This window comes from Trichosurus vulpecula, chromosome 6 (genome assembly GCF_011100635.1).
Source record: "Trichosurus vulpecula isolate mTriVul1 chromosome 6, mTriVul1.pri, whole genome shotgun sequence".
In the NCBI taxonomy this organism is placed as follows: domain Eukaryota; kingdom Metazoa; phylum Chordata; class Mammalia; order Diprotodontia; family Phalangeridae; genus Trichosurus; species Trichosurus vulpecula.
Window position 1 is genome coordinate 258,519,734 of NC_050578.1, and position 247,370 is coordinate 258,767,103.

At 45.4% G+C, this 247,370-nt stretch overlaps 3 protein-coding genes across 10 annotated transcripts; 1 reads left to right on the forward strand and 2 right to left on the reverse strand.

Moving 5' to 3' along the window:
- Positions 1-31,273: 31,273 nt before the first annotated feature.
- On the forward strand, positions 31,274-213,405 carry C6H11orf49 (chromosome 6 C11orf49 homolog). Of its 2 annotated transcripts, none has more exons than XM_036764052.1 (9): positions 31,274-31,460; positions 76,315-76,417; positions 132,190-132,320; positions 193,428-193,512; positions 205,318-205,403; positions 207,080-207,275; positions 208,128-208,237; positions 210,971-211,034; positions 211,284-212,051. In XM_036764052.1, the coding sequence occupies exons 1-9, from the start codon at positions 31,349-31,351 to the stop codon at positions 211,450-211,452; spliced, it is 1,056 nt and encodes a 351-aa protein (XP_036619947.1). In that variant the 5' UTR covers positions 31,274-31,348; the 3' UTR covers positions 211,453-212,051. The 2 variants fall into 2 exon arrangements, with proteins under 2 accessions (XP_036619947.1, XP_036619948.1); XM_036764053.1 differs by lacking the exon at positions 211,284-212,051 and adding an exon at positions 213,093-213,405 and having other exon boundaries at positions 31,363-31,460.
- ARFGAP2 (ADP ribosylation factor GTPase activating protein 2) lies at positions 213,317-221,625 on the reverse strand. Of its 2 annotated transcripts, none has more exons than XM_036764049.1 (16): positions 221,533-221,625; positions 221,215-221,333; positions 220,759-220,831; positions 220,098-220,229; positions 219,922-220,002; positions 218,949-219,033; positions 218,526-218,582; positions 217,259-217,311; positions 216,993-217,129; positions 216,725-216,856; positions 216,081-216,209; positions 215,862-215,996; positions 215,468-215,594; positions 215,287-215,380; positions 215,076-215,194; positions 213,317-214,664 (listed from the first exon to the last, which is right to left on the reverse strand). In XM_036764049.1, the coding sequence occupies exons 1-16, from the start codon at positions 221,602-221,604 to the stop codon at positions 214,644-214,646; spliced, it is 1,566 nt and encodes a 521-aa protein (XP_036619944.1). In that variant the 5' UTR covers positions 221,605-221,625; the 3' UTR covers positions 213,317-214,643. The 2 variants fall into 2 exon arrangements, with proteins under 2 accessions (XP_036619944.1, XP_036619946.1); XM_036764051.1 differs by having other exon boundaries at positions 215,076-215,191; positions 221,533-221,614.
- Positions 221,626-225,730: 4,105 nt separating this feature from the next.
- PACSIN3 (protein kinase C and casein kinase substrate in neurons 3) lies at positions 225,731-235,779 on the reverse strand. Of its 6 annotated transcripts, none has more exons than XM_036763865.1 (11): positions 235,532-235,779; positions 230,859-230,931; positions 230,452-230,546; positions 229,933-230,089; positions 229,510-229,745; positions 229,228-229,383; positions 228,562-228,737; positions 228,178-228,298; positions 227,622-227,758; positions 226,796-226,920; positions 225,731-226,215 (listed from the first exon to the last, which is right to left on the reverse strand). In XM_036763865.1, exons 3-11 carry the CDS (start codon positions 230,506-230,508, stop codon positions 226,100-226,102), a joined length of 1,281 nt encoding a protein of 426 aa, XP_036619760.1. In that variant the 5' UTR covers positions 230,509-230,546; positions 230,859-230,931; positions 235,532-235,779; the 3' UTR covers positions 225,731-226,099. The 6 variants fall into 6 exon arrangements, with proteins under 6 accessions (XP_036619760.1, XP_036619759.1, XP_036619761.1 ...); XM_036763864.1 differs by having other exon boundaries at positions 230,859-230,926; positions 235,532-235,776; XM_036763866.1 differs by having other exon boundaries at positions 226,796-226,917; positions 235,532-235,776.
- Positions 235,780-247,370: the final 11,591 nt, after the last annotated feature.

Here is a 247,370-nt window from a genome sequence, read left to right on the forward strand (position 1 = left end):
GAGGGTTTAGAGCTAAACAGGACCTTAGACCTACCATCTTTTGCTAGAGGGAGGAAAACTGAGGCTAGAAAGGTTAAGCGAATTATCCAAGATCACACAGGCAAGATTTTGCTTTTTTTTTTTTTTTGGTTTTTTTTTTTTGGTTTTTGTAACCCAGAGACTGGAACATAGTGGGTGTTCAATAAATGTTTGTTGTATGGAACTGAATAACCTTGGGAGGGAGGGGTCATTGTTACATCCATTTTATTGATGAGAAAACTGAGAATCAGAGAGAATAAGTGACATGTTCTTGGAGAGAAAAAAGTAATTTGGGTCCCAGCTGATTAGTGTCTTGGGTTGAGATTCACACTCAGGTCTGGGGCTCTATTCCTGCCTCTCAGAGAAATTAATGTGACTTTTATATCTAACCATTTTCTACCTTCCCTCTGAGTCTGGTGGTTGAAATTCCCTCCCTTACTAAAGCTGCCAGAAAGAACAAAAAAATTGGACAGGAGAAGGGGATTCCCCTCACTTTTCTTTTGCCTATGGATATAATTCCTTGGCATCCCCGTCTGCTTTCCACATACCAGTAGCCAGTTCTGCAGCTAGCTGTCACTTGGGCTTCATCCATGGTAGCAAGGTGGTGGGACTCCCATCCTGTAGGTGGATGCCCTAGGGAGAGAAAACTCCACGGCGGTGGGAGGGGTGGCGGGGGCAGACGCGGGAGTTTCTGGGATTGGGAAGAACCCCCAGCTTTTGCAGCCTGCTAAGTCGCTTTCTATCCCCTCCCCCACCTTGTGTTCAAATCAGGTGTCTTTCCCAGCAGCAGGGGCTGGAACTTCCCTGCCCTTCGCTGATAGAGAAGGGGTGAGGTTCTCCCCCAAAGCCTCGGTGGGAGCCAGGAGCTCCGAGGTCCCAGCAAACTCCCGGTGATAAATTATGCAGCACCTTTGTGTGGCTGCCTCTGGGGCCAGATGGGAGGTTTTTTTCCCCGGGTCTTTTGTTCCCGGCTTTGATCCCAGCTCTGATCCCCGGCTCCGCACAGAGGTGAAGGGGGGGGGGCGGGGGAAGGAAGTTCCCACTGGCCAAGTTGGGGCTTGCAACAAGTCCCATTGAAGAGGCCTTCCTGGTTCCCACCTGGGGCTGCTTACCCTGGAGCCTCAAAGGTCCCCTTAAGCACGCGGACCCGGGGTGGGGTACCTATGTGTGTGTCCCCCCCCACCCGGGCACGTGTGTGTGGGGTGGGTTGTGATTTCCATAGCCCTCGCAGTGATTTTGACAGATGACTGGTACAAGGACGGGGATTTCTAAGTGTAAAAGAAAGAATCGAGCTCTTCCCAATGGGTTTCAACGGTACCCAGGGGCAACCGAGGATGTTTACTTTCTCTAAATCAAAAACACAGAAGACCAAGAAAATGGAGTCCAAGCCAGGCAGCGCCAGGAAGCCAGGAAACGGGCGGCAGTGGAGAGGCTGCGGCGGGCGGGCGGGCAGCCCCCGTGGCGGCTCTTGGTTACGGCCAAGGCCAAAGCAAGTCCCCATCACTGGCCCCCAAGTGAAGGGGGAGGAAACAAAGACATGACTGGGCTGAAATGCAAGGAGCTGGGGGCTTTCTTTGAGGTCATATGATCGCAAATCGAGAGCGGGAAGGGACCCTAAGAAGCCAGAGTCCAACCCCATCAATTTCCAAGTGAGACTCCCAGGGTTTGTGTGACTGGCCCAAGTGGCCCAAAGCAGAAAGTGTCAGAGGTGGGATCGGCGCGATGATCCCTGGGTGAAGAAGGCTACCAGGGGTCGGGCGACCTTCGAGGGAGACCCAAGATGAAAGCAGAACTGGCCAGGGTAGCCCCGAGCTCTGGGGCCTTGAGTGGGTGGGCAGGTGGGGAAAGGTGGGGAAAGACAGAAGCTCCCTCTGACCCAGACTACTCGGGGCTCCTGGCAGCAGAGACCCTCTCTGATTCAAGACCTGCTCTCCCAGGAGATGATTGCAGGCTTAAAAAAAACAACTCAAATTCACACAGCCCTTTAAGGTTTTCGAAGCATCCTGCAACTAATGCCTAACTCGGACCTCACAACTGCACTGAAGGGGGCTGCTGCTGTCCTCTATTTTATGGATAAAGAAACTGAGACTCAGTGGTTGTGTCTGCATGCATTATCTCATCCTGAGGTAGGTAGTTCTGTTACCACATTCCCCATTTTACAGATAAAGAAACTGAGGCTCAGAGAAATTAATTGTTTTAACAGGCTCCCCCAGCTTGTGAGATTTAAAGCCAAGTCGTCCCACTTACCAGCTCCAAGTCCAGTGTTTGATCCCCTAAACAGGGCAGTTTCTCTAAGCCATTAACCAACAAGGATCTATAAAGCTCTTCCTTCAGCCAGGCATGATATCATGACGCACAGACGCAATCACTTTGAGCCTCAGTTTCTTCATCTGTAAAATGGGGGATATGATAACAGTACTGTTGAAAGTTATGTTGACTGCTTTTAACTCTCTTTTACCCCCTTAATCAGGGTGAAAAGCCCAAATGAAGAATTTTTCTTTCAACAGTACTACCTCAAAGGGTCACTGTGGGGCTCAATGGAGATAATTGCATGCAGACACAACCACTCTTAACCTCAGTTTCTTCATCTGTCAAAGCCCCGAATGACATAACCCCCACTCGAAGAGCTTCCATTCCAATGGAACAAGTCGATAAGCATTTATTATGAGTTTACAGCGTTCCAGGTGCTGTACTAAGCCCTGAGCTCTCATTTGTTAAGAAAGGTAAAGACAGGTCCTGGGGTTGGGGAACTCCCAGTCTAATGAGGAAGTCAACATGGGAAGAGCTATGTATATACAAGACATAGATGGTCAATTGGAGGCCATGTTGGAAGGAAGGCACTAGCGGGGGGGGGGGGGGGGGAGGGGGGGGCACTGGGAAAGGACTCTTCCAGGAGATGGGATTTGACCTGATCCTGGAAGGAAGCCAGGGAAGTCAACAAATGCATAACTATGGAGATAGTTGTTCCCCTAAACTCCCGCTAAGCTTCAGGGAGCCTCATTTCCAAGAGACCATAGCACACAGGAAGGAGCTGATGTGCTGGAGGCTGGGTTTGGAGTGAGAGGAGGAGGTAGAAGAAGCCTTCAGCTCCAGCTGCACCCAGGAAACACCCTTCTCCAATCCTAGGGTGCTCTGCCACTCGATGACCCATAGCCAATCATTTCACTTTTCAGTCTCAGTTCCTCATCTGTGAAATGAAGGAAGCTAAACTAAAGGATCTCTGAAGTCCTTAGAATGAATGAATCCATGAATCAGTGAATCAATGGAGTAAGTGAAGTGAAGTGAATGAATGAATGGAAAAGCAGTTATTAAATGCTTGCCAAGTGCCAAGCACTGTGCTAAGCCCCGGAGATACAAATACAAAAGCACACAGTTCCTGCCTTCCAGGAGCTTGGTTCTGAAGCTAATGATCTATATTCAGATTTTGGTTTTATAAAGGAAGGGAGTGAATCAAGTTTTCTTACTTGGCATCAGGGAAACCCGAGTTCAAATTTTTTCTGGATGCTTGTTAGTTGTGAGACCCAGCACAAGTCACTGACCTCTCTGAGCCTTGGTTTGTCTACCTGCTAATAATAACACCTACTTCACCACAGGCCTGTTGGGAAGCTCAAAGGAGATAATATAAGGAAAGTGCTTGCAAATAGTAAATGCCTATATAAATGTCACCTGTTATTTGGTTTTAAGGAGGTCTGAGAGCAGCAACTTCTTTTATTTTTAAAGGAAGGAAAGTGACAAGAGAGGAGGGCTGTGCCAGGAGGCAGAATCTGACCCTGTCTGCATAGAAACTGGAATGGGATACCACAGGCCTTCGTGAGGGCTATTTATAGGGCTCCACTGTGCCTGCCTCGGCCAGCCAGCGGGGCGTCTCTCCTGAAACACCTCATCCCCTCCTGGGGAGCAGCGGAGCAGGTCTTCTGCTACTGTGAAACCGGATGGCAGCTCAGAACCATTAGAGGAAAGGCGACGCCCACTTAGCCACCCGACAGAGCCCTGTCCTGTCAAGGACTGCAGGAAAATGGCAGCTGGAACTTAGGGTTAGAGATTTAGAGCTGGGAGAGCCCTTAGGAATCATCAGGTCCAACCTGATCCTTTTACAGATGAGGAGAAAGGAACTGAGACCCAAAGGAGAAGTGACTTGGCCAAGGCTACACTTACTTGTGGTAAGTGACAGATGCAGGATAGTTCCCCAGACTCTAAAGCCAGCACTATTTCTTAGCCTAGTCAAACTGGACAAAAGGGTCCATGAAACTGTCCTGAGACTGAGAAACACACACACAACCTCAGTAAGCACATACACTGTTGTTGCTTTTTAGCTGTTTCATTCGTGTCCGATTCTTCATGACCCCGTATGGGGTTTTCTTGGCAAACATGTTGGAGTGGTTTGCCATTTCCTTCTCCAGAAGTACATACATAGGATCATTCAATCATAAATTTAGAGCTGGCAGTGATGATAGATGCCCCTGAACAGAACCCCCTCCTTTTACAGATGAGGAAACTGAGGCTGAGACAATCGATTGACTTACCCAACTCACAAAGCTAGTTAAGCATCTGAGACTGGATTTGAACTCAAGCCACCTAGTTTTCTCAATACAAGACAATCAGACATCTGGAAGCCGGAGGCCCTAATTTCACATCAGAAGGCTAACTGACTCAAATCTGTTCCCGACATTCCAATCGTATATATAATCCCCTGACTTCATTCAGAGAGGAAGACTATCCCCAGCAAGGCTCTCTGTGCTCTTCCCTCCCACTCACTTTCCATTTGCCTTATAAAACCTTAGCTCTCTAGGTCCTACTTGAGGCTCTTCAGATCCCCTCCAGTTATTAGCACTGTCCCCTTCTTGAAATTGGATTGTCCTCCATGCCTGGAATTTGCTCCTCCTCCTCCTCCTCCCCCTCCTCCTCCTCTTCTCCTCTTTCTCTTCTTCCTCTAAGATCCCTAGCTGCCTTGGAAGCTTAGCTCAACTGCTTCCTCTTATATGAGGTCTTTCCTGACCCCCCCTACCCCCCACAATCCTTAGAGCTCTCCCTTTCCTGCTCCTGCTGGCCCAATGTTTTACTTCATAGCTTTTTGTGGATTAACATATGTTCTTTCTCCCCAGTAGAATAGGAACCCCTTGAAGGCAGGGATCACTTTGTTTTCCTCTTTGACTCATCAGCACCTGGCACACGCAGATGCCATGCGTGGAGGGGGCAAATCAACAAGAAATTGCACATTGACTCCAACGTAAGGTCCACAGACTCTGAAATTCCAAAGGCTTGGGGAGGCAGAGACTCATTCATTATGCTCCATGGTCTAAAAGCACCCCCATCTTCCTTGATTGCCTGCATCTCTTGGTCACTTTGCTAGCTCTGAGGCTGTTTATTTCAGAAGGACCTGAAGTTTGGCACAGTGGGTCCTTCACATCCGGCCCTGGTGCACCTATCACCCATTCCCATGTGCCAAGTCCAAGCTTGTCACCTGATATCCAGCAGGACATAGAGGAGGAAAGACAAATTTAGCATCAGGCCAGCCTTCTAATAAGCAGATGACCCAATCACTCAAGCAGTTCCACACTGAGTTAGACAGGTACAGGAGCAGTTTCCATCCATACAGGGAGCCAGCAGATCTATACCTGCCCAAGCCCTTTTCTGGGCTTACTGACCTATCTCTAAGAAAGGTCATGCACCACCTGAAAAACCCCAGTGGTCCATTGCCAAAGAATCATGATACCAACTAATACCTATTTAGTGCTTCCACATTTACAAAAGACTTTTTTATGTACACAGTTCTTACTCCTGGACTCACTCTGCAGACTTCTTCTCCTGATCCTCACCTGTAGCCTGGCTCCCCTGGAGAATCCTCAGCCCTGAGGCCCTTCTGTCCTAGGCTCTTTGCCAAGAAAATCCCATAGACAGTATTGATGTGTTATGGTCACGAAGACTGAGTAACAACAACAGTCCTTGGGCATAGGTTTTATTATCACCATTTCTCTGATGAGGAAACTGAGGCTGAGAGAAGTTAAGTGACTTGCTCAGGGTCACACAGGCATTACAGGTTGAAGGGGAATTGGAACCTGGGTCTTCATGATTCCCAGGTCCAGAAATCTATGCATCACACCATGTGCTATCTAGCAAACCCAAAGCAGTGTGCTCTCCATCACAGTACATGCTTACTGAATACTTGGTGAACTGAGTTAAACAGTGGCATCTAAGCCAGGCAGGCAGACATAGAGTCCTTCTTGGCCTGTCACTACCTCAGGAACACAGCAAGCCCAATACAAACAATCAATGCTACCTTCCCTCAAAATTCAATTTGGGAAATTGAAATGGAAGTTCATGCCAACCTCACAGTTTCTTGAGAAGACTGGAAGACTTTCAGCATCCAAAGCGTCACTTTGGCTTTTGGATTTCTGATCTAGCCCTAGCACAGCGCTCTCTGTGGACAGGAGCCCCCACACAAGAGCGCCAGCACAGAGCTCGCTGTGCACAGGAGCCCCCACACAAGAGCGCCAGCACAGAGCTCGCTGTGCACAGGAGCCCCCACACAAGAGCGCCAGCACAGAGCTCGCTGTGCACAGGAGCCCCCACACAAGAGCGCCAGCACAGAGCTCGCTGTGGACAGGAGCCCCCACACAAGGGCGCCAGCACAGAGCTCGCTGTGCACAGGAGCCCCCACACAAGGGCGCCAGCACAGAGCTCGCTGTGCACAGGAGCCCCCACACAAGGGCGCCAGCACAGAGCTCGCTGTGGACAGGAGCCCCCACACAAGAGCGCCAGCACAGAGCTCGCTGTGGACAGGAGCCCCCACACAAGAGCACTATTTCCACTGCAACCTGCCTCCAGGGCACTAACACCAGTCTGTGCTAGGAGATCACTCGGCTTCACTAGCACACTCTGGGCTCTCCTCTTGGCCTCCTGGGACTACCCCTCTCTTCCCAGGCTAGGGCTACCATGAAATGTTTGTGTCACAGAATAGTGATCCGGTGCGGCAAATGGAGAAAGTGTTGGACCTGGAGGCAAGATCTGGGTTCAAATCACTTAAAACCACTGTGATTATAGGCAAGGCACTTAACTTCTCAGACTCAGTTTCCTCCTTTATAAAATGGGGCTAAAAGTCATTTCAATTAACCTCTCTGGACCTGCCTCAGTTTCCCCATCAGTACAATGAGGGCGTTGACTCCATACCTCTGAGGTCCCTTCCAGTTCTAGAGCTGGGACTGAATGCATTTATTGAATAGGGATATAGGCAAAGCACTAGACGAACATCAGTCTACCCCTCTGAAATGACCTGGATGAAAAATATTTCTCTTTTTCTTTGCTATTTCCCAACCGCTCTTCTAAAATCAATTTAAAAAAAAATGCACACCACTAGCCAGAAAGCTCTTATCACTCTCACTCAGCCTTCTTTGGAAGCACCAAATGTGAACCAGGCTCCTTTGTGAAGGGTTGCCTGTGGGAGCAGGGGCTGCAACTGGGGGGACCCTGAGTAAAGAGGGGGAGCCGGATGCTGAGCAGTTCAAGGCAAATCCCTAATCGGTTATTTGCTTCTTCTGTAGTGACCTGAATTCCAACACTCTTTGATGGAAGGTGTCACTCAAACCATAACCCGGTACCCAGCCCTAGTTAGGGGCTTCACACAGAGTAAGTGCTTAAGGCACTAAGTGTGAGTGTCCTCAACTTCCCCTCCGGAAAATGAGGCCTCTAAATTTCCCTCCAGATCTAAATCTGTGCCCCAAATGCCAGGGCCATCCCTGCTCCTCTCTGCCTGACACAGAGGGTGACAATCTCCTGTCTGGCTTCTAGGGGCCTTCAGCCCCTCCAGCCCTCCTGGGGCCATTGATTTCCCTTGATGTCTCCGGCACTTACTCAGGGAACAGGCAGGAAAGTCACTTCTCCTCCCCTTGGAGCCCAGCACAGCTGTCCCTTTAAGGGGCCCGGCTGGTGGGATGAGCAGCTACATTCCTCCCCGGGTAGGGCTGCTGTCCCAACACGCCAGAGAGGCTACAAATAACCTGCCAGCAGAGAGCCCGGGAGGGGGAGAGCACAGCACACAGGGAGAACCGGGAATCCGCCAGGCTACTCACTCCTCCTCCGGCCGAGAGAGGCACAGAGCCCGGGAGGCCGAAAGGGAGCGAGGGAGAACCAAGGAGCCATTGAACAAAAACAAAAACAAAGCTTCATCATCTAAATAGGAGCGCACACAGGGCTCCCCTAGCTTGGGTTGGGATTAGTGAAGGGAAGCAGAGCACCCAGACCTCTCCCACTACCTGCTGGGGGGAAGCCACGTTGGGCAGCCCCCAGAACTTGTGACACATTGACCCCTACTCTGTGGGACAGGGGGGCAGCGGGGACTGAAGCGCGGACCTTTCCTGGATCCTTAAATTGATTGGGGGGTGTCGGATTGGAGTTCAGGGAAGGAGTTCGAAGTTGTCCTGGTGGCTGCTGAGCCCTGGGATGCATCCACTCCCCCCAACGCTGCCCAGCCCAAGCTGAAAGGACACTCGAGCCTCACTCACACCCGGCAGACGCTTCGCTTGCAGGCCCCCAAACAAGTTATTAATATGGAGCAGATGAAGCAACAGATCCCCTCCCACCATGTCTGTCTCTTCGCACGGGCCAGGGGTTCTCGGGACTGAGCGGACGGCGGAAGGGGGGCTGGCAGCTGCAGTTTAAGGGGCTGAGATGGAGACTTTCTCCCTATCTCGCTGCAAGATTCCGTCTCCCCCCCCCCGCGCCCCCTTCCCCATTCCCCCTAGCAATCTAGGGCAGGAAGCCCATTGGTAGCATCCAGCAGAGGGAACCCCAAACAACGCCAACCCAGAGGGAGATGCAGCCGCCAAGAAGCAGCTCCCTGGGACCCTCCTGGAGAGGGAGGTTTGAAGGCTGGGATGGCTCTCCCTAACTTTCCTAACAAAGTATTCGGAATCTTCTTTGGATCCCGCCGAGCTTCTCTTCCCAGCCCACCAGCTTTCCCTAAATCATGGAAGGGAATTCCGATAGAGTTTAGCTGGTTCGGGAACATCCCCGCCCTCCCTCCCCTTTCCTTTACGCACATTCCCGGGGACCACAGACACTGAGATCTTCTAACAACTGGAGAGGGAAGCAGACCCCTGGCTCTTTCAAAGAGCAGACATAGGAAAGGCGAGCCGGAGGTGTCCAACCGCAACCTTGCCACACCAAGAGGCAGGGAAGTTTGGGGACACTCAGTCCCAGTACTGAGCTCCGAGCTCCTGCAGGAATCCTACTGGGGTGTCCTCCAAGACGTATGCGGGGGCTGGTTCAGAGAATCCTTGGGGTTCCAGTGGGGTGGGGGGATTCAGGTCCGTGTGTAAGTGTGTGTGTGTGTGTGTGTGTGTGTGTGTGTGTGTGTGTGTGTGTGTGTGTGTTGGGGAGGAATCTGGTTCCTAGTGGAGGAGGATCCAGGTCTTAGTATGGTGGAGAATCCAGATCTCAATGTGGGGGGAATTTTCGGAGATCTGGCCCCTAGAGTATGGGATCTCGGGGATCAGGCCCCAGTCCTGGCTCGTCTCGCTCTCCCTCGGTCCCCGAAGCACTCGGGGACTGAGGGACAAACTTTCCCGGATCGGGGCGGGGGCGCCCGCTTACCGTGTGCGCAGAGCAGGGCGCCGAACAGCAGCAGCAGCAACAGCAGCGAGCCCCCCGGCCGCCTCATGGTGCCCCGGCCGCCGCCGCCGCCGGCGGCGGTGCGGGCGGGGCGGGGGACTTGGGACAGGGTGTCCGGTGGGGAACGGGCCCCCAGCCGCCGCGCACTGCAGCTCTGGGCTCAGCAGGCTCGGCGGCGCGGCACTGCCGGCGGCGGGCGCGTCCCGCGAGCGAGTGGAGAGCAAGCGAATGCCCCGGGCTCCCTCCGGCCGCTGCTCTCTCCTGCGCCTCCGGAGCCGAAGCAGCGGCGGAGCCAAGCAGCCCCGCCAGGGGACCGGGAGGGGGGGTGTCCCGGGCCCGGCCGCCCCGCCCCCCGCCGCCGCCGCCGCCGCCGCCGCAGCCCCTGCAGCAGCCGCCGCCGCCTCGGCCCGCCCCCCGCGCCCGGCCCGGCCCCTTCCCGCCCTCGGCCCCCGCCCCCAGCTCCCCGACTCCACCCGCCCGGCCCCGCGCCCACCGCCCCCAGCCCCCAGCCCTCTGCGGCCGCCCGGCACCTCTTCCCACACACCCCAAACCCCGCGCCCCGGGCCGGGGCAGGGGCTCCTCCAGGCCTGCCCCCGAGGGGCAGCCTGCCGAATCCCTTGCGCTCCCCCTCCCCAGAATGACTCCTGGCTCCTCCGGACTACTTCAGAGCCCGAGGGCTGTAACTTTCCGGTCCTCCGGGGTCCAGATCTGGGTCCCGGGAGTGCAGCAACACAGTTAACCCAAGTCACCTAGACGTGACCCCGGCCCCCTCGGGCCCCAAACCCAGACTTTATTGAGGTTGCTGAATACTTAGGACTTGCTAATGAATAATCCTCTCGGCCTTTATCAAACGAGGGGCGTTGGGGGTCCAGAGCGCCTACCCAGGCTCGTAGTCCTCCCTCCGGGTCACGCTTTCAGTGTGAGTAGGGTCGTTCTGGGGCGAAATCATTCCATCACCTCCCCCTTCCCATTTACCCATTTCCTGATGGGATTGTCCCCCGGCTCAGATGTCACCGAATGGGGCCAGGCAGATGTAGTTCTTCCCCAGGAATCTCCTGGAAAACCAGAGCTGCCTCTTCACCCTCTTGAAATTCCTAGTCCGAAGGGACAGAAAAATCGGTCCTTTCTCCTAGGTATAGACCCTCCCCAGCCCCCACCCCAAACCAAAGTTGTCTCCTCCCAGCTCCCGGTTTATGGGGCCCTCCAGTTGTGCTGACCTTTCTGGATACTATATCAAGTTACAAACCTCCCGTCTATTTCATTGTCTCCTCCTCAGCTTTCCTGCCTGCTCCACTTCCGATGCACAGTAATGTTTCAGGTTCATTTTGGCCCCACGAACTTCCATTTTGCCTAGGTGGGATCTTGTTTTATTATTCTTGCCCGTGTTTCTGACCTCCCCGGGCCTCTAGGGATCACTTCTCTCTCTCTCCCCACTGGGATGCCAACACTACTTGGCTTGGAAACCTCTGCAAATCTCATTCAGGCGATGTGCTGTCCCCAGTAAGCATCTCTAGTTAGGGCCCAGGGGTCCCCGGGAGACTGAGGCAAAAGATAGAATGGTGTTGCTTGACAGAAGTCAGAACTTTTTCCCAATCAGATGCTCGACATTTGGTCTTTTCAGAGGCTTTCACTTCAAATAACCATCTCCTACCAAGGGTGACATTAACAGCTGCGCTCTGCAGAAGCAGCAAGAAAATGCTCAGCCACAACCTCTGTAAAGGTTTTGCCTAGAATCTCCATACACTGAGGACAGAAAGTCCTTGGGTGATGCTGCTTCCACTCAGATACAGGTGGTAGAAGTGTATAGATTAAGGTCTTATCACAGTGGAGGATTTCCTTCTCTACCCTCTCCTATACTGGTTGATGGAAGCTTGACTTTTCCTATGAAGACTTCCATTTTAACCTGTTGGGTAAGTCTTCTCGGTTATGGGCTCTTCACAGACTCACCCTTCCCACTTTTCCAGGCTTCCTTATACATTAACCCTCTCCATACTCTCTACCATCAGCTACCCCTGGTGAGTGCTGTTCCAAAGACAAGATTTCCATCTCCCCCTTCTCCCCATGTCTTTCAACTGTCTCCATTTAGCCAGCAACACTCCCGAGTGCTGCCCGGAGCAGCTTAAAATGTAATTGGGGAATATTTAACAAAATAAATGAAAATGTAATAGAACATAGATAATGTGAATATGTGGTTTTCTTTTTTTAAAAAATATGTGGTTTTCTAAGTCAATATGGGGCCTGCAGGGATCCATGATTGAGTGGCCTCCACTTTCTATTTGCATTTGATGCCTACATTGGTAGAAGGAGCTTCCTGATATGGGAGGCCCACATAATACTGGAGGCCCAGTTCAACTTCCCAACCCCGGTGCATGTTCTTCTATACAAACATGTTTCTATGATTAGAGTATAAGCTCCTTGAGGGTAGGGACTGTCTCACTTTTGTCATTTTATCCCCGATGCTTAGCTTAGCACAAAGCCTGATATGCAGCAGGCACTTAATACGTGCTTGTTGAGTAATTGGTTGATGGTTTCAGAGGACTGGGCATTTACAAACTGTCCTTCCCTTACTGATGTTAAGGAGGTTTCTCAGGCTCCATTTGTTGTGGGATTTTGGGGGAAGGCAGAAAGGGGACTGAGGAGGTCCCCTTGCTTGACTCAGGCTCAAGAAGGGCCAGCTTCTGCTATGCTTTCTAAGTCCCCTGCCCTCCACAGTAGCAAGGTCCCTTCTCCCGAGTTGTCCCTGGTTGCAGAAACTAGGGTGATCAATGGAGAGATATAGCACTCAGAGGCTAGACCCTTCCTGGGTCACCCCCAGTGGTGAGCTAAGCCTTGGCTGTCAGAAACCTCTCCTGTGCCAGGAGTTCTAAGCAATATTTATTTTTACCAGGCCTCTCAGACGGTCTTGTTTGGAGTGAGAGATCCTGAAAAGTCCTGCCAAAATGGCCTGTTTTTCTCCTCCTGCTTTGTCTGTTGGGATGGGCCACTGGGAAAGGACTTGCCGAGTGCTCCCAATGAGAGAAGGGTCTTAGAGGCTGTGGCTTTTTTGTAAAGGATGCCCCTTTTCCTTCCTCTTTCCAGGGATTTGAACTCTGTCCAGGGGTCAGGGTCAAATCAGGCCCTGCTCATTGGCCATCGCTAACATCCACTGTCACTCCTGATGGAAGACTGGATAGTACCACTACTTCCAGAGGGAAAGGTGGGTTGCCAGGGGATCCTTGGAACACTGTTGTCATTTCTGGAGAAACAGAATTTTAAAACAGAATCTACATCTGCAAAGAAAACACCTAAAGGTCCATACCCTTCAAACTTCAGTTGGAAAACCTCCCAAGGAAGTTATATTCAGAGGCTTTTAGAGTTGGAAGGCACCTCAAAGGTCATCAGGCCCAGCTCTTTCATTTTATAGGTGGGGAAACTGAGGCTAAGTTAAGTGACTTGAACAGGGTCACCCAGCTAATAAGAATCTGAGATGGGATTGGAAATGGGGTCTTCTTGATTTCAAATCCAGCCATGTGCAATCTACCACCCTGCCTCTGAGACTTATGCTGCTTTACAAGACTTAGGTTATCTCAGAGTCAGAAGGGATTCCAGATACTCTCTAGTTCAGCTCACCCTTGAAGAAGAAACCCACTAAATTTCATGCAATAAGTGATTGTCTTTCCAGTCTTTGCTTGGAGTCCTTCAGTGAAAAGAATAATGGATTAGAGGTCAAAGGACCCAGGTTCGAATCCTACCTGTATGAGCTTAATCAAGTTGCTTAGCTTCTCTGAGACTCAGTTTCTTCTTAGATAAAGTGGGGGTGGGGTTGGATAACATGCCCTCCATGGTTCCTTATCCATCACTCCATATTTATGAACCCATGAACCTCCCATTCCACTCTGACACGACTCTGCTGGCATGTTTGTTATAGGATCATAGAATTAGGGCTGGAAGAGGCTTTAGATACCATTAAGTCCAAAATTTTTTTTTTAAGAACAGATTGAGGAAAGTCAAGCAAGTTGCCCAAGACCATCCAGGAAGTGTCTAACAGGGTTCAGATTTTGGTCTTCCTGATCTTACAGCCAGGCTCTAACCACTGTGCCATCCTGTGCATCAACCCTAAATGAGCATTTTTTAAACTTCCTGTGCATCAACCCTTTGCTCCTAGTCCCTGTCCTGGTGTGAGTCTAATTCCTCCTCCGTATAGTCAGGATTTGAACTTGCTCTAGAGCCAGTGTTCTTTCCACTAGCTAGAGCACTGACTTTATGGATGGGCTCCCCCACCTTGGGAAGAGCAATGAGTATGGAGGAAAGGCTGAACTTGAGGCTTTTTTACAGGAAGAAAGAGAATAAACCAACAGAAAGAACCTTTGGGTCGCCTTGCTGCATTTCTTGAGTTCTCTCTCTCAGCCCTCTAGAGGGGACCTGTTTCTGGTCGCTGGGAAATGGATCCTTTAGGGAATTCTCCGGAAGCTATCCCGGGGCCTTGTGGACCAGAAGACAACAGCGTCACCTCCAGTTTCCCCCTGGGCTGGGAAGGGAGCATGTACAGAAGCACAGGTACCAACGAAGATTGTAAACATAATCAACTAAAGAGGGAGAGAACAAGCATTTATTGGGTGCCTACTGTGTGCCAGGCACTTTATAAATATTGTCTCATTTGAAAACTTAGTCCAGCTCATATTCTCTGTGCTCATCAAGATTCAATCCTCCACGCCACTATTTCTAGCACAATACGCCCCCACCAATTTGGAGTTAGGAAGTCCTCAGTTCAAATCCAGCCTCAGACACTTCCTAGCTTACTCTAGGTAAGTCATTTCTCTTTCAGCCTCAGTTTCCTCATCTGTAAAACAGAGATCATAACAACACTTATCTCCCAGCACAAAGGGTTGTTGTACAGATCTAATGAGGCGATGTCTGCAAAGTGCTTTGCAAACTTTAAGTCACTATATAAATGTCATAAATATATATCATCAAATGTAATACATAAATATATTTAACACAAATATATATTTAATATATAAATATAATATATACATAAATATCATTATCACACCTGTTTTCATAATAGGAGCTTGTGTGCTATTCATAGCTCAGCAGAAGGCCCCTTAGAGATTAACTTACTCAGCCCCATCATTTTACAGAGAAGGCGACTGAGGCCTGAAATAGGAAAGTGATTTTTTTTCACCTACTCCCAAGGCTAGCTGGGTAATAAGTTCCCAGAGGCAGGATTCAAACCTAGATTCAGGCTCTCTATACTTTGGGCCCTCTGTAAACTCTCAGCTCCTCAAACTTTGCTCAGGGCACACCTTGGAAAGGTGGAGACCTTTAGTATGTCCTTATCTCCCAGGTACCTGGTGTTTGTGCACCCAACCTCTAAAATCTAGGCCTCTGAAGCTGAGAGATTAATAGATTTCCTTTGCTTTGGCAGCTCATTGTAAAAACTGGAAAAACAGAGTTGTAAGTAGACCAACAAATAAATATTCATGGTACGATCCTTCTAACCATCATATACATCTCACTGTTCTGATTTAACTGAGCTAAATTTAGACATTCTATTTCTTATTTTATTATTTACCTGCCACTGATAATAGATTCCAAGGATGATAAGTTACAGGGTGAGCAGACTTTTAAAAAAGAACTGTAGTGATTGTTTTTAGTAATTCCTCGATGTAGCCCTTATCCCTAGCACTGAATCCTCCTTTATAACAAAGGGGTAGGTGAAAGCAATTGACGCTGTGACCATGTGTGATGGGACAAAGAAGATTCTTTGCTGAGAGGAAGCGGGGCTTATAAGCTGATAGTTTTAGACCTGGAAGAGTCAGTCATCTAGTCCAACTTGGTCCTTTTACAAATGATGAAACTGAAGCCCAGAGAAGAAAAAAATCACTTGCCCAAGGTCACAAAGTTAGTGATTTGTCCAGCTGAAATTTGAATGTGGATCCTCTGATCCCAAATGCAGCACTTTTCCCACTATGTCACATTGATCCTTACTACCTATGTGACCCTGGACCAAGTCACTTTACACTCCTGGGCCTCAGTTTTGTTAGGTACAAATGAGAGTGTCAGACCAGGTGGCCTGTAAGGCCCCTTCCAGTGCTACAAGCCTATGATCTGTTATCTGGGACCAAGATTGCTCTTTCCCATTAGCCAGGTGAGTTGCTTCCTCCTCTGTGCTCTTCTCTTTTATGTAACCATCACGATGTATAGTGCTCCCCTGCTTCTTTTGTTCTGGTCTGTGTCTGTTCATACAAGTCTTCCCATGGTTTTCCAAATTCCTCATATTTGTCACGTCTACAATAGTGTGCCATTGTACCCACATGCCAGAGTTTGTCCAGCCACTCCCCCATCACTAGGCACCCATTTTGTGTCCAGTCCTTTGCTACCACAAAAAGTGAAGAATGTAAGGACTTTGGATATGTGTGGGCCAAGTTCCCTACTTTAGCATTTCCTCTATTCTAACCAGTCCTAACCACAATCCTATTATACTTTTAAAAAAACAGATTAAAGATCCTACAAGGAGTTCAATTTGACAAATATTTTAAAAGAGTCTACTATGCGCAGATTGATTTAGTTAATTCTTAACTAGTTGTATGAAATGAAATAGTCAAGATGTTATCAATTCTAGGTCAGGCTCATCCCAATGTTGCCTGTCTGGTGGTGACTTCAAGGGCCATACTGTAGAAGACAGGATGGTCCTTGCTGATGTTGACCTCAAAAGACTAAGAAAGACAATGACATTTCTGTAGCACTTCCATGTCTTCAAAGCACTTTCCATGAAACAACTTGGTGACGTGGTGATTTAAATATGCTTATTCCTGAGAATCAGATTAATGGACTCTCCCAGGGTTCTGCAGCTCATAAATATACATAGAAAGATGAGAATTCAGGTATCCTGACACCATGCCCAGTAATTTCTCTCCTGCACCACACTGTCTTCCAATGTCCCTTAAAATCTGGTCATAGAATCATAGACTGCAAGGTGAGAGGAACCTTCAAAGTCATTCAGCTCAATTCTCTCATTTTACAGATGAGAAAACCAAGTCCCAGGAGAAGTAAATCCACTTGCCCAAAGTCCCATTGACACAAAGTAGAAAAGCAAGGGTTTGACCCGAGGTCTTCTGCCTCCAAATGTAGTGGCTTCCACTACACCACCCATCCCAGTTCTCCTAAATAACTTGCATGGACCTGCCACCCATGACTATCTAAAGCTTGTTTGAAGTTATTTATATTTTCTTCCTGAAAGACCTGTTGGGGTAATAAGCTCCTTATGGATATTGCAGACTCTAAAAAGTCACACCCCCTTCTGGTTTTTTCCTAAATTTCCCTCTTGGAGCAGCATCCCCTCATCTAGGGTCTTTGGATTTGGTGAACAAACTCAACGTGTTCCACCCATTTCATGAAATTAAAGACATCAACCGTGGCCCCTCTTTAACATTTGCCTTTGTCGGCTTTTGGGACTAATCATCATAATCTCTCCTCATTTACCATCCTTTCAAACTTCATCAAGGCACCTTCCTCTGGACATTCTCCAGGTCCACTGTGGCTTTCTTGAGGTGTGTCAGCCCGAACTACACCCATTTTCCAGGTGTAGGAGCACAAAGGTTTTGAATAAGAACACGATGTTTCTTTTCTGCTTTTATCCTACTGACTTATGACTTTGTTGGGAATTTTGTTTAAGAACTGTGATTTGTTCTCACTAGTCTCTGAACTCCAGGATTTTTAACTGCCCTGAATAAAAGATGACATATGTCTCTCCTATCACTGGAACATGGAATTAGAGCAGGAAGGTCATGGAATTCACTCTCCTTATTTTTACAAATGAAGACACTGAGGCCAATGGCAATTAAGGGTCTTGCCCAAGGTAATATAGCTAGTAATGGTCTGAAGAAGGATTAGAACCCAGATCTTTCTGCTCCAAGGTCACTGCTCTGCTTAGGATATCCCATGATGCCTCGAATCATGCAAGTTGGGGTTTCCGAGCCCTTCTCAATACCAAAAGAGTCTCAGTGGATTCCTGGTATGCTCAGGTGTAGCTATGGTGTCCTAATGATGTTAAGGTTAATCAAGGAAGGCCTCTGGAACAGAGGGTGGACTCCTTTTGTTGAATCTGGGGAGAACTTAGACAAGAGGCACATAGGAAGGGCAGGCATGAATGGGTTGTAGTCAGAATAAGAGGTTCTGAGATTACAGATGCCCTGGAGTATTTGGCGCCCACCCCAGATAGTTCAATTCTACTGTCATCTCTTCAGTGTAAGTACTCTTTTCTCTGGTCCATTACGTACATTTTTCTCCAGGGTTATCTCCATGATTTACTTTCCTAGAGCTTCACTGGGAGAATTCTGGTGTTACAAAAAGAGGGATCTGGGCAGCAGGGAACAGTCTGGGATCCTTGAAAATACCACACAGTGGCCCAAGCTCTTCTATTCTGGGCCCAGGTCACTGTCTGCAGTGCCTGGCCTAGAGAGATGATAGGATCATAGCTTTAGAGATGGAAGGGGCCTCTGAGGTCATCTAGTCCAATACCTGGATTTTACAGATAAAGAAACTGAGGCCCCAGAGACAGGAAGTGTTGCTCAAAGTCATCCAGGTCATAAGGGGAAGAGCCAGAATTTTAATTCAGATCAAGATGCACTAACTACCTGGGTAGTGAGCTGCCAATCCAACTGCATATCCTAATTTCAGCAAAATGCTCTCCTCATCCCCTTGGTTTTTTATCCCATGTGGAGGGATAGTGGTACTAGGCTCTTAAAAGCCCGAACCCAAACCCAGGCTTGTGTATGAGCTCTAGGCCAACTGAAGACCTGCTCCTTTCACTCCTGGCCTGCTTTCACCACTTTGTCTTACCTTCTCAGAAGCTCAGGAATGGCTCTTTTCTTAGCAAATTTCCATAAAGCCCCAGGACCCCAAGGTCTGCTGCCTTGCAGAAGCTCAAATGCCTTCTCTGTTAATAGCAATTTTATTTCTAAGCTTTTAATTACTTGCAACTCCTCCAAATTTCATTTCTTCGCTCCCCTCCCCGCTAGAGACAGACTTTTAAAGAGCTTCTGAGCTCAGCATGAGTTTCGTGGCCTGCATTTCTTAGTAGCTGCTTTGCCTTCAGCATCTTTTCTGCTTGATGAGTTGATAAAAGCTTGTCCTACTTTCACCAACCTGTTTTGCTAGCAATAATCCACTCTGTATTTTCCCTCCCTTTATCGTTTCTTTGAGATTTTTTTAACCAGTTAAAGGGATTCTTGTTACTCTCCCTTCCTCCTTTATTCTCATAGAAAGGAGAAGGATATAGTAGAAATAAATAGCCATGGATTGGATGTCCAAGGATCTGGGTTCAAATCCTGGAACTGCTCATTACTACCTGAAATACCTTGGCCAAGTCATTTTATTTCTCTGGGCCTCAGTCTCCTTCATTAAGTGGATTAAGTGACTTGCCCAGGGTCACACAGCTAATTTCTGTGTCTGAGGCCCAACTTGAACTCAGTTCCTCCTGACTCCAGAGTCGGTGCTCTATCCACTGTGACACCTAGCTGCCCCAACCTGCGTTTCTCCACCTGTAAATGCTGTGGATTGGACTAGGTCTCAGGGTCATCAACTTGAAAAGGACCTTACTGGTTCTCTTACACTTCCTAGTTCCAGATCCAGGGGCTTTCTACTGCATCACCCATCGCAGTTCTGAAAGCCTTCCTCTTCATTCTGTACATAAGGAAACCAAGACCCAGAAAAGGAAAGTAAGTGGCCTAAGGTCATACAGGTGGTAGTGAGCAAAGCTGGGATCCCAATCCAGGCTTTATATCTCCAAAAGTGCTCTTCCCCCTGGGCCATGGCCTCCAAGCTCCTGCTGATCTTCAATCTATCATCCTCTGACTTTTCTTCTCTATGGATAAACGTCAGCGAGGGTCTGTGAAGGAAAAGAAAGAAACTGGTGTTTTGCATGTGCCAGGCACTGCTAAGCATTTGATAATTATGATTTCATTTGATCTGAACAATAATACTGAGGGGTAGATGCCATTATGATCCCCATTTTGCAGTTGAGTAAATTAAGGTGAAAAGAGGTTAAGTGACTTACCCAGGGTCATACATCTAGTAAGTATCTGAGGCTGCATTTGAACTCAGGTCTTCCAGACTCCAGGTCCAGTGCTCTACCCACCATGGTGCCACCAGCTGAAGACAATGTCGTTGTTAACAAGCCCATCTCTCTCTCTCTCTCTCTCTCTCTCTCTCTCTCTCTCTCTCTCTCTCTTTCCCTCTCTCTCTCCATATATATGTATTAATTGGCTTTTATATGCTCTGCACTCAAGCCAAACTGGAGTTACTTGCTATCCCCGAACACATCCCACACTTTCTAACCTCTGCCATCCTATGCCTGGGATGCCCTTGCTTCCACATCTCCATCTACTATAGTCTTTACTATTCAGGTCACATTTGAATTGTCTCCTCCTCTGTGAAGCCTTCCCTGATTACAGGTAGCCAGGAATGATTTCTCCTTCCTTTAAACTCCCATGATCCTTTGTACCTCTCTTAGACACTTATATTCTTTTTAAAATATATATTTATTGATTTTAGTTGTGTATTTTTTTGCGTCACTGCCACCTGCCAAGAACCTTGAGCTGCTGCCCCTGCTAAAATCCTCTCTCGTAACAGATGAAAACAGTTAACAACAATAATAGCCGATATTTACGTAACACTTTGCTTTGTAAAGAACGTTATCAATATTTTCTCCTTTGATAGTTAAACAAAATAAATCAGTCAAAGGCATTGATGAAGTGTCTACCAAGTTCCAGGCACCATGCTCGGAACTGGGGATACAAATACAGAAGTAAAACAATTCTTGCCCTCTGGGAACGTCCATTCTATGGGAGGAGACCACATAGATACGTGGGGATTTGGCAGGACGAGGCAACAGCAGCTGGTCAGAAAGGTCCTCGTGGGGGACTTTGAGCAGAGTCTTGAAGGAGACTGGGATTCTACAAGGTGGAGATGAGGAAGGGGAGCATCCCAGACACGTGCATAGGCTCCCATGGACAGCAAGTGGTATGCTATGCATGAGGAACAGTAAAAGGGCTGTTTGTCAAGGGTGGCTACAGGGGAGTGATGTGGAATTGGGCTGGAAAGGCAGGTCGAGGCTAGGTAATGAAAGGCTTTAAATGTCAAACCAACACAGTGCCTAGGACAGATAGCATAAGTCAAAACAGGTACTCCATAGTCTACTACTTCTCTGCTAATTAATTACAAGTAATCTGCAACCAGGATTAGACTTTGTGTTTTAGCTGAAATTTGCTGTCTTTTGTTGTTTTTCCTTACATTATCACAGTTACTGTGTATGTAGGGTAGAAGGTAGCTCTGGCTCCATCCTTCTAAAGCCAGCTGGGGTGGCCCCTCAGGGCTCTAGGGTACCTTGAAAGGTTTGTGGGGGGCATTTTTTTCTTCTGCCATGGGCTCAAGCTCCCACGAGTTGCATCAGTCCCCTCATTGTCATGCTCGAGTGACCCGGATCCTAGTTCCGTTCACCTCTTAACATCAACTAACACGTCCAAAGAGACATATACTACAAAGAAATAGCAAACATTGAAGTACATTTTCCCCAGTACCTTGGGGCACACTCTCCCTTGTGCCACCTCCACCTTTGAGGCCAGTAGGCTTTAACTTCCTATATAGTATTGGCTCTTTGGGCCAATGGGGCATCGCTGCTGGATAAGTCCTTGTCTCTGCGACCACTGGCCTCGGTTACCAATGCGCAGATGGGTACAAAACCCCAATTTTGGCAACCCCAGATGCTTCTCTCTCCTGACCTTTTGAAATTCCCAAGACTAGAGACTTAGATCTCTTCACCTAGATCAGAAAAGAACAAGGCCAGGAGCCAGGGGCCAAGGCCCAAGGCCCATTTCTTGGAGCCAAATGGCCTCCAAAGAAAAAGGCTCTGTAGACTCTTCCTGTTACGGTATTATCTTTTGCCAGATGCTGCTAGTAAAGGAGTCTGGCCATGAGTAAAGCAGCTGAAGGACCGATTGTGACTGAGGAAATGGTCCAATGGGGTTAAACTGAAGCTGACCCGGCCTTTTCAAAGATGCCCCCATTCCCAGCTACTCAGCCACTTGAAACCACATGGTTAGCAGACGGGAACTAGTTATATAAAGCCTACACATGTTCCACAGTCTCTGGAAGGTACCTCCATTTCATGTCATCACAACTCTCCCGGAAGCCGGTTTCTCAGCCACTTGGGGAGATGACATCAGCTAAGCAAGCCGATGGGGTCTGTGCGCGTGTGCCAGACCCCTGTTATGGGGGTAGTTGTTCTCGTCTCTTCTTTCTTTGTTTCATATGAGGGAAACAAAATATAGAGATGGGGGAGGTGTCTCAGAATGTATAGACAACTGAAATAAATTGCACCGATGGAACTCAATTTAATAGGCCTCTGGACAAAAAAAGCTACTCCCTGTTGATCAAGACAAACACATCTTCCCATTCCCCCCGCCTCCCCGCAAATTCCTCATAGTCATCATTTTAATGGCACAGTAATAACATTCCTTTATATTCATGTGCCCCAAACCTGTTCAAACGTTCCCCAGTCAATGGGCACCCACTTTGTCTACAGTATGTGTGCCCTTGCATTCTACTTCATATTCGACATATCTGTGTACTTTTTCCTATAGCCCCCTGACTACAGCATTAACCCTTCAAGGGAAAGGACTGAGTCTTTGTTCAACCTTTACGGGTCCATGGTAGGCATTTGATATATTTTTTTAATTTAATTGAATTCTTTTCAATGAACAGGAATCTCTTTTCGCTCCCTCCTACGTCTCTCCCATAACTGAAGAAGAAAAAAAGAAGAACAAAAAACTTGTAACAATTGATAAATGTTGGATAAAAGCTCCTACTTCTGGAGTCTCCTTCCCTGCGGTTCCCATTCCTTTTGTTCAAGAGCCAGAGATGCCCCCGACAAAGCCATTGTTTTCATTTGTTTCACGGTGTTTCCCTTCCTTGATCACCATCGCAGAATTTCCCCCTTCTCAGTTCCCTGAGCTTATCTTTGCTGCTGCATCGGCTCCCCTGGCTGAGGGTTTGGCTGTTCCCAGAAATATGATACGGTGATGATGATATTTAGAAAGCCCCAAGGAGTGCATCTTAATTCAAGGCCATCATTTTCTCTTGCTCTGAACGTCCAAAGGGGCCACAACAAACACCTGACTGTAATAGCCTCCTTGTGTTTTCATTCCTTGTCAGCCCTGCGTCTCACCAGGGGTGTTCCTACCCCCACCCCCTCCCCGCCCATTAGACCAGTGATAGAAGAGAAATCTAAAAGTAGTTAGTCCTCAGGAAGAAACAAATAACATTTTGGGAGGTCACCACTCGGGCTTAAAAAAGACTCTAGGGTTGTTCAACCCACACTAAAATCAGGTTAATGCTGGGCTATGCAGGGCTCCCTTAACTTCTCTTTGATACGGAGGCAGGGCAGCAAACCTCGCCCACAGCCCTACCGGACTGCCAACTGCCTTCAGAGCGAGACAGACAGGCCTGCTAGACAGGGGTCCTGAGGATTATAATGGGAGGGACAGAACTGCAGGAAAAACCGACCAAGGGCTGCAGTGATGACATCTTGTTCTATTTAGCATTCTTTGAGTCATTAACAGCCGGGCGCCACTGGTGCTGAAAGTTATCATTATTATAACCACAGATGGGTTAATGTCCAAACAAAGCTGTCTTCCTGGAGCAACGGGTTCCGAGCCCCACCGCACAGTCCCAGGGGCAGCAGCTCCTGGGCCCCAGGACCAGTGCCTAACAAATACCAGGGTGTTGAAGGCTAGGCCTTAGCTCCAAATCCTCTTTTCTTGTCTGAAAGGTTCCAGTTGCTAGCTGGGCAGGGACCATGGCTTAAAAAAACAACAACAAAATACAACCTGGCAACCTCTAAAAAAAGGAGGCTGTCTGGCTCAGAGACTGGACCACTAGTCTGGGAGCTGGGAGACCTGGATTCTAGGTCTACTTCTCCCACTGACTCAATGGATGTTCTTGGATGAGTCACTTCCTTGCTTTGTTTTCAGCATTTAAAAAATGGAGGTAGTAATAGCTATCATTTGCACAGCCCTTTGAGGTTTGAAGGGTGCTTTATAAATTTCCTGTTATTTGATCCTCGCAACAACCCATTTTACAGATGATGAAACTGAGGCAGGCAGCAGTTAAGTGATTTGCCCAGGGCCACAAAAGTTAGCAAGTGGATGAGGCAGGATTTGAATTCAGGTCTTCCTGACTCCAGACGTGGCACTGTATCTACTGCACCACCTAACTGCCTCTTGTAGTAAAAAAGTGCCTGGTTCAGAGTCAGTGAACCTGGGTTCAAATCCACCCTCTATCATTTCTTGCCCATGTCACCTTGGGCCAGGCACTTTGACTCAGTGAAGCGCAGTTTCTTTACATGTAAAACGAGAAGGGAATGGCTTAGATGACCATTAAGGTGTCTTCTCCTTCTAAATCTCCTATCCTCTGACCTGCCCTGATCCACTTCACAAAGGTTTTATGAGGATGAATACAATTATATCATAACTCTGTACAAATAGGACCATTAATTACTTTCATTACCACTAATTTCATTTGACAGAACGGCTGCTTCTCCAAGATGCCACAGAGGGAAGGATCGTGATTTCGGCATGAGTTGGACTACATGGGCTCTGAGATTCTGTGAAATCACTACAATTCATGAACCATTATTGTAAGATCATGGACTGAGGGTGGGAGAGGGACCTCTGAGGCCATCCAGTTCAACCAGCTCATTTCATAGAACTTACAGAATTCTGAGGCTCAGAGAGATCAAGAGATGTGTTCGAGGTTGTGCAGGTGGGAATTAGCAGAGGCAGGATTAGAATCCAGGTCACCTGTTTGGCAGCTAAGTGGCACAGAGGATAGAGTCAGGCCCAGAGTCAGGAAGACCTGAGTTCAAATCTAGCCTCAGACACATAGTAGTTGCGTGACCCTGGGCAAGTCACTTCACTCTGCCTCAGTTTCTTCATCTGTAAAATGAGCTGGAGAAAGAAATGACAAATCACTCCTGTATCTTTGCTAAGAAAACCGCAAATGGAAACATGACTGAATAACATGATGAATCCAGCATTTATAGGATAATAGATTGATAGCTGGGAGGGATTTTAGAAGTTATCTAGTCCAAACCTCTCATTGTACAAGCTGAGGAAACTGAGGCCTGGAGAAGTCCAAAGTCACAAAGGTATTTAGAGGAAGAGTCAAGATTCGAACCCACATTCTATGAATGCGAATATACGGTAGCACACTGTCTTCCCATTTTTGCTACTCTCGTCTTATTAACAATCAATCCCGTGAAGGAAACTCATGGAATAGTTATATCTGCATTTATCGAGTTGGGGGGAGTGGTCCAGGGAGAGGAAAGAAACCTACCAGTTTGGAGGTTTTAATTTCAAGCCCCAGTCTTGGTAAATGCTATCAGAAATGTAGAAGCTTCTCTTAGTTTGGTCCATCCCTGCTCCTGAACTGGAACTGAAACCAGGACAGAGAGGAGAAGAGGAGAAAGGACAAGTGCACAATCTCAAAGAGAATGTCACCTATTTTCCTGGGGAGCATTAGGAAGTTTGGGAATCTTTGCTGGAGGAGTCATGAACTCTATTCACCATGAAAATGAAAAAAGATCTCTTTTTCCCTATTCCTTGAGAAGCTGATGGCCCAGGGACTTCCCAGGTTTTTGTTTGTTTGATTGTTTTTTTGACGGTAGGACTGAATTCATGGCGACCCCACAAAGCTGAGGACCAGTGTGCATAAGACTGACTTAATGAGAGTAAGTGTATGAATGAGCTTGTGAGTGACTGTTTATGGGTACGTAGGTGTGTGTACATGGAAAAGAGAGACAGACACAACGAAAGAAAAGGGGCAGAGTAAGAGGTTCCATGGGGCTACGAATGAGGATGAGCATAATGGTGGTCGTAGATTTCCATTCTTTCATTCCCTATAGTTTGGTCTCATCTAAGCCTATCATAGTGAAGCCAGAGAAAGGTTAGGTTTGGAGAGGCTGATGATTCAGGACTGAAGAGTCAATTTCATTCCTACAGGGGAAAGAAGCTTGATTTAGAGTCAAAAGACCTGGGTTTGACTCCCAGCTCAGCTTTTTATTAAGTTCTATATTATCATTTTTAGTCTTGTTGGACTCTGTGATCCCATGTGGAGTTTTCTTGGCAAAGATACTGGAGTGGCTTGCCATTTCCTTCTCTAGCTCATTTTACAGATGAGGAACTAAGACAAAGAGGGTGAAGTGACTTGCCCAGGGTCACACAGCTAGTAAGTATCTGAGGCTGGCTTTGAATTCAGGAAGATGAGTCTTCCTGACTCTAAGCAGGGCACCCTATCGACTATGGCATGTACCTGCCCCTTATTAGCTCTAGGACTCTGGCCAAATCATTTGGCCTCTATTTCCTCATCTGGCAAATTAAGGAATTGGACTAGCTTAGGGATTCTTACCCTTCTGGCAGTCACTCTGGCGAAGCCCGCTGACCCCTTCTCTGAATTATGTATTTCAATGCAAAATAAAATATACAAGATTATAAAGGAAACTAATTATATTGAAATAAAAATGTAATCCCCCCCCCACTTCTAAGTTTATAGATCCTTTGGGGATCTGTCAATTCCAGGTTAAGAATTTCCAGACTAGATATCTCTGAGCTCTACCTCTATGATCCTGTGGACTTTGAATGGTGAGGAAGGGAAATTAATAAAACAAAGAGGTTAACTGGAGAGGCCCTGCCCTACTAAACTTTGATCTATTTATGTTTTCCGTATAGGGACGGAGAGCAGATAAATAGGAGGTGATGTTTGCTTTTGGAGAGAGTTGGGAAAGTGTTACAGGGAAGAGATTTCCAATGCATGTGGTGGGGGTAACTAAGAGGAGCGTGGTCAATCTGGGAAGGTTAGAGGATGAGGCCTTTGTTCTGGCTTTGAAGACATGTCCCAATTGAAAGTATGAACACCCCCACTGACAACGTTTTTGTGATTTTCAAGGACATTTCAAGGACATCCTTTTGCCCTGGGTTCTTGGACCACGAGCACCATTTTGGAGAAGATGGACTGAGTCATTGCCTTTGGGGATGACTGATCAAATCCCAAATCAGAGTTGATGTAGATCTGAATTGTACCCTTGAACTTGGGCCTTTAAAAAAAACAGATACAGATCTGTAGAGTACAAAGAGGAGAGATGAGAGACTCTCCAAGAGCAAACTTGGATTGTATAAATCCATAGTTGGCATCCTGGGGCACAGCTACATCTGTGGATCCTTGTTCAAGATGCTCATTAACTGCGAGTCTACAGAAGGGAGCTGGTTTGTCTTTTTAGAAGCTCTATTTTCCCTTTTCGGGGGCAGATTTTGTTGTTTTTAAATTTTTCTTTTTCTTTTTGTCACTTCTTACATCTTATTTTAGTTCTTTATTGATCTTGTTTTTGCTTTAAAATTACTATTTGTTAGTAAAAATAAGTACACAGCAGAGAACAAAAGAAAATTCAAAAGGAAGCAAAGATGAACAGTTCTCAGCACAAAGTATTATTTATCATCCATGCTTTCTTGAAATGAAAATTCATTATTACATATTTTGAATCCTCTCTTATATTCTGCTATGCACATGACATGCTTTACCCCCCCCTTCTTTGTATTTAGGTTCCAATATTTAAGTTTATGATGTTTTTGTTTTTCTCTATTCTGTATTTGTGTTCTGGCGTTTGAGTCTAAAATAAAATTTAAAAAATATAACATTTTTTTTTAAATTTACTATTTGTTTCTTGGGTTCAGACTGAGACTTTTATACACCAAGAAAGGCATGAGCCTAGGAGAGCATAGTACAATTATTTGTTGGGGTGAGCATAAACAACGAGGCAGGCCTCCCTCCATCATAGAAGGTCTGCATCCTTGCAAAGGATTATTGATTTGGGGAGCTGTGATGAAGGTACTGTAGAGAAGATTTTGCCACTGTTATGGACTCTTTGGGGACAAAGGAACTGCTACGAGGGAGCTGTCTAGCATTGGGGCCTTTCAAGGTCCCAGAGAAATATCCAGAATTGGGTCTGTAGAACCTGATGTGATTTTCAGGGACTGCAAATGTTAACTGAAGGGAGAATGTAGAAGGTATAACCAGGGAGAGCCTGGTTAACTTAGTAAGGTAAAAGGATGAGATCTTTGTTCTGACAAAGGCTAGGGTGGAAAGATGTACAAAGGAAGAGGGGTGTAGACAGAGATTAGATTTGTGTTCTTAGGGTGAGGGTGGGGGTAGGGGTAAGTTATTTATATGAGGACCCTTCTCTCAGGGAACTTCAGCCCCAGAAATAACAGCAATGGAGAGGCAATGTCAGAGAGGTCAAGGAGTTCCTAGAGAGCAACCATGTAACCCTAGGAGACTACAGAAAAGGCAATAGTGGGGCATCTCTTAGTCTCCTGAAGACAAGAGGGAAGTTCCTGCTCTGTGTCCTGGAGAAACTTAGATTTCCTGGACAAGGCTAAGTTCTCTGATCAAGTGGAAGAGTTCTGAGATCAAGTGGCAGCCACAGTGGAGTTTAAAAGCATCACAAGACAAAGCCATGATGTGGAGAGAGAAACCTGGACTTTGCCCTCCACTTGTAATGTGAGCTATATGGACTGTGCAGGTCTGAGGAAAGAGGGTGATGTTCCTAAGCTTTCTCTTTCCTAGGAGACCTCCAGTACAAAGGACTACTACACATTGAAAGGACTGTCCCTAGGAGAGGTGAGGCTCATTAAAGAAACAAAGACGGTTGTCTTGACTAATTATGGGATTGGATGTGAGTCCTTTGGCATTTTCATTTTCTATCAGGTGAAATCAATCCTGTCCTGTATACAAGCAATACTGTTAACCTAAGTGCTTGTATGGAAACTTACCTTTTCTGAAGAGACCTACATACAAGCTATAAAAAATAGCCAAATTCTGGGGAAATCTTAGGCGGTGGCATGCACCAGAGAGTGATGACTAAACCCACTCTCTGTAAACCAAGACCCGGGGTTCTGGGTCACAGCTTACATAGGCATCCCCGTCTATGCATTCTTATAAGAAAGAGTGGAGGAATTTCTGGGTGAATAAAGAGGGGACCCCATCAAATAAGACATTCTCATATTTAGAGAATCATTTCCAAGGCTAGGGAGATATGAGTTCCCCTGTACTCTGCCTGCCCAATTAGACCAAACCTGGAGTCTTGTGTCCAGTTCTGGGCATCGCATGTTAGAAAGGACGTTGAGGAGCTAAAAAGCACCTAAAGGAGTGACCAGGACAGTGAAAGGTCTTAAGTTCATACCCTCTGAGGACCTGTTGAAGGACCTGGAGGTATTTAATCCAGAGAAGCGAAGACTTGGGATGGGAGGCATGATAGTGGCCCACAAGCTTTTGAACAGCTGTCACATGGAAGAAGGAAGAGATTTGTTCTGCTTGGCCCAAATTAGGGAGGAAGAGTTTGGATTGATATAAGGAGAAATAATTGGAGCTATCCAACAGTGAAATGGGTTCCTCTGGGTAGCACCAGGAGTCTTCAAGCAAAGGTTGAATGGCCACTTGTTGGCCAGGTTGCAGAGAGGATTCTTTTACATGTATGGCCAGGTCTTGCTGGCCCAATGCCCTTTCAGCTCTAAATCTCTGACACTATATTCCTAATTTAGCATCCACATGGGTACAACAGGAAAATTCTGATGGAATTCAGAGAAGGGAGAAGAGCAAATTCGAGGCAGTTTAATAAAGGGTGGGAGAAAGTAGGGATTAGTTATGGGGTTTAGGAATTTAGGGTATGAAGACTAGCAAGTATCATTTGCAGGGCAGGGAGGCCAGGGGAAGCACAAGATTGGTACCTGAGAGCTCAGTGGGCTACAAGGGAGTCAGGGATTTGAAGTCAGGGATCTGGCTTCCAATCTTAGCTTTGTCACTAAGGCTGCATGATCTTGGGCAGCTTACTTCCCCTCCTTGGGGCTCCATTTCTTCATGTGTAAAATTGGAGTGGATGGGGAGCATTGGATTAGGTGATTTTTAAAGTCTCCTCCAGGTTTATAATTTATGATCTGGGTTTGGTACTAGAGAAAAAGTGACAGATTTGGTCAAGGGACCTGGGATCAAATGCTGAATCTGCTACCACTTCCTTGTGAACTTGGGCAAGTCACTGATTTAAAGCTGAATGGGAAGTAGAGGTCACCTAGTGCTCATTTTCCTGATGAAGAAATTTGGAGAGATTAAATCACTTAACCAAGGACAGAGTTGGAAAAGAGTAGAGTCAGAATTTGAACCCACATCCTTTGCCTCCTCTTTATTAGTCCATCCTCCTCACAAACGCCAAAATCAAATTATTAAGCACAGGTCCAGCCACGCTACTCCTTAGCTTAAGAAGCTTGCCTCTAGCAGACAAAACAAACTTCTCATCCTGACATTCAAAGACATTAGTAATCTAGTCCCAGCCTCTCTTTTGAGGCTTATTACATATATATTCTTCATTACTCTCACCTATGTCTCCAAGAAGCTGTAGCATGTAAACCATCTTGGCAGAAGGGCAAACCAGGTGGAGGGTAACCCAAAGGCTTTAAACCCATGGTGAGTTAGGGGGGTGAGAAGGCAGATGAGGACAATTTGTTGCAACAGCTGAAGCAGGTGCTGTGAAGCGCTTAGAGCTTGGTCAGACAGCCAAGATGCCGAGACCACCCTCTACCCTCCTGTCCTGACTTGACAGTCTTGCCACGGGACTCTGGGGACTCTGCCCACTTAAATCCCATTCACACACAGATCAAGACATCGTCCTGTGGTATCATGGGTCCTCTGAAAAAAAGAAAGGTCCAACAAGCCAAACTGTCTTCCACGCATGGAACTCTCTCCTCTTCATCTCCAGGGTCTTTGGCGTCCACAATTACCTTCAGAGTTCAGCTCAAAGGCCACGTCCTACCGAAGGCTTTCCTAATGCCCCTCCGCTGCTCGTATTTCTCCTATTTTTATTTTGCATGCAATTTTACGTGCATAGGTCGCTTCTCTCCTCCATAGAATGCAAACTCCACGAGGGCAGGCATGGTTTCCTTCCTGTCCTGGTACGCCTTGCGCCCAGCACGTGCCCGGCCAGTACTAGGTATATACTTAATGTTCAGCCGTTCCTTCCTTCATTCCCTCATGGACGGTCTCCTCCAAAAGCCTCTAAGCTTTGTGAGGTCCGGGGAAGGACCTTAATAAACACCCAGGCACACATGGACGCATATGTATGTGGCCATACGCATGCATAGCTCCCACATGCTACGGCCAGTGGCAGCTACTTGATAAATGTTCATGGATCCATACGCGTGCCGCTATCTCCGCCAGAAGAATGTAAGCTCCTCGAGGGCAGGCCCCAGGACTGTAATTGGTGAAAGACAAACGTTCATTCATGCGTGTGCGTGCTATCTCCTCCAATAGAATGCTAGCATCTTGGGGGCGGGGCCTCGCTTCATTTCTGTCTTCGGGTCCCAGGCTCCTAGCCCAGTTTGTGGTATACAGCAGGGGCTTAATAAATGATTGGGCCTGGAGTGCCCTCGCTCCCCCGGGTCGCCTTCCCTAGAAGGTGCTTTGGCAGCTGCATATATGACGCGCGCCCCCACTAATTAGGCCCCTCGGCCCTCTCCCAGGGGCGGTCCCGAAGCCCTCCGGAACTCACTGGGCCTGCTCCGAGTTGCTGCCCGGATCCCCTTTGTGTGAACCGTCCCCTCCTCCCTGTCCCCCCCCCCACCTCCGCGCCGGCCCGGTGATTGCCATGGCAACGGGGACCGCGCTACGGAAGCCGAGAAGGCGGGGGGCAGCAGCCTCAGCCAGGCGGAGGATGCTGAGCCCGGATCGCTTAGCGCTGCCGGACTACGAGTATCTGGGTAGGAGCCGCGGCAGTCGGCGGGGGTGGGGGCGGGGCCGGCCCCGGGACTGACGCGGGGACCGATGGGCAAACTGAGGCCCCCCGACTCGCGTCGAGTGTGGGCGGGGCCCGGAGGGTCCTCCCGGCTCGACCCCGGCCTTTGACAGAGGAGGAAACTGAAGCCTAGAGGAGGGGCCCCCCAGGAAGGGAGGGAGCCCCCCCCAGAGTCTCGAAGGGCAGGGTTTGACTTTCACTCTCCCGAGGTCAGCCTCCGCGTTCTTTGGGGTCCGAAGGCCCCCCCCCTTCACTCCCCGGCTTCCCCGTTCCCGGGCCGAGGCCTCCTGAGAGCCCTGGGGTTGCAGTTGGGGGCCTGGCTGCCCGCAGGACTTGGGAGTCAGGGGCCTTTTCCCTCGCTGCCTCAGTTTCCTCCTTTGTCCCTCGAGAGAGCCGGCTTCGATGGTTGCCGCGGGTCAGCCTACGGCCCCCGAGGAGTCCACGGTGCTCGCCCCCGGGGACCGCCCGAGGCTACACGAGGACCGAGGGGGAGCCCAAGGGGCCCCAGAGCTTTCTCGAGCCCCAGGACAGGGCCACGCGGGAGCTGAGGCAGCAGGGAGGTTCAAACTCAGGGCCCCGGGTTTCCACTGGCCCCACGATTGGGGCAGAAAGCCCAGCCTTCCGATTGTACCACTTTTCAGAGCCATTCTAACCTGGAGTAGAAATCTTTCTCTAAAGGGCTGTAAGCTTCCCGAAGGGCAGCTAGTGGTGTGCCACCCTGGTCAAGTCACTTAACATCTGCCAGCCTTAGTTTCTTCCTCTGTAAAATGAGGGATTTGTACCCTGCGACCTCCAAGGTCCCTTATAACTCTAAATCTGTGATCTATGATCTTTTCAAATCACTGTGTAGTCTAGAAACGGGAATAAACAGTAAAGAAAGAAAGTTTCACAGATACGGATGTTCTAGGACCTCTGGTAACAGGGAAAAGCCCCTCTCCTTTCTAAGGGTTTGTACTTATGGTTAGTTCTTGTTCTTCAGTCATTTCAGCGATATCCTACTCTTTCTGACCCCATTTTCTTGGGGTTTTCTTGGCAAAGGCACTGGAATGGTTTGCTATTCCCTTCTCCAGCTTATTTTACAGATGAGGAAACTGAGGCACACAGGGTGAAGTGAGTTGCCCAGGGTCACACAGCTACTAAATGTCTGAGGCCAGATTTAGTGTTTCTATGTAAATGACAGGAATACCCTTCAGGAAATTAGCAGTTTATTACTTTAGCAGCTAGCCAGGTAACCATTTGCTTTTTTTTTTCCTTAACAGTGTTCCGTATCAAGGTCTGGAAATTAATCCTTTTCCCAGTGAGGCAATGAGGATTTGGGACTAGGCCTTATGGCTTGATCCTTGTTAACATTGGAAGGCTTCTCAGGGTTATCTGGTGTCCTCTATACCTGCACAGGAATCTCTTCAGGATCCCTGCAGCATTCCTTTGAAGACTTCCTGTGATGGGCAGCCACTCTCTCCTGAGGCAGCCCGCTCAGCTCTAGTGATTAGGAAGTTTTTTCCTTATATTGAGATGAAATCTTTCTTCAGCTTTTCCCAGTACACTTAGCTCTGCCCTCTGGGGCCAAGCTTCACAAGTCTAATCCTTCTTCCATATGACAGCCTTTTAGATACTTGAAGCCAGCTGTCATGTTCCCCCTTAATCTTCCCTGCACTCGGCTACACTTCCTCAGTTCTTCCGCCTGTTCCTCGTACAGCATGGTTTTGAGTCCTGCAGTCATTCTGGTTACCCTTCTCTGGAGCCAGTCCTTCCTCAGGTGTGCGCAGAGCACAATAGAAAGGTGCTGATGTGGCCTCACCAGGCTCATGTACAAGATGGCCACCATGCCTCCTTCTGGACACAGTGCAACCTACAACTGCCATGTCAGTTTAAAAAAAAAAATTTAGGGATCTCGTTGATGAAGGCATCAGGCATTCATTGCTCCACTGGGTCAGACTGTAGTGACAGGGATAGTTTGTATGTTGCTGGCTTGAGAAGTACATATAAAAGAGAACTCCTGGGCCCTCAGGTCATCTGTAGTCTGGCAGAGTGGAAGGAATCCTAGATCTGAAGTTGGCAAATGAGGGTTCATGCCCTGACTCTCTGGTAGAGTAGATGATTTTCTGCAAGTCAACCTCTCTGGGCCTCACGGTGTCTACAGAATGATGGAGTTGGATTAGATGATCTCTGGGGAACCTTCTTTAACTCTTTGATCCTATGCTATCTCCCCTGCCCTAAATTGGTCTAATATGATTGTCTCATGGTTGTCAACATCTCTAGCTTATCCCCCCAAATGGAATTTACCTACTAGGTGTTCTGGCCTCGGGCTAGGACCCCTTCTGCAAGGCTCACTCTTAGTTCCTCTGGATGATGAGCTCCAGGCCTCCCTGTGCATGCCCTCAATCCACATTTCTGCCCAGGCACTTGCTAATTTCCCCTTTTCTTCAACTAAGGGGAAAAACAAGAGAACATAAAGCAGGTACTGTGTTCCCATTACCTCTGAATAAATCAAAACAATTCAACCAGATGCATAGATCATCCCCAAAATTCATAAAAGACAACCCTTTATGGTGTATGTAGGGTGAACATTCTATATTCTCTGGGCTATTTCCTTCTCCCCCTTAACCCCATTATAATGAGGGTGTCCAAAGGCTCAGATAGCTTCCTTTATGTCATAACATTGAATCAGGGCCTGGGAAATAAGTAGGCAGGTTTTCTTTGACCTTGATATGTGATCATTTCAGAAACTGAAGTTATAGGAAAAGCAACTAGGAAAAAAAAACCCAAGGAAGAAACATCTCCCTATAAATGGTGAGTTGTTCTCATGACCTGCAGCCTTTTATGAACAATTCGTGATTCACCCCCATAATGGCACCATTTGGAAAAGTTTTGTCATGTTCCCATTTGTGATTTTTAGAAATTAATTGGCCTTTCCAGCTCACATTTACTGGCAAGGTGTAGAGTAAGCAAGAAAGGCATCATTTCATAAAATTCTTTTATGGGGAAGCAGATTTGGCTCTAGATAAGGAGACATCCTAACAATTAGAGCTGTATGATAATGGACTGGCCTGCTGGTGAGTAATGAGTTCTTTGTTACAGAAAATGTTCAAGTGGAGACCTGAGGACCACTTGTTGGAATAGTGTTGGATAAGTTGAGCTCAGAGGACTCTTCCAAATGCTGATCTGGATGAAATCTCAGAAGAGAAGAAAGACCCCATTAGGGAGGTAGAACAACTTGAACCCTCGGTGTCAGGCGCAAAAAAGATTTCCAGCCTCGTGAAAGTTGCTCGTTGAAAGCCTTTGCCCAAGGCTGAGGTGTGTTTGTATCTGGTAGGGTGTGGATGGCTCCTCTGGAGCCCAAGGGTAGCTTGTTCTGTTCCCAGGTATACAAAACACGCCACTCATAGATAGAGCAGCCTGAAGAGTAGCAAGCATGAGACTGAGCGTCATCCATTTGGGGAGGGTACTCCCTTTTCCACTGTGGCTTCCAAATTGCTCTGATTTCACATTGTCCACTTCTTCTCATTTTAGGGTTAGTTGAGAATAAGAAAAGAGTCTCCCCTAAAGCTACAGATGTTCTTTGTTGATATGGGTTTGAAGTTCCTAGAGAGGAAGGGATGGCTTAGTTGGAGGAAGTGTCCAAGAATGATTTTTTTTTTAAATAGTGGGTTATTATCCCACATGACTTAGTGGTTATATTGGGGGGTTGGGTTCTCTCTGTTCTAAAAAACTGTCCCCAGACCTTGGCCAAATGGCTTTACTTCTCTGGCCCGTTGTTTTCTCATCTTTGAAATGAAGGCGTTGACCTGGGTGGCCTTTATGGAGCTACCTCTCCTAGGATGATGTAGTCCCAGTTTATTTTCTGGCAATGGAGCTGGGGGTGGGGCAGATGTCTTCCCTTTAGGTGGGTGTGAACAGACTGTTTCTACCTTCTGTTTGCCTCAGTTTCTTCAACTATAGCATGGGGATAACAAACACCTACCTCACAGAGTTGTTGTGAGGATCTAATGAGAGAATATATGTTAAGCACATAGCACAGTGCCTGGCATGTAGTAGGCTCTATATAAATGCCAGTTATTATTACTATAACCCATCTAGATGCTCCAGCTGACCCTGAACTACAAGCAAGCCAGTGGTTCTAGGCACTTTGTTAGGGGTGAGCATTGTGGAGATGGGTCAGTACTACCGCTTTGTCAGGTTCAGGCTGGGGGACTTAGGAGGACTCTTTCTCTTGACAGATCAGGCCTCAAGGCCACAGGGTCCCCACCCCTTTCCTAGAGTGTTAGGCTGATGCTTTGCGTTGAGTGCTGTGATAGCTATTTCCCTTACTGTTTACTGGCCTGGCCACCCCCCCAAAAAAAGGCAGGGTGGGGGAGGGTGGCTTTGGGAGGGAATGGAATTAGGGGATGTCATGTGGTGGAAAGTGTGGGGATCTGAAAGCACAGTGCTTGGGTCTGAATCCCGGCACTGCTGTTTACCTCTCTTATCCTCTCCCGGCCTTAGTTTTCTCATCTGAAAACGAGGGCTTGGACAAGGTGATTGGAGGGTTTCTTCCAGCTCTAAAATTTGGATCCTAAGAACTAACGTTTTTCTTTGGTTATAAAATTTTTAGTGGTTCTTCTTCAGTCAGCTTCTTGCTTGGAAATAGTACTGCTCCAAGTAATTAGTTACAGTGCTTTTTTTGGACTTTAAAATATTTATGTTATTACAGAAAGGAAATGAAATCAGCTATTTTAGACTCACTCTGATGCTTTGAAAACGTGATTTACAATGTCTGAAATTCTTCCCTTTAAAAGGTTGGACATGTGCAGGAATCTCCCTGAGCTTTTCCAAGTCCCTGTTTAATTTCTCTACCTCTGGTTTCTTTTTCGTACCAATCATTCTTAGACATCATTGCATAGACCTGAACCTTCTTAATTGCCTAGCTAGGACCATCTCAATTACTTGTTCAAAAAACTCAAGTGGCTTCTCATCACCATTGGTTAAGTTCCCAAATTCTTTGCTTTACATTTGAGGCCCTTCCCAATACAGCATCTGTCAGGGTCCACCTCTTTCCTTTAGGTACCCAGAAATGCCCGTTGTGTTCCTGCCTTTTTGAACAGATGTAAAGAGCTTTGTGAACCTTTAAACCCTATATAGATATTAGCTATTATAATCTCTACACCTTGAAAGCCTTCTCTGTATGTACCTATTGAAATCCTACCCTGCCTACATGCCTCCTTCATTGCTCTGGAACATCCAACCATCCCTGAAGCCTTCACAACCCGGAATTTCCCTCCATAAGACCCACCCCCTTCTCCCATTGCTGAGTTCCTCCTGGGGCCTCCATTTTGTGGAGGGACCCAACCCAGCCTTCACCTCCTTCCCCTTTTTGGCTTTTCTGCTTCCTTTTGTGTGTTCTCTCCCACTTAAAATGTGAGCTCCCTGAGGGTGGGGCAAGTCTTTTTGCTCATATTTGAATCCCCAGTGTTTAGAACTATGCACTATAAACCTTTCTATAGCTTTGTATCAGAAGTATGTGTATATACGTCTTGCTTATTCTAGTAGATGGTAAGTTTCTTGAGGGCAAGGATCACTTCTTAGTCACTCATCATCCTCCCCAGCACAGTGCCCAGCACTTGATCAACACTTCAGAAATGCTTGCTGATTGGCCAGGCAGCTTGGATGCTCAGTAAGGGATTGGTGAAGGAACTGTAGCCACTGTCATTTCGAGAACACTTGAAGGTGGTCTTTCCTCCACAACCCTGGGAGCTTATTAGTGGAAGTAGGAGCATTGTTTGACCTACAAGGAAACTATAGACGTTTAGTGTCTTGTTCCAAGTCACGTTGCCAGTCAGCTCTGGCTTCCAGAGCCTAACCGTGGCCTTTCTTGGCTCCGGAAGGATGACAAAGTACTACATAGGATGATCTGAATATAATGAGGGTTTTTGTGCCCTTCTCCAAGGATAATTTTCGAGTCACCTGTTGGGTTTATGTGAAAAATTAACTTAAATGTTTTCACTAAAAATGCTATCCCAAAGGAAGGGATCATTTATATTGGCAACAATAAAGGATGTAGCTATTATCCATGTATTGGGGTAGACAGCTAAGGTTTCAAAGAGTGATACTATTGTATCTTAGGAGAAGAAATCCCCCCTTATTTCTAATGAATGCAGGTAAGATAAATGGCCTGCTTAGCCTGGAAGCTGTTATGTTCCTTAGTTGCTCCCGTTGCATCTCCCAGAAGACTGGAAGCTCCTTGAGACCAGTGACTGCTTTGTTTTTATTGCTGGATCTCCAGTACCTGGCTTAGCATCTCGCACTTGTTAGGCTCAGAATATTTTCAACATTTGTTGAATTGAATGGAAATGAATAATTCTAGGGTAGCTTAAGAACAAGATTCAATGCTTACTTGTTGGCCGGTTGAAGGAAATGAGATATAAACCAGTTGTGTGATGGTTGTTTAATTCCTGCTCAGTCTTACCTCCTTTGGCTTTTAATCTTGATCATACTTGATTCTCAAGTTTTCTGGGTAAACATTAAAGTTTCTTTCTTTGCTCAGACAAGTACAAAACTCAACCAATTTTGAAAAACCTGTATTTAAAGAAAGTAACCGAAGTTGTATTCAGTTCAGGGATTTTCCTTGAGCACTCCCCCCTAGTCTCCCAGTAGCAGGGAAGAGTGATGTGTTTTGATCCAGAGGGGAATGGCCCTAGTAAACGGAGCTTTCTGTTACGGACCAGGATGGGGACAGCCCCAGCAGTGCATCCCCAGAGGCCTTGGGAGGCAGCTTATTCTCTGGGTGGAATGTCAAGTCAAAACACATTTATCTGAGCAGAATTTTAATGATTTATCCAAGAGTCGGGATTTCCCCAACACATCTGAACTTACCAAATTACCGATCCCATTAGCTATGTTTTTTCCTAAGCACCTTTCTTGGAACAAAGCAATTACGGCTGCAGTCATCCAATGTACTTTTCATAAAAGCTGTTGACTAAGTTTTATTTGATTAGCAGGAATCCAGTAAGAGGAAATATTGTTGGAGAAAGCACTTTCCGGGCCTTTTCTTTTTCTTCATTGAACTGGGCTTTTGAAAAGCTCTGTTCTTTGCACAGAGTAAGAGCCTCTTTCCAGCTGTCCTATTGTACAGCTCAAGGTCTTGTTAATACTCTTCTCTGGCCCAGAGATTACAGGTAATTGTGATAAAACACAAGCTTCAGTTTCTGTAATCTCTGGCAGAAATCTGCTTGCCGCCCCAGGCCTTCATATCAGGTGTTCACCTCGTTCAGACTTCTCTCACCTGGGACTGCACACTCCCCTCCCTGGCCCCCAGTAAACAGAGGCATCTGGAGAGGCAAGCTAACAGCTGCACCAAGATCCATTGCCTGTTCTGGTCCTTCTGCGGCAGCCTTGCATACAACGTGCACTAAATGGGAAAATTATATCTTTTAAAATAAGCACGTTAAACACAATAACAGTTTTGGAGGAGACGTACCGATGGCCACATGTCTTTGGCTTTGCTTGTCACATAGAGAGACTGCCAGAACCGCTTGGCTCCATGGTTCTCTTGCCCCACGGTCCTGCAAAATGACATGTAAGTAGAGACAAAAAGTCATTCAGCCCCTGAGCAAGGGAGTTCTGGCGCTTGAGCTCCGGCCTTTTTTTAGAGGAGTCTTGACCAGATTCACATCTTTTGGCCCATCCTAGTCTTCAGAAAGGAGCCATTTAACATGTCTGGTAATTCACTATGTTAGCTGCTCAATCAGTGTGAGGCTAACTTTGAGGCCACGAGTGGTTCAGCCTGTCATATGGAAGAAATTGCCTTTTAGGAGAGATTATAATTGTGCATGAAGCCACACAAATGCACATTCTGCCTAGAGGAAAATGCACAGAAGACTAGGCCTTACGCTGCTGTACTTGGGGCTTAGTGAGTCATCCTTTTTTGTGCAGTGCCTGCTCTAAGAAATGCTCCCACTTCTCGAGCATGAACTGCTTTTGTCGGCCCAAGGCTTGTGTCTGCTGTTAGCTTTGTACATTCCTGATGACATCATTTACAATGCTAGGGCACAGACAGTAAACAAATAACAATTTAATGTTTGGGCACCTTTACAAAACTTAAATAGGCCAATTTAGAGAAATGATAACAGTCAGCTCTAATAAACACCAGGCATGACCCCAGTCCTTCATGGAATGTGATGTGTTGGGAGAAGGTTGAACACCGGGAGACAGGAACTCATGAATTATTCTGTTCAGTTCAAAACCCTGAGATCCCCTGGCTGGGCGCGAGTCCCAAGAAAAGGTAGTGCTGTCTAGTTAGTAAATAGACCCCTAGATCTCTATGTCCCATAATCATACACTTCTCTGTGTAACAGCTTTTCTTCATTCCATCTATAAAGTGAAAAAAAAAACAGTATTTGCCACCTACCTCACAGGAATGTTATGAGGATTATTGAGATAACAAACACAGTTGGAAGTTCTTTATAGAGAAGGTATTATGTAAACACAAAATGTTATTCCCCTTGCCTCAATTTCCCCATTGATAAAAGCATCCTGGGGGAGGGGGTGGTTGTGCAGTTGGATTAGTTAATATCTGTCAAGTATTTTTTTTAATGCTTTATGAGAACCAAAAAAATGTAAGTGAGCCTGCTGTGACAGTCTGTAAACTAGCAACCCCAAGGGCTGTAGATATACCGTTTACTGGTATACCTACTCTTCTACCTTGCCTTCCAGGGATGCGTGAATGACCAGGATGAATTGTGGAAGTTCATTCCTGGCACCCCCCACAGGGGAGTGACCTTGGCTTTGAAGGCTGACATGAGAGAGAAGGGTGGATGACCAGGATGAATTGTGGAAGTTCAGTCCTTCAGGGAGAATAGCCTTGTCTTTGAGGGGTGACATGATTGTTGTTCATCCTTCGTTTTCAAAGAGGACCAGTGACATCATGGAGTGCTGTCTTGGCTTGTATGTGAATCAGATTTAAGTGAAACAGAATTGTGTAAAGTTGTCAGCCCTACTCTGTCTTCCAGAGTCATTGAAGTCCAGTGGCAAGACAAAAATCAGGCTGCCTGGTGATGGCCAGTGTGCAGTGGATGACCTTGGCATCTTTGATGTCTGACTAAGCTCTAAGTGCTCCATAGTATCTGCTTTGGCCATTGGAACAGCTTGTTCTCATCTGCCTGTTCCACCGGAGGAAGCTTCACATGCTTGGGGTAGACATTCCCCTAACTCACTTATGGATTTGAGGCCCATGAGTTGCCCTCAACTTGGTTGAGCCCATCTGCCAAGATCGTTTACTGGTTATGTGGTCACTGTGCATGCTGCAGCTTCTTGGAGCCACAGGTGAGGGTTGTGTGATAGGTGGACACCAAAGGTGGATGAGCAGCCCTGAAAAGGGCTCAGCAAGCCTTCATACCAAAGGTGCTAATCCTCCCTGACCACCACAGAGACCCTGGTGTGATGTGATAGAGAAGAGTGAATGACCAGGATGATTGTCGACGTTCACTCCTTCCAGATAGAATGGTCTTGCTGATCTCTGTTACCATACCCTGGCTTGGTAGCTATTTAGGTCTTTGTTTAGTCAGTAAATCTTTATTTTTCTTCTCATATTTCCAAGGAGAAAACAAACAAATGTAAAGAGAAAAAAGTAATTGACCTGTCATAGAATGTTCCTTATTTGTCTTTGTTGAATTAAATTTCCACTTTTACAGGACTTATTTCAGTGCTTTAAAGACCTGTTTTTATGTGATTTGGTCAGCACAGGGACTTCCTCCACCAGCATAGATTACAACCCTTTAATAATTTAGGAGATGGTCTTCAAGAATCACCATGGCCAAAACATTCATCACCCTGTGGCCAGCCTGGTGATGATCACCTTCGATTTAGCTCAGCTGGTTCTGGGACGACAGATATGAAGTCCATCATCTAACCCTTACCCGTAGCCTTTCCAACTGGGTAGGGCTTGGCCAAAACTTGTGCTGCTCTGGCAGGCTTAACCTTCCAGAACATTCATACTGAGAAAGACTTCTGTGACTTTCCTAGTGCATTACAGTAATAGGAAATAATTATTAATAAAGGGAAGAGAAAGAGAACAAGCATTGATTAAGTGCCTACTATGTGCCAGGCACAGCGCTAAGCACGTGATTTATAATATTATCTCAGTAAAACAACCCTGGGAGGGAGGTGCTATTAATGAACTGACTAGTCACTAAGTAGGAAGCCCCCACCTCGTCATAGAGGCAGAACCAATTCACTTTGTTTTGAGAGTTATAAGGGAAGATTTCCTTTAAGAAGGAAACAGTAGACTATTTAGATTTGAAGATAATGACAGATTAACATTTGTCTTTCCATCTCTGTTGTTACTTTCTTCTGTCTGATAGGTAGCAGATCCTGAGACAGAGCTTCTAGAACAGCTTCATACATTCCGAATTTGATCTGATTAGAAGTGGAAGTGTATGAGTCCTTCCTTTTTGTAACTTTGTTTCTTTTGCTTCATCTCCCTTGAGTGGAAAGCTCTAGAAAATTCTGACTACAATCACCTACTCAGAGATTATGTATGTCTCTCATTTTCTGTACAGATAGAATTTTTGGTCTTTGTTCCATAGGTAATCTCTGAGGTGTATTAGGATGGATCATTTGTGTCTTAGAGCCAGAGAGTCATAGGAACAGAATGTTTCAGAGATGAAAGTACCCTAGAGATTATGTGGCTCAGGGGTTCTTAACCTAGAGTCTGTGAAGTTGATTTTTAAAGATATTTTGATAATATTTCACTGCAATTGGTTTCCTTGGTAATCTGATATATTTTATTTTGTGCATTTAAAGACATTTTTCTGAGAAGCAGTCCATAGTCTTCGCCAGACTGCCTGAAGGGTCATGACACGGAAAAGCCTCCCTGATCTATTGCAATTCTTTATTTTGCACATGAGTGAATGGATGCCTAGAGAATTAAAGTACTCAGGATGTCCAACAGCCTCTTTTAATAACCTTGAGGAAGGTCTACATTTCTCTTATCTTCACACATGTACTTACCATGTTACTTATGTCCACTGATGTCAGTAGGATTCTCAAGTCCAGAGTTATCTATCTTCTCACCTCAAAATCAGATTGATAGGTAAGGCTTTACCTCTGATTTTATGGACTGGCCTTCTCCAGCCTGTCATTCACTTACACTTTCCTGTCTTCTTCAGAAATTAGTGGTTATCACTTCAAGTTATTCTATTCTGGCATCTCTCAGATGCACAGTGACTCTGTCACACGGTTCTTTCCTCTTTTAGTGTACCTCAGTGAAACTTCTCAATCTGACAGTTGGTTATTGTTGGGCAATCCAGGGCTCACTTTGTCCTCTTCTTCTCTGTTCCATGATCCAAATGGACTAATCATGGTGCTTAAAGAACCATGTTTAAATTCCTGCTAACATGGGGGAGAGGAATCATCAGATATGGGTCCTGCGATGACTGTGAATGACCACTTTTGTCCCCAGAATTACTCGATTTGTTGTTCATCGTTCATTTAACTTGGTACATTCTGTATTGCTTTTCCCCTGATGCTAAAAAACAAAAACAAAACCTCAATAAATAACCTTCTGTGTTTGGATGGTCTCTAGCTCCTCTTCATCCAGCATTGTGGTTAGTACTATATACAGCAGACCAGGCTTCAAATACTTCAAGGAACTAGGATTTAATGGATATGGGCTGCCTCTCCACCAAGGCAGTTTACCCTTCAGGGCCTTATTAGGTGGTTTGGATGAGCTGTTACTGAGGAAAAAAAACATCTCCTGGTTGCCAGCCTTGTAGCCATAGTCCTGACCTGTCCTGGTTAAAATCCGTGTTTGTTGATACCAGACTTCCTCCGGGTTTCTACACAGAAGCCCAGCAGAAACATAGTTCTCCCAGAATGAGTCAGTCTAGATGACCAACATCTCCAGAGAGCTGAGTGTTCACTTTTTAACTGTTGAATCTTTTAAAGTTGTTCTTAAATGGACATATTTCTAAAAATTGCTGTGTATTTCCCTGACTTTTTAAATGGAGTGCATCACACATAATTTAACCTTTCTTGGTGACCTGAGGACATTATTTTGACCATGTGAAGAGATTAAAAAGAATAGTATATAGATTGGCCCTAGGGAATGAAGACTTTCCAAAAAGTGAACAGAAAAAGCCCAAGTTAAACATGACATGTCGGGAAATTTGGACTATGATGGTACTTAGCAGATTAAAAAATTAAATAGAATAGCCTTGGAAATGAATATTTTTCTTAGGGGAAAGTGAAATGAAGTTTCAAATATAGCTCTGCTGGTTATAGTTATAGGAATAGGTAGTGTTTGTTAAGAAGACATTTTGGCTGTCTCCTAGACCCTTGTGAATTGATTTATGTACATTATTGGGAATGTGTTTCTTTTTCCTAGTGACAGTCTTTATAAATTGCCATTCATAAAAGGCCAAGCGATAGGGTGTTATGAATGAAACCCATTGAAAGACGAGCTTCACAGTGATGGTGATAACATGTTCCAGCCTCCCCAGTTAGTACTGGCATTCTTCAACTACTTTGCATCAAATTTACTTGTATTATACTTGTATTATATGTCACGACCTCCATGCCCCAGTAGAATGTAAGCTTCTGGAGGGTAGGGATCATTTCATTGTTCCTTTTGTATCCCCTAGTTCCTAGCATAGTGTCTTGCACATAGTAAGGCAGCTTAATAATCACGGATTGAATTAAATGAAAAATGAGTTATTGTGATGTGCTTTAACTCTGGCTTTACAATGTATACAGTGGAGATGACCCCAAGATTGCCAGCTTGTATTAAAAGGTGTTCCTTGAGCACACCACTTTGAGGTCTTCAAGAACTCTTGGGTATGGTGCTTAGGTGAGGGTGAGCTTCTGTCCCATACCTGTTTGAAGATTCCAAATGTCACTGTATGGAGATGTATGATGGTTGTTTATCTCCCAGATGGCAGAGGGCCTGTCTCTCTTGTCTTTTAGAGGCTGGCTCCATCCTTCTTTGTAGTTGGACCATCTGCTCTGCTGTGCCCCCCTTGCTGTCCACTCCATCCCTGCTGAGCTCTGCCATACTATTTCCACATCCGCTTTTCTTCCTTTTTGCTTCTTTTATCCACCATCACCCCCTTAACACTTCCCTGGCTGTGCTCCATTCCCAGAATGCTCTCCTTCCTCATCGCCACAGTGCGTAGCATATAATAGGTGCTTAATAAATGGTAATGGCAATAAATGGTAATTGATTGACTTGTGAGGAAATTGAGTTGTAGGGTTAAATGTCTATAATGTCATATTGGGTTAGCAGCAGAGCTGGGATTATAAACCAGACCTTTTGTATCTGGAACCTTTTGCTTAGACTACTGAAGGAAGCTGCCTTTCTGTGGGATTACTCCAGCGTTCTTGTAAACTCTCAGTTTAGGAGATGAACTGGCACTGAGGCTGCTGGGGGAAGGTGCTGAGGGATGGATGCCTGGCCCCATCTGGGAACTAGGAGAGCAGTAATTAAACACTGTGTAAGGCTACTTATTCATTGAGTATATACTTTCTGAGTAGAGTCTCTAGAGATTTCTAGGGGAATGTAGAAGGTCTTGGAGTGATGGAGCCAGGTCATAGATTTTGATTTGGAACAGACCTTAAAGATCATCCAGTCCAACCCCGTCATTTTATGGAAGAGGACAGAGGTAACACAGAAGTGCACCTTGGAGTCACATGCTCCAGAGTCCTAAAGGCCTCGCGGCTGCATGCTCCAGACAGGTGGGGCTGAGTGACTTGTCCAAGGACAAAGTGGGCAGGGAGGGAGTAGCAGAACTGGAGTCTGCATCCAGTCTTCTGAGTCTGCCTACATCCAGCCCTTCCATTGTGCCCATTCTGTGGTCCTTCCTGGGTAAAGAACACTTTTCTCTGCTTTCCTTTCTCTTATCCTGTGCTTGTGCTTGTTTCTTTGATTTCGGTAGTAAAGTAAAGGAGAAGTGGTGTTAACCTTAGTATCAAAAAGACAACTTTTTATATGCTAAACAATAATTGTGATTTTCTTCACTTTTCAACTAAATAGAAATTTTCATTTAAAAATTATGTTAACTTCTGTAAAACAAGAGGTGGCCCGGCGCAATGGATAAAGAGCCGGCCCGAAAGCCAGCAGCACTTGGGCTCCAGTGCTGCAGACATGCTGGCTCTGTGACTTCAGATAAGTCACAGAAGCCATCTGAACTCCAGGCATTGCTCTATGACCACAGGTTGCAAAGAGGGGCCAAGTGGCCTAACGTAGAAGAAATCCCTTCCTGAGAGCTCCCTGTGCCAGTGCAGGGCCGGGGCCCAGCCCAAGCCTTCCCCCTGGAACCTGGGAGAGTAGTTCATAAGGAGCGTGTTTCCTGTGGGTTTCCGGTCCCCATGAGGATTGTGGTCACCTGCAGAATCACTTCAGAACGTCCAATGCCCAAATCTCTTGCCAGCTGTGATGAAGTCATTCATTTACTTTGTAGTGTTCAGAATATTGGGGTTCGAAAGGATTCTCTCCAGTGCTACATGATCCCTGTAGATATAAAGATCCTGGCCTCCTTTCTCTGCACTCACTCACCCAGCCTCCCCCTCCCCCTTCATCCCTTTTCTCTTAGGCTACTGTCACATCCTCCTCCTTGGTCCCCTTGCTTCCTGTCTCTCCCCCACTCTCCAGTCCTGCCAAGATCATAATCATCTTGCTGAGTCCAGGTCTAATCCATATCACTTCCCCTGCTCAGAAACCTTTAGTGGCTTCCTGTGACTCTTAGGTTAGGATGCAAACTCATTAGTGGGGCATTTAAGTGCTTCCACAATTGGGCTTCGACCTACTTTTCCAGCTTTATTTCCTATTGTTCCCTTTTGCTCTGTGTTCCAGTTGAGCCGCTAGCTGCTCCCGAAACTTGACATCTTTTCTCCTACCTTTTTTGTATTCCTTTGGGCTGACATTCCCCCGCCCCACCTCACCCCCCAGTTGTTGGAATGCAATCCCTCCTCATTTGTGTGGAAGAATCCTTTTCCTACGAGGCTTACCTCAGGTGCTAGCTTCACTTTCTCTGGGAAACTCTCTTTAATCTCCTTCCTGCCCACCCACCCCCCTTTAATCGCCAGAACCTAGCATATCATAGGCACTTAGTGAATGAATGTGTGGTGAATTTGTTTAACAGAAGAATAAGACTTAAGCAGATTGATCCATCAGTTAATGGTTCTGTTGGTTTCACCCTCATCATACTCTGGAAGGATTTACACAGGTCTTACCGAAGCAGATGGATGGCTGTTTACCAAGTACTACCTCCCTGTCCTGTTTCCTAGATGAATTGGCTTACTTTCTCAGTCTGATGCTGGAGAATCTTTCACTGGGAATCTGTGTGATTGTTGATCTCAGCTTTGGGAAAGCACTCATTGAAATTGTTAACTAAAAGAGAAAAGCCATAGTTTCTTTTCACTCAAACAAATGTGGATTATATATTACGTGTGTAACGTGTCCAAGCAGCCTAAGGAGGCAATATGGCCTGAAATTTCACTGGGTAAACATCTGATCCCCCTTGCTGGATGGGCCGGTTACCTCTCCTCCTTGGGGTGATACTTTCACTAGATCACATTAGGTCATATACCTACTTTACAAGTCACTTGACCGAGTGTCTGAGCTAGAGATCCAGGTCTGAGAATCTTTCTAGAAAGTTCACTCCCTCAAGGAGATTACCTTTTTCTCAAGCCTTTAATAGCTGAATCCATGATGATGAACTTACATCCTTGGGCACCTCATGTGGGCTTTAGTTCCGTATTTCTAACTGTCTACAGTGCATCTCCATGTGGACAATCCATCGTCAACTTCAAACTCAGCATGCCCAAAGTGAAGCAGCATGGGTCAATGGAAGAAGCATGGATTTGGAATGGGAAGGCCCGGGTTTGAATTCCAGCAAGGGCAGTTCCTTTTACCTTTCTGGGCCTTTGCTCCTCAGCTGTAAAGGAGGTTGGGCTAGGTGGCTTAGGTCCCTTCAAGCTCTACATTTCTGATCTTTCTCCTCCAAAATGGGTTCCCCTCTTCCTGAGGTTCTTCCTCATTCCTATAAATAGCATCAAGATGATCTTAGGGGCCAATGAAGAGAGATTCCTCTCTTGCCAAGGTAGAAGGGGCAAAGGTTTTTCTTTTTTTTTTTTAAGGCTATTTGTATATTTGATGATAGAAAGACAGAAACCTATGGAGAAAGACTGAAGCTGCTTGGGGAGGGGATAGTTATGGGCATGAAAGAGTATAAGTAGGTGCACCGGTTGAGAAGATAGACTTACCATCAGTGTGGAAGGGAAGGTGAAGGTCTAGGAGGAGAATGCACATCTGGCAGCCTCGCTGATGGCATAAAGTTGGAGGTGAGGACCCTGTGTCACTGAAATGTGAAGAACAGGACAGATGCCCAAAGCCCAGCTGAGTTCAGATTGTGTGATTCTATGCCAGGTGAAGTGTGTAGATTGAGCTTCTTTAATTTCTTCTCAGAGCACCTAGCAGCTGAATATCGGAGGGAGAAAACAGACTACAGTGAGGGTGACATTCCTTTTGTGGGCTGGCCCCAGGGAGGGAGTTGTGAGTGTGGGGGTGACTAGTGAATCTTGATTAGCATTAGAAGCACAGTTGTTTACAAATGAGAAACCAAGGAATAGACTATTATTATACATGCTAGTGTTTACATGGAGATAGTTTTAGCAAAGCAGAAATGAGTCAATTCAGTTTTATATGTAGATAAATATGCCACATAATTAATAAGTAGAACTTGGGGCATATGGGGTGTTCAGGGAGGACTAGTGCCATTTCAGGGCTGCTCACCCATCTTTGGTGTCCACCTGTCACCCAACTCTCACCTGTGCCTCCAAGAAGCTGTAGCATATGCAGCAGCCACACCCTAGTAAACCATCTTGGCAGATGGGTTAAACCAGGTGGAGAGTAAGTGACAGGCCTTAAACCCATGGGTGAGTTAGGGGGATGTCTACCCCTGCATGTGAAGACTTCCCCCAGAGAATGGGCAGATGAGAACAATTTGTTCCAATAGCCAGGAAGGTGGTTGAAGCAGGTGCTGTGAAATGTTGAGAGCTTGTTCAGACGTCAAAGATGCCAAGCTTATCCACCGCAGCCATCACCAGTCATCCTGACTTGTGTCTTGCCACTGGACCTCGATGACTCTGTTAGAGAGAGGCTAATGACTTTGCACAACTCTGCTTCGCTTAAATCCAGTTCATATACAAGTCAAGACATCATCCCTTGATGTAACTGGTCCTCTTCCAAAACGAAGGATGGACAGATAGAAGTTACTGGTTGTGAACGTATTTCTTCACCTTTCAGACATCAGTTTCTTTATCTGTAAAATGGGGATAAAGAGACTTGTACTAAACCTTAGAGTGTGTGCTATGTTATCCAATATAACTGCTGGCTCCACATTTCTTCTGGCCTCTCTACTACTGCCTTAGCCTCTCAGCTGATGGGCAATCAGTCCCAGTCCCACCAAACCCCTGCCTGGGGTGAGTTATGAACCCCACATGGTCATTACCTCATTACCTGGTAGGAACTGTGAGCAGATCTCTTAAATACTTTTGGTCTGAGTTTGGTATCTTCAGAGCTTTGTCCCATCCTGTGGAATAACCTCCCCTTTGGGGATCTTCTGGAACAGCTCTTTCCTTTGCCTTATATACTGGAGGCATGTGATGGCATTGTGTTTCCCTCAGCTGTTTCTAATTAACCCACTCAGGCTGTCTCTGAGAATGATTCATCATGACTTCGAAACCTGATTTTTTTTTTAAGGAGCCAGATTATTTTACAACACAACCAATAATGTTCAATAAAGCAAACCTGCCATGTATCATAAACACAAAGCAAACAGATTTCTATTAGGGTGAAGAAATGAGAAAAAAAAGTCTACAATAAAAGGAAAATTTGCCTATATAAATAACAGTATCAGTAGTTTGAGGTGTCACTATTTCAAGGTGGAGAATTGGACTGTCCTAGCTGGGTCCATTATCAGCTCCCCATTCAATTTAAGGGGTGTCAGTTTAGAGCTGGGAGGAGCTGTGGAGATCATTTATACCATGGGTTCCTTTTGGCTTAGTTTTGGTCCAGAGATGCTTAACCTGGTGTCCATGAGTGTAGATTTCCATGGAGTCCATGGAACTTGGGGTCCATGAACTTGGAAGGGAAAAAAGGTGCATCCTCATTTTCATTAAACTCTCACATTAATTTTCTTCAGTTATTTAAAACTCTTATTCTGAGAAGGGCTCCACGAGCTTTGCCGGACCACTAAAGGGCCCATGACAAAGAAGGTTAAGAATCACTCGTAGTCTTGTCCCTTCATTTTATAGCTGAAGAAACTTGAGATCCAGAAAGATTAGCGGACCCATCCAGCATCTCCCAGGTAGCAAGCTCCAGAGCCAGATTCAAACCTAGGTCCCCAACTCCAGATTCAGCACTCTCAGGACACCATGCTGCCTTCCCATTTGTACTTGAGATCATGTATTTAGTACTTAATTTAAACCCTTTTCCCCAAACAGATTTGCAAACTGGGTGTGTAAAAAATCCCACACTGGACTGTGTTGCCTGGCAGCACGTGTCCCCAAGTGGTCGCACATGCCACGCATTGTAATGTTCTCAGTGCTGGGGCCAGCTGGCTGGACATGTCCTGCCACATGGGCTGGGGCCCTCATTCCTCAACAAAAACAGCAGCCAGCACCAGGGTTAACAGAAAATGACAAACCAGGCATGGACGAGAGAGGCGCCAGCAGAGCAGCGGGATGTCCTTTGATTTGCTTCTGTTATTTGCATGTCTTTCTTGTGATGTCTGTGAAGTGTTCAGAATGAGAAAAGTTCTTTAAAAGACCTGCTGACTCCTCCTGGAAAATGTGAAAAAACCCTCCTGTTTAGAGACCCATTATGTCCAGCGGTCCTGCATTTTCTGTATCTTTTTCTTCATTTTTATTAATGCAAACATTTGCATGAAGACAGAATCTTTGTCTCCTAAAAGAGTTCATCTGCTCCTCCTGCTGCTCACTGGCCCTGCCATGCAAGAGCACAACAGAACCTTTGTTATGCTCTCAGCAAAGCTGTTTATGAACGGTGGCTTACTGAGGACTGCTTCCTGTGCTGTGTGCTTCCACTCTGCCTAAAAAAAAGTAGTCCTTCCAAGTGAAAGAATTTGGACTTTCTGTTTTTCAAGTGCTGGACTTTGAAATGACAAATAGCTCCCAAACTTGCTCAGAACTGGTAATTGCATCTAATGTGTTTCTCCTCTTTCCCTTGAACATAACAAGGCTCTTACCAACAAGGGAAAGAGTAAGTCTGATTGGAATGTCGAGAGGGCAGTAGAGTGGTGGGGAAGAGGACTCCAGTGACTTTGTGCCAGAAGCCCACATACTCTAGTATTATGTTTCTCCGGCACCTCCTAATTTGCACCTGAGGGGTGGCAGTTGTAAAATTGAACAGCCCACCATTTGTAAGCAAGCACCAGCATCAGGTGCAGCATAAGAGAAACTTGCCATCCTGACATTCCTAAAAGGGAAGACCCATAAGTTGTGTTTGTCACAGAATGAATTCTAAAAATATATTTTATCATTTCCCTTAGGCTGTTAGTTTAGATGAGAGGCATGTAAATAAATGAGGTGCTGGCTGGAGGTAGAATGACAGTCTTCTACATGCCTATCTCTGTATTCCTCTGCTTTAAAAAAATAAACATTGTCTGTTAGTTTTCCTAATATTGAATCAGCTCTGCATTCCGGTTATAAATCCAAAGTTACTAAATGATTTACAAGTGAATTCTGTCAGACAGAGAACAATTAACTCCAACATGAATGGCTGTGCTTCCAGTCATTAACTCTGAGCAGCTAATGCCAACTGAAAGAATTCATTCAATCATAGTGACTTTCCATTATAAATTCATGTTACTTTTTTTTTCAATTGGCAGTCCTTTTATTTTTCCTTGATTGAATCTCTGACCCACTCTCTTTAGCAGCTGTTGCAGACTTTCTCTTATTTCCTCAAGCTCTCAGTGACATTCCTTCCTCCCTTACCAGGTGTCTTACCATCTCTTGTAAAATCTCTCCTTCCCCTTCTCCGTGCTTCAGAAGTCCACTATATATCATCTTCACCCATCCTCTCTTCCTTTCCTACTTTCCCTCAGAGTCGTGAAAAAAATGGCCCTTCTCTTTGCTACTTATATCCCAGATTTTATCCCTTCCTATCTCCAAGAGTTTCCCCAATGTCATTTTCCTTTCATCTTCTCTATCTCCCTATCTATACGTGAAACCATCGGTTACAGCAAATGGAGAAGTTTTGAATACTGTAAGTTCATTTTCCTTGGTAGTGTACTTTCCAGGGAAGTACACATTGATAATGAGGTTAACACATGCATTGCCAGAGCTAGCTCAGTGTTTGGGAGGCTCAGAAGGAAAGTGTGGGAAAGAAGAGGTATTAGACTGACTACCAAACTGAAGGTCTGCAGAGCTGTTGTGCTGACCTCATTGTTGTATGCCTATGAAACCTGGACAGTATACCAGTGCCATGCCAGGAAACAGAATCACTTGCATTTGAATTGTTCTGGGAAAATCCAGAAGATCACCTGGAAGGATAAGGTATTTGGACACCAAGGTCCTTTCTTGAACTAAACTGCCAAGCATTCAAACTCTACTGCAGAAAGCACAACTCTGATGGGCTGGCCGTGTTCGAATGCCAAACATATGCTTACCCAAAAGACTGTTTTATGGAGAACTTACATGGCAAGCACTCACATAATGGTCAGAAGATGCAATTGAAGGACACTCTCAAGTTCTCTCTGAAGAACTTTGGAATTGATTACATGACATGGGAGACACTGGCACGGGACTGCCCAAGATGGTGTGCCCTCATCAAAGAGGGTGCTGTGCTCTATGAGCGAAACAGAATTGAAGTAGCTCAAAAGAAACATGTGATTCCTAGAGAATCAAGTAAAAAATTACTTGAAATAATAAACAACTTTAGCAAAGTTGCAGGTTATAAAATAAGCCTACATAAATCATTGGCATTTCTGTATATTACTAACAAAGCCCAACAGCAAGAGGTAGAGAAGTTCCATTTAGAGTTACTGTAGATATTATAAAATATTTGGGACTCTATCTGCCAAAACAAACCCAGGAACTACATAAACACAATTACAAAACACTTTTCACACAATTAAAGTCAGATCTAAATAATTGGAAAAACATCAGTTGCTTGTGGGTAGGCTGAGCTAATGAAATAACAGTTCTGCCTAAATTAATTTACTTATTCAGTGCCATACCAATCAAACTACCAAAAATTATTTTATAGAGCTAGAAAAAATAATAACAAAATTCATCTGGAAGAACAAAAGGTCCAGAATATCAAGGGAATTAATGGAAAGAAATGCTAGGGAAGGTGGCCTAGTCATACCAGATCTTAAATTCTATTATAAAGCAGCAAATATCAAAACTACCTGGTACTGGCTAAGAAATAGAGTGGTAGATCAGTGGAATAGGTTAGGTAGAAAAGACGCAGTAGTCGAGGACTACAGCAATCTACTCTTTGAAAAATCAAAAAAAATCCAGCTTCTGGGATAAGAATTTACTATTTGACAAAAACTGCTGAGAAAACTGGAAAATGGTATGGCAGAAATCGGGCATAGACCAACATCTTACACCCTGTATACCAAAATAAAGTCCAAATGCGAACACTATTTAGATATAAAGGCTGATAATATAAGCAGATTAGGTCAGATTTATGGAGAATGGAGGAATTTATGACCAAACAAGAGATAGAGAACATTATGAAATGCAAAATGGATGATCTTGATTACATTAAATTGAAAAGTTTTTGCGCAAACAAAGCCAATACATCCAAGATTAGGAGGGAAGCAGAAAAGTGGGAATTTTTACAACCAGTGGCTCTGATAAAGGCCTAATTTCTAAAATATATTGAAAACTAGGTCAAATTGATAAGAATACAAGTCATTTCCCATTTGATAAATGGTCAAAGGATATGAACAGGCAGCTTTCGGAAGAAGAAATTAAAGCTATCTGTAGTCATGTGAACAAATGCTCTAAATCACCATTGATTAGAGAAATGCAAATCAAAACAACTCTGAGGTACCATGTCTCTCCTGTCAGACTGGCTAAAACAACAAAACAGGAAAATGATAAATACTGGAGAAGATATGGGAAAATTGGAACACTCATACATTGTTGGTAGAGTTGTGAACTGATCCAACTATTCTAGAGAGCAATTTGGAACTATGCCTAAAAGACTATAAAACTGTGCATATCCTTTGACAATACCACTTCTAGAACTGTATCCCAAAGAGATCATAAAAATGGGAAAAGGACTCACATGTACAAAAATATTTATAGTAGCTCTTTTTGTGGTGGCCAAGAACCAGAAATTGAGGGAATGTCCATCAATTAGGGAATGGCTGAACAAGTTGTGGTATGTGAATGTAATGGAATACTATTGTGCTATAAGAAATGAGGAGCAGATGGACTTCATTATAACCTGGAAAGACTTATATGAACTGATACTGAGTGAGGGGAGCAGAACCAGGAGAACACTGTACACAACCACAGACATGTTACTTCTGTGATGACTAACTTTCATAGACTTGGCTCTTCTCAGCAATGCAAGGATCTAAAGAACGCCAAAAGACTCATGGTGGAAAATGCGATCCACACCCAGAGAAAGAACTATGGAATCTGAATGCAGATGGAAGCAGACTATTTCCTCTTTTTTTGTTTTGTTTTGTTTTTTCTTTCTCATGGTTCCTCCCATTCGTTCTGATTCTTCTGTACAACATGGCTAATGTGAAAATGTTTGATAAGAAAAAAAAAAAGAAAGAAACATGAGATATGCAAATTTAGAGAATCTACCCCAAATGTTCACATGGCCTATTTGTGTTCGACTTGTGGTAGAGCCTTCTGAGCTCTTTTTGGCCTGATCAGCCGTAGTCAGACACACTGTAGCTTGACTCTAACATAGCAATGTCATTTTGGTCCTCTTTGAGAGCAAAGGATAACAGCCAACCTTCTATCCCATTAAAAAAAAAAAACTTTCACTTGACTTTCCTGTCCCTTCAAACTCCGCCCCCCTTCCTTACCAAACTTCTAGAATAATAAATATTTGCTGCATTTACCTTCTTACCTACCACTCATTTCTTAACCTCTTTCAGTATGACTCTACTCAACTGAAACTGCTCTCCTCAAGGTCACTAGATGGATTTACAAGTGAATTCTGTTGAACATTCAAAGAACAATTAATTCCAATATTACATAAATTGTTTGCAAAAACAGGGAAAGGGATGCTATCAACTTTCATGAGATAAATATGGTTCTGGTACCTACAAACAGAGAGACTGCTCTTCTCAAGATCACTAGATGATGGTTTAAAAGTGAATTTTATCAAATATTCAAAGAACAATTCTAACATTACATGAATTATTTGCAAAAAAAGGGAAAGAAGGAATCCTTCCGAACTTTTCTGAAACAAATATAGTTATGATATCTAAACCATGGAGAGATAACATAAAGATAGACAAATACCTGTGATGAAAGTCATTGCAAAAATATTCAATAAAATTTTACCAAAGAAGCTGCAACAATACGTCACAAAGATGATACAATATCACTAGGTTGTAGTTATGACAGAAATATGGGGATGGTCCATTATGAGAAAACTAAGAATAACTAAGAATAAGAATCACATGATTATATCAAGAGATGCAGAAAAAAGTTTTTGACAAAATACATCCTTTTGCATTAAAAAAGTAAAAAACCATAGGAATGAATGTACCATTCCTTAAGATGCTAAATAGCACCTATCTAAAAGCAATAACTAGCATTATATGTAATGGAGAAATGCTAGAGACTTTTCTCGTATGATCAAGTTTAAAACAAGGCTGTCCATTGTCACCAATAATATTTTATTTAATACTAGAAATACTAGCTATAGGAATAAGGAAAGAAAAAATAAATGAGAAGCATAGACAAAGAGATAACAAAAATACTGCTTTTTACAGTTGTGACAATTTAATTAGAGAAGTCTAGAGATTCAACTGAAAATTAATTGGAACAGTAACTTCAACAGGACACCAGGATACAAAATAAATCCATATAAATAGTCAACCTTTCTATATATTACTACACAAAGCACTGCAGGAAGAGGTAGAGAAATTCCTTTCAAAATAACTAGAATGTATAAAATATTTGGGAGTCCACCTACCAAGATACGGGAATTATATGAATCCAACTACAAAACCCTCTTTGCAGGAATAAAGCCACCTAAATAATTGGTGCTCATTCCTTTTTTCCACTATGACCCTCTTCTCCTGGGTATTCCTTCCTCTCTTGGCTTTTCTGATACCGTTATCTCCTGTTTCTCATCCTACCTGCATGACTGTTACTTGTCAATCTCCCTTGCTGGATCATTATTTGGCTCTGGGATAGGTAGTCTTGTTCTCCTTCAGCTTTTTCCCCTTGTCCCTGTTCTTTCTCTACCCTTTCTTTCAACGATCTCTGCTTTCATGGGCTCAGGTATCTATACAGAAGATGTCATCCCCATGTTGTCAATCGCTTGGGCACACTCTTCTCTGGATCATCATCCTAGATGTGTGCTTTGAAACTCAGCATGTCCCACACAGAACCCTTCTCCATTCAGCTTTGCCCCTCACCACACTTTCCTGTTTTTCAGCCACTGAGGCTCATAAATGTGGACTCATAGCTGACACTTCCCTCTCTCTCACCCCAGTTGTCTGCCATGTTTGGTCTATTCTATCTCCACAGCATCTCCAGTATTTATCCCCTTTGCTGCACACATATGGATACCATGCCCATTCAGGTTCTTGTGATTACTCATCTGGACTATTATAAAAGTCTTGTCATTATTCTGCCAGCCTACAGTCCCCCCTTTCCAATCTATCATCCACTTGGCTGCTAAAGTAATCTTTCTACCACAGGTGTGACTATGTTACTTCTACAATACATCTGTGGATTGTAGGTCAAAATGTCATGGCTTTTAAACCCAAAGGGACTTCAGAGGTCATTTAAACCAGTCTCCTCATTTTACAGATGAGGAAACTGAGGCCCATGGAAGTTAAGTGAGTTTTCCAGGGAAACACAAGTAGTATCAGAGGTGGAATCTTCCCCAAGGCTTTATGACTCCACAGACAGTGTTCTTTCAAGCCTATACTAGACACCTGTGATTCCTCTTGAAGTGGGCATTTCCTCCAGTGATGCCAATAGCAAAACTGTCTATTGAGTGCATTGTCGTTTTTTATGTGACCTCGGCAGATCTGCCACAGAGGTTACATCCAACATGCTGAGGCCTTCTGCTTCTGACCATGGGTCGGATGGAGAGAACAAGCATCTATTAAGCACCTCCTATTTGCTAGGCACTGGCAATATCTCGTCTGATCCTCGCAACAGCCCTGGGAGGTAGGTGCTATTATGACCCCTATTTTACAGAATAGGACACTGAAGCAAACTGAAGTTTAATGACTTGTCCAAGGTCTCACAGCTAGTTAATGTCTGAAGCTGGATTTGAACTGAGGTCTTCCTGACTCCAGACCCAGCTCTATCCACTGTACCATTTACCTGCCCTATGCTCCTCAAAAACCTTCAGTGGCTCCCTGTTCCCTTCAGAATAAACTAGACACCAATTAACCTGGCCTTTAAGGCCCTCCCCAGTCTGGCTTCTCTACCTCCCCCACCTTATCCCTCAGGCCTGGACTATAGCTAACTCTTCCTCCAATTCCCTTTTCAACTTCTTCCTCCGTGTATTCCTCTAGGCTATTCCCTGTGTCTAGAATGTGTTTCCTCTTCATCTCCACCTCGAAGAACCTTTGTCTTCCTCGCAGGCTTAACGCAAGTGTCTGCTTCTATGGAAGCCTTTTCCAATTCCCCCATTTGTTGGTGTTTTTTGCCTTCTGTTGACTTATCTGTGTACATTTTGTATGTCCCAGTCGAATGTAAGTTCCTTGGCATTCACTGATTCCTTGGCACAGGGCTTTACACATATCGGAGGCTGAATAAGTGTTTGTTGAATTGCATTGAATGAGTCTTACCCTATTACCTAAGATGTTTCTGCCTCAGGATTGTGACTCAGACTTGATACACTCCCTGTTTTCCTACAATATTCTTTATATATATTTCCTAGAGGACATTGTTGTGAATATTAAAACAAGAGAATAATTTTATAACCAGTCTTGTTCTCCATGTAACTATTTTTACACATAGATCTTATCAGACTCATGGTTACTTTGGCTTTGAATTTGTATCTCTGAGCAACTGTGAAGGTCATAGTTTAAGTACCGTTTTAGAGCTTTCAGATGTTGGCATAATACCTTTTGTTATGGTCACTGTGAAATCCCTCTTTAAGAGAAAAGATCTTAATACTGAAAGATTCTAACCTATGTCAAAAAATCCAGATTGGAAATACTTGAGTGATGGTCTTCCATCACTGTATCAACCTTTAAGCAAACATTTAAAGCCAAGATTATTTGGGAAACAGAAGGAAGGAGAGAATTTTAATATTTGGCCAGAGCCATAACAAGGAATTCTTGTGCTTGGGGCAAAAGGCTAGAAAAGTGCTTTTAGTTGGGGAGGGGGGAAAAGGAAGACATAGATACTCTGGTGTGAATAAAAGGGAAGAGCTCATCACTGGATTTCGATAGCTTCAGTACAATAAAATCGAATCCAACAAACATGTGGGATCCACTCTTTGTAAGGCAATGTGATGGATGTTGGGGATACAGAGAGAAAATAAAAAGTCCTGGCCCCCAGGGAACTTACATTCTACTTAGGTGGCTCCAACCTGGAAACAGACTACTATATGCGTGATTATTTGAGAAGGAAGATGGAACCTGGGGGCTCAGGAAAGGCTGGCTTCCCTTAAACTACCAAAGGGGTAGCTAGGCAAGTTCAATCCAGGCTGGTTTGGCTGGGTGATTGGAGAAGCCGTGACATAGCACACTGTAACCTGGGGCCACACCAGAGATAGGGACCCCATCAAGCGCCCTTGTGGAGGTACGTTAACCACTTCCTGCTTATTAGTTAGCAAATTACTAAGTATTAGCATAGCGGTGCTATTGAACTTTCACATTCTAAACAATTGACAGCTCTTTATTCATGCCGGGGTCAGGTTTCTTCTATTAGCACAGAGGAAGTTTCTTAAACTATGGAGTTGTCAGAGGCTAGGAACCTTCTCAAACAGACAAGAAAAATTTTCTGTAAGCGTGAAGTCTAACGTGAGAGGCAACAAAGCATGTAGTGAAATTACCCTCTGGCTTTGGTCTCTGAGCCTCACTAGCTGTGTGACTCTGTGCAAGTCACTTAAGACTCCTCAGTTTCCTTATCTGTAAAATGGAAAAAAAAATAGTTCCTGCACTACCTCCGTCACAATGCTGTTGGAGTAAATGCACCATAAAAAAAAATTGCTGTATGCATTAATGCTTTTAGGATCTGCCCTTTCATTGGTTTGAATAATCTCACCGAAGCAGATGGAAACCCATCTGTAACTTGGGAGATGGTTTTCAAGATGGCCAAAGATTTGTCATTCGGGAACCACCCTGGTGATGAACTCCCTATTTGGATAAACTGGTCCCTGGACAGCAGATGCAATCTGTTGCTGGGACTCTATTCTGGTGGGACCTGCCAAAGCTTGTGTGGGCATGGATTATGAGTACCCCAGGTCACCTACATGCCACAATAAGGTATTTGATGTAGGAGTTTAGTAGAGGAAAGTGCGGTATAAATGTGAGTTATTCTGTTAAGGGCACTGTCATTTTATTTTCATAGTACACATATGATACACATATCTACACACGCACACGCACACACGTACACAAACATTAGTTATGCCTGGCAGCATGAGGTAGTAGAATGAAAATTGAGAGCAGCATTGTTTCCTAAACCAAGGAGGTGATAATCCTTCACTCTGCCCTGGTTGTGCAACGTCTGGATCTTTGTGTTCAGTTCCAGGCACTCAGTTTAAGAAAGACACTGTTGACCTAGAGAATATCCAGGGGAGGGCAGTCAGGATGGCCAAGGCCCTAAGATCATACGATGAATATCAGAGAAGGAATTATCTATGCTTGTCTAGAGCGGAGAAGACTTGGTGGGGACACAATCGCTACCTTCAAGTATTTGAAGGGCTGACCTGTGAAAGAAGGATCAGGCTTTTTCTGCATGCTTCCATAGGACAGTACTGGAAACAGCTGGGGAAAGCTACAAAGGAACAAATTCTGGTTTGTTATAAAGAACAAATGTGCTTAATAGTGTGACTCAAGTGCAGATGGTGCTGCCTTAGTAGATCCCAGTTTCCCCCTCACTAGAGCTCTGCAAACAAAACCCTGCTGACGTTTGTTGGGTGCGTTGTAGAAAGGATTTTTGTTTTGGACTGGGTTGAATTAGATCACCTCTGAGGTCCTGCCAACTCTGAGATTCTAGGGTTCTCATCACTGGGCTTGGAGCCAGAGTACCTGGATGCAGATTCGGCCTCTGCCTCATTCTATCTGCGTGACCTTAGGCTGATGGTTTTTAGTTCTCTGGCCATCACTTTTCTTATTTATAAAATCATGGGGTTGATTTGATGAGGGGTTCATAATCTTTTTGTGTCAGATGTTCTTTTGGCAGGTTGCTGCAGCCCATGGACCCCTCCTCAAAATAACGCTGGGTTTTTAAAAAAAAATTCATAATTTAAAGGAAATTTTAAAATTAAGTTAGAGGTTAGTAAAAAAGAAAAGCAATTTTTTTCCCATCCAGTTTCATGGATATCCTGAAACCTATCCATGGAGGCAGGATAAGAATCTCAAGAGTAGATGATCTCTAAAACATCTTCTGTTTGGAAATCTGTGATCCTAAGTGAGCTGTGCTCCTTGTAAGGTAAAGGTTTAGTGAAAAGAACTCTGGTGTTAGAGACCCAGGACCTGGGCTTAACTACTTACCTGAGGACACTGAGCAGGTCACATAGATATCGCTGGGCTTTGGTTTCCTCATATGTAAAATGAGGGAGTTGGACTTAGAGGTGCCTGCCAGCTCCAAATCTTTGAAGCTAAGACTGTATTAATTAGAAAGATGGAGAAGATGTGGTAATCCAGTGCCCTTCTGAGAAAGTTTGTACCCCTAAGAAAAACATTCCCAAAGTCGTCCCTTCCTCCTTATCTTTCCTTCAATGCAAAACAAACAATTGTCCTTTGGTGGTGGAGAAAAAAGGAGTATTTTGGACTTTATTCAGAGTGACGAGAGAAAAGAGTATACCTATTTCTCATTTGTGCATGGCACTTTCACAAAAGTTGACCATATATCAGGGCATAAAAATCTCACCCACAAATACGAAAAAAATGAGGAAATATTAGACCTATATCTTAGAGGACCCATTACAATAAAATTCTATTAAATGGGCACTAATGTAACTATTAAAAATCAAAGGCTAAATAATTTAATCCTAAGGAATGGATTTGTCAAAGGACAAATCATAGAAACAATAATTTCATTAAAGATAATGACAACAATAAGACAACCTATCAGAAGTTTAAGGATGCAGCCAAAATAGTCCAGTGGGGAAATTATATCCCTAAGTACTTCCATTAGTAAAAGAAAGTGCAGGTCAACAAATTGGGCATGCAACTAAAAAACCAAGAAAATCAACAAATTCAAAACCACCAATAAAATAACTAAAATAGAAATCCTGAATATCAAAGAAGAGATTAACAAAATTGAAAGCAAAACAATCATTGAATTAATAAATAAAACTAGGAACTTTTTAAAAAATGAAATGTCATTAACTTAAATTTTTTTAAAAAGAAGAAAATCAAATTACCAGTATTAAAAATATCAAAGGTGGATTCATAATCAATGAAGAAATAAATGATTAGGAATTCTTTTACCCAATTATATGCCAATAAAGCTGATAATCTAAATGAAATGGATAAATGTTTACAAAAATAAGGAAAGGATAGGTAGGATTTAGGAGTTAATCTGCATGGAGATAATAATTGAGCCCATTAGAGTGGATAAAATCACCAGAAGAAGAGTTAGAGTCTTGATGGTGTCCACTCAGGCTTTGTTGGTGAGCGAAAGGAAGACCCAGTAAAGGAGACTAAGAAGGAACAGTCAAATAGATAGGAGTAGGAGGGAGAGAGAGACAGAGACAGAGAAGAGAGAGAGAGAGAGAGGGAGAGACAGAGAGGTGTCATTGAAGTGAAAGTGGGAGAAACTATGTAGAAGATGGGTCCATAAAAGCTTCTGGAGATGTCAGGTAGGGTGAAGACTGAGAAAAGATCATTGTATTTATCACTTAAGAGATTGTGAAAGGGAAGAATTGAGGCCTTCTCTGTAGGAGTGGAGATGATCTACAAATATTGTCAGGCATGGTTGGCCTCTTAGTGGGTTTGACTGAACTGACTTTGCCCCTTTCCCCCTTATTCTTTGTTACGAGACTGTGGTGCTCATCTCAGGCAATGGTCTGAGGGGTTTACTCTAAAAATTCTTTAATGGCACCTTAAGCATTCAATAATTGGCCAATTATGTTACAAATATATTTTCCTTCTGTGACAACAAGCATGTGCATATTTAAAGCATTGTAAGTTCCCTCTCATGGCAGTTTGAAGCCCTCATGGTCACGTGCACACCGTTTTGGTGTTCATGCAGCAATCAAACTCCTATCGCTTCTAAGTACAATGTGCTTTTGCAGTTTCTCAACCATCATCACATTGTTTTTCTAAGCTGCTTCAAGGGTTTGGCATTAGAGCCTGATTCTCTAGGGATGGTCAGATACATGTGCATACCCCTACTTGTGTTTTGTACTTGGAGCCAGAGTGGCCCCTCATTCCCCTCATCAGCTGTGTAAGCGAATAATCGAGATGTTAGCAGTGTAAACATCAGCTGGCTTGATAACCGTCATCACTCACCATGTGTCTTGAAACCATCTTGGACCATTACAGATGGCCTGCAGAAATAAACCTTATCTGGCCTTTCATTGAGTATTGAGACTGTTTTCCAATTTAAACTTGTCCTCTGCTTATTTATGTTACTATTCTGTCTGGCAAATTTTCAAATAAACTGGCTGGCAACACTGGCAGTCAGTCTTTCAATAGAATTTCTTTGGTAAGAAGATCTCATGTGCCATTGGCAGAAGAGAAGTAAGTTACATTTGAAGAGGTTTTTTTTCGTTATGAAGGTTAGTTTATATATAATCATTATTAAAAACAAAGCAACATATGAATTGTATTTAAGTATATTTATCATTTAATACAGGGGCAGCTAGTTGGCACAGCAGATAGAATGCCAGACCCAGAGTTAGGAAGACCTGAATTCAGATCTGACCTCAGATACTTCTAGCTATGTGACCCTGGGCAAGGGACTTTGCCCTGTTTGCCTCGATTTCCTCATCTATAAAATGAGCTGGAGAAGGAAATGGCAGACCACTCCAGTGTCCAATGGGGTCATGAAAAGTTGGACACAACTGAAACACTTGAACCACAACAACAATCGTTTAGTACAATATTTGTCACTAGCTAGTAGAAAAACGAATCTGTACTGGAACTAGCTAATTCATTTTGGCCGATGAATCTGGCGGCTAAAAATAAAAAATAAATTTCCGTCTTTCAGCAAGAGAGCTTGTAATGTTCTCTTTTCATTTTCCAACATATCTTTGTGTGAGCGAACATTTTCACTTTATTCTTGATTTAAATCAAAATACTGGCATAAACTCAATAAAGAACCACATTTAAGACTGTATATGTCTGGAGTTGAGCCAAATGCTATAAACCTTTGTTCAAATAAAAAAGTCCAACATCAAAATTAAGTTACTGTATGATTATTATATTATTTGAAGAATCTTCCAAGTTATAATTTATTTAATGAAATATTTATATTCAATAAAATTTATAAATTAAAGAATTTTTATGAAGTCTTGCAGATAATAGTAAACATATAAGGTCTTGATGGATTACTTCTCTCACTTCTTATACAGTGTCCCTCAAATGTTAATAATTATTTTATAATTAGAATTTGAAGCTAATATTTAGCATTCATAATTACAGATAGAATATAATTTTATGTTTTCTTATTATGTAATATAAATTTAATGTGGAACTCTTTTGGGCAAAAGTTATCATTGCAATTATTGTAACCACTTAACAAATCTAAAATAACATTATGTTCAGTGTTAAGTTACATTTTTTTCCTTGTCAGAGGGGAAGAAAATATATATTTATTGAGCACCTACTATATACCAGGCATTGTGCTCAGCACTGTATAGATATTATCTCAGTTGAGATAATATCCTAGACAGTAGGTGCTGTTCTAATCCCCATTTACAGTTGAGAAAACTGAGGCAGATGGAGGTTAAATGACTTGCGCAGGGTCACACAGCTAGTAAATGCCTGAGGTCTGATTTGAATTTGGATCTTCCTGACTCCAGGTCCAGCACTATCCACTAGGCCACCTAGCTCTTAACTCTAACAGGACAAAAAAAAAATTGAAACTAGATGTTACTAGGGAAGACTTCCTTCATAGAAGACGTGGGAAGGATATATTCAGAACTAAAGGTGATAAAAAAGCAACAAAAACTTTTAAAAAGAGAGATTATTGTTACCCTGAAGAGAGAAGTTTGAGTTGAAAGACAAACTTAGAAGCCAGGCTGCAAAGGGCTGTTGAGAAATGAGGGTAACATTAATAAATGACCCTTTTTAGGAGTTTGACTATGAATGAAATAGAAGATTATAGATTGAGAAGATTACTGAGTCAAGTGACATTGTTTTTAGAGGTTTCAGAATATTTGGAGGTGGTGGGTATGAAGCCAGTGGATAAGGAGAAATTGAGGCTGAAAGAAACAGGGAATAATTGAGGAGGGAAGTTTCTGGTTGAGATGAGTCAGGATGGGATCGAGAGCAAGAGGTAGAAACAGTCACCATTTTGCACCAGAACCTGGAGCAAAGGGGACAAGGTGGAATGAGAAAAAAGGACTTGGCAGTACAGAATGGCAGAGGGGAACATGAGATGAATGCTTCTCAGTGGAGAAGCAAAGCTTGCTGAGATGGTGAGGAGACGAGGTGGTGTAAGAAGTTTGAGGAGAGGTGAAAGTTTGGAGCTGCTGCTGTGGAGAGTCAGTGACCAAGAAAAGGATTGCCCTGGAGCAATCGAGTCTAGGCCAGATAAGATAAGTTTCCAGGTAAGCAGGGTTGTGTGACTTTCTCCTGGAGTATTCAGCAGCTCATAAATAGGAACCAAGAAGGTAGATGATGAAGAGAATCCAGCATTGAGGTTTGGCCAGACTTGACTGGTGGTAGGACAAAGGGATAATGAATTCAAATGTAACTAATAGTATATGGTTGAATTATCAGACTTTGAAGAGAGGAAAATGAACCTAGAGAGGAGAGACAGACTAGAAAAACAAGGAGGGAAGAGAGATTGGCAGTCATTGTGAAGAAGAAGGTTTGGAAGTCCAGGGTAGGTCCCCAAGGAACCAATGTACTGGTATAGTCCCCTACCTACTAATTTTAAGTCTCTATTAACTTAATGAGAGGGATTTATGAAATGTTATCAAATAGGATTCTGAAGTAGAGAGAAAGATGGACTGTAGGCTGTAGAATTTCAGAGTTCTGGATAATGGAAGTGAATATTTTTATAGAAGATGGTCAGATCAAGTGTATTACCATCAGTGTGTGTGGCCAAGATGGAGGGAAGATGGCTACTGAGGGAATTTAGGAGGTTGATGAACTAGATATTAGAGGGCATATTGATGTGTGTATTGAAGTACCCAAGAATAAGGGCAGAAGTTGGTGAGAAAGACAGACTGAGCCAAGTACTTGATATTCTGAAAAAGGAGAGAATGACCTGGAGACCAGTAGGTAACTACAAGAAATTGGACCCCAAGATAAAGGTGTATGTGTTAAATCCCAAAGGAAGAGAGGTTCTGAATGATTGAATTTAGAGATGGGGGGAGGGTGACCAGTCTTTTCTGAGGAGAGCTGTGTTTCCTTCAGTGTAAGAAGACTGAAATGAAATGAAGAGAATTAGAATAAAGGAGAGTTTAATAAACAGGGCATTCCAGGGGACAGTATGGAATAGAGCGGCAAAGGAAGATATGGGGTGGAAAGGGGTAGGGCTGAGGAAGATAGGAATAAGACTGTGAGGAGCAGGAGGAGGGGAAGTTTTACCTTCCTAGATGTTTACTTTGAATCACAGAGATGACAGAGCAAATTATAAGATCATTTTACAGACAAGGAAAATGTTAGAGTTTGAGATAAGGCAAAAAAAAATACCATTCAGCTTCTGGTGTCCAAGAACCAATAAGCAACTGTTCCTCCTCACTCCCCCAATATCATCGTGCACTGAGGCTCAGCATGTGATGACTTCAGCCCCTGTTGGAAAATCCCTCCCTTACTGCTGCCCTCTCTGACCCAAGTACCTAAAAGCCAAGACCTATCATAAAATATGATAACATTTTGTAAATCCCCCTCATTAAATTAGTAGAGGCTTAAATTAGTAGGTAGGAAGCTATATTAATATATTGGTTCCTTGGGGCCCTACCCTGGACTTCCAAGGCCTTACCAGAGCTGTTTGGGTGTCACCGTGGTAATGGCTACATCTGCTCCTCTGACCTGTAGGCCAAGTATTAGGCAATGCTAATATGAATGTTGTTTTGTTAACTTTCATCCACATCAAGGACTTTCTAAAGCACTAATTCATACTCAAACATACCTGCTGTGTTATGTACTTACGACCTGTGTGATCTTGGGCAAATCAGCTTCTCTGGATTTCAGTTTCCTCATCTTTCAAGTGAAGAGATTGGACTAGGTGATCTCCAAGGCCCTTTCAAGTCTAAATCCTATGATCCTTTGATCCCTCTTCTGAGTATTATTAGTTTTATCATCCTCACGATCGTACAGGCATAACCATGACATGAAGAGATTAAGTGATTGGTGTGAGGTGAATAGACAAACTACAAAGTTTTCAATCTGTGGTCCTGTTGAGTTGCTAGGCTGACAGTGTATCTGAGGGTGTGTCCCTGGGCATGGCCACATGGGAAGAATGCTGGGAACGTCTGATCAACTTTACTGACCTTCCTTCTAGGTGTCCAGCCCAACTGCTCAAGGCCTAAAAGCTGCTTCCAGACCAGGGGCCCACTGTCTGGGGCTCAATGGGCACATCCCCATTGGTGCCCATTAGAGCTTTTAACCCTTGTTGGCTAGTGGAGTTAGCATGAAGGTAGAGGAGGAAAAGACACTATCTCTGACACAGTTACTGCCTTTTTAAGAGGGCAACTAAGGTGCCCAGATATCTTCTCCCTCAGGGGATGCAGGTGTGGAGTTATTTTTCTTTAATCATTCACATAAATTAAAACCTATTCCTTTGCATTAAAAAAAATACAGCTCCACCCTACATGTTTTATTGCCAGGCAATGGCTTTGAACGTCTGCTTCATTGAAGGGTGATAAACGAGAGGATTTTCCAGGTTAGGGTGGTGCCCTTAACCACAGCAAGAACATGAGGCTGATAAGGGTTACAGGTGGAGGAAACCACTGGAGAACAATGTGAGGGTTCCAGCAGTGACCTTGGCTTCCGTACTGCCCGAAGCTGAGCCCATGTTCTTCCCTCCTTCCCCACCCCCAAGAAGGGGATGATTGAGCAGCATGGGGCTCTACTTCCACAGTGTATCCCAGGAGTGGGTGGGGTGCAAATGGGTCTTTACAAAGGACTTTGAAATGTGGGGACAAGTTGTAACTTCTCATGCCCTCACAGGCAGGTGCCTGTGCATTTATATGTACAGGGTAGGCCAGGACACCTCAGTCCCTGAATGAGCCTTGTCCCTCCCTGACTTTAGAGTTTGATTTTGGGAAAATACCTGAACCTGTGCAAGATAATACAAGGCATCCCCAAAGGCTCAGTCCGCTTCTCAGCTATTGAAGTCTAAGTCGACTTAAGATCACAGGATACTCAATCTAGAGCTGGCAGGGCCCTCTGAGGCGATGAAGCCTCACCTTGTTGTACAGAAGGGGACATCAGGGGTGTCCCTCACCCAAGGTAGTGAAGTGGAGGACCAAGTCCTCCCGGAAGGGGTGGGGCCAGTACTCAAGCCCTAGGCTCTTTCCACTCCATCACATTGTCTCTTCTCATCCAGGGTGACAGGAGCTCTTTGATGTTTACAGCTCAGAAAGCACTTCCAGAGTAGTCTTTCATGCTGAAGTACACTGGAAGAAGGGACAATAAGGTTTCATCTCAAAGACATCTCTCAAATATCGCCCCCCACCCCCACCCCATCACCTACCACTCTACTGCAGGCCCTTGTCACGGAATGCCTGCTCTGTTGCCTATGGGTTTGCCATTGTCTCTCCCCACTCCAATCCATCCTCCATTCAACTGCCAAAGTGATTTCCCTAAAATGCAGGTCTGACCACATCATTCCCCTACTTAATAAATTCCAGTGGCTTCCTATTGCCTGCCGGAGCAAATACTAAATCCTTTGTTTGGTATTCAAAGTCCTTGATAACCTGGCCACCTCCTACCTTTCCAGTCTTGTTATACCTCACTCTCTGCCACATACACTTGGATCCAGTGGCACTGGCCTCCTGGCTGTTCCTGGAACAAAACACTCCATCTCACAGCCCTAGGCATTTTCCATGCCTGGAATGTTCTCTCTCCTTATCTCTGCATTCTGGCTCCCTGGACTTCCTTTCAGTCTTTCCCAATCTCTCCTATTTCTAGTGCCTTCTCTCTTTTAATTAATTCCTGTTTTTCTTATATATAACTTATTTGTTCGTATTTGTTTGCTTGGTGTCTTCCCCATTAGATTGTAAACCCCTTGAGGACAGAGATTGCCTTAACCTGTTTTTGTATCCTTGGCTCTTAGCACAGTGCTGGACACATAGTAGGTGCTTAATAAATGTTTATTAACTGACTGACTAGAAGGAATTTCAGAGGCCATCTAGTCCAACGTCTTCATTTTACAGATGAGGAAACTGAGAACCTACAGTCACACAAGTAATAAATGGCAGAAACAGGATTTGAACTCTGGTCCTATAACTCAAGAGCCGGTACTATGTCTACGCTACCACAAAGCCTCCTTTCTACTGTACCGTTGGCTTCTGGCTTTAGTGAAAAGGTCAGCAACAGTGACTGAGTCTCAAGCGGCCCAAAGGAGGCCACAGAGTTTTGGAGCATATAGGGACTTTTTTCTTATTGATGACCTTGTTGAGGTATAGGCCCAATAATGGAGTTTCTGGTTCAGAGGATATAGACATTTTTGTCACTCTTATTTGTATAATTTCAGATTGCTTTCCAAAATGGTTGTACGTTTCACAGCTCCACCAACAATGTATTAACGTGCCTATCTTTCCACACTCTCTCCAACACTGACTATTGACTTTTTTGTCATTTGTCAACCTCAGGGTTGTTTTGATTTATATTTCTTTTCTTATTACTGATTTGGAGCTTGTTTCATATGGTCTTGAATACTTTGTAGTTCTTCTTTTGAGAATGGTTTATTTATGTCCTTTGGCCATTTATCTATTGGGGAATGGCTATGAGGCATATATATTATTAATTGTTTATATATCTTGGATACCAAATATTTATCAGAGAAATTTGACACATCTCCCCTCCCCCCCCACACACATTCTAGCACTTCCCTTCTTATCTTAGATGCATTAATGTCTGAACAAAAGCTTTTCAGTTTTGAGTAATCAAAGTTGCTTATCTTATCTTTTGTAATTGCCTCTATCCCTTGCTTGGTTAAGAATACATTCCCTCCCCATAGCTGTGGGAGGTATAAGATTTGTTTCTCTTCTCTTTAATAGTATGATCTTTAATATTAAAGTCAAACATCCATTTAGAATGTATTGTGGAGTGTGGTATAAAATATTGGTCTAAGCTTAATTTCTGCCTGATTACTTTTCCAGACTAGTTTTCCCAGCAGTCTTTATCAAATAGGATGTTTTTCTCTAGGTAATTTCCCTAGGTAATTCCCTAGGTAATCTTACTTTATCAACCACTGAGTTATTGAGTTTTATTGTCTCTGAATATCCTTTATCTAGTCTGTTCCCTGGACCTACTACTCTAGTCTTTAATTCCTTTTTCATTTTTTTGGCTTGTTTAATCCATTTATATTTAAAGTTGTAAGAGTTAGATTTATATTTTCTTCCATCTGTCTCTAAAATAGTTTTTTTTAAAGTTGTGATTTTTTTCCCCCTCTTCTGCTCTGAACACAGTATTTTGTTCTTTCAGTTGCTTTAATCTTTTTTTTTTAAAGGTGGCCCTGTTCCTACTGGTTCTCTTCCCCTTACCCATGATCTCCTCTTCTTATTTGTTACACATTTCACTTTAGAGCTCTCTTGCTTTTATCTCACTATGTATTTCTTCGCCTGCTTTTTTCCTCTTAGTTAAGTAGATTCCCCTTCCTCTTCTCCTCTTCAGCTAGTCCTGTTCATTAGTTTTTAAAATTTCATTTCTTGGCATCCCTTCCCAAAAAGGATTTTTCTCTCTTTGTTATCCCTCTTTTCTTCCTGTTTACTCTAGACCCTCATTCCCTGATTCATGACCCTTATAGTTACTAGTCTCCTTCTTTTCTCTATATTCTTCATACAATCAAAGCTTCCATGGGACCCATTCTAGACTCTTCCCTCTAGGTGTTTTCTGCCACTATCTTGTAGGGCTTCATGGATTCCCCTTTTCCATTGGGCCTCATTCCCAGTACATTACCAGTTATTGCGGGTGTTAGAGAGAACACTGCCCCATGGTAGGCCTCCTCCACCACTGATTTATACTTTCTCTCGTTGACCTTTTTCCCCCCTAATTTTGTCTGGAAATCTTTTCCCTGTGTCCATGCTTTCCCATTCCTCCAGACACCAATTGCACCCAGGGGTTCCACCCCACCTCATCACAGGACAAGTAGACCTTTCAGGCACCAAATCCTCCAGGCTTCATCCATTGTAAGGTCATCATCTCCCTTTACCCATAGGAGCATTCACCAGTAGAACCCCCTCCTACCTCCAAAGTAAGAATTCTTTTATTTCCCTATTTTTCAATCTTTCCCTCTTCTTCCTTACCCACTACTCTGAAGGCTCTTCTCTTTCTGAGACCACAGAGGTCACTGTCCCCTCATTGGTAGCTCTAGATTTGACCCTGGTACATCACATATGTCTATCTACTCCCCTGTTCCCCTCCCACCCTTTTATGTACCCTTTCATGTTGTTATATAGTACCACAAAAGAAGCATTGATTCACCCATAGGTTTCTGTCACCATGTTCTGTCCATAATGCTGCCTGTCTACCTCTTCACTATTACCTCTACTTGACTCCCACCTTCACTCCTGTCTCTTTGTGTACATTTAGAAAGAAGTTCTTAATGATCTTTCTGTGGTCATTCTGTTGCTTTTGCTGTCCTTGCCTGCTGCATTTATTCACTCCTACATTTCCGTTGTTTGGGGTGTTTAAGATGCAAATAATTTCTTCTATTCTAGTTTTCTTTCTAAAACTGTTTTAAATTCTTCTTTATTATTGAATGTCCAACTCAGATTTGCAGAATAGGGCATCCTGAGCTACACCCTGAGCTCCATTGCTCTCCAGAACACATTATTCCATTCTCTTCTCCTTTTTTCTAGTGGGTATGGAAAAGTCTTGAGTTATTTGAATTTCCTGATAACTTACAGAACTTGTTGTTCCTGAATTGAAATCTTAAATTTATCTTAGAGTTTCTAGCCTTGGGTTTTGTTTTTTTCTGAAGGCAATCTGTGAGTTCTTTCAAGTGGAATTTCATTATCTATATTCAGAAGTTCTGGGCAGTTCCCTTATATTATTTCCTTCATTGCAGTGTCAAGTTTTATTTTATTTTGTTTTTGTCCTGTCATGTTCTTCTGAGAGACTTACGATCCTTAGGTTGTCTTTGTATGTTTTGCTTATATAGACAGCATATTTCTTTTTAAAAATTGTTATTGCTTTTTGTTTCTCTTCTTTTAGATTGTCCTTAACTTCTGTGTTTTTACTGTCCCAGTCCATTGTTTTCTCCTTTGTTTCTTTGTTTTTCTCTTCTGTTCATTATTTTTTTGCTGTCTAGGACATAAATTCTACTCTCATGATTCTCATTCCTCTTTTAAACCACTTAGGAACAACTTGTTGTTCTCCTCAAATTCCGCAGGATCCTTTGTCTCATTAAGTGTTGGCTCATTTTCTTTTGTTTCGCAGTATTTTTTCAAAGATGCCTGCGCTCATTTACCAGATCTAGAGGCCATATTTCCTTCTGTTGTTATTGTTTTTTCCCATTGATTTATCTGTTTATGTTCAAGATATTTTTTTTCTTCCTGAAATTTTTGGTACTTTCAGTCTTTTTTTCCTCCTGATTTTCCTTACCACTCACTTCCTGGCTCCCTCCCTTTCTGATTGTGGCTTCCTTGGGGACCAGATCTCAAAGTGTCTTAGCCTCCTCTATCATTGAGCAATTACTTCACAGTTCAGCAGCTTAGGACCTTGCCTCAACTGACTTTTGGGTGGCCAGAACTGGCCCTAGCTGGGTGTTGTACTCTTTTCTTAGGCTTGGTGTAGAGTGCTACACAGCCCCCCAGATGGATGGTATCTCATCCTGGTGACTTATTCCACTCCCTCTTCTCCTTACTTCTCTGGCCCTGCCCCGGAAGACCTCGGCTTTGCAGCACTAGTGCTTCTGGGTTGCAGCCCCAGATAGGCTTTTGCTCTGAAGGGCTGTGGCCAACCTGACTGTCACCCAAGCAAACCTCCACAGCCTGCAGCTAGAATCTCCATGGCACTGAAAAGAGATGGGAGTGGTACCAGGGTATAGGGGTGGATTTTGATGTAAGCCTGTGTTGGGTCTGCTAGTGTGGCCTATTGCTGGCAGCATGGGAGGTGGGAGGTAGGTGTTGAGTGAATTCTGGGTCAGTAAGCCTAAGTTTCTGGGTTTTTCCCCCTTCTTTTGGATTCTTGTTAACCTACCAGGGGTGATGAACCTGCAGCCTCAAGGTAGCCCTCTTAAGTCCTCAAGTGTGGCCCTTTGACTGAATCCAAACTTCACAGAACAAATCCCCTTGTAGGTTCCGCACCCTTGTACCTAGACCGCAGAAGACAGTTGAAATTGCTTATCTTTGGTGTATAATTTCTTTTTTGGAAAGGTGTGAGAGGTCATGGGGATCAGAAAAAATGTCTAGTCTACCATCTTGTTGCTCACATGACCCAGAAGTCTCTACATATTTAAAAAAAAAACTTTTGCTATTAATCAAGATTACATGTTTATAAGTTAAACAGACAAACAAAAAAAGAGGCGTCATGGTATAATGACTGGAGAGCTGGCCTTGGAGTTTGGAAGACCTGGGTTCAAGATCTACCTTTGATACATAAGCAGAAGACACTTAGTCTAGACCTTCCACTTCTACAAACTGAAAGTTTTAAAAAAAAAAGTCATACCAACCCTATTTGAATAAAAAGCAGAAAATTTCAAATAGCCCCAGGGAGCAGTCCTTCAGTAAGTTCCAAATACGCTGTCTGTCAGCTTATCTGAAAGTACAAAGTATTGACCATTGGAAAACCAATTGGCATTTCTATTCATCTATGCAATTAAAGCATATCATTAATTGAAGATGCCAAGTAAAAGATGATTATAGTTTCAAATTATTTTGCTATTTTTTTCTTCCCATTTAAGTATCTGTTTTTACTTTAGTGATTGCTATCTTGCAAACCACTAATGTCATGTATTACTTCAAAGAATAAAGAATTGCACAGGAAAAGCAGTGTAAAGATATCATCAAAGAAATGTAGGTGGGCCAGTCATGTAGCAAGAGTGAAGGATAACTGGTGAACAGACATTGTGCTCCATTAGTACTGATGCAATGTCAGGAGCTCCACAAGATCCCATAGCGTGCTGGGTGGGCCTCTTTGTGGCAAATTTCTAGGAGAACATGGACAAGAATTACATGGGATGAGAAAGTGATAACAGATTGCCCTCTGTACTGTTGGATGACTAGCTCCCTGGTCACAGATCCAAGGGAGTAATGGCTCAAAGCTTCATTCTTAGTTTGGATAATCTTTAAAAGACTTCCAAAGAATAAAAACACATTGTTGGTTAAAGCACATAAACACAAAATCAGATTTGTTGAAATCCATTTTTTTGTGTTTGCGAAGGTTGATTGTTAACTTTGGAAAACCCTTATGGAGAACAAGTCACAAAAAGTAAACATGTTATTCATCTGGACTTTGGCCAGGTACCAACTTGTGAAATCTCTAGTCAGTACCATCACCTACAGACTTAATCGTAGTTCTGATGGCTAAGCTCATTTATTTTATAGACCTTCAGTAGAATATTTTTATTCCTAGTCAACCAGTAAATGAACAAGAATTTACTAAGTGTCTGCTATCTGTGATCAGAGTGTCAGGGACAGTTCTTGATGCCCACCCACTACGTAGATATATCAAGTGATACCCCTGTATTTTCTTGAGTGAAGAGACTGTGACCAAAGGACAAATAAGAATTTTGGTTAATTGTTCATGACTGCCAGCATGCTCATCATTTTAGTATATTGCTTTTTATTCTTACTACTCCAGAAAGAATTGCTGTTCCCATTTCATAGGTTGAAAAACTGAGGCACTGAGGCAAAGGTGGGTTGGTATAATGGAAGGGTTACTCATAGATCTTGGACTCAGAAGTCTTGAATTTGAATCCCTGCTCTCTACTCACTGTATCTGTGATGCTGGAAAGATTCTTCATCTGTGAAATGGGGATAGATAATGCTTGTATTCTCTACCTGAGAGGGCTGTGGTAAGGAAAACACTTTGTAAACCATAAGGTGCCATTGAAATGGAGAAAAAAATTAAAAATAAGGTGTAACCCCTCCTCTGAGGTACTTCCCCAACTTGTCCCTCATGTTCGGTCCCAAGGGGTGACTGCTCCCTCAGAGTTTCAGATGTACTCCGTTGGTTATCATTCCAGAAACTATAATTGACAAACCTCCAAGCTCACAGGTGCTTTTGTCAGCCAAAAAGATAAAATTAGCTCAGCTAAGATAGCAGAGTAGGAAGGATAGCTACAAAACATTCCCCCAATGGGAATGTTCATAGAGTTCACTGGTAGTAAGGCACATACATAAGGAGTACATATGGCCAAGGCAAGTCATACCTCTTGCATGGTAGGGCCATGATGCTCTTTTTCTTCTAAGGGTATCCTCCCACTGCTGTCCCCTGGGCATAACATTTATGCTGGACAGCTCGCTCAACTGGGCATCTTAGGCCTGTTATTCTCTGAAGCATGAGTCTTGAGTCCTAATTTTCTCTTAAATCCATAGATGGCTCTCTTCTCTGCTGCCAGGTTCTCCTCACAGCTGCCTCTACTGACTGACTCTGTTGCTACAGAGTGTGATTTCTTCTACAATTTGGATAGTTTTACTGCATCACATGTGAGATGATTGGCCAGTTGGGGAATAGAAGAGAGAAATCTCCTCTACTTGACTACCTTCTGGTTGTGCAGAGAGAAGAGCAAAGAGTGATCCCCTCTTGAGAGCTGAGTTCTTCCTCCATAGGTGACTCTCTTCTCTCCTACCAGGGGTCACACTCCACAAAGTTCTCCTGCCTCAACTGACCCCAGAACTGTCAAGCTAGCTTTTTAAAAGCCAACAGGACATGGCCAATCTTCTGCCCCTTTAATTCTATTAAAGATAACTTTATACTTCATAAAGAGATAACAGCGGGAGTTCAGACTGTGTCTTAGTAGTTCATACCTGGTTTATCTCAGTTACGTGCTCCTTCTGTGATCTCATCAACGGGATTGGGGAAGAAATCAGTTAATCAGGGCTGTTCTGACAAATTCTCCCCCTCCCTCCACACTTACACAAACTACAGAGGGATCATAGGCTCATGGATTAGAGCTAAAAAAGAACTGAGTCACTCCCTCACTTTACAGATGGTGAAACTGAGGCCCAGGGAGGTCAAGTAACTCGGCTAAGGTCACACAGGTAATAAGTGATTGAGACATATTCACATCTAATCCCTCTGATACCACTTCTAACCTCCTTTCTTCTTCATCTCTCTGTACGGTGCCTTTGTAATGTTGACAGCAGAAATAGACAGTTCTCAACTCTCGAACTTATGTATAATCTTTACTTTCTCAGTCACAACCAATGTGAAAAATATGATTTTTCATCAGTTGAATTACACTGAGATTTAACGATATTGTGATTTACCATGATCAGTGACCCATACACGTAGAAACAGTTCAGATGCTTTTTTTTTCCCTCTTCAGACCTGCGTTTTAATTGCTGTAACTTCCTGGTGTGGAAACTCCCTCCACCAATTCAGATCCAAGAGAGCTGTCTAGGGCACTGAGATGTTCAGTAATTTGTCTATGGTCACACAGGCAGGATTTAAACAAGGATTTTCTGATTCCAACATCTGCCTCCCTCAGATGCTATTCAAGACCAGTAAATGCTTCTGGTCATTAGAAAAAAAAAGCCTTTATTTTTCTTTTTTCTACACCATCCTGAAGCATCTACTTTCTAGGCATGGAATCAGTTGTAGGAGTAACTCCCTGGAGTGAATTATTCTGACAGGCACAAGAATAGAGGTGTGGGGGGTGAGGGAGTTGGGGGCTTTGAGAACAACTCTCAGGCCTTTCTGCCCCGTTACAACACAGCTCCAGTTCCCATCTCAGTCTGTCTTTAAAACCCAAAGAGAAGAAAGAGAGAGTGACACTTTGAGACAGTTCCCTCCCTTGTTCCACTTGGGGCATGCACTGTGGTTCTACCATATATCGGGTAGCGGACTTGTTCTGTGCTCGTCTGGACACATAGAGGAGCCCTGGGGACTGACTGCTATCCTTCTGTGCAGGATTTTGTGTTTTAATCTCTTTCTCTCCCTCTTTCTTTTGGTTTGCAGCTCAGCGACATGTCCTCACGTACATGGAGGACGCAGTGAGCCAGCTGCTGGAGAACAGAGAGGACATTAGTCAGTACGGCATTGCCAGGTTCTTCACTGAATAGTAAGTACCACTCTGCTTTGCCAGTGGGGCGGGGCCACACCAGAGGAGGTGCTTGGATGTGGCCAGGGTACACGAAGAATCGAGTGGGGCGCATTCTGATTATGGAGTGCCTGGGAATGCTCTGTTTTAGGAGGTTCTTGTGGCTGTGCCTTTGGACCATCATTCATGACCGATCCCCACCGGGGGCCGTTAGTTATACTAGAGACACACCTGATCAGCTTCCTCTTCTCATTTGTAGCTTTTCTTTTAGCCGTGTTAGAGGCGACGCTTCTGGTTCTATTTTAAGTCCGTCAGCCAGTGCTCCTCTTAGTGTCGTTTTGTGTGTGGCCTTCCTGCGTGACTATTTTCAGTGAAGCTCCTTTGCTCTGTCATTTATTGGCTGCTGAGTAATGTTTTAAATCAACCAACAGGCCTCTTCTGAGGCCCCGCTAAAGGCCAGATTCTGTAAAAAGCACTGGGGATACAAAGAAAGGCAAAAGACCAGTCCCTGCCCTCAAACAGCTCACAGGCTAATGGGAAGACAGTGTGTGAAGTTATGAAAATACAAGGCCCATGTTAGCAGGGAGGTGCTAACCACTACTTCTGGAAGGTCAGAGTTGAGCTGAAGGCCTCATGATGAGGGGGCAGGGCATTCTGGGTATGAGGGACAGCCAGAGGAAGGACCCGGAGTGATGTATATTATGCAGTGCTTTGCAAAGATGATCTCATTTGATACTCACAACCACCAGGGGTGGTGGTGGGGTGGGGGGTAAATGCTCTTTTTTTCCCATTTTACAGGTGAGGAAACTGAGGCAAACAACATAAGTGACATGTCCAGGATTCCATAGCTAAGAAGTATCTGAAGCCAAATTTGAACTAAATCTTTCTGACTCCTGCTCGGTATCCACTGTGTCAGCTCACTGCCTCAGAAAGCAAGTGGGCCAGTATCGCTGGATTGTAGAGGGAAACCTGGAAAGACGAAAATATAGAAAAGGGCCAGGCTGTGAAGGGCTTTAAATGCAAAACAGACAATTTTAGACTTGATCCTGGAGGTAATAAGGGACTCCTGGGGCTTGCTGAGCCACGGAATGAAATGGTCAGAGCTGCCTTTTAGGAGAATCGTTTTGGCAGCTGGACGGAGGATGAGTGAGCATTGAGTGAGGCCCCAAGTGACGAGAACCTGCACCAGCGTGGCAGCTGTGTGTGTGGAGAGACTCAGTGTAGTTAGACAGAAACAGTGAGATTTGGCAGTGGTTGGCTCTGGGGGCTGAGTGTGAAAGGGGTGTCAAGAATGACGCAGAGCTTGTGAGCATGGATGTCTGGGTGGGTGGTGGCACCTTCCACACTAAGAGGGAAGTTAGGGGAAGGGGGCATGTTGAAGGGGAATGATAACGAGTTCTCCTTTGGATGTATGAATTTGAGAGAACCTCACTCAGTTCAAGATGTCCAAGAAGCACTTGGAGAGTCCAGCCTGGAGCTCAAGAGGAAGTCTAGGGCTGGATACTGAGATCTGGGAATCCATTCCTTAGAGATGTTCATTGAGCCCGCAAGAGCTGATGAGATTACTAAGTGAGATAGTACAGAGGAAGAAGAGAAGGGGGCCCAAGACAGGTACTGGAAAGATACCGTGGTTAGTGAGTTCAGCCCAGAGGAGATGCAGTGGAGCAGACGGAGACAGTGAGACAGGTAGGAAGGAATGAGTATCTGGAGAAGAAAGGTGAAGAAGGACAAGGCTTGAGAAGAGGCTGATAGACTTGGCAGACACCACTGGGGACTTTGGAGAGAACACTTTCAGGTAACTGATGAGATCAGAAGCCAGATTGCAGAGGGTTTAGAATCTAGTGAGAGGAAAAGCGGAGACACTGAATGCAGAAGGCTTTCTCAAGGCGATTAACAGAAGGTGCTGAGAGCTAGAGAGAGAGCGCTCCTAAGGAGGGTAGGACCAAGTGAGGGCATTTCTAAGTAGATGAAGGCACAGATGTATCTGTGGTCAGCAGAGAATGAGCCAGGAGCCAGGGGACTGAAGATTGGCAAGATAATTGGGACAATAGAGGGGGCATTCTGCTGGAGAACACAGGATGGGATGGGAGGAAAGGTATATGTGAGGCTTTGCCTTAGCAAGAAGCGTTCTCTCCCATTCAAAGCTTGTCGGGCCTTGCAAACTATGGTCGGGAATATGAGTCCCAATGATTACTACGTTTCCATTGTGAAATGTGGGTCACATTGGCCCTCTGTACTGGAGCAAAGATTCAAACCCAGATTTTTTTGCTCCAAATTCAGTGCCGTTCCCACTATGTGATGTTGCCTCCCAAAATGGCAGTGATCTCTTTAAAGCATCTTGAGTTCCAAGAACAGTGGATGTTAAACAATAGAAAGCATTATTATTATTGTTGCTGAAACGAGTGATAGATGTGACTGCTATATTGCTGATATGTTTTGATATAACTTTACCCACACATCTTTAAACAGTCATTTGGTTTCTATTTTCCACTTTCCTGTTTTCTGGTTTATAGGGAGCTTTCTGAGGAAACAGAGCTGACTCTTAGATACTGCCATCTGACACTGGTTTTGAACTTTAGTATGAGTTCCATTTTCACAGGCCATCTTCCTTGAAAATAGATTTTCTTCTGAAGCTGCTCAGTGTCTCTTTGGAAAGCTGCCAACTGACTTAATGGCCTACAGTTGGGTTGTTCTTAGGGGGTTCCTGATTCTCCCTGGATCTTAGGTAAAGCTGCTGGTCTTGTAAATAAAATCAGAATCCATAGCGGGGTGGAATTCCCTGTTCCTGGGAGGAGTGGGATTTCTGGGAACACAGCCAAGTCTTTCTCTCATTTCTCTAAAGGAGGATAAGGTGGAGAAAAGCGTCTTGCCTGTTCTCATGGTGTGGTCTGAAGCAAACGGGCCAGGGAAATGGAAAACTGACAAGTTGGGTTTCTGAGTTCGTAGGCCTTTTAGTGTATTTCACATTTGGTGTTGACTCGGCTCCCTCCAGTAGGTGTTTCTCCATGCAGGCAGTGCTTCTTTTAGGCTCTCTTCATTCCTCTCTTCTCCAAACCCTGTTCACTTCCCCAGTAGTCTTTACAAATGGGTTCTCCTTTGTTTTGTAATAGTAATCCTAATCATTGATTTGATCTCATTCCCATTCTGTGGGATTCTCTTTGGTAATGCTCCACATTCTGCTGTGCAAGAAACATTTCATGCACTGTGTAGAACCCTTCAGCTAAATCTGAGACACAGTCCATGTGAATGAATTGCTGGTTGAGCTTCTATAATACTGGTCATAACATTAATAGGATAATCACCAATAATAATCACTTCTGATAATTCCAGTGATACTAGCATAGCCTTTGGGGCATTGGGATTTGGGTGTGGAAAGGGACTAAAAACTCTCCTTTGTGCTAATTAAAAAAAAAATCCAAATCAAAGACTTAGAGGTGGAAAGGAGCTTAGAGAATACTTAGTCCTCATTCCTCATCTTACAAATGTAGAAACTGAGGTCCAGTTAAGGTAACACAGGCAACAACAGGGCTGGGACTGCAGAGCTCAGGTTACTAATTACAAATCTAGTGTTCATTCCACTACATCTTGTTGCATTTGTCATGCAAACTGCTGCCTGTCCATGAAATTAAAAATTGCACAATGTGGTGGAGGGAACACATGCCCTACACCTCCTCAGATCTAGGAAACTCGATTTGCCTGGGGGCTGATTAAGGCACAGAGTGGGAAGAAGCCAGCATCAAAGCTCCAAAAACCTGTTTTTGAACAAGACTTAAGACTTCAATGTATAAAGTTCATGGGATCATATGATTGATAGTTGGAAGATATATTAGAGATCACCCAATTCAACCCCCTCATTTTACAGAGAAGGAAATTGAGACCCAGAGAGGATCCTGTGATTCTCCTAATGCATCACCTTATTCAAGGTGACATAGCTAGTAAGAATTGCAGCTGGGCTTTGAGCCTGGGTGCGCTCACTAGGTGTTGGATTATGGAGGGTGCTGCTACTTAATTTTAGTTTGGTTCTTATGTGCTGTGTCATCTCCTTAAGCATTCTTCCTGGACACCATTTATCTTAACTGAGTATTGTAGAAAGAGTGCTGTACTACATGCAGGGAAAGTACTACATGGCATGGTGGGGCGGGGTGCTAGGCTTAGAGGCAGGAGACACCTGGGTTCCCCTCTGGAGCCCTAACTAGGACCCTCAGTGCTAGGCAAGCATTACAAACTTTTTTGCCTTGCAAAAAGTGGCATGAAATGGTGCTGGTTGGAGGGAAAGGAGGATTCTGGACTGTTGGGGGAGGGGCTAGAGACAGAGACCTGGAAATAGTAGGTGCCCAGGGCTTCCTTGTTTAACTGATTCTCCCCCATTTTAGTCTAACACTGAGGAATGTATTAATTTTAAAATGTACATTTTATTGATGCCATTTGTATTTGTGTCATAGTCATTTCTGGAAAAATCCCCTCCTTTAGGATATTTGGGTGAAAAAGAAGTTGTTTTTAGGAGGTCCACGAATGTTCCCTAATTTTCTCCATTAAAATGAATGGAGGCAGGGTTTTCCTTATGTGGACTTTTGCTTACAGTTTTCACAGAATGGGTTTTGGCATTATAGAAAGGCCTGGGAATATTATCCCCATTTCCTAGGAAAGTTGTGACATGGCCCTGGTCACACAGGTAGTAACCAAGAGCTGGCACTGTGGGCAGCTTTAGATCTTTTCTCCAGATGAGCCTCCCTTGTAATGAGGAGATGCAGTTAAGTGAAAATACCCAGGTCAGTGATGGCCCCTGACACCGTTCTGCCTCTTCCAACCTCTGGGACCTCCAGCCTTGGTTCACTCGTTATTCCTTCAGCTTTAGCCCAATTCCCGGCACACTGCAGGTGCCTAATAAATGCTTGTTGACTGACCGGTTGACCCACCAGGTGCTAAGGCCTGTTTTTTTCTGTGCTGCTGAATAACTCTAACTCCAAGTGCTACTGACATCCTCTAACTCAGTGGCCCTGCTCTAATCACTGCCCTCTTCGTTCTGAGCTGGAAGGGACCCTAAGCTTACTGAATCTGACTCCTCGTTTCGAAGATGTGGAAGAGAGGGGAAGTGATTTTCCTGGGGTTTGCTCAGTGTGTACAGGGGTTTGGAATCCAGGTTTTCCTCATTCCAAAGTCCAGTGTTTGCTGTTCTAGGTCACACTGCCTTGCTTCATCCCTTTACCTCTCTGAATTTTTCCTTCATTTGCCAAAAGAAGAATCTTAATAATAATTGCATGACCTTCCACTCCAAGCAGTTGCAAGCAAAGCCTTGAGTAACCCTTGAAGTGCTGTTATACGTGTGAGCCATGATGAGGACATGGGTGCTTCCATCCCCAGCCCCCTATTTGGGGGTCTCAGGAGCCTCACTTCTCCCATACATTGAGCGTAGTAATACCTCACCTTCTTAGAGAACTGGAGTTGAGCCAGACAGCCTCTTGAGGTGCCTTCCAGATCGGAAATCTGTGATTCTCTGTTGGAACAACATCCAAGAGGCCTGGGAGCTCGTGTATTGCCAGGAATATGGGCAACAGTTGTTTCTTTTGGTTGTGTGATGGGAGGGGCCCTAAACTACAGAACCATGACCCTGAATGTACCAGCAGCATCCTTTTAGCTCCTGCTTCAGGCATAGCAGGGGCCAATATCACCTTACACCAGTGATGGAGATCACCCTGAGAGAGTCGTGGAAGGGTGGCTGGTGACTCTGTGCCCTCGATCTGCCTAATTCCTCACTGAGCCATCACTCTCCTGGCTTGGGCGTTTTCAAACAAATCCGCGACTGTTGCTACAAATCTGGATAAGCTGTAAAACATGAGTAACTGAGCTGGGATATGTGTATGTCTGTAAAGACATGTGATCTTTAGATCTTATTTCCCTGGACACTCTTGAAAGGGGAATCTAAAATCCCAGGGGATTTTCTTTTATGCTCTGCACAGTCTCTAACTTTGAATGTTTCCCCACAACCTGTGGAAGGCAGAAGGAATGCTTAGAGGTGCCACTCTGAACAAATAGCTAGTGCCTGGGAAATACAGAGAGCAAAAATGGGCCAGAATCTCCTGCCCAAGAGAAGAAGTTCAAGTATCTGAAAGTTAGAGTCAACAGCAGATCTAGACGGGCTTCTTGGGCAATGATAACGTGGAGGATGGTCTTGATGAACGAAGACCTAGGTTCATGTCCAATCTCCCAACATTTACTCTCTGTGTGACCAGGGCTGTGTCACAACTTTTCTAAGCCTTAGTGTCCTAAGACATCTAGGAAATGGGGATAATACTCTTAGGCCTTTCTGTAATGGCAAAATCCATTCTGTGAAAATGGTAGGCAAAAATCCATATAAGGAAAACCCTGCCTCCATTTATTTTAATGGAGAAAATTAGGGAACATTCATGGACCTCCTAAAAATAACTTCTTTTTCACCCAAATATGCCTAAACTAATAAACACTTAAATAATTGCTTAGTTAACAGCATTTACCAAAAGGAGAAAAAGATGGGGGTGTCATTGTTGGGGTGAGGCCTGAGTCGTTCTGCTGAGAGTGACTTGTGAAGCTCCACAGTGAGCCAGGTAAACATGGACTGAATAATAGAGCACACCAGAAGTTCCCTGTCACTGCCTGGTGTTAGGAGGGCTAATTAGCAGCACACCAGCAGCACAAGTACGTGCTTGGTCTCCATTCTGCCTGTGTTTACACATGTGCATGTGTGTGTGCACGCGTGTGTGCATGTGTTCCATGCTTGCTTCTTGAGGAACTCGTTCCTCATAGGAAACAACAATGTAGAATGAAGAATAAGCATAAATGACTCTTCTCATCGTGGCCTGGAAGAACTGGACGTGATGTTCCATCTCTTTGATTTGTGGTTTTTTCGGGACCGTGGAAGATGATTCATGGATGGAGAAGCTGGCAGGGTCCTTTCTAATGACCTTGGTCTGGGAATGCTCACAGCCAGGGGCTTGCTGAGCTACTGTTTGCACTGGACTAGACATCATCCCTGTGGCTTGGGGTTCTGGAAGAGAGATGGGAATGGTCAGGGATAACCGGGACCACATAGAGAGGCAAGGTGAGGTGCCATGAGAACAGAGCAACTAGAAACCAGTAACGCCGGTAGAGGGTTTGAGTCTGCAGCAGATGCAGCCACTGAGACCCATGAGGAGAAGAAAGCCAGAGGTGCCCAGATTGCCAACGCTTGTAAATCTTATGCAGCTGGTGAGCTGGGGGAACTGACTTCCCTTGCAGTCGATGAGTCTGAGATGAAGAATGAAAGCCCTCTGTCTCCCAGGTTTTTCCTCTTTTGGTCTGTGATTATCATCCTTTTCCAGAAGCCTCAGTTGCATTGTCATCCCCCAAGCTGCATCCAAAGGTCTGAGAGGAAAATCTGAGAAGACTAAGAGATGGTTGGAGGCAAAAGTCTCCATATAGGAGTACTTCATTTAGTTTCTTTTTTACTGTATTTGATTCACAGTAAAACTATGTGGTCACTGCATATTGAGTTTCTGAATCTATGAATCTAATGGGAAATGAATTGAGAAAGTGGAAAACTATTATGGGGTGGGGGCTCTGAGCTGAATATATGTATCAAATTTCCTATTTTAAAATGTAGCCAGTATTCAATTTCAATCTGATGATTAATTTATGACCTGGCTAGCAAAGGGTTAATCAAAGTTGAGTAGGCTTAGTGGTAGGGATCATCCTAGGTGTTTTGAGGCTATGGTCCCTCTTGTGGCCATGGGGATACTGCAGTCTCTTAGGAAAGGGCTAACTTGTTCCTATTTCAGAGACCTGGGGTGGTAGTTTAAAAAAAAGCATCAGCTAGTGGTCAGTCAGATATTGCACTCCCTTGATGGATAATTAATCCAGTGACATACTGCCTTTTTGTAGGTTTAAGGAAAGCAGCATTGAGCAGGTTCTCATGTGAGGGCTAGGGTCACTTCTATCAAAGCAAAAAGCCATCAAACCAGTGTCCAGATAGCAGTGGATAGGTGTGCTTGTGCTTTGTGGTGTTGTGGTGGATGTAATTTGTAAGCCATAAGATGATGTATCAATGTGGGCTTATGTTATCTTTCAGACATAGGAAATTTTTACAAAGAAGAAGGTAGGAAATCTGAGAATTCCTTTCAGGACTGGAAACTATTCTCTGTAAGCCAAATGACAGTGACTGTTCATCATGGACCTTAAACACTAACTACCATTATGGGAAGGAAATGAAAACTGTGGCCTTGACCCGTGGGTCCAGAGAGCTCTTTCTTATGGACTAGTTGCTTGTTTTGTTGTTTTTACATCATTTTTTCATGCTGATAACAACCAGGCAACAATAGTTGTGTGAGAGAGAGGTAATACACAGAACACAGAGAAAGACACTGTGGTGGCTGGCTTGCTCTCTGAGTAAGATTGATAAGATGCAAGAAACTTGAAGAGGGGCTGAATTTCTTGTTCTGATCAATGATCATTCACGCCTGGTACAGTATTATGGAGTTATTAATCATTTCTGATCTATCGCCATCACTTATTCTGGGGAAATTTAGAATAGATTATGTCCTCCCTCTTCTTTGTATCACTAGCACATAGCACAGTGCCTGGCACATGGTGGGTAACTAAATAAATGCTTGTTGACTGAATGTCTGACTTTCAGTAATTGTGGATGAAAAAAATTATCTTCTTTCACAGTCTGTATCCTTCATGGGAAGACAGCTATGAAACAGTAGAAGGACGCTTAGATTCGAGTCAGATAGGCAACAAGAACAGAATGCTGAGCTTGGAGTCAGGACCTGACTTCCAATCCAGCCTCCAACACGTAGTAGCTGCATAATCCTGGACAAGTCACTTGAGCTCTGGTTGTCTCAGTTTCCTCATTTGTAAAATGAGGACCTACCTCATAGGGTCACTACCTCAACAGGTTGTGTGAGGATCAAATGAGATAACATATGTCAAGCACTTTATAAATCTTAAAGCACTTTATGAATCTGTTATTGTTGTTATTATTAGATAGAACTGAGTTCTGATATTTAATAGCTATGTGACCTTGGGCAGATAACTTAATCTCTCTATGCCTCAATTTTCTTATCTGCAAAGTAGAGGTAATAATTATGCTCTCTACTTTGCAGAGTTGTAGGGATCAATAAATGATTCATGTAAAGTGGTTTGTAAATCATAGTGTACCGTGTATATAAATGTCAGTAATTACTCCTGGGATTGGGAGAGGTATACGCTGACACAACAGGAACTGAATCTGGATCGATCTTACTCCACAGATGACAAGGGTGATTAAATGGCTATGATGGTAATGATGGTAATGAGAACTCCATTTTGTGTTTTTATGTGTTCCATTTTCCTTTCTTCCTAGTCATTATCTTGTGGTTGTTTGAGATGTAATATGCAGAACATGGAGAAAGACACAGTCGCTACCTGGTTCCTATCTGAGTCTACATTGTCATCTATACTGGAGTCCCTTTTCCTATCACTACTCAGGCCTTGGCTTGTTCATGTCATCTCTCTCCTTGGCTCTTTATGGGCTACTGAATGGAGCTGGATGAATTCAGCAATCATTTCACAGGATCTAATACAAATATATGTAACCTAATCTCAACTGGGTCCTCGCTTCTGCAAGGCAATGTTTTTACTCTTCCTTAATTGATTTTCTGTATCATTCCCCATAGTAACTGTTCTAAATCTTCTCTTTTCTCTTAAAGCTTCCCCAACTCCTCTTCTCACCTTTCCTAACCCTCTCTATTTAGTACTGTAATCCATACTTTACCAAGAAAACAGAGACTATTTGCCATGAGCTCTTTCTTTTCACCTTCTTTGTATCCCAGAACCCCATGATATCATTCCCCATTCTTTCATACAGTATCTGATAAAATGCTTACCCTTCTCCTTGCTAAAGATAAGCCCTTTACCTGTGCCCTTGAGTCCCATCCCCTCACATCTTCTCCAGCAGACTACCCTCTCAATCATCCCTACTCCCTAATCTTTAGTCTCTTGCTCTTTACTAGTTAAATTACTATATGCCCTTTATCCTTAAAAAACCATCCCCTCAAGTTATTGTCCCATATCTTTGCTTCCATTTCTCTGCCTAACTTGTAGGAAAAAAACCAACTGTCTATCCTTGTTGCTTCCACTTCCTTTGCTCTCATTCACTTCTCAACTCTGAAAATCTGGCTTTTCTCCTTATCACTCAACTGAAACTGCCCTCTCCAGCAGCACCAGTGATCTTTTGATTGCCAAAACCAGTGGCCTTTCTCAGTCTCAATGCTACTTTACATTTCAATAGCACACGATATTGCTGATCACTGTTTCCTCTTGGTTACTGTTCTCAAAGTTTGCATGACACTGTTCTCTGTCTGAACATTCCTCAGTCTTCTGTTCTGCTCCTTCATCCAGGTCCTACCCACTAATTCAAGGCTCTGCCCTGAGCCCTCTTCCTGCTCCATACTGTCTTTGTTTTGTTTCATTTTGTTTTTCTTCCATACTGTCTTACTGGGTAATCTCATCAGTTTCCTTGGGTTCACCTGTCATCTCTATGCAAATAACTCTCCGATCTACTTGTCCATCCTTAACCTTACCCCACCCTCCAGGCTGACACCTTCAGCTGTCTCTTAGAAATCTTGAACTGGATGTCTCACGGGCATCTCAAACTCAACGTATCTAAAACAGATCTCATCATCTTCCCTGACACATGCTACCGTTTCTCCTGAGGGCACCACCATGCTCCCAGTCATCTAGGTTTGGGATGATCACACTCTGCCACAACCCTGGTTCAGGACCTCATTGCCTTGCTTGGACTACTTCAGTAAACTGGTCAAGCTTCTCCCTGTCCATCTTCCACGTGGCTTTCTAATGCCAAGAGCTAACCTTTTCACCCCCAAGTCAGGGAGCTCTAGGGCTCTCTCCAGGTTCAGATAATAAGTCCTTTGTCTGGCATCTAAAATTCTCTGTACCCTGCCTCCTTCCTACGTGCCCGGTTGTCTTGCCTTTTATTTCTTTCCGCCCACTCTGTGATATAACAACATTGGCCCTCTTGCCCTTCCTTGGACATGATCATCTGCCCCCCCTTTCCAAGCATTTACACTGGCTACCCCCTTGCTGAGAAGGCTCTGCCCCCTCAACTCTTAGTTTTCCTGGCTTCAAGAATCACCTCAAAGTCTACCTTCTTCAGGTGGCCTCTCCCGATCCTCCCAGCTCCTTGTACATTCTGTTTTCAGACCCTCTTCCTCCAGCTCAGATGCCACTCAGCTGCCACACACTATCACCGATTTACTCCTCAGGTTGCCAATAAATTTATTTATAAATGTACATGTTATGTTCCCTGTTGAAATGTCAACTTCCTGAGGACAGGGAATGTTGTACTTTATATGTCTTTATATCTCCAGAACCTGGAGTATTGCCTGGCACATCCTAGGCTCTTAATGATTGGTTGATGGGCTTCAGAGTTAATGCTTAATAACTACGTGTAAATAAGTTTTAAAGATGTCAGTTTTCTAATACTGCAAGTAAGGAAGAAGTCTTTTATATTTCTCCATGGGGGGCAGCTGGTAGTGCCACAGTGCACAGAGTACTTGGCTTGGATTTGGGAAGATCTGAATTCAAACGTGACCTCAGACATGTGTTAGCTGTGTGACCCTGGGTGAGTCACTAAACCTCTGTCTGCTGCCTCAGCTTCTTCATCTGTAAAGTGGAGATAATACTAGTGCCTACCTCCCGGGATTGTTGTGAGCGTCAAGTGACCGTTAGTAAAACTGCACAACGCCTAGCACACTGGTGCACTAGAGAGTACACTCTAAGTGCTATATAATACTATATAGGATTTGCATATAATACTCTCTAAAGGTGCTGTATAAACACTGGCTATTATTGTTATTATTCATAGAAAGGAAAATCAGTAACTCCACCCATATGCCTCCTAGTAATCTTCAAAGCTCAGAAAGGAAGGTGGTGTCTCACCTGTCTTATCACCCCTTGAGTTTGAGTAAAAAGTATCAGTAACCAAAAAGTACCCAAAGTGCGGCTTTTTGGTTTTGATGATTAGAAATCCATGAAATGTGAACTTTATAAGTGTGTTGTTACAGGAAAGGAAAACATATTAGTGCCATGCCCAAGAATGTCTTCCATTATAATTCTCATCAAACAGTCCAAGCTTATAAAGTTTCTATTGTAAAGTGTGCTTCTTAAACTAAGTACTCTAAGCACCATGGGAAGACAATTGCTCTCCACTTCCAAGACAATTAGAATCATTAGAGCTGAGGCAACAAGCCTTGAAGGAGCACTCTTAGGGACCGTTCTCTTGCATAGGGCTAATCATGTTGATTTCCATTTTCTTGGTACCAGATTGACCAAGGTGTTAGGCAAGAGACTCAGATGTATGTTAGATCGTTTACTTCCAGGGCTGAGCAAAATGCAGAACCTGGGTGACTACGCTAGGCAACCTTTGTGCGTTGACATCTCTGCTTATTACTGGCACAGTAATTTAGTTGTACCTCATGGCCCAGGGGGCCCAAACAAGGGGCTCTGGCTCTGGGCTCACATGGATCTGGATTCAATCCTGCAGATGGGTCTGGTCCCAAAGAAAGGGGTCGGATTACCCTCTCTCTGTCTCTGCCCCCATGCCAAGATTAATCTTTAAAATAACGCTCAAATGCAGCCACCATCTATAGTCTCCCCCAAACATAGGTAACAGGTCCTCTCTAGAAAAGGTACTCAGTATTATATGGGTATCAGGTATAGAACAGCTGTTTATTTCCTCCACCACAGAAAATGCTGAAGACAAAAAGGACTCCAAGAACAAATACAGGAAACATAAAACACTCAATTAGCTCATTATATTTGTAGTACTACCTCCACAAAAGTAAAGACAACTTTATGGGAGTGCTGAACAGATATTTCACATTCACCTCCCTCATCCACACTGTACAAATGACTCACAAATTCCAGATTTCCTGGGGAGCCAAGGCTTGGTTTCCTTTAGGCCTTTTGTAGGCACGGGGTGATCCTGGCAGCATCTACATTCACCTCTGAGAAACTCTGGTGGACTGATGCCCAAATCCAGAATTCAAGAACTCTCCACACATAAGGCTACCACCAAGGCTAGAAATGACCACTCCTCAGGATTGCTGGTCACTGCCCTGTACTCAATGGAATCAAACAGAAAGGAAGAAGGCAGCCAGGGACTTGGAGTCCAGTCTTAGACTCACCCGGGCAAGCACACACTCCTGCTGCCATGTGCTCGAGCTCAAGTCATCATCCCACCGATGGAGGAGGGGGGAGTTTTCTCCCCTCCCGCCCTTGCTGAAAATGTATCCAGAAGAGGGGTCTAAAGGATAAGAGCAGCATAGTTTTCAACAGATCATCTAATAGACTGCACAGACGGAGTCCTCAGCAAGACTCCATCTTATTAAATCCTGGTACCAATCTTCAATCAGGCTCCTGACCACCAGGGCCCAATCGGAAGCTGCTGGGTCATCCAGAAAAGGCACCTGCCCCTCAGCAAGGGACTGGAGCCCATGTCCACTACAAGGGAGGGGCTCAAGTTCAGCAAAGCAGGGGTCCCTGATCAAACCTGTTACATGGTGCTCCTGGTGAATACTCCGACCATCACTTCCATCAGTGAGAGGTCGCTTTCTTTGGAAAGTTCAAGAGAGAAATTCTGAACACCTTGATATATATATGTGGAGCACTAGATTGCTTGGTGCCTAGCCTCCTGGAGCATACAGTCTAAAAGGGAAATATGACACATGCACATTGCTATCATGCAAAATAATACATGATTGGTGCATAAAAGGGGCAAGAAAATAAGGTCTGAGGGAGGAAGGTCCTTATTGCCTGGGGGGTCAGGGGAGACTTTATGATGAAGGTTGTAGACGACTTGGACTTTGAAGAATAAGTAGGACCCTACCATGCCGGGGGAACAATACAAGCAAAGGCATGGACCTGGCGAAGAGTTCAGGTAGAGGTAGGGTACGTACGGCAAGAGGTTCACTTTGTCTCTGAGTAATGTGGAGGCAGAGGGATGGTAGATAATGCTGGAAGGTAAAGAAGGGCCATTGAGTGACTACTAGGCTGAGTTTGGAGTCAGTTGTACCAAGGGTCGAGAGCTTTTTGAAAGACTCAGAACCTGGAATGATGGAGGTAGTAGTGTCTACCACTGTTGGGACCCAACTGCCTCACATTTGGCAGAAGGAGCTGCCATGTTGGAGCTTTCCACTGCTGCAGATCACTTCTGATGTTTCACAGCTCAAAATAGTGGCAAGATGGTCTGGGTAAGCAGGTAACAGCTGCAGGGCCTTTGGCAATGGGAGAACTACCGTGAGTTAGGTTTTTATTCTTCCTGTCTCTTCTGTAGCCAAAGGTCAAGAGAAAATGGAATCAGACACCCTCTTTTCCTTTGAGAAATGCACACTTGAGTTGTCAGGTCAGAGCTCTGACCAAGGCTGGGCTGTTTGGGGAGCATTGTAACTTTTATGTTTGCAATCCATGAAATGACCCTTTCCATCTGTCCCACCCCCAACCACGAATATCTGTGTTTTCATTTACTTTGATAATCACCCAGAACAGGTTTGCCTAGAGCTAAAAATTTCATCCTGCCCTTTTGGCCATTAGGACAAGCCCTGTTAGGCAAGATTCTGGCCCCTTTGGGTTGGGTATATGAAGGGGATTCTGAGCACCTGAAGGGATCGGGCCAGAGTCATCGAGGGCCAGAGTCATCGAGGAGTGTAAGGTTTGGTGGGTGTGAGAGAAGTGGCTTGTTTGCTTATAAGCTGTCCCTGTCTTTCTTCTTCAAATGGGCTGTGATTACAGGAAATGGTCCAGCAGCACTTGACCTGCTAATAGAGGAAGTGATTTCACAGCCCACTGGTCCCCTTACTCATTTAGAATGTTGAGTCAGAGGTTATAGGACTAATAATTGAGTCCAGATTCATCCTGTCAGGAAAGGCCTTTACTTCTCCACCCCCATCTTTTTTTAAGTTGCTAAGATAAATCTTGCTCTGGTAAAAACTGATCAGCAAGAAACCCCATCCTTTGCCCAGAAGCTTCTATCAGGGCTTGTTGATTTCATTTCATTCCTCCCTCCAGAAAGCTACTGTGCCAGCGAGTGTGATAATTAGGCACAATCCATGGCCCAAATATGCTCCTTTAGAGGAATAGCTTGTTATGTTTGGAACTGTAAAGAAATGTAAATCCTTTGGTCTGGGATGTGGTAATCTTTCCCAAATCTCCACTCAGAAAATTCCCTGGGTACCCCATTGTCAGTTGGGCAGAACTGCAATCTGGAGTAACAGCTCATCAGTAGTATTAGTAAAAGAAAATGACTCATCACAGTCTTGGAAGCTTCATAGGCAACAGGACAATTTCATCTCATCCATGTTTTTAATTGCATAACTTAACAAGGACTAACCACGCTGTATGGAGGCACCAGGCACAACAAAAGGGCAGGGAGAGATGAAAAGATTTTGCATCTTTTAACAACGTGGTCAGAAGTTTATAAAGTGAAAAGTAAAGGTGTCTGGTGCTGGATTGCTGATGTCCAAGCCAAAGAAGTCTCCCTTTATCGTGGATTATTGAGGTTCTTGCCTTATTTCTCTCCTTAGATTTCTACTGTGTGGCAGGTGTACGGTTATAGTCACTAACCTGATTGAAAACAAACCGTACCCCCAGGACCTTTCTAAGGAGCATCATGTTCTGGGCCATCACTGACTAACATAATGAGGCAGATCTCTGCTTTCTGGGACAATAAGTATGGAAGTTGTAGCAATCCCAATCCCCCGAAGACATGATATTCCAAGATGGCCACTGGGGATGTGGCAGTAGATGAGGCTTTGATGAGGGAAGATGAAGAAGTGTACAGCTCCTTGGAGTGCACAAAGAAACAGGTCTCGTTACATTTTGTTTAGGCCTTCCTTGATTTATCAGATTCAAAAGTGTTACATACCTCAGTGGGTCTCGATCTCACTAGGGTGAGGTAGTGTAGGTGTGCGATTCATTTCCCATCCTCCATATATTCTCCATAGAGTGTCTGGCCATTTCATTGGAGACCTTGCTTTCGCTCATAGGATTATTGGTTTAGAACTGGAAGGGGCCTTGGAGGCCACGGAGTCTGCCTTTTCATTTGGTATCTGAGACACAGAGGCAGCGGATGCTGGTGAATATTTAACAAGTGGCTCTCTGAAAAAAAGGAAATACAGACAGGACGTCCTTTTCAGTTTAATCTGCATTATTACCTTCTTCCCCATCACTTGGAGTATAGATAATCAACAAAACAATAAACAAAACCCTGTTGCCAATTTCCAAGGTATAAAAGTTCCCACTTAAAATTTCACAATGGCTAATACACTGCCTCCAGCATATCCCAGCAGAGAGGTTGAAGCACCTGCCCAGGGTCAGTGAGCTGCTAAGTATCTGAGGTGGAATTGGAATCCAGGTCTTCCTGACTTCAAGTTCCGTGACTTCTCCACTAAATCATGCTTCCTGTTAGTATTCTGTGGATACCAGAAGAGCACTGGGGCAGTCTGTCTCTCCTGACTGTCAAGCTCCTTTTTTAATCATAAATGCCCTCAATGATGCCTCATTCTTTCAGAGCAGAACTGGCTGCATCACCCCCCATAAGGTTCTAGGGCGTGCTGAAATGTCAGGCAAGTCTTTCCCCAATGCTATTGGCTTGAGCCCCCAATGCAGGTGTGTTCTCCCCACTGCTAATCACCCAGTGATTAGTACCCCAATCCTACTTAACCAATTAACATCAATTAGCTTTTACTTCAAAGATTTAGCCAAAACAGAGGTTACAAGCATTCCCCGACCCCAGCACCTGGGGGCCTCACTCCCTCCCTACTGCCTTCTTCCTTGAAGAGAATGGACCTGGACAGGTCAGTTTTTACTGAACGTTTGTTCCACCACTCTCAAATGTGGCACGGCCAATAGATGGATAAGTCTTTGTCTTTGCTATTGCTGGGCTCCGTCGGATAGGTCTCTAAGTACTTTGCTTTTCATTTTCTAGCATCTTCCTGGCATGAACTCCAGCTCCCATACTTCTTTCTGGTGGTTCTGTCTCCTGACCTTTCAAAGCTCGCAAGGTCATAGCTGTCTCCTTCACCTAAAATAAGAAACAATCTGCACGACAGAAATAGAAGCAACAACGGTTGCGTGGGGGGCCACATGGTTGCAGCTGAGTGGAGAATACACTTGAACACACTCAGGCAAGACTGAGGACCTGGCCAGTTAGTGACCAGCCACTTCCAGCTGTGCAGCTAGCCAGTCGATAGTCTGTCTTATCATCGTGCCTAGAAGATTGGAATCAGTTGCAGAATGTCCGTGCATATTCTCGAATGGGGGGCAGGGCATTTTGTTGTGTGTCGTCATGCTCTTCTTGAAGTTGGCTCCCCAGACTCTTCCACGTAGGAATTGTATTAGCCAAGCTCACTGACCATCCTCACTAGACCCCCATTACACTCATGTCTTGTCTTTGACTATCAATTTCTTGAGGGGGAAAGGATTTTATCTAATTTCATCTTTATATCATTTAGTGTGATGTTTTACTCATATTTGGTACTTAAATAAGTATTTGTTGAATTGAATGAATGAATCGCCGTTAAGAAAAATCAACAAAATCTTTTTGATAATTCCTTCATGTTCTAAATATCCATTATGACAGACTCGCCAGGTCATTGATGAGTTCAGTCGCTTTTATCCCAGTTTGCTGGGAGTCTTCACTTCTCTAATTCCATAGACCTTTTAGCGAGGAGGGACTATTCTCTTTCCCTCTCTTTTCTTTGTAAAGTGGAAGGTGGAAAGACTCCTGGTCTGTTGTTTTTGCTGCGGTACTCCTAGCTTGCCTTGTAGTTTGTGTACTAGTTGGAAATCTATACCATTTGTTATTTCTTACATGACTGAATATCTAGTTCAGCTACCTTTCAATTCATCTGCTTTCCCCCTTGTAGCTTCTTTGTAAATCTTGGGAACAGAAAGTTCTGGGGGGCTTCTTCTCCACCTTTTGAGGATCTCCTACCTCTCGCTTTGTCCCTCTGTTTCCTGCCCACCCCTGCTTTCCTCCGGTTCCCAGCATTACAGAGTAAAAATTCATTCTGTATTCAATGTAGTGGTAGAGTTGATCATTCCTCTACTCCCAGCCCAGCTGATTAATCACAGAAAGTAAAGGGCAGATAACAAGGTGTTAATATGCTAAAACTAAATACAAAGATGATTCCATAGCCTGTCATCCCTTTAGGTAGTGTGACGTTCTCCCTGATGGAATTAGTGGGGTAGTTTCCCTTTGATTTCTGAAAGACTGACCATTAAGTAATAGCCTGTCAGTTCTGAGATTAATGAAAAATACTGTCCAGGCAGGAAGCAGCTTTGCGAGGCATGTTCCCTTTTCTTCTTCCAGAGGATGGCAGAAAGGGAAGAGCTTTCTTTCTGCTCTCCCTCCCCCACTACCCCCCTTTCCATTGGCTATGGCACCTTAAAGTAATCTACTTGTTCAGGAGGAGACACCGAGTCCAGCAAGAAACATATAGAGAGACACACAGACAGAGAAAGTAAGGGGGCTTAAAGTAGCTTCAAGAAGAATGACCTATGGCAGTAGAGAAGAGAGCCTATTGTGGATTCAAGAGAGATCTAGCTCTGACAATCAAGAGCTGAGAGAAAGGAACAGACCCAGGGAGCCCAGCTGAGTGACCTGTACAAGATGGAAAAAGATAAGGACACTGAAAAGAGAAAGGACATTGCTTGCCCTCTCAATAAGAGGGGAGGGAGGGAGAGAATTTGGAACTCAAAACTTTCAAAAATAAATGTTAAAAATTGTTTTTATATGTAATTGGAAAAAATAAAATATTAAAAGATATTTTTCTAAAAAGAAAAATACAATACTATTAAGTGAGGGGAAAAAATTGTTTCACAGAGGAAAAAAGAGAAGAAAAGGGGAAGCTGTGGATTTTGAGCTTAAATACATATTTGATGTTCTTCCTAAAAAAAAATGAGAAAGGACATTGGACCTCTGAGGTACCAGAGGCACAAATTGCTCAAGCCACATGTACTCCTCATGTGACTGTCTTACTATCCATTCTACTTAAAGTTTGTGCCTACTCTTCCCAGGGATGTGCTAGGGCCCATGTCTACTTTAACAGGAGTTGCCTCACCAACAAATGTCCATCAACAATTTATATATTATCAGTAAAGGATAATGTCATCAAGTTTCTTGAAGGGATTTATCAGATAAGCCTGTGCTGTCCTGGCCATTTTGCATTGCTCTATAATTTGCTCTCATTTCCACCATTTAGAAAGTAGCCATCCTTGCTCCAGGGGAAGCCTCCTCCTTGTTCATTGAAGCTTTATCTTTGAGAGAGTCATTTTAGTCATTACTGTGTTTGGTATGTTGATAGAACTTTTCCGAGTCTATTCCACCCTGTATAAGTACCTGGTGTACATATTTCTGTTATGGAGGGAAAATGGAAAAAGAATGACTTGGTTGTTGTTCTCATTCTGATTTCCATGCCACATGTTGATTTTGTTTTTAACAATCCAATTCGATTCAACAAATATTATTAAGTACTTTGTGCTGGGCACTGTTCTAGGTGCTGGGAACAGAAAGAAAAGAAAAAGCCATCTTTGCCCTCCAGGAGCTTAGATGTCATTCAGGGTATACAGTAGGCACACTAGTAATTTCCTGAGGGAGAAGGCATGAATAACTTGGGGAATAAAGAAAGACTTCATGTAAGGGGTGGTACCCTCACTGGGCTCTGAAGAAACTCAGGGATTCTCCAAGAAGGTGGTGAGGAGGGAGGGGGGCCAGGCCAGGCCCAAAGGAGGAATGTTCTCTCTCCTGCACTACTGTGCTTCCCCTAAACCCTTGGAAAGATTGTAGAGACCGATCTTAGAGCCAGAGGCCTGCAGGTGGTCTAAGATGTTCCCTCACTTCAATTTCTGTCAGTTCGGGATCTCTTTGACTATAATTTGGCAATAACCACTGTTGACATGAAGGCAGATAATTGCATGCTAGTAAACTTCCATGAAATATACTTTCTAATGTATTGCTGGAAAATCTGAGGCAGGTTGAAGGGGAGCAGGAAGCCTGGACATAACCATATGGTCTTAGGCAAGTCATTTAATCTCTTCAGCCCTGAATGTTCCCTTCTGCACAATAAGGAAGTTGGATTAGGTGACCATTAAGATCTCCAAGTGCTAAAATTAGGTGACTCTGTGAGTTAAGACTAGTCTAAAGAATATTAAAATTGTATCAGTCACATATGTTGGCACGACAGACATAACTTTCAGGATCTGTCGAGCCATTTCTGTGACACTGATGGTAGGTGTGAGAATAACTCACGTGAAATGAATCTCAAGGATGAGGCTGATAAAGAAACCTATTCCAGGTAGCAACTGGAGTGGAATGGCAGATTTCCTCACTTGGCAGACTGGAATGAGGATGAAGAAGAGCAAGGATTTGGCCAACAGGATCATGCATGTCTTTGCCATGATCTCTTTTCTCACAGCAGTCCGTGATGTGGTCAGGGTTAGAGCTGTTGTTCCTACTTTACAGATGGGGATACTGAGTCTCTGAGAAGACAGGCAGCTCACCCCCCCCCATGACTGCACAGCCAGATGTCTCCTCCCTGGGGAGGATCACCTAAATCAGTGCTTGCTGATGTGGCAGTGGGGAAGAGTGTGATGCTCATACTTGGGCATCTTTGAAACGTGCCCTGGCCACAGAGGCAGAGCCTCTAGGTTATGGGCATCATTTCAAAGAGTCAGTGCGGTGTCAGGCTTCTCAAGTGTGATGTGAGGAGGAAATCGAGAGTAAGTGTTCTCAGATGGAGAAAGATCAAATGATGTCTGTTGGCTCATAACTTTTTTCCTTTTAGAATTGTGGTTTTTGCCTTATCTTGTCTGCCTTTTGCAGATTGTAAGTTTACTAGGCAAATTCCTTGCCTTCCCTACATTTTAGGACCGTGAAGGTATTTCCTTCCCAATCAATTTCATTTCATTGACACACTTATAGATATTTAAATTTTCCTTAAAATTTGACCAACCTTCTGAGACCATCTTGAACAGAGAGGAAAGGAGAAATTCTTTGAAGTGTGGTTTTGACTAAATAAGATAATGAGGAGAATAGAACAGAGAGGAAGAAAAGTGAAAATGCAAAAGAGAGAAGGGAAGAGAAGGAGGAAAAGAGGAAAGGAGAGAAAAGGAGGTGAGAGACAGAGAAGCAGGAGCAGAGGATAAAAGAGAAAAGAAAAGAAGAGGATGGACATCTCTGGAATTTTTCTTGCCTTTATAAACACTTTTAAAAGGGACTTTACAGAGGTGGGGTTGGAGGTGATTGATCTAAGTGACTGGTCCCCAGGAAGTGGCTCACTCTGGATTTGCTGCTAGAGAAGTGGTTGTTCCAAGGGGCCTAGCTAAGGTTGTATCAAGGGACACCTGTGATTAGATGGGACCTCCAATTACATGAGGGTGAGGAACCCAGATCTCTCTTTTTTCTTTTTTCACCTCCCCACTTAATAGTATTTTATTTTTTCCAATTACATGTAAAGGAGGTTTTCAACATTCACTTTTATAAGATTTTGAATTCCAAATTTTTTTGTCCCTCCCCCCCGCCCAAGACAGCATGCAATCTGATGTAGGCTATACATGTTCAATCATATTAAACATATTTCCACATTAGTCATGTTGTGAAAGAAGAATCAGAGCAGAAGGGAAAAGCCATGGGAAAGAAAAAAAGAGAGAGGGAAAATAGTCTGCTTCAATCTGTATTCAGACTCCATAGTTCTTTCTCTGGATGTGGACAGCATTTTCCATCATGAGTCTTTTGGAATTGTCTTAGATCAGGGGTGTGGAAGCTGCGGCCTCAAGGCCACACGTGGCCCTCTAGGTCCTCAAGTGCAGCCCTTTGACTGAATACAAACATCACCGAACAAATTCCCTTAATAAAAGGATTTGTTCTGTAAAACTTGGACTCAGTCTAAAGGCCGCACCCAGGGGCCTAGAAGGTCACATGGCCTTAAGGCCCAAGGTTCCCCAGCCCTGTCTTCCTTAGATCCTTGCATTTCTGAGAAGAGCTAAGTCTATTAAAGTTGGTCATGGAACAATGTTGCTGTTACTATATACAATGTTTTCCTGGTTCTGCTCGCTTCCCTCTGCACTAGATCTCTCTTCAAACATTGTTATGGAGGAGTATTGCTGTTTTTAGAGACATCGTCTACCCCATTAGAATGTCAGCGGCTTGAGGATAGGAACTCTTTTTGCCTGTCTTTGTGTCCTCAGCCCTTGGTACAGTACCTGACACATAGTAAATACTTATTGATTCCTCAATTGATACTAAGCTTACTGAGGTTAAGTAACTCCAAAGGCACGTAGTCAAATTCTGTAATGCCAACCCAAAGTGACAGAAAGCACCCCGTTAACCTTCCTATAATTAGAAAATAGTTCCAGGACTGTTTTGCAGGCAGGGTGGTAGATAGTGAATTCATTTCACCTTAGTTCAATAAGTACTCATTGAGTAGCTAGCGTTGCAATGGAACATTCACTATTGTGTTTGGTATTCTGAAAGGGACAAAAGAATTATGCCACACAACCTCTGTCCTCTCGGAGTTTACAGTATTGTTGTGTAGGTATTTTATAGAACAAGACCAAGGATTAATCTAAAATAAAGTGGCCATAATCATATGTCAGAATGCATTATACACATAAGAAATGCCATCGGGGCATCTAGGTGGCTCAGTGAGTAGAGCACCGGCCCTGGAGTCAGGAGGACCTCAGTTCAAATCCAGCCTCAGACACTTCATACACTTACTAGCTGTGTGACCTTGGGCAAGTCATTTAACCTCAATTGCCCTGCTTTTTCCGCCTCAAACAAACAAACAAAAAAAGAAATGCCATGGCCAGTCAGGTAGAAGCAGGTTAGTGTCAGTGTAGTCGTTGATATGGGTGATGGGGGGGGGAGGGAGAGGTGGGTTTCATGAAGTAGGTGGGACTTAATTGAAATGGGCCTTTAACATTTAACAAGATTTGGATGGCTGGAAAGGGTTAGGGCACTGCATGCATTGGGAACAATATAAACTAAGGTATGGAAATATAAGTGAGTGGTGTGTTTGGATGTGGGAGATGGGCTTGACTGGAATCTAGAGCATGCATCAGGAACATTTCCATAGAAGACATTTGTGGATCCTTAGCTATCTATGATCATTTTTGTATGGTAATCCATACAAAAATTGTATTGTATCCTCGGTTTCTAACACCGTGAATGATTAGTAAATACTTAATTTATTGATAGTATTAACAACAACTCCATAGCCCTTTCCCTAGGAGTCTAGGCTCTCTCTTTAAACAAAGAAACCTTTAATTTGCCCCAAACAAGTTACGCAGTATGTTGAAGGCAAAGTAGAATTAAGCAAGTGTCAAAAGAGACAAGTTTCTCTTTTCCCCTCTATATTTGAAATACCATTATTTTGCAACTAATCAAGGGTATGTTCACCAATTGGAAGTTTTTACTTGGGAACCTGGAGACTAGAATTTAAGCTTTAAGTAATTGCTAATTTTTTTTCCTTTTGGGGGTCCTAAAATAGCATCAAGGATTAGTGGGGGCTCCTTCCACCCACCAAGATTGCCCTCTATGCCTTAGCAGATGGTCTTCATAAAGATTGTATTATTTCACAACAGAAGAGATTGTTTTAGGCGAGCATTTTAAAGTATAGCATCTTTAAAAAGGGACCCTCTGTTAAAAAACCAGACATAATGCACCTCTCTTTCTTTTCCTAGGTGACTATGGTTGAGTGTGAAACATTGCATATGTTATCAGACCCAGATGATGCATTGATTAGTTTTGCTGAACTGATTTTTTTCCTCCCTTTAAACATCTATCTTCTCTGATGAGGGAAGGACATGTGTTTGGAAATGAAGATAACCTAAAAACAAAATATCAGTAAATGTTTAAATAAAAATTTAGGATGGCACAAAAAGATGACAAAAGTTGAATATGCTTTGACTTTTAACAGAGCCTTAGAATCAGGTGAAACTGCTTTTAAGTAAGACATTTAGAACTCTCTGTTACAAGAGTAAAAAGTTTGGAACCTTGAATAATTTCATATGTTTCCTAGATCTTGCCTATGGCTGGGAAGGGTGGAGAGCCTTCTAGTTTGCCTTGGCCCTGGTGGACAGCAGCAGTTTGGGACATACTAAGGCAAGGCCAATGAGTCCCTTGTCTTCTATCCCCTGCTGTTTTTCAGGAGCCCTGGTTACTGAGCCCACTAGCTTTAGGTCGACAGATCTTAGAAGTCATGATTGTTTACATGGCCCAGAGAGCTCTAGCACCTAGGGGGTAGCTGAGCACCATGGCAAGAGGAGGTCCCAGACTCATACTGGCTCACTGCAATGGTGACAGATGTGAACTGGCAGCTGCATCACCAACATTCCATTCCTGGGTTTCAAATCAAGGTGCACCACTGTGCACAGTGGTGGCATTCCTGAGTAGGGAGGTCCTGGGTGGTATACTGAGAAAGGAAGATACTATGAAACCAATAGCAGTAGTGGTATGGCTCAGATGCCAGTCTCAGCACAGGGTCTTACATATACCTTCCAGCCTGCAGAGGAATAACCAAGACAGAAATACTACACTAAAGGGGAACCTCTAATTCTGCCACTCTAAACGAACTGAGTTTTTCTAGTTGACTGATAGAGGTGGAATCCGGAAGCAGTCCACTCTTGTTTGTTTGTTTTTGTCTTAAATAATACTTTATTTTTTCCCAATTGCATGTAAAAACAGTTTTTAAACATTTGTTTTTTAAAATTTTGACTTCTGAATTCTTTTCCTCTCCCCCTTTTCTCTTTCTGCTCCCCTTCTTGAGTTGGTAAGCAATTAGATATAGGTTATACAAGTGAAGTCATGCAAAACATATTTCCATATTAGCCATGTTGTGAAAGAAAACACAGACCAAAAAACCCCCACGAAAAAATAAACTGAGAAATAGTCTGCTTCAATCTTCATGCAGACTCCGTCAGTTCTTTCTCTGAAGGTGGATAGCATTTTCATCATAAGTCCTTCAGAATTGTCTTGGATCTTTTTATTGCTGAGAATAGCTAAGTCATTTACGGTCGATCATCACACAATATCGCTGTTACTGTGTACAGTGTTCTCCTGGTTCTGCTCACTTCACTTTGCATCAGTTCATGGAAGTCTCTCCAGTTTTTTCTGAAATCATCTGGCTTGTCATTTCTTAAAACACGGTAGTATTCCATTACAATAATATACTGTAATATGTTCAGCCATTCCCCAATTGATGGGCAGCCCCTCAATTTCTAACTCTTTGCCATGACAAAGAGAGCTAAGAAAAGGTCTACCCTCTCAGGAAAAAAGGGAAGAGGAGAGGAATAAACATTTATTAGATACCTAATATGTGCCAGGCACTGTGCTAAATGCTTTACAAATATGTCTCATTTGATAGTTTTTAATGAGAGTACTCAAGGAAGGAAATGGAAAAGAAATAAGAGGTTTGGAAGAATTGGAAAGGGAAAGGGAAAGCTTTGTACAAGAAGTATAAAACCTGGACCAAAGAGCAATCCCCCTGAAGATTTGAAAATTAGACTCCATGAATACTGAAACAAAGTCAAAGCATGAAAAAATAGAAGAAAAGGTAAAGCATCTCAGAGTGAAAACAAATGACCCGAAAAACAGATTGAGGAGAAAAAGATGTAAGAACCATTGGATTATTTGAATGCCATGACCAAAAAAAAGAGCCTAGATATTATACTTCAAGAAATCTTAAAAGAGGGCTGACTAGATCTCTTAGAAGCAGAGGGCAAAGTAGAAATAGAAAGAAGTTATTGGTCATCTTCTGAAGGAAACCCCAAAATGAAAACTCCCAGGAACATCATAGCCAAAACACAGAACTTCCAGGTCAAATAAAAAATGCCATAGCATCCAGAAAGATTTCAAGTACTGAGGAACCAGTCAGGATCCCACATGATTTGGGAGCCACCACTATAAAAGAGTGGATAATTTGGAGTACAGTATTTCAGAAGGCAAAGGATGTGGGCTTGCAGCCAAGAATAATTTACCCAGCAAAACCATGTATGTATAATGCTACGGGGTTGGGGTGGGGGACCTTTAATGAAATAGAAGACTTCTAAGCAGTCCTGATAAAAAGACCAAAAGCTGAAGAAAAATTTTTAATATTTGCACTTAAACATAGGCTTCAAGAGAAACATAAGAAGGTAAACATGAATGAGCAATGATAAAGGATTAAACAAAGATAAACTGCTTATATTCAAATGTGGGGAGGTGACACATATGTCCCCTTTGAACCCACCTGGATAGGGCTCATAGAGGATGTCTAATTAGATAAGACCTGGGAGTGGTTCTGTTATGTCTTGATGATCTTAAGAAAAGAATGGAAAGAGAGAAGAGGAATATGCTGGGGGAAGGGTAAAGGAAGCTTAGGAAAAACGTTGTCACATGATCAAGGTGCACCAGAAGATGCCTACAGAATAAGGAGGAGGGCGCAGAGGGGAGTGGCTGACATTTGAACCTCGATTGCATCTGAACTGGTCAAAAGAAAGAAGAATGTATACTCACCAACAGTTGGGTACAGAAATACATTTCACTCAACAGGAAATAGGAGGGGAAGAGGGGAAATTAGAGGGAGGTTAGATTAAGGGAGGGATTAGTCCCAAGCAAAACAAACTCTAAGGATGTACAAAAATATTTATAACTCTTTTTGAGGTGGCAAATGTGGGAATCTGAGGGAGTACCCATAAATTGGGGAATGCATGAATCAGTTATGGTATTTAAATGGGACTAGAATACTGTTGTGCTGAGCTCTTATCAGCATCATGACTAACTAGGACTCCAGAGGACTAATGAGGAACCATGCTCCCCACTTCCTAATGGAGAGGAGAGGGGCTCAATGCAGAACGAGTCCCTCTACAGATATTTTTTGGACATGGCCAATGTGGAAATTTGTTTTGCTTGACTGTATGTGTTTGTGATGGCCTTTGTTTCTCTTGTGTTCTCAGTGTGTGGGGGCAGAGGGAAGTGGAGGCACAGAGTTGAGGTAGGAAGGCTGTTAGGTGATTAAAACAAATTTATGTATGTGTGTATCTATACATATATGTGTGTGTGTATATGTGTATGTGTGTATATATTTTATATATGTATATATAGATGTCTATGTGTATATATACATGTGTGTATATGTATATATTTATGTATGTATGTATATATTTAAAACATATATAATTCATTGATAGGCCCATTCTCTAGGCCTATTCAAGTTGGGAGGACTTGGTAGAATTAGTTTTGCTGGCAGAGCCTTCTTCATACTGTTACAAGGTTATCTGAGTACTTTAAATTGGAGGTGTCAAACTCTTGGCCTTTGGGCCTCTGCCCCCAAAATGACACAGGCCTTCAGGTAGGCAGTGCCTGTGTCCAGGAACCAGACTAAAATGTAATTGGGAAATGTTTAACAAAGTAAATAAAAATACAATGCAACATATACAATGTTAACTTTGTGGTTTTCTAAGTCAATATGTGACCTGTAAAGACTGACATCACTGTCTTCATTCGCTGTCAGATCAGTTTCTTACCTTGATACACCAGGTAGGCACACCAGGTAACTGACATAACTTGTCAGAAATGTAACTGTCCGCTGCTGAGGTGGTAAAAGCACACTCGAGTGCTGGTGAGAGTGCGAGCTTGGCAAGTAAAGGGAACCGATTAGCCAACAGAGGAAGGCAGCCCAGTGCACAGCCATGTGCCCTGCCGTGATGACCTTTTTATTAGTGAGGAGGAAACCGGGTTTTCTGGCAAGAAGTACTTTTCGGGGGGATCTAGTGCCTTCCTCTGCAGTTATCTTTTCATAATCTAATCCTTAACTTAAAAAAAATTCATAGAAGTCATTTAATGATCTCAAGTTAAAATTCTAGAGTTTCGTTTGCTTCCTCCAGCTCTAACAACTCACACCGAACCAGCAGCTACACTTTTCTGGGTACCGATTTCTATAACCTATAAAATGGACAAAAAAGTCTTGCTCCCTTAATATTATGTGGGGCTACTGAGAGAATAAATTAAAGCTTATAAAGGATTTGAGCTCATTGGATGGTATTGGTCACTAATAGGAATAGATGGTATTTGTCAAGGTTTTGAGACAGGGCATGTTGTGCTATTTAAGGCCAGGCAGGAAGGATGCCCTCTTGCCAGCTGCTCCGTTCCTGGCAACAGCTTACCACTCTGACTTCCTGGTCTTTGTCGGCCCACCATAGGAACTAGTCCCTGTATCTGTGCCAGCCAAACCCCTCTAGTTATTGTTTGTGAACTCTCACATGGACTGACGAGCACCTGACCATTCGGAAAGCTTCCATCTTCAGGGATTGATGTTCATCTCTGCAGGCTCTTTGCAGCCCCCTCCTTCCTTCCTTCCTAAGCACCTTCAAGCATTTCTGCATGGTTACCCACCGTTTTCTATTCTACCTCCCCCTCCTGCCTTCCTGAATACTGGATTTCCCAGCTCACAACTCTAAGAAGGAGCTTTATTTCAGAGGAGAAAGGGGCCCCCATATGGGCCTATTATATCCATATCAACTTGCTTACCCTTTTCAAATAGCTATTGTCTTTTAATAGGGTCCTGCCTGGCAGGGGGAGTCCTTAATTCCTGCCATATAAGAATGGGCAGCTTGAGTTACAGCAAGCTGCAGTACGGTGCTCTGATCAAAAGGCTTCTGTTGTTTTTTTGGATTTTTCCTCTCTCTCTCTCTCTCTCTCTCTCTCTCTCTCTCTGCTAATAATTCAGCACAGTGAGGTCATTAGTGGCTTTGAATTGAGAGTTGAGGGTGTTCAATTACTGACCCAGTGTAAAGGAAGAAATCTGGAGGGCTCTCAAGAAAGATAAAGGGATTGCAGCTAGTAAAGAACAGTCCCACCCCTTCAATTTCTATCTGTATATACATACCAGTGTTCATATATAGACATGCAGATAAACTATCTCCATAGACGTGCGCATATATATGCATGTATAGCTGTAGCTAAAGTTTAGCTGTAGGACACTTCAGGGATCTGATTTCCTTGGTGTGGCCATCATCTCCACACCCTGAATACATGATTGTTATGCATTACTGTGGCTGAAGCAATTCTGCCCTCATGCCCAGTGCTTTTGAACTTGGCTAGACTTGGCCTTGGCTGCCAGGTGCACCCGTTGGTCATCGGGCTGATATCCCGAGCCTTTTCAGCTTAGCTCGCTTTCTGCTGGCCTGGCCCCTGAGAACCCAGGGTCACTCTCATCACAAGCAGGCATCAGGCCAAGGAAGACTTGGTGGAGGACAGCTGTCTGTGCAGGCAGTCATGGTCTTCAAACATTCAGCAAGCATTTATTAAGCACCTCTTGCATGCCCTACTTGAGGAGCTGGAGAGAGAAGAACAAACATGAAACAAGCCTTGCTTTCAGGGAAGTGTGTATTCTGTTGGGGTGTAGGGGGGACGGACAACATGGATCCAGCTAAGTAAAGACAAAGTAATTTCTAGGGAAGAAGGCGCTTGCACCTGGGAGGACCAGCCTAGGCAGTGACACTTGGGCTGAGCCTTGAAGGTCTGTAGGAGGAAGTGGGGGGCCCTGAGGGTGTGCATTCCAGGCATCATGGTGGACAGCCTGGCTAAAACCACAGAGATGGAGGGGAGGTGTTGTGCCTCCAGTTTACAGGAAGAGATGATAGGCTAGTTTGGCTGAAATGTATAGTGTACGAAGGAGAATAAACGTGTGTGTGTGTGTGTGTGTGTGTGTGTGAGCTCTCAATAAAAGTCCTACTCTGAGTCCTTATTATGGCCTGAAGGTGACCCTGGATTCTCAAAGGCTATGTGGGGAAATCCCAGCTCTAAGGAGTTCTACCAAGCTGGAAAGTCTTTAAATATGGCCCTGGAGATAGACCATGGCTGCTGTCTATGGATCAGCCTGACTAAGCCCAGAAGGACTTATCCCTAGCAGGGGTAGGGAACCTGTGGCCTCGAAGCCATGTGTAGAACCTCTAGGTCCTTAGGTGCTGCCCTTTGACTGAATCGAAACTTTACAGAACAAATCCTTTTATTAAGGGCCTAGGGGAACTAAATCATGAATGCTTTGGCTGTTAACCCATGGGAAAAAAGTTCAAAACGATCTGTAGTTCTGTGTGGTGCCCTTCCTCTTCTGTAGTGATGTGGCCGATGAGAGGGAAAGGGCACATCATTTTTAGACCATCCACAATCCTCTGTTTTGCTCACAAAGCCTTTTCTAGCCTCATTACATTATGTCACCACCACTTCTATACTGTATGATCCAGCCAGACAGGCCTTGCATTCCTGCCTAGGGCCCTCCCTCTCCCATCCTTGTGTTGCTCATCTCCCATGCCTGGAATGCATCCTTCCCTCATCTCTGCCCAGTAGAATCCCACAACTACTCAAAATACAGATGTAGAGGTACTATCTAAATGCTTTCCTAGACCCCTGACTGCCAGAGCCCTCCCTCCCTCCCAAACTTTACCTTGTAATTTTTCTATAAATACTTATTTGTGTTCGTGTTTCCCCGATAGAATGTCAGCTCTTTGAGGGGAGGGATTGTTTTATTCTCTGTATTTGTACTCCCAGTGCCTAGTGTAGTGCCTGGCACATACAGGAGTTTAATCAACATACGATTGATTGATTATTTGTTGACTATAAAAGGATTTAATTCCTTAAAGGCTCTCCTGTAACAAAGTGTCTCCCTGTTAGTCAATATACAAAATTCTTTGAAATATGTCATAACAGGGGGCAGCTAGGTACCGCAGTAAGTAGAGCACTGGCCCTGAAGTCAGGAGGACCTGAGTTCAAATCCAGCCTCAGACACTTGACACATGTACTAGCTGTATGACCTTGGGCAAGTCACTTAACCCCAATTGCCCTGCCAAAAAACAAACAAAAAAAAGAAATATATCATAACGGATCATTTTTTCAGTGATGCTCTGATTATTCGTGTCAAGGGAGGCCCAAAACAGCTCCCTGTTCCCCCAAAAGTGTCATGGAGGATGTCCAGCACAGAGTCCAACTATAAAAGGGATTCTTTAGAGATAACAGAATGTCCAAAATCTGGTTTGCCAGGAACATCGTACTGATCTCGTCAAGTCCCAGAACTCTGCAGAGCCTCCTAAATGAGATCCACAATTACTCAAAAGAGTTTGATTAAAGTATATACAGAAGAAAAGGTGAGTAGACAAATAATCTTGTCCAGATTAGGATATAGATTTGGCTGGACAACTAATTAATGGGCTGTGGAGCTGGTCCATCTGTACCCTTGTCTTAGACAGGCACTGAACAATGCTCTGAATCCAGGGTGGAAGCAGAAGACAAGTGGGGCTGGATTTCCTCTGGGAAATTGTGCACAGCTTCTGTGACTCCAAAATTCTCTTGGAAACGTAGGCCCATTTAAAAAACACCCTCGATATTATTTCATTTTCAGGCCTCAAATCTTTCCTTCCCACCTCCTTCTCTATTGAAAAAACAAAAAAAAAATTCCCATTAGAAACGTGTAGTCAAACAAAGCAGATTCTCATATTCACGTACCTGTTTTTAAAAATCAGTGTCCTTCAGTGATGCTGTGTGGCTGTGAGTCATCAAATATCAAGGTCTCTGAAGAATTAAACTTGAGATCACCAAAGGGCCAATGGAGAGACTTATGGTATTGACCAACAAAGAACAACTCCGAAGGAGGGGTGTAAAGATAGCATCAGAGATTGTGGGACTGCTGATCAAGAAGCAAGATTGAGGGATAAGACATAGTTGATCATATTCATAACAACATACCTGCTTCACTGGTACGATGTCAAGTGTTCTAGGGGATCTTTAGGGGATTCGCATTAGGACATGGACAGATGTCACACAGGATGAAAAGACATGGATGGGGTGCAGCCTGTACCACAGAACAGAATTTATGTGTCAGTAAGATAACAAATCCCATGAAAGATCAAATGATTGAAGTCTACTAATGATGGGGACAATGGGCATCCTTGTTTCACTCCTGATCTTGTTGGAAAGTTTTACATTTTTCTCAGTTGCAAATAATGCTAGCCTAGCTTTTGGTAGTAGATAAGTGCTTTTGATAATATTAGGGAAATGTCCTTTAGTCCTATGCTTTTTTAAAATATATTTTAACGTAATGAATGCCATATTTTATGGAAGATTTTCTACATCTGTTTATGTAATAATGTGGGTTTTGTTTTTGTTGCTAATATGATTCATTGTGCTAATTCTTTCACTGAAGTTGAACCATCCTTCCATTACTGGTACAAATACAGCTTAGTATTTGGTGTATGTTAAATCTCTTCTCCAGAATATTATTTAATTTTTTGTGTGAATGTTCATTAGTGTTCCAGGAGAAGCTTGAGATCATTAAAACAATTAGACTATTCCTTGAAGACAACCCAATCTGCTTGTTTTCCCTTGTTCAAATATGGACCCAGCTTTTTGTCCATTTTCATTGTCTACCCAACATATATCCAGTGTCTCAGGAGTCAATGTAATCAAAATGGTGCCATGTGCAAAGAGGAGCATCTGGAGGACCTCACTATCTTTAGGGAAGCTTATTGACACAAAAACTCTGCTCTGGACATCCTTCTTGTTGATGGCAAACACCCTTGGAGAGCAACACCTGCCTTACTTGATAGTAATCATCAGTTGCCATTGAATAGTTGCCTTTATTATGTTTCTCAAGGAATCTCATATGATTTTAAAATTTGCCTTGGAAACACTTTGTTGGAAGAAGCTTTTAAAGGCAATTTTGCTATATTCTAAATATATATACATACATATATATATATATATATATATACAACACATATACGTATATATACACATGTATGTATAGTCAACAAATATTAACAATGGGATTTTGTATTCTTTATACCTTTAAATCAAATGTTTACATTAAAGATATGGCCTACTGCAGAATATTGTTTGTGATCGCCTGCCTGTTCCTTTCTTATAACTTTCTCAAGGATGCCCTCAATGCATGTGTATAATATTTTTATAAAAATTTTATAGAGCTGCAAATGTAGGCATATGGGTTAGTAAATAATGATATTATTTTGGTCACTTTTTGGAATATTAACTATATCCAAGATTTTTTGCACATTTTTGTTATCTTTCTCTCAGTTATCTTGAGAACTGAATGACCACCCTCCTCTGTATACACTTGGTGTACTCCATCTATGTTTCATATTTCTGTGTTGTTTGTTGCCATTCTACTTATTTCATCTAGGACTGTGATGGTAGAGGTTAAACATAGTGGCTTTGTAGTCCACAAGCATTTGGCCTCTCATTTCTAACTCCTGAGCAATATTTTCTAATATCTATATCTATATCTATCTATCTGTATGTATGTGTATATATATGTATATATATATATATGTGTGTGTATACACATACACACATATATTTGCTGTCCTCCCACATAAAGACCTTTGTTTTGGAGTCACAAAGTATCAAAGTATATGTTGATATATTTTGGAGAGTCTTACTGAGTTCTTTATAGAACTTATTCACACTCTGTAATATATGTTGGTGTATAAGCTGCACTTATTTTCATGGTAATCTTTTGAAAACATTGAACATGAGTGCTGGAAAATAAGATGCCCAAATGTCACTACTGATCTCACTGGCTTCCTTTAAGTCCCAACTAAAATCTCATCTTTTACTGGAAGCCTTCCCCAAACCCTCTTAATTCTAGTGCCTTCCCTCTATTAATTATTTCCTATTTAGCCTGGATATGTTTTGCTTTCTATATATTTATTTCCATGTTGTCTTCCCCATTAGATTGTAAGTTCCTTGAGAGCAGGAACTGTCTTTTGCCTCCTTTTGTATCCCTAGTGCTTAGCACCATTCCTGGCATGTTATAGTAGGTGCTTAGTATGTGTTTATTGATTGATAGAATTTGGTAGAGTTCTTTCTTTGTTTTTGAAAATAATCTGTCACAGGGGTTGTTTGTTTTTTAAATGTTTCATAGAAGTCATTTGAAAATGTATGGACATGAAGTATTTTTCCTTCTTGAGAGTTCAGTTATTACTTACTCAGTTATTCTTCTGAAATTATTATTTAAGCCGGCTACCATCCTACTATTTTTGTTATTTTATATTTTCAACTTTGTTGACATTATTCAGCATAATAATTTCTGATACTTTTCCTTATGTCTTTCTCTGTTTGTTAAAAATTCTACCATTTCATTTTGTATTCTGTTCATTTGGTTTCACTCTCCTTAAGTCAAATTAACTAATGGTTTATCAGTTGTGTTAGGTTGTGTTTTTCCCCCAAAGTCAATTTTTTATTAGTTCATTTTTTAATTTTCAATTTTTTAATTTTCCAAATTTCTCCACTTTGGCTTACTTCTTGGTTTTTTTAGTTTTTCAGTTGTATGCTCAGTTCATCTTCTTTGTTAATATAAGTATTTAGGGTCCTTAAATGTTGGTATATTGTCTCACCACTATCCCTCTTGGCACAGTGGATAGAGTGCTGAGCTTGGAGTCTGGAAGACTTGAGTTCAAATCCAGGCTCAGACCCTTACTGTGTGACCCCAGTCAAGTAATTCTGTTTGCCTCAGTTTCCTCATTTATAAAATGGGAATCATAATAGCACCTACCTCATGGGGTTGTTGTGAGGATAAAATGAGATAAGATTTGTAAAAGAGCTTAGTGTAGTGCCTGGCATATAGTAAGTACTATGTACTTACTATATTCTCTTCTCTTTCCTTTATTGTTTCTATAATTTGTTCTTTGATTTGCTCATTTAGAGAATCATTTTTAATCTCCAGTCAGGTCTGCATTTTCTGTTCATATTTCCTATATTGATTATAGTTTTTTGCATAAGTATTGTTTTTAAAATTTATTTATTTATTTATTTTTAGTTTACAACATTCAGTTTCTCAAGTTTTTGAGTTTCAAATTTTCTCCCCTTCCCTCTCCTCCCCCCTCCTTTCCTAAGACTGCATGCAATCTGATATAGGTTCTACATATACCTTCACACTAAACATATTTTCACAATAGTCAAGTTGTAAAGAAGAACTATAACCAATAGAATGAACCACGAGAAAGAAGAAACAAAACAAAAACAAAAACAAAAACAAAAAAAAAGAGCAAATAGTTTGCTTCAATCTGCATTCAGACTCTGTAATTCTTTCTCTGGATGTGGATAGCAGTGTGATTTGTTAACATTTTTAGATTTGCCTTTTGTACTTGTTTATGAGTTCTTAAAGTTTTTTTAAGTCCCATAAGTGCCTAAGAAATATGTTTTATCTAATATTTAGAAGTCTCCAGAAGGCAACAAAATTATAGTCAAATATCATGATCAGTGTTAGCACCACACTATCAAAGTTAAAAGACACATTCCTTTCTCTTCCCCTTTCTGTTAGCAATTGATAAATTAATAATCCTTTAGGTAATGTATTTTGTAAGGAGATGTGTTTAGGTGCTTGTGAGAAAGTATTTTTGTATGAAGGGGGAAAGTATCAATAAATTAAATAGTAAAAATAAAAAGTTTTCAAAAGTTTATCAGATCTAGTTTTTCAAACAATCTGTTCAAATGTGTAAGTTCCTTTTTGTTGTCTTTCCATTGGATTTGTCAGGCTCTCAAGTAGGAATATTAAGGTCACCTAAACTTAATGTTTCATCATCTAGACTTTTTCCATTTCAGTTATCTTTTCTTTTATGAACTTGGTAGTTATATCATTCAGTACATATATATTGAATAGTGATGTTGTTTCAGCATATATGATGCCTTTTTAAAAATCAGAATGGTGTTTCCTGACTTATCTCTCTTAATAGTACTATACTTTCTATTGCCTTATCTGCAAAAAAAAAAAATTGTAATGACTGCCTTTTTGGATTTTACTGAAGTATAATAGAGTTTTTTTTCAGCCTTCATGCTCACTTAACTGACTCCCTCAGTTTCAGATGGGGTAGCTAGGTGGTGCAGTGGATAGAGTACCAGGCCTAGAGTCAGGAAGATCTGTGTTCACATCTGTCCTCAGACACTTACTAGCAATCCTGAGCAAGTCATTTAACCCTGTTTGCCTCAGTTTCTTTATCTGTAAAATGAACTGGAGAAAGAAATTTTCCTTCCATCAGATTTTTGTCATATTGTAACATTATCAGTTTTGTTCTAAAAGTCTGATCTTCCTCTCTGCTTTAATACACAGCCAGGTCCTTCCCTTGCTCACATCCAACACAGATAAAATAATCTTTCTTTATAACAATCCAATCTCAATCTCCCGCTTTCCTACCCACATCAAGAAAAGATATTGGGATTTTAATTATATGATAAAATCTTTTTTTAAAATTGCCTAACCTTCCCCTTGTAGCCCTGTCAAGAATGTGGTTTAGAAGGTACCCTCTCATTTTACTCTCATTTGATTAACCTTCATTTGTAGTATCTGACTTCACAAAATAGGATTTTACATCTGTACCCACCCCTTCCCTCTAGTATTTCATATGATCTAGTTCTTTGTATTTCCTTTTCTAGTGTTTCTTAACTCAAGTTTCTGACTTTTATAAATTAGAATATATAAAATTCCTTTTATAATAGATGTTAAATAAAAGCTCGAATAGATTCATCATCTATTTACAACATATTTATCATCCTTTATCCCTTACTTTCATCAAATTCTTAATTACCTTATCTCGGTTTCATCTGCTTAGCCAATATATAGGTTCAAATTCCTGCCTTGTCCTGGATTTTTCATTAGGAAATTAATTAAAATATTTGACCTTGTTAAAGAACAATTTTCTTTTTTGATAGATTATGCTCAGTTTTATAGGAAAAAGTAATGTTGGGATAGAGGCCAATTTTCCTTGTTTTTTGGCATATCACTTTCTGGTCTCTTCTTTCGTTTATCATCTCCATTTAGTAAGTAGTCTTGTGAAGTTCAAATTGGTATTTGTTCATATGTGAATTGCTACCTTCTTGACTTTTTCCCCTGATATTAACGCTTTAGAACTTGGAGATTACTATATTTCTGGTGAGGTAAATAGGATTAGTTTCAGTGTTCTGTGGAGTCTATAAATTTGCACTGTTTCCAGTATTTCCAGGCAATTTTCTTGAATGATTTCCTAAAACATTCAGACACTTTAAAAAAATTGTTCTGGAAAACCAGTGGTTTTCAGATTGTCTTACCCAGTTCTTACCTCTAGCTCTATTGCTTTGGTTTGTAGAGAATTGAAGTATTCTAGTTTTTATCATTTAAAAAATTGTGTTCTGTCATTTGTCCTTCCATCTCTGTATTTCTTTGTTCTGCCCTAGCTGCCACTCTCCCCAGAGACTCAACTGGTATCTCTTCCTGAATTCTTCCTTCAGCAATATTATTTCAATCTTAAAGATGCCATTTATTTATTTGTGTGTGTGTGTGTGTGTGTTTGTGTGTGTGTGTGTGTACATGTGCACGTGTGTGTTTCTAAGTCACTCTGAAAGTTTTTACAGTATGTTTCACCCTCTCTTTTAGAGGTATAGTATAAGTGTTACTTATATTAAATAAATATAAGATTATTCCTATGCTTTCTAATGTTTTAACAGCAGTGGACATTATATTTTGTCAAAAACATCTGTTAATACAATCATGTGATTTTTTTTCTTGTTATTATGGTCAATTATGTTTATATATCTTTTCATAATATTGTACCAGTCTTATGCATTCCTTGTATAAATTCAACCTCATCATACCATAGAATCTTTGAGATATGTTGCTCTGTTCTCCTTATTAATATTTTATTGATAATTTTTACACAGATATGCATTAGAGGTGTTAGTCTATAGTTTTCTTTCTTTGTTTTGACTATCCCTGGTTTAGGTAACAAAACCATTTTGTGTCATAGCAAGGAATTTAGTAGGATTTATTATTTTCCTATTTTTTCAAACATTTTATGTAGTTTTAGAATTAATTATTCTTTAAATGTTTGATAGGACTCTCATTAAAATTTATCTGGTTTTAGGATTTTTTTCTTTGGGAGTTAATTTATGACTTGTTTAATTTCTTTTTCTGACATTAGATTATTTAAATCTTTTATTTCCCATTCTCTTCATCAAGGCAATTTGTATTTTTGTAACTATTCAACCATTTCATTTAGATTGTCGATTCCATTGGCATATATTTGGGCAAAATAGCTCCTAATAATTTTTTTAAAAAATTTTTTTCCATATTGGTTGTGAATACATCTTTTTCATTTTTGATATTGATAATTTGCTTTTCTTTTTTTTAATTGTCAGCTAATGGTTTATATATTTTCTTACTTTATTTTAAAACTTGTTTCTGATTTTATTTATTAATTCAATTGGACTTTTGCTTTCCATTTTGCTCATCTCTTTTTTTGATTTTCACAATTTCTATTTTGGTATTTAATTGGGAGTTTTGAATTTGTTGGTTTTCTATTTTGTTTTGTTGCATGACCAATTCATTGATCTATTCTTTCTATCTTTTATTGGTGAAAGTGTTTAGAGATATAAATTTTCCTCTAGGTACTTTTGATGTACCCCCCAAATTTTGGTATGTTGTCTCACTGTTGTCATTATCCCTAATAAAATAATTGATTGTTTCTATGATTTGTTCATTAATCCACCAGTTCTTTAAGATTAAGTTATTTAGTTTCCAATTAATTTTTATTCTTTGCTTCATAGGCCCTTTATTGAACATAATCATTGTGGTCCATAGAAAGACGTGTTTAATATTTCAGCTTTTCTGTACTTGTTTGTGAGGTTTTTATGCCCAAATACGTAGTTGAGTTTTACAAAAGTGCTATGCACAAATGATAAATAAGTATTCTCCAGGGGTCTATCAAATACAACTTTTCTAAAATTCTGTTTATGCCTTTCATTTCTTTTTAGTTATTTTTTGGTTAGATTTATCTAGGTCTGAGGGGCTAAGTTGAGGTTCTCCATTTTTATAGTTTTAGTATTTCTCCTTGTAACTCATTTAACTTTTCCTTTAAGAATTTAGCTGCTATGTTATTTGGTACGTATATGCTTAGTATTGATATTAATTCATTGTTTCTCACATGTCTTATCAAAATTTAATTTCCCCATTTACCTCTTTAAATTAGGTTTATTTTTGTCATTGGTTTTTCTGAGCTCATGATTGTTACTTCTGCCTTTTTTATTTCAGCTGAAGCATAATAGAGTCTGCTCCAGCCCCTGGTTTTAACTCTGTATACCTTTCTGCTTCAAGTGTGTCTCTTATCAACAATATATTGAATTTGGATTTCTAATTCATTCTGATGTCCTTTTCTATTTTCTGGGTAGGTTTGCTCCATTCACACTCACTGTTATGATTATTAATTATGTAACACTTCATCTTATTCTCTTATACTTTTACTTCTCTTTGTTTCTTGCCCCCTGTTTAAGAGTTTGTTTTGCTTCTGCCTAATTCCTCCCTTCATCTGCCCTCCCTCTTATTCCTCCCTTTCCCTAGGCATTTTTGCTCTCTTGTTTCCCTGTTGGGAGAAATATATTTCTCTACCTAGCTCTGTGTATATAATATTCTTTGACAAATTCAGATGAGACTGAGGTTCAAGTGTCCCCCACTCCCTCCTTCTTGTATAGAATTCTATTTGTACACTCATTAGGTGAGATAATTTTCCCCACTCTTTCTGCCTTTCCCCTGACAGTGTATTCCTCTTCCCCTCTCTTTTCATTCTTCTTTTTAGATCATCAAAACATAGTAGGACCTCCCAGTTCAATCTTACTTTTCTTGTTCCCTCTCTCCTACAAGTGCCTTTCCTCTGAAGTAATCTCCATCTTGCCCAATAGGTATCTTGTATGTACATAGTTGTTTCAGTATTGTCTCTCCCGTTACACTGTGAGCTCCTTGAGGGCAGACGCTGCTTTTGCTTTTCCTTGTTTCTCTGTTGTTTCCAGGGGTGGAGAACCTTCAGCCTTGAGGCCACATGTGGCCTTTTAGATCCTTAAATGTGGCCTTTTGACCCTATCCAAATTTTACAGAACAAATCCTTTTATTAAGGGATTTTATTTTACTTATAATTATTTATATAATATTATTTGTATTTATTTTATTAAAGATTTGTTCTGTTAAATTTGGATTCAGTCAGAAGGCCACACTTAAGGTTCTAGAAGGCCACATGTGGCCTCAAGGCCACAGGTTCCCCACCCCTGGTTTAGTCCAATGCCTGGTTTATAGTTATCACTTGGTAAATATTTGTTGCTTTTGTGGTTCCATTTGGATTTGGAGTTAGAGGGCCTGGGTTCCATTCCTGCCTCTGAACATTACTACCTGTGTAGCCCTGGGCAAGTCATTTAACTGCTTTGAGTCTCAGTTTCATCATCTGCAAAGTGAGTTAGACTACATGACTTCTAAGGTTTCTTTCAGCTCTAAATGTATTATTCTACGATCCTAGATTTTGCTGACAAGTATAGCTGGAATGTATGCACACTTTTAAGTAAGTAGACCAAAAAGATGAATTTGCTAAGTTATTGAAGGAAAATTTGGTTATTGAGTAAAAATTGGGGCAGACTTTGGACATAAATTTTAGAAACACCAAAAGAAGAATGACTCAAAATTACATAGCCAAATGCTACAAGATGTGAAGTTAGGGAATGTTTAAGGGAGAATGGGCATAGAAATGAATGTATGAGAGAATACTGGTGTGCATCCCCCAACATCAAACTTTCAAGTTTGAGTTTTCTTTTTTTTGAACAAATAATAGAAGATAATAATTGTTCTGTGCTTAGCCTCTGGATACACCATTTAATGTGACTCCTCTGGAAACTTTTTTGCCAAGAGCTAAATTATGTTGAATAAGAACAGTCCTGTGGCCTGAGAATCAGTTGCCTTTTCCTGCTGTGTGATGAGCAGGCTGTGGGTTCATATTCTTTTGTGGGGGCCAGGAAAGGAAGTGTTGAATTTTTAATGAAATTTGCAGGTGATACTAATAGGAAAGTTTAGGGATCCCCATAAGGACGAAGGAAGACACAAGAAGACATTGCACAGTCAGTGGGCAAAAAATAAAAGAAAAATTTAGCTTGAAAAAATGTTAGCTAGCACAGCTGGGAAAAAATAATGTAAAACACAGTCATACAGAGGATGGGAAAAATCTGAAATGCAATCATCAGCAGTGACTGAAAGAAGCTAAGCTGGAAAATTGACAAGAAATTAGAAGGAAGTGTGAAATGATGTGACAGAAAAGGAGATAAAAGCTGTTATGACACATAAAGACAGAAAAGAATCACACCATTGGAATATTACTGAGCTGAAGAAATTATAAATAAGAAGACTACAGGGAAGCATGGGAAAATATATGAACTGATAAAAAGGGAAGCAAGCAGAACCAGGCGAACGATGTGCACAATGACTTCAACAATGTCAATGGAAAGAAAAATATGAACAACAAATTGAAATTGAACGTTATGCAGTTATAACTACCAAGTTTGATGCTTGGTGTGCCCTGTTCTACAGAGGAGGAGGATTATGGGCATGGGCTACTACAAGGTGTTCCTAAGGTCTGGACCCATAGGAAATGTGGAGTTATTGCATCGAGTTCATGTGAATGTTGCAAAATGCATCAACCTTTGCATCACAAATGATGGAAATCATATTGAAGATGTTATTTGTTAATATTCCAATTAAATAAATGTTGTTGAAAATTTCATTCATTTCATTTCTTGAAAATACGCATTTTTGCCTGTGTGTCCAGACTTTAGGAACACCCTGTACATAGACCAGTGGACTTGATTGATACATTGGTTAGTTTTGCTGAATTGCCTTTTATTCCTCTTTTTTTCATTTTTTAATATTTTATTTTTTCCAATTACAGGTAAAAACAATTTTTAACATTTGTTTTTTTTTTTAATTTTGAGTTCCAAACTTTCTCTCTTCATCTCCTTCCTGAGATAACAAGCAATTTGATATACATTATATATGTCCAGTCATGCAAAACATATTTCCATATTAGTCATGTTGTGAAAGAAAACACAGACCCCCCCCCAAAGAAACCCAACAAAAATACACAAAAAATAAAGAAAGTAAAAAATAGTATGCTTCTATTTTCATCCAGACTCCCAACAGCAAAAGACCTTCAGAATTGTCTTGGATCTTTGTATTGCAGAGAATAGCTAAGTCATTTAGAATTGGTCATCATCCAGTATTGCTGTTACCATGTACAATGTTCTCCTGGTTCTGCTCACTTCACTTTGCATCAGTTCATGTAATTCTTTCCAGGTTTTTCTGAAAGCATCCTACTCATCTTTTCTTAGAGCACAATACCATCACAATCATATATACCACAATTTGTTCATTTGATGGGCATCCCCTCAATTTCCAATTCTTTGTCACCACAAAAAGAGCTGCTATAAATATTTTTGTACATATAGGTCTTTTTCCTGGTTATCGCTTTGGGATAAGACTTCATAGCGGTATCGCTGGGTCAAAGGGAATGCACAGTTTTATAGTTCTTTGGGCATAGTTCCAAATTGGTCTCCAGAATGGTTGGATTCATTCACACCTCTATCAATCATCAGTGTCCCAATTTTTCTACATCCCTTCCAACATCTGTCATTTTCCTTTTCTATCATATTAGCCAATCTGATAGGTGAGAGGTAGTACCTGACAATTGTTTTAATTTGCATTTCTCTAATCATAGAGGATGTTTGTTAGATGGAAATTCATCCTCTCGTTACTCTACTTTCTTACTTTGAGATAGTCACCAACTGGTAGAGTTACTCTTGAGGTGTTACCATAGCATCCCAGCACCTGAGCAAATGGCTTGGAAGATTCAGGGTTTGGAAAGAGAGCCTGAAACATTTCCTTAATCTGGTGAGGATCATAAATGTTGGAATTACCAACAGACCAGCATCCACTCATAGGGAGCATGGTGTTTCCAGAGAAGCCGCACCTGAGACCTGAGTCTCATGTACACCTTTTCATGTAGTGTCTACCTTGTTATCATCTTCTGTAGCTGGATACAAGCTTCTTTTTCTTCTAGTTAGCTTGACACTAGAATGTTCTCATATGCTGAACATTGGTATCCTCATGAGATTCCTTTACAGGGTTTGCTGTAGTAGGATAGCAAAGAGTAAGGTGGAGGAAACAAAAGTACATCCGCTGCTGTGCTCCCATTATAGAAGTTTCCTCCCACCCTGCCACAATTTCAGGGGCCTGTCAGGACATCTAGTGGTCTCTCCTCTTCTTTCCTTCATGGAGCAGAATTCGATCTCATTGATGTCATGTTCAAAACCCAGCAGAAGAACCTTAGCATGAAACAGCAACGCTTAAGGCATTGTTGGAGTGATCTAATGAGGACTTTTTGTTTTTGTTTCTGTGACCGTAGTTAGGAACCAGAGGCTGGGTATTTTATTGTAAGATCTCTGTTTACCTCCCTAGACAATGACTAGGACTAATCCTCTATGAGTTCTTTGCCAAAGATGTGATTTTGAAGCCCTCGATATCTTTTCGGAGTCGCTAAGAATCTCAGGGCCAGAAGGGAATTCAGAGGCCATCCAATGTAATTGCCTCTACAACACCCGTGGCAAGTGGCCATCCAGTCTTTTCTGGGAGATCTCTAGTAATGGGGACCCCACCACCTCCCAAAAAAGCCCACTCTACTGTGGGAGAGCCCTAATTTTCAGGAAGCTTTCCCTGATATCCGTGGCTCCCATCTCTGTCCTTTGGAACCCAGCAGAGCAAGTCTAAAGTGGCTTCCAAATGATATTTCTCTAATACCTACAGACGTTGTCACATCCTTCCTAAGTCTCTTCTTCTTTAAGCCAAGCTTCCGCGTTTCCTTCATCTAAAACTGGTGTGACATGATCTCGATCCTGCTGATTCCCCTCCTCTTAATGCTTTCTAGCCATGGTCCATTTGTGGTCTGACTGAGGCAGGTGATTTCAGGTGATTTTTCCTACCCAATGCATCCCCAAAATGATCACAAATCCTAGAATTTCAGTGTTAGAAGGGACCTCAGCAGTCACTCAGTAACCATTTATTAAGTACCTACCACGTGCCAGATCTTCTGCTGGTTTCTGGGGATACAAGAAGACTGTCCTTGCCTTAAAGACCCTGTGTTCTCCTGGGGTGATACATGTTCACAGTTGAGTAAATAAGCTACATACAAAACAAATATATGGTGATGTGTGTATGGGTGTGTGTGTATGTGTGTAGGGGTGCTTACTAATTGCTGATGGATATGGAAAGACATCCTGATGGAGGTCTGTCAGTCAATCAATAAATATCACTTAAGCATCTCCTCTGTATCAGGTACTGGACTAAGCTCTAGAGGTACCAAGAAAAGACAATGTCCTCAAAGAACTCACAGTCTAGTGGGGGAGACAACATGCAAACAACTGTGTAGAGAAGAAATATACACAGTATAAAGGGGAATAATCCGCAGAGGGAAGGCACTAGAAGTAAGAGGGATCAGGAGAGGCTTCTTGCAGAAGGTGAGATTTTCTATTGGGCTTGAAGGAAGCCAGGGCAGCTGGTAAATGGGGATGAGGAGGTGGAGTCTTTCAGACCTGAGGGATAGCCACTGAAAAGGACCCGAGTCAGAAATGGAGTGTTTTGTTTGAGGAATAACAAGGACCCAGTGTCACTGGATTGAAGAGTATATGGGGGAGGAGAGAGGCCAAAGAAGATGGGAAAGGTATGTGTGGACAGAGGAGACTTCGAAGGGCTTTGAAAACTAAAACCATTTTATATTTGATCTTGGAGGCAATAGGGAGCCACTGGAATTTATTCAGTGGAGAGGGATGTGTGTGTCATGGTTGGACCTGTGCTTAAGAAAGATGACTTTGACAGCAAAGTGAAGGAAGGCCTGAAGTGAGGAGACACTTGTGGCAGTAAGACCAAACAGCTATTGTAGTAATCCAGGCCTGAGATGAGCAGGGCCTGCAGTAGAGTGGTGGCAGCAGCATGAGGAGAGAAAGTGGCATATATGAGAAAAGTCTTTAAGATAAAATAGATGATATTTGGCAATAGATTGGAAATGGGGGGGGGTGAAAGAGAATAAGGACACATAGGTTGTGAACCTGGGTGACTGGGAAGATGGGACGCTCTATGGTAATAGGAAAGGTAGGAAGAAGGGAGGGTTTGGAGGGAAAGATAATGAATTCAGTTTTGCACGTGTTGAATTTAAGATGTCTACAGGACATCCACTTTGAGATGTCTAATAGGTGGTTGGAGATGTGAGAAGGCTGGCAGAAAGGTTAGGTTTTTGGACCATGACACCATTTATTGAATCCATGGGACCTAATGAGATTAGGGAGTGAAGTAGCATAGAGGAAGAGAGGAGAGCCCACCTCAGAGCCCTGGGGAACCACCTCCCCCTTCAGCAGGTAATGGGACCTGGATGAAGGTCCAGCAAAGCAGACTTGAGAAGGAGTGGTCAGATAGATGGAAGGGAATTAGCAGAGCTGAGCCTTGGCCAAAAGTAGGATTCCTGGAGGTGGAAGTTCAGAGGGAGGGCCTTCCAGGAACAGAATGTCATTGTGTGTATGTGTTGGGGGAGCAAAGGGCATTATTACAGCCCTCACTTCTAGGCTGTCTGTGTTGACAGTGGGAGCAAGATCCTGATTTTCTCCTCTGGCAGAGTAATACTCCATTGAGAGCAATAGCAGATTTTGAGATAGCAGAGAGTTCAGCCTGCATCTGAACAAGACTCCCTTCTCTGGAATAACCAGCCTTTGCTTGAATGCTTTCAATGCAAGGACACCCGCTACCTCCTCCGGTGCCCATTTCACTTATTTGAGAGCTCACAATGGTGAAGGCAATTTTTGGAACCTAATTGTAAAACACTTCATTTATCCCTACTAAGTGCCATCTTACTCAGTTCAGCCCAGGGTCTGGCCTGTCAAGGTCTTTTTGGATCCTGACTCTGCCTTCCAGTGTGTTAGCTATCCTTCCCAGCGTTGTGTCATCTACCAATCTGATGAAGCATGCTTCTAATGCCTTTATCTAAATGGATAAAAATAACTAGAAATGGATGTTGAGAAGGAATTGCATAAACCAACTAAGCTACAGGGCATCACCTTTCATCTCTGCAGACCAGCTGTAACTGACTCTGTGTGAATGTGTTGTTAAAATATATGCTAAAATCAGGTTTTCTCAGATCTCTTCTTGGATTTAGGGATTTATTTTTTTCCAGTTTTTCCTGTAATGGATACATTGTAAAGCTGTTTATTGTCATAGCAAATAAAGGACAATGTATGATGTAATTCAACCTAGGGCACAACAGAGGATTAGGATGAATTCCTGGAAATTCTGCATCTAGCTATAGAAGGTGGGACTAGTTGTAAACCTGGGCAGTTTAGCAAAGTGAAAGGATGAGTGAGCCTATGTTTGGGCTTTGGATTATGTCTCTTTGAGGTGTGGAAATATCCCCATTGACGCTTCATTTGGAACTTTGATCTCAGCTTTGTCCTGGGTACTTATTAACCCACTCACACCTAGAATATGAGGATGATTTGATTAAGTCAGGGTTATCATAGATCTTATCCCTTACCCCAAAGTTTCTAGTGTAGCAAGCTAGGGATAGGGACATGATAGAGCTTACCTGCTCCTCTCATGTCTTCCCAGAGCAAACTGAAATGGGGTTGGCCTTTTCCATCTTCCCTTTCAGAGCTGAAAGTGCCCGAAGCAACTAGAAACTTGAAGAGTCCTGAAGTGGACTTGAAGCTTGAAGAGTCCCCAGGAGAACTGAAGAAGGTTGTAGTTTTCCCAGACCACCCCTCATCCAGGGCAGAGCATTCATCTCCACCAATAAGAAGAGAATCCCATATCAATGGGCTTTGGCACAGGGGTTACACATGGTTATGGGCTCTTTTGTGTTATGGCAGTCTTCCTGTGGGTTGAATTAAAGGCTACACTGTATCAAAATACAGTTAGCCCTTCCACATTGTGGGGGTTAGAAGCCCAGTGCCCAGTGATCTGGAAAATCTGCATAAAAATTTTCGGCTCTCCCTTCATACCAGAGAAGAATCCTTAATGTTTTCTTTTATGGGATGTTACAATACTTTATTGTAAAATTTATGACATTAAAAGATGAAATATATTGATTTTATACAATACTACACATATATTTTATGCATTTCTGAGTTTCTAAACTTTCTCTGTGTCATCTGCTGACCTTCACATGTCATCTGTGGCTTCCACAAACTCCCACCTATATTCCCATTTAATTTCTGATGCCAACCCGCGATGTGTCACAACCGCAGTGGGGCAAATCACGATGTGGAAGGGATAATTGTGTGTAAGCTTGAGTGCTTTCATGGGGACTCCCACATCTTCGGAGACAGATAAATAAAAGGCTGACCTGCACCAAAATATACTGTTAGTTTGAGTGCTTTCATGGGACCTAGACAATAAGCTCTATTCTGATATTTCTAGGGAAGAACTTGGGTGGGAGCAAGAACAAGCCAAATCTGGAGCCCCCAGATAAAACACTGCTAAAGAGGGTTTTGTGGGATGTCTCCCAGATCAAACCTAGTCTGTTTAAGCTCAGAACTTTGCATTCTGGCATACCAATTACACAGCTTTTTGTAGAACTTAATTTACAGCAATAAATACTTTGGTTGGTCTGAAGTGACTTCATTTCAAATAAGTTACTTAATCTACTCCATCATTGTTTTGCAACACAGAGCTTTGCAACATGACCCATTGATTTGTTTAGGGTGCTAAATAAGAAATATAATGAAAAACCTCAAAAATCTCAGGTTTATTACACAAGGAATTAAATAACAGTTACCATATTGACTCCTTCAAGGAAATGTTGCTATCTGGAAAATGCCTTTAGAAATCAGAGGGGAGAGATCGAGTTTCTTCTCCCATCTTTGTTAGTTGAGAGATCTGGGGTATGATGGAGAACTGGAGGGAGCCTTAGAAATCTTCTAGTAAAACTGTCTTCTATCATAGATGAGGGAACTGAGGCCCAGAGAGGTTCAGACCCTCCCCCAAGGTCACAGAGGGTGTGCTCAGTAAAGCCGCACCCAAAGCCAAGTCCTGCAAGTCCAAATCCAGGGGCTGTGGACCGTGGAGCAAAGACCAGAGTTGGCACGCATCTCCCTCTCCAGTCATGAATTTGCTTCATCAGAGGACACAAATGGTGCAGTTTGTTTTGTTTTGTTTTTTTAACATTAGACAAGGGTACTTCATACCTAAGGTCTGAACATACAGGTTCCCATGCCATCAGATGTTTTCTCTGACACACTTCCCCTCCCCACTCTTTATTTTGTATCCGGTCAGTTTCCAGTGATGCTTTATCCCCTAGTTTGATATAATTTTCAAAGGCTAACTGCGGCCTGGGGCAGGAGAAGCGGTGTGGCACAGTGGAAAGGCACTGGCTCCAGAGTCAGCACTACTGGATGGAAAGCCTGCCTGAGCAAGTCACGTCACCTCGGTTTCCTCATCTGTCAAGGAAGGAGCAGAGGGGGGCTGCTGCAGGACCCCTGAGGTCCCTTCCTGTTCTACATCTGTGATCCTATGCCACTGGAACATACACTTCTGCGTGTTGAATTTGACTTGCATAGTACCGCCCATTTTTGTCCTCTGAGCCAACTCTGTTCAGGAGCCCTTGTGACAGAGCCCATTCTAAGACAGGAGAAGACGGCAGCCCTGCTGAACTTTGACTTAAACTACTGTGCTGCTGGGGCAGAAAGGATCAAGGAATATTCCAACTTCTCACCTCCACCAGTGAGCTAAGGGGAATGAATGAAGGCAGAGCCAGGATTGGAAAGGGTTCTAGGAAAGCGTGTCATCAGGGAGGATCCAGGTTTCAGTGATTGCTAGAAGATGGAAGGAGTGGGACAGGAAATGATTTAGGATAAAGGGAAGGTTGTTGCCTATGGAACAGGCATTCCAGAGGACACAGTGGAACAAGGGGGAGGTATTAAGCTGGAACTTTGGGGTGGGTTGAGGGCATTGAGAATGAGGAATCAGGATGTGGGAGGATAGGGGATAGGGTTTGGATGATGACCTACAGAGGTTCAAAGTCACTGGCTGTGTAGGGTACGACCAGGTGTGAGAATGTTCATCATTGAGTGGAAAATGCCACTTCCAGGTTCTCCACTTCCCTCCATCGTTCAATAACCTCTCCTCCTTTGAGGTCCCTGCTATCCAGTGCATCCCGGGCCATTGTCAGTCATCTTGACTTTTATCTTGCCACTGTATTTTGATGGCTGGAGGAAAGAGCGAGAGGCCAATGACTGTGCACAGCTCTGCCGCACTTAAATCCAATTCGGGTTAAGTCAAGACATCGCCCCATGATGTCATTGGTCCTCTTTGAGAGTGAAGGATAAACAGTAACAACAATCATATCTGTCACCCCGTCAAAATCCTGGAAGTTGTTGTCTACAGACCTTCCACAGTGAGTTCAGCGCATGGCCCACAGTTTTTCTCTTCTCCCCAACTCTTGCCTTCTTTCTTGGAGACTTCAGCATACAAATTGACTATCCCTGAAACACCCTAACCACTCAGTTCTTCAACGTACTCCTCCACTTTACCTCAGCCATATACAAAGATACCTTTGATCCTGTCATCACCCACCAATGTACCCCCTCCATGTCCAAGATTTATGGAAAAGAAAAGAATTCATGACCCAACAAGAGATAGAGAGCATTACAAAATGCAAAATGGATAATTTTGATTATGTTAAATTGAAATGTTTTTGTACAAAAAAAGCCAATGCAACAAAAATTAGGAGGGAAGCAGAAAATTGGGAGAAAATCTTTACAACTAGTATCTCTGATACAGGCCTCATTTCTAAAATATACAGGGAACTGAGCGAAATATATAGGAATACAAGTCATTCCCCAATTGAGAAATGGTCAAAGGATATGAACAGGCAGTTTCCAGAGGAAGAAATTAAAGCTACCTATAGGCATATGAAAAAATGCTCTGGATCACTACTGATTAGAGAAATGCAAATCAAAACAACTCTTAGATACCACATCTCTCCTGTCAGATTGGCTAAAATAACAAAACAGGAAAATGATAAATGCTGGAGAAGATGTGGGAAAATTGGAACATTGTTACATTGCTGGTGGAGTTGTGAACTGATCCAGCCATTTTGGAGAGCAATTTGGAACTATGCCCTAAGGGCTATAAAAATGTTCATACCCTTTGACCCAGCAATACCACTTCTAGGGTTGTATCCCAAAGAGATCACACAAGCAGGAAAAGGACCCATATGTACAAAAATATTTATAGCGGCTCTTTTTGTGGTAGCAAAGAATTGGAAATCAAAGGGATGCCCATCAATTGGGGAGTGACTGAACAAGCTGTGGTATATGAAGGTAATGGAATACTATTGTGCCATAAGAAATGGGGATGATACAGACTTCATAACAACCTGGAAAAACCTACACGACATAATGCTGAGTGAGCGGAGCAGAGCCAGGAGAACACTATACGCAACCACAGATATATGGATTCTGTGAGGACTAACCCTGACAGACTTTGCTCGTCTCAGCAACACAAGGTACAAAGACAACTCCAAAGGACTCACAATGGAGAATGCTATCTACATCCAGAGAAAGAACTATGAAGTATGAATGCAGATTGAGGCATACTTCATGCTAGCCTTCCCCCCCCCTTTTTTTTTTCTTTCTCTCTCTTTTGTTTTTGTTTTTGGGTTGGGTTTTTTTTTTTGGTCCTGTTTCTTCTTTCTCATGATTCATTTCATTGGTCATAATTCTTCTCCATAACTTGACTAGTGTGTAAATTAATTCAATGCGAAGTTATACGTGGAAGTTATATGGGATTCCATGCCATCTTGGGGAAGGAGGTGGGGAGGGAGGGAAGAAAATCTGGAACTCAAAATTATGTAGAACTGAGTGTTGTAAACTAAAAATAAAAAAAAATTAAAAAGAAAAGAATTCCTAAATCCCCCTTTCTGACCACATTCTACTGGCCTTCCATCTTTCCTTCTGCCTTTTCTTATCAAATTATATTTTTCATCTATACTATGGCCTCCAAACCCTTAACCTCTTAATCCTCTCCTAGGCCATCTTCCCTACACCCACTACTCTCTCCTCTTTCCCCTATCTTGACCTCTTGGTGAACCAGTTCAACTCTACATTGTTCTGTTCTCTTGAGTCCTGGGCCCTCTTATCATGCACATTTCCAAGCCTCAGCCTTGGATCACTCCCACCATCTTCTGCCTTCTCTCCTACATGTGTGCGGCTAAAAGTAGGTGGAGAAAGTCATGCAGCCATTCTAACAGGGTTCACTACAAATTCATGGTACATGACCTCAACTGGGCTCTCACTGCCTCTAGGCAGTTCTACCATACTTCCCTTATCCACTTACTCTCTCGCTGTCCACAGCAGCTCTTCCAAACCTTTTCATCCTTCCTTAAACTTTCCATGGCTCCCCTTCCCCCCACCTCAGCTGAGAACCTGGCCTTATATTTTACATAAAAAATTGAAGCCGTTTGCCATGAGCTCTTTCTTCTCCCCAATTCCTCATATCATATCACTTATATACCTCCTGCCACTATCTCCTCCTTTACCCTGTCTTCCTCCTTAGCAAGGTCTACCCTCCCACCTCCACAATTGATCCCATTCCATCCTGTCTCTTCCAGCAGATTGCTCCTTCAATCATCGTCACTCTATTACTTATCCTCAATCTCTTCCTCTCTTCTGGTTCCTTCCTCAATGCCTATAAACATACCTATGTCTCCCCCATCCTCCAAGAAACCCTCCCTTGATTACTTCTATCTCTGCTTACTATCACCCCATATCTCTTCTGCCCTTTGTGGCCAAATTCTTTGAAAAGACTAACAATGGGGCAGCTAGGTGGTGCAGTGGTTAGAGCACCAGAGCCAAGAGGACCTGAGTTCAAATTTGGCCTGTGTGACCCAGGACAAGTCACTTAACCCTGATTGCCTCAAAAAAAAAAAGACTATCTACAGTAGGTGCCTTTCTTCTCACTCATTTCCTGGCCTCTTAAGATCTGGCTTCCAACCTTATAATTTCTGCAAAGTTACTAGCGATTGGGTTTGTCCAGTCCAATGGCCTTTTCTTGGTCCTCATTGTCTTCAACCTTTCTGAAGCCTGTGACATTGCTGATCACCTTCTCGCCCTTGCTAGGTTTTCAGGATACCGTTGTCCCCAGGTTTTCCTCCTACCTATCAGACTACTCCTTCTCAGTATCCTTTGCGGGATCCTCTAACCACAGGTGTCTCATGTCCTGGACCCTCTTCCTTTCTTCTTCTGTGCTACTTCACTTGTTGATCCCAGGAGAGCATATGGATTTAATTACCATCCTTATGCTAATTATGCTCAGATCTCCTTCACCTGCCCCAGCCTCTTAGCTGATCTGCAATCTCACATTTCCAATTGTCTTTCTCAAACTGGATGTCCAGTAGACATTTTAAACCCAACATGTCCAAAACTAAAGTAATTCTCTTTCCTCCAAACCCCCACTCCCACCCCCACTGACTTCCCTCCCAGTCCCTTAGGTTCACAACCTAGCAGTCATACAGGAGCCCTCACTATCTCTCACCCCCCACATCCGAGCTGTTGCCAAGGCCTGCCAGTTTTACCTTTACAACATTGCTCAAATGTACCCCTTTCTCTCCTCTGACCCCACCACTGCTCTACAGTACAGGCCCTGGTCACCTCACACCTGGGCTATTTTAATAGCCTACTGGTAGGTCTGCCTGCCTCTATCTCTCTCCACTTCAATCCATCCTCCATTTAGCTGTCAGAGTCATTTTCCTAAAGCACAGGTCTAATCATGTCACTTCCCTACTCAATAACCTCTAATGGCTCCCTATCACCTCCGGAATCAAACACAAAATTCTGTTTGGTGTTCAAAGCCCTTTGTAATAGAACCCTTTGTCCCACCTTACTCCCTGACCCTAGCCTCCTTTCTGTTCCTCCACTTCTTCCCTCTGGGCATTTTCTTTTGCGGTTCTTCATGTCTAGAAATCTCTGCCTTCCCATCTCTGGCTTCCCTGGCTTCCTTCGAGTCCCAAATAAGATCCCATCTTCTAGAGGAAGCCTTTCTCAGTCCCTCCTAATTCCGCTGCCCTTTCTCTTTTAATTATTCCCTATTTTTCCCGTGCACTTTGTTTGTGTTCTGCCTCTTTTTATGTCCCTAGTGCTCAGAACAGTGCCTGGAACATAGTACATACTTAATAAATATTTATTTACTAACATGACAAAACAGAATTAGTGAGCTTTTATTTTAATTCCTTTTCAAAATTAACTTTAAAAGGCTGTCACCTTCAAAGCTGAACTTTTAAATTAATATATTAAGTAATGAATTAAAACATAAATCACAAAGAAACACAAGTTTTGGTGTCTCCAACTCTCTTGTGAACAGGGAGCCCCTCTGGAGATTTGTTGAATTTCTCCCATATGACATTAATCTGTAGTTCAGCATTCCGACTGTCAACCTACCCATAAAGGAAGGAAAAAAAGCCTGAAGAATTATGAGAACTTGTGGAGTTTGACTGTGGCTGCAAAACTTGAATTTGGAAAAATGTGCCCACCGGGGCCCATGAGGGTGACAGCAGCTTCCCACAGTGTCTGTCAGAGGCAGGACAGTAGAGTAGAGTGTCCTGGACGTGAGTGCTGGCTGAATCGTGGTGGCCAAATCGCTTACACGCCCCAAACTTCAGTTTCAGCATCTGTAAAATAGGCATCACCTGCCTCACCACAACTTGAGGAAAGAGCAGGTGATGGATGAGCTGTTTTAACGTGATCTGCTATTATTATTAACCAGTTATTTAGGGAGAAGAGTTTATTGAAAAGCTGGGCAGTGTGTGGCACATATGTACATAGAAAAGTTGAATAAATATTGCTCGATGGATGTAATACAAACTGTATGACTGTGTAAACGTGTAACTTAGTTGGGTGAAAAGTCTGTTTGGTACTCAATCACACCTACGATTCAACATCGCCTAGCCTTGAAAGAAAGTTGTAAGATTGCTATTGTCGACATCTCCAGTATTTTTAGTTCCAACAACTAGGGAGGAGCCCATATAAATTGTACAGAAGGGATGGGAAGCTTTTAGAAATGTAATTCTGAAGACATAAAGAGAAATAATTCCAATGAGCAAGAAACAAGAGTTGTTTAAAAGAGACCAGAGGGATGCATGGGAACTCACCAACCAACTTGATATCTAAGAGATGCTATAGACTATAGACTGCCCTCAATGGTGGGTAATGAAGGATGGATCCCAAAGAGGGTTTGGGCCTATGACACCAGGCTGCAGAATACTAAAGTCCATTCTCCTTTTCTTAAGACAGTAGTATTGATCCACACTGCATGGAGCTGCATCTTTGTTCCTATTGTTTTTTTCTTTAAATCCTTTTTCTGACTTACTTCTTGGCCTTCACCTATTGACCTTCCGTTTGCTTCACGTTGTCATCGAATTATAGTTCTCTGCCAGTTTTCCATGGGAGAAGAATAGCTTGCAGCTGCTTTTGAACACAGTATAGTTAGCTGTGATTGTGTTTGTGGAGCTCACATAGCATTCACAAGATCGTTCCAAATCTGAGCCTCGACGCTGACACAATCCTGGCCCAGTTCCTATCCTCCGCATGAAGGACAGTCTTTGTCTTCTCTTTTAAACAGAAGAATGGACATCTTTCATGTGGTTCAGTCTGAAGGGAACAAGAGATGTCCAGCAGAGTCTCTCCTAGTTCTTCAGGTCAGGTTGGAACTGCCATTTGGAATTCATGCCCCAGACTGGTGGCAGCTGTGGTATAGTTGGACAGGAAGTGGATCTGAAGGTAGAGGACCCAGCTTTGATTGCTCCTCACTCTTTGTGTGGCTGCTGCTCCAAAGTTACTGCCTTTCTCTGGGCCTCAGTTTCCTGGTCAGAAAAAGAAGGGTTCTGGACTAAGCTCCTTCCAGCTCTAAATCCCTGACCCAAGGAGCATTCCCCATTGCTCCATTGGTAACTATCTTCAGCCTAAAGATAAACATGTCCTCTACCTGGACTTTGCCAATGAGCTTAAGAATTTTCTGGAGCCTGGATCTTGTTCTTGATCATATTCATTCCTGGGTTATTATTGCCTGCTTTCTAGTGGAATTTCCATTTTGAGATAGCTCCAGTGCTTCCCAGCCTTTTCCCCCACTTTGGCAAGACAACCCAAAGACTACAGCATATTTTCCTCCCTTCCTGGGGCCCAACTTAAGTAATGACTCACTTGAGCCCTTGGGCTTTGCCTCATCCTCTCATTTTAGGGGCCACTTTTTACCCCTTCCTTTACCATAGATCCTCATTTCTCTCCACCAATCTCCTCATGGAATCATTTGTCTGTCCTTTAGACAGATGGGAGGTATTCTTCCCGGGCTTGTTGTCAGGGTATATGACAGATCCCCTATTGCTCCACACTCCAAACTGAAAAGGCCAGATCTATAGATGTCACCTGTAAGTAACTGTGTTTTTCTTGTGGCAGCTGGTATACATTGGGGAAGAACCCAGAGAATATATTTAAGGAAATGTAAATCCTGATGAGGTAGAGAGAGAGGTATTCTCCAAAAATAGACAACTGCCAGTATCATCCAGTTAAGGATGGGTCATTTTCTCTCTCTATAAAACTCTCTAGTGACTGGTTAGAACTTCCTGAGGTGGAGGTGGGGGGCTAAGACAAGAGGGATTCCAGAGTTTGTTAGAGGGAGGTGCTTATGCACATAGATTTCGCTCTGGTGAGCCAGGGGATAGACCCAAGTGGGGCTGCATCTTAGAAATGTGAGGCAAATGGGCCACTTCCCTCATTTCTTGGCAACTCTTCTGAGTGGCCTCTGTTTTCCATTCTATTTCCCGCCTTCTGGAAGAACCATCAAACAGTGACCTCTTGATTTTTATCTTTGCAGCTTTAACAGCGTGTGTCAGGGGACGCATATTCTCTTCCGAGAGTTTAGCTTCATCCAGGCCACCCCCCATAACAGGGCATCCTTCTTACGGGCTTTCTGGAGATGCTTCCGAACTGTGGGCAAGAATGGAGGTAAGTCTTCTCAAACTTGTTCATAGAAATCTGAAGCCGAAAAGCACTTTTGTGTAGCTATGAATAGCACAGCACATATTATTATTCGTTGGCTATTTCCCATCTCTTTTGAGATGTGGTGATAAAGGGTGTCAATAAAATTCTTTCCCAGACCAAGCCACTAAATAGCCTTATGGGTTAATTCACTAACTGCTGAATTTCATGATTCCCTTCAGTGGAATAGGATTGATATCTACCTTATAGAGGTGGTATGAAGAGAATAAAGTCAGGATTTGCAAACCACCTTAAGTTCTGGGATAAAAGATGTATAAATGCACTTTAAAGCAGGGAAAACAGGAGTACCTGCACACGTATGACCATGCTTTTGAGCTGACCTCAAGAACAAACTCTGAAGTAAACAAATATCGGGAAAGGTCCTTCATTGGAAATTCATTTAGAGGGAGCTTGTGAAACCATCTTCTCTAGTGGCTCCTTGTCAGAAATAGAGCCAGATATTTCAGCACAAGACCCTAGAATAGGTGAACGTACTATAAGACATGTTGGCTTTGGACATAAGTCTTTTCTTATGCACCTGTTGGCCATGGTCAATTCATTCTTCCCAAGTCATTCATTCACATGTATTTATGGAGCATCTGCTGCGTGAGTCACAAAAGTCCTCCAGCTTTAAATAAAACAAAAAGACCCCAGCCCCCCAACTTTGTAGAAATAGGATCATAGATTTAGAGCTGGAAAGGGAACCAGACTTTGGCTCAGCCCCCACATTTTGTAAGCTGGGATGTAGAGAAGGCCTCAGGCTCCAAATCTAGGCCTGGCCCCATTACACCACACTGTCTCTCCTATTACCTCTTTACACAATATGCGGCTTTCAAAATGAAAACTTTCCTATGTATGATCTCATTTAGTTCCTTGGACTACTCTGGGAAGCAAGGCAGTATTACCCATTTTACAGACAAACAAAGTGAAGACTAGCTACTCTAAGGGATTTGCCGGAGCCGACCTAGTAAGTGACGCGGCTTGGACTAGAGCTCATGTGCCTAGCCCAGGGCTCTTTCTAGTGTAACACCCAACTCATCTACCAGATAGGGTGGCGGAGCTCAGGAAGATCTGAGTTCAGGTCTGACCTTAGATACGTCCTAACTTTGTGACTCTGGACGAGTCACTTCACCTCTGCCTCAGTTTCCTCATCTGCAAAGGGGGAAGAATAGCAGCACCTCCCTCCAGGGGTTGCCGTGAGGATCCAGTAAGATTCGGTTTGCAAGGCGCTCCGTAAGCGCTCACTGTGTAGCTTTCAGCCTCCGAGCAGATGTGAGTTCCTTTATCGTTAATGTGCTAGCCCCAGTCAGACAGATCTGCTGCCAGTGATCCATCCAGCTGCTGAGAGGGATTTACTCCGAGTTCTTCCTTTCCCCCGTGCTGTCAGCTGTCTTGAATTACATGCTCAATATTTATTGTGATGCTTCTTAATCAGACAACCCAGGAATTCCTTGGGACCAGATGCAGCATTCGTAGCGAGGTGAGCCAGACCTCCACGGTCAAAACGTTTTTACGTTTTTACTCTTTGGAGAAGCTTTCCAAACATCTTTCAATCACAAATATGTTCGTTCTGAACTCTGAGCCAGAATCTGTTGACACTTCAGGAGTGCCAGGGTCCTGAAAAAAGAGTTGCCAGCTTAATACGTTCCCACTTAGGCCTGCTGATCCCAGGCCTCTCTGTGGAGGAGATGCTACCACTGTTTTCCTGGATGTGGCCTTTGCCAGGAACACCTGATATGAAGGTGTTAGCTCTCAGAAAGAAACGAACTTACTTGGAGGAGGAAACCCAAGGAAAAGCACAGCTCTGCAGCATAAAGCTGACTGTGGAGATCAGAAGAAGGAAGCGGCCTGTTGGCAGAAATCGCTCAACCCAGGTTTCTGATTCAGTCTCACATGTACAGTGGTCCATGTGTCATTTCTACATAGTCTGAGCCACCGGCTTTTCATACTTCTGTAATCCCAGGAATACTAGTTACAAGCCTGTCCCTATCTGCTGCAAGACTAAAGCTTCTTAAGAGTTCAAAAGTGGGGGCCAATGAAAGATGCTGGTTTTGCTTGTGTTTTGCTGTGTTTCTTTTCTCAGTGGGGTCAAAGTCTGAAAATGCATTGGTCATTGCACTGAAAATGCACTTGGTTTTTGGTCTCACCTGTTCTGTGAGGTTGAGCATCACATTTATTTCCCATTTCTGTCAGATCTCCACATAAGATTTTCAAGTCTATGAGAGTGGAGATAATGTCATATCTAAACCTTACATTTCCCAAAGCATTTAGCCCAACAGGTGCATAATAAATGAGTATTGGATAAATCATTGTTGATTGACTCTTCGGGATCCCCCTCCTCTGCTCAGTCATAAGATCAAGCATTCAGACATTTATTAAGTGCCAAACTAGGTGTCAAACACTATTACCTAAAGGATATAGACAAAAATGAAAACTCTCCCAGGCTCGAGTTGCCTTTGGGATATCAGGAGAGAAAATGTGTATCCATATAAGTATATACATAATGATAGAGCGTATTCTAGGCATGGTGGAAGACAACGGGCACAAAGAAAGGCTCAGGATGACGCTAAACTCTGCTTATATGCAATTACTCAGACTACACTTTGGCCGCTGCTTATTTTAAAGTTTAAAAATGTTTTTTATATTGTGATTTGCCAAATCGTCTTGGATACTTTGTGATTTCAGTCAAAGGTGTGTTCAAGCCAAAAGTATGTGGCTCAGCATTAAGAAAATAAAGGAGTCAAAGCTAGTAGCTTATTCTGAAGATTCTCACCTGTGTATCATGGATACTTTTTTCAAGGAAGGAGTTTGAAGATGCTTGACATGGAAAAGGCTAAGTGGACAGAGGGTTTTGTGGATACTTGGGGCAAAGGTCAAAGGGCACCAACTCAGTTTCCACCCTTCAGCCTTCAGACATCTTCAGGGTTGTTAAGTGCCTCTTTGAGACTCTGAGCGTTCTAAAGAGTTGTTGGAGGTGGTGATTTGCCTTTACTAGATTCTGGTTTCTAGATGTCTCAGTGAGAGCTGAATTGGTGACTTATCTCCAGCCCCAGAAAGACTCAGAGGAAGTTATAGATTCTCCTGTTCTGCTACATGCACGAAAGGCCTACGTTCCGCTGGGGTGATGGTAAAAGGAATTCACTTGCCCCCACCTAGCTAGGAGCGAGGCCTGGGGTTCTTTCTTGGGGAGGTTTATCACCTTTCTCTTCAGACTTCCTACACTAGCAAGTCTGAGGGAATAATCAACACATTCTTCCCAACATCTTTGTTAAAGAGGCCTCATCACATCCAGCTGACATGCCAAAGAGTGGCTTGTTCTCACCACTACCAGCCCAGAGAAGGCCCTAGTTCTTATTACTGCTTATGTCAGGGCAAATAAATTCCTTTTACTTTCCTTCCCACAGTTCAGGTTGCTCTGAGCCTTAGCAGGGACTAGGGATAAATACTTACACCATTCTTCAGTTCCGCTTTTCACTCCAATCATCCCTCCTGACAGCATCCAGGCCAGAAAACCGCCTTCTAGGCCTTAGTGACAGGGAGAGGGGAGCAGATAGAGACTGGACTAAGGGAGGTCAGGAAATCGAGGTGGTGCCCTCAGCCCTGTTTTCCTCCTCTCACAGCAAAAAGTCCCTGTCCCTCTTCCCCAAACCCTGAAAGACCATCATAAAAGATGCAGCTGATTACATAATCACGGCATGTGTATAGCATTTTATATGCATGATCTCCCTGGAGCCTCAGACAACCTGAGGCGAATTTCTCTCTTTTACACTTAGGGAAACTGAAGCCTTGGGAGGTTAAGCCACTTGCCAGCAAGTGTCTGAGGCAGGATTTGAACCCAAGCCTTTCTTGATGCCTTCAGCTGCCTAGGGTCTACTTTTAAAATGACCTTGTATATATTTTGTGTTGGAAATGATCTGTCCTCACTTCCCTTCTTCCTATTCATTAGCACATACCCTGTATGGCAGTTATTAGACAATACATGGTGGGCCTCTTCTCCTAGACTGCCGGCTCTGCTCAGGCAGGATAGTGTCTTCCTCGTTTCTGTATATACCCCCTTGCCATGGCACCCACCATACCTGGTGTCTTGGACATTTCTGGGTACTTGGTATGTGCTTGAGGATCAAATGTAGGTTTGCTCAATTTTCATCCAGCTCAGCTTGTGCGGGGGTCTTGAAGTTCACAGGTCAAGACCACCATTCATTCTGGGCAGTAAGTGAGGTCTGTTACAAACTTTAACAGCTCCCTGGAGGTGGAATCCCCAGCTTACCTGGGTGACAGCTGCTCTCCTCTGCCACCAGGCAGCAGGGGAAAGCCCTCCAGGAGCTGTTTGCTGCTCCATTGTTTGTTCACCTAGGAATGCACAGGCTATGACTGGGGAAGAGCACACATTTGCCTTGGAGGCACCGTAGGCCTGGCTTTGGGGAACACCTAGAGTTGGAGTGAGGATCCCCCATTTGGTAGGAGAGGGCTCCCTGGAGTTCCAGCTGAGCCCATTTGAGATCTTTGAGATTTTTTGTCATGATGAGGGGACTGGGTGTGGTTCAGATTCCTTTGGGGAATCCCCTTGATTTCCTGCCCTCCATCTTCTTTCTTTGGCTGTGGCTCTAGGGAGCCGCTAGTCGCACCCAGTTGGCTGCTGTTGCCTTGACCCCATAGATTCTTTGAAGTCAGCTGCTGCAACCATGGCTTCACTGCCCTTTTTCCTTTCCAATTGCCCAGATCTTAAAAATTAGTTCTGAAAGTTCTCATCTGGCATCAAGGCAGCTGAGTGATGTAGCAAGCAACATTCACAGATGCAGTGGATCAAAAGGGACCTTTGGAAATAACATCTAACTTTCCTCAAATACCCACTATATGGACCTAAGAAGACACAGGCCTTTTCCTTATCATTCTCAAAAAGCATTTATGGGCCAAGAGATACCAAAATATTCATAGTGGCACTCCCTGAGGTATGTCAGCCAGCTAATAAGCATTTGTTACTATGCCAAGCACTTATACTATGCCAAGCGGAGCACTATGGGCTGGGGATAAAAATAAAGGCAAAAACACTGTCCTGAGCTCCAGGAAGTCTCAATGCAATGAGAGAGACAACTACATCACACAAGATGGACATCACGTAAAGGGAAGGTCACAGGGTCCAGGAAAGGCCTCCTGGAGAAGGTGGGAACAGCAGGAGCAAAGAGCTGGGAAGAAACAGGTGTCTGCCATTTGGGGAATGGTTAACAAACTCTCATACATAAATGTCATGTTGTAAGAAAGGCAAAAATAAGGAATCCAGAGAAATTTACATGAACTGCTGCTAAGCAAAATAGAATCATGTTCACAAAGACAACAGTATTTGAAAGGAAAGATTACTACCAAGTCGCTCCACTCTGAGTGTCTATAGAACCTGTGATGGCCTCAGTACATAGTTAATAGAGCACATTGCCATCCTCTGGGGAGAAAGAGGCCTACAGATGCTGTTGGATGCTAGATCAGCCAGTGCACACCAAGGTCAGATTCTGGATCAGTCACCGTGTGCCAGGATTAGATTCTGGATTGATCACTGCACACCAGAGTCACATTCTGGATCAGTCACCATGTGCCGGGGCCAGATTCTGGATTGGTCACTGCACACCAGGGCCAGATTCTGGATTGGTCACCATATGGAGGTCAGAGTCCAGACCTGTCACTGCACACTAGAGTCACATTCTGGATCAGTCACCACATGCTGGGGTCAGATTCTGGATCAGTCATCATGTGCTGGAGTCAGAGTCTGGATGGGGTTATCATGCTTTCCAAGTGCACCAAACCGGCACATATGATACTGCCTCCCCTCTTCCAAGGCCGGGTGATGGTGCAGGACAAGATGAGTAACTCCAACAACAAGGATTCAGGAGTAGCCCACCAAAGGCTTGACCAGATGGCACCATCTCCTTCAGCTTTCCCCATGCTTCCCACTGTTAGATGGCAGTGACACTTTGGGTGACAGTCAGACTGTCCAATGTAGACAAAGCCTGATCATACTAGGGTTCAGAGTCTCATTTCTAATGTTTATTGGGGAATGTCTTTGTGAGAACACACATCAGATTTCACAGTAGAGTTTACTTCAGCATATCTATTCAGTCTGTGCTTAACTATACTAACGAAGAACTCCAGGTCTCCCTACCGTTGGGGAACTTAGAAGCTTTTTGAGGGACTGAAGCAGTTAGAGGGAGTGTAATACACAGGGCAATTAATGCCCACATATGTGGCACAGAGTCTGGCCTCCCTAGGAAGGTCAAGAAGGAAAGAGACCCCCGGCATGGACCAGAATGATACGGGCCTTGGGAGGTAGAGGAGATTTGCGTTAGTGGAAAGGAAGACAGGCAGTTCTGAGCAGGGAAAGAGCCTAAGCAGAAGTGGGAGTAAGGGTGGCATTCTTGGGGAACAGTGAGGTGGTTTGAAAATGAGTGACTGAAGGAATTAGGAATGTATTTTTAATAATGCATCCCTTGTACATATAGGGGCTATAATAGCTAGCACGAAAGACTGAAGACAGAGGAAGACTGAGTTCTAATCCTGTCTCAGACACTTACCAGCAAGTCATTTAAACCCTTTTGTCCTCAGTGTCCTCATCTGTGAGTGAAGATGATGCTGGCAGCTACTTCATAGGCTGCTGCAAGGGTCCAGTGAGGTAACCTCTGTAGAGTGGTTCTCAAGTTCTATGGAAATGCTGGTGACTTTTACAGAATAGGGCTTAAAGAGAAGGGCACCACTGTGGTCTTGGGGAAAAGGTTTTCAAGTCTTCCTCTGGGTGGTTCTAGATCTAGAACCCATGAGAACTCTAGGCTTTCACCTCAGCCCAAAGTAGTGCTTTCCCGACCCTTGGAGCTGAGCTGAACAGAGGTGGAGACCCTGTCCTTTCTCAGATGTGGCAGGTGGCATGGGGCTGGGAGCAGGACTTAGGTTCCAGGTACAGCTTGTACTCGATGACATCTGAATTCCTATGATCCTGTAATAGCGAGGAATTGGTCGGATTGGAGTAGACAATCAAATAAAGAGATGTTTACCTCATGACCAGATTTGTTGGAATGCTTCCAGTCTGTGAAGGTATCTGTGTCTAAAATGTTTATGGCATATAGAAAAATAAGCTTTATGTTATGCTTATAACACCTATGGAATAGTTTCGAAGAAGTCACATATGAAAGCTATGTATGAGGTAGGGTCCCGGCCATCAAGAAGCATACAGTTAAAAATGGGGTACAATCGTTGAGAGGCAGTAAGCGATAGATGCCAGGTGAATGATGCAGAAAGTTAGGATTCTAAAAAATCAGAGGAGAAAGATCATTTTTAAGTGGGATCATCAGGGACAAGGTAGGTGTGACCTGGGTCATGAAACTAGGGTTTGCGTAAGTAGGAGAAATGACACGAACTAATATTTGGAGGCAGAGGACCAGGTGAGTTTGGCAGGAGCTGAGGAAGGGAGGGATGGAGGGAGAGATAGGAGAGGAGATAGAAAGGAACCAGATTGTGGAAGTCTTTGTGTGCCAGGCTAAATGTAGGAATGTATTTAGTGTGGAAAAAGCATTTTGATAATTTAATGGGTTTGGAAAAGCTGAAGCTAAACATGACCACTTTTCTCGAATCTCTAAGTATTGCTCCTTTTTCATATGTTCCCTGCTTTATACTTAATTTGGCCTGTTGGCCTTTCCTTAAGTCTTTCTTCAAAGTTTCTTTCTTCCCTGTTCTCCTTTTGCATGCCCTCTGCCCCCTCTGTATGGCCTACCCTGTTTCCCAAGAGCAGTTCCCTCTCAAGAGCTTGGCTCTAATTTGGGAACCAGGATCTCAGAACTGGAGTCTGTCACCACTAAACCACTTGCTTAACTGACTCCGGATGGACTCTGAATTGGTTTGCCGTTTTTACTTACGATAACCTAAGAGGTATGACTTAATCTTCTCAACCAATCACAAGAATTTTTCTGTGTGGCCTTTCATCCAATGGCTAAACCTTAATAGTCCTCTTAAATTGATTGTCTTATTCACACCTAGTTTACACTTTTGATGGATGGAATGAATCAATAGAGGTTTCCTGGTCTTCTCGGATGACTTCAATTGGGGTAAGAGTGGAACTCCACCCTTATATAGATAAAGAAATTGAGGCCCATAAAAGGTAAGCAACTTTCCCAAGTACTACTGTGTTATTACACAGGTCATAAGTGGCAGAGCCATGACTCTAATTCAGATTATCTATCTCCAATCCCTGCTTGCATTGCTCTAGAAACTCTGCTTAGTGGCCTAGTGTCAGGAACATTTTCTCAGCCTGCTTTGTAAGGGTCTTCCTTCTCTTATTCTAATCTAGAAAAAGTGAGAGCCACTTGTACCCAAAATGTCTTATGCAAGTTTAAAATTCTTCTTAGATCTCTTTGGAGGATCCTATGTCTTCTTGGCATAAAGATCTGACTTTGGAGGGTGCTAATTTGTTTTCAGATAATCTCTGGGATTCTTTCTCCTTTCTTCTCTGCTTGATTGGCTTTTTATTTTCTCTTCCCCCACCCATCACCCTCCCATCTTCTCTGGTATTTTCCCCACGCTGTGCTCTTCCCTGAGTTAGCCCCATTTATGCATAGTGAGTATGCAGAAACAGCCGATCAGATGATGACTTTCTGTTGGATTGGGTTGTATTTTGGCATTGACCCATATCAATATCTTTATTGACCCATATCTCTTCCTAGATGGAAATGAAAAAGAGAAAGTGATAATTACGTTCTGACCTGGTGTAGGATGGAAGCTCTTTTCTAAGCAATGATATGAGCCAACTTTTGGAATAACTCCAAGGGAACAAAGGCCATCTTTTCTGCCATATCTTTTTTTTCATCATTCTTCTAGTTTTTACTGCTACTGATTTTTGCTCTGATAGTCAAATAGCTATACATGGGTGGCTGATTCATTTCTGAGTCTAATAGGACATTTGACTTCCTAAGTTGCGACTGTTCTTAACATTGGAGAAATGAGGCCAGTGGCTTTAACAGGGCTCAGCATTTAGTTCAGGGCAGCTAGATGGCACAGAAGATAGAGTGCCAGGCGCAGAGGAAGGAAGACTCATCTTCCTGAGTTCAAAGCTGGCCTCAGACACTCACTAGCTGTGTGACCCTGGGCAAGTTTGCCTCAGTTTCCTCATCTGTGAAATGAGCTGGAAAAGGAAATGGCAAACCACTCCAGTAGCTTTGCCAAAAAAAAAAAACAAAAAACCAAACCCAAATGGGGCCATGAAGAATCCGACATGACTAAAACTACAATCTACAGTAACGTGGGCTGGTTCTGTTGAGTCATTATGGAGCCATGGTGTAACTCCCAACTTCCTGCCTAGGGACATGTTTATTCCCTTGCCTTGGTTAGGCCTATGAGGCATCCCAGGAGTTTGTGCCACTGCGATAGTTTGTCTTCTCCTTCTCTGCCTCTGCCACATCAGAGAATGAATCAGTGACCAAGCATTGTGGAGTCTTCATTCACATTCATCTCTTCCTCACCACAGCCTCCCTCCTAACTAAGCTTCCTTTCTCCAGCCCTCTCTAATCTGCATGAATGTAAGACCTCACAGGAAGAGGGCTTTCCTTGCAGTAGCCCTGAAGATTCAGTTTACAGATAAAACTTAGAAAGTGAAATGACTTTCCCTAGGTCTCATGGCTACTAAGGGTCAGAGATGAGATTAGAACTCGTGCTCAGAGCTTTTCAAGGCCAGCTGCAGCTAGTCTTCCTAAAATACAGCTCTGATTCTTTCACCCCTTTGCTCAAAAATTTTGAGTGGCACTGAATTGCAAATAGGACAAAATCCAAGTTCCCTCATCTGGCATTTGAGGCCTTTCACAATAACCCTAATAAATCTTATATTGTTACTTTACTAGCCAGCTAGAATGTAAACTCGTTTTTGGGGGGAGAGGCAGTCAGGGTTGAGTGACTTGCCCAGGTCACATAGCTAGTAAGTGTCTGAGGCCGGATTTGAACTCATGTTCTCCTGACTCCAGGACTGTGAATGTCTCGCCACTGTGCCACCTAACTGCCTGCAGAACGTAAACTCACTGAAGTAAAGAACTAATTCTATATTTCTTTGTATCCTTCAGGCCACCTTGCATATTGTAGATGTTGACTGTTCAGTTATTTTAAGGCATTTTAAACATTGGGCTCTTCTCCATCAATCACAGAACCATAGAATTTTAGAGCCAAGATGGACCTGAGAGATTATCTGTTCCAACTACCTCTTTTTTCAGATAAAGAAACTAACTGATGCCCAGATAGCATAAGTGACTTCTCCCAAAGTCACATGGGTCATCAAAAATCAAACTGGAATTTGAGACCAGTTCTGCCTCCAGACTCCGTGCTCCTTCCTTTATATCACACAGCACTGCACTCTGTGAGCAAAGCAGAATTGCAGTAGCTCAGAAGAAACAGGAGACATCACCATGCCAAATGACCATATGGACTATTTGTGCCAGACCTGTGGCAGAGCCTGCCAAGCTCCTGTTGGTCTGATCAGCCATAGTCAGACGCGCTGTACCTGGACCCCGACGTAGCGATGACATTTTGTTCTTCTTCAAGCATGAAGGATGACAACCAGCCAGACGGGAAAGTATGAATAAAAGTCAGGAGTTGTTGATGTTCTTGCTGAGGTTTTTTCATGTCTTTGTTATCTCATCCCCTCTGTCAGATGTTTTGTGAATTGATCTTTTGATGTGTTCATTGATGCATTGTCTCCAACACAGATCACCTCTACATATACTTGGTCCAATCTGGCAGCTTTGGGTGGTTCCATTGTCTTTGATGGTAAAAATCTTACCAGATCTTTTCCATTTTTCCTCTCTTTGTAATATTTTCATCCCTATGTGCCCTCAGGGTAACTTTGCTTCTTTGTTTTCTTATTGAATTTTCTTTAGATTGCTTTTACTTTCTACTACAGAGCAGAGATTCTGTTCACAATTCTCTATCACCATTCTTCACAGTATTTTACAAATGAGTTTATATTCTAAGGGAAGCCAAATGGTTCAGTAGATGGGACACCGGGCTTGGAATCAGGAAAACTCATCTTCCTGTGTTCAAATCCAGCCTCAAATACTTACTAGCAGTGAGACCCTAGGCAAGTCACTTGATCCCATTTGCCTCAGTTTCCTCATCTGTAAAATAAGCTGGAGAAGGGAGTGGCAAACCACTCCGGTATCTTTGCCAGGAAAAGTGATGTTGCGTGTGGCTGCCATCTCTCCGTGCTTGACAAGAAGTTCAAGTGTCTGCTGACTAATAAGCTGTTATTTAAGTTCTTTTGATTTCCTTGTTGTGGCAATTGATTTACGTTGGTTAAACTTGTATAGAAAATTATCATAATTGGTTTAATCCAAATACAATTGTATTAAACTAATATATAAATTATTATAAATTGGTGTTTATGTCATTTCTGTTATTCATTGCCCATTTTTTCATGATCAGTTCTTGTTTAAGTAATTCATGATTGAGTTATTTCACATGTGTGCCATATCTTTTTTTTCATCATTCTTCTAGTTTTTACTGCTACTGATTTTTGCTCTGATAGTCAAATAGCTATACATGGGTGGCTGATTCATTTCACATCAACAACAAATCTTTTCCTGTCTATTAAAACATAATTACTTTCATTCGTTGTGTTGTTATTTGTTACTCTTCACGTCCAACAACTACAAGTCTTTTCTTGAAGGTTTTTGTGGTGTAAAAGCATGAGGCGTCTATGTATCTGGAAGTCTTTGATTTTCTTCATACTACTTCTCTCCTGACCCATATTTTCTGACATATTTCTCACCTTCCTCCACTAGTCCTAACTTTGCATTGAAGTTCCTTTTTTTAATTTTATCTGGAGGGTCTTCTGAAGCTCCTCATAGTCTTCCTTTACCTCTTTCTTCATTCCCCTTCAGCTGCATAAACTTTAGTTATTTTCAGGCTATCCTGCACACTCCAACATAAAATGACCAAATGTCTTCTGTCAGATGATGTTGCTTCTGTTTTTATCATGCACTGAAGCCAAATAGGGCTGATTCTTTGTTGCCAAAATGATTTTCCTTAAGCATGGATCTGAGCATGCTATTCTTATATTCAGTAAACTCCAGTGGCTCTTATCTCTAGGATAAAAGAAAAAGCTGTGAAAGCCCTTTACAACTCAGCCCCAAGCTCTTTCCAGGCTCACTGCACATAAATCCCTCTCCCATACTCTGTGTTCCAACCAAAATGGCCTTCTGTCTGTCCCTCACCCATAGCGACCCATTGTCCCTTAACATGCCTTTATTCTCTCCATCCCCATGCCTGGAATGCATTGCTTCCTCAGCTCCTCCTCATAGAATCCCTCCCTTCAAGGCTTGGTTCCAGCTCCAGCTTCTACATGAAGCCTTTCCTGATCCCTTCGCAACTAGCAGCCTCCCTCCCTAACTGCCTTGTATTCATTAGATCTCTCTCTCTCTCTCTCTCTCTCTCTCTCTCTCTCTCTCTCTCTCTCTCTCTCTCCCCCCCTTTCCCTCTCTCCGTCCCTCCCTCTCTCTCTTTCCCTCTCCCCACCCCTCCTTGATATGCCTATATTTGTATTTGTTGTCATCTCATTAGAATTTAAGTTCCTTGAGAGCTGGCATCACTTAGTTCTTTGTATTTGCCCTCTTGCACCCAGCACAGTGCTGGACACATATTAGGCGCTTAAGAAACTCTTGTTAGTTAATTGGTTGTTGGTTGATTGCCTCCCTAAGGAGGACCTGTGAGCCATCCTTGCATTCAGTCATAACTGGGAGGAGGATGCATATTGGCAGAGACAGAAAAGAGGGTAATAGCCCACGTCTAGGGGATTTGGGGAAGCCTGGCAAATGGGACACCTTGTCAGAAGGGCTGTGATTTCAAAGACAAACACAAGGCTCCAGGTAATTCCGAAACGTCCAGGGCAAAGGTAGCTGTGGTAGCAGAGGACTGGAATCCAAGTCCCGCCCTTACTTGAGGAATCACAGAAAAACTCTGGTAGAGGAAAGCGACGGATTAGTATTGTGCAGTAAAACACGACGGATATGAGGAATTGAGGGAAGTGGAGATCTGTGCCGACTGCTGCCCAGAAAAGTAAGCGAGATGGAGAGGACGCTAGGCACTAGACCAGCGCAGATGCCAAGCGTCAGCTCTTCACGAGGAAGGTGGCGAAGCGCTGGCTCAGAACGGGTACATTTCCAGACGCAGCCTCTGTAGCCCATGTGTTTGCTGAACTGTTTTTCTTGGGCATGAAGGAGGGTTGCCTTTGGTAAAGGAGATGAGAGGAAGTAAGGGATAGAGCCCTGGACTTAGAGGCAGGAGGACTTGAGTTCGAATCCTGCCACAGACATTTACAAGTTAGGTGATCTTGAGCTCCTCTTGGTTTCCTCATCTGTAAAATCGGAATAAGAACAAATGAGATAATTAAAATAACGCCATTTGCAAACCTCGAAGGGTGCTGTCCGCCTCAGCCCCTCTATAAACACCGCAGGCGTGGACACAACTCGTGTCAACAAAGAGCCGCCCTCTTTCACACAGGAGGAAGCGAACTCAGAAGAGAGCAGTCACCCAGGATTCAAATTCTGACCGGCGCCCGATTTAACGTTGAAATCCTGGAGTTCAGCCGCCCTCGGTGCGCTTCCCTGTTACCCTGAGAAGCGCGGGTAAAGGTTCCTCAGCGCCGGAGTCTGGAGACAGCCGACTCAGCCGTGTGGTCATAAGAGCGAGGCTTTTCTGACCGATCCATATTGTTGCTCTTCAAATGAGCTCACTTCGATTTGTGAAAAAGATGGATTAAAATGTTGCTTTGTCGGGGCCTGAGCATGAATTAAAAACTCAAGGAACAGAGAAGCTTCTTGTAAGTTATAACTTGTAAGCTCTTTATTCTTTTATCTGAAGAGCCCTTTAATTAGGGACTCTCTTTCTTCCCGGGGGTTAAGAACTTTTTTCTTTTTTTCCCAGAAAAGCATCTGACCTGAATGATTTATTTAAATAAGGCATACAGCCTTTCTCTTATGGATATTTGAAAATAAAATGTGATTTACATACTTCTGAAAAGCCAGAGCAAGCGAGTGAAGTAAAAAACAAGCAGTCTGTGTTCTCAGTCTGACCAAATCCTTCCTGGGCCCAGTTGAACTGAACAAAGCCCGATCCAAAAACACCTTGGCTAGCTCCAGCGTTGGGCTCCATCTCCCAAGATGAAATCCAACAGGGGTCGATGTAAAATCCTGCGCTTGGGTTCAGAACATCACCTTCCCGAATACAAGTTGGGGAAAGGGAAGCTAGAAGCCGGTTCTTATGAACAAGAAACAGTCCTGGACTTTTGGAGCGGTGGGAGCTCAGTGCAGCATGGCAGCCCCCAAAAGCTGACATCCTCTCAGTAAACGTTCAGAGAAGCATGCTGTCCAGGACCCCAGAGGGGATGAGTCCCATGGCCTCTGCCCTTATAAGGCCACTTCTGCAAAATTGTGTTCAGTTCTCGGCACCACAATTTAGAAAGGACATTTGCCGGCTGAATGGTTTTATCTTGGGCCCTCTTCCTCTATACCATTTCAATTCTAATGGATTCAGTTGTTATCTCTGTGCTTACTATTTTCAGATCTGCTTCTCTAGCCCCTAACCTCCAGACCAGCATCTCCAACTGCCTAGTAGACATCTTGAACAGGATGTCCTCTACATCAGGTGTTCTTAAATTTTTTCCGCTCAGGACCCCTACAGTGCTTCTTAAACTGTCACGACCCACAGTTTAAGAAGCGCTGCTAGATATCACAAATTCAACATGTCAGTCAAGTCAGGAAACGTTTATTAATCACTTCCTATGACCAGACACTGTGTTAAGTGCTTGAGATACAAAGAAGAACAAAAGACACTGTCTACTCTGAAGGAGCTCACAATGTACCAAGGAAGATCAGATGTGAAAATAAGCTGAAAAGGTGGGAAGAGGGATCCCTGTGTGGGGGCTCAATGAAGGCCTGGACCTCAGTGGGAGAAGATCCTTCCTTAAATCTAGATTTGGGAAGGAGTTCTCCTCCTCTACCTTCTCCAGTCCAAGAGAGAGGAGGGCCTCAGGAATGAGGAGGGGGGTACTGAAGAGCTGTGAGTTTCTGAGTTGATCTGATCTTGCAGGAAGGTGAGTTTCTGGAGACAATGGTAAAGTCCAGGCCCTTTCCTTAAATAGACGATGTAGGAGGTCCCAAACTGACCTCATCTTTCTCTCCATACTCCCCCTTTTCCTATCTTCCTATTGCTGTGAAGGGCCCAACAATCCTCCCGATCACTTAGGCCTCTAGACAGGTTGGAAGGGTATGGAGACTATGCCACACACTAATTTCAGGATCATAAGGGGAGAACTGGAAGGGACCTCAAAAGCCATCTAATATTGGTGGAAGGAACTAGGGCTATATGGAAGTACAGCAGAGCCTGCTATAACCCTGGTGGTGATCAAGGGATAGGACCTATTTTAAAGGCTTTCTGTGATGTTTATCCTGGGAAAGAGAAGATGGGGAAGGATACCCAGTCTGTAAGTGTTTGAAGATCTGTCATGTGGAAGGAGGCCCTTGTTTGGGCAGAATGGCTGAGGCAGATGTAAGCCTGATGGGAAATGAAAAATCCCAACATTTAGCACCATCCACAAGTTGAACAGGCTGCCCCAGAAGGTAGTCGGTGAAGGCTGAATGAGTGACCATCTGTGGAGAGTGTTGTAGCCTGGATTCCTGTTGGGGCACAGGTCAGACTGATTGGCCTTTGAGACCCCTTCCATCTCTTCAGCAGTTCTAGCAAACTTGCTAAGATTTGTCCTCTTGGCTTACCAAACCCACGGCATCTCACTTCAGCCTAATTGAGGGCATAGTGATGAAGAACTGGGGTGACCAAGGTACCAGATTTAGATGACAGGGTCCCTGACTTCATGGAATTTGCAATCTAGTAGGAGAATAAAATACAACTCTGGAGAGAAGTTGAATCTCCAGTGATGCACAACAGGTGCTTTGGAGGAGTGCGGGACACTGGGGTGTGTGAAGTCCAGAGGGGAAGGTCATCCCAAGTCACAGGGCTTGGGGAAGGCTTGAGCTTTAAAAAAAGGCAGTTAGGAATTCAACAGCTGACGAGGGGAAGGGAGGCCATTCCTAGAATAGGAAAGAGTATCAGTAAAGGCACAGATGTGGGGAAAGGGAAAGACATGTTAAGGGGTTCAGAAAAGTCCTGGCCACAGCACTGAACTTGGAGCCACAAGGTCAGGCCCAAGGCACAGCTCCAGCCCTTCCTGTGCTGTGTGGTGCAGTGGGAAGAATTCTGAACCTGGATTCACTCACAGGGGTTGTGTGTGGATCCACCTCCGCCGTTTACTGCTTGTGAAACCTTGGGCAAGTCACTTACCCTGTCTGGGCCTCCACTTCCTCGCCTGTAAATGGGGAACTTGATGACCTCTGAATGATCTTCCGTCGCGTCTCTTTTTTCATCTTCTATTTCTTCACCCATAAAATGGGGATAAAATGAAACACAGTCCGCCTCACACGACGCTCATTCAGAAAGCACTTTATAAACCATAAAAGACTACATAAACATGAATTATGACTGTTTTGGCTCGGTGCCCTTCAGCCGTCTAACACATTTAGTCAATCAACTAACTCCTTGAAAAGTTCTTATGGGGCAGACAAAGAATGACAAGCAGTCAAGTTGAAACAGAGGCCTCCTTTCCTCTACCCCACCCACAGAATGCCTTTCTATAGGAAGAGCATGACGTCTTTTGCTTTGTCCCCTGATGGTGTTAATGCTCTTCTGGAAATTCACTGTGATGGACCTGGGTTTCTTAACCCTCCTTTCTTACTGGAAAGGTCTGAACCCTGGACTCAGCAGTGAGGGCTTTCTGGAGCAGGAAGCTTCTTGGTCAAAGGCTAGATAGATGGATAGATAGTTTGATCATACCTCTGGGGAAAAGCTGGCAAAATCAATGTTTAAATCTACCTTGGGGAAGGCCATAGAGAACCTGGGCAAGAGAATGAATCTACCACCATGTTGTGGAGCCTTCCAGCATCTGATAGAGAAAGGTGAGGGGCTTCCCTGTGGATTCATTTCAAATGGTTTTCTGTGACAGATTTGTTTGAAATATTGTTTCCTTTGAGCTAGTCATTCTGGCAAGAAATTCCCCTGAGAAAGTGTCTTGAGAAAATTGCCTTGCCAAGGACATGAAAATGATAAAACATGGTAACTAGTCTATCTTTTCCCAGAAAAGATTTCTGTATTTTTATTGTCTAGTTTGCTCTGAGGACTAAGTAAGGTGAAAAGAGCTCCACGTTGAATCTAAGGCCTAAATCTGACCCCTGGCTTGGCCTCTCTCTCTTGGGCAAGTCTCCTAAGCTCTCTGGGCCTCAGTTTCCTCACCTGTCATCTGTAGGGGACAGACTAGCCATGATTGCCACAGTCCCTCCCAGGTCTGTGTCCTAGGAGCCTTTGGTGGCCCACTCCAGTGACTGGGGCGGATCAGGAACTGAAAGAACCGTGGGAGGCTGTGTCGAGGTTCAGTTTCTACTCTCCGACAGAATTGCAGCCATGAACCTTGGTCTCATTTCCAACTCCAGTTGTTGCTGGCTTCCCTTTCCTTTTACTCTCAGTCAAGAGGAAAAATACACACATAGGTGAGAAATCCTGGAGAGGTCAATTGTTTTAAGGACTTGAAACCCCTCCCTTTTATCTTCCTTCAAAGCTTCCGAAGATACTTGCTTCATTGAAGTCTGCAGACCATTAAAAGCAGGCCGGCCAGGGTGATGTAATACGTGTTTTGGCTTCCATTTAAAAGAAATCTACACTAAGCTAATCCTCGAGTCGGGCAGATTTTTTTTCTTTTCTAATTTCAGTGCTTTGGGCGTTCCGGTACATTCACCAGCATTCACCACCTGCCATGCCCAAAGTTCCCTTCTCCTTCTAGAGCCAGAAGTCAACCTCACATTATATCTTAGAACTAATGTTGCTTGTGCCTTTTCAAACCTGAACTAATGATGCTTGATTGCTAAGGAGCACCCAAGGAGTAGGGTCCTGGTGAAACTGATGCAACACTGGCCTGACCTAGTGGTTTAGATATGCCAAGTAAGGTGGCAAGCCTCTGATATGCCATCCCCACTACTTAAAGCTATAATTTAACAGACTGTGACTCCAACAGAGGTTTTCTGTGGTGGCACCTTGAACCACAAGTGGAAAGACTCTTTTGGACACTTTTTAAGTACAAAATAGTTAGTTGTCTTCTTAGAATAGTTTTGTTTTCCTCTTGCCTAGAAACATGGGGGATAGACATTATGCCAGTTCTAGGTCACACAAGCTTTACGGACTTAATCATAAGCTGAGGCACATGTTTGATGGCCAGGTGGATAATGCTTCTTCTCGATTTTTATCCTACCTAAGATGTGCATTTTTTAAAGCCTGGTTATTTAAAATGGCAATTGCCAAAATATCCTCAGCAGCACCTTTTGTGGTAGCAGAGAACGAGAGACAAAGTAGGTGCCCATCACTTGCCAAATGAAGTCATGGTATATTCATGTAATTGAATGTTAATGTGCTGTAAGAAATAGTGACTGTGAAGAATCTTCCAATCTCTCCCCTTTTCTCCAGTTATACAACCAACCACCACTGTAGTTCAGGTCCTTATCACTTCTCACCTGGACTATTAGAATAGCCTTCTGACTGATCTCCATGCCGAGAGTCTTTCCCCACTGGAATCCATCTGCCAATAACAACAGCCATCCACCGCAGAGCTGACAACGAGATTTTCCTAAAGAGCAGATCTGATTTGCACCTGACCCCCACTTACTTGCCCAGCTTTATCATATATTGTGCACCTGTACCCACTCTACCCTTCTGTCAGACTGACCTTCTACTGTTACTTGCATTCAGCACACCTTCGCACTGGCTGTCGCCCCAGCCCACAATGCCTTCCCTCCTCACCTCTTGGGATCTCTAGTTTTCTTCCGGACTCACCTCCAGGACTACCTTCTACATGGAGCCTTTCCAAAATCCTCCTTCCTGGCACTATTGCGTTCCTTCCCCTCCTCCCCCAACCAGATACATAGACAGATAGGAATAGATGCAGATATATGTTGTGTTTTTGAGCATGTTGTTCTCCCTCTATGGAATGTAAACTCCTTGAGGTCAAGTACTGTTTCACTTTTGTCTTTTTATTCTCATTGCTAAGTCCATTGCATGGCACATAATCATGATATTTGTTGATTAAATAAATTTAGAGAAGCATGGGAAGAGTGTTTATATGAACTGATGCAAAGTGAAGTAGCTCCAGGAAAAAAGATATTACAATGACTACAAGAATGTAGGTAGAAACAGAAAAAAGTGAACACCGTGCAATTGTAATGATCAACCTTGGCTCCCAAGAAGGCATGTGCTTTCTCCCTTCTTTTCAGAGGTAGAGGACTATGGGTGTGGAACATTGCATATACTGTTAAACTCAGTTGACATATTGACTATTTTTTCCCAATTAGTATTTTTTTGTTGTAAAGGATAGTTTGATGGGGAGAGAGAAGAAGAATGCTCAGAAATTAGGGTGATCTGAAAAATCAGTGAAAAATTAAAATTTAAGAATATATGTGCGTGAAGACCAATTAGTGAAATTTGATAGATGAAATTTTATTTTTTTATAAAGATTAGTGTGCATCAAGAAGAAAATGACTTCTCAGTCTTATCAGTTTAGATATTTTTTTCCCAGAACTGACATCTAATGGGACTTAAAAGATGAGATCACCATCAAATGGTTCCAAACCTCCAAAAGAGAGGTGCTAGCTATTTTTATGAGATTTTTTCCTTCTTTTCTGAAACTTTATATTTTACACTCTGAAGAATCATACTTAAATCATCTTTTCTTTTTAAAAATATTTTATTTTCCCCCAGTTACATATAAAGACAATTTTTGACATTCATTTAAAAAATATTTTGAGTTCCAAATTTTCTTTCTCCTTTCCTCACCTCCCCCCCTCCCTGAGACAGCAAGCAACTTAATGTGGGTTATACATGTGCAATCATGCAAAACATATTGCCATATTAGTCATGTTGTGAAAGAAAACATAGACTCAAAGTAGAAAAAAACATAAAAAAATATACAAAGTGAAAAATAATCCACTTTTTCCTGCATTCAGACTCTATCAGTTCTTTCTCTGGAAGTGTATAACGTTTTTCATCATGAGACCTTTGGAATTGTCTTGAATCATTGTATCGCTGATAATAGTCAAGCCATTCACAGTTGATCATTGTACATTATTGCTGTTACTACGTACAATGTTCTCCTGGTTCTGCTCACTTCACTTTGCATCAGTTCATGTAAGTCTTTCCAGGTTTTTCTAAAAGCATCCTGCTCGTCACTCCTTACAGCACAGTGATATTCCATTAAAATCATATAGCACAACTTGTTCATCCACTCCCCAATTATGGGCATCTCCTCGATTTCAATTCTTTGCTACCATGAAAAGAGCTGCTATAAATATTTTTGTATAAATAGGTTATTTCCCCTCCTCTCCACCTTTTAAAAAATCTCTTTGGGATATAGACCTAGGAGTAGTATTGCTGGATCAAAGAGTATTCATATTTTACAGCCCTTTGGGCGTAATTCCAAATTGCTCTCCAGAATGATTGGATCAGTTCACAACTTCAACAGTGCATTAGTGTCCCAGTTTTCCCACATGCCCTCCAACATTTGTCATTTTGGATAGGTATGAGATTGTACCTCAGAGTTGTTTTAATTTGCATTTCTCTGATCAATAGTGATTTAGATCATTTTTTCATATGCCTACAGATAGCTTTATAAACTATCTTTTCTGCATGATTTATTATTCATATCATGGAGTTGTTGTTTTCTGGTTCTCCTTGTAAAGTGAGGCAGCTGAACTTAGAGTCAGAAGACCCAAGTCCAAATCCTACCAAATCTGTGACCCTTCTCTCAGCCTTAGTTTCCTGATCTGTAAATGGGGGATAATAATAGCACCCATCTCCGAAGGGGGTTGTGAGGATCAAATAAAATAAGACACATGAAGCACTTTGCTAACCTTAGAGAACGACATCAGTGCAAGCTAGGGTTTTTATTCAGGCCCCAAAACAGGGCTCTTGTTGGAAAATCTGCCTCTCCTTGCTTAAGGGCATCCAAAGGCAGCACTTGCTGCTGGCAATGTGCAGGAAAAGAAGAATTTCCTGTTTACTTTGCATTCTCTTGCAATACCATGTAAGACATTACATACACATACACACACACACACACACACACCTGTAGATACTGTGTATATATATGTATGTACAGATACACACATCGGACTCACCATCTCTCCTTTAAATCTCCCTTAGCCCTTTCTTTAGTCTTCTCCTTGGGACTTAAAGTTTAATTTTTATTACAATTGCACATAGTTTGCCTGCCATGCCAGGCTGTGAGCTCCTCGAAGGTAGGAACCATCTTATGTTATCCTGGTATCTCCAGGGCCCACATAGACACTGAATAGGTGTTTGTTGGCTTGCATTGATTTGAATCTCACTGCATAAGCAACTTGCAGTCGTAGAAGTCTGCAGCACATAATCACAGTAGAGGACAAGCTCATTTCTCCAGCCTGGCCTAGTGCCTGGCACTCACTAAACTCTCAATAAGTGCTTGCTCCCTTCTCTCCCCATCCCTACTGAGCACCGTAGTCTCAGTGTCTACATTGCACTGTTGTCCTGAGAGGGTCTCTTCCCGCTTGATGTTACACTGGCTGTTATCACTCTGCCTCTCTCGTTCACAATCTGTCTTCAGGTTTCTGATCCTTGGGTTTCTAATGGCTCTTGGGATAACCCAGCTCTGTTGTGATAGGAAGCGAAGAGTCTGAGATTCTGAGGGTCAGCAGTTTAACTTCAGAATGTATGTCTTATGTGTGTGGTAGGCAGGGGTGTTGGAGTTGGGGGATCCTCCAGTAGACAGCAGTGTGGGTGAAGAGTGGGTGAAAAGGGTTAATGACTCAGCCTGCCTGATTCTCAGCCTCATATACAGGAGGAAAACACCTTCCTTACCGTACCCCCACTCCCCTAATTCTTCTCTTTGGCCTGTGGCCCAAAGGGAGAGTTCTCTGGTGCTCTTGGCAGCGTATGAGGTTGCCGACAGAGGAACTTTGCTGGGCTGCTTTTGAAGTGGTTCAGCAAAGCCTTTGCCAGGACGTGTAGAGGAACTGACACCCTGGAGAGGCCTCGTTTACCACCCCCCCCATGCCGCCTGTGGGGGTTCTTCCCAGGCTGATGGCCATATACAGAGGAGCCAGCCATGTGGGAGGCAGCTGAGGAGAAAGAGCACTCACTCTGGGGTCAAAGGACCTGGGTTCAAATTTTGCCTTTTATGCTTCTAGCCCATGGGACCTTGGACAAGCGATTTAACGTCTCTGAGCCTCAAGGCACTTCTCCTGTAAAAGAAGGGGATTGGATTGGCTAGCTTCTGAGGCTTGTGATCCTATGATCCCATCCTCCATGGAGGAAGCCTGCTTCCTCTCCCACAGCTGGGGAGGCGGAAGGGCAGGAAAGTGGGAATTCAGAATAATGTGGGTAGGATAATTTGAGCTCTTCAGATGAAAGGAGTTTGATATAAGTATGGTCTTATTTTTATTATATTATTATACTGTTCATTGGAGAATACATTTTTTTTGGTTACCTGCCAGTGGAAAAAGAGATCTGTTCTGTTTCTGAATTTGGATTGTTGCACTAACTAGTTACTTTGGTAGGAGAGGGTAGCCAAACCCTACTGACTTATCAAGATGAGAACACAGGGATCCTCCTTCCTGATCCCAGTCATCACAAGTTCAGTGACAGCCACTGAAACCCAAGATGTGGCCATTTCTGTGGGCCCCCCCATCCCCTCCCTTCTCCTCAAAGGTGGAAAGTGCCTCACTTGGCAGGCTACTAGGGAGCCTCTTTCTCCTATGTCCGAGGCCTTAAGTCAGTTTTCATATTTCTTCCTGTGTAACACAGAATAGGAAAGGTTTCTTCCCATAAATGTTTTTGGTCACATAACGTCACCCTTGAATTTCCAGCCCTTAGTCTGTTACTTTGTATTCCCCTTAATGACCTGTTCTTCTCAACTGGAAGAAAGCATAACATGGGCATCCTTTCCCCTTCTCGCCTTCTAACCCTAGAGAAGCTGTGAGCATGTAGGCCAGAATCTGTGTTGAAAGCCAGATGAGACACATCTATGTTTTGATCTTTTCCTTAACTTTAAAAACAGACTTAAAAATTTCTTTGCAGGCTGTAGCATTTTAAGTCCAAACTATTCTTCTAAAGCCTGATGTTGTTGCTGGGTTTGTGGGGTTTCCCTCCCTTATCACCAACTTGTCTCCATCTCTGTGGAAGACAAGCCACAATAATGCATTCCAACAGGGACTTAGGTAGAAAGAATATGGAAGAATTCTTTTCTGTGAGTTTGTTGGGCATTTGACAAATAAAATAAAATAAATGACCAGTGAAAACTGTGGGGTTTTCTTCTAGGCAGGTCTTTGGAAACAGGGTGGACTCCCAAGCCAGGAGTGCGTTCAGGATGGCCCCTGCTGCAGACCAGGAGGTGGATGAAGTTATTCCCATTCTGCTCACTCAAGAGGAAACACTTCTGAGCAGCATTGTGCTGTGAAATCATTTGAACACTCTCAGATTAGATGAACAAACCCAGGGGCTAGTTGGAGAGATCTTGTAGTTTGTGTCTCTTGTTTGCATTGTCAGCCTCTAATCCCTGCACACTCTCGTGGTGAGCGTCACATATGAGTAGTTTAAGATGTGGTCAGTTTCCATGACTGCTCAATGAAACATGAATTGTTCTTGGTTACTTGGAGACAGTTTGTGGAAAATCTAAATTTGGATCTTTTTCTTCTTCTGAGGGGGCATCTCTGTGGTTTGATAGGATGACTGAAAGCCTCTCCCCTCAGAATTTAGGTTTTAGAACCCTAGGATGAATGTCCATCAGGTATGTACCATACAAAGGAAAAACCTTTGTTACATCCTTCACATCTCTGTTCTGCCTAAATCTGCTTGCTTATAAGGCAGCGCCTCCCAACATTAGACTGGGAGCTGTATAGAGGAATCCCTTCTCTAAAACCATCAGTCAGTGTATGACCATGACATAATTTAACCTCTTAGTGTCTTAATTGATCTGTTTTTAATAGAGGAGTGATAGCCATTACCACCCCCTCCATGGAATTTGGGGGAATTTGAAGACAAACCTTCAATGGCTCAGCCCAGCTTCTTCTATCTCCATGACAGCTCCTCATTCCCTCTCTCCCTCCTCAGATGTCTCAGCACTTTTTTTGTAACTCTCTTATGCACCAATCATATTCTGATTTGTGTGGTGCCTATAGGGAGCCTAAAGCTAAAATGAGTTATTATTAGGTAAAAAGAGTTAATATGCCCAGTGCCACTGGAGGACGGTTTGGTAACACCCAGCTCCAGGGGCAAATTCAGCTGGCTCTGCTTGATTATGGCTTCCTCCCTATCCTGGGCCAAGCTATGTGTAGGACCTTCAGAGCAGCATGAGATTGGCTCTACCCTGACCCAGGCACCCATGAGCAAGCTCCATCCTCATCATGACTCAAGGGAAGGATAGATGCCACAACCTCCAAGCCTTTTAGTCCACCCCCTCACTCAAGCCTACTTCCTACATGCTGAGTGACCCCAGGAAAATGCTAGCAGAACCCACCACTCCTGGAGAGGCAGAGGAAATGAGTACATCCACTGGCCTCTCCCCTTCCCCCCAGCCCCAGCAATGCCGTCTCCTTATGAAATTAGAAGCATGCCCCAAATGGATAGATGACTCATTTTCGTTCTTCAGTTCAAGGAACACTGATTACACAAATACTCTACAGGACAGTGTGCTAGGTGCCAGGACACAAAGACAAGAGGGAAACAGTCCTTGACTTCAGGCAGCTTCCATTCTACTGGAAGAATAAAACATATCCCCACTTTAGCAGTTTTAGAAGAAAGAAAATACCAGCTGCTGGGAGGTTAAAGAAAGGTTTCCGAATAGGAGGTGGCATCTGAACTGAACCTTGAAAAAAGTTGGGTACTCTCAAAGGCAGAAGCAAGGAGAGGAATGGATTTCAAGCTTGGGAGACAGCCAAAGGCAGAAAGACAGGTGGTGGCATGTTGTGTTTGGGGAACAGCCAGCCAATGGGCCAGTTTGGCTGGAACGTAGAGCATGTGATAGGGGATAAAATGAAATTAATCTGGGAAGGTAGGTGGAAGCTGGCTTAAAGAGGGTTTTAAATGCCAGGATGAAGAGTTCATGTTATATCTAAAGGCGATAGGGAGCTACTGAAGATTTTGGAGTGAAGGAGTGATATGTTCAGACATATATATATATATATCTGTATATATGTATATATATATACATCTGTATATATGTATATAAGTATGGAATATTATTTTTAGTTATTTTTATAAACTCCATTATCTAGTATATGTTTTGTCTACAGTAGGTGTAGATATCAGGCCCAGTGTGAAGATGTTTTAGGAAGAGAGTCATAGACAAGTCCCACATCAGAACACAGATGTAATTGTGTTCTGCAGTTACCTTCAGCTCCAGTACTGGGCTCAGATTCAATCAAAGAATAGAGTGCTTTTTTATGATGTTGTGCAGTTTACTAGAAGCTGCTATACCGTCTCCCCAAATCTAGTTTATCTAAAGTACTCTCTTACTTCTTACTTTTGGTTCCACAGACCTAGCTAACTCTCTGGGCTTCCTGCAGCTGGGCAATGATGAGGGGCCAGCTAGCACCCTGCCCCTTGTACACTCCTAGCAATTCCTTCCATCTTCCCCAGGCCCCTGGAGACTGGAAGCTTCCTACAGAGCTCATCTGCTCTTCTCCCATCCCTGGAAGAACCAGAGAGGGAAGGCAGGATGGTGGAAGAGTGTCTCTTATGAATCCCCTTACCCAAAGAGTTGACGTTTTGTCCCCGAATAGGGCCCAGCTTTCCCTATATGGGGAGATGACCCCAGGGCTGCAGCTGCTCACTACTGCAGAGACTCTAAGGAGCTCTTTGTCATCCAGTGGAAAAGTGAGAGCTGGGAAGAGAGGCATGGCCTAGTGGAATGTCCAAGCTTTGCAACCAAACAGGGACTGCGCAGGAGGGAAGAGAATGACCTTTCTCTGTTATACTCTTCTTCCGGGCAAAAATCCTTTTGAAATTTGGGGGTGGGGGGCTTGTACTTTCTATCTCTTAAAGTGTATATGGGGAGGAGGAAGGAAGGAGCAAAACCTTTTTTCAGTGGGTAACTACATACTTGTTTCAGGGTGAGGGGGTTATATTTGGGCCCAAACTCAAAGTATTGATCACTGAGCCTAGGTGGAATGCAGACTGTTATTGCTTATTCATTAAACACTGACAAAATGAACTGAATTCCAACAAAACTTGAAAGACAATGCAGACCCACCCCTGAGGGCTTATGATCTCAGTAAGACAGACAACTCAGATATCAAATCCACCAGTTAGAAATCCTACTTTGTACTTAAATAAAATGTGGTTAAATCTCTAAAGGGGAAAGATTCCTTTTTTCTCCTGCCTTTTCAGCCTTACTTGGAAAGGTGCACCTTAGGCGGAGAAGGATCTTCAAAGAATTTCCCAAAAGAAGCCAGTTTGGGGAAGAGGAAAGAGGGTGTGGGCTCTGTAGGTAGGAAGGGAATGATGGGCTGAGCTGTCATATCAAGTGCCCAACAGCAAAGACAGGAGGGGGTTGGGACTGGCTTTTAAAGGCTTAAGAACTTTCCAGATTGTTGTTGTTATTAATAATCAGTTATATACCTGAAATACTTTTGCCTCCATTTTATTAGCAATTTGTTTCCATGAATAAGGAATGCAAAGGACAACCTACTAAAAGTCAATTCTCAAATCACTAAGCAATGTTGAGGAGGCTGCTACAAGGCACTTTTATTGACAACAAAGCTTGTAATATGGCAGGCCTAGAGAGAGGTGGCATTACAGAGATGATCAGTTTACCCATAAAACAGAGGGGGTTGGACTACAGTATTTATCTCTAAAATTCCCTATTATTCTGTGTTCTTCTCTGATCTAGGAGGCAGAGTCCGAGGTCCTTTTCCCGTCTCTCCAACAATTTTCTTTATCTCTCTTCTGTACTCTGGAGGTCCTGATTCCACCTCCGACCTGGCACTCTAATGAATAGTCCTAGGTCCCTGGGCTTCTGATTGCTGAGCCTTCTCCTCAAAGAGCCCAAGCAGCCATCTCTGTCCTCACCACAGGTGATCCTCCTCCCCCAGCCCGTCTACTTCAATCTACTTCCAAAAACAACCCAGTCAATCAAATAAACTCTACCCTTCCTAGAAAGAAGTGTCAGTTAGTTACCCTGTAACTCCACCAAATGTCCCCTTGACTTTCCTAACCACCACAGCCCTCCCTGGGCACCACTCCAAAGCTGACTTTCTCTATTACAAGGGTTCTTGAACCTTTTGAGGTCATAGACCCCTTGGTCAGTCTGGCAAAGCCAATGGTTCCCTTCTCAGAGTGGTGTTTTTGAATAATTGAAGGAAATGCTCAATTTCAGGGAGACGTTAGTGAAAATAAAGATGCAGTTCTTTCTCATCCACGTTCATGGACCTCCAGAATTCTATCCACAGCTCCCTTGAGGGTCCACAGACCCCATTGCTCTTTTACAATGTAAGCTACTTTTAAATAATAATAATGATAGCTAACACTTGTATAGGGCACTTTACAGATCTGTTTCATTTGATCCTCACAACTACCCTGAGAGATATATGCCATTGTTAACCCCATTTACAGATGAGGAAACTGAGGCAGGCAGCACTTAAGTGATTTGGCCAGGAGCACATGGCTAGTGGGTGTCCAGAGCAGGATTTAACCTTGGCTCTTCTTGACCCCCGGCCTGACGCTCTCTGCACTATGGTACTTACTGCCCTTCGCTTCCTGGTATTTATATCTTCATTGGTTCTGGCAGGGCCTGGCACATAGTGAGTATTTACTATCTGTGCTTTTTCATTCACAAAGGTAAATTGTGAGGAATCTACCTCGGGCTTTTTCTAACTTTGCCTGTGTTAGCTCCTGTGACTATTTTCCCTTGGACAAAACTAAGTACTCAGTAGCATGTACTGCATCCAAGAATCCATTTCTTATACTCTAAGACGAAAGAGTCCTAGACCAGAAAGGGGCCAGCAAGCCCTCACGACACCCTTGGGTGACTTGTCCTCCCCCAGACCTGGCGTCCCCGATCCATTCACAGGGCTTCCTCTCCATCCCCTTCAGGCTTCTTTTTATCCCTTGGTGGAGCTCAATGAGTGTGTGTAACCCAACCTCCCCGCCACCCAGTGGGCCTTGCAGCTGGGCTTCTCCCCCCAGTACATTGCAGACATTCTTTTCACATCATTTTGTCCTCTCTGCTGCTTTCTCTCCATTTGGCTTCAGTCCCTCACTGCAAACGTCTGTTTCAAGGGACAAGAGTCTGCCAAGGAGAAGCTGGCAAAGGGGGGGCGCCGGTTCTCTCCCCTCAATTTGAAGGGCCAGTGTCACTCATTAGCATATGAGAAGAATGGTTGTAAATAAACATCAAATGAGGTTAATGAGCTGCATCTCATCAATATTAATGGAGTTCACCTCTCAGCAATGGATTGAGGTATTGCTGGGTTACAGTCTGAGACAACTGATTGACAATGCCCCCTGTTACAGGGCAGAAGGGGTTAGCTCCTGAGCTGCTTGGAATGTGTGTCATTTCATGACCCCAGGAAGGTAGCAGAGAGACCGAGTCTGACACCAGATCTTTGTAGTCTTCACATCACGTGCTTGTCTTAATGGGCAGAGCCTGTCTCTGCTAAGCAAAGATCTGGCTGAGGCATCGAGGGGAGTGCATGATACCCAGGGGAAGAAGGACCATTCTGGCATGGCCTGGCATTGCCATTGCCTCTGGCAGAGAGGAATGGCCCTCCCCCAGAGCCTTCTTAGAGCACTGACTCCCATGGCTCCCATGGGTGCCAGATCCCTGGAGCTCCTTGACCTGCTTAAGAAGTGAAGAGGAGGGGCAGCTAGGTGGTGCAGTGAGTTCAAATCCAGCCTCAGACACTTGACACATGTACTAGCTGTGTGACCTTGGGCAAGTCACTTAACCCCAATTGCCCTGCCCCCCCAAAAAAAAGAAGTGAAGAGGAGAAGCCGATGAAGCTCCTTTTTAGCCATTCTGCACTTGGGAGCATGCCCACCAGTGTATTTCTGAGAGTTTCCTCTTAGAAGGTGTGTGTTTTTGTCCAATTCAAGTCCTTAAGCACAGAGCAGTTGCTCCAGAGGCAGAATTGTAGGGCTGTCAGCATTAAAGTTATTAAAAATCCAAATCTTCACTGAGAGGTTCTATAGTCCAGCACCAAGGGAGGCAGTGTGGGAAGTGGGAAGAGCCTTGATTCTTGAATCTTCACACCTGAATTACATTTTGCTTTGGATACTTCTTATGGGACCAATGTCCTCATGTAGAAAATAAGAGGATTATATTGGCTGCCCTCTGAGGTCACTTTAAGTGGTGCCCCTCCCCATGTGGGTGAACCCACAGTGCCCCTGGGCAGCTCTTAAGACTAGAAGTTACTGAGAGCTTGGAGAGCACGGGGGCGGGGGGCAGGTCATCGATCCAGAACTCTCCTTCCTCACCACCTACCTCCAGGAAAGAAGCACTGTCTGTGGGGCTAATCTCCATTTGGAAAGATGGCACTCCAACTCTATTGTGACAGGATGCATATTACCACCTGGCATGATTTAACCACATTTTGCTCACCTACATACATTTACAAGATGAAAGGTGTGGTTTGTGGCCATGGAACATAGGGAAACTGTATATAAACAGTTACCTAAGACTTGTGCCTATGACCTTGGCCTCATTAGCCCTGAACCGGCCAACTGAACTGATTTATTACTAAGATTATCAGTTACTTCATTTACAATTTCCTGGAAGGAGAAACTGACATGTTATGAAACTCATGTTATCATTATCTTAAAACCAATAACCTCATGCCACTTTATAAGTTCACAAAGCAGAAAAATCTTCTCCTGTTCCTTCTTTCCTTCTCAGCTATTCTTGGGTCCTGCTTGGTCATCTTTACTTAGGAAAAACTTCCAGGAAAGTCTGTATAGAATGGCACCCAAAGCCCACCCATGTAGGAACCCTTTCTGCACCAAGGTAACCAAGAATGGGAAGTCATTGAAATTGGGCCTGACTTTCCCAGGCTTGAGGCTGTCAGCTCTGCTCAGAAAGAGGCAGACAGATTACTCTGCCTCTTAACTGAGGCTCACTGGGCCACAGTGCTCCCTGGAGTCCAGAGTCCCATGATTACGCCTTCTCAGGGCCAAACAAGGCAGCGCTTTTCAGAGATATTTGCACCCCAGGTTTGGACTGGGCAGCCCACGATGAAACCATCACTGACCGTGAGGCCTTGTTGTTTTTCCAATGAAGAATTGTGCCTGCTAGGAGAGGAGTGACATTGCGCTGTGAGGCGACTGTGTGCAAGCAGGGCATTTGCTGGAGCCAAGAGGTTGGTTCATTGCCGCTTTGTACATTCAGGCAAACCAGAAAACTCAGATTAATAGGCTGTTTATTCTTCTTCATGTTCCTGGAATCAAAGCCTCTGGATTGCATTCTTAAAGAGGTTTTGTAAGCCTGTCCTGGAACCCTCCTCCCTGGGCTCTGCTTACTGGAGAGAAACGATTCCTTTTCATCTCCCCAGCAGCATCCCTCTCTCATTGCCCAGCGTAGTAGAAAGGTCCGCAGGCCTTTGTCAGACACAGGATCTTTTGTCCATTTTCTAGAAGGTCCTGTTACATATAGCACCTCAGTCTATTGGAGACTAATTATTTAATGTTCTTGTCTTTGAGTCACCTGAGCCTGATGAATCCAGTCTGATCTCCCCCTAAAATGGCATTTGGCTGCATTTTAGCCGAGGAGAGTGCATTTGGCTAGATGATAGCTATTTTTAACTTGATTTGTCAGTATTATCACTTTTTGTCCACAATCATTTGAAAGAATTATTCCGGGAGCCTTTGAAATATCTACCAAAGCCATACTCCATGGAACAAACTAAGATTTCCTTAGAGAATATTCCCTTTACATGTAAGGAACCTCTCAAAAAAGCCTTAGGACAATGGCATACTGAAATATATGTGAGCTCCTTCCTTCTCACCCCCAGCTATAGCCCAGCCAGGTGATCCCAGTGGATTTCCTGTGATAGACAGTCAAAGCCCTTTACTGAAGCTCAGAGGAGCAGGAAAACAGGCAAGGAGATGCTTAGACACCCCATCCCCATGTCATTGGAGCAGCAGCTCAGTCATTGCCCGGTCACTCCTCAGCCATGTACTCACAGTTCTGGAAAACATTGCAAGCCCTCCACAACTTCTGAAACTTCCCCACCAGCCTCCGTGACATCCTTCCAATATTAGGATATCAGAAATAGCCAGTATAGATTGGAAAACAATAGTGGATGTTGCTTAGACCATGCAAACACTCAGCATGTTATAAGCAGCCCACACATATCAAATAAACAGAATATAAATATTAAACAACACTTTTTCATCTGGCACAACCTTGAATTGCCACAGCCAGAGGCCAGGAAATGAAACTGGGGTCACAGATCTGGGACTAGCACACTAAAAACCATCTGGCCTATGGCAAATCAAGAAATAAAGACTCATCCTTCCTTCTTCGGCAGTGGAGGCACACCTGGAACAGCAGGAGTTCTATCATCCAGAAAATACTGTCCCCTTGTTTCCATCCCAGCTGTTTGGACATGTACCATTTGCCATACACAACCTACGACGGAGATAGATGTACACAAGCTGGCGTTCAGCCTGCTTCCCTCTATGGAGTCCATCTGTTTATTCAGTTCTAAATCCCAGAAAGTAGTCACCAAGAAGTAAATAGTGGGAAGGTACATTTTTCCCCCTCTTGATAAACATGTCCCAGTAAACAGAAAAGCTTTTGCAAACACATTCCAGAGTCCAGAGCTTCCCCAACAGCTGTGGAGGGAGGGTTTGGAGAGGCAAGGATCTCATGGATCTCAGTATCCAACATGGAGAATCCCAGTGGTTGGAAATCCAAGGGGACGAGGTCAGTGAAGTACTGTACATTGTGGGAGGTCCCTCTCTCTCATTTGCAACATAAATTTAAGATCTGTGATATTCCTGCCACAGTTCAAGCTTCAAATATCAACTGCTTAGAAGACTGACCAGTCTTTCGTTCTGAAGCAGAAGGACAGGCTTTGTATTCTTCCCTGCACCCTTCCATCCTCAGAACATGGGCTACTGCAACTAAAGACCCTCCCTCCCTCCCACCCTTTCCACCCCTCCTATCCCCCCTTTGCTGTCTCAGGAAATTGAGGCTTGAGCTTAGACCTGGATCTTGGGCCTGTCCTAAAGATCAGGGACAAGCAGAAGAAAGTGACCTTTTGTTTTTAGAGGTGGCTGGATATTGGTGTCTCTGTTATGTGTAAGATTGGCTGATTAAACCACCCTAGGATTGTTTTTAAAAACTGTTTTCCTCACTCCTCATTTGTGGGTCAGATGCGTTGGACAATCCAATGGAATTCTCTGTGTTCCATTGCTGGCTGCTGCCAGACAGCAGTGCCTTGAGATGATGAAGTGTGAGGCACTGCTTCATTTTGGACATCCTGCACTCCTTCCTTCCCAGGGCTGGCCCCACCAATTAACCAGCCTTGAAAAATGGGGCAGCTTCAGGAAGGACGGCAGCAGCGCAGCAGCTCAGCCGCCACCTGCCCCTGCCTCTCCCATCACGTCTACAGTAAGCATTCATTCAGCCCTAACCCTTGGTCTGGGACTCCTTTCCTCTGACTCACAGGTCATTTCTTTTAGCAGTGTATCTGAGAGACAGAGAACTAGCATCTGCATGCTGAACAAGAGCAGTAGGGAGCAAATTTCTCTGCTGGAGAGTAGAAATTACAGTGAGAACAACTCTCAGTTCAGACAGTTACAATCAGGAGGTGAGGAAGAGAGAGGGAGAGAGGAAGAGAGAGAGAGAGAGAGAGAGAGAGAGAGAGAGAGAGAGAGAGAGAGAGAGGGAGGGAGGGAGAGGAAGGGGGGGAGAAAGAAAGATTGAAATTCAAGTCTTTTTTAAAATGAATTAGAATTGTTCAGGATAAGTTTACTTAAATTAACTCTCCTAACTCAGGCTAACCCTTTCTCCTAGGAGTAGGTTGAGGCAGGGTCAAGGATATCAGGCTTAGCCCTGTTCTTTCCCAAGCCCTAGCACAGTAAAGACCACAAGGAATACCAATTTCCAGATTTCTGTTTGTTAGGGATTGCCTTAGCTTTCCTTGTGGAAACTGCCTGGAGAAACTGGGAAGCACAAGATCAGGAAGCTACATGAGACCCACAGGTCAAGTGAGGCTGGAGATCTTCACTAGTCCTTACAACCTTTGTGCCTGCATTTAAAGGCCCCATGATTTTTTTATCTGAAAATAAACGTGCAGGGGAGTTTTCCTCTTTCTAACATGCGGTACTAAGCAGGTCATAGAGAACCTATTCCTTTGTATGGGCAGATTCCTGGTTCTTATTCTCACTAGGCTTCTTTCTACCCAAATGAGATTTATCATCTTCAGAGAGGAGAACCTCTTGTTGGGCAAAATTAATGCCTATTATCTTAAAAATTAAAGACAAAGGAGACAAAATTATCCTTATTCACATATCAATCAGCAAGCATGTATTAAGCACCTGTAATATGCCAAGCACTGTGCTGGGTCCTAAGAATACAAATGCAGATGATGTGATAATCTCCCTAGAAAATCTCACAGAATCATAACAATTGGAGGCTAGAAAACAAATCCACAAAACCATTATCGTTTATGTGCAACTAAACAAATTATGAGAAAACAATAGTTAGAGCTGTTATAAATTCAGCATTACCATTAGATACATAAAATATCTGTTGTTAATCAAGACACCTTCATGACTTAGATAAAATACAACTATAAAAATTATTTCCAGAATTAAAGTCAAATTTAAATAAGTGGAAAGATATTCACTGCTTACAGTTGGACTGTGCCCATATAATGTAAATGATAATACTACTAAAGTAATTTACAGGTTTAGTGTGACATACCAGCCAAATTACCCAGGAAATACTCTATTGAACTAGAAAAAGAGCAGAATTCATTCAGAAGAACAAAAGTTTAGATCTTAAGGAAAATGATGGAAAAAGTAGTCATGTAAGGGGCATAAGGATTACCAGATTCATTTGACCAGCATCACAGTTATTTGATACTAGTTTAAAAACGGCAAAGTAGGTCAGTAGAACAGACAAGATAATCAAGATCCAGAAGCAATATAAAAGCAATGGCCCAGTCAGTTAAATCAACAACGTAAACTCCTGGGAGGACTCCCTATTCCCATTAGACTGGGAGCTCCTTGAGGCCAGGGACTATATTTTGCCTTTCATTGTACCAGTTCCTGGCACATAGACATTTAATGAACATGTATTGACTTACTATTCAACAAGAACTGTTGAAAACAACGGGAAAGCTGTTTGTTGAATAGTCAAGTGGAATGATAGGTGCCAGACCTACATTGGCAGAAGTTGGGTTTAGCCCAGCATATTACACCATTTACCACAATAACAACCAAGTGGATACACAACCCAAATACAGAAGATCACATCATTAAAAACAATCCAAGGAGAATAGAAATATCTTTTGCAACTGTGGCTAGGCATAAAATTCCTAACCAAACAAAGGATAAGGAGAATAATAAAAGACAAGTTAAAACATTTTGATTATATACAATTTAAAAAGTTTTTGCATGAACAAAATTCAGATTGGCTAAGGAGAGTGGGGGAAAAAAAACTTTGTGTCAACTATCACTAATAAAATTTTGATATGTAAGATTTTTGTTTAGAGGCAGTGTGGCAGTGGATAGAGAAGGAGTCTTGAAGCCAGAAGGACCTGAATTTAAGGCTTGCCTACAGCACATATAACCTGGGCAAATCACTTAACCTCTCAGTGCTGTAGTCCAGCTATCCTACAAGCATGGTCAGGAGATCCCCTGGGGCTCCCTGAGACCTTTTAAGGGGTTCCAAGAGGTCAAAACGATTTTCATAATTTCAAGATGTTTTAATTTCTAGTATGTTAAAAATCACTAGATACAACCCACATGAGCAAAAGCTCTCTGGGAGGGGCGGAGCCAAGAAGGCAGCTGCAAGGGACTTGCTTAAGCTCTCTCCTGGGTCCCTCCAAACACCTGTAAAAATGGCTCTGAACAAATTCTAGAGCTGCAGAACCCATGAAATAGCAGAGGGAAGCAAGGCTCCAACCCAGGAAAGCCTGGATGGTCACTGGGAAGGGTCTATTGCATGGAGCTCGGAGGGGACCGCAGCCCAGCATGGGCCACGCCAGGACCAACCAGACTGGGAGCTGGGCGGAACAGGCTGTAGGGCCCTTAATCATTGAGCTGTGGCAGTTATCAGACTTCTCAACCCACAAATGCCAAAGACAACAGAGCAGGTTAGTGGGGAAAAAAACTGCTGGATCTGCTGGATCGGAGTGAAAGGAGTTCGTGGTCGGCCCCAGCCCCAGGGGTGTGGAAGTGGTTCAGCTCTGGGACTGCTCCCAGAGCACCAGCTGTGGTTGCTTCTGGCCCCAGGCCCACGCAGTGGGAAGAATTAAGCAGTGAATCAGAGCAGGAGTGCAGAGCCTGCGTGGATCTGGGTCACTGTCCAGGTTGGTGGTTCTTGGGGGAGGAAGAGTGCTGGTGTGGCAGAACTTGCTGTGTAGAAGCAGCTCTAAAAACAGCAGTGCAGCCCCTGAAGCTTGGGACAAAGTACTCTCTACTCTACAAGCAGTCATACACTGACAAAAAGCTCAAGGGTCAAGTAGTTGGCTGAAACATGGCCAGGCAGCGAAAATGGTCTCAGATTTAGTCTCAGACTTTGGAATCTTTTTTTGGTGACAAAGAAGATCCAAACCTACAGCCAGAAGAAGTCAACAAAGTCAAAGAGCCTACATCAAAAGCCTCCAAGAAAAATATAAATTGGTCTCAGGCCATGGAAGAGCTCAAAAATGATTTGGAAAAGCAAGTAAAGTAGTAGAGGAAAAATTGGGAAGAGAAATGGGAGTGATGCACGAAAATCATGAAAAACAAGTCAATGACTCCTTTAGGAAACCCCAAAAAATACTGAAGAAAATAACACCTTAAAAAATAGACTAACTCAGATGGCAAAAGAGCTCCAAAAAGCCAAGGAGGAGGAGAATGCCTTGAAAGGCAGAATTAGCCAAATGGAAAAGGAGGTCCAGAAGACCACTGAAGAAAATACTACCTTAAAAATTAGATTGGAGCAAGTGGAAGCTAGTGACTTTATGAGAAATCAAGATATTATAAAACAGAACCAAAGGAATGAAAAAATGGAAGACAATGTGAAATATCTCATTGGAAAAACCACTGACCTGGAAAATAGATCCAGGAGAAATAATTTTAAAATTATTGGACTACCTGAAAGCCATGATCAAAAAAAGAGCCTAGATCTCATCTTTCAGGAAATTATCAAGGAAAACCGCCCTGATATTCTAGAACCATGGGGTAAAATAGAACTTGAAAGAATCTACCAATTGCCTCCTCAAAAAGATCCCAAAAAGAAAACTCCTAGGAATATTGTCACCAAATGCCAGAATTCCCAGGTCCAGGAGAAAATACTGCAAGCAGCCAAGAAGAAACAATTTGAGTATTGCGGAAATACAATCAGGATAACACAAGATCTAGCAGCTTCCACATTAAGGCATCAAAGGGCTTTGGAGGCCAAAGGAGTTAGGATTAAAACCAAGAATCACCTACCCAGCAAAACTGAGTATAATGCTCCAAGGCAAAATATGGATTTTCAATAAAATAGAGCACTTTCAAGCTTTCTCAGTGAAAAGACCAGCGCTGAATAGAAAATTTGACTTTCAAATACAAGAATCAAGAGAAGCATGAAAAGGTAAAAAAGAAAGAGAAATCATAAGGGACTTACTAAAGTGGAACTGTTTTGCTTACATTCCTACATGGAAAGATGATGTGTGTAATTCATAAGACCTTTCTCAGTATTAGGGTAGTTGAAGGGTGTGTGTGTGTGTGTGTGTGTGTGTGTGTATACAGGGTGAGTTGAATATGAAGGGATGATATCTGAAAAAATGAAATTAAGGGATGAGAGAGGAATATATTGAGAGAGGGAGAAAGGGAGAGATAGAATGGGGTAAATTATCTCACATAAAAGTGGCAAGAAAAAGCAGTTCATTGGAAGAGAAGAGGGGGCAGGTGAGGGGGAATGAGTGAATCCTGCTCTCACCAGACTTGATTTGAGGAGGGAATAACATACACACTCAACTGGGTATCTTGCCCCACATGAAAGTAGGGGAAAGGGGATAAAAAAGGGGGGATGACAGAAGGTAGGGCAGATGGGGAAAGAAGTAATCAAAAGCAAACACTTTTGCAAAGGGACAGGGTCAAGGGAGAAAATTGAATAAAGGGGGACAGGATAGGAGGGAGGGAAATAAAGTTAGTCTTTCACAACATGACTACTTATGGGAGTGTTTTGCATAATGATACATGTGTGGCCTATGTTGAATTGCTTGCCTTCTTGGAGAGAGTGGGTGGGGAGGGAAGAGGGGAGAGAATTTGGAACTCAAAGTTTCAAAAGCAGATGCTTGGGGAAAAAAAAGATGTTTTTACATGCAACTGGGAAATAAGATATACAGGCAATGGGGAATAGAAACCTATCTTGCCCTATAAGAAAGTAAGGGGGAAAGGGAGAGGGGGGGAGGGGGAAGGGGGCTGACAGAAGGGAAGGCTGACTGGGGAATGGGGCAATCAGAATATATGCCATCTTGGAGTGGGGGGAGGGTAGAAATGGGGAGAAAATTTGTAACTCAAAATCTTGTGGAAATCAATGCTGAAAACTAAAAAATATTAAATAATAAAGTATGGAATTAAAAAAATCTCTTTGGAAGATCCTGAAAACAAGAAGTTGGAGAACTGCTGTTCTAGGTTTCTCTCTAAGACTATAAATAGCAGAGAAGGTGTCAACCTTCATTTGTAGAGGGAGTTTCCTCACCTGGGAGTTCCCTGTACCAATGAAATCACAAGTCCAAGCTTTATCCCTTACCCTTAATCTAAGATTTATAGAGAATTGAATGAAAATATGTAAGATTCAGAGTTATCCTCCAGTAGATAAATGGTCAAAGGATATGAACAGTTTTCAAAAGAATTATAAACTATCAGCTGTCATTTGAAAAAAAAAAAGTTCCAAGGCATAGATAAGAGAAATGCAAATTAAAACAACTGGAGTTTCAGCTTACACCTAGCAAGTTGGAAAAGATGACCAAAAATGAGTACATTAACATTGGCAGATACGGGAGATCCATGTGCTATTATGCTGTTGGTGGACCTGTGGATAGCATCTATGGTACTGTACGTTACACGACTGAGCCATAGCATTCTACACAATAATTTGACTTTAATCATGTTCATCACAAGTTTGGTAATAGCATGCATTCTGCAAGGCAGTTTGAAATCTCATGAGAATGATGACAAGATAATTCACCCCCTTTGACCCAACAATCACATCACCGGGCATAGTTACTCCAAGGAGGCCCCAATACATAATAAAAAAAAATTCATGGCAGCATTCTTTGAACAGGAAACAAAATTGTTTCAGGAATGACTGAATAATGATATATGTATGCAATGAACTGTTACTATTCAATAAGAAATAATGACTAACATATAAAGAAAATGTTTATAAATTAAAATAAGCAGAACCAGGAGAGCAATATACTCAATGACTGTAATAATGTAAATGAAAAGAACACTAAATGGAAGCCAGACTCTAAGTAAGTGTAATGACCAGTCTCAATCCTAAAGAACAGATAATGAAACATGACTGCCTTCTCAGATCAAGAGACTGCTGGGACAATGTATGCATATATCTGCTTGTTGCTGCTGTATGACAGTTAGAGACTTTGTATTAAGCTTTATGTGGATTCTATTTGACCCTTGAGGTACCACATTAGTGGCATTGCATTGTAAGCAGTCCAGATTAGTTAATGTGCTGTCTCCTTAAATATATAGAAGCTCAACATGTCACTATGTTAATTATCCAGCAAGGGAGTATGAATCCACCAGGTGGTCTACCCCTCAAGCTACCAGCCAAGTATATGTCAGAGTCTATCTGACTCATTCAAGGAAATGCCTCCCAAAATGCTGCAATATCTTCTCTGGACACCAGAATGCATTTTGCCTGCAAATACCTAGGCTGCCCTCTCCCCACCTCAACATGGCACTCAACTTCAACGGTGGTGCTGAGAAATTTAAGTCCATAGTGTCCAGATTCAGAATGTTAAAAAAAAACACCTTAAAATCTGCAATTCTTTGAACCCCCAGCCACATCCAGAATCTCCTTTCTTAGTAACTCCCACATTCACAGGACATAGGCACTCAATGGGGTCATGTAGTTTACTACCTATAGAAAAAAGGAAAGGAAAAATATTAAACATACCACATAGAACGCTTTATCTCCATCTATCTTTCAAAACACTTCCTGTTTACCTTCCCAGTTCTTATGGTATGGCCAGGAATTCCCAAACTGCACTTGTCCACAAATTATGGAAAGATAATAAATGACGAAGAATGGGTATCTGGGGAAGAGCTGGGAGGGAGATTCATCTTCCTTTGCCTGTAAGGTTAATGGGGAGTAAGATCTTCCCGACCCATCAGTAGGCCTTGTGTGGAGCCCATTAAGGGAAGCCTGCTTGCTTGTAGGAAGGCTTACACACCTTTTGTTAATTTCTTATTAGGCTCTGAGCTTACTAGCTGAAAGTGTATATGTTCTCAGAGGTGAGCTTTTGCTTTGGGGGCTGGCTTATGAGAAAGGTTTTGTGATTCTCTGGTCGAGACTCTGAGGGGCTGCATGTTCAGAGCTCCCCAACTCCTCAGAGGTAAAGGCCCTCTCCATTTCAGTGGTGGATGTAAAACTTTGATTCAGGCGGTAGAGCCCTGTCGGTCTTTATTTCTCTTCTCTGTATTTCCTCTGTATTTTATGTAATTAAAGAAGATCATTGACCCCTTTAAAGTTGCTTTCCTTAGTAAAGCAGATAAAAGAACCTTCACTAGCAGCCATCTTGGGTATGCCAGTGTGGTTGCCGTTACACTCACCAGTCCACTGGACATGTTGTAGCTGAGTCTCAGGTACTTGGGGCTTTCTCTCATCCTCACATTCCAATCCCCACATCTATTGCAGAGTCTAATTTCTTCCATAGCAGTGACATCAGCTATTTCTTCTCCAGTCCCATGCACCAGACATAGTGTCTTGAGTCCTATTAACCCACTGCCACTGCCTCACACTAATGCCAGAGCCCAGAGTCAGCAACTACTCACCCACATAGCAAGCAGAAGGCTCAGCTTGATTACAGTGACTCCCTACTCCCCATTCCCAACATGACAGTTGAGATGTCTCAAATCTCATTGGCTAAAACCAAAAACAATAATTGCCTGCTCCCTATGCCCCGCTTGGCAAGAGAGAGTTTCTTTCGGGCAACAGGAAGAAAAAAGGGAACTCTAGATCTTGGCACCTGTATGTCCCTGACTTCTCATGCTGTCAGTCAACAAGCATTTATTAAGTGCCTACTATGTGCCAGTCTCTGTGTATCCATGTGCCAGAAGTGAAACAGTCCCTACGTACAAGGATCTTATATTCTTATGGGGCCCAGTCCCTGAAAGTCCTAGTCTGGGAAGAAGTGCTTTAGAGCCCCTCACCTTCTTTCTCCTTGAATCATCCTCCCCCTTCAAAAGAGCCAAGAGAGGGAAAAAATGAAACTGAATGCTCTAATTCAGGCATGCACAACCTGCGGCCCATCAAAGGATTTCAGGTGGCCCACGAGAAATCCTCTACATTTTTCTTGGGCCACAGGTTGTGCAGGTCTGCTCTAATTACACTGAGCAAACTCAGCCCCTGTGAAGAAGTGAGAAAAGGAATGCACCTCACTCTGGGGGCCTGGGAACATCACACGCACTGTCAGAAATATTTGATCCGTTTGTTAGGTGTGCTCCCCTCTCATCTTTTTATTCTTTTATTCTTTTTATTCTTATTTATTCTCTTTTATTCTTACATACAAGGGATGGCTCTCTGGGGAGGGGAGAAAGTATATTTGGAAATGAGGGTGATGTAAAAACAAGATGTTGGTAAAAAAAAAAAACAAAACAAACTTAGGCCAGATAAGAGGACATGGCGTGGGCACAGGTCACACCGCTCTGCTTTGTTACTAGGAAAGGTTTCCTCTGAGATGGAGCCTCTATCTGAAAAGGGCTGATGTGTACACAAAAGGCATCAATAAAACTGATCTTTTAAAAGTCTTAAAGAGGAAGTCATCAAACAGCACCAACTGAGGAGACAGTATTTTGCTTGGGTCTCTCTTCTTTCCTTCCCTCCTACATGTACATGCACCTCTTCAATTCCTCGCTTCCTTCAAGACTCCAGAGAGAACCTTACCTGGGCCGCCCTCCTGCTGCCCCTCTCTGCCTCCCAGGTGTTGGTGGACTCCCCTTCCTGAGAAATAGAAGCTCCTTTGACTTTACCTGGAGAAATGTCTTCGTACAGCGGTGGATTCCAAGGCCCCTCCTGCAGGAGGCCCTCTTTTGGTTTTATCTTAATAAGGGCTTGTTGTTCCTGGGAGTGTTTTGTGTGCTTTCAGCATCTGTGGAAGGGGGCTGGGAGGCCTTTGCATCTGCCGCATTAGCTCCAGGCAGCCTGAAGGTTCTCCCCTCCCCCGTAGTCCTGCTGCCCTTTGGACTCATTTAGGAGTTGTGCAGGATCATCCTAATTACTGTGGTCCTTTTCATTTCATTATGACTTCCACATGAGTCCTGCTCGTCCCCTTTTACCCACATTTTGGGAAGACCGGCTATGCTACAAGCTAGTTCTAAATTAGTTCCTACTCTGCACTCGGCTCTGAGCTAGGCTGTGAGAATTCCAACGCAAAGAATGAAAAAATCCCCCCTCTCCGGGGCCTTATGTCATCACGGTGGGTAGGTGCAAGAGGTACAGATGGGAGATTATATGGAAGAAATACAGGAAGAGGGGGCCTTAGCCCTTGGGGCACCAGAACAGGTTCTTATAGAAAGTGGTGCTTAAACCGAAGCTTGAAGGAAGAGAGGGAATTGAGCCCAAAAAAGAACTGACCTTTCTGGATTAGTCTCCAGAATAGGAATTGGGTGGGAGGGCTTCAAAGACCTGAAATTGTGTTTCCAATGGGAATTCCCTCCACCAAAGCTGTTCACATCTCCTCTGTAACTTGAGAGATGCTCTTTGAGCATTACTGAAGGGAGCTAAGACACACATCCCTGAGCCCACAGAGAAATGCTGCAACTGACGCCAGGAAGACCCAAGTTCAAATCCTGTCAAATCCATTTAACCTCTCTTTTCCTTTGTCTATAAAATGGAGACAGCAGATCATTGTGAGGATCAAATGTGATCTGGTTTGTTAGGTGCTTTGCTAAACCTGAAAGCTCTGCAGAAATGCTCACTGATTATTGATGTCGTCGGTACTGTTACTATAACTTGAAGCCTTTCAAGGTTAATAGGACTTAGCAGGGCTCGTACCCTGCTGGCATAATAGACTTTGAGAACCCAGATCCTTTCCACCGTGTGCTGAGGGGTGAGAGGGGGACCTTAGTGGAAGAGAAGGTCTACAGATTTTAAATATATTTAATTTGGTCTGATTCTGATAATATTTCTTCGAGGCACGGCAGAGCAGAAAATTGAGGCACGGAAAGGCTTTGCAACTTAATATAAATCTCTGTGACCAATTCACTCTGCCTCACTTACCTCATATGTAAAATTAGGGCATTGGCCTTTTCTACCTCAAAATCTTGTAATAGAGAGCAGCTTGCCCAGACTAACAGGCCAGCCTGCAGAAGTCCCAGGCACTGCCTAATCTCCAGGTTTTAAAACTAGGCTACATTCTCCAGAAAAGAAAAACAATTCAAGAGAGAAATGGGGGGCAGCTAGGTGGCTCAGTGAGTAGAGCACCAGCCCCAGAGTCAGGAGGACCACTCTGAGTTCAAGTCCAACCTCAGACACTTGACATACTTATTAGCTGTGTGACCTTGGGCAAGTCGCTTAACCCCAATTGCCCTGCCTTCCCCCCTCCAAAAAAAAGAGAGAAATGGGTTGGGGTCATTTAGCATTTTAATGCCACTGTCGTGATTTCCTTGGTTCTGGGGTATTTTTCATCCTCCCCTCCCTGCCCCACACACCCTCTTTTTCTTTTTGTGTGCTTGCCAGGCCTAGCAAAGGATAAGGATCAGGGTTCAAAAGTCCAACTGTCCTGCAGTTCCCAGGATAGACGACATTGTCATTTCGTCCACATTATTATTAAAATGAATGATTCATTCGTGTTACAGGCAAAGGATCACTTACCAGGAAAACTTTACTCTGAAAAACAAAGCTGGTGTGCAGTACATTTGTCTTAGAGGACCAGTAATGGCCACCATCCATTTCCTTTTCCTATCCAGTCCCCTAAGGGCCAGCCTCCCCTTCCTCTGTCTATCTCTAGATGTCCCATTCCCTTGCCCACATCTATACATGTAATTATACGAGTGTTTATATACACCCTCAAAAGGCAGAGAGGAGCAGGAAAGACAACAAGAGACTTCTCGGTCTTCGTGCCTACATCTTGACCTCCTTTGCTCTTCCTGCTGTTTTCTGTCTCTTGAGTCTGTTTTTCAGTCGATGGGTAACCATACATCCATCAGCATTGTTAGAAGTTAGTGGATTCTGACGACCGAGCAGGCTGCGGTCTGCGTGTGCAGCCACACAATTGCCAAAGTCTTCCCAGGCTCACATATTCATAGAGAAGGAAGGAACCTAGATTGTTGCCTTTTTATTTTTAGTTTGTCTCAGTACAACTCATTCCGTCCCAGTGACCATGCCGGCCACAGCTCCTGTTTGCCTTTGTTTGGGAAAGGAAGAAAGTGCATTTTGAAGTAAGACGAATGAATATTCTCGCCCCCCTTTTCTATTTATTTTCTGGCTCTCCAGGCAGTGGAGTGCCCTGGAAACAGAACCTTTCTTAGTTTGGGTTTCGATGGCTTTCTTTGCTTTTTAAACAGATCCTCATTGGTCAGTAATCCAGTGCATGATAAAAATTGTGTCACAGGCTGTCCCACACAGCACTTAACTAGAACATTTTTTTAAAAAGATTCATTCCACAGCTTTTTTCACCAATTACTTTTTTTCTTACATGTTGGTGTGTGTGTCACTATTGTGGACACAGAGTAATATTGGCTTGCAAGTAAAATGACAGAATTGTAGAGCTGCTTTTGTTCCTAGGAAGGAGGGTTGAATGCAGAAGAATGGCCATAGTTCCAAGAATCCTGCTTCACCCCCTGCTCCATCTCCATGAGGACATACAGAAAGTATGGAATCAGTGAGCCACCTCCTGGCCTGAACAACAATTCCGTTGGTTGTTGCTACCCCTAAACCCTGTAACCATTCCAAAGCCAGCTCAATCCCCATAGGCTTGTTGGAGCTGGAAGAGGCCTTAGAAATAGATGGTCAGGTCCAGTCATATCATTTCACAAATGATGAAACTAGTGCTCAAAGAAGGGATTTGCCTGAGGCTACCCAGTCAGTCATTTCTTTACCCTTTCTCCAGAGCCCTTCCCATTGGATCTTGCTGCCACTTTGTCACAGGGTAGAGGTCTTCCCACAACATGAGGGTGATATCCCTGGGTAGCCATCATCTCCACTACTAAGATCCCCAGACCAGCCTGAGCCTACATGGGCAGTCAGAGTACACAGCACTTGCTGTTATCCTATGAGGGATAGAAGTAATGGGGAACAGACAAAATTAAAAAACCATTTTCTCAGCTGTACCTCTCTGACATTCTCTACTCCCAGACCAGGTGAGCCACATATCCAATAGTAGAAACATTCAGTAAGGGATAAAGATGAGGATTTTGTGGCACATTTGGAAGAGTGGGTTGATTAATTTTGTCTATTCCCCTTGAGACTTGGTCACCAATAAGACATTATTTCATTCTTCTCCTCAGTACCTGGGAATATTTAACCAATTCCATTCCCATGGGGAAGAGAATGGGCCAACAGGGTTTTGAGACATCACCAGTTTTTGCCCAGGTGAGAATTCTGTGTTGGTTCTGAGGTCTATATTACAAAGAGCACATTTCATCTTGGAATTTCTAAGCAGAAAAACAAAGCAACATCTGGTGGAATTGGAAACGTAGGTCTCTGGATTGGAATGTCAATGCTGGTACAAGTACTGGTCCCAGAACAAACTCCTCAATGTGTTGCTAGGTCAGTTGGGACCTTCTGGTGCCAAAATCCTGCTCTGTTTCTTGGTGCCCAAGGCAGCCTCCCATTTCCTCAATAAATGGGTAGGAGGCTTTCTCCATGCCAGAGTGGCTGTTCATGTTGCTGCTGGAGAAAGGCTTTATTTTCTCCTGGCATTGATGTCCACTTCTCACAATGCCATGTTGTAGCGTGCCCTGGCCTGGGAAGTTATGGCTAGTTCTGTTTCACATCACAAAAGCTTTGTTAGACAATGACCTTTCCCTAAGCAAAGAGAGTAAATAATTATTGCATGATGTCTCCTAGCTCCCAAGCCATCACACGATTGACAGAAGGGGAGAGTTGATGCGAGGAAGGCTGGCCATATGTCCAGTCATGGAATGGTGGTACAGTGGTGATATCTCATTATTATATTTTCCTTGACTGTAACAAATGAGTTTTCAGAGCCAGTTTGAGAGTGCTATCACTTTAATTCAATGTCTATCCAGGTTAAGTGAAAATAAGCCCAAATTTACTTGTTATTGGTCTAGGGTTCATTCACATTCAAACATAAAACCAAAGGAACTGGATGTCCATTCATACTGTAGCACAACAAACCCAGACTTGGGGGTGACGAAACTACGAGAGGCCAGGAAGAGATAGTTTTAACAAATACCCAAGTGTGTCTCCACAGAAGAGTCACTGGAGAACAACCCTTTCCACTCTTCTTATAAAATCATTTATTTTTTTAACATCCTTTTTCTTACCCCATACATAACATAAAACACCTCTGTTAAATAAAGATCGTGCTAAGAGCCTATCTGACCATTCCTTGGTTTCCTCCCCCAAGACCTCTCTCTACCCCCTCTCCCTTGGCAGTTTCATCCATTACTGAATCTAAAACCACTTGAGCCCCTTGCTACTTTTCCCAAATTCAGCGTGGGCCATTTTGGATAATTGGCTTATCAGGGACTGAGCCCCCAACACTAGAGCCTGCTTTATTCACAGACCAGCTGTGCCACAAACCCAACAGCGGAAGCATTCGTTAAGAGTTAAGAGCAGTGGAACTAACAGGAAAATCAAGTGTAGAATCGTTTTCTCTCCCTTGTACCAGTGGGTGTTATTTTATTACAAGGTCCAGAAGGATTATAATCTGATCCTCCCTTCACCTCCACTGTGTTCCCCACCTTGGTGAAGCAGTATAATCACTAAGTACCTAGATGGCACAATGGATCAGTTGAGTTGGACCTGGAGTTAGGAAGACCTGAGTTCAAATTCAGCCTCAAGACATTTACTAGCTGTGTGATCCTGACCAAGAAACTTAAACACTGCCTCAGTTTCTTCAGCTCTAAGATGGAGATAATAGCAGCACCTACTTTGCAGAGTTGTGAGGACCAAGTGAGCTAATGTTTGTAAAGCGCTTAGTAGGTAGTTAATAAATGCTTGTTTCCTTCCTGAACTCAGGGCCTGTTAGTAAAAAACTTAGGGTTTCATGTCATCTGCCTCATAGGACTCTACCCAAATCTCTTAGAGCAGGCTCTTGATTGCTCGGGTGGATGAGATAGTGATAACTGATAATGTGGAGAAGACAGAATTCTCTAACTCTTAATTTTACCCTTTTCTCTACCAAGAAGAATAAATGATCTTTGGACTAAAGGGCAGGAAAAAACCACGTAAGAGAGTTGAAATCCAGAAAGACAGTAAAGGAGCACTTGCCCGTCCTGTATGAGCTTGTCAGAAGATCCCAGGCCACACAGGGTAGTAGTTGGCAGTTCTGGGATTGTAACCCAGGGCCTCAGACTCCCAATCCAGCACTCTTTGCACAGGAGCACCCACTCTTGATAGCATGCGGATCCCAAGGGAGCTTGCAGACTGCCTGTCCGCTGTCTCTTGCTCTCATTACATGACCAGCTCATCGTTTTCTTTTTTTCTTTTCTTTTCTTCTTCTTTTTTTGGGGGGTGGGGGGAAATACATTTCTCTAATAAGATCTGTTTCAGTTAACTTTATTTCAGGGAGAAGCTTGGAATAATGAAAAGAACTGCACGATTTACCAAAGGTAATCCATGCCATTTACCTACGAGGCAGGATCAGAATTCAGGTCTTCCTGACTCTGGGTTGTTCATACTACTGAATAGTATATTCTGGACAGTGGATGTGTTTCATCCACTTGGTTTTTCCTGTGTGGATGATTGTGGGTTCCATCTGAGAGGTTCTGCAATGTTTTTTCTGGGGCTTAATGCAGTTCTCACTGTCTTCTGCACACAGCCATATTGGGAGACCTCTCAATCTATGTACCTCACCCTTTTCTACTGGAATTGGGCATTATGTCACTGTAGAAACGTGGTCCCTTTTCATGCTTTCATCAAGGATGCCCTTGATATGTAGGTAGACTATTCTTGTACAAATTTTGTAGAGATGGAAAAGTAGGCGTGGATTCATAGTTATTGACATTCTCTTGGCCCTCTTTTTGGGGAATGATAACATTCAAGATTTTTCTCTACCCCTTTGGTATCCTGCACTCTTTCAGATAACAATGGAATCAGTTCCTTCATGTCCTCCAAACTACATCACCTGTAGCATGGGCTTATTTTGTGCCTGCTTCTACTTGTCCACTAGTCCATGTGTGCCCGCATCAGAACAGGTTCTGTGCTCCATGAGCAAAGCAGAATCCTAGAAGCGCAGAGGAAGCGTGAGCCACTTCCACTCTAAATATTCTAACAGACTCCTTGTGCCGGATCTGTGGCAGTGTGGACTGATCAGCCACAGCCAAACCCACTGTACTCTGACTCCAACATTGCGATATCACTGGCCTTCTTCAAAAACAAAGGCTGAACAGCAACAACTGGTCTATCTGATCTTCCCGTCTTTATTTTTCTCAGTGCCATCTTACTTTTTGAAAACATTTTATTTGTTTTAATCAGCCAATATCTGCCTTCTTACACTCCCGCCAATTGAGAACACAAGGAAAACAAATCCCATTACAAACATGTATAATCAAGAAAAACAAATTTCCACATTGGCGATGTTCAGTTTGTCTCACTCTGCATTCTGCGTCCCTCACTTTCTCTGTCAGGAAGTGGGGAACATGTTTCATCATTAGTCTTCTGAAGCTGGTCATGACACTGATAAGAGTTCAGCACAATAGTATTCTATCACTTGACTGTACTATAATTTGTCCATCCATTCCCCAACTTATGGGCACTCCCACAGATTCCCGTTCTTTGCCATCTCAAAAGTTATATTTTTGTACATTCTTAGAGTTTGTTTTGCATAGGACTAAACCTTCCCTTAATCTAACCACATTCTGATTCCGGTCTCCCCTTTTCCTATCTGCTTCCCTGTTGAGTGAAATATATTTCTGTACCCCGCTATTTGTGTGTGTGTTTTCTTCCTTCTTTTGACCAGTTCAGATAAGAGTGAAGTTCAAGTGTCAGCCACTCCCCTCCACCTCCTCCTTCTTTTCGTATAGACATCTACTTGAGTACTCAATTATGTGAGATAATTTTCCTTCACCTTCCTTTCCCTTCTCTCCCTCCTCCCTTTCATTTATTCCTCTGCCTCTCTCTTTCTTTTCTTAGGATCATCTAGATATAACAGAACTACTCCCAGACCTTGTCTAATTTCTATGAACCCTGATGAATGCAGGTTCAGAAAAAAATATATATATATATGTATATATATATATATTTTATATATATATTTTTATATATATATACTATATATATATTTTATATATATATCAGCTCTCCAAATTTGAATATAAGCAGTCTATCCCTGTTTAGTCCTTATCATTGTTCATTTATGTCTACCCTTTTTATGTTTCTCTCCATTCCTGTGTTTGAACTTCTTATCGGTATTGCTTGGAAGGTCTCTATTTCATTAAAGATTCACTTTTCCCCCGTAGCATTATACATGGTTTTGCTGGGCAAATTCTTCTTGGCCGTAAGCCCATCCTTTGCTTTCTGAAATGTCGCATTCCAAATTTTCCGGTCCTTTATAGTGGTGGCTACTAAATCATGTGTGATTACATTGTTCCTTGGTACTTGAATTCTTTCTTTCTGGCTGCTATTGTATGTTTTATTTGACCTGGAAGTTCGGTATTTTGGCTATGATGTTCCTGGAAGTTTTCATTTTGAAGCCTCTTTCAGAAAGTAACTGGTAGCTTCTCTCTGTTTCCACTTTGCCCTCTGCTTCTAAGTGATCCAGGCAATTCTCTTTTAAGATTTCTTGAAATATGATGTCTAGGCTCTTTTTTTAGTCATGGTGTTTAGAAAGTCCAATGATTCTTTAATTTTTTTCTCAATCTGTTTTCCAAGTCATTTGTTTTCGCTTTATTTTGAGATACTTTATGTTTTCTTCTATTTTCTCAGCCTCTTGACTTTGTTTAATAGTCTTTGTTGCCAATGGAGTCATTGGCCTCTGTTTGTCCCATTTCAATGTTCAGGGAGTTTGTTGGTTGGTCCAGGTTTTGTACCTCTTGTGCCAAGCTGTTAATTCTCTTTCCAATTCTTTCTTCCAAAGCTCTCGTGTCTTTTCCATTTTTTTCTCAATTACTCTCATTTCATTTATAAAAAGTATCAAATGAGACAATATTTGTAAAGCTCCTTACACAGTGCCTGACACATAGTAGAGGCTTAATAAGTGCTTATTCCTTTACCCTTCCTTTTTCCAGTTTTCCCTCTAGTTCTCTCCTTCCACTTATAAAATAACACTTTAAACTCTTTTTTAAATGCTTGCTTCATGTCTTCCAGGAATTGTAGTTGAGTTTGTATCCATGTTGTTGTTTTTTTTCTCTGAGGCTTGGAGCATTCTCTTCTGCTGATTTTGTGTCTTGAACATCCCTACCACTGTGATCGTTATTTTGGTGGGATTCTTTTTTGATTGCTTCTTGACTTTGGATTTGATGTTAGGACTGGGCTACATTTCTGAAGGACAGTTCTGGCTGGTGCTAGTGCCACTCTCCTAGGGTAGTTAGTGTTGTGTTTTCCAGGATCTCAGGGACAGGCTAGAGACCTACAAGCTTCCAGCTCTCCCATAGTGATCTGATCCAGGGGAAGGTCTGATCGCTGGCCTCCTAGTCTAAGTTCTGCAAGGCCAGGCTTCCTGGCCTGGGTTTGGGTGTGTTCAAGAGTAGACCGCTACTTGACCCCATCCCTATGAGCCAGCTGGAAAGCTCTGCGCCTGGGGTCCAGGGCACACCACTGCTGGCTGCTGAACTTCCTCCCTTCTCCGTACACGGCCCAGGGCCTCCCAAGCCTGGAATGCCATCACTGTGCGCAGATCCCCTTCTCAGTCTGCCCTGGATCTGTGACCTGAAACTGGATTATGGGTGGCAAAGCTCCCAGGTGACACTTCGTCCTGTCACACTGCTCCACGGGGGTCTGAGAATTCCTCCTATTCTGCGGCACAGCCTCTCCTTAGATTTTGGAATCATTCCCTTGCAGAGTGCTTCTGTCCTAACTTCTCAGTGTCTATAGACACTTTGCCCAGCTGAGCTGGACAAATGATTCACTGTGACTTTTTCTGGGTTCCCCCAACAGAATTCAGTCTGTTGTGCTGTCTAGATCTGTCTGGAGAAGTTTGTGGACAGGAGCCAAGGCACCTCTTCCTATAACTTCACTATCTTGACTCCACCTCCACCTCAGGGCCATTTTGCCTCCTTGTACACTGGGAACCATGATGCTAGAATTCAAAAAGGATTCCTCCACAATCCTTCATGCTGAAAAGAGTGTAAACAGCTTTACAGGTCATCTCCATCTTTCCTTATGCTATCTTCTTTTCAGTCTCATACTTCTAGGCCCTCATGATGACTTGACTCATTTTTTTTTGCAAATTTTTTTTTCTGGCTTCACTGTTTCATGATGCCCACAACTTTCCATTGTCCTCCATAAGTTTTGTAAATGCTTGTATATGCTAAAGCAGCGCTGTTCTTGGCTTCCATACCTCTCTGCTCCTCAAGGAGATCACAGTTGGCTCATTGAGGCCATTTCTAGGTTCTTTTGTTCTCGTTATGACAGTTATTTAAATTACTTAACCTTCTTTAGGAAATGATTGCAGTGGACAGAGAGAGAAAGAGAATGATGAGTAGTAGGGGTAGGTAGATAGAGGGATAGAGCTTTTGTCAAGCACTTATGTTCCAGGCATTATGCTAAGTACTGAGTGTCCAAACATAAGGAAGCAAATATAAGTCAGCAAGCAAAATAGTCCCTGCCTTCAAGGAGTTTACATTCAATAAGGAGAGATGACAGATAAAGGGGACCTAGAAGATAGCTGGGAGGTGACCCAAGGTATGACCTCACTTGGGGGAGCCCAGGGTTGTTCCAGCAGCAGAGTCCAAGATTCCAGTAGTGGGCAGGGAGAAGAGTGAGATTGGTGGCAGGGCGCAGGTAGCATGGTTTAGAAATAATGGCCAGGAAAGGACTATTTACAATTATTTACATAATCTTTTTTCAGAAGTGTTTATAAGCTGTGTCAATGTCTGTTCCTCCATTCATTTCCCAATTTTGAGCATCACTACTTTTTTTAAAGTCAGATTAGAGTTTTAATTAGGTACAGTATTGTTTTCTCATTTTTCTTCTAGTTTTGCATTAGTTTTGTCTTTTATTCTTTCTGACTATACACAGTTGATTCAAAAATGACTGACTCATGTGAGTCACAACTTTTTTAAAGTCTGTTAAAATGTAAGTTTCATTTTCTATGATTTTATTTGATACTTGTCATGTGCAGTGTTTCCCAAGAAAGCATTCATATCATATAGGCATGAAGCTTTTGTAGCCAGACTGATAACCTTCTGGAAAATGTAGTCCAAAGAATTTCTCCCAATGAGTTATGCTCTCTGGGTCTGAAGCTTGATGGGAAATAAAGTCCTTGGGATTTTTCTCTTCATTCCATCTGTTTGTCAGGACAACTGAATCTGAATGTTGTGCTGGCGCCTGACCTTCAGCATGTCCAAAACTGAATTCACACACAACACTTCTCCTCAAAAACCTGCCACTCCTCCCAATTTCCCAGCCACCTGGTTAAACGCTTGGCATCATCTTCTGCTCTCTCTTCCCCCCACGTCCAGTCAGCTTCAAAGGCCTGTAGACTGTACCTACACAACATCTCTTCCTTCATCTGCTTATCTGCTCTCACTAGGATGGTTGTACTAACAGCCTCCTGGTGGGTCCTCCCGCTTCTGGTCTTAACTGTATCCAGTCCATCCTCCCTACCCCAGGAGGCACAGATCTGAGCGGGCTGCTTTCTGCCTTTGTCCAAAACCTTACCTGGCCATCTCTTGGCCAGAGGCCAAAGAGCCCACCACATTGAAGGCCTCCTCCAAACCGATGCCAATCTCTCTTGCCAGACATGTTGCACGGTGCTCCCTTAGAAGCTCAAAGTTTCAACTCCGTCTCTCTCTCTCTCTGAACTTGTTTGGTCTTTTCCTGCCTACATACACTTGCACAGGCCATTCCCCACCCATCCCCCATGCTTGGGATGGATTCCTTCCTCATTTCTGCCTGTTAGAATCATTCTTTTCCCTCAAGACCCAGCTTCAATCCACCTTCTCTAAGAAATCTCCTTTGTTCTCCTCAACTAAAAGGGACCCTCCATCCTTGGAGTTTCCTAGAGCAGCTTGTCAGGTGATTTCCTTTTCATCTGGTGTATCTTACCTGTTGTCATTGGTCCAGATCGTATCTAGGAGAGGCCACTCGAATGCCGGATTTGTGGCCTGCACCTACCTTAGGGCCTTGCATACTGTGGGTGCTTAATACATGTTTGTCAAATTTGAATTTGAATCCCATGGGCCCAGGATATGGGAACTTAGCCCAAAAATATTTCCAGACCTCTCGGAACCTGGGGGTAGGTACCAAGTGCATCAAAATGAATGCAGTTGTCAGAAGTTCTGTCTTCCTCCCACTTGCCTTCATCACAGAAGAGAACCAAGAAGTATTTATTCAGCTGTGGCCTGTGCACAAAGCCTCAGTGCCCTGAAGACAGGAAGGAGTAGTGTGGTCATGCCCTGGACTGCCCGTGTCCTTCCGAGCAGTTCTTGGCAGACCATCCTGAGCAAAGGCAAGTGCCGTTATATGGGGTGACCTCTCACAAACCCCCAGAGGAGAAACAGAGAAACTGTACCCCCTGCAGACTGTGGAGACTCTCTCAGCTGTGACATTTCTTCCCTTTCCTGTGCTACTGCTCATCAAGATTGGGTAGACCTTCCGGCCAGGACTTCCCAAGACACAGTTGTATTGCATTATTTTCCCCCAAAATGACCACTGTTAAACTCCCCCAAAATATCTAAGGCTAAATCTTGATCCAGAAGTCTTCATGAAAGACCTCTTAAGATGACAGCAAGAGGCTGCCCCAAGTGCTGAGGCTGGCCCTCTTCCACTTCTTTCCTTTGGTAAAAACCACCCTGACCCTGGGAGTCGCCTCTTTTCCTGGGCAGAGAGGAGAGATGGAGGCTGACAGCCAGGCATCACTGCTGCCCTTCTGAGGAGAGCAGACATTTGGAGCCCCCTGAGGCTCTGTGATGAGGAAACAGTGACTAAGATGCCCCACACAGCTTCAGAGGCAAGAATCTGCCACAGTGAGAAGACCAGATGCAGGAAAAGGCAGAGGAAGATCATCATCTTTCTTTCCCCCTTCTCCTGCAGGCCAGCGTGGGAGAGCATACAAGGCATCCCTCCTTACTGACTGGTTGATTGACTTAACCTAGAAGCATCATCTGTCTCTTCCTTATCATGGGGTGGGTGCAAATAGCAGAGGAAAATCTTGGGAGTCAGTGACTTGATTGTGGATACCCCATTAGCTATAAATTGAGTTTCTGCAAAGCAAACCCTGTTTTCCCTGATATTTTAGGAAATTGGAGCTGGGTTCGCATGGGTAGAAAATCTAATAAACAGAGTTGAAAACTTTGAGTGAAGGTGAACAACAGCAATCTCTAAGACCTCTGGGAACACATCGAGGACTGAAACCAGGGAAGGTTTTCTGGGTTTGCTTGACTCCATGTCTTTATTACAGGGGAGAGGCTTATGTGGGGGGAGGACACAGGGAAAGGAACACAGACATGTATGCTTTTCCTGATAGGTATACACAGCATACACACATATAGATTATGTTTATGCACATGTGTACACATATATGTATGTATTCACGTAAATGCATGAACATATGAGAGAATTTTGATGACTCTTCTCCTGAAGCAAAAAAAGAAAAACAACCCCATCTCTATCTAAGGAGACAGGAAAGCCTCACGTTACATTGTCAGAGACAGACACACACCAAGCTGCAGGACAGCTGGCCACTAATCACTTGCCAACTAATTTTGTTGGCTGTCTGCAAAACCAGTCTTGGAGTCACTTTGAACCAACTCAGATTTGGAATTTTTTTCCTTCCCACTTCTGGGAAGACTCCCTTTCCACAGACAATCCACAGGTAAAAGTTGAAGTTTCTGGTGCAGCTGTACTAATTATCTAGTGTCAAGAGAGGCCAGGGCAGGGGGGAGAGGGTGACAGAACCCTAGGCTCAGCCCGCAGAAGCTGCAGCTCTGGGGATCCCACTCGGGGGCCAATCACTCAAACCTTGTGAGGCTCGCTCTGCTCATCTCTGTGACAATGATGCCTGGAAAAATCTCCCAGGGTTGTTCTGAGATGAGATGTGTGAAAACTCTTTAAATGCCAATTGGTATTATTGCTTTCGTGGTTGTTATCCCCATCTTCATCGCTGTGGCAGGAAGCCATCTTTGACATCCGGAAGACCCAGGTTCAAGTCCTGCCTCAGACACATACTATCTAGTGACTAGTCAATCACTAAAGCTCTCTGCCCCACAAATTACAAACAAGTTACTAATCTGTATTGGAGAGAGGAAGGCCCCACGATGGAAGTTCTTCCCACTGATAAAATCACAAGTCCAGAGGTTGGGGGTGGGGAGAGCAAGCATGAGGTGTAGTGGAAAGATCGATGGCTTTGGAGTCAGGTCTTCCGACCCCTTACAAGGAGGGTCACCCTAGCCAAGCCACTCTCGTATAGCAATGTTTGTATGAATTCTATCACGTATTAGTTGCCTCACAGGATTGTTATGAGGAAATTCGTACGTCAACTCAGAAGAGTCACTTCTTATTTTATTTATTTCACTTCCTAGAGACCTGTGACTCCCTTGGTATGGTAACTTTACCCTCTCGACCAGTGCAGCTTGGAATCCCTCGAGAGCCAAGAACACCTGCCCAGTAGCCAACCTACTGAGGAGCTTGTCTGCCCTCAGCTCACAGGGCTGCTCCTTCAACGAGATCTAGAATCCACTACCAAGCCCGTGCCCCGCCCCCACTTGAGACTCAAGAATCCAGCTCTCCTCTGTGCCTTGATGAAGCACCTGATGAGAGCTGGAGTGGAGTAGTCTTGTTTTTATTCTTATCCCAGTGTTCATAAAATGATGAAAAGAAAAAATGCTCCATTCCAACTGCCATGTTGCTTTGGGGATGGGCATGAGAATGCCCAGAGTAGAAGTCAACAACTCTGGCCACCCACAGTACTAGGAGAGAAATATGATCAGGTAGAGAATGTTCTGACCTTGATCTTGTCCCAAATTCCACTTTTGTTCTGCCTTTGAACTTCCAGGACCCGCTGGTTGAATCTTCCCTAATTGCGGGGGATTCCTTGGGAGAACAGAAGGCATCTCTTTGTGAACAGGGCTCACCTCCCCTGCACCTGCCCAAACCTCCGCTCCTTCCGGGCTTGGAGGAGCACTGTTGGTGGGTCCCTGGGGCAAAGGGGTTCTCTTCCTACCCCCACAGCTTCTTGGGGCCCGTGCACTGGGTTGCCTGAACTGCATTTGTTTGCAGGATTTTCCTGTTGACTGTAATTAGAACCTTTCAGACTAAACTTCTTCCATAAAAAGGTCCAATTCACATGAATTGTCTCCTTGATCCAGTTCACCTGGAGCTATTTAGATCCTGCCATTTGCAGTAGGGGTGGAACAAGCCCTTATGCCCCCCACACAGTGTAGGATAAGATCCAGGAACACGAAGGATTGCTTTTCCTAAAATTAAAGCCCTGCTCCCAGTGGGATGCTTCCTCAGTGCCTTGGGAGGTGACTCTGGGTCCTCAGTAGACACAAGCTCTACCAGGCTGGCTGTGAGACTGTAGGTCTGATGTCCCAGGGGGAGCCTAACTGAGCCCTATGGCCAGCCTGGCAATGAACTTTGAACTCTGTGATAGAGAGGCTGTGATCTGCATTGATGAAGAAAGTGCCTACACCTGGAAAAGTGCAGATCCCAGAAGTATGTCCTGAAACATCACCTGGGAGACCTCTCCCCCCACCATCTCCGTGGTGAGCACAAGGAAGCCTCTCAGAATGCTGGACCAAATGTATCTGGAAGGCCTCAAATCACCAAATCCTGTTGCGCAGTGACACTCAGCCTGTGCCAATGTTCTTAGGCTCCAGAGAGTCTCTGAGGCATGGCCCTGCTACCTCTGCCTCCTAGAGGCAGCTTCTGCACCAGCTGTCTTCTGCATGAAGCCATCCCTGATCCCCACAACCTCTGGGGCCTTCCCACCCAGATTGGCCTATAGGTAACTCTGTGGATCTTTGCACTTGGTGTATATGTGCTTGTCACTTTGAGTAAGAGCTGTTCACTCTTGGTCCTTGTGTCCCCAGCACCTAGCATAGGGCTGGGCATGCAGTAGGTGCTTAATAAATGCTCATTGATTCATCAGTTAGTTCAAGGGATTTATCAGCCAAACTTCAAAGTATGTTGCTGTCCCCTCACTTTTTTTGCCCTTTGATGGTAGGGGACCTGTCCCCTGTTGGGGAAAGCACTGAGTTTAAATGCAAACTCTATCACTCACCATGTTCCTGGATATTCATTTTTATAATGTCAGCCTCCAACTCCAGCTGAACAAGTGCTTCTGGGTGGCAAATGCCTCTCCCCTTCAGGCTCCCCTAGCCAAAACCACCATTTTGGAAGAAATAGAACTGCCCTATTGGAAGCATCTGGGTGGTGAGGGGGCATCTGGAAACTGGGCCTGGAATCAGGAAAACCTGAGTTCAAATCCAGCCTTAGGCACTTACTAGCTGTGTGACTCTGGGCAAATCACTTAACCTTTGTCTTTCTGTTTCCTTGTCTGTAAAATTATTGTGAGGATCAAATAAGATAAGATTTGTAAAGCACTTTGTTTAGCACAGTGCCTGGCACATAGTAGGTGCTTAATAAATGCTTGTTTCCTTCCATATTGATCACGTTAAATAAAAATGGTTAACTTGATTGGGCAACCTATTGGCCCCTGTCTTTTCTTGCCACTTGCACCTCCTGCGAGAGAAGCTGGGCAGGAAGTCAATGTTCCACTTTCTTGCTTGTCTCTACAGTGCCCTTTGTAGAGGGTATATCTAGGAGTGGTGAGCCCTTAACATGACTAAAGGATGAAGCCTTTGTTTGGGACTCTGACCACACCCCATTCCCTACCCAATGTGCCCTCAGAAACCCCTTTTATTACTAATACATTACATTGCCTTTCATCTTAGACGTGTCTTCCTCTGGAAATTGCTTTGTATGTATTTTGTATGTAGTTTTCTGTATGTATGTTCTTCCCCCTAGCCCTCCTAGAATGTAAATTGGTGATGTGGTTGGTCCCTTCAGGTGCCTTCGGTGTGACCTTAGGACTATATAGGCCCCTGATGGGGAGGGGGACCTCACCATGGGTCTGTCTTCAGAGGGAATCTCAAGGAGGGTAGTGCTAAGGCCCTAGGAAAAAGCCGTGAGGCTCATGGGAGGGAAGGAGCAGGATCCTGATGGTTTATGCACTCTTGTGAGTCAGTCTTTCGTGGTTTTCCACACTTTCAGGGAGGTGATATAAAGGTTATCCTGTGTACAGTATGTGTTCTTGTCTTAAATGCTCACCAAAGAATCAAGGGCTCTTTTTACCACATCTCTGGAGACCAAGAGAGCTGTATTCTGATGTTCCTGAGGAAGATCTGGATGGGGGCAAAATGAGCCAAATTCTGGGCTTACCAGTTAAAATCCTGGATGGAAACATGAGCCAAAGAAGAATTCATTTGTGGGAGAGGTCCCCAGATTGAATGTGGTACATATTGGGCCAAATGTTAGGTGGTGGGTCATGGGTTACAACAACAAAGTGAGATTTTTGTTAGAGGAACTCAAATTGCTTTCTGAGATTCCTCCTTTTGTGAGCAAGGAAGCAGGTACCTGAAGTACCTGTTTGAGAGGGGCAGCGAGAAGGTGAATAAGCACACCAGTGTGTGTGTGTGTGTGTGTGTGTGTGTGTGTGTGTGTGTGTGTGTGTGTGTGTGTGTGTGTCTCCTGCTCCCTCCCCTTCTCTCCCTTCCCCTACTCTTGTTTCTCTGTCTCTCTTTCTCTCTGTCTCTCTTCTCTCTCTCTCTGTCTCTCCCTCTCTCCCTCTCTCCCTCTCTCTCCCCCTCTCCCCCTCTCCCTCTCCCTCTCTCTCTGACACTTAAGCTCTAGGGAACTTAGGTCTCAGTTTCTCCATCAATGACAGATGATTAATAGCCTTCTTAGCCTTACAAGGATGTTATAAAGATCTGAGAAGATCGTTGGTATTGGAGAAATGTCAGAGGCCCAGAGAGGTTAAGTAATTTGTCCAGGGTCTCCCAGAATTTGAACCCAGGTCACCTGCCTTTAAGTCCAGGCCACTTTCCACTGTTCTGTGCTGTCAGAGTGGGATCTAACCTTAGGAGGGCCTTCATGCCAGAGAGAGTTCCTCTCCATATTGAACCCAAAGGGAATCATTAAATGGGGTGAATTTTCACATTCTTCCTCCCATGCTTAATTGTGGCCTAGAGGGGATGCTGGTCTGGCACGGAATACCCCACAGGAGTACGGGTTTTGGCAGGTCATGCCGAGGTGCAGAGGCGTGGAGTGTGGCCTGACCACAGATGGAGGGCCTCTTGTCTGTCAACCCTGGCCAAAGGGACTCAGCGACTCAGCCCAGGCTGCCCACAGGCTTGTGAGCTTTTTATCCACCAAGGCAGTAAAGGGGGCTAAGAGCTGGGTCAGTGAAGTCACAAAGTCATGAAATATTTACCTCAGGTGAACATATTGCCAATTCATTGCTCAAATACCCAGAGCACTTGTGATTTTAGTGTAGGGAACCCTAACAAGGGCCCCATGGGTGCCCTGGGGGCCTAGAGAATTGACTGAGGGACTTGCCCAGCACACACAGCTAGGAAATATCAGAGGTGGGATTTGAACCCAGGTGTTTTTAACTCCAACCTCTATCTGGACCAGGCTGCCTCTACACATGCCACCATTACTGTGTCTAAATATGTAGTATTCTGCAACACAAAGTTTGCCCTATTTTTGTTAATATTTTTGAGAGTGTTCTGAAGATGCCTGGATTCACCTTCATTGTTAACACCTTCTTCCTCAGTGTCTTGGAAAGAGGAGCAGAGTACAGGCCTGTTGGGCCCCAGGAAGAGAACCTGTGTTTACCCTGTCCTTCGTTTCTTCTGTTTCCCCTCTGGGAAGTACGGAAGGGCTAGGCGACCTTGGGTAGCACGGAACACCCTCCTGGGCTATGCCCGAGGTCAGATGGTTGAAGAGAATGCACACTCAGATGGCCAAGGCCAAGGCCACAAAACCCGCCATGATCCTTTGACCGACATTGACGCCGAGACTGTTCCTTTGGTATCACTGGCCTTGTTGATGTGGTTAGGCTAATTCTCTGCCCCCACCTTGGACTGAGCTTGGATGAAACAGTGGTAGGAACCCAAACCTATCCCCAGGGACCAACGGGTTTTTTCTTGGAAAAGCATCAGCTCAACTGGCCAGGGAAGGGAATCTGGATTTTTGTGGCCTGGGCTAACTTGGGCCAAAGAAGCCAACCTTCTCTGATCCTCATCTCCAACTCCAGAGTGTGGCCATGCCCTCTGGATCCCCTCCGCTTGCCCTGCTCCCTGCTGGGACTCCTCAGTGTCACTTGCAGCTCACTTTCCCACTGGCACTTCCTTCCATAGTTGAAATATTTTGGTAAAGAGAAGTCTTGCAAATTGCTGCTGCCGAGCTGATCTACAGGCCTTTGGATTGAGAACATGCAATCACAAGCCACTTTTGAGCATCGGTCTCTTTCCTTTCCCTTGGGATCCCATCAGCCTCCCCAGCTTTTGCCTCTCTGGGTCTCCTTGCTGAACCACAGAGCCTTGCCTTGGCTGCTCCCTCACAAGGCAATTCCTTTTCCATTGTGAATCATTCGGTTGCCTCTCCTGTATACTTTGGATCTCTGCTCTGTTCTTCCTAGAATAGGATGACCCTATTTCTATGTAGACTTCCCAAAGAGGCCAGCCCGCTGCCATGCTGGATGACAACGTAATAAACTCTGCGGGTTCTGCTCTGTCCTGCCCCCGCCCCGCCCCCGACATTGCCAGACTCAGTTGGCCTCCGGACTCCTTGCAGATGTGTGCATGGTCCTCAGGCATGTTGTGGTGACTGTTACTGTGCCAGTGGATTTCAGCACATTTATCCAACTTTGAAATGATTCCTTCTTCCAGATATTTATATACAAGTAAAACCAAAGGCTGACATTCAAGGCACCCCCCTTGTTACCTCTCTTCACCCTGCTGCTTCCCGGCCCAACAGACTTCATGAGCTCTGATCTGCCTCCTTTGCTGGCCAGGTCCTGCCAGCAGGAACTTCTAACTTCTATTCCCAGCCCTAGATGTTGTTGATGAGTGAACCCTTCATTTCTGATCTTTCTTTAAGGGAAAGTCTGCTGAAAGTCATTCTGGGGTCTGTGGAGTGGGAAGGGGGCAACATGAAAGTGGGGAGCTCTAATGCTTTCCCTTCTGTTTCCCTTGCAGATTTGCTGACTATGAAGGAATACCACTGTTTGCTACAGTTACTCTGCCCAGACTTCCCACTGGAGCTCACTCAGAAGGCAGCCAGGTAGATGGACCTTCCTTGGCTCTCTCTGTATGGCAGGGCTCTTCAGCTGGACCCCAGGTGGTAAAAATTGAGTGGAGTCTAGGCTCAGAGCAGAGCTGCCCTAGAGAAAATGGTCAATGGAAGGAGAGGCCCCCAAGCAATACTCTGTAGCCATGCTTTCCTAAGTGGGGCCTAAGATTCTCCTGGGATTTCTGTGGTAGAGCTCAGGGTCTGGATAAGTCTGGAAGTGGGCATGGAAAGGAGTAGCAAAGCCTCCAGGGAAGAAGGCACAAGAGCTGGCAGTGATTTATAAGATGAGGACTTGGGAATGGACTGAAGGTATGGGGGTGGGAAAGCATCAGTTGAGGTTTGAGGGGAGAGAAACATTTACTAGTTTACTACTAAACCAAAAAGAGGCTTAGCTCCCAGAAGGACTTGGCAAAAAAAAAAAGTCTGGGAACCCCAGCTACCTGTAATGGGTTGTACCGTCTCTAACACTTTTGACCAAACAAGAGAGTTGAGGTGTGCCTCAGGAAATCTTTATTTTCTAAGTATACAACTTGATTTAAGATAACAGATAGAAAGACAGCAAAGCTGGAGAATGCTCTAAGTGAAGACTTAACCTGAAAGCATTCCCCATTCCCCCTTCCTTGCTATTATGACAGATTGGTTGAGTCTGTGTCTCTCAGAAGCCTACCTAATAATCCAGAAGAGGACCTCGCCTCTGTGAAGGTGTGTGTGTGCGTGTGCTATGTGCACATGCATGTGCACACGCACGCGCTCACACACACACACACACACACACACACATACACCATGTCCATCAAGAAGCTTTCCTTGGCCTTGCGTCTATTCCTGGCACTCTAGGCATCTGCATCTCTCCAGTGTCACAGGATTGGCACAAGGCCATGGCTTGACCTCCACCTCAGTTGACTGCCCTTCTCCTGTTGGGAGCTGCTTTTCATGGCTCTGGTTCCCAGGGTTCTGCCCTCCTGAAACATGAACAAACAAACCCAAAAGACTTACTCCTACTCAAGACATCGGGAGGTCTCACGCTGCCAGAGACAGATACCCAGTGGAATTCCCACCGCTGCAGGCCATTTGGCAACTCATGACTCTGTAGCTAATTTTGCCGGCCATGTGTAAAACTTGTTTTGGAATCATTTCTAGACACCTTGGTGTTTTTCATCTCTCTCTGCACACACCCAGTACACTTCTAAGGAAATGTCTTCTCCAAGAGCAGCCCACAAGGCAAAGCCAAAGTCTGAGGCCCTGCCGTTCCTGAATTATGCACTAGCCAGAGAGCCCGGAACTGTTCTCAACTGAAAAAAAAAATGTGCTCCACCTCGTGTACCAACGGGATGGGTTTGCCCCCCAATTTACTGTTACAGTTTTCCCTTGGGCTTTGACCAAGCTGAGGAAGACTCAGCCCCGAAGAAGAATTCTCTGGAAGAGTTCAACCTGAGAGCTGGTGTAAAGAAATGGGCCCAGATCTTCAACCTGACCTTTAACATATGCCTGATCAGTATTAGGGCAGGACTCCGATTGGCTGCCACCAGTCTAACTCACACCCTTATTATCGTCTTTGCTGGCCAAGTCTGAAGTGCTCTCTTCTTCCCCCTTTCTCCGTGGGAGGGGAGGACTGTGTGCTACCGCAGCAATCTCTCTTGGCCCCAGCTACCACTAGTTTGTATCCTTCCCCTTTACCTTCGTCCCTGCTTCGCAGACCTTCATAGGATGTAGAGCAAGATCATTCTATCTGAGCCCCTCTCACAGATGTGGAGATGAAAGCCCAGAGACTGAGGGTGACTTGCCCAGCCACAGAGCCAGACCTTGAATCCAGGGACTTTGGATTAATTGCCACTGGATGGACTAGGCCAGTCATAGCATGTGTCGAGGACCACTAGTGTCCCTCAGCATCGTTGCTAGTGGGTCTCTGGAGTGACCCCAGCTCTGCCAAGGAGCTCCTGTTTGCCACACCCAGAAGCCTGCTATTGGGATGTAAGACCGCCCAGCCTGGATCAAAGGAGCCCCTGCAGCCAAGTTGTGTCTGTGGCATCTGCCCAGGGAGCCTGCCAGTGGGAACATTGTGACAGTGCCATTGCCAACATCAGGGAATGACAGGGGTGAGTCAGGCAGGCCAGGATCCTCCTGAGAGACCATCACACTTGGGCAGAAGTTCATGATCCCCCACTCTCTTTGGATGGGCGTCTGTGGTCCCTAGAATTGTATGTCCATGACCTTCTTATCCTCCCCACTCCATTTCCAGGTGGTGCTAGTGTGAGAAGGTTGGGGAAATCTGACCTAAAAGCTACTTGGCTGTTGTTACTCTGCACCTTCCCTGAGTGGGGGGATGAATGGAGGACGTTAACCCCCAGAGGAGGTGGCCTGTAAGGTTGCTTTTGATGCTGCTGGAAGAAGAACTGAGGACTCCCATCACCCTGGTGGACTTACGTCCAGAGGCCCCCAGCAGCCCCGGGACATGCACCAGAAGGAGGTTTCAGTCTGGGATGATGTTTGTGTCAAGGAATTTAATCCACAAGGCTGCTGTAAACCGGAGGCCCCATTCGGGGGACAGTCTTTGCACATCTGCAGGCTGTGTGTACTGTTAGCAGCACAGGCTGGGCCTGAGAAAAGCAGGTGAGAGAGGGACCTTTGGACACATTGAGGACCTCGCCTTAGGTGGGGTGGTCACCTCTTCCCTCCATCCATTCAGTGAACATGTTTGCTGGTTAAGTGATCTCAGATTCAGATGGCCGGAGTCACTGGAGCACTTCCTGCCCCCTCCTTCAGGGCTCACAAGCCTTGTGCTTCCACAGCTCCCCAACCCCACCCCTCAGGGTGCAGTGAGAGATCCCTGAGCTCCAGAAGGGACCTGTTTGCATGGCCCAGCTTCGGGGAACTTCATTGCCTGCTCAGCCTTATTTTCATAATACTTAATTGGGGAAAGAAAGCTGGGATCTGGGCTCAAATCCTAGCTTGGAGGCCACTGCTGGGAACCTCAGCAAGCAAGACTCCTAACCTGCAAGCCTGTGAAGAGAAGGCGTTGGATGGGATGGCCTCAAAGGTCTCTTCAGCTCCTGATCATGACCTATGGTCCAGTCTTCCATTTCTTCCAGGCTGACCCTTTGGCCTCTACAAAGCCCCTGACTCCTCCCAAAGGTCTGTCTCCCCCAAGCAGTGGCATGAACCACACCCGTCTGCCTGTGGTTCTTTGGGCTCCCCTCTGAGCCCATCATGGTGTTAGCTCACCTCCTGAGTCATAAATGTTAACAGGGAAATCCCTGTTACACCCTTCGCGCCTGGGCCTTAACAAGCACATAAAGGCCAAGGTCTGCCTTGCAGGAGCCTAAGGCCTGAGCTGCATCATTTGCTAAGTGTGGTGGCTGCAGTGACACCTGGGAAATGGGAAGGGGTGTTTATAGAGCTGTCCGCCTCTGTTTCCTGTGTAGAGTCAGGCCCTCTGCACCAAGTGTCACTTATAGCTCCTCCTCCTCCTAGCCCCTCTACAGGGGCTCAGCCCAAACAATGACCTCCTGGCCTTCCCCAAAGATCTCGGGTGACAAAGCAAGTTTCTCTTCAGTGGCAGAGCTGAAGACTTCAAAGGCCAGAGGGAAAAAAGGCAGATCTCTGGGCCGGGCTCTCAGATTTTCTAGGGGCTGTTGCTATGCAGTAATAACAAATACCAGGAGGGCAGAAAATGTCAGGGAGAATGACTGAGGCAAACAGCAGGGCGGTGTTATTAACGTCCAAGCATGAAGCGCTCCAGGTGCAGCTGCAGGGTGTGTGTGCCGTGCTTACTCTGGTGGGCTGGGGACCAAACTTCTGGCCAGGCACTTCTTCCCTAGTGGATAGGACCTGGAGCTTCTCCCCATAGGGAATTTTCAAGACAAGTGAGAAGGAGGAGCAGCAGCCTGGCCACCCTCCTCCTGCCATGGTTCGCTCACCCACTAGGGACTTTCTCATGCCCTTAGAGCTGGCAAAGCCCAAGAGACCTCAGCTCCGAGAGGAGCCTGGGACAGGTCGAGCCCACTGCAGGTGGGCAGTTTTGCTGGGGAGCTGTGATGCCAGCACACCGGCCCCTTTTCTTCCCTCTCTGAGGAGTGGGGACAGAGCCCAGCTGCAAAGCCATCTCTTGCTTCGGGTTCTGACCATGTCAGCCAATGCCCTGAAATAGGTTGAGAGAAGTAGCCCAGCAGCACTCGGCCTAGGAGGTTTTCTCAGTAAGCTTCCTGGGCCCAGGGGCTATCTGCGTCCCCTTCTTTGGAGATACTTTCTGTGTGATAACCCATGAGAATGTAATTACAGATGGAAAAGCAATGGGATGCAATCAATCCACAAGCACTTATTAAGCACCTTTTATGTGCCAAGTAAACAAAGACAAAAGGGAAATGGTCTCTGTCCCCAAAGAACTTACCATCTAGCCCCAGGAGACATCATGGACATCCACAGGTACATACTAAGAGGGATGGAGGATGACTGGGGGGAAGGGAGGGAGAGAAGACATCAGGAGCTAGGCAAGTCAAAAAAGGTTTCATATAGATGGCAGTGCTCAGACTGGACCTCAAATGAAACTGCCAGCCGGGGTGAAGGCCTTGATGAGGAGAGCTGGAGAGCCGTGTGAGGGTTGGTAAGAAGGGCAGTTTAGGGTATGAAGAAGAGTGGCATATAATAATAACACCAGAAAGGCTGGAAGCTGGCCGTGAAGGACTGTAAAGGTCAAACAGAGGAGTTTGTATTTGGTCCCAGGTGAGAGCACCGCCAGAGTTTAGTAAGTAGAGAATGGCACGGTGACTAACACCTGCACATTCGCAGCTGTGTGGAAAGGCTGCAGGCAGAAGGATGACAGGATGCTATTGCCATCATCCCAGTGAGAAAGAATGAGGCTCCAAACCAAGATGGCAGCTCTGTGAGGAGAGATAAGGGCATGGATTTGAAAGAAGCTGGGCCAGTAGAAGCAAAAGAATTTAGCCACTGATTTGAGAAGTGGAATGATAGTACAGAATCAAGAAAGGCACCAAGGTTGAATGGCACCAGTGACACCAACCTGGGTGGCTGAAGGATAGTGGGGCCCTGGGCAGAGCTTATGGGCCATCTGGTTCGAAATGTCTAATAGGCAATTTGCAATTCAAGACTGGGATTCAGACTAGAGACTAGGGTTATATGTCTTTGAATCTGAGAGTCATCATCTTCTCTAGACTTTTGTTTCTTCATCTATGAAAAGATGACCCTTTCCAGCTCCAAATGGATAATCTGCTGTGTCAGCCTTTAACTTTAACTCTTGAGATTGTGGGTTCTGGCACCCTGGCCCTCTGCCCTGACTCACAGGGTTGATTCACAATTCCTCCTGCCACCCCAGGAGCTCATGGAAGGTGGCCCCTCAGAAGGCTCTTCCATCTCCTAGAGTCAGAGCCATAGCAAGTAGAGGTGAACTCTGCCACTGTAACACTGATCAGAGTCATAGATCACTGAGTGGTGAGAGACTTGGCAAGAAATAGCATCGGACTAGGAGTATTGGCTTCCTTGGCACCTATTTGACCCAGCACCAGCCCAGCTCGGTAATGGGGAGTCAGGGAGGGCAAGGAGAGAAAGCAGCCTCTTCCAAGTATCACAGATACTACTGACTGCAGCAGTACCCCACCCTGTGCATGGCTGTCTCTTGGGAACCGTGCGTGTTTGTTCATTCTCCCCCAAAACACTGATCCCTCACACAGAGGAGGGTGCTGAAGGAGCAGAACATGAGCCAATAGATCTGTACAGATGCCTGTTGGCAGCAACCGTCCCTATTGACTCCACATCAAAGCTGGGGTAAGGGAAGGAGGGGGAGCTGCCTGTGTTCCTCCGAGTGTCAAGAGCAGCTGGCATGTCCAAGAGGGGCCCCTTGGTTGGAGGGCTGCTCAGTCAACCTCTGTGTATGCAAAAACAACTCGTGTGCCTTGCCTCTTCTGCAAGAGATCTGAGAAGAGCTCAAGGGAAGAGCTGTCCACAGGTATGCACGTGCTCACAGGGCTCAGTGGGATAGAGCTGAAAGAGCCTCACATTCCCCCAAAGCCCCACCTGGGAAATAAAGTTTCAGTGGGCAGAGATTTAGGCTGGAGTCTGAAGACAGTGCGTGAGGAAGTGACAAGTACCTTCAGGCTCTTGGCTTCCTGAAGCTCCTCTGAGTTTTCATTAAGATACCCAAATGGGAAAAGTCTGTTTAAGCCAAGAACCGGCAAAGTAGAAAAGGTTTTTGTGTCTATGGGAGCCCCTCAAGGAGCCCCTATCCCTGTCTGCTCCATTTCAGACCAGTCTGATGGTTCTTAGCTTAGCCTTTGGTTACCAGGGCCCTGTGTTAGACATCGAGGGCCAACCCTGCGCCATCAAAAAGCATAGCCTTGCTGTGATACTGTCTGTCAGTGAAGGGAATTCCCCATGTGTGAGTCCCTCTGCTGACCCCAAGTCCTAGGGAGCTGCCCAAGGTTCATGCAGCCAGTAAGGCCCAAGGAGGGGAGGGAACCTGGTGCCTCCCTGACTTCAAGTCCAGAAACACTGGTCAGCCTTATAACATCATGATTGACATGCCACGCTTTGAGGTTTGCAAAGGGTCTCTTATACATTATTTCATTTGATCCATACAACAGTCCTGTACAGAAGAAATACTCCTGATATAATTGTCCCCATTACACAGGTAAGGTTAGATGGTGATAACACCTGGCACATTGTCCCTTCCTTCCCTCATGGTTCTAGAGCTGGAAGGAGCCTCAAAGGACAGGCAGTCCAACTCCTTCACTTCACTTTACAAATGAAGAAAGCCAGACCTAGGGCAGTTAAGTGCCCAAGGCCACACAGGGAGTCTGGGTCACCACCGTGCTCAGACTAGGAGAGTTGGTGGGCTGGGAGATGAACATGGCCCCTGCATTGGCATCAGTGCCAGGGCCTTAGTGTGATGGGAGAACCTGCTTCTTTGAGAGAATTTAAAATGGAGGCCACTGCCCTGGACAGGAAGAGGAAGAGAAAGTCCCCACTTGGGATAAGTAAGACAGAAGCAATGCAGCATCTCCAAAGGCTTTTTCCTCCAAGAAGCAATTTGTTGGCCTAGAGATCCGCTTCTCCCAACAGCAATGCATGCTGGCCAGCCCTGCTGCTCAGGACAATCAGAGGACCTGAGCAGGGTGGGAAGCCCCAAATCTGGCTCCACCTGTCTGGCCTGGGGAGTCAAAGGAGTGAGGTGTGGGCTGACTTTGTGGTTCCTCCACCCTGAGCAGCCTGTGAGTGGCGCCAGCACTTGGGAGGTGGCTCCCCCTCTGGATCAGAAGCTGGGCCATTTCCCCTGTTCTTTCTCTCATTCCCTGGGCCATGTTGTCCCTGTTTAGAGCTGGACAAAAGTGATGGTTAGCCCATCGATGAAGCTGGGTCAGTGAGCACTGATTAAGCCCGAGGTAACCCCCAGGGACTGTGCTAAGAGCTGCAGCTAACAAAGACAGGCCAAAACAGATGACAGCACCACCACCCCCAACCCCTCGCTGCTGTCAGCCCCAGTGTTCTCTCCCTTTCTCGATAGGGAAAACTCACTTCCTCTCTTCAGTAGCCAACGGAGGGGAACAGGGCTCAATGGCTCCCCCCTGTGACATTATTAGGCAGTACCACCTCTCTACCCCAGCCTTCTGATTTCCTGCCTTGGAAACATAAGAAGGCCCTCACGCAGTGATTTCCTCAGATTCCCGGGTCTGGACCTTGGGAGGGACTTGAGAGTCACCTGGGCCAAAGCCCTCCTTTTGCTGATAAGGAAACTGAGACCCCAGGAGGGGGAGTGATTCGCCCAGGGTAGTACAGACAGTAAGGATCCAAGGTAGAATTAGAACCTGGTGGATTCTGTGTTATAAAATCAGCTTTTTCCTTTGGGGAATAGGAGAAACAGTGGGAGTCCTAGGTATGGGGGCCGGCAACCAAGAGGGAGGGGCTTTAAAATCAGTCACAGCAGCCACGAAGCCAGATGCGAGTGTTCAGGAGCGGCAGCCTAGCGTAGTGGAGAGACACCAGATTTGGAAACCGAGGAACTGAGCTCGGTCTCCCCTCCTGACTGCTGCTAGCTAGAGTTCACTGGGCCCCGGGTGGAGTCTCTACAGGATCCCACCTTGTTAGCAGGCAGGGGATGCTTTTTCTGCATGTGGTTATGTCCCAAGTGGGGCACAGAGAAAGGACTAGAGAAAGAAGAGAATAAGAAGAGGGCCCCGTTAGACCAGAGGGGCTCAGCCTGAGGGAGTGAGGGAAGTGAGGGAAGTGTGAGGAGCAGTGGCCTTGAGAACAGGCTTGATGAAGTGTGCCCTGAGGGGGCAGGGCATGGGCTTCTAGCACTACCTCACTTCCTCCTGAAGTTCTTCTGGCCTGAGCCCCTTATCAGAGACTTTGTGGGGTAGCTATGGGGGTGCAGAGAGAAATGGCTTGACTTTCTTTGACTGAAGAGCTTGAGTTTGGGAGCTGGCCTAGAACTGGAGAACCACATGGTGAGACACTGATAGAACCTCAGAGCTAGAAGAGGTGCAGAAGAGGCCATCAGGCCCAGGGAAGAAAGGAATGAAAAGTCATCCATGAAGTATATGGGTGCCAAGCTGAGATATAAGTAGGAAAAGGCAGTATGGTTCATGATCTCTGTCCTAACGGAGCCTTCGGGAGGCTGGCTGAACAAGTGGCACCCTGCTTGAGCTTGGAGACCCCCAGGGAGTGAGAACTCACTACCTGCCTTGTTAGCTCAGAGTGTTAGAGCCTCCTTACATTCATCAAGTCTCAGTTTACCTCTCTGTAGCTTTTGCGCATTGTTCTTGGTTCTGGGCTTAAGCCTTCCTGTGACGCCTCTTAAAATACTTGGGGGCAGCTCCCACATCCCCCCAAATCTCCCTCTCTCTCCAGGTTAAACATTCCCAGTTCCTTACACCAGTCTTCATATATAATCAACTCAAGGCTCTTCACCTCTCTGGTCCCCTCCAGCTTATCAGACTTGTTAGACTTAGCCCAACCTTGTAATTGGCTGCAACCTTGGGACAGTTAGGTGGCTAAATAGGTAGAGTATTGGACATGGAGTCAAGAAGGCCTGAGTTAAAATCTGGCCTCAGGCACATGCTAGCTGTATGACCGTGGGCGAGTCACTTCACCCCACCTGCCTCATTTTCCTCATCTGTAAATGGGGATGATAACAGCACCTGCCTCCCAGGGTTGTCGTTTCAACCAAATGAGAGAGTAAGTATAGATTGCTTAGCACACAGTAAGTGCTCTATGAACGTTAGCTGCTACTGCCAGAGGCTGTCAGGGTGATGAATTGGATCTTGACTTGGTCCGGGTAGCCATCACTCCCAGCTTTGTGTCATCTGTCCAAGTCAGGGCCCTGGCCGTAGGTCTCCGGGGCCTCCACTGGAGATCCCCTTCCAAGGGGACAGCAGACCCTTAATGACTCCTCTGTAGCCATTCTGCATTATCATCCTGCCCCCATCCATCCACCTTTTTGTAAGAAATGAGACACTTTATCAGATGCTTTGCTAACATCTAACTCTATCTTGTAGCATTCCCCTGACTGAACAGTTTAAGAAATTTATCCAAAAAGGAATCATGTTGGTCTGACCCAACACGGCTTTTCCTAGGTGTTTTCTAACTGTCCCTTTAATTACATGCCCTGGAATCAAACCCTAAGGTGTACATGTTGGCCTGAGGTTCTCTGTCCTCTTCCCCAGGTCTGTGCAACCCCTCCCATTTGCCCACCTTGCCTTTCAGACATCCTGGACAGAGCTTTGAGCACCAAATCGGTCAGTTCTGCCAGTAGCCTGGGCAGAAGTTCACTTGGGCTGGGGGATGTGAACTCTCCAAAGCAGCGAGGTGCCCCATAGACCCTGGCTGTCCCCTCCCTAGGAGCCATTTTTGTTGTCCATTCTAATCCAAAGGTCATTTCCCATAGGGAGAGCAAACAAGCAAGACACGTGCGTGTGCCATCATCAGTTCTTATCCCATTCACCCTGAACATCAGGCTTCTGACCCTTCTCTGATCCTTCCCTGATCCTTCCCTCTTCCCCAGCACAGCCTAAAACCCTAGCTCCTTCCTCCTGTTACCATTGGCTTTTCTCCACAGTCCCAGCTCATTCAGAGGCTTGGTGCTGCTCACCCTGCCATGACTTGGTAGTCATCCTCCACTAGGCCAGTTCTTCCTTTTACAGAGGAGGAAATTGAGGCCTGTAAGGTTAAATCATCACAGAGAGTAAGTGAATTCTAAGTAGATAGTATTTGTCTGTCCTAAATAGATAGCATTTACCAGATAGTAAGTGGTTCTAAACCCAGACTCTTCTGCTACACCAGGCCTTGCCATGCGCCTCCATACTTCACCAGGTCCAGGTTGGGAGTGTAATGTTGCCTCGTTGGCCCTGTAACATGTTCCAGCCTAAAGCCTCTTCCCTTGAATCACCCTGGGGTGTTTCTTTTGCCCATCCTGATGAACTGTGAGCTGAATGGTCCTGTCTTCAGAATGAAGGGATTTGTGGCTGAGGGATCTGAAAGGAATCCTTGTTTGAGCTAGAAAACAACTCTCTCCCCTCGTCACCCCATCCTTTCCCTCACTCAATACCCTCTGAACCAGCTGGGTGGGTATTTTTGTGGGGCAGATGGAAAAATGTGGCTAGGATGATAATGCAGCTAGCTAGATTTGGGACTGGCAGAATGGCGACAGAGGAGTCATTAATGGTTCACTGTCCCCTTGGAAGGGAGTCTCCAGTGGAGGCCCTAGAGACCTGCACCCAGGGCCCTGACTTGGACAGATGACACAAAGCTGGGAGTGATAGCTAACGGGACCAAGTCACCATCTGATTCAAGGCCTTGATAGGTTCCAAGGTTCAGTCAAGACAAATAAGAAGAAACTTAATCGGGACAAATGGAAAATCTTTCATGTGGATTCAGAAAACCAGTTCTAGAAGTCCAAGATGAGGGCAGCATGGCTAGGTGGCAGTTCATCTGGAGATAGGAGGATATAGTGGCAGTATGAAATGGCAGCCAGAAAAACTCATTCAACCTTGTGCTACATTCAGAAAAAACCACCGCAGGAAGAACGAGGGAGACAAGGCCTCCTGCCCTGCGCCCAGTCAGACCAGACTGGAGTGTTGGCTCGATTGTGGTGGATGCCATTTGATGAAGAACGCTTGTTCAGTGGAGGGGGAGTGGGGCAGTGAAGAGCCTTGAGTCCCTGCCATAGGAGGAGTGGCTGAAGGGGACACTCAGGGGAACATGGGAGCTGTCATGTAGAAGGCTAGGCTTAGGATGCTTAAGCCCAGAGGTGGGAACCAAGAACAGTGGGCAAAAGCAAATCTAGCCTTTGTACTCATGAGGAGAATCTTCCTAACAAGGGGATGCCTTGGCAGGCAGCAGGGTCCCTCTCGCTGGGGGTCTGCAAACAAAATCTGAGTGACCGCTCGTAAGATAGGCTGTGGAGAGGCAGCCGCATTGCACAGCAAATAGACAGCTTTACTATTCTAACTTATGAACGGCTGTAGGATCGTGGATTCTAGATGTCACGATGGATAGGGTGTGGGACTTGAAGTCTGGAAGAGCTGAGGTTTTTTGAGAATCAAATGAGATAATGTGTGCAAAATGCTACCCAAAAAGTTATCTATTGTGATTATGGATTCCTTTTCAAGAGTGGCGGGTTGGGCTAGATGGCATTGCTGGAGATGCCTTCCAATGGTGCTGGTGCCTGGGGGGCCAAACTGGCCATGCCTCCTGTGATCTGGATTTAACCAGAGGAATGATATGGCTGAGGGAGGAGCAGAGAGCTCTTGGTGGCTAGAGCCTGAGTGGGGTCTCCCTCTCCCCCAGGATCGTGCTCATGGATGATGCAATGGATTGCCTCATGTCTTTTTCGGATTTCCTCTTTGCCTTCCAGATCCAGTTCTACTACTCCGGTAAGTAGAGGTCATTTCTGCTTCCCTTCCCCCTTGCCAGGCCCAGGGAGGCCTAGCCTGTGCTCCCCTCTTCCTTGCCTGTCTGACCGGGATCTAGAGGACTTGCCAGTCCTTTCAGCAATTAAAAGATCTCGGCTGTGGGGTCCATTCCCAGGAGCCTCCTCTCCCAAGAGGGGCTGAGCAGAAGCCGTAAAGCCCCCAGACCACTTAACAGCTCCAGCATCTGCACCTTCACTGACCCCTGCTCTAACCATGTGGTCCTATCTTTCCCTGAACCCCCTTATACAGCAGGCTTCTGTGCCCCAAGAAGAGGCCAGGCTGAGGCCCATCACTCCTTCCTGTCTCTCCCTTACATCCTGCCTCCCCAGCATACACACACACACACACACACACACACACACACACACACACACAGGCTTGAGCACGCCACCTGGAGTAAAAGCTGGATTTATAAACTGCTGGTGGTCAGGTTCCTAAACACACAATTCCAATGAACCTCTGTGAGTAAACAAAGGGGAGTCTTTGGAGGCCAAGCCCCCCTTCCCAGCCAGCCTTGGCGCCCCCCCCCCCACCATGGGCCCTGAGTTCTTTTGGCTTGAGAACAACCCCAAAAGCAGGAAGGTGACTTGTGAAGCTGTTTTCTCTGCCCTCTTAGCCATAGGCTGCTTCTATGCAGCTCTCAGCCCTTGGAGTAGGAGCAGAACTCAAGTCAATAAGCGTTTATTAAGCTCTTACTATGTGCCCAGCTCTGTGCTAAGTGCTGGGGATACAGAGAGGCAAAAACAGCTGTGCTATCCTGGAGCTGCACATCTAGTGGGAGGGACAGCGTGCACATTGCCACATGCAAACAAGATGCAGGCAGGATCGACGGGGATGAGGTCAGAGGGAAGCCTCTAATGCTGAGGACCCCTGGGAAGGGCTTCTGGTGAAAGAGAGGACTTTAGCTGAGACTTGAGGGAAGCAAGAGAAGCTTGGAGGTGGAGATGAGGAGGGAGAGAGGTCCAGGCATGGGAGGACAGCCCAGAAAATGGCCACAGTTGGGAGGTGGAGTGTCTTGTTTGAGGAACATCAAGAGGGCCAATGCCACTGACTCGGAGGGTGTGCAGCAGGGAATAAGGTGTAAAGACAGCAGAGATAGGAGGGAGCCTTTAGCCTGCAGGTGGCCTTATGGGAAGTCACCGGTTTGGTGAGGAAAGAGAGAGCTGGCATGGTCGGCCTGAACTTTAGGAAAATCACTTTGGTGGCTGGATTGCAGTGGGGAGAGACTTGAGGCAAGCAGACCCACCACAACTGCTTCAGCAGTCCAGACTCAAGGAGCTGAGGGCCTGGACCAGGGGTGGAGATATCAGAAGAGAGAAGGGGCCCATAGGAGAGAAGTTACAAAGAGAAACAGCAGGAGCTGGCACTGCTTAGATCCTAGCAGGGGGAGTGTGGAGATCTGAGGACCCCAGGTTGTGAGCCTGGGGGTGCTCACACGGACCTAGCCCCATTACCCCACCTCCTTCCCAAGTTGCCTGAAGTCTCTTTTCTATCGAATCGTGCCCTTAGACCTCAGTAGAACATAGGGCAGTGCTGGGCACTGAAGCTGACATTAGATTAGGCCAAAGAACCCAGGAGGAAGACAATGGTCGGAGCTATGATGAGAGCCTGAGCCAAGTTTCTCCTTGGTTCCCCAGAATTCTTGGAGAGTGTGGCTGCCATTTATCAGGACCTGCTGACAGGCAAAAACCCCAACACTGTCATAGTGCCAACATCGTCCAGTGGGCAGCATCGTCAGCGGCCTGCCTTGAGTGAGACCAGTGCCCTGGAGGGAGTGGAAGCATCCCTTTTCTATCAGTACCTGGAGAACCTGTGTGACCGCCACAAGTACAGGTGAGTAGAGAGCTCTGCTCGACCCTGGAGAACAGGGTGATGTTCATTTACCCTCCCAAAGAGAGGCCAGCTCTTCCCTGGATGAGAAGAATCAAGGACATGGAACAGATGCGTGTCAGGGTGAGCAGCCAGCCCCTGGGAAGGTGGGAGAAGGAAGTCCCCACTCCTGCTGGGAGTCTCCCCCTGTCCCTGCTTCAACCTCTGAGCGCTCCAGGGGCCTCTGGGCTCAGGGAGTAAAGGGAAGCTGGAATACTGATTGGAAACCGTTCCAGTTGACTTGTTTGCAAAGATTCATGTCCCCTTGGACAATCCCCACCCTGCCCAGAAGTGGTTCCCAAATGAGAATGGCTGAGCTAAAGTTGCCTGTGCATGTGAATGTGATGTGTATATGCATGTATGTGTGTGCTGTGTGCACGCGAGTGTGTGTAACAGGGTGGCTGTCTCAGCTGGCTCCAGGCCTGGAGACCATCCCAGCAGAGACACCACTGGCCTGGAGGGTTGCTCACTCTAGCCTCTGATCACTCGCCATCACCCCACTCCTGTTCTAGCTCATGGGATCATTGATGTAGAGCCATAGAGACCTCATTTTACAGATGAGGAAACTAAGGCAAAGCGAGGTTCAGTGACGCTCAGTCACACAGATAGGAGATGTCTGAGAAGGGACAGGGCCCAGGGCCTCCAGCGCTCTGCCCCCTGCTGCCCTGGTCAGTGTCTCGTGAGCACAAAAGCCCAGCCTTAGTGTCCTGAGCCTTGTCTTTTGGCCCCTGCTGTGATGCCGGGACTTGAGTGTCTGCCGGGTGCCCCCTGCCCTGTCCTGCAGCCCGAGGTTTAGCCTAGCCCTTTCGTTTTCAGCTGTCCCCCTCCGGCTCTTGTCAAAGAAGTCCTGAGCAACGTGCAGAGACTGACCTTCTATGGCTTCCTTGTGGCGCTCTCCAAGCACCATGGGATCAACCAAGCGCTGGGTAAGGCAGACCATGCAAGGTCTGGTTCTCAACCTGTGCTAGAGAGAGAGTCAGGGAAGGCTGTGACCTGTGCCACCTCCCCCCTTATGTCTTGCCCTGACACGAAGCTGCCTGTCCTGATGACAGCCTGGTGCCCAGCCCTTCCCCACAGAAGCCTTGCCACCTAGCCCCTCAAAGCGGAGGGAGGGGCCCAGCACTGGGCAGAGCCAAGCTGTTTGCCCAGCAGCTCTTGAGATTATATATCAGAGACAAGAATCCTATCTGTAAACAGTGTTAAGGTCTGGCAAGGGAGGCCTTTCTTCTCATGAAGAAAAAAATCCACATGTTCTAGGGGAGCAAAGAAAACAGGCTGGGGGGTTGGGGGGGCACCAAGATGCAGTTCCTCTTTTTGTTCCCTATTCAGTGGGTGGGTTACTTGGCCCTGGCCCTGGGTCGGCCCCACCCCCACTGCCAGTTGCTAGAAGGATTTGGGGAGGGGAGGGGGGGCGCCTCAGTCTTGCTTAGGAGTTTGAGTGCTTCAAGCTCCTTGGGCTTCACCTTCTCTCCTGGAGCCTTTATTGATTCCCTCTTATTTCTGGTCTAACTAACCTAGTTTTCTTCTTGCTGGCCTGGATAGGTAGGGCTGCTGTCACCCAAGTGTCCTCACCGTGCTCTTCCCCCAAGGTGGCATCATGAGTTTAGACTGAGCCTTCCTCGCCCCCCCCCCAATACATACCTCAGAGATACTGTGGGTTCAGTTCCAGACCACCGCAGTAAAGTGAATATGGCGATAAAGCCAGTCACACGAATTTGTGTCCCAGTGGACATAAAAGTTATGTTTAGGGCACATTGAAGTCTAGTAAGTGTGCAACCATATTGTGTCTAAAGAAACAATGTACATAATTTTAAGATACTTTATTGCTAAAAAGTGCCTTCAGCAAGGCATGTTCTTTTTGCCGATGGAGGGTCTTGCCTCAATGCTGATGGCTGCTGGCTGCTGAAGGTTGGGTAGCTGTGGCAATTTCTTAAAATAAGACAATCGTGAAGTTTGCCCCATCCACTGACTCTTCCTTTCACAAAAGATTTCTCTGTAGCATGCTCTGCTGTTTGATGGCACTTTACCCACTGTGGAACCCTGCCGCTATTTTATCAACTAAGTTTAGGTCATATTTTCCAGGACTGTGGTATCTCAGGAAGTAGGGAGCCCCCAGTGGGGGGGTGGCAGTCAGAGTACACACGCATGTCAGTTAAGTTCACCATCTTATATGGGGCCGGTTTGTGACATCCCAAAACAATTTCAGTAGTAGCATCAAAGGTCAGCAATCATAGGTCACATAACCGATATGATAATGATGACAAAGTCTGAAATATTGGGAGAATTACCAAAGGGTGACACAGACACAATGTGAGCATGTGCTGTTGGAAATATGGCACCAATAGACTTGTTTGAGGCAGGGTTGCCACAACCTCCAGTTTGTAAAAATCACAATATCTGCACAGCACAATAAAGCAAAGTGTTGCAAGATGAGGTATGCCCGAATGCTCCACAGGCTGGCCTCAGCTACTTCCAAAGTGCAGCCCAAGGAGGCTGGGCTCCTGGGGGGCATCCTAGCAAGACAGGGGCAGGGAGTGTGGGCTTCAGTGTGATGCACCAGAAGGCCGGCAGGGTGGATCAGGACCTCATTGAGCCACGGCTGTCCAGACATGCTCCCCGGGCCCTTGGAAATGGGAAAGCTTTTCTCCTGAGACTCATCAGTCACTAGATGCAGATTCCCAACTGCAGCTCCTCTTCCCTCAGGGTCACTAAGAATTCCTCCAGTGCCTGGAAGCCCCAACCAACCCGGTGGCTCTAGAGCCCTGTCTCTGCTCACGTGTCCTCAGCCTCCGAGGTGGGTGAGCACTAGCTCTGCCTGGCCTAGCCTGCCCTCCCAGCCAAGGACGTTCTGACCGTTCCTGCTAAGCCAAGGTTTGGCCACCCTGGTTTCCTGGAACAGAGCTGGATAATTACTGACCTCTGGTGTGGACCTGGACCACATCCTGTGGCTCCCCTCCCTCTTCAGCTCAGCTCCAGCCAGATGAGCTCCCCCCAGGCTGCCCTTCTCTTCTGACACTGACCAGGAAGCACTGAGGGCTGGTGAGAAGCAGTCAGTGTGCCTGATATCCCAGAGCTAGCTAATGGCTAGACTGAAAGCATAGCCTCCTGGCCCTTCTCATCCCTATGGGTGGTCCCTCTGGCCCTGGGACTCCCAGAGCCTTCCTCTGATCTCTTCCCAGGCTTTCTGCTCCCAATCTAGCCTCCAGCACCACAGGATGTCATAGAGGGCAGGCCCAGGCCACAGCTGCCCAAATGTCCTTTCCTCGATCTTCCCCCATGGGGAAAGAGTTCAGAGGGAGCCATTAAGGGAAAGCCCCCACTATGGCTCCAGCAGAGTCACTCGTTCCTCAGAGTTTCCTGTATTCCAGGGGTTGTGAGCCAGAGGCCTGCCTCCTTCCCCAGAGCCTGAGAAGCCCTTCCTCCCAGATTTGGGAGACAAAACTAAGGCATCACCACTCTCAGGAGTCCACCCAGTGCCCCTGGATCAGGATGTGATTGCTGCACCTGGGCAAGGCTCCCAATAACCTACCCCCACCCCAGTAGTCTGATGTCCAGGAATAACAGCTAATCCTGAGCAGCTCCCAGGCCCAGCCCTCTGGGCGCCTCCAAGCTCTGTGGGCCTCCCAGGCTTAGCATCCTTCCTCACTGCTGTCTTCTAGGGGCTCTGCCCGATAAAGGGGACCTGATGCACGATCCGGCCATGGATGAGGAGCTGGAAAGATTGTGAGTATCAGTGTCTGGGGGGAGGGGGCTTCTCTGTCACTCTCATTGTAGCAGCCTATCCGCCCCTTCTTCATCTCACTGGCAGTGGGCAGCCATCAAGGTTGGGGCATCCAAGGCCTACTGGGGACATGGGGCCCAGGGACCATCCCTTCGGGTCCTCCTGGGGAGGAGACAAAAAATCTCAAATCCAGGCCCTTTCCCTGGGCCAGAAGGCACCTTGCTGCCCTTAGGCCTTCTTCCCTCCTCCAGGATGGCCCAGGTACCAGGGCTCCTCACCACTACCACCTCTGGCACAGAGAGTGGCTGTCCACGGACCTCTCCCCGTTTGGGGTCCCCCTGGAGACCCCTCCACCATCCCCGAAAAGTGGATGCAGAGAGTGATGGCTCCACCGAAGAGACGGAGGAGTCCGAGACCTGAGAGGCCCTGGAGGGCCCGGCACCCCATCCTGCCTGGGGCCAGCACCCCCTGCACAAACGTCTTCCCCCCACCCCATTCTTGCACTGCTAGAGGCCCCAGGTCCCTCCCTCCCTTTCTCTCCAGACTCAGCAGCTGGGCACTTAGGGCAAGCCCTACCCCACGCTACCTTTTCTCAACACCTGTCATATACTGCCCTCTGCTGGTATGCACGGTGAAGGACAGCAGCGCACACAGCCAGGCCACCCTCAGCCTGGTGCTTACAACCTTCAAGGCCCCGGCTTGGCAGCAGGTTGACCTGAAACCATCTGCTGGGGGGCAGCAGTGCTCTGGGCCCCACACGCTCACTGAGCTCACACCCAACCTTTCGGGGAAGATAGTGCTGTCATCCTTCTTATCACATGAGGGGCTGAGCCCAGGGCCTTGATGGGCCAGGCCAGAGTAGCAAATGAACCATTCCAGAATAAATACCAGGAGTGGTAGAATGAGAAGGGGCGGGAAAGATGGCAATTTCATTCTTTAAAAACTGTCTCAACTCTTGTTATGTCTTAACATATGTAGTGAAATATGTAAAACAATAATAAAGTCCCTTGTGTCCAATAGACGACGAGTCTGAGGCCGTTGGGATGGAGGGAGGCTGGGAGGGCTGGGAGAAGGCTCCTAGCACCAGCTGCCAGGAGCTACCAGGAGGGTGGCAGATGGGGCCTGAAGAGCCCAGACGAGACACTCCATGGGGCTTGAGAGGGTTGGGGGGTGGCCACAATAAGCCCTCCTGGAAACTGAGACCAAGAAACGTTGTGGCTTGTCTCATGTCACACAGTTGTTTAGAGTAGTCAGCAAGCCAGGATCAGGCTTTTGGGGCGACTCTCACAAGAGGTGGAGACCTCAGAAAAGCACTTCTTTCTCCCCCTCCACTTCAGAGAACGGTCTAAGCCAGCCACAGAAAGATGTGGAAAGAGCAGCTCACTGATTTCCTTAGAGTGGAGTGGGGGAGGTGGGGATGGGGAGTGGAAGAGAGCTGAACAGAGCCCCACCTCCAGCAGCCCACGTGGCCTGAGGCCCAACAGGAAGCCCACTTGCCACTGAGACAAGGCAGCTGTTCCCAGCTTGCCTCCTGGAAGCAGAGGCAGGCACCCCCCAGGGCTCAGGTCCTTTTGCAAAATTAAGTCCACGAGCCCCCAAGTGCCTGGATGCAGAGAACAGGCAACTCTCACTGCCCAGGCTGCCTTTTCATTGCCCTTTTACGCTTATCAAATCCCTACCTTTGTCCCAACTGCTAGCTGTCTCCCTGGCTGTCTGCAGAGAACTTAGAGGTCTGCAGATTAAGAAACATTTTGGCTAAGCACACGCTCCCCTCCAGTAGCATTCATTCATTTCCTCCAAAATTTCTGCAAGGGAACATGTCTGAGAAGCATCCACATCTCATGCAACAGCTCCATCACCTCTGCCAAACCATCTCTTGAAATCCTCCAGCACCGTGTGGCTCTGGGCTTTCTGAGCTGTCCGTTATAGCATCCACCAAAAGTGAGGCTCTCCTTGTCCCTCTCACCCACCCTAGCTACAGAACACCAGCCCCACATCCACGTAACTGCTGGTATGTTGAAAAATCAACTAATGCCAGCTCTTTCCTCTACATGCCACAGGGTGGTGAGGTCGAGGCTGCACAGAACCTCCCAGAAGCACAGGTCCCAGCAGGCAGTGGCTTTCGGCTTTCAAAGGAGTGACAAGCTGGAGGCGCTGGAGAGTGTGCCCTCCGCTTCTACACAGATGCCCTACTCATGTCGGTGGGAGTCCAGAGAGTGAGGCGCTGGTGGCATCTGGGGGCAGGAGGTGGGGAGGGAAAGGGAGAGAGGACTCAGCAACACTGTTTCAGCTCAGACCAAAGAGGGGCCCTGGGCCCAGCTTGGGCTTTATTGACACCACTTTTTTCCAAATAATACAAACAGTCCATAAAGCAAGTCATGTCCCTTTGGGGAAAGGTGGGAAGGAAAGAGGAGTGTGTCCCATGGTGCTCAGCAGCTCCACGGCCCTCTGTGGGCAGTGGCAGTGATCACAGAGCAGTGGCACGTTCCATGCCGCTAAGTGCCAGCTGGGCAGAGAACCCTAGCCTCCCAGCCCCCAAGGGGAAAGCACAGCTCACCCAAGAGCCAGCTCCCCTTCCCCAGCTCTCTCACTGCTCCCAGCAGCATCTAGCCAGTGGGCAGAGGGCTCAGGGGGACCCAGGCTGTACGTGCCCCAGACTTTGGGACCACAGCTCAGACCCGTGAAAAGGGACCAAGAAGTAGCCATGCTGTGGGGCTTCATGGCATCCAAAGCACATAGTACAGCACCTGGCCAAGACCCCAGGCCCTGAGGTGAAGCAAGAGAACCTCAGCCCCTGGCCCCAGACGCACCTCAGCCAAGGAGGGGAGAGGAAGGGACATGGCCTCCCTCCACTGTGAAGGCAGAAGTGATTAGTGCAAATAGGGGTGGGGATGCAGAGGAGAAATCACAAGGGCCTCCACTTTGGCTCCAAACTGAGCACTTTTAGCCCTTGTAGTTCAAAGCAAGGTCTCTCCCCTCCCACGCCCCTGGGTGCAGCCCATCTCTTAGAGGCTGGCGCTAGCCTGGGCCTCTGTCCAAGCCAGCCTCCCTCCCTCACCATGGAGCCCAGACTGAAAAGGGATCTAGCCAAATAGTCCCTCTGGTCTCGAGGATAGGAAGTCCAACCAAAGGGACGCATCCCAGTCTTAGAAAAAGGCCTTGAGACCCTCTGACCTTCCCTTTCTTGGTGCGGGGGAGGCAGGGAGGAGAATGGCCATCAGCCTGGCTCTGGGAGACACTGAGAAAATTCTCTCCCTCTCCAGCACAGCGAGTCATGGGGGAGCAGCAGCTGTGATGAAGGGAGGGAGGGCAAGAAGGAGGGGACACTGACCTAGCACCCAGGAGGTGAGGGTTTGAAAGGGCTGGGGGTGAAGGGGCAGGGAGGGAGAAGGGGGCTGGTGTTTGACCATTCCCTTCACCCAGCATTCCCAAGGCCACCCCACTGGTGCTGGCGTGCACACACCAACACGCATGTACACACGCACCCACACACACACATACACACACACTCACATATCTCCCCCACAACTACCATGGGGCTAGCATCCCTGCTCAAGGGAACACAGGTTTCTCTTGCTGCCACGGCTGCTGCCACCACCACAGGCCCTGGGTCAGTAAGAGCCGTAACGATCCTGGCGAGAGAGAAACATCAGCTCAGGGGGGAACACCAGGCACGAGGGTGTAGGCCTGGGCAGAGCCAAGGAAGGAGAACAAGGAAAACAAACAGACAACAGCCTGCTAAGGCTGGTTCCCCTTGATTTCAGCCCCCCAAGGTGGCCAACCTGGGCTGGACACCTGCATGTCTCAACCCAAAGAGAAAGACCTCCCGATTTCATTCAAGCTGGCATGGAGGAGAGCTATGACAGTAATGTGGGGGGAAAAAACAAGAATGCACTTAGGCATCTTTCTTGTCAGGGCAGGAGAAGCATGGGTAACCTAGGTGTGAGGCCAAAATCCAGGGGAATGTGAAGTCTGCTTTCGTTCCTTCTCCCCACAAAGGAATGAGGGCTCCTGCAGCCAGCAGGCCTGGCCCCAGAGCTCACCTGTAGAGAGTTCATCACCCCGTTGGCCAGGACAGCCATCTTCCCAGCCACAGACTTCACTCCTTGTTTGAACTGGGCAATGTCTGCCGCAGGGAGCACATTCCCCAGAGACACCCCTGCTGCGGGAAGAAAGCCAGGGGGTGACCCAGGGGCCTGCAAAGCAATCCCCCAGCTCTGGCCACATGATGGAAAGATGCTGCGCTGCCCTCACCTGTTCCGGGGGCTCCATCTGTCTCCCCAAAGAGGTCTGCAGAACTGATGGCATTGCTACCTGAAAGCTGCTGCAGCCGAGCACGGGCTTCATACTGCGGGAAGGAAGAAGCCAAATGATCACAACAGGAGGAGCCAGAGGCTGCCAGACCAGCACCAGGCCCACAGCACAGCTCACACACCTCGGCATCCATTTCCCTCCCAAAGAACATGTCTGATGAGATGGCTTTGGCTCCCGCAAACTTCTGACGGGCTTCGTTGGATTCCACAGCCGATGGCCGGCTCTCGACCTCCCTCCGGTTTGTGGGTCTGAGGGGGAGACGGAAGGAACACCCCTGAGGCTTCCCATGACCTCTCTCTACAGGAAGCACAAGAATATGGGCCCCACTAGGGAGTACAATTCCCCACTACATCAGGGAAGAATCTGAGATCATTTTTCAGGCCAGGCAAGAAACCAAGGCACCATTTGGATCCTTCCACTGAGGCAGGTTGAGGCCTGGAAGTTAAGTGCTCTTCATCCCCTCAGATAGCTGACATTTTCCTACCAAGTCCCCAAAGCCTCAGACATCACTCTACCTTTCTGCAATAGGCCGGATACTAGAGATTGTCACCTCGGGCTCTTTCTCCTCCATCCTGTCCATACTCCAGGAGGCATCTGAGTCCCAACGGGAAGCAAAGCCATCTCCCAGAGAAAAGGGGTTATCCTTATACCTAAAAGGCAAAAAGGCAGATCTCCTCAGAGGAGCCCATGGCAGAGCCTGAGGACACTCATCACCCCTCCACAACGGCTCTTACTTAGGGGGCCCAGAAGCAAAGCTCCCGGTGTCATCAAAGAGATCCAACTGGGACCGGGAGGACTTGGCATTCACCGGCGTTTCCTGCTCGATCACTTGCATCTCCGATAGCACCGAGTGGGACACAGAGCTGTGCAGGAAACCAGAACGAGAGGCCGGGATCAGCCCAAGAGGGACGTGGCGGCCGCTCAGTCCTCACCCTGGCCCTCGGCTTCCTGCATTCATGGTGAGGGGCCACCCACTGCGGAAAGCCACCAGGATGTGTGTTCCCTGCCAAGCTGAGATGTTCCTAATGCCCCAACCTAAGGATGGTGAGTACAGCGCTCCACCTTGATGAGGCCTGACCAGTGTCCAAACCTGCAGGGAAAGGCTGCTGCCTGCAAACAGCAACAGCAAACTGCTAATGAGCCCACGCTCCCATCAGTGATCCCAGAAGGAATCTTAGCCATAGTTCAGTTCCCTTCATCTGGCAGCTACAGAAAACTGATGTCAGAGGGGTACTTGCTTCAGGTCATGCACCAGGATTTGCACCCGGAGCCTATGCTGTGGTATTCTTGCCCCAACTCCAGTGATCCGCTAAACTGCTTCCCTTCCTTAATGTATAAGCCCCACCTGCACACCCCTCTTTCCCTGAGGGAGCCCCACCTTCGGGACACCAGGCCCATGCCCAGGCGCTCTGCCTGCTCCCGCTTCTGCCCCTCCATACTCTGTAGCTTCTTCTCTTCTTTCTTGCGGTCAATCTGCAACTCCTGGTAGGCCAGGCGCATGGAACTGACCCTGGGAGAGGAAGGCCAGTTCAATAACCATCCTTCCCCCCACCCCCAATCCCAGCTCTCCATTAGGCCCCATGTATGGCTCTGGGGGTCAGAGGCAAGGGACCCAAACAGAGCCACGCCACCCCCGGGGCACTCACACAGACTCCTCAGCCTGCTTCTTAGCCTCGGCTGCCTGCTGCTCCCGAAGCTTCTCGGCCACCTGGGCTTGTCGTTCAATCTCGCTGAAGCTCTGGCTACTCACCTTCTGAGCGCCTAGCCCCTTCTTGGCACCCAACTGGAAGAGAGTCTAAGGTGACCCAAGGCCTGCTGGGCAGGAAGCCACCCACTTCCTCTCCAACCATGGCACCCTGGTCATACCCACACTAGGGAGCTGACCATCGCCTTTGTGGACTGGGGAACCTACCCCTTTCTTAGCTGTTGCTGGCTTCTTCTTGCCAATAATTGAGGATTTCAATTCTGCCATGAGAAATTGGAAAGGTGAGATCAAACACAAAGGCAGAGCCGACTCGGGCTCAGACCAGAGCATGCAGCTTCACAGCAACCGCTTTTGGAAATGGCAGCTTGGGGGAGGAAAGGCGAAAGCTGCCCCTAGGCACTCTGAACAACGGCACTGAGTCCAGCCCATGCAGAAAGAGATGAGTGAAGGTTACCAACTCCCAGCATCTCTGCCTCGCTTTACCGCTCCCCAGGACAGTCACAGTCCCTGAACCAAGGCTAAGAGTGGCTAGGCTGGGCCAGGCACCAACACCATCCTCAGCTCCCTGAGGCAGGAAGCTGGAATGCAGGGGGAGGGAGAGCTTCCCTTAGAGCCATTACCTCTGGCAGGAACAGACCCTTGGACTGACAGAAACATGGACTCTAGGAGAGACAGAGTTGAGGCTAACACAGGGTCCACCCCAGTGTTCCCAACTGGAGAGAAAGGCCTGCACTAGAGAGCCCCCAAACGGACTGATGGGCTGGAAGGCCTAGCTTTGGATGAAAAATGGCTGGGAGTTGAAATCCCAATCCTGCAGCCATCAGCTTGGTTTAAAGAGTCCTGGTCTTCCTCCCCACCAAGTCTCAGCAGAATATGCTGGGACTTGTGGAAGCCCTGACACCAAAGGAAATGGGGGCCTCACAGATCAGGTCATCCTAAGGAAATGCTAGAACTTAAAAGAGAGAGTGGGCTAGAAAAAGCATAGTGCATCATCTAACACCAAACATAAAGTAATCCCTTCCACCCTCTACTAATGGGAACTGACTGACTCACAAAGAAAGGAAGCAACAGCCCAGGAGGGCTGTGGATTCTCAGAGATTCCAAGAGAAGCCCAAGTACCTGGGCCTCCTGGCCTCAACATTTACACAGTGCGGGGGAGAAATGGTTAAGAGGCAGTGTGGTCAAGAGATTGAATTGGGACTCTGAAGTTGGAAAACCTGAGTGTTAGGACTCAATCTGCTTCTCCACTGCCCCCTTCCCACACCCCCAAAGAGGCCAAAGTCAGAGGATCTGGTGCTCATCTGTCCTCAGTAGCTAGGAGAGGCTGGCCCTGAGATTGTCTCAGCATAGGCTGCCACTCAACCTGAGTCATACTCAAGCCAGCTCTCAGAAGGGCCCAGATGCTCAGTTCTCCACAAAAGAGAACCTGAGTCTTAGCCTCGTGGGTGCCCATGCCCACGAATGGCTCACTCACCCAGGGAGGTTTTGGGAGAAGTGCTGAGCAGGTCTGCTGTGGGGCCCTGCTTCGGTTCTATGGACACAAAGGCATCAATTAGGCACCCGACCCACTCATGCAGCCTCTTCTCTGCCCTTGCAGAAGATAGGCTGCTACTTGCCCCAAACTTCTGGGGTTACTACTAAAGGAAACAGAAGAAGGGTCCTCATGACTCTTAAAGACCTATTACTAGTGAATTCTGGTCTGGAGCTGCCAACTCAAAGGGGCAGTACTCCCCCCACCCCGCCCCCCGGGACCTTCCTTAGCTCAGTATCCCCCTCATCCTCAATCTTTGCTGACCCCTAGCCCTTTCTCCTGCTTCCAAAGGTGGGGTCCAGAGACAGTATTAACGGGCCTTTGTATTCCCTGGGGGCATTAGAGACACGCGATCGCTGCACTCACGTGTGGGGACACTGCTCTCCACAGGCTGGGATAGTGGTTGTTCAGGGACTTGAGGTTCAGAGGCTGGCACATCCCAGGTTGAAGGCTGAAAGGAAGGCCTAGTCACACAAGCTCTGCAAGGCCTGGCAATAAATTTTGAGGCCCTCTGAGTTTCAAAGCCCTGATTTAAGGTTCTTGAGGAAAACTGGGCCAAGGATTATAATTTGTGAAATGAGGCATGAAAACCTGTTTTGCAGACACCCTCATGGCTCCTAAGAGCATTTGAAAGCCCACTTTCCTGAAAGGATCATCGCAGAGTCAGAGCTGGGAAAGACTTTGGAGGCCTTCTAGTTTAACTCATTTGTCATAGATGAGGAAACTGAAACCTTGGGACAGTAAAACTGACCAACTACATAGAGCTGGGACTTGAACTCACACTGTGAATCCCAAAGACAATGCTTTTTCCTGTCCCATTCATAGTGACGGGAGTGGGGCCAGAGGACTTTAGCAAGAATCAGCAGCAGGGCAGTGGAAAGACCACTGAATTGGGTCAGAAGACCTGGTTTCAAATCCATTTCCATCTCCCACTGGCTGGGTGCCCTTAGGCCAGGGGCTAGATGCCTCTGGGCCTCAGACTAGATAATCTCTAAAGTCGTTTCCAGATCTAACCAGCTTCTTCTTTGTAAGAGACCACACCACAGGAAATCGCCCTCCAAACAGCTCTATACTTAGGGTGTCCAACAACACCTCCCTCCAGGGGCTAAGGCCACTACTGGGACAGGAAAATAATCACAAAGGCTTCAGGCTGATCCTATACCTATGGCAGGGATAAAGCTCCCAAGAGTACTGAGCAAGTAAACTGTTCAGTCACAATCTGCTGAGACACAAGGCTCGTCTGTTATAACAGGTCTGTGAAAGCTCCAGGTGTGGGGAAAATAAAGACCTTAGTGGAGATCGATGGGGTAAATGTCCCTCTCACTACACTAGTACTCACTTGGGTATGTTCTGTGAAGAAATCAGAGTCTTTCTTTTCTGGGGAATGGCCAGAAGCACTGTTCATACTCTCTATCCAAAGCTAGAAGGAAGAAAACAAACACCCTTTGGAGCTCAGGGCTTTGTGCTCCATCCTCTCCCCGACTTTCCAGCTCTCCACCCAAGACAAGCACTTACATCCGTGCCATACTTGGCAAGGGCAGCACTCCCCAGTTGCCGAATCTTCTCCCGATATGTCTGGGCTGCACGGCTGTTGTATTTGCTGTTGGCATCGTTAGTGGTACAGCCGTGCTGGCGGAAGAAAGCCGTCTGGCAACAGGAAAGCAGAGGAGATGATCATGCCAAAGTCACGGGCACTCCTTACCAGTCTAAGCAGATGTGCCCTCCTAAGCCCCGGCTACCATGGACACAAAGGCAGACAAGCGGGCAGTCTCTAATGACAGAGAGCATCTCACAGGAAAGGAATCTCCTGTACACTAAGAGATGCAGTTCCTCAGAAGAGTCGACCACCTTCTGAGAAGTCTAGTGAGGGGGCTCAGCTCTCAACCAACCCCCCTTCAGATGCTCCTGCCAATGCCCAGATTCCCCCTCCCTACGGGACCAGCAGGATTCTGGGGGTGGGACCAGACCCAGTACATCTGACTCTCAGCCACTTTGACAAGGTATGAAGTGAGTTCTAAACTCAAAGAATAAAGCCACCATTCTGTGTTAACGTGGATGGGACGCCTTCTCTCATCGTGTAACCCGGGTGGTCAGCAGAGAGGGGCCCTCAGAGGCACCACCAAAGACTGATGGCTGACCCTAACAAAGCAGCCCCGCCAGCGGGGAGGACCCTTACCGCATTGGCATTGCCCCCGACCTGCATACACCTCAGCTGGAACCAGTTCCAGTTGGAATCCAACTCTGTGGACCTGCGTGGAAGATCACAGGGCCCGAGGAGAGTAAGTCCTTCCCCGGTGTCCGAGTCCTGTGTCTGCGGCTCCTCTGCACCCCAGAAAAGAGTCCTCCGGCACGGGGACCAAGGCCGGGCTTTGCTGGGAAGGGTGGCCCGAGCCCTGGCGCTTCCTACCTGGCTCCGATCTACGTGGAGCTAACTTGGCCTCTCCCTGGGGACCTCTGCCCCCGCTTCCCCCTCCCGCCTGGGCTTCGGTGGCCTAAACTGTAAAAGCGAGGGTCTGCTGCTGCCCGGGGCTGGGAGCGGGGCGGGGGCGGGGGCGGGGGCAGCTCGCTCCCCCAAACGGTTCGGGGGGGGGGGTGTCTCCGGGGGGAGGAGGAGGGGGTGGGGCGGGCCCACCTGATGAAGCTCAGGTGGACGCCCAGCGAGCGGTGCACCCCGGAGCAGTCGATGCACAGGAAGACGCCGTAGGTGATGCTGGCCCAGCTCGGGTTCTTGGCGCCGCAGTCGAAGCACGCCTGGGAGGAAGGAGAGAGGTCGGGCCGGAGGCCCAGGGGCGGTTGGCGGAGGAGACAGGCCCGGGATGAGGGGGGCCGAGGACCGGGTCCGGGGACGCCGGCAGGGCCTGAGCCGTGGGGGGAGGGCCCCGGGGACCACGCCAGCGCGCCCTCCCTTCTTGGCCCCTCCCCGCGCTCCTCGACGGCTCCGGGCCCGCACCTTGTTGGTTGGTACCGCGCGGAGCCTCTTGAAAAGAGTCTGAATCTCGGTCTTGCTCGGCTCCGCCGCCATTTTCTCTCCTTCCCAGATACAACCGCGACAGACGGGTCCTACCGAGGGCCAATCCGCGGGAAGGGAGGCGGGGCAATGGGAGGGGTCACGCCCAGTCCAATGGGCAGCCGGCTGGGAGGGAATGGGGTGGGATGACGTAGTTTTCTCTGAGCCAATCAACAGCCCGAGAGAAACAACAACCCGGACAAGCCGGCTCCGAGGCCACCCTGCAGCCTATGGCAAAGTTGACTAGTCTCCCGCCCCGAGCCAATCCGAGGTTTGTATTGGGGCATGGGGGGCGGGAGGTGGGGGGAAGAGTGACGGGTCCTAGTTGGTCCCAAAACGCGACCGCGGAGAGAAAAGGACGTAAGGAGGGATTTGCGGCCCAAGGCACGCCCAGGAGGCGGGAGCTCCGGGGCCGATGGGCGGAGCCAGGCCAGTTGTCAGCGTTGATCAACAATGCGTCCCACGCGCCCCGGGGCCGGAGCGGGGGGCTGAGCTCCTGGAGCCGCGAGGGGACGCCGGTACCCCAATCCCAGACTCCAGGGCTGCAAGGAACCTCAGGGTTGTTTAACTACCGGCCGATTTATGCACAACACGCTTTTAAGTTTAATCTGTGTTATTGATGTCTAGACGATCAACCAAACAAATCGAGCCCAATTCCGAGGCACAGCCCGAAATAAGAGGGGGCTCCAGCCAGCCTTTGCTTCATACCCCGCCCCACACCTGAGCAGCTCCTCTTGTGGTGGTCTTAAATCCGCCTTTGCCCCAGGCAGGCGCCTGGCATGCAGTAGGCGCTCTCTAAATGCTGATTGCCTTCCCCTTCCCACCACCACCCTCTGGGGCCAAGAAGGGCAAGACCAGCCCCTTCCCATGCATGATCCTGTGTACCACCGATGGGACCCCGGAGGTCACGTCCCACTCCAGTTTTATCATTTCTCTCTCCTCTCCTTCACCCCCTTACACTCTGCTTTTGAATTCCATCATGCCACCAAAGCTGCTCTCCCACAGTCCGCAGTGATCTCTCGACTGCCAAAGACCTTTTCTCAATCCCCCTTCTTCTTGCCCTCTCTGCAGCCCGTGACATGACACTGGTGATCCCGCTCTTCTCCTTGACACTCTCCCCTCTCAAAGGTTTCAGAACATCGCGCTCTCTCTCTCTCTCTCTCTCTCTCTCTCTCTCTCTCTCTCTCCTCCTCCTCCTCCTCCCCCCACCCCCCCACCCCTGGTTCTCCCCTTCCTCTCACCAGCCCTTTGCTGGAGCCCCAAACCCAGGTGTCCCTCAGGGCCTTCTTACCCTCCACACCACTTCTCTTGGTGATGTCATCAGCTTCCAAGGATTTAATCGCTGAATCCACCTTTCCTGCCCCAGCCACTCAGCTGACTTCCCATCTTGCATCTCCAGCTGCCTTTCAGACATCCCAAACTGGATGTCCAGTAGACAGCTTAAACTCCGTGTGTCCAAAACAGAACTTATCTTTCCCCCTAAGCCTCCCACCCGCCCCCTGCTTCCTACCTTCCCTGTTACTGTGAAGGGTGACGCCATCCTCCCAGTCCCCCAGACTCAGAACCTAGGAGCCATCTTGGTCTCCTTATCCACCCCGCCCCCCCATATCCAATCTGCTGCCGGGGCCTGGCAATTTCACCTTTGTATCATTTCTCAAGGAGCCCCCTTCTCTCCTCTGATTCTGCCCCCCGGTTCGGGTCCTCATCCCCTCACACCCGGACTATTGCTATTGGCTACTTTGGGGGTGGGATACCTACCTCAGTCTCTTCCCCTCCCCAGTCTGTCCTCCATTTAGCTGTCAGAGTGATTTTCCTAAGGCACAGATCTGATCATGTCACACCCTACCCCCAATCAATAAACCCCAGTGGCTCCCAGTCACTTTTAGGACCAATTACAAAATGCTCCATTTGGCATTCGCAGCCCTTCATAACAGGCCCCCTCCTACCTTTCTAGTCTTCTCACACTTTACTCCCCAACATATATTCTTTGAGCCAGTGACCCTGGCCTCCTGGCTGTTCTTCATATACAAGAACAAGAAGTCTTGGCTCTGGCCATTCTCTCTGGCTGTCCCCATGCTAGGAATGCTCTCCCCCCAACCCCCATTCTGCCTACTGACCTTCCCAGCTTCCTTTAAATGACAACAAAATTCACATCTTCCCCAGGAAGCTTCCCCAACCCCACTTAAGTCTAGTGCTGACACTTTGTTAATTATCTCCTATTTATCCTGTACATAGCTTGTGTGTATATTTGTTGTCTTCCCCATTAGATTGTGAGCTCCTTGAGGGCAGGGATTGTCTTTTGCTTCTTTTGACAGTGTGGGAAACATAGAAGGCAGTTAATATGTTTATTGATTGGCAGATAGGGACACTGAGGCCTGAAGGGCTTGCCCAGTCCCACAAAGCCACTTTTTGAAGCCAGGTCATCTGACTCCAAATCCAGGGTCTCTTTACATAGCAGCCCTTCAAATACTTGAGGCCAGCTTTGTACCCCTCTAAATCTTCCCTTTTCCAGGCTAAACATTCCCACTTTCTCCAGGTGATCCTCCAGTCCACACAAGAATAGTGGTGGCCCTCTGACTTCAAGGTCAGAAAAGAAACTGTAGGGTCTGTTTGCCCTAGGACTTATCTGAGGCCGGTCCTGCTTCCTCCAATTAGGTCACTCCTCAGAGGCTGATGGGATCCCTCAGAGCCTCAGGGAGTCCCAGAGAAGGTACTAGGACTTTGGGCCAGGTTTTCTCCAGGCTTCAGTAGAGCCACTCTCTCCATGAGGAGGGATCTCCATCCCCAGCTCTGGCCCCAACCTAGATGTCTCACATTTAGAACTAGGAGAGACTTCATCATCCAAGCCCTAATTTTAGGGTAAAAGGCAGCTTTGGTGCAGTGAGGAAAGCCCTAGATTTGGAGCCAAAGAACTCTGGGGAAATCACTCCATCGCTCTCAGCTTCAGTCTTCTCGTCTGTAAAATGGAGGGATCCAACTGGATGATCTCTAGGGCCTAGTCCAAAAGAATCCAAGAAACCGAAGGGCCCGGCTCACTGAAGCTTGGTCTGGAGGCAGTGACCAATTTCAGGAATCCTGCTTTCCTGTCCCAGACCTGCCACAAACTGACTGGCTAACTCAGGCAGATTCCCATTAGAGGGACCCCAGCATCATAGTGTTAGGGCCAGAAGGAAGTCCGGAGGGCTCTCAACCAATGCCATCATTTCGAGGGTGGGAAAAGTGGTCTCAGGAGAAGTCGTGTGACTCTCCCAAGGTCCCCTAGGGAGTGTGGGATCTGAACCCAGGTCCTCTGACTCCATCCATGCTCTTTCCAACATCCAGCCTCACTCTAAGTGTCACCTCCTCATCTTTAAGATGAGGGAAGTTAAACAATCTCCAAGGTCTGTTGTATGAACAATGTGGGCAAGTGGGAAGAATGCTGGATTGATAGAGAATCTGGGTTCGAATCCTGACTCTTGTGATTCCTGTACCCTCTGTGATCTGGGTTTGAATCCTGACTTCCCATTCCTGTACCCTGTGTGATCTGGGTTCAAATCCTGACTCTTCCAATTCCTGCATCCTATATGACCTGGGCTGGCCTATTAGGCCTTGACTATAGTTTTAGAGCCGGAAGAGACCCCAGGGCTCCTCTGCACAATGCAGGGTTTGGACCAGTATTTAGGAGGCAGTGTGGTGCAAGCACTGAGGCCTGCCTCCTGGTTCTGCCTCTTAGTCCCCAGGCGGAGCTGGGACACAGATCCTTCATGTCTATAAAGAGCGAGGTGTGGGGGGACATTAGAGCAGTCGTGTCAGACCCAATAAGAATGGGATCCCTGCAGCTGCAGGCTGACTTAGAAAACCCTACATTAACGCTCTCTGTGTTGTATCAGCGGTGTTTTCTTTATTTTGCTCACTATTTCAATGACATCTTTGTGTGGTTCAGCAGGCATGGCCCTGCTGCAGTGGGTGTGCCACATCAGAGGACCCTTGCATCTAGTCCTCACCAAGGCCTCCAGGAAGGCCAGCCTGAACTCCCGCCTCCCCTCCCCGTTCCCTCCTGCTCAGCCTGGGTGCCATCCCAGCCCTCAGGGGCAGTCCAGGAACACTTGGGTCCCACAGATCCCAGGATTGGGCAGAAGGAAGCCAGACGATGACTCCAACATCTAGTGTCGTTTCTCAAGTTTAATGCACATTAGGAACAAACCATAGTTAGAGGAGAGGAAGGCCACTAGACCAGAACTACCCCACCCCCTTGGCACAGAGAAGCCGAGTCCAGGGGCATCTCGCCTCAGGAAGCTGCAGGGAGAAGGGGGGAGGCCCAGAACCTCTCCTTCAGCCCTGCAGTTCCCTGCCCAAGGTTGGAACCCTTCCTTTCAATAGTCTCATGCTTTCCCAGGCCGTCTCCCCGCCCCAAGTCCCAAAAACACCCTCCCTCCCCACCAGAGCTCACTGGTGCAGCTCACTGACATAGGAGAAAGAGGATGGGTTGGGGGGGGGTGGCTGAGCTCTGACCCAGGCCGGCAGAGAGCCATCAGGCCCCCACACATTCCACGTAGTTGGCAGGATAAAGGCCAATGCGCCCACTCTGTAGCTGACCCTGGCACCAGCCCTGTTCATCCTCATCGCTCATCTTCAGCAGCTCCTCACCTGCCGAGAAGTCACGGTATCACTGGGCGTCACTACCCCCAGCCTTCCTACCTTTTCCTACCCTGCCCCAGCTTCTGGGGTTACAGGGAAAACGTCCCCCAGAAGAGAAGCTCATAACCTTTTGGTGCCACAGGCTCTGGGGGTGGGCTGGTAATGCCTGTAGACCCCTTCTCAAAATAATGATTTTAAATGCATAAAACAAAATACATAGGAGTACAAAGGAAACCAGTTCCATTGACATAATTATCAACGTATTGTTGAAAAACAAGTGACAGACCCTGGGGAAGAAGTCCTGATCTAGCCTGAGACCTAGGACAATGAGCCTGGAAGCCTTACTGACCCCTCCATCTTGGGACCCTGCAGAGCCCAGCTGGGAACAAGGGAGCCTGCTCAACACACAGCCTGAAGACACAAGCCACAGGGGGCCAGGGAACAAGTCAAACTCCTCATCTCTCCCTGCTGTGGCTCAGTGAGTTGTAGAAAAACAGAAATACGTTTTCCCTTTCCCCACCCCACTGCTGGTACCCAGGGGGTGCTGAAGAAGTGGGAAGAGAAGGGAAGTGGGAGAGCATCATCATACCTGCTCTGAAACTCAGCTCATCTGCCTCCTGGCCTGAGTAATCATACAGAGCTCGCACCCGGACCCCCGTAGCACCCTTCCGGGGACTCTCATCATCTGACCACTCCTCATCCTGCCCATTCCTGCTGGGGGTTAGAGGAAGCACGTCAGGCAGACCCTAGACTCTACTAGGATGGTGGGGGGGATGAAGGGATGAGGCCTCGGGTCATCTCCACACCCCGGTCAGACTGGAGCCAGGGAATGAAGGCCTTGAATGGAATCCTGGAGACCAGGGGTAAACAATCACTTGGGGGATCACAGGATACGGCACTGGGAGGCCCAGAGGGGGAAATGACTTGTCCAAGGTCATAAAGCCAGTAAGTATCTGAGACTAGATTTGAACCCAGGACACATCTCAAGCTCTAACCACTAATACCACGCTGCCTTCTCTTTCACTTGTGAAAAACTCTGCCCAGTATTAAACTGGCTCCCATTTCTCTGAACCAGGGTTTGCCCTCTGCCCCCAGGAGACATGGCAGTGGGGCAGAGCGTGAGAAAGAGAGAGGAAGGAAAATAGAGAGAAGACAGGAGGCCAGAAGCAGCCGTCCGCTGAGGTGCACATCTCCTGACTGACTGGTTCGCTCTCTCTCCTCCGCTTCTCTCTCTCTGGCTCTCTCTTACACTTACACACACACCCCCCTCCCTGTACAAAAAAAAATTTTTAGAAGTGCCACATCTGCACAGGCAGGAAGGACACCCCAGCCTCCACATCCTCCAGTCCTCACTGGAAAAAGTCGAATGCCAGCCAGCCCCCCAACTTCCCCCCAGAGACTCCATGCCCTCTCACCCTGGGCTTCCTGGTGACTGTGGAGGGGGCACAGAGCCATCCCTTGTGGGCACGATGCTGGTCAATGTCACTTCATCCGGGTTCCGGCTTCCTTTCTCCTTCCGGCTAATTGTCCGCTGAGTGTCCAAAGACCACTCCTGGGGGGGGGGGGGGGCAAAGGGAGCGGCTTCTTAAAGCTGGGGCCGAGGAGGCATTTTACTGAGGGTCCCTCTCAGGGAAGGAGGAGGAGGGGAGTCTGGGGAGGCTACCAGCTCTCCCACTCCCTCTTCCTCCCTTCTCCCCCCTCTCTCTCTCCCACCTTCTTTCCTTTCTCCCTCCACTCTCTCCATCTCTTGCTTTGTTTCTTTCTGTCTCTGTTTCTCTCCCTTGGTTCTCTTTCTCTTTCCCTATTTCTCTCCACTGCTCTCCTTCCCAATCTTCCTCTCTGTTTTTCTGCCCTCCCCCCCCCAATTATGATGATCTTTGGGCTTTTATTACACTTTAATAAACTTAAGAAAAGAGAACACAGGGTCCTGGGAGGGAATGAGGGAGTGGGGGAGGTTCAGAGCATGCCCACCTCAAACTGTGGCCAGTTCATTGCCATGCCTGGCCCGTGGGTGCTACGCCACCAGCGTAGGTCCTCTTCATCATTGGCAGCCATGATGCCCTGATGCAGGTCCCGGTGGAGCTGCTGGAACCTGGAGGCCCAAGTCACAGTCATCAGGGTGCCCCCAGAATGACCAAGATGCCGAGACCCAGTCCCAGGTCCCACGGTCTCCCCACCTTTCCTCCCTCCATCAACTCCATTAAATTCAGACTGTATGCAAGGCCCTGAGCAGACGATCAGAACCAGAGGCCCACCAGGGACTACCCGCGTGACACCAGACATACCCTTTGTCCTCTCTGGGACTCAGTTTCCCCCCCTATAAAATGGGGGTGGGGGCCCTGGGGGCAGCCACACCTGTCATTGCCAGAGAGGTCAAGATGCTGGTGGAAGGTGAGCAGCATGTCTTTGAAGAAGAGAAGGCGCTGGCGCTCTGCCGTCTGACATCCTTCAAAAACCTGTTCCATGTCCTCCATGTAACGGGGGGTATAGCGGTGAAGCTCCGCCAGCGTTTGCTCATACTGGCCTTTTGTCTGCGATGTCCAGGAAAGTGGAGAGGGGTAAGGGGAGGGCCAGTGCCCCTCCTCAGCCCAACCCACACCGGGGGGGAAAGGTTCCCCATATCCCCAGAACGCTTCATCACCCTAGTGCCTGAAATGTCATCATTAGAGTTTCCTTTCTTTGGGGGGGATAACGATCGCTGGCACCCTCTCTCCCCTTTCAGGATTCTCTTTAAAGACATAAACACTAGTCAGCAAGGTAAGTCTACAAATGCCTCAGGGTGAAGGAGATTGGAGAAAAGAGAAAGAGGAGGCCATGGGCAGAGAGGCAGATTGGGAGTCAAAGGGCCTGGGTTCACCCGCCAGCTTTGCCCCTTCCTAGTTGTGTGGTGGCACGTGGCCCTTGACCTGGGAGGTGCCTTCTGGCCCTGGGGCCCCAAGAAGCTGGGCCATCACGGCCACAGGGAGGGAGAACATCGCCTAGTTTGTCACTCTGTCCAGGGCCGGCCCTGACAGCTGGTACCTTCTCAGCCTCCTTGCCACAACGCTCCACCCGCTCTTGAAGCTTCCGCAGCTGGTCCTGGGACACAGCGTTGTCAGCACGCGCATGGCTCTCCCGTGTCTGCGCTGTCTTCTCCTCCTTCCGTGCTGAGTGGTAGCTCTTCTTGGAGGCTTCCACCTGCATCAAGTGGGCACAAGGTTCCAGGCCCTACACGCCACAACACCTGTCCCCTCCAGCTCTCCCAGGGTGCCAGCCTCCACCAACCACAGCCGACCTTTCCCACACACCCTCTCCCTGCCTCACCTCCTTCAGCCTCTTCACCCACGGTTTCTGGGCTTTTCGGAAGCCATCTTCTGCTGCCCGACTCTCTCGGAAGCCTCCCAGGACAGGCCGGTGGAAGGCTTCCCGCTGCCAGGCTCGAACCCGATCGCTGTCCTCCCCATGGAGCTTATCCCGGACTTCTAGGTGCAAGGCACTCAGTCGCTCTGCTGCCGTTAGGAAGGCGTGCCATGCCTTCTCCAGAGTGCCGTACTGGGGGCCTGGGGAGGTGGGGACATGCCAGGTCAGGGGAGGGGCACTGGGGGAAGACTGAACTCCAGCACCTTTCTCCTCCAGGGGTCTCCCACCACGCTCCTCCTTCATGGCCATTTCTGTCCCTCCCAAGCATTTATGAAGTGCCTGATGTGTACAAGGCAGAGGAGACACAAAGATGGAGCCCCTGCCTACCCTTCTCCACAGCCCCCCTCCACTTGCGGGCCCAGTCAGCCAGCTGCTGGGCATAGGCCTTCTCAATTCGGGCTCGCTCCTGAAAACAACTGACTAGGTCCCCGCAGAGCCGGTGGCCATCCTCCACACGTTGGACTGTCCGTTTGTAGTTCCCAGCCTAGAGAAAGCAGAAATACTTCTTTTACTAGACACAAAAGGTCGTCTCTAGCCACAACCAGGTATAAGGGCACCCTCTGAAGATAACATCTTCAGCCCTGAGAAACTGTGTTTAGGAGGGAAGAACCAGAGACCAGAGGTCGAGGGCTGGATGGGACCTCAGTGGCCAGCTAGCCCAATCCCCTCATTTCACAATTAAGGAGACTGAGACCCAGGGAAGTCCACGGACTTGCCCAAAGTGACCCAGGTGGAAAGGGCCAGAGGAGGAATTCAGCCCCTGGTCCTCTGTACTGATTCCAATCCAGACTGGCACTGGACCCTCACCTCCCTCCCTCCCACCAGAATCCATCCAGAGCCCCTCACCTCCCAGAAACTGCCCCCAGGGATCTCCCCGCCCGCGTCGTCCTCCGGGGCCATCATGTTACCACAGCACCGAATGGTGGCGGATTCCCAGGCAGCTGTAAAGGGCCAGCATAGTCAGTGGAAGAGCCTGTGTCCTGCCTTGCCCAAGGGAGGGGCAGATTTGGCCACAGACACACATTCTAAGATATAAAAAGCCCCCAGCCCTCCTCCAACCCCAGAGCTGGAGGAGCTGGGAGTGACCGGAATGGTCCCACAGAGGGAGAAGTAGGAAGGGCTTCTCCTAGCCTAGAAGCTCCCCATTCTCCTTGTTCCAAATTGGGATCATTCCACATACTACCTCCCACATCCTGCTGCCCCCCAGCTTCCTCCCCATTCTCTACCCTGCTCCCAATCACCACCTGGCTTACCTGGGCCTCAGGACAGCAACCAAAGGCCTTGGGGGGCTGCCACTCCAAGCTCCCACGCTGTGTCCTTCCTAATCTGAAAAGTGCAGGTTAGAGAGAGAGGGAGGGTGGGCAGAGGAGGGCGGTCAGTCATGACCAGTGCCCCGCTCCCCTGGCACAGCAGCTGCTGGCCAAAGTGCCAGACTCCAGCAGGGGGAATGCCAGCCAGATCACACGATCTGGCCAGGGATTAGATGGCAGGGACGGAAGATGGCCGAAGAGCCCCAAAGCCCCCATATCCCAGGGGCTCCAGAGGGATGTGTCTTCCCCAAGCCACAGAAGGCCCCTGGTGCCTCTCCGAACACCAACAAAGTCACTAGCGTCAGCAGAACCAGGGGCTCTCCTAGGAGGGCTACCATCTTTCCCCATGGCCACACTACAAGTTCCCTGGGAAATAGGATAGTATCAGGGAAGAGAAAATACTAGGCCAAGGGCAGAGACTGAGGTCTAGGCCTGCCCATGTCACTTGCTGGATAATAATCCAACAACTAGAGTGTCCATTATTCTTTACATATGTCATCTCGTTGGATCCTCACAACAGCCCTGGGAGGAAGGTGCTAGTATTACCACCACTTTACAGATGAGGGAACTGAGGCAAACAAAGTGAAATGACTCGCCCAGGGTCACATAGCTAGTAAATGTCTGAGGCAGGATTTGAACTCAGGTCTTCTTAACCCAAAGTCCAGGGCTGTATCCACTATGGCAATTCTCTGCTTAAATGACCTCAGCTAAGTTATTTAAGCTCCGTTCTTCATCTGTAAAATGGGAAACCACCACCTACCCTGCACGTTAACCAGGATTATCATCATCAAGTGGATATGAAAATGCTTTGGGAAAGTCTAAAGTACGAACGACTAATGAATCATAATCCTAACTACGGACATGTGTGGGGTGATTTGAAGTTTGCAAAAAACCTTCCTCTTTCTCTACGGGAGGCTTACAAGAAGCCTATGAGGTAGATACTGTAGGAGCTATTATCCCCATTTTATATATGAGGCTGACAGAGATTAAGTGACTTGCCCAGGGTCAGACAGTTAGTAAGGGGTAGGATGTGAACCCATGTCCTTCTGACTCCACAGTGAGTACTCTACTCCCTAGGCCAGACAAGCAACATTCTTTATCAAAAAAATCAACCCTGACCCTGCTCTCACCCAGCTCCTCCACAGACATCCTACAGTACTGAGTCACTTCTACCTCCAGGACAAAGTTCACCATTTCCTCTCTGTGCGGGGGCCCTGGGTGAGGGTGTTCAGCTCACACCTAGCCCCCCCAGCCATAGCCCCTTCTAGAAGAGAACTTTTCCAGTCTGGGGCACTCACAGTCCAAGGCATAGAGCAGGGCACAAAAGCAGCAAGAACATGGCCAGTAATGAATGGCGTTGGCAAAGGACCTCAAGTGCCCTCCTTTGGGTCCCAGCAAAAGCATGCAGTGAATGGAATCCCAGGCTAATAGAGCCTCCAACCTGGAAGAAACCTCCTCATTTTACAAATGAAGAAACTGAGGCTCATGGGATTCAATGACTCACCCGAGGTCACATACTTTGGTATGGGAACTGGCAGAGCTGGGTTTTGGACCCAGATCCTCTCACTCCAGAGACAAGATTCTTCCCTATACCAAGGTCATGGAAAACCAGAGAAACCTGTCTGTCTCAGAGTCAGGACAAGGTGACAGCCCTTTATCTTTTAGCAAAGGGCTGGGGCCTTTGGGAACCCAGTTGTTGAGTGGGCAGGCATCCACCCTACCAAGAGCCAGAAGGGGAGGGAGGGCCTTAGGACTCACCTAAGCCCTAGGCTGGGGGGAACTAGGAACAGATCTCTTTATATGTAGCCAGCCCCACAGGTCACAGTTGGACACAACCCCATCTCTCTAAGGGCCACCCCAATGAAAGGAGTGGGAAGCATTGCCTGACTCCACCTGCAAACCAACCCAGGTTAGGTGTCCAGGAGAGCCAAGATCCCATTCTCCAGCCCCAGGGAGCTGGCCAAGACAAGGCAAAGGCAGCCCCAGTGAGGGGCTTCAGCCTCATTCCCGTGTTGTCACCCCTGCTCCCTCTGGGCATTTCTAGGGAGGAGTGCCCACACTCCAGGCCAAGGGAAACCAGAGAGGAGCAGTAAACTGGCAATGCCTTGGGCTGAAAATAGTCAGAATTACAGAATTTTTTATTTGGAAAAGACCTCAGTAGCCATGTAGTCTTATCCAAACCCAAAAAGAATCACTATTATAACATATTGCACAAGGGGCCAACCAACACACACTCCTCTGTTTGACATTTTGCCCTTCACAACCTAGACTCGACCTACCTTTCCAGCTTTACAACCCATCCTCTCCTCCCCTTCCCATACACATCGGTATATCTGTGTCTGGACGCCCTGGCTGTCCTCCCTGCCTAACACACCCTCCTTCTTCACCCCGGCATCTTAAAATACTTAGCTTCTTCAAAGCTCAGCTCAAATATCACCTCCTATACAGCCCCTCAAATGCTAGCACTTCTCTCCCCAAAATTACTTTGTGTTTATTTTGTAAATATTTTTATATGTACAGGGTGTCTCCCTCTAATAGAACATAAATTCCTTGAGGACAAATACCCTAGGATCCATTTGCCTTCTTACCCCCCAGTGCCTAGCACATAATCAATACATGCTCATTGAAGGGTTAAAAGGATTGGGAATATATTAATGCATATCCGCAGTCTGCACTCATACTCTGACCAGACTCAGGTGAGCCATCCCCAGCCCAGAGGCAGAAAAGGACTCTTTGCTTGGCTGTGAGTGGATTGTCCAGTCCTGCCCCTCTGTGCCCTGGTTCCTCACCCTTTACCACTGTGACAGGGTGCATGAGGAGGCCTCTGGAGGGAGCCACCCCTGGCTCTGCTCCCCCTCCCCCTCCCCAGAACAGAGCCTGCTGTGTGCTCCAGAGCTGGCACAGCTCCCTCTGGCCTCTCAGAGCAAACACTCAGCCCAAAGCTCAGGGCACTGCCAGGGCCACAAAGCCCCCCCTTTACCCTACGGTCAAAAAATAGAAACAATTGATCTAGGGACCTGCCCCCCAAAACATCCTGGCCCAGCTTCTTTTGTCCCCTCGACATGACCTCTGGATCCCCAGGTCTGCATAAGGCCCTACCTGCCCACCTGTTGAACAAACTGAGGGGCCAGGAATCACCCTTACCCCAGAAAGAAGTAAAGGGTCCTTCCCCTTATCCAGTGGGTGCCAGTAAAGACCTGAGGCCCTGGCAATCTGGCTCCCCAGCTGGACATGGCAGTGCTTCACCACATAGATGGCTGAAAGCCAAGGGGCATGGGTGAAGCTGGCATGAAACTCCCTGACCCCCACCATGGAAGCTCAGCAGGATCTGACCCAATGTGGGGTGGAAGGCTCAGTAGGGAACCTGAACTGGAGCCTCTGCTTGCCCTTTAAGGACCCTGGCCCTGAGAAGGTCCAGCTGCTTCGCCAATCTGGCAATTCGGACTCACTCTGCAGTCCTGAGTCGCAGATGGGACCCGGAGGGCTTCTCCTCCCTACAGTTTGTGGGGGAGGGGGTAATGCCTGCCCAGTCTGAGTTGGGGGTGCCTCCCGTGATTGGGATCCGGCCCCGGCCTTCTAGGCTTTTGGGGTAGGGATGGGTGGCCCACAGCACAACCAGGCTTGCCTTCCTGCGGGCCGGTGAGGCAGTGGAGGAGCAAGCCTCAGCATGCAAACAGTCAGGAGAGGTGGCAGTGCAGAATGGGGGGGGGCGGGGTGGGGGGTGGTAAAGGCTTTTGGGGAGTGAAGGAAGGGGAGGAGAAAGGGCCCAGGGAGGGGCAAAACAAAGGGACGCTTCAGGAAACCCAACCTGCCCGCCGCCAGCAAGGCTGGCTCAGTGACGCACTAAGGAGGCCAGAGGGGCAGTCCGTACCCAGGCCCCTGCTCTGCCCACACCCCCTCCTCCCCGGGCATCGGCCCCGCCGTCCATGCCTCAGAGCCCACGCGGAATGGGGACAGGGCCTGGCCAAGAGGCTCCCACCTCACTGGCGAAACTTGCTGAACTTGGTTGGGGGGAGGGGGACAGGGGGATGGTAGGGGCAGGGCCGTGGACGGAGCGCTCACACCTGAGGGTGTGCTCCTCGGGGAAGGGGGCGTCGGGCTCCTCTGTCTGGGGTCCCCAGCCCCAACCCCCCACTCCCTGCGCACCAGATGCTCAGTGCCCGGCGGGCCGGGTGGGGCGGGGCGTGATGGGGCACAGCTGCCCCCGCCCCCGCTGGGGGGGTATCCAGGCCCCTTCTCCCCTTCCCCGGCCCAGCCTGCAATGGCTTCTCGGGTCCCCAGCCGCAACCTGGGCTGCAAACCCCTCCCCCCGGCCCCTCGGCTGCTCTGCCAGCCGGCCGCTCCCGCCCCCCGCCCCCCACGTCGGGCGTGGTGGCCGGGGGCTCCCGGGGGGCGGGAGTTGAACTGGGCAGCAAACTTCTGGGGCCGAGTCTGGGGGGCGGCGGCGGAGGAGGGGGAGGGCGGCCCCGCTCGCTCGCTCGGCTTCTCCCGCCGCCCGCCCGCCGCAGTCCTCCCAGCCCTGCCCTGCCCTACCCAGTGCCGCGCCTGGCCGGCGGGCCGGGCAACCTGAAGCCGAACCGAGCCCGGCCGCGTCGCGCTGCCCTCCCCGCCCTCACCGTGTCCCTGGGCTCGGGGGGCTGCAGGAGGTGGGGGAGGGGGTCCGCCGAGGCTCCGGGGCCCGTGTCCTGCTCCTGCTCCAGCCGGTGCCGCTGCCTCCCGGAGCGCGGGGCCCTCCCCCGGGGAAGCCCAGCCCACCGGCCCCGCCCCCGCCGCCGCAGCCAGACCCGGTGAGGGCCGGCGGGACCCGGAGCCAAGCTCCCCTCGGCCGGGGAGCGGAGGTCTCTCCTGCCCGGGCAGCAGCCACTGAGCCGAGCACCCTGGACCGGGGGGGATGAGCAGGGAGGGCTCTGGGGGCCCCTGAGCTGGGGACGGAGGGAAGGAGGGAGGGGGAGCAGGGTCAGAGTCCTCATGGTCAGCAGAGAGCCAGGCTGCCCGGCTGAGATTTCAGGATCGCCCTTCCCCAGCCAATAGCGGACCCGAGTCAGGTGAAAGCTCGGTGTGACCCTGGCACAGCCATGCGGCGGGGAGCCAGCGGAGGCGGGGGGAGCGGGTCAGTCCAACTTGCCTGTCCGAACAGCAGGACACCCAGGAGCAGGGGGAGCAGTCAGTCCGAGAGGCTCTGGACGCTTGCACTCCCCGGGCTTGCGTCTCTGGATTTCATTCCAAAGGCATCCCGAATTGTCTTGAGCCCCGGCACCCCCCTCGCCACTCTGCAAGTTTCCAGTCTTGCACCTCTCCAATTCTACCCTTTCCCAGGCACCCCTTCTTCCCTTTAGTCCCTCAGGAGGTTTTTCATAGCTCGGCCTGCTATTTATAACGTCTGAACTGATCCAGGAATGTTCAGACGCTGAGCTGTTCCCCACCTGCTCAGCACCCACCCACCCCCACCGGGGCCCAGGCTCTTCCCTCCTGATTTCCCCGCAGAGACAAGGTGGTTTCCTTTAATATGTGAACTGGTTGGTATTGACCAGGCTGCCAGGCAAGAAGAGAGCTTAGTCCCAGGCTACCCTAAATCTGGTAGGGTTTAGTCCTGTCAGTCTTGGTGTGGTGCAGGGGATGGGTAAGCAAGGCCCTGCCACCCTCACCCTCCAACCTTAGTCATCCCTTCCAGAGTAGTCACAGATTCAGAGTCCAGAGAAGATTCTCCACCTGCAATATTCGAACCCTATTATCTCCAGGCCCAGCGTGCCTCCAGGGGAATCAGAGCACTGATTCCTGAGAAGAGAAGGGGCCAAAATGTTCTCTCTCTTGCACGTACTGGATTTCTTTTTCTTCTCTCCCCATGGTGTGTGTGAGGGGTGGAGTAAAGGGGAGAGGGGGTGTGGATTTAAAAATAGCAAAATTATGTTGCTTCTAAATGCATGAGTAGAGAGAGCTGTACATGCTTTATGAAAAGCTATGCGGATGATTGTGTGCATGAACTGAAAAAGGGATGGGAGGCAGATGGGAGATACTTTGAGTGGCAGCGCTTCTCAGGCATTACTTGTGTGCTAATCTGAGAAGGCCGGGAAGCATCCTGCCACCCCCAGTTTCTACTTTCATACCATCGAAGAGTTTTGCAAATAATCCCTGGACTGGATGACTCCTAGGCTCATCTCTCACACACAGGGTGTGCACCCAGCAGAATGTGGGTTATAATCCCAGTTTCAACACCCACTCATCATGGGACCTTCTCTTGGTTTCCAATTTGCTGCACCCCAATAAAACTTGATAAGTAGTCTGATCATCTTGTCAGAGGGTTATTTGCCTTTGCTAATTACATTGTAAAACAACTACAAATTGTCTGTGAGAGGTGTTGTAGAAATCACAATAACAGTAACTGGATTTGTATTATTTTTCATTTGCTCTCAACCCACCGATTGCCTGGAGGCCTTTGGGTACCTGGACAGGAAATGTAAAAACAGAAGAATGAAATTAATTACCCGAGTAGCCCATTAAAACCTCATTTTTAAAAGAAAGCCACCAGGGCTCTAAAGATTTTGAGATGCCAAACCCAAAAATAGGTCCTTGAAATGTAGCAAATGAGTTACCTGGAAGACCAGGAGGGAAAGTATTTCCCAGGTTCCTGAGTGGAAACACTTGATTTCCCCAGGGTTCAAATCTGGCAACTAAAAGCAGCCCTGTTCCACCTGTTTTTAATTGCCTTTGAGGTGCTGTGAGCTCAAAGCACAGAGGGCTGCTTCAAAGCAAATCCCCAGCTAATGCTGACTAGATTCTAGCCCAGAAGTTCAGTGTTCCTGAAGGCCAGTGACCTCAGGCATTCTATACTTTCCAGAAACGGCAGAAACTCAGGAGACCTTGGGACAGCTGGCATGGTGTCAGGAAGACTCATATTCCTGAATTCAAATCCAGCCTCAGACACTTACCAGCTATGTGAACCTGGGTAAGTCACTTAACCTTGTCTGCCTCAGTTTCCTTGTCTATAAAGTGAACTGGAGAAGGAAATGGCAAACCTCTCCAGTGTCTTTGCCAAGAAAACTCCAAAAGGGGTCGTGAAGAGTCGGACACGACTGAAAATAACTGAACAACAAGGGGACTTTACTTCCTGAGGAAGCACCTTAATAATCTAACTTGGAGTCAGTACAGGCTGGAATGACCAGGACAGGCTTTCATGCTTTTTAGAAATGTGGCCTGTTCAATGTACTGAATAGTCGATTGGTTAAAACCTCCACTCTTCTAGAACACACACAGACACAGCTTTCCCTTGGATAAGTCCTAACCTCCAGCTGTCCCAATTTAGCTGTCTGAGGGAGGAAGCTCCAGTGTTTCTCACCATGCCCCCTCCCTCCCCTCGCCCCTGCATGTAGGTCGTTAAGGGTAGTACTTGTATTAAGCAAAATCACAGGCAACCCCACATGGGAAAAATGTGCTGAAAATCAGTGAAACTTCTAGGGAGGAAACTGTTTTGAGATTAAAATGACTTGAGGAACAACAGATGGATGGCATTAGACATGGAGGGCAAAGCAGGGTTCCAAGTCCAATTTATTGGGACAACGGTCTCTGGTTTGGAATGTGTCCACAGTAAACGATTTAGAAAGTGCTGTAGTCTGCAGACATCACGTATCCATGGTTCAGTCCAGGTATTAGCTTCATGAGCACCAAGGGAGTGTTCAGGAAGCCTTCAGTGGGTTACAAGCAGAAGCTCCAACCCATAGCAAGTCATAAAATGTAGAATTCCTGCCTCTCAGTTATTTTGGCTGTTCCCCGTAAGTTTAAGGCCTCTGAATACAGGCCTTGTTAGAATTGTTAAAGAGGAGGGGATTGGAATGCTAAATCATGCTGGGAGATCAGGAGGTGCGTTAGCTCCACAGGGAAAGTTCAATCCTGTCATCTGCAATTGTTTGGCAGTGCTGGCCTCCTGGCTTCTCCAGGCCCATGCCCACCCTGCTACCATCCTCCCATGGTCCATGTTCCAAAACCTGGGAGTGTGAGCTCTGGAGCTGACATGGCATTTGGTATGTTGGCAGATGGTCAGGCAGTGACCATAATAACAGCTTATATCTGTATAGTGCTTTCAAAAAGGTGTTTTATACATAGTATACCATGGATGAACTAATGAACAAAAAGGCATTTATTAAGTGCTCACTATGTGCCAAGCACTGGGAATACAAGCACAACTAGGTGTCTATTAGTTTAAATAAGAAATCCCTCTTGAATAGCATCTCATGTAAAATACAGTAATTGGTCCCATCCCAATAGAAATCTGCAGTGTGGAACTGAACAATACCACTGTGTCAGGGGCATTCATTACTGGCACTCATTGGAACTTAGGTCTATACAACTGAAGACAGTCTCTGCCCTCAAGGAGCTTATCGTCTGATGATTCTTCATCTTCATCCAAGGCAGGCCCACTAATAAGGTTTGGACTGGACCCTCTTCTTCCCTTTTCTCTCTATACCAAGGGTTCTCGACCTGCTTTGCACCATAGACTCCTTTGACAATCTAGGTTGTTGTTGTTTGTCCTTCATTCTCAAAGAGGACCGTAACATCAGGGAGGTGGTGCCATGATGTGCAAATTAATTGGATTTAAGTGAGGGAGGGCTGTGCAAAGTTACTAGCCTCACTTTCTCTCCCAGAACCATCTGGATCCAGTGGCAAGACAGAGATCAGGATGACTGGAGATGGCCCTGCATCTGTATGTTAGGAACATGGAGAAGGAAGGCAGGGTTTACCACAATCTAGTGAACCCCTTCTGATAGATAATGAAACTATGAACCTCTTTTCAGGATAATGTTTTTAAATGCATAAACAAAAATACGAAAGATTATATTGTGTGGTGAGAGTATCTCTGTATGATCCTTGGATTTTTCTTCAATTCCATTTAGTCATTTGGGGCCCATCTTGCTACTCTGACCTGTGGCACAATTTTAATTTGCTGTGGAAATTTACTAGCTGGCTTGCCGAATCCCCCAGGCCTTGGCCTCCCCTCATTGTGTATTCTGATTAGCTATCATCCGCTACTCTGTTCCTTGGCATAAGACCACCATCACCGTCAAGACAATCCAAAGTCAGAACACTGGGCAGTCTTGTACTTACCCCATATCCAGAGATAAGACCTATCACCATTTAGATGCTCATGGGGAACACCCTATTCTCAGAGATGGAGAGGGAACACCCTCTCCCTATTCAGATAGTTGGGAGAATGCCCTAGAAAACCCCACTGACCTTAGTCTATCCAATATTGTGCCCTCTCCCCAGCCCTGAACTTGCTCTTGCTTCCATCCCTTTCAGAATCCTGACAATTGTGCCAATCAAATTGCTAGAGGACATGGGCCTTATTTTGACCACAAGTGGTGAGTTCTCTACCACTGGGGTCCAGTGTATGAAGTCCCAGCCTGTCCCTGGTCAGTGGTTTGTGAATCTAAGAGGGAGAATAGAAGAATTACCTATTGTTGAGGAATGAGATTCAGGCCCTTGTTCTCAGCGAGGACAGGAAATCCTGCCTGAGAAGGTAGGGATACCAGCACTAATGGATGGAAAAGGATAGAGGAAACTCTCCCATTAAAAGGAGGTTCCCCAGTTAAGACCTTGCCTTCAGATCTTGAATCATGGTGCCATATTCATCAGGATATTGGGGTGGCTGCCTGGCTGTGTAGTCCCAAATCTGAGCAACAATTTATAAGCCAAGAGGAAATACAGGTGAGGGATTCCCTGGTGCTGAAGCATGCATTTCAGAGACCTGGCCCTGGTTTTCTCTGGAGAAGATGGGGTGGCTGTGGAGCCACATGCCTAGTTCTATCTCCAGAAATGCAGTTGCCAGGGATCTTGGTTATAGTTTTGGTCATCGGCTAATGAACTAAAAGATATCCAGTTGGCTCACTTGGATTCCATCAGAAAGGGACAACTCCATGAGTCCTTAACAAGAAGCTTTTTCATCAGGATGTTGACATGTATGAGCACCAGTACTCAGTCAGTAGGCTGCAATGGTCTAAGTGGTACAAAACCCAGGGGAAGTCCTGAACAGGGGGCTAGGTGATCCCTGTGGGATGGAAGAATTGATCTGTGGGCATCAGCCAAGAGTGGGAGAGAATCAAGAAGTCTAGGGACCATCAATGATTACTCCATTGGCTAAGGCTTTGAGTAGGGTTTCTCTAGGGCATTCCCCTCAACCATCTGGATGGGATAGGTATTCCTTCTCTGCCCCTAACTGAGTATCTAGTATCTCTGCCCCTTGAGTGTCTAAGTGGTGGTAGGTCTTATCTCTAAATGCAGGGTAGGTACAGGACTGCCCAATGTTCTAGCTTTGGACCATCTTGACACTGATAATGGCCTTATACCAAGGAAAAGGGTAAATGATGGTAACTAATCAGAATATACAATGAGCAGAGGCCAAGGCATGGGGGATTCAGCAAGTCAGCTAGTAAATTTTCACAGCAAATTAAAATGTCATCACGAGTCAGAATTACAAGGTAAGCCCCAAATGACAAAATGCAAAGGATCACACAGCAATCTCTTACTACATAGTGAAATATAGTTATCAGACTTTATTTAAAAAAAAAACCAAGTTCCCAGACTTCAGGTTAAAAATTCCTCTCATGCTATCTCATTTGGCGATTTCATCAGCTCCCGCAAATTCACCAATTATCTCTAGCCACATAATTCCCAGATTGGTATGTTCAGGCCTAACTTTTCTCCTGAGTCCCAGGGCTACTTCAGCAACTGCTTCTTGGACACTTTGAAGTAAATGTCCTGTGGATAGCTCAAATCCAATATGGCCAAAACAACTCATCATCTTCCTCCCCAAAACTTCCTCTCTTCCCAACTTTTCTTGTACTTTTGAGAACACTGTCATCCCCACAGCTATGCAGGGTGGAAACCTCAGTATCATCCCCATTTCCTTTACTCAAACCCACCCCACATACCTATCCATTATCATTTCTTGTCTTTTTTTTTTTTTTACCTTTATGACATCTTTCTTCACTCACACCACCACGACCCTAGGCAAAACCCTTATTAACTCACACTTAGCCTATTGCAATAGCCTTCTGGTCAGTCTTCTTTCTTCAAGTCTCTTCCTAAATCCATTCTGCTAAAGCTGATTTTCCTAAGGCCCAAGTACAACCACACTATACCCAGTACTAAAGAAACTCCAGTGGTTCCCAATTACCTCCAGGATCCTCTGATATTTAAAGCCCTTCCTGCCTTTCCAGTCTACTTACACTTCAGTCCCCTCTGCCCACCCTCTGATCCAGCTGCACTGGCCTGTTGCTGTTCTTCCTGCACGACATTCCAACTCCTGGTTCCAGAGAATGTGCCATGGTGGTTCCCCAGGCCTGGGTGCTCCCTTTGATTCTTAGCTTCCTTTGGCTTCCTTCGAGACTCAGCTCTAGTCCCTTGCCCTGTTCTCCCAACTGCGGTGCCTTCCACTTACCCTTTAGATATGTGGTATGTTCATAGTTGTGTGTTACAACACGAGCTATGAAAACTAAAAATAAATGAAAATTTTAAAAAAAGAATACGAGCTTTTTGAGAAGTTCTTTGTTTTATAGTTTTTGGTTTGGGTTTTTTTTTTTTTTTTGGTATCCCCAACACTCAGCACAGGCCTAGCACAGAGTAGGAGCTTAGCTGTCTTCTTGTCCAACTGACTAGTGGGGAAGACAACATTTCCAGGGAAGGATATAGGGAGGGTGAATGTTTGATCTTCACAAGAACCTTATGAAGTAGGCCATGATACATGTGAGGAAATTGAGCTAAGCCACAAGGCTAAGTACTGCAGTGACTTGGCCAGTGTCTCAGAGCTAATAAGGGGCAGTGCAGAGCAAGACTTAGAAGGGAACCAAGCCCTGTGACTTCAGATCCAAGACCCATTTTATTTCCCCACTGAGCTGAGCTCTCATCATGCTCAGTATACTCAGCAATTTGCCGTCAAGACTGGGGGTGGCTGCATCTGTTGTGCCTAAAAATTTATAGAAAGCTTGGTAAAAAATTATAATTGTGCTTTGAATTCTTCAGAGGTATCAGGAGGGTTTTGATGTTATTCTTAATCCACCGTCACTGAGGCAGCTCCCTACAGACTGATGGGTCAGCCGACGTGTTGTCGGTATTGCTGTGACACAGTCTTGATGGTCTGTCATTATTAAGTGCTTTCTGACCCATGGACTTAGGACAAGCCTGCAGTTCTATTCGGTAGAGCTAACTAGAATGATTCCCAACATGCAGAGTATTCAGGCTTTATCTCTAGTACTTTGCAAGATCTTGCTGCCTCTACAGCCCCCTGGCTTGCCCATCTTTAAGTGAACTCTGCAACTAGTGGGTGCTTTATGGTGTTCTTTTTCAAGCAAGGGCTTGGGTTGGAACCCTTTGACAGGCTCTTGTCTCTGCTCCTAGAGCCATAATGTCATACTGTGGACTCCAGCCAAAGCCAGGCAGTGGAAAGGGAAGTGGGAGGACAGAATGCAAAGGAATGAGAAACTGAGATCTCACAACCCACTAGCATTGAAATTATCCACCGGTATGTGTATGACTAAACAGCATCATTTCAGCCACCAAGTACTTGCTATACATGCCATTTTTATTGTCCTGACATGGGAAAATCAACCAAACAGTGGAGAATCTCACACGATCTTTTTTTTAAATTAACCTGACCAGGACATTCCATATCACTAGGCAACAAGGATTCTGCCCAAAGAGTTTTCTGGCTTCCTTTGACTTCCTCTGGCATCCTACGGTATTTCAAGAATAGATAAGTGGTTTAATGTGTACGGAGGCTCATTTCCCACATTCAGCTGTGTGTTTGACAGTTCCAAAGCTATCTAAAATTACAGATCTGCGTAAATGTATATATTCAAGAATAGGAACTTCTTGAGGACAGGAACCAACGCTGTCTATATGAGATGAATGCTTCATAGTGCTCAGCAGAGTCAAACTTAATCATTTACAGATGATAACCAGGAACCAGGAAACAGAGACCCTGAGTCCAATGACTACCCTATTTCAATTTACTGCAAACCCTCACAGAAATGCTCCAGGCAGTCATTTGCAAACCACTGAATGCCATGACTTTGTGCACACACACTCAAAGATGAAATGGATTTATGGGTGGTTTTGCAAACTCAGCAAAGAGCATCGTGGGTCAACAGGCAGCTTGAGAAAATCTGGAATCGTGTATCAGCATGCACCAGGGAAAAGACCTCTAACAGTCAAAACCTCTTGCTAGTAGGCTCGAGGCGGAAAGCAATCCTAGGCGTCTGCTTATTCTGCAGAATTCCAGAGACAGTTACAGCTGGAAGGGGCCTTAGAGATCATCCAGGCTAACCCCATCATTTTATAGATGAGGAATCTACAGCCAAGATAAGTAATTTGCCCAGGACAACATCTCTGGTCAATGGCAGAAATGGAACTAGAGTCTTTTGGTTTGGGGTTTGTTTTTTATTTTGGTCACTATGGCACACTTTCCCTACCAAACATCTCAACAAAGCAAGCGTATCTTTTCAAACACTAACAGAGCCTGGGTCACAATGTCCCATTGGACTCATAGCCCAGTGGATCTCCTGCCAGAGCACGAGAGCCTCATTTGCTATTATCAGCAGCTTCTGAATGAATTGCCTTTATGATCCACACATTTTATTTGTAGTACCCAAAGGCCCCGCCGAAACACCAGTAATGAAGCACAGTCACGCCTCATGCTGTTGCAACGCACCAGCGTCAGCTTCATTCCCCGTTCACTGGCATCATATAACCCTTAACTGCCTTTGTCTAGCAGATAGTGTTGCGTGTGATAACACATCAGGCTAGCAGGGTCAGCACTGAAGTCTTCCTTGGATGTTCAGATCCTGATTTTCATGGGCATTCTGTATTTTCCTAGGGGCCTCCCCCATCTCTGGAATGCTGTTATCAGATGAACCTTCACAGGATTGCAGAGTTGGGAGGGACCTCAGACACCATCTATTCTAACCTTTATCTGTGTGCGTAGCACAACATGGAGCCGTCCAACCTTTTCTCCAGGACCTACAGCAAGGGGACTATTTCCTGAGGCAGGATACACTTTTGGATAGGTCTAATTGTTAGAATTTTCCTTATTTAACTTGTGACCCAGAAAGTTCTGGGCTCATAGGGACCAGATTTGATCCTGGGTACTTTGGGGTTTGATCTTCACTTATATTTTCCCCACATCATGTTTCCTCTGGGAAATCTGACTCCTAAAGGAAGTGTATGTAGCACCTTGGCGAGAAGATTTGATGGAGGGACAGGAAAATGTGGGTTCAGATTCTGCCTCTGACACTAGCTGTGTGACTTTAAAGAAGTCATTTATACCCTTTGATCCTTGCTTTCCTTAAATATATAATAAAGGGTTTGGACTAGATGGTCTTCAGAGGTCACAGGATCCCCAAATCCTAAACAAGCACTCATATATGTAAAAATATATGTGTATGTACACATCCATATGTACACACATACATCTCAGTGCTAAAAGGAGCAAGGGCAAAGGATTACAGCTAGCCCCTGAAAAAGCAAGAGATCTGGACTTCTCTGCTGGTCCTGCTAGCTTGATGTGTTATTATACACAACACTATCTCTTGGACATAGGTAGTTAAGGGTTATTTGATACCAATAAACTGGGAATGAAGCTGACACTGGTGTGTTGCAACAGTCTGATGTCTGAGATGTGACTGGGCCTCATTATTGGTGTTTCGGTGCTGCTTTTGGGTACTACAAATAATATATATATTTATATACACACACACACACACACACACACACACACATATTATACAATACATACATGGACATATAGGACTTACTAGAACTCATTAAAATGCGGAAAACACATTTAAAAAGATAGTTCATAAGCAACAAATATAATTCTCTCCCTCTCCCATCCTTCACACTCTTGGCCACTCTGTAATTCGGACTCTCTCAGAAAATAACTAAACTTGAGATTGCCAGTGGAGCAGACCCCTGATGTTCCAGGGACTCCCTCTTTCCACAGAGATAGCCAGTCCCCAGACTCATAGTGCCACCCTGTGGTATAGACTCCTTTGGAAGAGAAACAAACTCGGGGTTGCTAAACAAGGAACTCAACATTCCAAAGAATCCCTCTTTCACTCTACAGAAAGAGTTCTTAACCTGGGATCTATGAACTTTTAAAGAAAATAATTAATTAATTTATCTTTAGTTTCCAACATTCACTTTTATAAAATTTTGAGTTCTCAATTTTTTTCCCTTCCCTCCCCTCTCTCCAAGATGGCATGCAATCTGATATAGGTTATACATGTACAATCATATTAAACATACCTCCGCACTAGTCATGTTGTGAAAAAAGAATCAGAGCAAAAGGGAAAAACCATAACAAAGAAAAAAAGAGAGAGAAAATAGTTTGCTTTGATCTGTATTCAGACTCCATAGTTCTTTCTCTGGATGTGGACAGCATTTTTCATCATGAGTCTTTTGGAATTGTCTTAGATCCTTGCATTGCTGAGAAGAGCTAAGTCTATCAAAGTCAGTCATCGCACAATGTGGCTGTTACTGTGTACAATGTTCTCCTGGTTCTGCTCACTTCACTCAGCATCAGTTCATATAAGTCCTTCCAGGTTTTTACGAAATCTGCCTGCTCATCATTTCTTATGGAACAATACTATCCCATTACATTCACATATGACAATTTATTCAGCCATTCCCCAATTGATGGGCATCCCCTCCATTTCCAGTTCTTGGCCACCACAAAAAGAGCTGCTATACATATTTTTGTACATGTGGGTCTTTTTCCCCATTTTTACGATATCTTTGGGATACAGACCTTGTAGTGGTATTGCTGGGTCAAAGGGTATGCACGATCTGTGAACTATAAAAGAAATATAGTTTGCTAACTAAATTTCATTGTAACTAGTTTACTTTATAATCATATGTATAAACATGCCACCTATGCCTTCATCCAAGTCACTGATAAAGTGTTAAAAAGAACAGGGCCAAGTAGGCCCAGATCCCCTTTCCAAGATGGCACTGAACCATGAATGACTATTCTTTTGAGTTTGACCATCCAACAGTTCTGAAACCACATAATGTATTATAGTGTAGCCCATGTCTCACTGTCTTCCATGATATAAGACTGTCAAATGCTTTGCTAAAACTTAAGTAAACTATATCAATAACATTTCTCTCCTCTATCAGTCTAGTAACCTTGTCAAAAAAAAAAAAGAAAATGAGATTAGGCTGAGGATGATTTATTCTCGAAGTTATGCTGGTTCTTTCCCTTTTCTTCCTTCTCTAGAAGTCCACCGACCATCCCTTTAGTAATATGTTCTAGAATTTTACCAGGAATTGAAATCAATAGTTTTCAGACTCCATTCGCTTTCCTTTTTTGAAAATTGGGACATTTGTCTACCTCCAGTCTGGTGGTGTCTCCCATGTTCTTCAAGATCTTTCAAAGATCCCTGACAATGGCCCTGCAATTACATT

What these genes read in the sequence shown, in the direction of transcription:
- C6H11orf49 (XM_036764052.1), top strand. Translation starts at nt 31,349, where the DNA reads ATGGCAACGGGGACCGCGCTACGGAAGCCGAGAAGGCGGGGGGCAGCA. An exon ending in GCCGGACTACGAGTATCTGG is followed by an intron (nt 31,461 to 76,314) that starts GTAGGAGCCGCG and finishes TTTGGTTTGCAG; the next exon opens with CTCAGCGACATGTCCTCACG. An exon ending in TGTGACCGCCACAAGTACAG is followed by an intron (nt 207,276 to 208,127) that starts GTGAGTAGAGAG and finishes TTTCGTTTTCAG; the next exon opens with CTGTCCCCCTCCGGCTCTTG.
- ARFGAP2 (XM_036764049.1), bottom strand. Translation starts at nt 221,604, where the DNA reads ATGGCGGCGGAGCCGAGCAAGACCGAGATTCAGACTCTTTTCAAGAGG. An exon ending in TCTTCACAGAACATACCCAA is followed by an intron (nt 219,034 to 219,921) that starts GTGAGTACTAGT and finishes CCTTCCTTTCAG; the next exon opens with CCTTCAACCTGGGATGTGCC. An exon ending in CAGCAACAGCTAAGAAAGGG is followed by an intron (nt 217,130 to 217,258) that starts GTAGGTTCCCCA and finishes ACTCTCTTCCAG; the next exon opens with TTGGGTGCCAAGAAGGGGCT.
- PACSIN3 (XM_036763865.1), bottom strand. Translation starts at nt 230,508, where the DNA reads ATGATGGCCCCGGAGGACGACGCGGGCGGGGAGATCCCTGGGGGCAGT. An exon ending in GACCTCTCTGGCAATGACAG is followed by an intron (nt 228,299 to 228,561) that starts GTGTGGCTGCCC and finishes TTGGGCCTCCAG; the next exon opens with GTTCCAGCAGCTCCACCGGG. An exon ending in TGAGCTGAGTTTCAGAGCAG is followed by an intron (nt 226,216 to 226,795) that starts GTATGATGATGC and finishes ACTTCTCGGCAG; the next exon opens with GTGAGGAGCTGCTGAAGATG.